The sequence below is a fragment of the Myotis nattereri genome (assembly GCF_964212035.1).
Source record: "Myotis nattereri genome assembly, chromosome: 19".
Lineage (NCBI taxonomy): Eukaryota > Metazoa > Chordata > Mammalia > Chiroptera > Vespertilionidae > Myotis > Myotis nattereri.
Window position 1 is genome coordinate 22,762,226 of NC_138095.1, and position 249,910 is coordinate 23,012,135.

At 51.5% G+C, this 249,910-nt stretch overlaps 1 protein-coding gene across 1 annotated transcript; it reads left to right on the forward strand.

The window, feature by feature from the left end:
- Positions 1-14,128: 14,128 nt before the first annotated feature.
- MYO18B (myosin XVIIIB) lies at positions 14,129-176,395 on the forward strand (the record flags this gene model as incomplete). The annotated part of the gene is made up of 44 exons (XM_081113701.1): positions 14,129-14,167; positions 15,831-15,989; positions 20,695-21,696; positions 21,808-22,053; positions 22,545-22,611; positions 23,402-23,514; positions 24,789-24,965; positions 27,788-27,986; positions 29,106-29,248; positions 30,040-30,140; positions 31,724-31,787; positions 35,787-35,931; positions 48,060-48,233; positions 50,268-50,358; positions 52,321-52,513; positions 53,695-53,775; positions 55,165-55,312; positions 58,487-58,646; positions 60,917-61,100; positions 61,884-62,106; positions 65,571-65,680; positions 72,563-72,628; positions 75,621-75,749; positions 77,234-77,377; positions 77,756-77,845; positions 82,380-82,499; positions 82,854-82,962; positions 85,251-85,375; positions 88,971-89,125; positions 93,122-93,245; positions 94,308-94,508; positions 98,212-98,322; positions 101,473-101,577; positions 106,517-106,669; positions 121,990-122,103; positions 123,090-123,206; positions 124,474-124,557; positions 125,591-125,728; positions 128,208-128,393; positions 154,916-155,046; positions 160,750-160,794; positions 161,918-162,055; positions 172,329-173,583; positions 176,193-176,395. The coding sequence occupies 43 exons, from the start codon at positions 14,129-14,131 to the stop codon at positions 173,569-173,571; spliced, it is 7,647 nt and encodes a 2,548-aa protein (XP_080969827.1). The 3' UTR covers positions 173,572-173,583; positions 176,193-176,395.
- Between the last annotated feature and the right edge of the window lie 73,515 nt (positions 176,396-249,910).

The window sequence follows — 249,910 nt, forward strand, 5'->3', positions numbered from 1 at the left end:
CTTTTTAAATGAAATTCTATTTGGGGGATTGGGGAGATAATTACTGGCGGAGTCTTTCATTTCCTAGGAGTTACTTCGGGAAAGGAATCAGGAGGGTCGCTGTCCATCTCAAGTCTTAACTGGAGTTTAAATTAACACGCATGTTCTGCCTGCTATTTCCAATATTTCCAATGCACGCTATACGCACACGCATTCTCGAGTTTAAAAGGGAAGGGCAATTAAGTCGCTTAAAAAAGCCACCAAGACAGACACGCAGTTGTTCACAAAGAGGGAGCGTCTCCCCGGGCCGGCTAAGTGCAGCTGTCATTGCTCTCGCCACGGCCAACACGCATGCTCAGCACGGAGAGCCAGAAACCCCGGGGCCTCGTATGCCGAAGGCAGGCGGACCCCCTCCGGGTCTGGGCTTAGCGGCTCACATCTCACACCTAGGGCTCACATCTTAGCCCTAGCGGCTCACATCTCACACCTCCTCTGATTCGCATCTCTTCGAGAAATACGATTTTTGCTCTGGGCTGGAAGGTAAAGTTAATCCCTCTCTTAGAAATTTAGGAATTGCCCCTAAGAGAGATGAATGGGAAGGCAGCCCCAGAGAGCCCTGTTGCCTCAGGCTTATCCCAAGTAAACTTTTATATTCCCCCAACTCACACTTGACTTACAATGGCATGGCTGAGGAGGGCCTCTCATGGATGGACTTTACTGATGGCCCTCTGTGGTCTCCGGTTGTGTTGGGGTCTGGGTGGGCAGTCCCTGGGGAGGCCAGTCTTCTGTCTGAACTTGTGCCCACAGCCCCTCTGATGGGGTGTCCACGGAAGGTCCCAGAAGGTCAAAGAGGTTCATCGGTATACATCACTATTCCAGACGGTTTTAAGAGTGTTATGTCATTCCTAGATGTTTGACCCTTCCTGTGTTTGGACCATTTAAAAAGACAAAATTCTGCACAAGTTTTCTCGTTATTTTAGATATACAGAGATGGTTGGGGTATTTTAACATTGTCAAAGAAGATCATCGAATTGGTATTTTTATATAGTTGTGGTATAATGAGCCTTGATTTCATAATTCAAAGGAATCAACAAAGCAAAGTCTAAAAATAATAGTTTAAGCTGCTATAGACAGAGTAAATTTAAAACTTTTATGAACCCAAGGTTATTATTTTTTTTTTTAACCTAAAACTCTCTCTTTGGTGCATTTACCCCTTCCTGTCATTGGGACTCACGATTTTTTTTTATTCTCTATCATGTTTAAGGGTGGTTTTTCAGCAAGACTTCTAGAAATTAGCTGTCATCTCACTGCGAAGGCAAACGTTTCATTACTCGTGCCTCTGATTGGTCAGTTCAAGGAAATGAAAGCCTCGCGTTCCAGGTGCACCGAGGAACAGAAGCATCCTGCTCAGAAAGACAGCAGCAAACCTGGGAAAAATAACCAAAAGAAGGAAGAAGGACAACAAGAAACAAGCAAGACTTACCTTGATTTGCAGTTTGAAATATACCATAAGATACTCGAAACCATCATTTTAAGGCCTTCCCCGGCCATTAAAAAATGTATCATTTACCAATTGACAAAAGGATTTAACAAGATTAAAAAGATCAAAGTGTAGTTTTTCTCTAATGATTTTTTTAAAAATTTGAGTCAGAATCCTAGTCGGGCCAATTCAATTCCATTTTTAAAATTTTGTCCTAATATAAAATGTAAGGGTAGGGTATGGAGAAATAATTATAATCGTGTATTCATATTACAAAGGACTTGACCCTAGGTTTGCTTCTCAGTTTGATTATGTTCCATGATGTAGTTTGTGAGCGAAACACTGGCCATTTTTAGTTTTATTGTTGAACTAGAGGCCCGACACACGAAATTCATGCAAGAATAGGCCTTCCTTCACCTGGCTGCTGGCACCGGCTTCCCTTGAAGCCCGGACTTCGTCCTGAAGGTCATCCGGAAGGATGTCCGGTCTAATTAGCATATTACGCTTTTATTATTATAGATTGAGTTTTTCTGTGTTTTAACGAATTACAACAAATAGATTTGGCTTTTTCTGGGTAACACAAAGATTGCTCAACCACCTATATATAAAACAAAGAGTTCTATTTTAGCACAAAAGCATTTTACATTACTTATTGACTCCTTTTATTTGTTTTCATCAACGACCTTCCTTATCATGTCTGTTCCTTTTTATTTGTATAGCTCGTTATTTAAAGAAATGGCAGTCCTTCCTATTTTTTCACAAGATAAAATCAAAATGAGGCGCCCAGCAATGCGGGACACACACCTCCTCACCGCCACGGCCTGTTTCTGCAATAGCCATCCTCGGGTCTGAGCGAGGAGGAGGGGGACGAACTTTTTAGTAACACCCGGCAGCGACCTCGCTGTGAGTTACTGCTTTCATTTACCTCTTCCGAAGGCCTCCAGATGCTTTATTGGCTACAGGATGAAAGAACTCCAGGGAAGCATTTCGCCTCACTCCCTGGGGATGTCGATGTGGCCGTAAAGCCCCAGCCTGGGTAAGGGCCGCAGTGAGCGGGACAGGCAGTTTCCCCGTCGTCACGGCCATCCCTCAGGAGCCGAGTTCGCCTGCAACGCCTCCTCCATTTCCTGCTCTTCTTGTGCCAAATCCCCACCGTCAGTCTTGCCATCGCCTTGAGATTCGATTATTGCCCTTGATTTATCGAGCACTTACTCTTGACAAATCCGCAGTGTTTGAAAACACCGTTTCCGGGAGTAGCCCTTCTGAAGTGACCCTTTCCCCCTTCGCTGTTCCCAGATGGTTCGAAAAATGGGGTCACAATAGCCAATGCCCTGGTGTACGATTGAAACTTGGCAAGAGGCCGGCTTTGCGAGCAGACCCTTGAGGATTTACATGAACGAGAATGAAGAGCCATCCATGAAGTGACATGTTTGCTGTATTCTTGGCAACGTGTAATACCCTTTCGGAAAGAAGTCCGTTTTGCACTGGGCATTGCTATACACAGGGAAGCCAGTGAGCTGGACCTTGTTTGTAAATCTAGGTGTCGTACCTGTGAAGCCACTTGTTTTCGCATTGATTGTGCCCATGGGAGTTTCTGGGCCTGTCTCAGGGTGCTCACTAGGGCACGTCAGACGTAGGGTCCCGCCAAGACGCTGTTTCTCATTCGTGGTCGGCCGCCCTTATGTGGTGTGTCATGTCAGTATCACCATCTCTTACCTTCACCCTGGAGCAGCGAGGCTGGCTCTTCTGTGCTGAGAAATTACTTCTGTGCATCTCAATCAACAGGACCTGTGCAAAGACACCTCCGTGGACGTGCTGCTTCTCTATCCCCCCGCCCTCCCCCCATTAAAAACTGCATTTATCCAGTTGTGGAGACATCAGGAGTGATTCGTTTTGCAGAATCCTGACTTGGGGGGCCTGAGGGGGAATTCGTGCAGAGGCCGATTTTATAAAGGGAACGGGAGCGGCTGCCAACGAGCAGTTCTGTTGATTCCGTGGGTTGGAGCACAGCCAGCTTCACGGTGTCAGGGGTGTGGAGACTGACTGCTTGCGCCTCCTGCAAGATCCATTACAACAGTGGTTCTCAGCCTTCTGGCCCTTTAAATACAGTTCCTCATGTTGTGACCCAACCATAAAATTATTTTCGTTGCTACTTCATAACTGTCATGTTGCTACTGTGATGAATCATCATGTAAATATCTGACATGCAGGATGGTCTTAGGTGACCCCTGTGAAAGGGTATTTGACCGCCAAAGGTGTCGCGACCCACAGGTTGAGAACCGCTGCATTACAAGGAAAGTCCGTGAGAGCCAGGGCCCCGGGGAAACCCAGGAGGTCCATCTCATCTCCCGTGTGTCCCGCAGCTATGCCAGGCTCCCCAGCTTACTCTGCGGGTAGGTGGTGGTAGGGGGTGGGGGGGGGGGGCAGTTACTGCTTTCTGTGAGTTACTGCTTTCATCTACTTCTTCCGAAGGCCTCACAGATGCTTTACTAGGGGGTTAAAATCCCTCACAGCAGCCTGGGCAGAACCGTCTGCTTGTGGGTCGATAGGCCGAAGGGGTATAGAGGGTACTTGCCACCCGTGAGCTGGGCGCTAGTTCAGGAAAGAAGGCAGCCACCGTGGGGCCACGTGTCCAGCAAGTTTTCCTGGAATGTGTGTGTTTTGTGCTTGCTGATCTGACCCATGCAGTCAAATGGGCGCGGGGAAGCCCTACCTCATGGGGTTGTCAGGAATAGTAAAGAGTGAGATGGTGTGGCTCAGCAGTTGAGTATCGATCTATGAACCAGGAGGTCAGGGTTCAATTCCCAGTCAGGGCACATCCCCGGGTTGAAGCCTCGATCCCAGTGTGGGGCGTGCAGGAGGCAGCCGCTCAATGATTTTCTCATCATCGATGTTTCTCTCTACCTCTCCCTTCCTCCCTGAAATCAATAAAATTAATGTGTTTATTTTTTTAAAAAAAGAATCCTCAGGTGGGTGTGGTAACTGCTGCCTGCCTATCAGGCACCTGTCCTGCACGGATTGTTGGCTAAGAGGCAGCAGCTGTAGTTGACGGTATTGCCTCCCAGAATCCAGCGGGAACGGAGACCCGGGCTCCCCTGGCCCAATTCCTATGGCGTCCAGGTACCTGCTTGGGGCCGAGGGAGGCAGGAGTGTGGGTGCGTGGCCTGGCCCGGACAGGGATGACGGGTGAGAATGTGCTTGCGTCGGGAGCTGTCCCCTCCCCTGCTCTGTGCCACCAAATATGTCCATGCTCTCCGGTGCCTGGTCAACGGCCACCCCGGGCTGCCGTCCCCTGGCCAGACCTGGAGCTCACCGGCTAATTTTAGAAATGACTCGGGCACTCAGCTGCTGCTATCACACTGGCGCAGAGGGAGGGTGGGGGAGGGCCGGAGGAGCAGTCCGAGGGGCTGTGTGGGGAGCGTGGGGAGGGGTGCCTGTGATATTGGTCCTTCGCCCCTGCGTTGCCGGCCTGCTGGGCTCTCTGCGCCGCCACCTGGGGAGACCTCTCGGGCGGGAGAGGTGCCTGTGACCCGAGGCCTCGTGTGGACAAGGTACTGTCAGCCTGGGTTTTACGATGGGCACCTTGGGAGCTGATGGGCCAGTTTTCATTCTCCAGAACGTGTTTTTGGGGGGCCGTGGCGGCAGGCCTCTGGTCTTTCGGCCGCTGGTAGGCCTTTCTGGGGTGGACGTCGCTTTCTCAGAACACAAGAGTGTTTTGTGGGTGGATTTTAGGACAAAACGCTGGGCGTGGGCTCTATTAAGAATCAGAAAAAAAAAAAAAAAAAAAAAGAATCATGCTTGTCAGGACCCAGCTGTTTGCGAATCATTTTTTAAAAAAATATGTTTCGGGTCACGCGTTAACTTCCGCTGCGGAATCTCGGCCCGCAGACAATGCGGTTCCTACTTCCAAGGGCTGGTGATTTCTGCTCGCTGTCCGCAGCCGCTTGTCTGTTTATGGTCAGGGGGCCAAACCCTTCCTCTTTCACCTTCCCAACCCTGTGGAGGATCAGCCTTACCACTAACGGTTTTTTGATTCCAAATGGAGCCCCTTGTGTGGTGGGGGAGGGGTGGTGGCGGTTCAGGGACAGGTTTGAATTTCATGCGGTGCTGACTCGATTCTCCGTCTTAGAGGAGTGGTTGTATCTGGCACCCCCGGTACCAGGCATTACTTTGAATGGAGACGATTCACAGGCCTCGGTGGTGGGGGTCAGGGTGGGGACAGCGAGGGGGCTGTGCTTTGGACATGGAGCTCCCTCTCTGAGCCCCGAAGGCCTCCCCAGCTGCAGGCCTCGGAGCCCTGCCGAGGGCAGCTTTCCCGTTCCGGTGCTCAGGTGGCTGGGTGGGAAAAGTCCCGTGGGTTCCAAGCTGCCCAGTCTGGCCTTGACCCGGCAGGGGCCTGGGTTTCTGTCCCACAGGATGGGGAAACCTGGGCTGCTACTCTCACTCTGTGGCCAGCCGAGACCATGCCTGCCCGGGTCAGGGCACCAGCGGGCTTCCCGTGCCAGGCAGGATGGTGGTTCCCGTGGGGACTGTCTTTGCTGCTGACCTGAGTCCAGACCTCCTGTATCTGAGCAACCTGCCCAGGGTGGGCTGGGGGAGGGCCTGTGTGGTTTAGGCTGTGGATGAGTTCTAGAAAACAATGACGGAGAGAAAGTGGGGGAGGGGAGGGGGGAAAGGAGGAATAGGAGATGGAGGAGGTTGAGTCTCCTGGTCTCCTGACTTTTGAGGGTCTGTATGTCACCAGTGAATAGATATCTGGTGCCACCTGCACATAGGCCTGGTCACCTTGAGTAGTCTCGTTTGGGCTCTGCTGTGACCTCTGTGACCTTGGACAAATCCTTCCTGGTCTGAGCTTTAGTCTCCCCTCCGACACCCGTGGGGGTGGGGCCAGGCCATCCCACAGGTGTCCTCCAGGATTTAGCCCCAGGGCAGTGTTTTTCCAGTGTGGGTCCTGGATGACCCACATCAGCCTCCACCTTCTGAAATGCAGGTTCTTGGGCCTGTCTCGGAACTACTAACCCGTCCTGGGGGCAGGAGCCCAGAAATCCACCAACTTCAAAGCTCACGGAGGCTGGAGGACAGCCTCAGAGGGCTGCCACTCAGCACCCACCTTGTCCAAACTCACCGGGGTGGGACAGGGACTGAGTATGGATGGCAAAGTTTCATAGGGAGAACCCGCAAGCCCTTCTGGTGGCATTGGGAGATGAGAACAGAAGGCCCAAGAGCTGAAGAGACCCTTCTCTCGATGCCAAAAGAATGGAAACTCTGGCTGGGTCTCTACTCTGAGGCAGATCTTGAGTGTCTTGCTTTCCCTCGTAGATAAAAACAACTGTCTGAATGGCCCAGTTTAAGCAGGTGGTTCGTTGATGTGGTATATGGCATATGCTGAATTTTTTTTAAATTAATAAACTTTACTTTTTACGTTCACAGCAAAATGGAGGGGAAGGTGCAGAGATGTCCCATATACCCACCCCCCTGACCTCACACAGGCCTAGCTTCCCCCATGGTCAACATCCCCCATCGGATGGTATGTTTGTTACACTGATGAACCGGCATGGACACATCATAACCACTCAAAGTCCAGCGTTTACATCAGGGGTCACTCCTGGTTGTGTTACATTCTGTGGGTTTGGACACATGTGTAAGGACAGGTATCCATCACTGTAGTCACATACGGAATAGTTTCATTGCCCTAAAAACCTCTGAGCTCTGCCTATTCATCCTTCCCCACCCTCCCTACACCCTGACCACCAATGATCTTTTTATTGTCTCCATAGTTTTGCCTTTTCCAGAATGTTATTCAGTTGGAATCATATAGAATGTAGCCTTGACAGATGGGGCTCTTTCACTTCACCACATGCATTTAAAGCTCCACCAGGACTTTTCATGGTCCCCTTAATGTTCAAACCACATGAAATGGAATTATTTGAAAAGATGTTGAAAGTGGGTTTGAGACAACGTGAAGGGCCCCTGGGTGCTGTCAAGTCTAACCCCGTTTGCAAACAGCTGCGGCACAACTTGCTCAAGGATACACCCCCTCGTCGTGAGGGCATTCGTCTTAGAACAGCTTCCGCCTTCCAGGCTGGCATTCAGAGAGCCCTGTGGGGCTCCCCATTTAAGGAATAGTATCCCAATTTCCCCACTTACCCCTGCCCCCCGACCCGTCCATCATCATTCTCCAAGCCTCCAAGGAAAGGACTGAATAGCTTCGGATGAACTCCTCCCCCAGGGATATGACTCACTCATATCCGTAATTTTCTTTTTCTGCTCCACTTCTCACGGAGCCTCTCCCTGATGACTTTTTAAAGGACTCTAGTTTCTGGCAACACAGGAAAGATCCCCGAGAAGCGACTACATGGGTTCACCAAATAGGCAGCCAGTGCTCACACCTGGAAAGGCAGGAATTTCAAGGCCAGAGGTCCTCAGGGAGTTTCTCTCCGCCCATGGAGGATGGAGCGCATTGTCAGTTGTGCTGAATACCGGCGGAGGGTTGCGTTTCCATTTCAGGGAAGGCGACTGGATTACCCCTTGAGTTGAGAGACAGATGGTTGCCCAATGGGATTAGATGTCTCATTCTCACTGATTATGCCTGGGAGCTTGGGTGGGAGTTATTAGCCCCACTGGACAGATCAGGAAGGGAGATTGAGAGGCTTACGTGGCCCGAGGTCATGGAGAGTGACATGAAATGGGCCAGGCGCCTTTTTGCTAAAGACCAGTCTAGTCTAATAAGCAACATGAACCAAGGTAGTCAATTGTGCGACACTGCTTCACAGGCACAGGTGACAAACCCACTCACACTCATCACCTTGTTTTTAATACACGGAGAAGCCAGGGGGTGCACGGTTCTGGTTTTATGGAGGCGGAAATTGAGAGTCAGAGAGGTTTATAACCTGCCCAAGGGCACAGCGCTACTAACTGGGCGATGGGTCCAGGAATTCCTTCTTTTTCTGTTCTATCAGAGTGGTGTCGGCTCATTTTCTATTCTTCTATTTATTATTCGAAGCACCTTTTCCTCCATACCCCGCCTTGTGCAGCTCTTCCATCCGGCTGTTCCCGAGTCCTATTCATTTATAATAAACCCACAACCTAGTAAGTAACATGTTTCTGAATTATGTGAGCTCTTCTAGCAAATTGATCGAATCCAAGGCAGGGGGTCACAGGAACCTCTGACTTGCAGCCAGTGGGTCCGAAGGTCAGTAAAGTCCCCTTTTAACTGTGGTTTCCCTTTCCAAGACTTCAGTTATCCGAGGTCAACCGCATTCGAAAATATTAAGTGGAAAATTCCAGAAATAAACAATTTTTAGGTTTAAATTGGGCGCCGTTCGGAGTCTCCTTACGAAATCTCGCGGGATAAAAATCTCTCGGGATACAATTGCGCCCGATAAAATCTTGCGTGTTCTGCCCTGCCCAGTCCCGGAAGTGAGTCATCCCTTTGCCTGATAGGTATGGGGATCCGCTGTCTCAGAGGTTATCTCAATGCTTGTGTTCAAGTCACCCTTATTTTACTTAGTAATGTCCCCAGGGCTCAAAAGTCGTGATGCTGGCAATTCGGATCTGCCAAAGAGAAGCCGTAAAGTGTTTCCTGAAAGCGGGAAAAATAGCATATATAGGGTTTGGTACTACCCACGGTTTCAGGTTTCCAATAGGTCAGTGGTCGGCAAACTCATTAGTCAACAGAGCCAAATATCAACAGTACAACTGAAATTTCTTTTGAGAGCCAAATTTTTTAAACTTAAACTACATAGGTAGGTACATTGTTACTAATTTAATCTGGGTACTCCTAAGCTGACCTTTGCTAAAAACGTCCTCAGTCTGATTGAAGTATGTTCGCTGAGGTCGACCCCTTCCAACTCTCCCATCCACACTCGTCTTGTATACTTGTTTCGTCTATCTCCTTTCGTTCGTCCTCTCTCTGTGTCCAAACCATCTCAACATATCTTTCTCAATCCTCGACACTACATCTTCTTTCACTCCACAACGTTCCCTAAAATTAACTTAATAAACTTTACTTAAAGTTTTAAGTCAACTTCGCACTGTACGTGTGTGCCCGTACGTGGTATTTTGTGGAAGAGCCACACTCAAGGGGCCAAAGAGCCGCATGTGGCTCACGAGCTGCCATTTGCCGACCACTGCACTAGGGTTCTGTGAATGTATCCCCCATAGATAAGGGGGGGGGGGGCTACTGTACCGGGAGCAACCTGGACTTGCTGTTGGCATTGTAGCTGGTTGGTTGGACAGAGGCACAGCTAACAACCTGGATTTGCAGGGTGTGTCTGAAGTAGAGGGTGGTTTTGTGGGACTGAGCCCTTTACCTGTGGAATCTGATGCTATCTCCGTGAGATAATGTCAGAATTGAGTTCCCGGACCCCTACAAGACTGGGCCTCAACCTGAGTCCATGGGGGACAGCATAACACAGGGCAGTGTGATCAAGCTGGGGGAATAAACACACTCACAGCCAAACGGTGGGAAAGAGAATCCTAAATGAAAATGGAAATGAGCAAGGACCCAGGAGTGACCTAAGACGTGTGGTCGCAGCGCAAAGTGGGTGATTGGATGGAGAAGGTAGGAGGCCATGAGAGAGTCCAGTGAGGGGGGCTGGGGCTGGAACCTGGGAGGGCAGTGTCACTGAAGTGGAGGAGCAAGAGGGAGAGATGCTAGGGCAGGTGGTCATGAGGGCCCTGGCGGCCACTAAAAGACTTGACAATGTTCTATGAGACTAGAGAAGTCACAGGCTGCTGTGTCAGTACCGCACGTTGTGGGGGGTTGGGAGGAGCCTTGAGAGCCCCCTGGGGCCACTCAGATCTAGCATGTGTGCACGGAAAACTCCAAACCATCCCTGGTTTTGGGGGCTGCCTTTCCTTTCACCAGCTTCCCTCACCCTGCAGGGGAGACTTGAGACTTTGTACCATAAATTCTGAGCATCTGGGGCCTCCTCATGGGCTTAAAACAGCTGCCGAGGAGGCAGGTGTGAGTTTCAGGCCTGGAAGGGAATGTGGTGGTAAGAACACTTGCTTAAATTAAGGCTTGACAGCGGGATTGGCTCCTGGCCCTGGGTCAGTGGGGCTGGCCCGGAGCCTCTGAGGGGCAGGACTGGGGGAGTGAAGGACCCACACTGAGCTCCCTCTCATTGTCATCCGTGTCTTCCGGGCATGGCCAGCAGCCCCTGAGGACAGCCCAGACTGACAGCCAGGATTCCCCCTGGAGCCTTGAAGCTGAGGGCGATTCTTGGGAAGCAGCCACTGAGCAGGCCTGGCTGGGCTGGATGGGAAGGGGGGCGGGCGGTGGCCAGGGCAGCCTCCTCGCACCAGGCCTATTCATAACCTGGGCTCTGCTCCCCAGGCGTGGAGCGGAGTGGCTTCTCGCTGTGTGTCACTCAGGGGCATCCCCAGGGTCTCCCCAGGGGATGGGTGGGGAGGGGCTGAGAGCCCTCCTGTAGCCCTCTCCCCGGAGATCTGGCCTTCTGCGGATCTGACTCCCCTGCCTTTGCTAGATGGGCAGCCCACACTGCGGAGGCTTTTCCTGAAGCCAGAGCCTTGGCTGTTTGCACTTGGAAATGTTTTCAGGGTCTCCGCATGGGCATCTGACTTCCTCAGAGCTGAAATGTGTCCCTTCTTGGAGCTTTGGATCTTGAGATTCCCTGCACGCCAGGCCCAGTAGGAGTGCTGGGGTCTCAGCCAGTGGCGGCATCCTGGTAAATACTGAACGGCCAGCTCCTTGAATAAAAACCCTGATTAGTAGTATTTGCCAAGTTCAGCGGCGTAAACACTCCGATTGTAAGCTACTAACGTGGCACCGCCCTACGCAGAGCTGGAGAGAGATGCTCGCTCCGAGGAGCTCTCGCGAGAAGTTCTCGCGAGACGAGAACTGGCTTTACGCTCGGGCGCCAGGTGGGCTCACCAGCTTCCGGGATGTGCCGCTGCCCCTACCAGGCGAGGAGAGCTCACCTGGAACGCTGGCCTAGGCGTCTTCTTAGGCCTAAGTCACTGAGAACGGTAACTCCCAGGCCAGCAAGCCTTCGAAAACCCCCTGGACGATGGTGGCTCTGACAGCAGGGGAGGCGGTGGCACCTTGCAGGAGGGGCCTGGGTGGGGGTAGGGGGTCCGTGAGGGACAGTGCCCTCCGAGCTAGAAGGGAGAAGAAAGGGCCTCATGTCAAGATCCTGGTGTGTTTCCTCCCAGCCTTCATTTTCTATGTGCCGTGTTGTTCATTGGCCCATTGGCATAGTTTCCGTGTGTGCAACATCGCGCTGTACTTTCCTTCACTTTAAAGGCCAACACGAGCCTCCTCCCGCGTTCCTGCTGGTGCTTCCTACGAGCCTCCTCGTGCCCTGCGGGCGGGACGGGAAATAGTGCAGCCGCTTTGGAAACCTGTTTCCAACAGGTCAAACACAAGGTCACCGTGCGACCCAGCAATGCCTCTCCCAGGAATCTATCTGCCCAAGAAAAAATGGCAACAGAGGGGCACACTAAGATTTCCGTGACTGTTCATAGCATTATTCATAACGGCCCCCAATTGGAAACAATCCAAGATGTCCATCAACTGGTGAATGGATAACCGGAGATGTGGTCCATTTTATACGATGGAATGCTATTTAGGGGACAGAAAGGCACGGGGGCACTGATACGTACAACAGTGTGGGTGAACCTCACAAATATGCAAACTGGAAGAAGCCAGATGCACTTCCTGATTCCATTTATATTAAATGTTCTGAAAAGGCAAAGGATAGCGGTGGAAAGTAGATGAGTGGTTGGTTGCCTGGGGCTGAGGGTGGGAACCGGCATGAAGAGGTTGGGGGGGGGGGGTGGTGTGGGTGGGTGAGGATAGGTGGGTGGGGTTGGTTGTAAAAATCTGTAGATTTATTTTTAAAACTAAATTTATAAAAAATCAACATCAAATTGTATACTTACAGTGGATGAATTATATGGCTGGCATAGAATTTATACCTCAATATAACTGTTTAACCATGTTTCCTAAATACCCTTTTCAACAAATTTATAATATTCCTTTAAGTTAGATGCACTTCAATGTATTTGACATTCTCTTGTTATTGGACACTGGGTTGTGTCTTTTTGTTGTTGTTGTTGTTTTTACATTACGATCAACATAGTGATGACATTTTCTGGTTTTGGATTACTTCCTCCAACTTGTTTTCAGAAGAGGGCTTTTTAGGTCCAAAGTTATGAACATTTGATAAGACTCTCAATATGATGCTAAATAAGCTAAATTGTCTCCCCAACCTGCTGGGTCAGTTAATTGCCTTGGTTTCCTGCCCTTTTCCTAGTTTGCATGGCCGCACTGAGGGGCCCACTGCTCCCTCACAAAAGGAAAAAGCACTGTTTGATGGTATTAGAAGTCAGTTTGGGGGTTGCCCTTGGGAGAATGGTAACTAGAAGGGGCCATGAGGGAGGATCAAGGGGGCTGGTCATGGTCTTTTTATTTCTTGAATTGATATATGACTTACATACAGTTAAATATTCAATCCTAATTGTACAGGTGGATGAATATTTACATATGATATACTTCTGTAGCCATCACCCAGATCAAGCTGTAGGACATTTCCATCACCCCATCATTCCCTTGTGCCCCCTCCCAGCCCAAAGTTAATAGCCCTTCTGATCTCCATCACCACAGGTTAGATTTGCCTGTTCTTAAACTTCTTAAATAAAATAGTCTTAAATTTTATTTGATTAAAATTTATTTTTTAACAATTAAAATAATTACTAATCCCTTTTTAAATGTTATTAAATTAAATTTTTTTTTTAATATTTTATTAATTTTTTACAGAGAGGAAGGGAGAAGGATAGAAAGTTAGAAACATCGATGAGAGAGAAACATCGATCAGCTGCCTCCTGCACACCCCCTAGTGGGGATGTGCTTGCAACCAAGGTACATGCCCTTGACCGGAATCGAACCCGGGACCCCTCAGTACGCAGGCCGACGCTCTATCCACTGAGCCAAGCCGGTCAGGGCTAAATTTTATTTTTAATATTTGAATTGAAATTATTTTAAATTTATAGTTTAAAATAAAATATTTTTACAGTGGGGCCTTCACTTTCGAGTTTAATTTGTTCTGAGACCGAGCTCGTTAAGGAGCTCGTTAACTCAAATTACTCTATCACCTCAATGCAAAAAATCTGCCGAGAGACAGCTGGTATCTCAAAAAACTCGTTAGTCGGGACACCCGTAAGTCAAGGCCCCACTGTATTTAAAAAAATCTAAAATAATATTCGATCAGGGTGTTGGTTATAGAGGTATGTTCTTTATGTGAGAGCTGCTGAGCTATACACTTACGATTATGTACCTTTCTGATTGTATGCTATATTTCAATAAAAGGTTACAGGGTGGGGTCTAGAGAAAAAGGATTTCGGGGCACTGCAGCCTCCATCTGACCACACTCCTCCCAGGTGTACATGACTGGGTTGTGCCTGGCTGTGTGGACTTGGTTCTTGGCGTCAGTGGGGGTTGGCGTGGGACAGTGTCTGTGAGCTAACCTGTCTCTCTCTTCTCTCCCCCACTGTGTCTCCTTGTCTCAGTCTTGTGTCTGTTCAGTGTCTGTAGCCTCATTCTCTGCTGGTGACAGAGTTGCATCTCGTCTCATCTCATCTCATCTCATCTCATCTCATCTCATCTCATCTCATCTCATCAGTTGGCCCTGGCACTGTCTCAGCATGGCCATCTCATCTCGCCTCGCCCTGTGGGAGCAGAAGGAAAGTAACGCTCGGAGCTCGGCCTGCAGCCGCAGGACCTGTCACACTCAGCATGGGTGGCCCAGGCTGCCCCCTCCCACCTCGGGCAGAGGGTCTGACATCCATTGCCTCCCTGTCGCATGTCCAGCCCCACCGTCCATCTTCTCCCCGGCAGCTTGGTTAGCCTGGGACTGTCCAACCCAGCTGGTCTGTAGTGACCATGCCCTTGGCTCCACCCATGACTGCCTCGTCTTTCCTGTTCCTCAGTTGGCAGTGAGGGAACGAGGGTAGAACAGCTGTCCCATTTCCATCCTCCTGGCAGTTTTGATGAGCACAGGGGTTGGTGTGGGAGGAAGAGTGTGGGCAGTGGGGAAGGGGCCCAGCTGTTGGCTGCCAGGCTCATGCCAGGGGGACGGGTGTCTGTGGTCCCTGCCTCTTGTCACCATGGGAAACTGGAAAGGAGCCCTTCTCCCCAGTTATTCCTCTTTTCTTTTTTTGATGCCTATTACGTCCTCCGCCCCTCATCCCACCCTCATGCTTAGGACTTGATGAATCGGAGGCCGAAGGGTGGGGTGGGTGAGAAGCTCCTTTCCTGGTGCCTCCTGGCTGCTGCCTCCACCACTGAGCACAGTCCCGAAAGAAGCAGAGTTTGCACCAGCTGCATTGCCTTAGGAGTCACTCACGTGGGTTTCAGGCAGGAGCGGGAGAGGCGTGGCGTAAACGTGAGCCCGGCCTCACATGGCCCCGCTGCTCTCTGGCTGGGCAGAGGTCAGCAGTGACCTGCCTTGCCCCGTGGCCCCTTATCTTCTTTGGAGTCCCCGTCTTATCAGCCTGGCTGCGAGTCCTGGCCAGCCACACACAGAGGGCCTTGATAAGCAGCTTATTTTAAACCAGCGTGGAGCTCTTCCATAGAAAGCACTGGAGATTTTTGTTTTTTCCTCATGAGCTGTCACAGTGTTACAGGTTAAAGACACAGCGCAGGGGGCCATGGCCAGTCCCATGCATGCCTCAGCTCCCAAAGGTCGCTGTGGCCAAGGAAACCGTCTTAGCTGCACCCCAACTCCAGTCAGCACTGGCCTGGGCCATGTTTCTGCGGTAAAATGCTGGTGTCCAGCCTGCCAGCTTTATGGCCCAGAGCTGGAGGCCCTGGCTGCCCAGGTCCTTGTTTAAGGACCATTAAGAAGCCACAGCACCGGGTGAGCGGAGTGGGCTGCAGTCATGGGGTTGGAGCCTTCTATAAATCATGGCTGCAGGCCCTTCTCTACTTTGACTTGTTCCTGGCACACAGTGAGTGGTTATGTGATTAGTTAATTGATTAATCTATTAAGTACAAGCTAGATGATTCCCTGTGATCCAGCCCCTTCTGGAAACAGGAAAAGCTCCTTATGGACATGGGTCTGTCCCACACCCAGGAAGGGGGCCGGTGGCCTTGATGATCCAGATCCATATTCTGAGGACACTGGATCCAGGCTGGAGTAACCTCTGCTGCACATGCGTTGCATTTTCACGGGGGCCCTCCCAGCGCCCCCCTGAGCCTCACCTGCTTTGCCGTGGCTTCTCATACATGGGCTTGGTCATGTATGTCCTCCTCGGCCCCCTCCCAGGCTTCTTCGCAAAGCATTGAAAGGGCAACTTGCCCCTGTCGGTTCACTCACTGAGCTCTTCCCTTTCTTCTGCAAAACAGATTCGGGAAGAGGAGAAGAGCCCTCCGCCGTCCTCGCCCCCTCCCCTCTTCTCTGCCATCCCAGGCGGCTTCATTAAGCAGCTGGTGCGGGAGACTGAGAAAGAGTCCAAGGAAGCAAGACGGAAGAAACGGGCGGTGCTCGCCTCTCCAGAGCAAGAGGTAAGTGGCCCTGCAGGAAGGGGCCAGGTGCCTGTCACCCACCTTCCTGTCCCGAGCACCTCCTGAGTCACTTGCCATCTTGCCTTGGCTCTTACTCTCCCCACTGGTTCCTGTTTTCAGCTTGGTCTGTGGAACTCCTTTGCATCCTTCAAAACCCAGCTTAGAGAGTTCCTCTCTGGAAAGCTCTCCCATTGGCTGCCTTCCTCTGATTCCCACTGCACCCTCTGTGCCTGTCTCAGTTGTGGTCGGCGTAGTAATTACTTGACCATATGACTTCTTTGACTAGGGATTCCTTAAGAGCAACCGCTCTCTCATTCAACCTTGTATCTTGAGCAGCTCCCATAGTATTTGACCCATCAGGAGTGCTCAACGCCTGTTTGTTTCATGAATGAATGGTATTAGTTGATGATGATTGTGGGCATCATTTTATCTCACTTTTGCAGAAAGAGAAGCCTGGATATTAGTGAAGGATGTATGGTTAGCTCAGTTTAATTTAGGCAGGAAAGATATTCATTTGCTACTCACGGTTTATAGCTGTATTGATTGTTCAAATTCTGAAACCCTTCCATATCATGTATGTCCTCCTCGGCCCCCTCCCAGGCTTCTTTGTAACCAGGGCCCCAAGTCCCCCAAGTACCTCCAGCTGCTATGCTTATCTAGGCCCCTTTCCTTAGTTCCTTGGAATGGCCACAATCCAGTAATTAAAGGGTTAATGTGTGGCACAGGCAGGGACTTCAGTACCCTGTTCCAGCTGGCTTCCCTTCTGATTGGTTGGTGTCTATTAAAAATCCTTAGTTATTCTGAATAGCACAGCTGGATTGAAGCAGTAGTTGGCCAAGATGCACTCCCTATGCTTTAGGGGCTTGCAGATGTATTCCTCAGGGTGGCCACTGCTGTCTCCCTCCTTTTCCCCAGCTCCTTGGCCAGGGAACCTGGATGGGATAATGGGGCTAGACACCAGGCTAGACACCTAGAGGAATGTTCTTTTTTTCAGCTTGGGCTATTGAACTCCTATGCATCCTTCAAAGCCCAGCTCACGTAGAGTAGCTCTGGAAATAGTCCATCTGTGTTAGGCAAAAAGGGCATCACCTCATGAACTCCAGTGGCCCCTTGAAGTGAGGTGGATGCTGCAATATTTAGGCTGAGAAACTAGTAGCCTCAGGACCTAGTGTTGGCTTGAGCCCAGGGGCCATCCTGGCTCTGCCCCCCACTCCCCTTCAGCTGCTGTTTGCTCAGCGGCCCCCACGTGCCTGCACCTGTCCAATGACAATGACTTGGCTGCATCAGAGAAGTCCTCCGGCAGCTGAACAGCAGCAGCTGCTGAGACGCTCCTGCCAAGTCTTCGTCGGGAGGATGACAGGGAGGACAGGCTCTGTCCCCACCCCCGCCTGACCCAGGCATGAGTGGGAGCTAAAGTCAACCCCCATAGGCTGTTGTTAGGTCATGATGAGATGTTACTGTGTGCCATTTATGACTAGACAATGTCACTGTGCTGCTCAGGGGCTTATTTGAAACCCTGTGTGGCATTGGGGTAGATGGGATTATACCCACTTATCAGAGGTGGAGACTGAGGCTCAGAGAGGTCAAGAGACTTGCTCAAGGTCATGAGGTTAGATAGAGGCAGAGTAAGGGTGTGAGTCTGTGTGTTCTCTGCTCTGGTGAGCTGCCTGGGGGAGGGCCAGCTTGTGGAGTGAGGTGGCTGGTGTGGGTCACAGGCCTGGGAGGAAAGGGCTCCATGAGGCTGCCGGCCTTGTTGGCGTCACCGTGCACAAGTAAAGGAGCAGAGCTGAGCAGAGGCTGGGGACACCCTGTCACTGCTGGGCCTGGATGGAGACTCAGAGCCAAGATGCAGGATGGACAGGCCTCAGACCACAACAGGTGGCTGGACCATGGGCCAAGATGCTCCAGAGCCTGGAGCAGGGCAGCCTCAGGACATGCTTCTGCGAGGCAGCAGGTTATGGCTATTCCTGCCAATTCTGTTTTCTTGTCCCAATCAGTAGATAACTATGGACACCCTCCTCTTCCCAGCCCAGTGTTTCATTTGGCCCTCATATAATCCTTGCAGGGAGCGATTAGAGTCCATCACCGTTTTGTAGGGATGGACAACAAGGCTCAGGGAGGTAACTTGGTTTTCCCAGGGCCAGTGAGGGATAGCAAGAGGCCAGGGCAACACTGGGGTAGAGAGAGACCCTTATCAAATGCCAGGAGAGCTGGGTTCCAGTTCTGGCCTCGCCACTCTGTGTGGTTCAGGCCAAAACCCTTTCTCTTCTTGGCCTCAGTTTGATCCTCTGTAAAATGGATGTGTGTGAATTAAGAAAGCTGCAGAGGGCTAGGCCTTTGGTGTTTATGAAAGAAAAATAACCAATCTGATCTTTGGTCCTCTGCCCCATAAGCTCTCATCCTTTAGGGTGGGGTGGTGGTGGGAGGATGGGATTGGTGATCTTACTCGGCCCCTCCCATGTTAGTGTCCCCTGTGGTGGTTTGGTTAAAAATAAGGCACTGACTCATTTTTCAAACTGGTGTAGACAGTGGTGAAACTTGCCAAGTGCAGCCCGTCCCTTTCCAAGGCGGTACCCTGCTGGTTTCAGAAGGTCAGGCTGAGCCACTTGGCCTGGGCACTAGAGTTGGGGTTCTTAGTCCCGGTTGTACATTGGAACCACCTGGGGGGACCACAACCCAGACCAAATCCTTCAGACTCTCTGGGAGGGAGGCCTAAGCATCAGTATCTTAAAAATGCCCCAGAAGATTCTAGTGAGCCCTAGAAAGACAAGTAAGACCATTAATATGCAGAGGTTACAGGCACTGGCTTTAGACTCAGAGAGGCCGGCATGGCTTTATATTTTCTTTGTCTTTTGGGCCACCTACCGTCTTTGTGTTTGCTTCCTTGTCTGTAGCATGTGGAGATGTTCAGAACCTCCTTCATGGTGTTCTCATGAGGGTAGAGTAAGATATTGCATAACGGCGGTATAGGGCTCATTTCGAGGGATCTATATAGGGCAGCTATTATTATCAATATTATTGTCATTTGTACAAAGATGAAGGTAGAGACTGTGTTCTGGAGGCATCCACCATCTAAAACAGGAAAGAGACACAGTTGGAGCTGGAATGAGATGCACAGTGTGGTCGGTGCTGCAGATGGTGAGCTAGCGCAGGGCTCTGGGACTCCATGGATGTATGAGACATTTTCTGATTGAGGTCTCCAGGGGAAGATTTGCAGAGGCAGTGGCATTTGAGCTGGGTATAGAAAGCTGAGAAGCACACGGGTGAGTGAGGAGGGGAAAGGGCATTCCAGGCAGCAAGCTCAACATGAGCAAAAGCGTGGAAGCAGGGAAGTGTCTGGTGTAGCTGAAGCATGGGGATAAACAGGGACAAAAGAACCAGAATGGGGGCGAGGGCTCCTGGTTGAAGACTTGAAATGGAAGGTGGTGGTGTTGAATGATTTTCCGGTAGTCTGTGGCAACTGGCAAAACCTTTTGATTGGGTTTGAAATGACTGGCAGCACGTTGAAGGGCTACCAGTTCAGGGGCTTGGGAAATAGACCTGGATTCGGAACAGGAGACACAGATGTGAAGCTTTGCAGGGCGGAATCGGCACGATCCTGGGGCTGGTTCAGTTGCAGGAGGAGGGTGAGAACCCTAGATCCCAGGCTCAGATGTGTGGCAGGCTGGCATTGGCACGGTCTGTGATGGAAAAACCCAGGCTAGGGCAGCCGGGGATGCCTGGCACCAGGCTGGAACTGCCCATGAGAGGCAAAGCTGGCCGTGCGAGAAGTTAGGTCACAGCCAGCCTGTTGGAGGTGGAGGGCTCGGGAGGGCTGACATCACTAGGCAGTAAAAGGGCCCAGCAGAAGAGCAGGCAGCGGAGACCCCATGGATGCGACGTGGCCCAAATGTCCACATCAGGCGAGAGCGGAGGACCTCAGGGCCAGAAACCAGGGCCCTTGCCTGGTATGGGGGTTGGGGCGTGGGACAAAGGCAGCAGAAGTAGCAGCAGCTCAGTTTGTTCAGTTCCCTGCGATTTCCAAAGTGCTTTTCCGCATCTCATCCTGCAAAACATCCGAATGGGCAGTGGTTTCTACCTGCCCTGAGGGAAGACGGAAGCTCAGAGAGGATGGACGATGGCGTTCATGGTCACCCAGCTGGAGAGTGTGTGAGCCAAGACTAGAACAGGTCATCTGATGACAGGCCCAGTCCTTTCCCCGTCCTGGCAGGAAGCGAGGCCAAAGCAAAAAAAAACAGACGGTGCCAACAGCAGTAACAATGGCCGCAGTGGCAGCTACTGTTACTGAGGACTCACTATGTGCTGGGCCCAGTTTCTGTATATTATCATGGATCCTCATGCCCATCCGCTAGGTAGGCCATTATGGTCCTCATGAGGAAACAGGCTCAGAGACGGGAAGTAATTTACCTAAGGCCACACAGCTAGTGAGTTAGGAGTTGAATTTAGAGTTGAGTCTGTTGAATTCCAAAGTCCACTCTCCTTTCACTCTGTCACTTGGCCTCCAGGCTCTGGGCCAACGTCCACGGTGCAGGGGTTTGGCTCATTGCCCAGCACAGTGCCCATCAGATGTCATAGGTGCTTGAGGGTCTTTGGATGATTGAGTGGCTGGGTGGACAAATCAATGAATGAATGAGTGAGGGAATGAGCAAAGGACAAAGCTGTCAGGTAAGCAAGCAGCTAAGGATGGTTGTGGTCTCTTTCCTAGACTCCAGAAATTTCCACTAGCCAACCCAACAGCAAGTCCAACAGTGGCACCAAGTCTGGAAGCCAAAAGATTTCCCAGGACAACCAGGCAAGCTCTCCCCAGAACGCAGACATTCCGGGCCAGCAGAGCCAGGGGGCCGGCCCCACGGAGCCCATGCAGAAGACCACCATCAACGGCGAGAAGGCCCAGGAATCGGGCCCCAGTGCGGCTCCAGCCAAAAAACCTCTGCCCTTGAAGAGGGGCGTGAGGAGGGGCGATGTGCTGCTGATGGTAGCCAAGCTGGACCCGGACTCAGCCAAGCCAGAGCAGAGGACCCAGCCCCGTGACGCCCCTGCCTGCAAGACCCCCTCCCCGGCCACAGACCCTGGAGGGGGAAAAGAGGGGAAGGCCCCACCAGCTCCTCGTGGTCCCCAGGCCAGCACTGAGGATGCAGCCCCGAAGGCTGAGAAGACCCAGACTGGGGGTCCTGGGGACCCAGGAACTGTGCCAGTGACAAAAGGCGAGAAAGATCGAGGCACAGCAGGGAAAGGGGGTGAGGCCCCCCAGACCAAAGGGCTGAAAGGGGATGAGCCCCAGGGCAAAGAGGGGCCAGGTGAGGGGAGACAACCAGGTACAGTGGAGAAGGGGGGAGCAGACTCCACAAACAAGATGGCAAAGGGGAATCTCTCCAAGGATGCAGGGGGCGAAGGGAAGTTGGCCGAAGGGAAGTTGGCCGAAGGGAAGTTGGCCGGGGCTCAAACCCAGGTGAAAAAGTGGGGAGGTTCCCTGGGCAGAAGGAGCAGGTGGGATGGTCCCCAGAAGAAGGACAAAGAAGGTGCCCTCCTGAGTAAGGCAGAGAAGACAGGCGAATCGCAGGTCAAGGTGGAGAAGGTGAACAAAGTGCAGGGGAAGGTGGGGGAGGCTCCCCGAGTGAAGGAGGAAGCACGTGGGCCTCACAGTGAGTCTGGGGAGGCAGGGGAGGCTGCGGCTAAGACACAGAAGGGCTGTGAAGCCCCCAAGGAGGTGGGTGCAGCCGGGAAGGAGAGCCACAAAGTGCAGGGGAAGGTGGAGGAGGCTCCCAGAGGGATGGAGGAAGCACGTGGGCCGCACAGTGAGTCTGGGGCTAAGACACAGGGCTGTGAAGCCTCCAAGGAGGTGAGTGCAGCTGGGAAGGAGAGCCGGCCAGACAGCAGAGGGCAGGAAGCAGAGGGGCCCTGCACCAGTGTGAATGCCAGGGCCGGGGCCCTGGAGACGGAGCTGCAAGCACCCAGACCACCTGCTCCGGAGAGCCGCACAGAGAGGCCTCAGAGGCAGGAGAACCAAGAGGGACCATCCCTGCAGGAGGGAAGTGAAGGAAGCCAGAGTGGAGACTTGGACCAGGTGAGGGGCTGCAGCCCGGAGTGGGGAGCAGTAGCCGGACCTTCCAGAGAGAGAGGGATGGAAAAGACTTGCCCCTGGAGGTGAAGAGGGTGGGGCAGGAGATGGAGTGGAGAGGGGTGGCCACGTGGCCAGCTCAGAGGAAGGGACAAGCACTTCCTCCTTGACAAGGAAGGGTCTTGAGGCGCCCCCTGCACCTGTCCCACAGCGTGATGGAGATGCCCCCGCATGGCTGAGCTTACAACGCCCCACGGCAGTTCTCACGGGCTGTGTAAATAGCTGGTTGCTGGAAATGCAGGGCCCAGGCCCCCCTGGAGCTTTCATTCCAAAGGCCAGGGGTGGAGCCAAGGACCTACATGGGAATCAGCACCCTCCCACCCCTTAGATTCTGATTGGGGTGCTCTCATGAACTCTCATGGAAGGGGTTCGCCCCTCACATCGGGGTGGGGAGAGTCAGTGTCATCTGGTTTAATTTTTGTGACCTTTGCTCTCAGGCTCCGGAGGACAGGTGGTACGAGGCAGAGAAAGTCTGGCTGGTTCAGAAGGATGGATTTACTCTTGGTAATTAGGGGTTTTAGCACATTCACTCTTGGTAATTAGGGGGTGAGGGCTGGTGGCAGTGGTCTAAGCCTGTTCCTCTTGCGCCCCCTGCTGCTGGTAGCCATGTTTGCAGGTCCTGAGCGTGGTCTGGGGAGCAAGGTGAGCAGTAAGGAGCCCCTGAGACCAGGAAGGGGATATGCGGCTCTTTGGGGTGGGAATAGTTCAGTGTCATTTCACTTCTGGCAGCTGGTCTATTGGGTTCTGTTTTCAAAGACATCGGAGCCTTGATAATTAGTTATTTGATCCATTAATGTCACCCACAAGCCTGGTTTGGTTCCTGCAGTTTTCCTCAAGGAACCTGGAGTCAAGTGCCGGTGGGCAAATAGCTTTCATCTCGCAAGCCCACTTTTATCCATTGCGATTCTGAGTCGCAGTCGGATGCTGCTGGGATGAGTGATTGATTAGTAATGTCTGTCTTGGGTACTGGAAGGGGAATGGCAGCTCGTATGCCATCTGCCATCCTGGGTCTAGGCATGAGATGGGTTGTGCACCCAGCTATCTCAGTTCCTACTGTTTGCCTGGCACAGTGCCAGCTGATAATAGCCCAAGGTGAGTTGGACCCAGCCTCTGTCCTTAAAGGGCTTAGGCTTATAATTCAGGACCCTCCATGTGAATTGGCCCCAAGGGGAGAGGAGGCTGTCCCTCTCTGACCTGTGCCAGGCCCCCTCTGCAGCTCCCTGGCCTGGCTCAGCAGCTCAGAGCCTGTCTCTTCTCCCCTCCCCTCTCTCCTCTCCCCTTGGCTGGCCACCAGCAACGGTGCTTAAGCCAGATGAGGGAACAGCCGACCTGCCGGCAGGAAGGGTGCGACTTTGCATTGACGCTGACAAAACCGTCACCGAGGTGGACGAGGAGCGTGTTCATCGGGTGAGTCCCCGCCCCCTCCCTGTCTGCTCCGCACTGTCCCGTTCATCTGGCTGGAGATTTCCGTGTACCGACTGCAGACACTACTTTGGCTTGATGCCCTGGAGGATAAAGCATTGAACTTGTTGCTCTGCTGGAGATATATTGCTAGGGGTTCATTACTCTGTCCCACGGTGTCCCCTTTTATGAAGACACGTTAAGAAACATGTTCGTTAGGTCTTAGGACTGAGAGTTCTGCTTGACCCAAGAACGCAATTGCTTTTCTTTTTATGGGCATCGCAAATCATGCTACAAAACGTTTCCTTTCTCACCTTGGCTGCCAGGGGACTCAGAGCCCAATGTGCTGCCTGCCACGGACCATAGCGTAGGGTATAATGGCATATATTTTGGGTATTAATCGTTCTTTTGGTTTTGGCTTTTTTAGTTGTTTTGCACAATTTTTTCAGTGTGCCATCAACCTTTTTGAGGGGAAATCAGCAAATAATGATAGAAAATAGGCCCTGAGCCTTTTCCACCTTTCAAAGCCTAGTAATGAAGCAAGAGTTTCCTCCGGGAGCCCCATGTGGGCCTTGGTCATCTTCATTCCTCTCTGCACTCCTCTGCCCACCCCTGACCCTCCAGTCCCAATAGCGTTGGGAGTTTGCAGAGGGCCAGTGTTCTCAGAAGAAAGGCTGACCCGTCGGCGAGCTCAGGGTTGGCCCTAACCGCAGAGCCTTAGGCCCAGAAAACTCCTCGGAGCTGGAAAGAATGGTAGGAAGCCCTTTAGGATGGATGTCCTGGGAGACGCTGCAGTCATCCTTGGCTTCTCGAAGGGCCGGGGAATGACTCCAAGGGCCAGTGCACGAGGGGCTGTCAGAGAAACGGGCGGTGTGGCCATTGGCCTGTGTCCTGAGTGTCACAGCACATGCAGCGCTCCCCGTGAGACTCGGGACCGGAGAGCTCAGGGGACACTGCCTGACTCGGGACACCGCCGCTTTTTACGGTGTTTGAGATGCAGAAGGCACTCGGAGTCTTGCCGCTTCTCTGTTCTGAGCATGTCCCCTCACGGTACAGGAAGGAGGGTCGGGTGTGAACAGAGGGGTGGCTCTCGGGCCTCACCAGGAGCAAAGGAGAAGGGAGGCCCGTTGTAGGGTTTGCGACTCTCCAGAGTCCTTGCGTTCTGTCCTGTCTTTGGCCCACAGCTCTCCCGGGACAGGGCCAGCAGGGCTGTGTGTGAAGGGGTGTGGTGGTGGTGTGTGGACCCCAGAAGCCACAGGACACTCTGTGATGGTTCACAGGCCAACCCCCCTGAGCTGGACCAGGCCGAGGACCTGGCCTCCCTGGTCAGTGTCAATGAATCAAGTGTCCTGAACACGCTCCTGCACCGCTACCGGGCTCAGCTGCCACACACCGCCACCGGGCCGGACCTGATCGTCCTCCAGCCCCGCGGGCCGTCGGCACCCTCTGCAGGCAAGGTGAGGGGGACCAGGGCAAGGGGGCAGGGGACAGGCACAGGAGGGGTGGGGTGGGGGTCCCTCTGCATCTCAGGGGAGAACAGAGCAGCCAAAGCCCCCTGCAAACCAGGCTGCAGATGAGAAACAGCAATAGGAGGATTAAATATAATAATTATAATAATGAGAGAAAATATTGAATGAGTGTCAACTCTGTACCAGGCACTGCTTCAAGCACCTTTACATGTTATCTCAGTTAATTTTCACACCCCCTGAAAGGACAGACACCATGACTACCCCATTTTACAGATGGAACTGGCTGGGCCAGCCGCCAGACTCTCACATTCAGCAAGCGGAGGAGCTGGGATAAGACCCAGGGCGCCGGCTCCTCTGTGCTCTGAACCCCGTGGTGGTCTGGGGAGTCCCGAACACCCACATAAATCAGGAAACAGACGCCTTGGTTCTGCTTTTATTTCTTTTCCCCGGGAAGTGCAGAAATGGCTGCTTTTTGTCAGGACAGTCAAAGCAAAGGCAAGCTCTCAGCGCCACCTTGTGGAAGGGCCTAGCCACCACCCGGTAATTGGAGCCAGATCCCTTTCATTCACTCATCCAGGGCTATTGATTTAGATAGGATTCTGTCCCCTGTGTGCCAGGCACAGGGGAGGGAGCAGGGAAGGAGCCGGCCATAAACCTGCCCGTGGAGCGCCCAGTCTAGTGGGGAAGATAGGCCGAGAATAATAAAGATAAGGTGGGCAGAGCAGGTGAGTGTGGAAAGGGAGCGTGAGGAGGTCAGGGGACACGGGAGAGGCCTTAGTTATACCTGGTCATACTGATGTTGCTTTACTCTGAGCCTGGGGGATGTTCAGCAGAGCAGTGACGGTTTGACTTACGTAGTAAGAGGATGCCCTTGGCTGCCGGGTGGAGGATGGATGGAAGGGGGCGAAGGTCCAGGCAGGGAGCCCTGTTAGAGGTCAGACGTCTTATCCGGCGCTTTTGTCCTGAAGATGTGTCGCTCTGGGAAGGCGCGGCCTCTGGACTCCTGCCGGCACACAGCAGGTGCCTTGGAAAGATCATGATCCTCTGGCCGCGGTTTTCTCATCTGTCAATTGGGATGAAAAGCCCTCTGGAGTCCCATGGGACATTCCTGCCGTCCCCCCCCCCCCAAACAATGCTAAGTCCGTTGAAGAGGGGACGGTGGCCCTGCACCCCTCTTCCTCTAGATGACTTCTCCAGGACTCCCCACCTCACCCCTTCAGTCACTTCTCCGGCCCCTCTCCAGCCTGGCCATCCATGGCCAGGGGTCTGGGAGGATGACAGTGCAGCTGTGCACTCTCCCTCCCTTGCTGTGAGGGCCATGCTTCTGATACCGCAGCCCAAGCCCACTGAGCCTCCTGAGAAGCCGAGTGGCTCCTCTGGCTCCTTAGGAGCCCTGGGAGGGACTTTTGTCCAGACCCGAAGGCAGCGATGGCGAACCTTTTGAGCTCGACGTGTCAGCATTTTGAAAAACCCTAACTTAACTCTGGTGCCGTGTCACATAGAGAAATTTTTTGATATTTGCAACCATAGTGAAACAAAGACTTATATTTTTGATATTTTTAAATGCCATTTAACAAAGAAAAATCAACCAAAAGAAAGAGTTCGCGTGTCACCTCTGACACGCGTGTCATAGGTTCGCCATCACTGCCCCAAGGCAAGCGGACTCGCGCAGGTTTTCCCGGATTGAAGCTTCCGTATAGAACCCGGACAAAGGGCCTAAAAGTATCGGGGTTGGGCAGTCCTGTAAGGAGGAATTTACGTCTTGAGATCTTCCTATGCTCCCGAGTCTCTTGATCCCCCAAACCCTTAATTCAGTGCCCCACCCTTCCCTCCAGCCCTCAGCTGCCCACACCCAAACCCACCGCCTCCTTCTGTTCTTTGTCTGAGTCACGTCTGGTTCCTCAAATGGCCACCAGGTGGGAGCACAGACTGCGGTGAGCCTGGGACTGGGCCACCTTGAAGATGGCCTGGGTGAGGTATGGGGCATTGTGGGCCCCCCCAGAGGCTGAGAGCAGGGTGTGACCATGCCAGGGGTAGATGGGCCTGCCTCTGTGTGCCAGGCCTCGGCACCTATTGAATGCATGTGCCTGTGAGCACACCTGTGTGCAAGCACGCAAGAGTGCACAAGCACAATGCAAGGACATATGTGCATGCACGCAGCTGTGTGTGCACACAGCAGCCTAGACCTGCAGAATTCTCCCTTCTGTGGTCTGGTCAGTGGGCGGGAGGGAGCTGATGGATGAGGGAGCTATCCCTTGAACTTCAGTGTTTCCTGAGGAGGGGGCTTCAGGACTCAGACCTTCGGTTGCCTCATGACCTAGGGCTGTGCCCAGGCAGCGTAGGCAACGTGTCTCACCTTTGCCAGCTGTGGGGTCCTGCTGAGCCCAGGATAGGGATTCATTACTACTCTTTGGGGTTTGGGGCACAAAGGCCAACGGGGGACTGGAGGCACCTGGCTGGAGGGCCATGCCAGGGGGAGGGCCACCACACTGCGATTGGTGTCCCTGGTCCCCAAGGCATGGGAGATGCAGATGAGGCCTTGCTGGGGCCACTGGCTGCCCACTTAGCATCCCCGGCTCCCAGTGTCCTCCGGCTGGGCCCATCCACTGTTCCCTTTGGTGCCCTTCCCTGATCTCCGTCTCCGATGCCTCTTGCCTTTTCCCTGAAGGCTACGCAAAGCTGACTTTTGTCAAGGCCACCACCGAGCCTCATTCTGCCAGTTCCATGGGTCTGGACTTGAGGCAGGGTGAGCACTGTTTTGGAGTGCTCCCAGCTGGGGTGGGAAGGCTGATGCCGGCATCTTCCTGCAGGTGCCCAAGGGCCGCCGGGATGGCCTGCCCGCCCACATTGTCTCCCTGGCCCAGCGGGCATACTGGGCACTGCTGAGCCAGCGGAGGGACCAGAGCATCGTGGCCCTGGGCCGGAGCGGCGCCGGGAAGACCACCTGCTGCGAGCAGGTCCTGGAGCACCTGGTGGGGATGGCAGGGAGTGTGGATGGCAGCGTCTCAGGTACAGTGGGCTCTGGGGGCCATGGAGCAGGATTGTGGGGAGGGAGGGAGGGCTGGAGGGGGTGCCGGGCTGCTCCTCCTTATATCACTCACCTCGCATTCACTCAGCGTAGGTGCAGACCCTGTGCTTGCTACATGGCAGGGCTGCCTCAGTCCATGGCACCCCTCTGTGTGAATTAGAAAAGGTACCCCTTCCTCCAGACGCTCGCAGCCACATGTGGAACAGTCACCCCGCACTGCCACTGTTAGAACTGAACACTTGACTGCCAGGCTCTAGAAAGTCATCCTGATGCGTATACAGACCCATGACGGGCTGCTGCAGGTGCAGCCCCTTTGATGTGGGTCCTTGTGCGTGCACCTGCTCAGCCGTACAGAGGACCCACCAGTGAAGGCAGAGGGCGGGGCTGTGTCCTGGAGGCGCTGGCACCAGAGGGCACCTGTGCCGCTTCTATGTGCTGAACTTGAATGCTCTGGGCAGAGCTGGTTAGGGGAGGTGTCGGGAGCACGAGGAGGGGGCAGGAGCTTCCAGGGGTAGATGGCGTCTGAGCAAGGCCAATTAGTAATAATAATAATTACAGTATTAGTAATGGTCACAGTCAACACTGCCTGAGGACTTATATGCCAGGCCTCATATAGTTTTCAAAGATGTAAGCTTATTTGTTATTTAGAACAGCTCTATAAGGTAGATATTATTTATTGAAGTTTTATAGATGAGGATGTTAAGACTCAGAGAAATTAACAAGCTTGCTTAAGGCCACACAACTAATCTGTTCTAGAGCGGGATTCAAACCAGGCAGCCTGGCTCAGAAGCTGTAATCCCTGGGCCAGTGTTCTCAGTGGGGTTTTGTTTTTCATTTTTGCTCCCTTAAGGAGTCTTTTTAAACATTTAATCCCCTAATCATCTCCCCACTATGAAATTTCAATGCCATAGATATGCCGTGATCTGTTTATATATGTATATCTGTGCTCTACGCATATGAAAGCAAAATACCCCATCCCCAAAATCAGTTTCTGCCCTCTCGGGGCAATATTCTTTCTGCTGAGAATACATGGCCTCGGCAGTATTGCTCTTCTAGTGGTAAGAAATATAATACTAACAGCACCCCCCTGACCCCCACAGTGGAGAAGATTCGAGCCACCTTCACTCTCCTCCGGGCCTTTGGCTCCGTGTCCACCGGCCACAGCCGCAGCGCCACCCGGTTCTCCATGGTGATGTCACTGGACTTCAATGCCACAGGCCGAGTCACAGCTGCCCAGCTCCAGGTGAGGCTCTGGGTGGAAGGAAGAGGGGAGTCCTTGGGGCTGCAGGATCCCCATTCCCACTTAGCAGAGCCCACGCCTCCTGGGACCCTGGAATGTGTCTAAATATTTGGTCACAGTTCCCCCAGCCTTTGCCAGCTCCTTCCCACCTCACTCAGTGGCCCAAAAAGTGCCTTCCTAGAGCAATCTGGCCCGTTTGCACCTCAGAATATCATGAGGATGAAATATTCATGAATAAATATATTATCCAGCCGCTCATTGTTTGGGTCTTAGTAGCATAAGCTGAAATGAAACAGACAAACACAGGCCTGCTTGCTCCTATCTCCCAAGGCACCGCATCCCTCCCCTGCCCCCTCAAACATTCTGTTTGAACAGAAAATAGGATTAAGTTATTAGAAGCGGTGTTTGTATGTGGAGCTGGGGTAATACACAGACTCGGGGAAACTCATCGATGCCCACCCCGAGCCTGAGATCCTGTCATGCATGACCGTCTGGGTCACATTACTAAAGGCTTCTGTGAAATAAGAATATGGCGGAGGGTGGATCCTTCTTCCTTTCAGATGCTTTCCTTGGAACGAGTCGATTACATTAGTCTCCAGGTGGATTCCGAGTTAGTGAGACAGGGACTTATCAGTTCTGAGACGCAGGTGTCCAGCAGAATTCAGATGTGAGATGTTGCCTCACAGGGTGGCCCAGGGCAGGGCTCCCTTCTGGGGCCTCAGGGTAGCTGGGCACCGGGCAGGGAGCCGATGCAGCCCAAGTGCTGACCAGGGGCCCGTCCTCTCCTCTTGCAGACAATGCTTTTGGAGAAGAGCCGTGTGGCACGGCAGCCGGAAGGGGAAGGCACCTTCGAGGTTTTCTCCCAGATGCTTGCGGGATTGGACCTGGATCTCAGGTGAGCGACTGGGCCAGGCAGGGACAGCTGAGGGCAGTAGTGCAAAGGGCATCCGCTCCCCGGGACCCAGCCTTAGCTCTGCCCAGAGCTGAGAGGAATGGACCCAGTGGCCAGGAACCTGGCCTCCGATCCCGGCTGCTGGTACTGCTCACGGGCTGCGTGACCTCGGCTGGGGTCATCCACTCTGAACCCCGGTTTCTTTTCCTCTGTAAGGTGGAAACAATACCATGGCTAACCTCACAGGGTTAAGTGAGATGATTCACACGTAGCTCTTCATAAATGCTGGGGGTGGCGGAGGCCGTCTGCTGTGATGGGGGCCTGTCAGTACAGGGCTGACAGTAGCGTGGGAGGAGGGCAAGACCAGCAGACCCCAAGTCTTCTAGAAGCTTCTGAATTTTGTGGGGGCCTTGAGTTTGCCTGAATGGGCACTTCAGAACAAGCGGGCACTGGGTGGAGTGACTCATCTTGGGGGGCCTCTTGGGGGCCACCCTCCTTCGATCCTGACAGTTGTGCTCTGTAAAGGACCAACTTTAGAGTCAGAGGGATGTGTGTTTAGATCCAGGCTTTGCCCCATGTGGTCCTCTCTGAACCTCGGTTTCCTTTTCTGTAGAATGGGTACCTCGTAGTGCCAGTCTGTGGGTATTTAAACCAGACCACCTGTCCGGGCAGCAGGTCCTGTGTGCAGTGCATAGTGGGGTGTAACATGGGAGAGTATAACATGTAAGCTCTGCACCTGGAGTTTGAATCCTCTTCTGCAGCCTCTGTTTCCTCCACTTCCTAATCTCAGAACACTGAAGGGCAGGCTCGTCTCCCTGGTGACCCCCCACGTTGGGCTTGTCAGTTCTGTACCCCTGCATGGAGCTGGGTTCTGGGCATGGAGCTATTGCCTGGAAGGGGCTCCCCATGGGATAGACTGGGAAGGACGGGGCTGGCTGCTGCAGGCAGAGGATTCCAGGCCTCCTCGCCAGGCCCAGCCCAGCCCAGTCCCGGGAGCTCTGTGTCGGTGGGCCTGACCCAGGCGAGTGTGGCATCCTTAGGAGCCAGGATAAAGCTGTGTGTGAGGAGATGAGGCTGCCCCAAATAAGTTTCAGAGGCCCCGGGAGAGTGGAGAAAAGTGCTTGGAACATCTCAGACTCCTCGGGAGGTCAGGGTCATGCTGGGGACTGGCTCTGCCTTTCTTTACCGCTATTGCTACCGGGCTGTTCCCTCATCCACCGGGAAGCTTCCAAGGGACAAAAACTGGTGTCCGCTTTCACAAATGCCCTTCCTTTCTCCCAGGTATGCGTATGGCAAACTCCTATTCATCCTTCAAAACCCTGCTCTGAATCCCTTCCTTAGAGGAGTGCTGCCTGGTGCCTGGCCCCTCGGTCTCTCCTTTGTTCTATTCTGGCTCATCACTGGGGTCTGCTGGCCTCTCTTCCTCACCAGAATGCCCATGAGATCTTTGAATCAGGGGCCCTGCCTTTTTCCTTTCTGCCTCCCCAGCATTAACATAGGGCTTGGCACTGGGTAGATGCTCAATTATTTGTCAAGTTGAACTTCCAAATAATGGAATACAGATCAGGTCCCTTCTTTGCTTCTAGGACGGAGCTGTACCTGCACCAGATGGCAGACAGCAGCTCCTTCGGCATGGGCACTTGGTCTAAGGTAAGGACGGGGTCCTTCTGGGGTGCGTGTTGGGGTCTGTGACTTGTGGCCAGGATGGGAGGGTGATGGAGAGATCTCCTATGTGACTCGTTTCCTTGGCCGCTGGGGTTTGTAGTTGGCAAAGGCTGGACATGTGGGGAGGGAGGGGTTCCTTTGTAGGGTCTGGGCATGCCAGAATGAGACATACAAAAAATAACCAGGAAGTGATTTAGGTAAAGGTAAGCGTGTGGGTTCTGGCGACAGGCTATCCGGGTTCAAACCCCAGCTCTGACACTCATTAGACATGTGACCTCAGGCATGGGACCGAGCCTCTCTGAACGTCTGTATCCTCTTTGGTAAAATAATGACAGTAGTTGTGTCTGCCTCATGCGTTTATTGTGAGGATTAAATGAAATGACAGGGCTTGGCCTAAATCAGTCACTCAGTCAGGTATTCTTAGTAAATATTATTGGTGAGTCATGTGGGTAGGTGCAGTCAGAGATGGCTTCCTGGAAGCTGTGGCCTCTGAGTAGGACATGGAGCGATGATATTCAGCTGTGTAAGAAAACCAATTTTGTTCACTTGTTTGTTTATTCTTTTGTTCATTTGTTTATATTTTAACACATTTTTCTGAGTGACCCCCCTTCCCGTCCCCACCCCTTGTACCTATAGCAGGCCAGTGCGAAGTGCTGGGACTAGGGTCCTCATCCGTGAATTTTTGCTCTAGCAGGAGAGACAGACATGGGAATTAATGCAATCACACGGGCAGAGAATATACCCAAGGTTGCAAGGATACTGTGGAGACGAGAGGATAGATGAAAGGAAGAACTACTTGGCTTCAATCAGGGGAGGCTTCTCAGACTGCACTGGGTACCACCCACAGATTTGCCAACTCAGTAGGTCTGAGGTGGACCTGAGACTACGCGTTTCTCACAAGGTCTCAGGTGTTGCTGATGCTGCTGGTCCAGGGACCCCACTTTGAGAACCGCTGCAGTGGAGTCTCTGCAGTGGGTGGGTGGGATGGAGTGAGCCGATGTGGCTCCCCTATCGTTAAATTTGGGTTTAATCCACCCTTCTCCTTCCTGCTGCCCCTTCATGGTGGGGGGTGTTGGAATGTGCAGTACATTCTTCTTTCAGACCCTCCTCCCCATGATCGCGTGGAGGGGGGGGGGGGAGTTAGGAGCCCAGACCTCGACCTCGATGGCAGAGGAGGCGAGCCTGTCCCAGCATCCGGTTTTCTTGTTCAGCTCATGAGCTTTGGCCAAGGTATCCATTTGCAGGGAGAGAGAGAGAGAAACATCAATGATGAGAGAGAATCAGTGGGTTGGTCAGTTTTGAGCACGGGGCAGAGTCACTTGGATGGGGAGCTCCTGGCTCTGAGTGACACCGTCCTGCCCTCCCTCTGCATGGTCTCCATGAGGTTCACCCAGTTCTTCAGGCACCAACGTTCCTTTTGCCATTTTGTCATTGAATCCAGTCAGTGTTCAGCATTTGACTCCCATAGCGCCAGTCCTGGCCCCTGAGTGCTCTAGACACAGTCCAGTTTAATGTGGACAGAACATTTGGGATTTCATTTTTTCCCCCCACTAAATTACCTGCAGCCTTTGGTTGACCTTGAGTCTTTGATTGCATCAGATAAACCCTGGGCATGTTGTGTGTTGAATATATATATATATTTTTAGTTGAGTAAAACATAGTAAAAGGTATCAAGTGCCCTAATTTTAAGTGTACAATTCGGTGATGATTATATTCTTAAACCTACAAGATCAAGATCTAGAATATTCCTCATCCTGAGGAAAGCTCCTTCCAGCCCCCTCCCCATCAGGGGTTTATTTCCCACCCCAGGATCACCATCCTGACTTCTCTAACCGTAGGTTAGTTTTGCCCAGAAAGATGGGATCACGCAGCGTGTTGGTCTTTTGTACCCAACAGTCGTAACTTACGTTGGGTCTGTGGGATTCATACATGTGGTTGCATGTATCAGTGGCTCGTTCTTTTTCATTGCTGCGTAGCACTCCATACCTGTACCACCCTTTGTCTACCATTCGCCCGTGGATAGGCATTTGGGCTCTGAGTTTATTCCACTGATTTGACCGATTTCTCTTTTCACGAGTTCAGTGCAAGGACTGGCTTTATCAGGGTGCAGTGCAGAGATGTTGGCTCTCTAGAAGTTTAAGGAATGGTCACCATCTTCCTGATCCTAGTCGTTTTTGTCCCTCCATGTCTTGGGTCGCATCCGAGATGTGGGGTGGGGCTGGAGAGAAAAAGCAGCAAATTAGCTTTATTGGAAGTTTTCTCATTCTTCTCTTCACATGAGCTAAGTGACAGAGGATGGAGTCTGGCTGTAATTTAAAGTCAAGTGCTCAGGGCTGACAGTGGGAGCCATAATAAATGTGTTCCTACTGTTCTTTGGTGCCCTTTCACGGCTACTTTGAAATCTCATAAATAACCATGTTGGTAAGATGCCTTCCTTCCCTCTGTTTGCTCCAGTGGAGCAGCTGCGGTTGCTAGGTTGAGCTCCTGGTTGCTAGGGATTTTGTGGTCCTGTGGTGGCCCGGAAATATGATGGATCAGTGGAACATGCTTTTGCTATTAATCGAAATGTTTCCACAGCGAATCTTTCAGTGTCCCTGCATGCTTTGACGTTGTCCCAATTGGTCAGTGATCCTTACAGGATTCTTTCCGAGTTAGAAGTGGCTTGAATGGATGGGACAGGTGGTCTGGATGGGGAATCAGGAAAGCTTGATTCTAGTCCTGTGTATCTGGTACTAATTTGCTGTGTGACTTGGGCAAGCGTCGCCCCCTCTCTGGGCACCAGACTCCACCAAATTCAAGGACCTGACAGGTTTAACAGCCCACAGTTTATCACCTGAGCTCTGTCCAAGTGCAAATCAGTTCCTCACTATGGGCTGGTGGGTTTCTGACAAAAGAATTCTCCTCCCCACCTTACTTCCTCTCAGCCTTGCAGGCTTCTGGGCTGAGTCTCCTTGGCCAGATGGTGTGTGAGCGGGAGTTTCAGACTAATTTTAATATTCAATCAAACATAATTGGGATCATAAATCTAAAAAAGAAAAATAACGCTCTATAACCCATTAGCATCGGATCATGTCATTTTCTCATTCCTCCAGCTTAAAAATCTCGGCGGTGTCCTGTCGCTGGCACTGGGGGTGGCGCACAGGTTCCCTTTCGGTTGCTGCAGTAGCTCAGTCGGTGGTGCCTGCAAGGGGTGATGTCCCGAAAAGAAGCTGGACTCACGGGCTTACTGTGGGATCTTGATCGATTAGTGATGTCTGCCACAGGTCCAGGCATGTAGAGAGGGGTGTGTATTTGCCAGTCAAGGCTGGAGTGTAGAGCTCATGCCCTTTAATATTGTGTTGGAGGCCTCCCCATGCTCAGCTCCTCCCCTCTCTGTTGGCCCCACCTCCAAAAGTGCCTGTTCCGTGTCCACGTTCAGGGACCATCTGTTGTCTCCAGAGATCTCCTTTGTTCGTCGTGTTGCTCCTTGTACGTGTCAGGGCCTTTATTACATGAAGTGGGTCAACCCTGCCTGTTTATCTTTTGAACTCCAATCACAGTTCGGTCTCATCTTCTGTGACATGCCCTTTGGCCCTCCTGGGTGGGATTCATTAGTGCGTTCCTGCTTCCGATGTCCCGTAGCTCCCCACGTATACCCGTATCCTACCACTTAGCCTGTTTCACACTGAGTTGCTTTTTTAAATCTCTTTTCACTTCTACCTTGAGAGGCCCTCAAAGTCAAGTTCTGGGTTTCGCTCATCTTTGCCTTCCCGGAGGCTGGCACAGAGCAGAGCCTCGCTAAATCTGCTGAATGGACACACGAATGAGTAAGAATCGTATCGCCTTCCAAAGTCAGACAGAAATGACTGCCAACCGTCCTCGGCTTAATTGTGGCCAAAAAGTGACCACACACTTCCTCTGAGACGGAGCGTGGCTTCGCATTGTGAGTTTGCATTTTCTCCACCACGATGACCTCTTTTTCTTCTTCTTTCCCTTTGCCCTCAGCCCGAAGACAAGCAGAGGGCAGCGGCCGCCTTCGCCCAGCTCCAGGGTGCCATGGCGACGCTGGGCATTTCGGAGAGTGAGCAGCGAGCCATTTGGCAGGTGTTGGCAGCTATCTACCACCTGGGCGCAGCAGGGGCCTGCAAAGGTACGTCCTTCCTGCCCCGCTCCCCTGGGCTGCTGGCTGTCTCTCCATGAAATGGGGCGGGGGGAGTCTACCATCATCTGCGTGTCAGGGGCTGCTCTGTGGGAGGCTGCTGGGCAAAGCCCAGGGAGAAGGCAGTGGCTGGGTTTCTCCAGCAAACCTTCCAGAGCAGCGCCGGCCAGCAGGACCTTCTACGGTGATGGGGATGCTCTCTGTCCGCGCCGTCCAGCGCAGGAGCCACTGCCCGCATGTGGCTGCCGAGCACTTGAAACGCAGCTAGTGCGACTGAGGAAGTGACCTTTAAGTGCATTAAGTTTTAATTAGCACAAATTTAAATGGTCACACCTAGCCAGTGACTGCTGTACCAAGCAGAGAGGCTCTAGAGCATGGGAGAGAAGGTTAGGCCCACAGAGTAAAGGTGATGTCTTCTATCTAGACATCTGGGAGATGCTCCCCACTGCCCGTACCCAGTTATCGCGTTGTTGAGCCTGAGTAGGCGACGGTCCCAAGGCGGCCCCGCTCACACGGGCTCGTTCCCTCCAGCACTCTGCAGGTTGAGGAAGAGAGCGAGTCTTGCAAGTAGATGGCACCTGCCTTTCTGTTTCTGTTGTCGCACTTGAACCCTCTCTGCCTCCAATGCCACTAGAGGCCAAGGGAACTCCGCCCCTCACTCCCACCTATTGACCTGTCAGCAGAGAAGTTTGATGCCTCAGTTCCTCCTCCTGGGCAAGTGGGACGGGACTCTGCTGTGGGCTCAGGGACCTGACTTATACCTGTCACCACCAGTGACAATAAAAGAGAAAGTCATATTTATAAATATTTTATTAATACATGATTATGGTGATAATTCCTCCAGCCTCCCCCCATCCCAGCATATAAATTACTTTAAGAGGAGCTGCCGTCAGTCTGCCTGGGAGGCCTGCTTGATGATTTACTTACTATATATTCTGCTTTGGAAGATTTCATAATAGGTTGCTCTAAAATCAGCTATTAAGAATTTCAAAGTCATATATAAATGTCTTCGCTTTGTGTCATAACAGATCATTTTGAAATATTCCATTAATCAGGGTGTGTGTGTTTTTTAATGATCTCCTTTCAGAGAGTCTGGCTTCCTTAACTTATTTCGAGAGCCCCGATCCTATTTTTATGCTTTTTGAGCCAATGAGATTCATGCAATAATCTGGTGAGGAAGAAGAACGCCATGGGCAGGCGTCGGGACTCGGCCTGCTGGGTGTGAATCCTGGGTTGGCCTTTCTCAGCCTCAGTTTCTTCCTCTATAAAATGGGGCTAATGATGGTACCAAGTTGTAGGCTTATTGTGGGGATCAAGTGAGTCAAGGCCAAAACATGTGGAGCACAGGACTTGGCTCATGGTGTGTGTGTGTAGGGTGTGTGTGTGTGTGTGTGTGTGTGTGTGTGTGTGTGTATTGTTAGAAAATGGAGGCTCAGAGAGGGTGTGTGATTTACAGAGATCACACAGCTGGAATGTTTCAGGGTGAGGTTTGAAACCTCGGCTCTCTTCCTGCAAAGATTGCTCCACTGACCTAGACTTTGCAATGGGCCACTCACCCATTCCCTGTGTTCTCTCTTCATTCCCACAGCAACCCTGATAGGAAGGTAGGGAAGGAATTCCCTAGTTTTGGTTCAGGATGCTGAGGCCCAGAGAGGTTGTGCAACTTTGCCAGGGTCACACAGCATTGTATAGTGGAGCTGAGGTTAGAATCAGTGCCTGTCTTCCTCCAAAGCCTCTGCTTTTCTCCTCTACGAGGCTGCCCAGCTGGCCCAGTCCTTGGGTGCATTCTGGGTGCCTGGATCTTCGCCTCACTCCTAACAGCTCCGTCTAATTTCCACCCAATCCTCCCATCTCCGTTCAACCTCTGGTCTCTGTTCCTCCATCTGGAAGGTCATCCTGATGAGCAGAATAGAGGCAGGAGAGCTCACAATCGGGGGTAAAGGCCAGGCCTCTGGGACCAGGGTGACCTGTGTTCAGTTCTGGTTCTCCTGCGTCATTAGTGAGTCTCCTGACTTCTGAGACTCAGTCTCCTCACCTGTAAAATGGGGGTGATGGTGACTGCTTCTTAGGGTTCTGGAGGCTTACAACATTTAATATAAATACATTATATAAAGCTCTGCTATTGTGATGATTATTGCTATCATTGCTATCGTTATTAATAGAACATCCGTCCACCATCCAGGGGGGTTTTCCTTGGTGAAGCTTGAGTCTGCAAGACTGACTGAGGCGGGTCTCGAATCCTCTCCTGCCCTGCGGTCCTGTCGCTGTCAGGGATGATGTGGACTTTCCCCGGAAGTCTGAGACTATTTGTCACTCTGCCCGCTGTCCATCATTACGTCACAAAAATGACAATAACGTTCAGAACCAAGAGTAACAAGGATGAGCAATGCCTGCCTTGATGGCCGTGTTGCTTTGCTTTCGTTTTTCTCGGAAGGCTGGTAGGAGGTTTAATTCATTTGTCTTTCACTCAATTTGCCATTTTGCTTGCTGCTGACCCCATTGCCTGATGTATGACGCAGTCAGGCCCATACATAACCCAGCGCGGGGCCGCGTAATGGACTGATGAAGGGAGGCTGCCAGTCGGCCCGGCATCTCCCTGTCTGCCGTAATAAAGATGTCAGCCCCCAAATGGATGGGACTGTAACCCGGGGAGCCCCGGGGGCCCTGCAGGAAGAAGAGACAGCGGCAATAATGACAAGAGCCCAGCCCCCTGCTTTCTGCTGGGGCACCCCAACATCCAGCAACCAGGGTACTCCAGCCAAGGATAGGAGGACGTGGCCAGTCGCTCCCTGAGCTGGAGGAAGACCCCGTGTGCCAAAGGCCAGTGGGAATAGCAACAGGGATGCCACCAACATCAGGCAATGACTGTATATTCAAGTGGCACTTTGCAAAGTGTTTTACTGTCTTTATTGTCTTAAAGCCACTGCATATGCAACACTGCGAAGTTGTCTTCCTGTGAAAAATGGAGACAATAGAGAAGAATATAGAATGAACAACGTCTCCCCTCAGCCCCCAGATCCCTGCGTCCTCAGAGGCGGCCATTGTTAATGTTTAGAGGTGACATTTATTACAACGCAAGAGCCAGTATGGATACACTGCTGTTAACTAAAGTCTGTAGTTTACACAAGGGTTCACTGTTGGACGTGTACATTCCATGGGTGTTGCCAGATGCGTATGACAGGTCCACCATGACATGGTCACGCAGGAGAGTGTCACTGCCTGGACAGGCTGGATTTTTCCCTGTTAAAATTTGTTTCTCAATTTTTATCAATTTAGAGAGAACGGGAGGGAGAGAGAGAGAAACATTGATTGGCCGCTTCCTGCACGTACCCCAACCCGGAATCAAAGCTGCAACCCGGGCATGCGCTCTGACTGAGAACCAAACTGGCGATCCTTCAGCGCACGGGACTGAGCTCCACCAACTGACTCGCACTATCCGGGGCTCTGATCCACGTTTTGATTTGAAGTAATTACAGACTCACAGGAAGCCGGAACAGCAGTCCATGGAGCCCCAGGAGCTTTCCGTGGTGGCACTGTACCCAGCTGTAGTTAGCACATTATTAACACCAGGAAATGAGATGGGTGTATTACTGCAACCTAAATGATAGGCTTATATTCAGGCCTTTAAAATGTCATTTGGCTACATTGCACACATAACAAATATTTGGTTGGTTGTTTGGTTGGTGTCTTTACACAGATGGGTCCACACCATCCCCATTTCTACGCCGTTTGCTCTTCTCATCTCACAGCGAGTCTTGGCCTCTTTGCACTTGGGGTCATCGTGATTCTCTTTGTGGACGGCAAGGGCTTGCCTGGAGTGGGTGGGCCTCTGCCTAGGTAACAGTCCTGCCAATCATTCAGGGCGCTTCCTGCTCTTTGGTGTCTAAGCCACCACACTGAGCATCTCTGTCTGTGGAGGTTGTGCCCATGAGGGAGGGTTTGAAGGCGTGGCTTCCTGGACATGGAACTGCTGGGTCAGAAGTCTAACATTTGCATTTTCCTGGGTGTTTACACGGGTTGACTCATTTAACCCTCCCAAGTCTCTAGGGTAGGCACTGCTGTTGTCATTCCTGTTTGTAGGTGGAGAAACCCAGGCTCAGAGAGGTGCAGTCACTAACTCAGGGTCACACAGCTCTAAGTGGCAGGAAACTGGACCTCTGCCTGCCGTGCACTGGGTCACTGAGGGTCAGAGGAAGGCGTGGCACTTCACAGTGGACCTGCGGCCTCCACTTTGGGGCCGCCATCTCCGTCTGCCGCTCCAAAACAGACGCTTGGCCTGTCCTCTCTTTTCTTCTCTGATGTCACGTTTGTTTTTATACGTGGAGCAGGCAGGGCTCGGGGGAGCAGAGGTCAGTCCTCCACCTGGCGCTCGGCAGCTGAGAGGGGCATCTCCCCCCCCCCAGCTGCTCCCTGGCTCTAATGAGACGACTGCACACCTGTCCCAGGTGCTCAGCGCTCAGCGCACACCTCCATTTTCCCCAGGAGCGTGGAGTAGGGTTGGTGTCTGGGCCCCAGCTGTGGGACCAGCCTTCTTTCTTTGGGCCCTGGGTTAAGAGACATTGAGAGCCGCTGAGTCAGAAGAAGCAGGACAGCTGCAGGCTGGGCGAGATGGCTCCTCTGTGTAGAGGGCCTCAGATGGCAAGCTCAGCTCCCCAGAGCCTCACCTGCCCCGGGGAGACCTCCCCGCTGATGGCGGAAGCCAGGGACCATCTCCCATCTGCCCGGCCCTGGGACCTCCCTGCGGAGCTGCAGAGTCGACGTGCTGAGCAGGGGCTGAGACTGGCAGGCCTGACTGAGCCCCTCTTTGTCCAGGGCAGGAGCCAAGGCCCCGAGAGGGGAAGGGACTTGCTCAGCGAGGCTGCAGGAGAGGTGCAGGGACTAGAATCTGAGTCTCTGGACTCCTGGGTCTTTGCTGTTTATTCGGCTCAGCCCCCTCCTGCCCACCCCCTTCATCTTCCTCCACCTCTCTCCCTCTTTCTTTCCTTCTTCTCTCCTTTTATCACTTCCTTTCTGTCTCAGCTAGTCTCTCTCCACTTTCTCCTCTCTTTCTTCCTTCTCTCTCTTCTATGCCTATTGGTTGGCAGGTCCTCAGCTGTCCTGGGATACCAACCTCAATTTTCAAGACAGGATTTCAGTCTGATCAAGGGAGAGGAACCCAGACAAGGGCATTGGTGATGCCAAGAGAAAATCCTAGCCAGGAGACACCCCACATTCAGAATGGTCAGCCCCACCCCAGGGCCTGGGACCCTTGAGCTCAATCTCGAAAACTGAGAAAAAATTGCTCCAGGCAGCGGAACCCCATTGGGCAAGGCCTGGGGGCTCCGAGTTCCCATCAGCAAGGCACCAACACAAAGACCCCTGCTCTGGCCCCTCAAGACTGACACAGATCTCTGAGGAAGAGAGGATTAGCACTCGGCCCTACAACCTGGAGGTTTCATTGCTCTGTCCTTGGACCCAGCAACCCCGAAGCCTGTCTCCTCCTGAGCCCAGCCCCACCCTCCTGCCTTCCTGTAACCACAGACCCCACAGCCTCCGCCCTCCCCCAGCTGGTGGCTTGGCTCCCTGCCCGACAGCTGGTGCAGCCAGGCCTATTCTGGGCCACAAGCAAGGATTTATTCGGTGTTTTCTAAGCATATTGAATTCATTCATTAAGCTGAAATGGCTGCTCTGGGATGTAAACAATTATATTTTTGAAAAAAAGCAAAACCCTGGAGTGGCTGATGCTAAAAGGCGGCACTCTCCGGCAGCCCCATGCCTCTGGAACAAGGGCAGCGACTGGGTTTCAGGTTGGCCAAGCCACTCACTCACAGGCTGGCCTTACGAAGTCCTCTCCCATCTTCTCGGCCTCTGTTTCCCACAGAGCAGCTAACATTTATCCAGTGCTGATTGCTAGGCACTAAGTTCTTGACCATCTCAACAACCCCTTGGGGAAGGTACAATTATCCCGTTTTACAGATCAGGAAACTGATGGTCAGAGAGGAGAAAGGACATTCCCAACGGGGGTGACCTAGATGTGCTCTAGGGTCTCTTTCAGCCTTGATCACCAGGGACTCCATTAACCTGTTGCTGGTGGAGAGAGAGCAGTGGCTCAGTGAAAACTCTAGTGTGAATTGTCTGGACTCATCATTCAGAGACAGAGCATAACAGCACTGCTAATGGTGATGGTGGTGATGGTGATGATGGTGATGGTAGTGGTGATGATGGTAGTGGTGGTGGTGATGGTGGTAATGATGGTGATGGTGATGATGATGGGGATGGTGGTGGATATGGTGATTGTGGTGATGATTATAATGATGGCGATGGGGTTTGATCCTGGCTTCTGCCCTGCTAGCTTTGTGGCCTCAGGCAAGTCATTCACAGACTTGTTACTGGTCCCACCCCCAAGTCTTTGCTCCTACAGTCTCCTCTTGAGTGACGAGTGATGGTGACCCCATTTGGCTGAGGTCTCCATGATGACTTTCCTCCTCTACGTGGATCCCCTCCTTGGGGACACTCCCAGGCAGCTTCACACCCAATGTCTCTTTTTTATCTTGAAAATGACCCTTTGGGAGAGGAGTCACCCCATTTTACAGAGACAAAAACTGAGGCACAGAGAGGTGAGATCAAATTAGTTCAGAAGACCCCCTACCCAGGCTCCCCTCTTGTAAATTTGCAATGCACATTGGCACACTCAAAGCTCTGAGAAGTCCTGCAGGAATGCAGCCCGTTTTGCTGCGTTTAATCGGATGCTGCCCTAACTGATTTGTTCAGCAAGCCGACTTCTTCCAGAACACCTGCTCATGGTCCCCAGAGCCCTGGGAGTGGTCTCTGTGTTGTCTCACCAGCTGCCAGGTTGTGGGCAGTGATTCCTGTTTGATTATGAGCAGATGAGCAGCAGTTGATAGATGCTTGTTGACCAGGCCTTACAGGGAGCACTGACTGTGCCAGGGGTCCTCAAACTTTTTAAACAGGGGGCCAGTTCACTGTTCCTCAGACCGTTGGAGGGCCAGACTATAGTTTTAAAAAAAAACTATGAACAAATTCCTATGCACACTGCACATATCTTATTTTGAAGTAAAAAAACAAAACGGGAACAAATACAATATTTGTATTTGCATGTGGCCCGCGGGCTGTAGTTTGAGGACCCCTGGTGCAGACGAACAAAGACCCTGGGGCAGATGGCAGCTTTCTCCCAGGTCGGGCAGGTGGAACAATAGGCCACGATTTGTGGGGCAGCATGGCATCTGGGGGCGGTGGGAACAGGAAGAAGTCCTAAGAAGCAGGAAGAGACTTGAAGTTCTGGCCTCTGAGAGGGTTACATTTTCCAATAGGAATTTGCTGGATGTCCCTGGGCAGAAATCTGAATGGGATCAGAATTTAACAGGCAGGTCCTTTGCTAAGTGATCTCATTGAGGCCTCTCAGGAACTCCATGGTGGGTAGATGCCCATTTTACAGAAGAGGAAACTGAGGTTCAAAGTGGAGACAGGTGGGATTTGAACCCTGGAAGTCTGTCTCTGGAGCGCTGCCTTTTCTTGTAGCATCTACAGCCTTTTAGGCTTATCTCTTCCCTGCAGGTGGCCCCTCCTCCCGGGGCTCTGAATTGTAAGCCTCAGTGTGAGGCAATGCGAACCGATGGACCAGCATTATGAATAAGTCACCTAATGTTCAGTAAGTCAGCACCAGCACGGCTATTGTTGGAAAGAGAAATAACTTGGTTATTAATACATACAGGAGGCCACAGTAATTGATAGCAATTGAACTCATGGCGCACAGGGGACAACAGTCATGTTATTTTTTCCCCTCTCTCTCTGTCTCTCTTTGTGTCGAGCATAAAGGGAAAGAGAAACACAGCCTGCCTTTGCAGGTGGATCTGAGCAGCTCAGAAAATGAAGTGCCATTCCTTTCCTGGCTCCTTTCTTTTCTCTTTCCCCCATTTCTCCTTTGTTCACTCTCTCTGGGGACCTAGAATCAAGTTGTAGCTCAGTTATTCAGATGCCGTGAGACTTAGCGCTGGGCTGTATCCGTTTCTGTGACTCAGTGGCCTCGACTGTAGAATCAGGCTTAACACTCAGCCCGCAGACCTTGCAAGGCCATTGGGAGATCAGCCAAGGTCACACCACCATCCTCCCCTGCAGCGTAGACGCGCTCAGGTGTGCCTCCCCCACCTCCTCCACCAGTGGCATGGCGGGATGCACGGACCATTAGCCACTAAGAATAATAGAACTGTTATTTGCTAATCATTTTATGAAACAGATTCATATGAAACACATTCAAGGGTGGGCAGTGCTATCACATATGCATCGTATTTACATAAACACAGCCAGACCTGCAAAGGGAAAGTGAGGCCAGGGGCTGCAGACACGTATTTCTGCGTCAGTCACGGCCCCTGAAGGCAAGCCGCCCGTTGCCTCCGGAGGGACAGCAGCTGGCTGTGTTGGGATTGTGGATGCACACTGTACATCCTGGGCAGCTTAGGAGATTTTCAAGGGCAACTTTAAGGGCACTTGGTTTTTCACCTCCGACTATGACTTTGGGTCAGTGCCCCCTTACGAGAGGATGCCCCTCCGCATGACGCCACGCTTAGGGTCTTGCGTGCTGGAGCCAGGAGGCCCGAGTTCAAGTCCTGCCTCTGCTGCTTACCAGCTGCATGACCCTGGATAGTCACCCTGACCTCACAGGGCTGCAGGGAGGATTCGGTGAGGCCGTGGGTGCTCAGGGCTCAGCTCAGTACCTGGCCTGGGGGAGCTGCTTGGCTGACGTTAGAATATTAAGGTCGTCTTTGTAATCCTGTTGGGCATTTCTAATTCTTTTTCTTCGGTGGGTGAGACAGAGGAGGGGTGACGCATGGGGCACCAGGGAGCCTTCATACCGGCCAGCATCGCATGCTCTATGTCAGTGAGGGCGAACCTTTTGAGTTCGGCGTGTCCGCATTTTGAAAAACCCTAACTTAACTCTGGTGCCGTGTCACATATAGAAATTTTTTGATATTTGCAACCATAGTAAAACAAAGACTTATATTTTTGATATTTATTTGATATATTTAAGTGCCATTTAACAAAGAAACAGCAACCAAAAAAATGAGTTCGCGTGTCACCTCTGACACGAGTGTCATAGGTTCGCCATCACTGTTTTATGTGATGCTCGCAGAAGAAGAGGGAGAGGACCCCGAGATCGCGTGGGTGGAAGCCCACCACAGAGCTGAACCACGTGTGGGCTGACATAGAGGAACCCGCGGCTGGATGTGGTGCAGGGCCCAGCCTTCGGGGAGGTGGGAGCAGACGATGCATTTTCTCGGTCAAGTTCCCTGTGCGCCTCCTGGATTTCAGCAGCGAGATTCTGTTCTTTGTATTTGGAAATATGCCCCTTAAATTAGGCAGGATTTAGAGTCCTGCTGCATCCATTCCCTGTTCCTCCTTTCAGATGGAAGGTCACTGCAGGTGGAGTGTGAGGGACTGTTTTAGAGAGTGACGGGGGAGGGGCGGCGCAGGAGAGGGACAGGACATCGCCTGCCTCGACAATTACCACCTCTTTAATTTGCTGTCAACCCCCCCCCCCCCCAGCCCAGGAAGAAGAAAGTCTCATTCAGGGCTAATAGCCTTTAATGCCTCTCTTTCTTCTCAACAGAGAGAGCAGCCCTCTGGCTCCAGGTAACAGTGTCTAATGAGATTCTAATGATATTTTTGTGCTCGTGTTGTATTCAGTTCTACTTTCTGTCTGTGACAACTGATAATGGTGTTGGTTTGCAGAGTGCTCCCCCCTGTCCCCCGCATGCGGAGGGCAAGGTGAGACGGAAGGAAGAGGCAGACCCCTCCTGATTGGTAGGCGGCCAGATTAATAGGGGACCTGCCTGTGAGGTGTGCCTTGGGCGGCCACACTTGCCAGAATCTTAAACGTTACTATAGAGGCCTAAGGAGTCCAGTGCATATTCAGTCCAGATGTTGTCATCAACACCGCACTCTCTCCAGGCTGGGGCCTTGGAGCAGCTCCCAGTGTGGGCACGGCGGGCAGATGGTACATTCCAAGGATGGGAGGGGGAGGAGCCTCCGATTGCCCAGGTCCTGGGTCAACTGGTGGTCGCATTCTGTCAACGACCTCCTCCAACAAATGGGTTCTCAAGTATGTGCTGTACCATTTCCTGTTGCAGCGTGTTTAAGTGAAAAGGATAAGTGCATCCATTGAAAAGAAAGTCCTCTCTAGAATCACAAGGATATAGAGCATTCGCTGCAGGTGGTATTGGAAGGCTGACTTGGGGGAAGTAGTTTTTCCACCTGGTATTGGTCTGATTTGCAGTGACTTTCCGGGGTCAGTTTTCTCATGTATAAAATGGGAATAATAATACTGCTTCCTGGGACCCTTGTGAAGATTTGATGACAATGACGATGATGATGATGAGTAACTACAACTAACACGTATTGAGCCTTTTCCACGAGTCATACCAGGAATTCTAACCCAGAACTTTTTGGCTCCAAAGCCATGAGCTGAACACAGATGACATGTCAAATAAAATGGGGTGAAGGAGGGGTAACCGTTACCCTCACCACCATTGTCCTCACCTTCTTTATAATTTTTGAAAGTGGTGGGACTTTTTGATTAGCCATGTTACCTCTCTGAATATCTGTTTCATCATCAATAAAATGGGAATAATCTGTAAAACGGAGGCAGCAGTAGCAGGCAATAGGAGGACCTCAGTGAAAAGCAGTGGTGATGTGTGGCCCCAAGTGATGGGCCAGGGCTCCTCCTCTTCGCGTGGCGTCAAAGTCCTGGATAAAGTCTTTTTCCAGATTTCCAATTTAGCTTTAAACCAGGCGGATTCTTCTAGGTGTCTGCTCGAAGAATTGGGCCCCATGATCTCTTTCTGATGGATCGTGAAATCTCTGTGGGCAGCTGTGTTTCTTATTTCAAAGATGGAAACACATTTTTGGGAAGATAAACTATGGGAGAAAATTATTTAAGGATGGTACTGTCACTTGTTTTAATAATTCATTTTTTTTTACGTGGATTACAAAATTAGTATACAGCCGGTATAGGAAACTTGGAAAACACAGAATCCCCCACTCAGCTGCAATTGTTAACATCCGGGTGTTTCTTCTTCTTCTTATTTTTTGCAGCAGCTTAGAGTAATTTACACAGTTCACATCATACCATGGGTTGGTTTTCCAGTTTGCTTTTCCCTTAACAGTTGACTTGCCCATGCCATACAACGTCTTTGTTGCTGATCTTAAATGTCCTTATGATCATCCATAGAGTGGCTCCCCATTGCTTCTTCAGCCTCATCTGGTTACTCCTCTCCTCTCTTGACATCGAAGCCACCTGGCCTTCTTGGCATTTTTCTTACACACCATGCTGGTTTCTGCCTCAGTGCCTTTGCACTGCCTCCTCCTCCTACCTCTAGAGCTCTTCCTGGTTCCTTGTGTGGCCAGCACCTCTCACCTTTCATAACCCAGTTCATATCACGGCCTCCGTAGAAGCCCTTTCTGACCACCATAGATCCTTAGCAGCTCCCTCAGTTTCTCTTCATCTCATCACCCTGTTTTATTTTAGAAAAGAGAAAAAAATACAACTATAATTTATCCCCTGAAATTATCTTATCTATTTACTTGTTTATTGTTTCATCCCCTCATAGACTGTAAGCTTTGTCTGTCTTGCTCATCATTGACTTCCCAGTGCCTAACACAGTGCCTGTCACACAGTAGGAACTGAGTAAATATGTGTTGAATAAATGAATGGTGAGATGGTTGGGTTGTGGCTGAGTGGGTAGTTGAATGGATAGGTACGTGGATGGCAGGAAGTGGCTGATGGGTAGATGGATAGGTAAGTGAATACGTGGGTAGAAAAATCATACTTTTACTCACCATTCCCCAATTCCACGTTTAGAGTGTCCCCTATGATATTTCTATTTGCCTACAAAGAGTGAAGGATGCAAGTGTCAAGGAAATAGGATAAACATGTCTCTTGGGAAATCTGATCCCTGCCCAGGGCTCATCTGCTAGGGGCCCAGGTCTGGGCCGGTGTTCAGGCTTCTGCTAAGGATAGGTGGCTGGAGGGTGGGAGGTACGAGAGTCCCTGGTTCTCTTGGACGCCCGCCCACCCACCCCATGCCCAGGACTCACCGCCATACTTCTGTTTGTCCCCCTTGCAGTGGGCCGGAAGCAGTTTATGAGGTTTGAGTGGGCAAACCACGCCGCTGAGGCCCTGGGCTGTGAGTATGAGGAGCTGAACACGGCCACCTTCAAGCACCACCTGCGACAGATAATCGAGCAAGTGACGTCTGGACCAAGCCGCCGGGGCCTCGAGGATGAGGAGACCAGCTCAGGTAGGAAGGGCTGCCTCTCTGGGTGGGTAGGGTCCCCGCTGAGCCAGCTCCTGGAGACATACTAGCATTCCTTCACCTATTCACCAAGGATGTAACGAGGGTCTACACATGCAGGCTTTCCAGGTGCACACAAATTTACAGCACACACTCATAGAAACATGCGTTTTTCTCACACAATCACAAACATGTTCAAGACACATACCACCTACTTGTACATAGACATACACACCACGAAAATGTGCACACCACACACACACATGCACACATGTGTGCGCGCACACACACACACGCTGAGACATGTGCACACACTGTTTTGTGAGGCTGAGTCAAGCTCTCAGGCTGAGGTCTCCAGGGTAGATGTTAAGCAGGCAGGGGACTGGCAGGTTTAGGAGAGATGCTGGGAGGCTGTGGGTTGCCTAGCAACGGCCCAGGTTGGGGGTGAAGTTAAAGGAGGGATGGGAAATGCTTTGGGTCTGCAGCGGGCTGCCTGGAATGTACAAGCAGGAGTGTTTCTCCAGGCACCGGTGCATACAGATTGGGAACTTGTGTTTCCAATTCTGTGGGTGGAACCAGAAATCTAAAGGGTCGGGATCTGTGATCTGACACCCTCAGCTCTCCACCCCAACTCCTCACCCCCTCACCCCACTTTGTTCAATGCACTCCAACCAAGACTGGCTATTTCTGTGGGACCAATGAGTGTGTGTGTGTATGTGTGTGTGTGTGCTTTTAAACAAAATTGAGACTACAAGTATCTTAATAGTTTTGTAAGCTTTTTTTTTCTTCCTAACATTGGAGGTAGGCATTTTTTCATCTCATTCAGTATTCTTCTCTACCCATTTTAAGCATTCTTTTGTATGGATGGACTACAAATTAATCCCTTTGCTATTGTTGGATATTTAAGTTGTTTTGAAAAAGTGATTTTTGCCAATTTGATCAACAATCAGGAGAACATCTATACCCAGAAATCCTCGTTTCTCTGAATATTTCATTAGAATAAGAGTCTCCAAGTGACACTATTAAGTCCAAGTATATGAACATTTTATGGCGTCTGATATAAAATTGCCAAATTTCCCTCCCGAAAGAGAGAACAAGCATCCTCAGAGTTCCTACTATGTGTCAGGCACTGGGGGTTTGGGAGCCAGCAAACCAGAGACCGTCCCATTCTCGGGTCACTCCCAGCCTGGGGGTCAGGGGCTGCACAGGTGGATAACATAAGCACACCTGAGGACATGCTGTGTCAGTGCTGGGGAAGCAGCGTAGATCTGTCTGGTTCCTTTCACTGAGCTTAACGCCCTCGAAGTTCCTCCATGCTGTAGCAAATGGCACGTTTGAATAATGTACGTCATGATCCCACTTACATCAGAAATCTGAAAACGCCAGAGCCGTAGAGTAGAATGGTGGTGACCAAAGGCTGGGGCGGGAGAGTGGGAGATAGTGACCAGAGGGTACGCAGTTTCCCTTATGCAGGATGAATGCATCCTGGAGAGTAGAGGACTGAGTAGAGGGGTGAGATGCTAGGAGGTGAGTATGTCAGCTGTACAGCATAGTACCTGTAGTTAGCAATGCTGTGTTATGTAATGAACATTTTTTTTTTGTAGGGTAAGTCTTAATGTTAACTGTTTTTATCACGTACACACACACACACACACACACACACACACAGGGGGAGGAAGCTTTTAGAGGTGATGGTTATGGTGATGTATACTTATTATCAAATTCACCAGGGTGTATATAATAAGAAGGCAGAGCCTTTTGTATGTCAATAATACCTCTCTACATTAATTTTAAAAAGAAGTAAGGTAGAGCTAGGAATTGGCCTAAAGGGGTGTTGATCAAGGAAGGCTTCCCTGAGGAGGTGACCTTGGGCTGAGCCCTGAGGGATGAGCAGGATCCTGGAGATCCTGATAAAACACTTGGTCCTAAGAACATGGGTATGCGACGTCCGTGGGGAGATGGAGGTGGGGGTGGTGTGTGAGGGAAGGGGAATCTCTAAGGCCAGTGGTGATCCTGACCCTTTCCTCTTTTCAATTCCAGGGCTCAAGATGACGGGTGTGGAGTGTGTGGAGGGGATGGCCTCGGGCCTGTACCAAGAGCTTTTTGCTGCCGTGGTCTCACTCATCAACAGGTAACTTCAGCCATTCCTTGGCACAAAGCCAGCCTCTTTACAGGTACACAGCGAGCCCAAGCCTGGACAGATAAGGAGAGTAGGGGATTTGGGGGCTGGTGAGTGGATTTTCTTAGTCACACAGTGTCAGGTTGAAATGCCACCTCGGCCACCCACTGGCTGTGTGATGTTGGCAAATCAGTGCGCCTCTCTGATTTCTCCTTCTGCACATGCAAAAGAGCTCTATCCCCAGGGTCACTGTGAGGATTCAGAGAAATAAGGAAATTAAGTAACTCTTCCTAATCAAGATCCTAAACACCAACAATAAAAGCTAATGATTCCGGGGCATCTACTAAGGGCCAGGGCCTGCATTAATTGTTTAACCCAACTTCCCTGTATCATTTGATATTCACATCAGCCCATTGTACAGATGAGATGACTGTATTCCCCCTCGTACCTTCAGCTTTCTTCGAATAACCCACCAGAGTGCCCCTATCCATTTATTTTTCTAAAATTTCCTGCTGGGAAGGGGGAAGCTCCAGGGGAGAATTCCCAGGTGGGCATGGGTGTGTGCCTGCAAGGCTGCAGGCGTCATTGTAGCCTCTGTTTCCTATTGCGATGAGCCAGCTCAGAGCCCGCCCTTGGAAATCTTTAAGCAGTTCCGGTGGTGCAGGTCCAGAACCCAGGCAAGTGCCTCCCTCTTCTGTGAAAGGAGGTGTAATTGGGCTTCTGACATCCTGTTAAGGGCGTGAGGCTGGTGCGTAGCAACAGCGCAGCTGCGGTCCTCCATTGTCACCAGGACACAGAATCCACTCCCTCTCCCGCTCCTGGAATAATTACCACTTGAGACCAGTATAGAAGCCAAGGGGGTTGTGCTCGCTTAGAGCAAGGAGTACTGGGGGCAGAAAATGAACTGCCGACCAAGGAAGCTGCCTCAGCTCATGGAGGGCAGTTGCTTCATGGTTTGTTCTGGGGCTATGTCCATTAAATAGGTGCATCGATGGGTGCGTTGGTGGTAACAGTACCCACAACCACCATTTATCAGCCTCTGGCAGGCATTTCACTTTCCAAGTGTTAACTGACAGTCCTCACGCATCACTATGCAGTGACGGATCTCACTGGCCCATCTTACAGATGGAACATCTCGGCAAGTAACGGGGAGGAGCTGAGGTTCAAAGTAAGGGCCCTTCGAAGTGGAGCTGGTCGTGCTGATGATAAGAGCAGATGCAATAGTGTTCACCAGGCACTTCCCTGCACTGGCCTTGTGTTCACAGCTCTCACCTCCAAGCCTCTGACAGCTCTCTGCGTTCAGCTCCACCTTCTCTCTTCCATGGCTGGCTCAGAGAGGTTGGGCAACTTTTCCAAGACACACAGCCCCTCATTTGCAGAGCGAGGGTTGGAGCCCACATGGGACCATCTCCCAAGTCTGTTAGCTCCTGCATTTTTATGCAAATAATCCCTCCTCTGTCCATTGTGATAGATTGGTCAAGAGAATCCACGGCGGTGATGGCTTGAAGGAACTTTATAAACAGAGGCACTGAACAAAATTCTTTTTCTACTGCGATGTGTTACTAAGAAAGAAAAGGAGGCTCTAGTCCTAACTTATAGCAGTTTGCCAGGCGACCTGAAGCAAGTCCTCCCTCCACTCTGGGCCTGGTGGGGAAGACATTCCCTGAAGGCCTGAGGTATCTGCGGGAGGCACTTGCCAAACATGAACTCCTTTGATTCTTACCACAGTCCTTGGGATCATCCTACCATCATTTCAACAGTTGGGGAAATCCATGCTCAGAGAGGTTAAGTAACTTACTCCAGGTCACACAGCTTGTAAGTGGTGAGCCTGGCTTTGAAAGTAGAGCCGTTGGATCTGCAAAACTACCCAGCATACTGCCTCAGTTTCTCCATCTCTGTGACGGCATTGGCGGCTTGGATCACCGGGGCACTCAGATGCCATGTCGTCTTGGGACCTTTCCCCTCTCTCCCCAGATCTTTCTCCTCCCGTCACCTCTCCATGGCCTCCATCATGGTGGTGGACTCTCCGGGCTTTCAAAACCCCCGGCACCAGGGCAAGGACCGGGCCGCCACCTTCGAGGAGCTGTGCCACAACTACACCCACGAGCGCTTGCAGCTGCTTTTCTACCAGCGGACCTTCGCCTCCACGCTGGAGCGCTACCGGGAGGTATGGCAGGCGGAGGGGGCCTTCACCAGGGTGCAGCGGACAGTGTGAGGCCTGGTCCTCCGTAGCCTTTGACTGCATCCTGTTTGGCTCATCGCTGAACAAAAAACCCTAACTCCAGGCCTGGCTCCCAGGCCTCTGCCGCGCCCCCTTCTCCCTTGCTCCCAGCCTCCGTCCATGGCCCCCTGTCCCTTCAGTCCAGAGACACCAAGGAACGTGGGGTTCCCCAGGCCTTGCTCCCACAGCTGCCCCTTCTTTGAGATGAACGTTCCTCTTTGCCACCTCACCGAAGCTAAATCCTCCCCTGACGTTGAGCTTGCATCTTCCCCGATGTGGAAAGCCCTTTGCCGTGTTGCTGGGTGAAAGTGGGTGTGCTCTTCAGATCCTAGTGTGGCAACATCCTAGAGTGGCAGATGCCAGCCCCTTCTAGGAGGCACCTAGAGAGACTCTGGGTGTGAACCGGGAAATGCGTGCAGGCTTGTTCCTGCCAGCCCTTTTCTCACTAGAAAACAAAGATTAAATTGAAATACAACAGCTACACGAGAAAAGCACATAAGTCAGAAGTGAGCTGCTCAGTGGATTGCTCCGAACGAGCATACTCACGCACCTACCGCCCGGGTGGGCAGTGGAGCATTGCCAGCACTTGGAGGTCTGCTTCCTCCTTCCTCCCCGAAGGAGACCCCTTTACTCCAGCAAGTGCTAAGGGCAAAATATTAGAAATGCCCATATATATTTTTTTCAATAGGTAATGGGTTTTTCAAATTACCACCATTTCTTTGGTTGGAGCCCACAGAGCAAGAAACAAAAGCATCAACGTGGATAAGTCTCAAAGAAAAGACACTGATGAGACCTGGGGTCTGAACTCTGTCCTTCATGGGCTGTGTGGCCTTAGGAAAGTCACTCACCCTCTCTGATCCTCGATTTTTTTCACATGTAAAGTAGAAATAATACTTTTGTATCAGTTACCATTTGCCATGGTGACTCGACCTAATAAACTCCCTGAAAACACATTGGCTTTAAAAATAACCTTTCTTTATTGCTTACAAGTCTCTGGGTTGCCTGAGCAGCTCTTCTGGTCTTGGGGGTGAGGAAAGTCCTTACTTCTCTTGCCTCTTTCAGCAGTTTTCTATCCCATTCGTTCGACTCCTGGATGGAACTGACCTTGAATTTCTGTGACTTTCCAGGAAGGCCTGCCCGTGCAGTTTGACCTCCCGGAGCCATCCCCGGGGACCACGGTGGCCATTGTGGATCAGCATCCCTCCCAGGTATCATGGGGTCCAGCAAACCAGGGCTCTCGGACACCGCGAGGCCTTTCAGTGGAAATACTTACAGATTTGAGCTACGAGTTGTGAATGCTCTCTGCACCTGGCAGGGTGCTTAGCACCTAGTAGGTGTCCTGCAGGTGGAATTTCTCCTGCCCTTTGATAGCACAGACTACCCTTTCCCTCCTTCCTGTATCCATTCAGGCAGAGTGGGCGCCCAGGTTTCTCCTGGCTCACAGTGGGCTGCACCGTCCCCTCAAAGCCCCCTTGTTCGTGAGCCCATTCACCTGCTTATGCAGCTTGTTGGCACCTCTCTGGCTGGTTCCACCTCCCTGTCATGTTCCCACCCTGGAAGGGGCAGTCCTGGAGGAATGACCACGTCAGTGAGGAGAGAAGGGCCTGGTGTCCCCAGATGCTGGGGCAGTGCCTGGGAACAGCTGCCTTCCGAGGATGTGCTGGCTGTTGCTTTTGACCCCAACAGAGAAGGGCAAGGTGAAGGGACAGGAGGCCTGGGGCCCAGTTCTGGTTCTGCCCATGTCTCTCCATGTGGCCTGGACATGTCCCTTCTCTAGGGAACTCTGACGAGTGTGGGTCAGTGTTTCCGAGTTAGGGAAGCCTGCTGTCCTGATGTGCCGGGGACCCTGCTGGCTTTAGCACTGAAATCCTCACGTCCTGGGAGGCCCCGCAGTCCCTGTGCCTGTCATCAGGGCCACCATATGTATCACATTTCCTCCTTAATCACTCAGCGTGATTATTGGTTATGTCAGCTCATCACGGGCCCTCAGATAAGCCCCTCAATGCCCCCGCCCTCTGTTTCCCACGTGCAGAATTATAAGCATTGCCCGGGTGGTCTCAAGCTCGGGGCTAGATTTAAAATTCCGTGTCTGTGCTATTGAACCAGGTTCACCATCTCCTTGGAAACATTATTTGGGCACTTCTCCTCCCGCCTCAGGATTTTAGTTTTAAAAAATCTAAAGACTTCTAGGAGGAAGCGATGAGGATGGATTAAATCCTTTCATGTTGGACTGTGCACACATACACATAGCTGCATGTGTATCTAGGAATGTGTCATTTACACGGCGCTTTCCTGTGTGAAATCCTCACACAGCCCTCTGCGGAAGGTACCGCCAGCCTCCACTTTACATTAGAGGAAAAGTGGCTCAGAGAGGTGCAGCGAGTTGCCCAAAATCACAGGAAATGAGATTAGAGGTGGGTTGTTAGTGTTGTTGTTTTGGGGTGAGTGGTAATGAATGGAAGCATGGGTCCGGGCCATATGTTTGAGTAACGATGCCTGGGGTTCAGCTCCCCTGACTCCTGAAGGGGGAAGAGAAGCCCAGGACTGGCATCTGTTGGGGATCAGGGCTCCTCAGTGTATCATGGATCTCGCGCCAGGTCCGCCTACCACCTGGAGGAGGTGCTGCGGATGCCAAGGGCCTTTTCTGGGTCCTGGACGAGGAGGTCCGGGTGGAGGGCTCCAGTGACAGCGCGGTGCTCGAGCGTCTCTGTGCAGCCTTCGAGAAGAAAGGAGCTGGCGCTGAAGGTAAGGGAGTGAGGGAGCTTGGGAGCTGGAATCTGTCCTTGTCAGCAGCAGGAAAAGCCCTGATAAGGCCTGCACAGGGCAGGGTCTGAGGTGCCTGTGTATGCCTTCATTCATTCATGTGCTCATTCATTTGTGTATCCAGCGAATGTATTGAGCAGCTACTGTGTGCGGGATACTGTGCTATATTGTGGTGAACCGGCCTCGTGCGGCTCATAATTCCTTTTGAGATCACCAAGGGAATGAGGGTTGGCTGAGAAGGTGGTCAAGGACTCAGCCCTAGGACATTCCAGTGTCAAGGGGCCGGGGATAAGGTGAGCGATCGGCAAAGGAGACTGAGGAAGAGTGGCTAGGAAGGCAGGAGGGAAGCCAGGAGAATGTGAACGAACCAAATCAAAGCTGCTAAGAGGTCAAGTGACGAGTGGCTGAGGGCTGGCCACTGGCTAGGCCACATGGAGGCCATTGGCTACTGAGACAAAAGTAATTCCAATGACATGTTTGGGGTACATGTCTGATGGGAGTGGTTTGTGAGAAATTGGGAAAAGGGTTGGAGAAAGAAATAAGGCAGCGCTCAGAGCTGCCATCCACTGCGTTCAGGCTGCGGGAGCCTCTACACCAAGGGGACCAGCCGAGGCCCCTGTCCAGACATTCATGCAGCATTCTCGCTCTCACATCAGGGCATGATTTTTTTGTTTTGCTAATCCTCACCGGAGGATATTTTTCCATTGCTTCTTCAGAGAGAGTGGAAGGGAGGTGAGTGGAAGAGAAGAGAAGAGAAGAGAGAGAGAGAGAGAGAGAGAGAAACATTAGGGTGAGAGACACATTGACTGGTCACCTCCTGCACACGCCCCAACCTGGGATGGGGTGCAAACCACAACTCGGGTACATGCCCTTGATCAGGAATTGAACCCACAACCCATATATGTGCGAGGGCCGATGTTCTAACCATTTAGCACACCAGCCAGGGCCAGGACAAGATTTGTAAGCAGCATCTGATGGCTCCAGCACTCTGAGAAACGTATTTCTGTTGTTTAGGCCACCCAGCATTGGTACTTCGTTATGGCAGCCACAGGAAAGTAAGACAGTTCATGCATGTGTTATTAAGAGTAATCTATTTGTCTTTAAAGCAACACAGCCATGAAATACAATTACATATAATTATACAATTTACAAAATATCTAAATATATATGGTGTGTATATATATATATTTATTTACATATATGCCTTGACCGGGAATCGAACTGTCACCTCCTGGTTCATAGGTGGATGTTCCACAACTCAACCACACGGGCAGGCAGGCATGGGGCTTTTGGGGTGTGGCGGTGGAGGAGGAGCCATATCCAGATGCAGAACAGCCAGGAGGCAGAGCTGTTCAGAGCTCCCCAGGCTTCTGTCCACAGAGACCTGGGTTGGATCCCGCTCCATGACTTCACTGTAATGTGTGTGGCTTCTGGGAAGTCGCCTCCCAGGGGACTGGAGTGAGGGCAGATGAGCTCATGTGGGCCAAGAAGCGTTTGTACATCCTTCCCCTGCAGCTCGCTGCCCAGAAAGCCCCGCTGCAGAGCCCTCCCCGACGCTGCCTGAGCTGTCCCCTCCCAGCCACGCTGTCCCATCACAGCTCCCTGGTCACTTCCCTCAGGGCCCTTTCCAGGACTGTGGACGCTGTTATCTGTGTACTTGCTCCTCATGGCCCTCAGACATCCCGGGAGCCCCCAGGGTGCAGAACACAGGCCTGTGTGTTCTCTGCTGACTCCCTGGTGCCTGCACCAAGGCAGGGCCTCCGAAGGATCTGCCATTTGCCCTTCCCCTCTCCTCTCTCGCTCTGTTCCAGTCACACTGCTCTCTCAGCTGCCCCTTAAACATCCCCACCTCAGGGTCCTCTGCCGGCTGTCTCTTCTGCCGGGAACGCTCTTCCATCACACATCAGTATGCATCTCTCCCTCACCTGCGGGTCGTAGGGACCTACCTGACCACCTTGTGTAAAATAATAACCCCCACCTGCCTGTGCCCGTCTCCCTTCCCCTCTGCTCCATGGCAGCCATCACCAGGGGCATCAGGCAGCACTGGGCTGGTCGCCTCTGTAGTCACAGCACCCAGAGCGCTGGCACGGTGAGGAGGACAGTGACTCCTGGTACCGGATAGATGAAGGTGCGGAAACCCAACGGTCCTGAAGCAGATGAAACGATTCCTCAGGTGGAATGCTTTCTGCATCTTGACTTTTGGACAAAAGAAACAGAAAGTAGGGCCAGAAGCAGAAAGTGTCCTGTAGGGCATGGCTGGGACAGGAGGGGGTTTGCCTAATCTGTGGGCCCCTCTTCTTTTCCCGTGAGGCCCCAGATGCCCATCCCAGATGCCCCGGCAGGATGCCCTCGTTCCCAGGGGAGAGACAGTGACTCAGACATTTTGCTTTAAAAACCAACAGTCTTTGCCTCTAGGGCTTTCCGATTGGCTGAGTGAGCGAGAGCAGTCAATCAAGCAGGACCCCGGGGTCTGGCTAACCTGCCTCGCTGTCTGCTATTTCTCACCGCAGGTGTGTTTACAGGGGGCTGGGCAACCCTCATGGCTCAGAGATTTACGTGGCACAGCCGCTGTCATGCAGTCATGAGTAGTGGAGTCGGGATTTGAACTCAGGTCTTCTCCAACTCCAAGCCCATTTGTTTCTCCCACTCAGACCCGCCCAATGAAGTGTCTGCCAGCATCTCCCAAGAGTAGGCTGTGCCTTTATTTGGATGATGGTATTCAAGATACAAATATTTTCAACATTTTAAATAATTATGTATTTATTTTCATGACTATTAAAAAATAAATATCGTTTGCCCTCCAAACCTGCAACATAATGTTCCTTTATAAATGGATTTATCTGTAAAAATGCGAGTCGAGTTAAGGAAAACATTAATAACAGCCCAGGTGATTCATGGGCCTGGTAAAAAATCATGCAGGTTGTATGCACTAATGATGCTTGGGATATTCTAGATTCAGGACTATAAGGAGGAATAAAATCCATGTGGGAAATAATGCGGACAGATGCACAGAGCAGGGGAAATGTGGTCCCCAGAACGGTCAGCTCTAGCTGCCTAGAGACAAATTAAAATGCAACGAGTGTGTTCTTGGTGACGCCAAGTGACCGCAGTGCCCCCCCCCCTGGGCCCCCACACTCACGCGCTGTCTGCTTTCAGGGACCTCTGCCCTTCGACCCTGTGAGCAGCCCCTCCAGTGTGAGATCGCCCACCAGCGGGGACAGGACCCCGTGCGCTATGACCTCACGGGCTGGCTCCAGAGGGCCAAGCCCAACCTCTCAGCCCTGGATGCTCCCCAGGTCCTGCAGCACTCGAAAAGGTGAGTCCGGCCAGGGCCAGGGCCAGGTCAGGGCCACTGGAGGCGCTGCAGCTCATCCCCACGCCCCCCCCCCCCACCCCCGGCCATCCCTCCCCCCACCACCCCCCTGCAGTCACAGCAACCCAGCAGGTGAAGGCTGCTCCCTGACTTCTCTAACGACAGGGCCGTAATTCAAATCGGAGCAGTGCAATGTCTCCCCAGGGCCAGGGAGCCCAGCCGAGGAGAAGAGCTGGCCTCCGGGCAGGTGGAACAAATGTCCAAGGCTGTGACTTCTTATTTCGCCTCTTTGCCTTTCATTAAGTATCTGAGAGATGATGTGACTGGAACAGCTTTTATAGACATCCTAGAACGAGGGGGTTGTAAAACCGAAGTGATAATGTTTTGTAGCATTAAAAAAAAACTCACTGCATTCCCTGGCTGCTATTTTCCAAGTGCTGGCCGAGGGCTGGCAGCAATCGCCGCCTTTGGTTCAGAGAGTTACTGGAAGTGCGTGCATGCGTGTGTGTGTGTGTGTGTGTGTGTGTGTGCGTGTGTGTGTGCTTTCTCCACCATAAAATCAGGGTTTGGTGGACAAGACCACAAGATTTGGTAGATGTTGCACAGCTTTGAAGTCAGGCAGATACTCAAATTCTGCTTTTGCCTTTTTCAAGCTGCATGACCTGGGCCTCAGTTTCATAATCTGAGAAGTGGGTGTAGCTGCCATGTCTGATGGAAGGTTTTAATGACATGACTGATGGCTTATTAGGTAGCCTGGCTCCTAGCAGGCCCTCAACCCACGTCTCACCGTGGCCATGGAAATTCCCTTCCTGCTCCAGGATCCTGTGGCTCAGGCTGGATGAAGGGTGTGGGGTTTGGAAAGGGTGAGGCAGACCTCTGTGGGCCAGATGGCCTGATGAGCAAGGAACCTTCTGGAGGAAGGAACAGCGTATGCAAAGTCGTGCTCACGGGAGTGAAAGAGCGGGCAGGTTGGGAGCAAATCCCATTGGGAGGTCTTGTGGGCTCGAGAGCCAAGCATTGGTGATTTCTGAGGGCAAACAGTGCTTTTCCTCCGCGTGATCTGCAGCCAAGAGCGCCAGACGTGCCAGGACGGCTTGCTTGGCATTCTGATTCCCGGGCGCCACCCAGTCTCTCTGGGGAGGATCCCAGGACTTGCTTTGCTGACAAGCTTCTCAGGAGGTTCTTGGACACTCACGTTTTGGTCAGGCACTTCTGCCTTATATATCAGAAGCTGAGGCCCAAAGAGGACACGTGACTCACAGAGTAACCTGAAGGCCAAAGGTGAAGTCTCCCAACCCAACAAATGGGACAGTCCCTGTATAGGGACCGGGACTAAGGGTATGGCTTCCTCTCCCTATACCAGGGGGTAGTGCTTACATGCCCCAGGGCCCTGCCCTCTCCTCTTGGGGCTCCTGCTTCCAGGGGGCTCCCTGGCCCCTCCCTAGCTTTTTATTTCAATGCGTCTTCCAGCCATTGTTGGTCTTTGTGCTCCGTCAGGCATTTAACCACTTTAAGCATCTTTGGGCATTTGAGACTTATTTACTCAACAGTTTGCACAGTGGAGTCAGGCATGAAGGGCGATGGATAACGGGGCTGGGCGTGTCCTGGGCGTGCAGGGAGCGGTAGGAGGTGCCTCGCTTCTATTGGAGGGCGGGGCAGGTGGGACCTGAGAGGCAGGGGGCTTCTCTGAGGCCCAGCCTCATCCCAGGGCGCAGCAGGGTCTGCCCAGCCTTCTTGATCCTCTTCTGCCCACTGAAGCAGGCGGGCCAGCTCAGGCTTTCCGGAGCGGAGCCTCCAGGGGCCCTGGCCCTGGCCCACCAATCTCAGAACCTGGACCTCGCAGGAGCGCCCAGGGAAGGCACTACCCGCCCCTCGGATCAGGCTGGACTTTTCATTGACTGGTCCACATACTGACCGCTTGGCCTGCGAGTCCTTCATTGTTGTGTGAAACAGAGAGTAACTACTTACTCTGTGCTGGACCTGTTCTGGGGTCCCAGAGATGCTTCTGCTCTCCGAGAAGGTGCAGGCTTAGGATCCCCGCAGGCATGGAAGCAGCAGGGATACCCAGCAAAGGAGAGAGGCTCTAATGGAGGAGAGGGGCACGAGGAAGGAGCTGGCGTTGGCCATGAGACAAAGGCTCACCTGGCTGAGAAGGACAGTGACCAGCAGGTGTGATTCACGGGGAGGGTTCAGGAAGCAGGTCAGCAGGAAGCAAAGTGGACCCATCTCCCCTGAGAGCCCTAAAAGCCCTCTCTCCCCCTTGGACCTGCCAGGGAGGAGCTGAGGAGCCTGTTCCAGGCCCGGGCCAAGCTGCCGCCCGTGTGCCGCGCGGTGGCCGGCCTGGAGGGCACCTCCCAGCAGGCCCTGCAGAGGAGCTGCGCCGTGAGGAGGACCTTCGCCAGCAGCTTTGCCGCGGTGAAGAGGCGAGCCCCCTGCTCCCAGATCAAGCTGCAGATGGTGAGTGGGTGCCCTGTCCCCACGGCCACGCGTCCCTCCCCTCCTCCAGGACGGGTCACCTACCTGTAGCACCTCTAACCTCCCAGTGAGGCTGGAGGGCAGGCATCGCCCTGAGTGCCACAGAGGAGGACACTGGCACTCAGGGCGGCAAGGAAACTCGGCCACAGTCACACTCCTGGGGGGTGATGGTCCCAGTCTGAGGTCAAAGCCTCGGCTACTTGGTGTTGACTTGAGTGGCTTCAGGCAGTTTGCAGGAGCCACTCTGTCCTTCTGCCCAGGCCAGGCCCGCCTGCCTTCCTCCCTCCCCAGGGCCCACATGTTCACCACCAGGCTCTCCCTGGGAGAAGCAGCAGGCTGCAGCACTGGCTGTAACTGTTACCTAGAAACGTTCATCCAGTAGCAAATGAGGAAATTTGATTGGTCAGTCGTTATGCTGAGCCCAGAGGGTGGGGGCACAGGAAGGGTAAGTTTTGAAAAAAACCTCATAGCATCTTGTACTGAAAAAGCCCACAGATCAGGCCCTGGGTTCTAGTCTACCTCTTCGGGTGGGCCACTCCCTTGGCCTCTCCATGCCTCAGTTTCTCCTTCTGTTACAACAAGGGCTATTCTGAAGGCCCCCTGGTCTTCATGAGTATGAAGCAGGCCATAGGTAGGACGTCCTTGGTGTAGGACAGAGGGCCCCAGGAGATGCTCAGGCGAGGATGAGTGCTTGCTGGGGGATGTCCTGACCCCTGTCTGTCTCACCCTGGACATCTGGCCCTGACCCCTCTCCTCCGGTTCTAGGATGCGTTGTCCAGTATGATCCGAAGGTCTCAGTTACACTTCATCCACTGCCTGGTGCCGAGCCTCACCGTGGAGAGCAGGGGTGGGCAGGGCGCTCCGACCCCGCCGCAGCCTAATGGGGACAAGCCCGGAGCAGGCGGGCCCCTGCCCTTGGACATCCCCGCACTGAGGGTCCAGCTTTCGGGCTCCTACATCCTGGAGGCGCTGCGTCTGCACAGGGCAGGTAAGAGCCAATGGGGAGTGAGTACCTTGTCTCTGACACCTGGGACATGCCCTCCAACCAAGGACACCCCAGGACAAGAGCATCAACGATGTGCCAGGAGCTCTCTGTTGATTCTTCCCAGGAGTCCTGTGGGGGGGAGGCTATCAGTACTCCCATTTTACAGATGAGGAAACGGAAGCTCAGGGAGGTCAAAAGACGTGCTCAAGGTCACACAGCTGGGACATGGCAGAGCCTGGATTTGGATCTAGGTCTCTTTAAATCCAAAGCCCTTTTTATTTCTTGAAATAGTTGTGTGCTCCTGGAAGGCTAGGGCTGTGTCTTACTCATCTTCCTTCCAACAACAAACGTGTTAGGAGCTTCTACTTTGGGATCGAGAGTTGAGTTCCCCCAATGAGGGATGCTTTGGTTAAGATGCTCAGCCTGGTTTGGGAGATCAGTGTGGAAACCGGTGATGAGAATGCAACGTGGGAAGGGCACGTGTCACTCGGGGATGCAGGCGGTACCTGGATGCCTGGAGGAGGAAGCTCTGGGCTCTCATTGGCGAGATTGGGGAGACCTCCTAGAGGAGGGAGCATCTTAGTTGGGTCTAGAAACAAAATGAGCAGCTCACCCTGGGGCCCGGGGTGTGGGGGAGGGGAGAGGGAACCTTGGGCAGAGGGATCCGCATATGCAAAGGCAGGGAGGCACTGCCCAGCCTGGGATTTCAGGAAAGGGATTTCAAAACGAACGAACGAGGGACTTGTGAGGGGGGCAGGTCCAGCGGGGAAGGCTGTGAACTGGTCTCTGGAAGTTGGGTTCTCCCAGGTCCAGCTGAGGCAGTGATGGGTGGTGGGGGGTAAGAGGGTGTAGTCAGAGGAGTGAAGTCTTCCAGGCCTGTGTTTTAGAAAGTGGGCACGCACCCGAAATTCCCACCACCAGCTCATCTCAGGAGCTGAGTCTGATCTGAATCCTTCCCTTTCTTTTCTGCCTCTCAGACCCCAGAGGCCAGCACATGAGGCCCCTCTCTGCCCTTTAGGAATGCCTTAGGCGCAGGAAGTCTCTCTGCAGAAGGTGGGGTAGCTGGGGCTGGTGGGGAGCCCAGGTGGACCCCCGTTTGTTTAATGTCTCCGTGGTCGCTGACACCCCAGCTTGTGGCCGCTGCCCCCACCTGTTCCCAGTGTGTTAATAATGGAACCCTGGGCCTGAGGCATTTGATGGAGAAGCTGGGAGCAGCAGGAAGCAGAGATGAGGCCCTCACTCCCCTGAGCGTCTCATTGATTCTCCCTCCAGCCTGCACAATCGGGCGGAGGGAGACAGATAATGTCTCGGGAGGAGCGAGAGCGAGATGGTCACAGCCACAGCGGCGACTGATCGATTCTGCCTGGCTGGCTGGCAGAGAGCGCTGGGCCCCTGCAGGCGCCCTGGACTGCCCGTTAGAGCCCCTGTGTGCACGCTCAGGTCAGCGGTCCCCTTCCCCAGGCCGCATGTCCTCACTGCAGTGTCTGTCCTCTGCGTTCTTGGCATCGCCCAACTCCGTCAGGATGAGTTTTCCAACCAAGTGGAGGGCGGATGCCTTGTGGTAGACATTTCCAATGTCTGCCTCCCAGACCCGGTTTGTTTCCCATTTTTTCTTTCTCCTCTAAATTGCTTCTGTCTTTCTCACACCATACAGGAAATATTTAATGCATCCCTAGCTACATACGTATATAAAATATTTATGGTTTTGAATTCATGCAAGTATAACATGTACATACAGCTACAGATGCACACATAGGCCTGCTGTTTGTTGAGTGCCTATGATGCGCCAGACACTGTCGTCACACGTAGTAACTGGCATCAGTCTCACAGAGTACAGCGGCTGGCGTATAGAAAATGCTCATTAAACATTACGTGCCTTACGTCCTGGTGGGCACAGCTCAGACTCTGGAGGGCGTGGGCCTGGGCTTGACTGTGACTGACACCGGCAGGTCCCGAGATGTGCCTCCTGTGTCTTGCACCTGTAATAGTTCGGGTCTCAGCTGTGGAGGGTCTGAGGAGTGAATAAGGTAATAACACTTAGACCGATGTGGGAAGGCACTCGATGCATGTTAGCCTCTGTTACTGTAATCATCACCAGATTTAATCTTAGGGGCCTGTGAAAATAGATGTGATTCTCATCTGACAGGTGAGGAAATCGACGCTCCGAGAGATGGGGCCATTTGTCTCCAGTCAGAGGGCTAATGAGGGCAGAAATGGGATGTGAACCCAGATCATCTGACCCAAAAGGGCAGGCTTGAAACCTCCCAGTTTCCCCCCCACCCCATCTCTGTTCAGCAGCATCCTTTGAACCTGACTGGAGACTCTCCTCCTCCTCCTCTTCCTCCTCCTCCTCCAGGAAGTCTCCTGGGATTTGTCACCTGCAGGCACTGTCACTCTTCCTCATGGTTTATGCATTTGACTTACTGTGGAGCAAAGTCTCAAAAGTAGTGAGATTTCATCAGACTTCCTCCCATCAGGCTACTTGAGAGTGGTTTTGTTTGTTTGTTTTTAGTTTTTATGCCACTAAGGTTCTACCATGTCCCTGATATCCAAACCTTAAGGTTTGGGGTTAGAGTTCAAGTTCCTTTGGGACCCAGTCCCTGCTCACCTTTGACCCATCATTGTCTACTCTCCACTGGATTAGTTATTGTCATTGTTTGGATTTGAACCCCAGCTGGGAGAGTTACCATCCGTGTGGCTTTGGGCGAGTGACTTAACTCTCTGGGCCTCAGTTTCCACATGTGTGAAACAGATACAGTAATGCAGGCCCAGAGTGTCTGTCACACAGGGCAGTTGCTATCCTCGTGTCTTGCACACGGAGGTGCTCAGTAAATGCTGGCTGCTGCTGACTATGGAACAACGTTCGGTTTCCCCGCTCCACCTCTCTCTGCCTAGACGTCCCTTCCACACCAAATCCTCTGACAAACTCTTATGGCTCCTCCAAAGTCCAGCTCTCATGCCACCTTCCTGGGAGCCTCCAGAGCCCCTCCCGTGTCCACGCAGAAGGGTGCGTGCAGCTGTGTGCATCCTACACGTTAGATTCACAGGAACTCTTGGGTGCTATCCCATTCGGCATTTCTTCGTGGCTGATAATAGGTATTAGACAAAAAAAGAAAAAGATTTTCCATGGTTGAGCAGGTTTGGAAAAACCTCTGGGTGAAGCAAAGCTCACCCGGCATCTTCCATGCAGAGGTTCTCCGAGCCTCTGACAGCGATGCTGACTCACATCGGGACGTCCCAAGAGGCGGATGCGAGCCCAGCCTTTTCAAACTTGCAGTGGAGCGTTTTATAGGGCTTGTGTTCTGCAGAGACATTCAGAAAATGCGGACTGAACCCGATCTCTGAAGTTAGCAAATGGGGAAACTGAGGCCCCCTAACGAGTCCACATAGCACATTAGGAGCAGGGCCCTGGGCTGGGTTTCTCACCTAGATACCGGTTCTTCTCCTGCCCGCTCCCCCTCCCCCAGGCTATGCTGACCACATGGGGCTCACGCAGTTCCGCCGGCGATTCCAGGTGCTGGACCCCCTGCTCATGAAGAAGCTCATGTTGGCCACTGAGGGAGTCGACGAGAGGAAGGTATGTGGAGATGGGTGCCGGGGTGGCGGAGGCCCTGGGTGCTTCTGTTCCGTAGGGGAAGAGAAGGGGCCAACTCGACCAACTGGGATCTGAGAGCCGAGCCTTGGAGGCAAAGATGAGGGTGGTGTGAGGTGTGGCCCAGACCCCTAGACTGCACCCCCCACCATGCCCCTTAGGACACTACCCGTCCCAGTGATTGAGAATCACTTCCGAAACCCTGTATGAGGAAATGCAGGAAAAGAATTAGCCAGGAGGAAAGCATGTCCCAGCTGAAAGGGTCTCCAGTAAGATGAAAAGCCATCTTTCCCGAGGGAGTTCTCTCACACCAGCACCCTGAGATGGTCTATGAAAAGGGGGCCTCGCTGTGATAAAAGTGTGGGAAGCATTTCACGCTAGAGCCCCATCTTATAGAATTATAGCGAACCATGCGCCTCAGGGCCTTTGCACCAGCTGCTTCCTCTGCCTGGAGCTCTCTTTCCGCTGTGTTTGCATGGCCAGTGTCAGCTTGCTGTTCCGATCCTGGCTCAGCTGTTACTCTCCATCACATCACCTTGTTTTAATGTTTGTATAGCACTTCTCCTTATTCAAAGTTAATAGTTCCCCCTGTGTGTTTTCTGGCTCATAGCAAGCATTCCATCAATCCTCTGTTGAACGAAGGAATGAGTGAATGAATACACATACCTGACCCCCTATTTCTGCCCCTGTGTCTCCTTTCTCCAATGCTACTGTGAACTCCTAGGGCTGGAACCTCAGCTTCACCCCTAGTGCCACACCCCCAATAATTTTCTATTGAGAGTGGCCACCAGCTGACTGATGACCACAGAGCTCTTTAGAATTTGCAAAATCCCATCGCATCCTTGCAACAGCCCTGCAGTATAGGAGCGAGAGGGCCCTTTTACAAATGAAGAGACAAATTGACTCCCCTGGGGCTACACAGCCAGGCATTCGTGAGTTTTGTCCTTGAACCCAAGTTTCTTGGTTCCAGTGAGGCCAGTGGAGACAGCATGGGCTCCAGAATCACACAGACCTGCAGTTGAGTCTCAGCTGGGGCTGTGTGAGCATAAGCAAGTTTCTTCCTGTTTCTGCCTCAGCTTTCTTCACCTGTAAATGGGGTACAACAACAATGCCTACCTCAGTGGGAGTTTGAGGACCATATGGACTAGAATAGTTGAAGTGCTTGACACAGCCTGCTGCGTGCTAAGGCCTCGATTTGTATGAGCTCCTATTATCAGCATCATCAGCATCTTTCAAGGCCAGAGAGATGGCAACCAAGCCACACAGACTGTATTTTTACAGCCATAGTGAACCTTCACCTCCAGGTGGATGTGCCCACGTGCACTTGGGGTCATCAGTTAGTGAGTCACTGGGCTGGAAGAGTAAACACTCACAATCGTTAGGTCCTCTCCTGGCTCTTCTCAGCAGGTGGGCCCAGGGCACAGCTACCTCCTGGAGACAGGGCAGTGCCTTCCGTGTGGCCTTCCCAACTCACCGTGGGGAGGGGACATCAGTCCCAGCTCGTGCAGTGCAGGGCTGTTCCCTCTCTGGGCAGCTGCCCATTTTGGAAGCCACTAATCACTGTGTATCCGTCTTCATTTGGGGTTCTCTGTCCTAGGTCCCCCCAACTTGATCTCTCTGTTCAGGGCATTTGGAATGGAGCCATTGAAAGGTCTTGGGCTCCTCTGCCGTTGGAAACAGCACGGAAGTGCGGTGTGGGGAGTCTTGTGCACTGGCTGTGGGTGTAGCATATGGAAGAGTTTCTATTCCGAACGACTCAGCAGTTCCCTGTCGTAGCCAAACTGAAACCACCTCCACGCACACGCTGGAGGCCTGGGAAAATGGAAAATTACAAGTGGAATGGACTTGGTGGGAAGTTTTTGCCTCTTCTTATTCTTTTTTCATTTGCTCACAAATCTCATTTGCGGCAGCATCGAATTTTTGGTAGCAACGAAAGGAAACAGCATCCTGCCTCTTATGAGGAAGCTGATAAATATTCATTTCCCAGGCAACGTGATAGGCCATGAATTATGCATGAACATGTGCTCGGGTGGGCAAACTGTCAGCCTGTGTGTGTAAAGCAGTGAAGACCTCAGGATTGGAGAAGACAAGTTTGACAGCTAGAAAAGGTCAATATTGTCATCGGGCACTAGAGGGAAGCAGAGGGAATGCGCTGTCGGGTATACAGTGGGCCTCGGTGAGGTCCCCTGTGTGCCTGACGTGGGCGCCTAACCATTGGTGTTTCACACCAAGACAGTTTCCCAGTGAAGTGCTCTCATGTGGTGGTTACCCACTGCTTGCCTGTGTTCCTGAAACAAAGCACGTGCCTTTTACCACACGCGCACGGTCTCACCACAGTGTTTCTGGCACCAAGTGAAAAGGTTACAGATCCTTGACCTGAAACCATCCTCAAAAGATAAATGGGGATTATCCCCATTTCACAGCAGAGGCAGCTGAGGCCATCGCCACCCAGCCAGGCGGTGGCATCTCATTGTGGTTTCAATTTGCATTTCCCTGGCGATCAGTGGTGTTGAACATTTTTCACGCTTGAATGGGAGCTCTCTGAGGACCAGCAGCGTCTGGTGAAGTTCTCTACAGGATGTGCCGTTCCTGATGTTAATTTAAAAGTTATCATAAACTTCGTTCAACTTTAGCCAAGTACCTACTTTGCAGCAGGCCCTGGGCTAGGTGCCACAGATACAGGGATAAACAGAACACAGCCTCACTGGGGGAGAAATACGTAAGCCATTTCCACAGAGGGGTGGCTTTAGGATGCCCCAGGGAGCACCCCTAAAATTTTAGATGTTTTCAGTAGGGGCGAGAGTGGGGCACCAGGGAGGACACCTCTGAGCAGGCGATGATTGAGTGGAGCCTGGCGGGGTAATTTGGAGGCGTCAGCAGTACACACATTGTGCAAAGACCCGAAGCCGTGATGTCGCATGGCTAGCTTAGTGTAGCTTCAGCATAAATGAGGCCAAGTGTCAAGAAAAGGGGCTGACGATGTTGGCAGGGCCCAGGCCATGGGCCATTGTTAGCAGGGCTAGAGAGCATGGGCTTTCTCAGGGGGCAGCTCCTTGTTCCATTCCGGCTGGTCATTGTTCATTGCTTGCCCCAGTCAGGGTGACAGTCTTAGGCTGGCTGTGCCATTGACCTTCTCCACTTGTTTGCAGCCAAGATCACTAGTGTTTCTGTCAGTGATCCTGGGCGAGCGGTTTTCTTCTGCTTTACTCCATATAAAGTGCTCCTTTCTGCCAACGACGCTGCTAGATTCCACAGCCTGCCTCACCCTCGCAGGATGACTGCACAGAGTGTGGTGGGGAGTGGAAGAGCCCCATCTTAGATTGTCCCAAACCCCCAGGGTTCCTACCTGAGGGTTAACAGGTTTTCCTTGAATGAATGCTTCTCCATGTGTTGTATCCCCTGGCTCAATGTCCAGAGTGTTGAACTGGTTGTTTTCAAAGACAGTATCCACTTTTTACCATTGCTTTTTGAGGGGAGAAGATTTATCTCCTTGCTCCATCATTCTGGAAGTCTCACTCCTGCATGCTACTTTTGTGATCTTGTGAAGCCACCACTGCATCCTTGTGGGGCAGGCATAATCACCCCCTATTTTGGAATATGAGGATCAGAGAGGAGGGGTGGCTTGCTCAGGGCCGCACAGCCCAGTACACGGTGGCCTGGCCTAGACCCCACGATCAGAGGGCAGAGGAAAAGCTCAAGAGTCGGATTCCCTGGGGTGGCCTCTCCCCCATCACTTCTTGGCATGTGACCTTTGACCAGTCATTTCATTGCCCTGGGTCTCACTTTCTTTCTCTCTAAAACGGGCGTACAGTAGTACCTGTGGCAGAAGTTTGAAAATAAATGTGTTATGTGTCAGATGCTAGGAGCAGGGGTCACGCTAAAAAACACCGGAGAAAACTGGCCAGAACGGCCACATTTAACTCGGCATCCACGCTAAGAGGAATCAGCTGCAGTGATCTGGGCGATTCGGATGGCTTGGCCGATATTCCAGAAAGATGCCGGACAACAAAGACATCTCTTATGTAAACCTGGATCGTTGCCCCGGATTCCAGCAGCCGGCTGGTGGCTAATGATTCCGTTAATGTACAACCAAATGAAGTCACTGATATTTCACCCAACCAGTGACAGTTTCTAAGAGTGATATTAATGATGATGATAATAATAGTAATTAAGTACAAAGTCACTTACAAAGTCATGTTACACATTCTCAATTACTCATCCCAACCCTGGAACAGCCCGGGCAGGGGACAATATCACCCTTTTGCAGGGGAGGAAAATGAGGGTCAGAAGTATAGGTCCATACCCGTCGCCACTCACTCACTCCACCATCGGCACCTGCACTTTCTTCTCGGGAAAGTGAGGTCAACAGGACAGAATGTGTTTGTTAGCCCTAAGACTCTTGGCTACACAGCCATCTCAAGGGCTATAAGGAAGCAAGAAGATGGAGAAGAATCCTTGAATATTAGGGGGAGGGTGTGTGTGTTTTGGCAGCATTTCGGGTGCATCTGAGAAATGGAAGCTAAGTGCATGGCCTTCAGTGCCTCTACCAGGTTTTGACCACGACAGAGCTGGTAGGTCAGGCTCTGAGACACGTATGGACTAGCTCATGGTATTTATTAGTGCTTCCCGTGCGCCTGGCACTACGTCAAGTCCTCCGCAAGCACAACCACAGAATCTTCGGAGATGGTGCCATTATTTCACCTCCCACCCCCATTTTTTTCTGAAGAGGTGCCTACAGCTTAGAGTAAAATGCTTGTCCAAGGTCACCTAGGTTACCTAGGTCATGAGTGCTAGAACCAGGATCTCAACCCCGGTGGATCTCACTCCAGCCCCCAGCACCTACTCTGAGAACTGACTGTAAGGCAGACCTAGGAAAATTTCACAGGCTGTAGGTTTCATATATGTTTCATCCTTTCTACTTTGAGCCCATTTATATTTTGTTTTCCTCTTGTGCAGAGAGAAAAGATGTTGTACTTTGGAGATATTGGTTTTAGGCATTCTGCTGCCCATAGCTCCCTTGGAACGTCTTTTGGCTAAAATGTAATAAGTGAAACCACTCAATTTGTGGCAGGGCGGTATGGAATGTTCTCGCAGGAGGTCAGAGGAGGGAACTTCCTCCCGGATTACAGTCTCGGACTAGACTTTTAATAAGCTTTTTTTTTTTTTTTTTTGGTATCGTAGGAAGTTTTCTGTGATGCCGATGACCCGTGGGATTGAAACTCATGTACTAAATTACTCCAGGCTCATACTACCTTTGGTTTCCCGAGTGTCACAATTGCTTTTCTGGCCATTTATTCTGGAAATTGACTTTGTGGTTTTCGGTGGGTGGAAGGTCCGTGAGGGGTGGCGTGGGGGTGGAGTGGGAGGGGAATTGGCAGTCACAGAGAAACCAGGCACGGCCTGTACCTGTCCGAGGGTACAGATCTCTGGCAAGGCTGTTCAACTTGATGCAAAGTGGAAAATTCCATTAAATGGCTGGGGATTTGGCTACTGCTGCATCCAGGAACCTCTGAGTGAATTTGTTTCTTTTGCATGGGCCTGCTTTTCCCCATCCCCTCACCCTTAACCCCACCAATCTCTCCTGTTTGGGTACTCATTCATTCAGTCATCATGTTGAATGAGCTCCTACTGTATGCATGAACAGTACCAGGTGCAATGATAAGAGATAAATTAAACTCAGGCTTCTCCCTCTATAATCTAGGTCAGGCACAGAAGGTTAATGGCTGGGTCATTTATTTAGCAAAAGTTTTGGGGAGTGAGGCAGTCTCTAGTGTGTACAATGAAGGAAGGACAGAGTGTTGGGGTGACTGTCATGGGGGACTTTAGTGACACAGGCGCAGGGGGGGGGATTTCCTAGAGGCTTAGAGTCCTCTGGAGCTGAGGTCCGGTTATGCGAAGCAGTAAGATATAGATGCTACAGCATGGCAAGACAGACTTCAGTTCAGATCTGGCTTTGCTCTTGTGTAACCTTGTAGCATTGAAGAGATGCCTTCATTTAGTTTTATTTTTGTGGTAAAATATGCAAAACAAAATTTACCATTTTAACCGTTTTAAGTATGCAGTTCAGTGGCAACCATCACCATCATGGGTCTCCAGAACTCTTTCATCTTGCAAAACTGAAACTGTCCCCACTAAGCACCAACTCCCCAACCCCCTTGGCCCCAGCCCCTGGTAACCACCATTCTACTTTTGTCTCAGTGAATTTGACTATTCTAGGTACTCCATATAAGGTGACTCATGCAGTATTTGTCCTTTGTGACCAGCCTGTTTCACTTAGAATCATGATCTCAGGGCTCACCCAGGTGGTAGCAGGTGTCAGAATGTCCTTCCCCTTTAACCCTGATTACTATCCATGGTACGTATATACCCCATTTTGTTAATCCGTCCATCTGCCAGTGGACACTTGGTTGCTTCTCCCTTTTGGGGTGCAAATATCTATCCAGGTCCCTCTTCCACTTCTTTTGGGTATATATCCAGAAGTGGAATTGCGGGATCATAGGGTAATTCTATGTTGAATTTTTTAGGAGCCACAGTATTGTTTTTCATAGCGGACACATCCATCCCTTAGTTTTGTATCTTTGGTTTCCTCCTCTGTAGAACTGGGTGTGGTAGTGATGACCCACCTAGGGTTGCTTTGAGGATGAAAGCAGATGGTGTCTGTGAAGGCCCCAGAAGAGTGGCTGGCACACAGTAGGTGCTCAGTCCATGCTCACCACCGGTGTGAGGTGGGGCTCTGTGTGCCCAAACTCACAGATAGGTGGGGTCGTCCTCTCTCTCCCTCCCAGCCGTCCAGGCGGCCTGACCGTCCACTTTGGGAGTTTCCCGTCATCTGTCTGTCTTCTCCTCTGACCGTTCTCTCCTCCCCAGGCCGTGGAGGAGCTCCTGCTGACCCTGGATCTGGAGAAGAAGGCCGTGGCCGTGGGGCACAGCCAGGTGAGGAGAGCTTATTTCTCACGCCCTCCTGCCCATCACGCAGGGACCGGATGAGACCCCATGCATGCCTACCTCAGAGCCTCCATGTCTCCTTTCCACCAGGGCTAGTCATTTTCTGCCTTGCAGTGCAGTGGCATTATTCACACTTCTTAAGAGGCCATGAAGGTAAATGCTATAATGTGGGAGGGAATAACCTTGAGGAGTATCACTTCCGGTGGTTAAACTCCCAGCGGCCTCGGTGGTTGGGAGGAGTTCACATCCTGGACCCCAGTTTGCCTGCCGCAGCCTCGGGAAGAGCTGCCACCAAACCCGGGAAGAAACACCCATCGTCACGCAGAGCCTCGTAACTTTGCTTCGCCACCAACTGTGACACGACTCTGGGCCTCGCCGATGGGCAGCGATAAGTGAGAAGAAGGGGCTTGAGAAAGCACACGATTGTCAGAGTTGAGAGAAATAGCTTTTTCCAAACTGGCGTTGAGCCAAAAGCTCTTCCAAAAATGTTTAAGTGTTTGGAGAATTTCACAGAGCGCTGGTAGGCTCCTATGTGAAGTTTTCAAGAGGGAAAATACAGTATTTGGGGTTTCCCAAACTGTTTGGCCATGGGACCCTCACACTTTTGTTTTTGTGGAAGACTCATTGCCCTGTGTCACTCCACTGAACATGTATCTGTTTCCCCTCTGCAGCCCCCGCTTCACGCCCCCCGCCCCCCGTGACCTGCAGGGAATGGGCCAATGTTTCCCTGGGGAGCGTGACATTGCAGCTTCCTGGTGAAGCTACCCAGGTGGCCATGCTTATTATGTCTGGCCTCCCTTTTGCTCCTTTCCTATGATTAATAACTAGCTAATTACAAAGTGTCATTAGGATGTCACACTCTGCTTGGTCCGATAAGCAGCTGGACCCATGAAAAGCAACTAATTTAGATTTTTCTTTGTGATCTTCAGCCGCTGGTGCCTTATCGAGGCCTGTGCTGAGGGCCGTGACATTTATGAAAAAGGTGGATTCCACATGCAGTGGCCTTCTGGTCGCCGATATGCTCTTAAAAGGAAAAGAAATCAAAATAAGATTGTGCCGAGGCGATGACTTATTCCTGTTCTCTGTACGGTCGTTTCCAATTATCTTTTTTAATGAAAGCTTCCTACTTAATCAATAGCGGTTTTGGCAGAACCCACCGCCTTTTCTAATATATGAACTAGTGCTGTCATCACTTTGATCATTGATTTTTTTTTATAGCAGCTTGTGGGACTCACTAGCTTGTGAAATTAATACAGTCATTATTGAGGCAATCTGATAGGTAATGAGTCAATCGTGTCTTTATTTCAATGAGGCTAATTGTCTTGGTGTCCCTGGCTGATATGAAGTGTTCTGTAAAGCGACAGAGGGTGGCAAAACAGAGTTAGCACCGATTGGGTGTGTTAATTTTCATTTTCTCATCGAGAACGGGTTTCCTGCGGGATTGGTGGAATGATCTCCATCACAGAAAATATGTTCAGGGGAATGGAGACTATATCGAGACCCTCTGTTCCACCTGGAATTAAACAGCAGTTCAACCCCAAACCTCGGGCACCTATCATAATGAATGAGGAAATGAAGGCTCATGGTGACATTGAGAATGGGTGCAGGAGATGAGCTTAAGGCTTGGGGCTCAAGTTAATCACTGGTTATGTGAACTTGAATCAATTACATGATCTTTCTGAGCCAATAGATTCCTCAGAGGGTGTGTGTGTGTGTGTGTGTAAAATGGGACATAGGAGAAAGAGCGTTGAAAAATGTAGATGCCATGCAAATGTTAATTACATTCAATGATAATCGCAGTCTTGTCTGGAGTCAGATAGAGAGAAAGGAGCCCTGGTGTTGCCACCTGCTGGAGGAGCATCCTGGAGAACCGCCTGTCTTGGCCTCAGTTCCTCCCTCCCTAAAATGGGGAGATTGTGTTAACCACCGCATAGAGCCGTGCCTGTGCAGTGCTCTATGTGCGTATCACGTGGTCCGTTCAGACCCAGGACACGGGAAAGGCTCCATGAAATGTTAACCAGTAATCGACAATGTCACCAGTGACCTGATGATATCACCAACTAAGGTGGAGCTGCCCAGTGCTTAAAAGTGAGCATAAGGGTGTCTGCAACGTGACTCCTCCCCATCTCTGCCTCAGCTCCCATTAGAGCATCTTTCCTTTGCCTCTGGGAGGTGAGACCAGCCTCAGCTACCCAACCTCCTGGGCTGGAGCCAGCCTGGCCCCAGAGCTTCAGGTCCTCGCTTTGTGTGCCCTGTAGTCTATTCGAAGGCGGCCCTGTGGGGTGCCAGGGAGGAAGGCATTGATCCCACTGCTGCAGAGGCCTTCGTCCATTATTGATGAGCCAAGGCCTGGAAATCTGGCTGCTTTCCACCGGATACCTGAGTACCTCCTGTGGGTGGCACCCGCTGGGCCGGCCTCATCCTCTCCTGACCAAGGCAGTCCTCCTGCACCTCCCTCCCATTCTCTGTCCCTTCTTCTAAGGCCAGGCTGAGTATTTCCAGGCCACCACTTCTCTCAGATGGCTAGCGGCATTTATTTAAAAAGTGCACATTCCCAGGCCTGACACCTTTCCTGGGCGAGGCCTGGGATCTGCATTCGCCTCACTCCTCGGGTGATTCTGGTGCATGGTCCGTCTTAGCAGTGGGTCTTCAAAGAACATGTGCTTGCATCCCGTGGGGATGGCGCCAAGAGGCTGGTTCTGATGCAGCAGGCCTGGGGTGGGGCCCAGGTTTCTGCATTTTTAAAAGGTCTCAGCAGTAATGATGCTGCTGGTGCATGGACCACACTCCGAGTACCAGGGGCTAGAGGAAGAGAGAGAGGAGGCATGAGGCGTGAAGCTTTGGTAATCCAGACCCTCAGTCAAGGGCAGCTGCTGATACTTCAGGTGGAAGCAGGAGACTGGGGTCTGCATGGCAACCGCCTCCTGCTTTAGACAGCCTGATTCAGGGAGAAGTCACCCCCTGCTCTCTCTCCTTGCAGGTCTTCCTTAAGGCGGGCGTGGTCTCCAGGCTCGAGAAGCAGCGGGAGAAGCTGGTGTCCCGCACCTTCGTTTTATTCCAGGCGGCTTGCAAGGGCTTTCTGTCGCGCCAGGAGTTCAGGAAGCTGAAGGTATGAGGCCTCGTGCACCCAGCAGAGGCGTGAGATGCCGGAGGAGCACCATCCGTGCTGGTCCGGGGCTGTAACCCCACGCTTCCCACACTTGCCTCGGGCACCAACCCCCATGGGACGATGTTAACATGCAGATTCTGATCCAGTGGATCTGGGTGTGCATAGGGCTCCCCATGTCTCCCACCATGCTGCCTACGCTACTGTCCACAGACACACCTGTGTGGTGAGGCTCAGAGCGGCCTTTTGCAAGATGGCATGGTTGTTTCTAGGACACTGATGTCAAACTACCAATGATGCCTCCTTGACCTACATCCGCGAGGTTTCCAAGCCTTTGTGGTCGGTTCATGGTTTCAACGTGTCCCACCTTTCACAGGTCAGCAGATAGGGCATGAGCTGGACACAGCCACTCAGGCCTTTGGGACAGAGAGGCCAGTTTAGAGTCCACAGTCCTGGACCACCTGCGTCACAGATCCCCAGAGACTGCGTTTTCTCTCTGTAGCCTGCACAATGGAGAGAAGGCGGCTTGACTCTGGGGACAAGCAAGACCTATGTTCGAATCCTACCTCCACCACTTAGTAGCTAGGTAAAGGGGAAATGAGATTATGTGTACTTAGTACAGTATGTGGCACATAGTAACTGCTCAATAAATTCTAGCTGCTATGAATTTAATAGTTACTATTATACCCCTACTAGCATGAAGCCTCATTATGTGTGCCTCCAGCTTATGTGAATTTGCATATTCAAGTATATGCACTTGGCCAAAGCAGAAAAAGGCAAGAACATTAGTAATTAAAATACTGTGGGCAATCCCACTGGCCCACTGTACATAAGTAGCTCAGGCCTTGGGGTGGTTTGGAATAGAGGCTAACTAAGAGCCCAGGCTCTATCAATAGTCAGACGGCAGGGGTTCAAATCCTGACTCTGCCACTGAGAAGCTGACACTGGGCACGGGACTTTACCTCTCCGTGCCTCAGTTTCCCTGTGTGCAAAATGGCCCTACCCCAGATCTACTGAGTCCGTCTGTGCTTTGAGAAACCCTCCAGGAGATTCTGGCGCGTGCTCAGGTTTGAGAAGCACGGCATTCGTGTTCAATGCACTTGAAATGATATCTATCCCCTAAATGTCAACTGACAACACAGCCACGGCCATAGCTTCTAGCGGGCAATTTCAGGGATTTTCAAGGATCATTCCTGCCTTGTGTGGTGACTTTTGTACCTAATCCGATTATAAGATGTGACCCATTGTATACTGTTCTCTGTTCCTCATCCTGTTATAATTATTAGGTCACGCGAGATTAAACTGCGGTCTAATGCCTGATGCCGAGAGCCTGATTCTGTGGTAGCTTTTTCTATTTTTAAGTATCTAATTCCTTTCACGAGGATATAAACCCATTTCCTCCATCCATGCCCCCTCTGCCTCCTCACATTCCTTCACCTTCGCCAGGCTGGGAAGGACCCTCCGTTTCCCATCTCCTTTCCCTGCAGATCCGTCGCCTGGCCTCACGGTGCATCCAGAAGAACGTGGCTGTGTTCCTGGCGGTCAAGGACTGGCCATGGTGGCAGCTCCTCGGCTCCCTCCGGCCACTGCTGAGTGCCACCATCGGGGACGAGCAGCTTCGCGCCAAGGAGGTTGGTCCGCCTGCAGAGAGGGCACCGGGTAGCTACTCCCACCCACACCCCATCTTGGTGCTTGCATCTCACCCAGTACCCCCATTTCTGAACGTTCTTAAGCCAGGGATGCTCCACCCACAGCCCTGGCTGCCTCCTCCCGAATAGCCCTCTGCTCCCGTCAGCACTGACCGCCATCCATCCACGCCCAGCTCCTCTCTAGGCTCCTGGGTGCTGGGTAAATGCACCCTTACTACCCAGGGGTGCATGGAAGGGTCCCTTGTAGAAGCGTCATGCAGATGGGCTGCTGAATCACCCACTCTGTCCCCAGCCTTGACACTCCTGGAACCGATGCCTCTGGTCCCCAGCGGCTTCTCTTATGGTGTTTGTTTTTTGTAGGCGGAGCTTACAACTCTGCGACAGAAGCTAGAAAAATCAGAGAAGTCTCGGAATGAACTCCGGCAGAACACAGACCTGCTAGAGAGCAAGGTACCCCATCCCTGTGCAGGGTGAGGTCTGCTGAGGGGGAGATGGTGATGCGCCTGGCACTGCACTAAGTGCTTTGCAAACCTTTTCAGAATAAGTGTGGGAGGTGCATGCTGTTACTGTCCCCGTTTTAGAGAGGAGGGAACTGAGGCCCAGGGGGATTAAGTATCTTCCCGAGGCTACACAGCCAGCAAGTGGAGACCTAGGATTCAAACCCGTGTCATCTGGGTCCCAAGGGAATTCTTTAATCGTAAACAATTCAAAAAAGCACAAATCTCAGGGGTAAGTGATACATTTGACTATTTGGAAGTAATATGTAAACGAAATGAACATTTGGTTGTTTCCAGTTTTGAACTATGATGAATAAGCCTGCTGAGAACATTCTTGCACCTGCCTTTTGACGCCCCTGTTGTACCTTTCTGCTGGGAATAGACCTAGGAGTGGAATTGCTGGGTTTTAATTTATTTCTATGTTCAGTTTTAATAGATACTGCCAGGCAGTTTGCTAAAGTGTTTGTATCAATTTACACACCCACAGCAACAGGTGAGAGTTCCAGTTGCTCCATATCATTACCGGCACTTGGTTGTGTCTGTCTTTTCATTTAGCAATTTGTGTGTGTGTGTGTGTGTGTGTGTGTGTGCAACTTTCTGGCTGTCTTCTTTGGCAAAGTGATCTTTCAAGTCTTTTCTGCTGTTTTTTCTTATTGATTTGTAGCAGTTCTTCATATCTTATGGATACAAGTTCAGTTGTTGGATAGATGCAGTCCAGATCTTTTTTTCCATTCCGTGGCTAGATGTTTTTGATGCAGTAATTTGAAGGTGTATTTTCTGAAGCCCCCATCTCTTCAAAACTGCTGACAGGCAAGGAAGAGATCAAAGGGCTCCAGAACCCCCAAACCTGCATCAATGACAGTAGATGCACTTTTTTGGTTTTAGTCTATATTTTATTGATTCTCAGATGCACATTATTTCCACCTCTATACATCTCTGGAATTGGGATGCATCTTAAAAATCAGTGGAATATTACATCAAAAATTGGCAGCACTTTCTTTTCTGAGGTTCTATAATTGTGCATCTTATAATCAATGGCAGCTCAGATTTGGCGAAATGTAGTGTGTGGGGGCCTGAGTAGCATTTTATTTGAAGAAAGGGATGTGGTTCCCTTCCTCCCCTCCCAAAAGCTACTGTTGATTGATGCTGGTTGCTTTGGCACTTTCAGGAGCTTCAGAATCACTGTTAACCCTGTAGCTTCCCCACCTCCCAAGGTCCAGGAGGGAATTGTGGTGGAGGGGTCCTTCCCTGCTTCTTTAACAAGCCCTGAGCTGTTCCCGAAGCGCTGCAGTGGTGGGAGGGTGGGCGAGGGGGGTAGTGGGGAGGGGTGTCTGGCTGCATTAGAGCCGTGGTTCCCATACTTGAAAGTGTACCAGAACCCCCTGAAGGACGTGTTAAAATATAGATTGCTGGACCCCCGCCTTCGAGATCCTGAGTGAGTGGGTGTGGGAGGCCCTGGGCCTTCTCCATTCCTCCCTGGGCCTTCTCCATTCCTAAGCCCTTATGTGCTGCTGAGCCTGCTGGTCCGCGGACCACACTTTGAGAAACACTAGACTAGAGAACAGATGAAAGGTATCTCCTCCGTGCATGGGGTTCTGTTTTCTTTTGGCAACTTTCTGTTAGCAGCTGGGGAGCAGACACCCCCGAAGGGCCATGTGTCATGAGGGCACCCCGACCCCGTTCACAGGCTCTGCGCCCCATCCCCTGGTCTCAGTAGGAGGGCAAACAGTCAATAGAAACTTCCCCGAAGCATGTTGTGCCTCATCATTGGAAACTCCGTTAGACTAGGCTTATTAAAAAACAACATTATTGCAAAATGATTTAAGTGCTTCATTTGCAAAGGAGCAGAGAGGAGATGAGGAGAGGCTGGCGATAAATATTCCTCAGGCGCGCACAGCCGGCCTCGGTGCAGAGCGGGGCTTGTGATTTTCTCAGGAAAGCGGCCCGCCTTCACCTCCAAGGCTGCGGGAGCTCCTGAGGATGTATGAGGGAGGCGTGTCTTCTTCTCTCCCTGGAAGATATTTTAGGTGTTTCCCAGGAGCGTATTTATGGCAGAAGAGGAGGCCCGTGCAGTCCAGCGCCTGCCCTCATTAGTCTGAGCCGTGGCCCTTTTCGGTGAGGAGTTGCTGGGCGAATCCAGCAGGTCCAGCAGGGGCTGCAGATGTCGGTGGGAAAGTTCACTTGCACAGCGCTGCGGAGGTGTGGTCCTGGCGGTCGGGAGTGTAGCTAGAGCTTATCTCCAGGGTGGGGAGGGTCGTGCTAGGGTCACGGGGCCCAGTGGTTCCTGAGCCTAGATCGTCTCCCAGGTCTTCTGACTCGCAGCCCTGGGCTCGGCCACAGCCCTGCGCCTCTGTGGGGACAGATGTGGTGCTCCCTAGTCCCTGGGGGAGTGAGACACCTGGTTTCCTGTCTGACTCAAGATGCCAGGGCCTCTTGGGCCTTCACTGCTGGGAGGGTGTGTTTCCAGCAGACAGGCCATGGAGGTTCTATGGCCATAACCTGTGGGTGTATTCACAGATGACCACAATGGATTGTTCCTTCTGTGTGCCTCAGTTTCCCCATATAAACATTAGAGCCATGATCTCTTTCCTACCTGCCTCGCAACGTGAACCAAGGAGTGGGGAACTGTGCCAGGTCAGGTATGGGCACGATGGGCGACCTGAGCTGGCGTATCTGGTGAAGCAGTGGACAGTCAATCAGGACAGCTGGCTTTGCACCTATTGCTGTGGGATTGTGGGAAAATTCTCCCGGTCCCCGAGCCTCTGGGTCATTAGTAAAATGGTGACAGTACCAGTTATGAATTCTTCTCCCTAAGATTGTGGTGAGGGGGTGCATATAAAGTAGTTACTACAAATTTCAAGCCTTCACGCATCACCACTATTTCTAATATGTATTTGAATTCTTACCAAGCTCCCCGCAGCAGACTTGAGTTTCTTGAAGATAATGATACATCTTAGCTATTACTTTGCCTCTCAAAGCATTCAGTGCCAATTGAATGAATGAATGGGATAATGCCGAATTTAATAAAGTAACATTTAATGAGCACTGTGTCTGTGCCAGGTGCTATGATCCATCCTTTACCCACATTATCTAGATTTACCTTCAAATCAGACTGTGAGGAAAGTGTTAGTACCCCCACATTTAGATGAGGAAAGAGAAGCTCAGAGAGATAAAACGATTTGTCCAAAATCACACAGCTTTTGAGTGGCAGAGCTGGGATTTGAACCCAGGTCTGGCTGACTCCAGACAGGCTGTGAGAGGGGAGGAGCATCTACCCAGACTGGGAGCAGGGTTAGGGAGGGCTTCTTGGAGGAGGGTTTTCGAGTTTCTCAGGTTGACGGGGATGGGGCTTCCCTTCCACTGGGGGTCTGCACAGGTTCCCTTTGGCCAAGGATGCAGGGAGATTTGAGAATAATTTCCAGTTAATTGGTCCTTGAGTGATCTGCAAGGACCCCTCGGGGCTTGCCAGCCAGGCTCTCCCATTGTTACACGGGTGCTCTTTTTGCATTTGCACAATAGCTCTGGGCCCACCCCTCCCCTCATGGACAAAGCCCGTGGGCCCTTAAATGTGGGAAGAGGGGCGATTTGTGGGGACCGGGGACGGTCAGGGGCTACTTGCCTCTGTGAAGAGCACCTGTCATTTCCTCCAATTTGAAAAGACTAATTGTCCTCTGGACTCCAGACTGGGGTTTGTGGAACACAAAATTAATGCATTAAATTAATTTTGTGCTCCCTTTGCTCAGGCCGATTAGTACAAATTAGATTTCACACTAATTGACTGAGGAGGAGAGAACACAGTCCTGGTGTTTGAGATCAATGCTGATCGCAGGGACGAGGGGTGGGGTTAGGAGCATGATCTGGGGCGTTCCTCGATTGCACTGGCCCATTGCAAGTGACCCCTTGTCCAGCTCCAACACGTCAGGGTGCCCATACGCAAAGCTAACCTGCCTGAAGCCCAGGGGGAGGCAGGATTAGGAGGAGATCCTAGCAGTTTATATGGTGATAATTCTCGAACTTTGTTGTGCTTAAGAATCACCCTGGATGTGTTGAAGTTCAGATCCCTGGGTCCCACTGCAGATAAATTTGTTTGGGGGATACAAGAATCCTGGAATTTGCATTTTAGCAACCATCCCAGATCATTGCAATGCAAGGGTTTCCCCAGAACACTTTAAAGACAGCAGGGTAATAATAATAATAATGATAATAATAATAATAATAAACAAAGACAGCTGGGTAAGGAATAGCAAAAGGAAGTCCTGATCCACAGCCAGCCAAAAGCATCCTGGGAGCGCTTCTCTTTCACTAACTGGTGTGGATTACTTGGATCTGGGTTCAAGTCCCAGCTCTGCCACTTATTTGTTGTGTGATTTTAAAACGCTCCCCTTAAGCCTCCTTTTTGCTTTGTTTCTAAGTTCTGTGGAGTGGGTGTTGGGGGAGAAGTGTGGGCGCCCCACCGAGTGATACCGCTCTAACCTTCTTCACTCCAGATCGCTGACTTGACCACAGAGCTTGCCGACGAGCGCTTCAAAGGGGACGTGGCCTGCCAGGTGCTGGAGAGTGAGCGGGCCGAGCGGCTGCGGGCCTTCCGGGAGGTTCAGGAGCTGAAGGTGAGTGGTCATGGGTGGCAGGTGTGTGTGTGTGTGTGTGTGTGTGTGTGTGTGTGTGTGTGTGTACAGGCTGGCTGGGAGTGTGTGGGCCTGTCCCCCTGTGCTCACACCTGGGAACAGGAAGCCTAAGTAAGACATGCTCTCATGCTCGAGGTCCTGGAGGACATTTGGGTCTTACTGCGGTTTGGCCGTGGAGGTGCCCTGGGTGAGCATGGGGTGGTCCCTGGCTGTGGAGGTTCCATGGTGAGGACTGTGCAGGGAATGGCCCGTCTGGTGAGGGAGGTGCCATGGGTGCGTCGGCCAGCCCAGGTCTCTATCCAGCTGCAGTGGGAACCCTTAAGGCTTTTCTTCCAGAGCAAGTGCGAGCAAGTCCAGCAGAATCTGGGAAAAGTAGAGAAGCAGCTGCAAGAAGCCCAGCAGAAAATCCAGTTGAATGACTTGGAGAGGAGTCACACTGGAGGAGGTGAGCAGGTTGGAGCCCTTGCAAGTAGATGCTAGTGGCTATCCTTTTATTTTATCCATCCATCCATTCATTCATACACACACGTGAAGGACTTACTTTGCACTACCAGTGGTTCTCAACCTTCTGGCCCTTTAAATGCAGTTCCTCATATTGTGACCCAACCATAAAATTATTTTCGTTGCTCCTTCATAACTGTAATGTTGCTACTGTTATGAATCTTAATGTAAATATCTGATATGCAGGATGGTCTTAGGTGACCCCTGTGAAGGGGTCGTTCCACCACCAAAGGGGTTGCGACCCACAGGTTGAGAACAGCTTCACTAGACACTGTGTTAGGGGTGGAGACTCTGACAGAGCAAACTCACTTGGCCCTCTTGGCGCTTACAGCTTAGTGGGCCAGGCAGACATTAAGCAGGTAACCCAACAATATCCCAAATAATGACCCTCCATGTGGCAGGTGCCCTTTAGTAATAATGCAAGTAGCGATTTAAATAAATAGTGGCTCTACGGTAAGGCCCCTTTCTATATATGTGAATACTTTTCATATAAATTTTGAGGAAGGCATTTCAGTGGTTAAAAGTGGCATCTATGAAACGGCACTTCTGGATTTAAATCTAGATTCTATCTCTTATTAGATGAGTGGCTCTGGGCATAGAGTTGTGTCTTTCCATTTTCAAATGCACGTAGTCTTCGATGACTAATAGTGTTTAGCTGTGTGCTGGATAGCTGCTAGTTACTTGATCATTACTATTTGTACTGATAGTGGGATCGTTATCTGTGGTCCCAACCTGTGGGCAGAAGGTACTCCTCCCCCCATTTAAAAGCAGTGTCAGGCGCTCAGCAGTTGCTGGGCGATGGCAGAGCAGGTGAGAGGACCCCGAATCGCCCCAGGACAGATGTGCTCAGCAGAGCCAGGAACTCCTGGGGGTGCCGCCTGACTCAGCTGCCTGGAGACTCGCGTGCCATGGTTGGACGGGCTTGGTGACGTCTCTGTCAGCTCCTCTCCCCGTCTGAGTGAGTTAGATGAGACGATGCCCAGTGTGTCTGTCAGCTTTATGAAACGCTGGCATCATCCCTTCCGTGCCCCTGGAGAGTTTATGCCCTAGAAACGTCAGGGACACTCGGGAACGGAGGGCTGGAGGCGGTGAGAAGAGGCAAGGCTTTCTCCTCCACTCTTGTTCTCCTCTCATCCCGGCTACCCTCAGGGCAGGCACTTACCAGAGAGGTTAATACTCAGGAGTTTGAGATTCTCTGATACGGAGACCCAGCTAGGTAGGGAACACGCTGGGCGTGGCGGAGGCGTTTGCACAGAACCAGCAGTGGGGACAGCACGCTTTCCCCAGAGGAGCGTTGGCTGCATTTCCCCCCCGGCTGTGATTTATGTCTAAATGGTACCCCCTCCCCCCCAGTTTGTTTTCCTGTGGAGAGAGATGGGCGTCGATGAGAGGGGAGATGTGCTTAGCCCATGAGCCCATTAGTCACGATGTTATATGGGCTCTCAGCTCTGTGTGCTCATTTCCAGGAAGCCAGCCCACAAATATTTTGTTTTTCGTTATGAAAGTCATACATACTCATTACAGAACATTTCTGAAACGTAGGGAAGTTGGAGGAAGCCATAAAACACTTGCCTGGCATCACCGCAGTGCCACCACAGCCTCCGCCACGGATCGAGCCTGAGCAGAGATGATTGAAAGCATCTTTGTTTTCCTCCGTGTGCGATGGGGTATTTAAAGGGAACTTTTAGGGCATGCGCCCAGCATTGAGCTGGACACTTTAGAATTGTAGTTGGGTCCTGCTTTCAAGAAACTTGCAGAGTCCACGGGGAGGTCAGGTAAACCACTGGCCAGTTGTCCAGTTGGACAGTTCTAGTTGGTGAACTTGTATCAACATGGGACCCTCGTGTGTGTAGGGAGCTCTTCCAGAGGGTCCTGGGGATCCGCAAATGATTGAAACATCTCCCCTGCCCTGGGATTTTTTTTTAAAGAAAGGTATGTGTGCATGTGTGGAGAAATTGTACCGTATGAAACAACTGAGCTTAGAATAGTGAGGGTTCAATGACATTAGGCAACTGGAAGTGGTCAGTACAGGCTGCCTAGAGGAAGCATGTATTTTTGTTTGTGTGTTTTTAAGTTTGGACTTAGAGCAAGATTTCCTAACCGGAGGTCCCAGGTCAGGCCTCAGGAACTCTGTTCACACTGTGAAATTGCATACAACGAGCTAAGCAAGTGGACACGAACCACCCCCACTCACCTAGCCTTCCACCCGGCCTCCCTGACTCTGTTCAACAGCGGACGAGTGGCAAATGCGCTTCGACTGTGCCCAGATGGAGAACGGGTTCCTCAGAAAGCGCCTGCAGCAGTTCGAGGAGAGGCTGGACGCAGAGCTGACGTCCAGGAAGGAGCTGGAGCAGCAGGTACGAGGGAGCAGATAGTCTGCATCCCAAAGGCCTCAGAGAGTGGGCGGGCTCTCACCTCCACGCCTCCAGGTGGGCGGGAGAATGAGGCCGCCGACCCCTCGTGTCTTCCCACTTTCACTGTCAATACAGATGCTGGTCACTGTGGGGTATGGAAAGCATTTTCTCTGCCTGCGGGGTTCTGCTCTGGGAAAGAATCCTCTGTGTGATAAAGAGCATGAACGTTCACTCACGATGTCAAGTCTCATTTCTGCCTTGCCCTTGCGGAAATGACATCTTGAGCCTCAGATTTCTCATCAGTAAAATGATTGTAATATTCTGTTATCATCGTCAAATTCTATCCATTCCCATCGCCTCTAATCTTGCCACCTCCATCTCTCATCTGGACCAGCCCAGCCGCCTCCTAACTGGTCCCCTTACCTCCAGCCTCTCCCCGCAGCCGCCTGCCACACTGCAGCCAAAGGACCTTTCAGAGCCTCTTTCAGAGTGTTCTGTTATCACGGTGATGCTGACTCTCATGGTGGGTTGCTCCCTTGAGCATCACAATTTTTGATTGTGAGCTCATCTTTCCACGTGTTCCTGTGCACCCACCACAGTAGCCCCAGGCGGTCTGCACTGTGGAATGTTCTGTTTTTTTCCTTCTGACTCATGCTAACTGTGTGTGTGTGTGTGTGTGTTTCGCTGTTTTTTGTTGTTGTTGTGAGTTGATCTTATTTTTCATTTTTAAAGCTTTGTATTGATTCAGGGGAGTCTTGCTTACAGGGCTGTGCACGTGTTCCTTTAGAAGAAGCCCACCTGCACTGCCTTCTGACCAGCTCCTGAGATCACACTAAATTCTGTTTCAGAATTTTGCAACCTGTGCAGAGTGTCAGTTTGAGCGCTAAACCCACATGAGGTCCAGACCTCGGGTTTTGATTTCTTACCAGAATACTTTCTCCTCCACCCACAGCCAGAGTGGCAGGAAGCTTTCTGACCACCTTACGGTTTGGGGGGTGGAATGTTCATCACCCTTCTCACTGAGGTGCAGCTCTTTGAGCGTCCTGAGTTAATACCAGGGTCTTTACTCCCAACTTCCCACTTTGCCCTCAAGGCCTTGCCTTGTGTGTCTGTCCAGGCATTCCAATACAGCCTGTTACCTTAGGGATATTTCTGGATCTATCCACCACCCCTGTCCTCCACCTGGCTGCCGTAATATCAGCATGTACCATGGTTGCTCTGGTCTTGTGTCCTCTGCATTTCTGATATTCGGGAAGTGCAGTTTGCCCTTAGGAATGTAATGATAGTTGAGCCTCTTTGCCTGTCTTGCATTGTCTCCACCCTGAATCTGTATTCTAACCAGTCTACACTTTACCCAGTGGTATGCTGGTAAATCAGTTCTCTGAAAATAAGCAAACAAGCTTCTAATGTATAGCATTTGCCAATGGCCAATGTCTGTGGTGTAAATTCTCCCACCATGGCTGATTTCACGTTAACATTGTGTTGTCACTGAATGTAGAATTGGGAAGAGACGTGCAGAATCAGCTCTCATAGGTTGGTATAAGCCAGCTTCAGCACCACACTCGGTGTTTGATTCACAGCAAAACTGAGAGGAAGGTAGGAATTTCACATGTTGCTCCCCCTACTATCAACATCCCCCACCAGAGGTGCAGTTGTTACAGTTAATGGACCTGCATGGCATGTCATCATCATCATCCAAGCTCCATAGTTTACATTAGGGTTCCCTCTTGGTGGTGTATATTGTTTGGGTTGGGGCCAGTATGTAATAACATGTATTCACCATTGTAGTTTCATACAAAATAGTTTCACTGCCCTGAAATTCCCCTATGTTCCACCATTCATTCCTCTCTCTTAACCCCTGGCTACGACTGATCTTTTTACTGTCTCCGTAGTTTTGCCTTTTCCAGAATGTCATCCAGTCTGTGTCTTGTCTTCTCATTCTCTTGAGAGTTAGTGTCTATCACAGAGCAGGAATTTTTAATTTTAGTGAATTCCAGCTTGTCAATTCTTTCATGGATCCTACCTTTGGTGTCACACCTAAACAGCCATTGCGCAACCCAGTGTCATCTAGGTTTTCTTCTATGTTATCTTCTAGAAGTTTTACAGCTTTGCATTTGACATTGAGACCTGTAATCCACTCTAGTTAGTATTTGTGCAGGCTGTAAGGCCTGTATCTAGATTCATTTCTTTGCATGTGGATGTCCAGTTGTTCCGACACCAGATGTTGAAAGACTGCCTTTTCTCCATTGTATCGCCATTGCTCCTTTGACTATATTTAGTGGCTCTGCTTCTGGGCTCTCTATGCTGTTCCACTGCACTGTTTTATTCTCCCTCCAAAAAATACGTTATTCTTTCTCATCTTTGAGCCTCTGCATCTACTGTTTCCTCTTCCTAGAGCACCTTTTCTATTCCTTACCTCAATATCTCCAATATCTTTAAGATCTCAGCTTAAAGGTCACTCCCTCAAGAAAGCCTTCCCTGGTGCAGATGGGCTTGGATGCCCCTGAATTGTTTCTCCAAATAGCAGCCTCATCACATTGTATTGTAATTATCTGCTTTGTTTCTTGGTCTCCCCAGTAGAGGTAGCCACCATGAGAGCTGAGGCCTTTGCCTGCCCTTTAATTACATGCATGTCCTTGCTGTGGGAGAAAGGTGTCATGAGATCACCTTATAGAGGTGGGCCAGGGTGAGGCCACATACAGTTTATAAGCAACGGCGGAGAGCCTCATTATCCTCCATGGTGGTGATGGTTTTGCTCTTCGCATGCAACACGGACATTGCCTTGCGGTCCTCCAGGAGGCATCCTGAGCTGTAGAAACACAGAAGGACACCCGGGCAGGGCAGCAGCCCCGTTCTCTAATAAGGAATTACAAAGCCGGGTCAGTATCCCCAAGGAAAGGGGGTAGTCATGCTACATTAAAAAGTAATAATACTGCAACCTTTCCCGGGCAGCTGAATATAAGAAAACATCCCATTTGCCGTCAAATTCTGAATTTAGAATTACAGGCTTCATTAACTCAGCGTTTTGCTTATTTAAAGCAATACTTTAATGAGGCCATTTCTTCAAAGCGAGCGTCCCGAGCTGTCTTCTCTCCCAGATCTAAACTAGGACATTCGGGAGGGTGTTTCCTGCAGGAAGACGCAAGAGCTGTTGGCTTCTGTGTCGGCACCGGCGTGTGCGTTGCCGTGTGAGCCGGCCATCTGAAGTGCTCTTTGCTGGTCTAACCTTTGAGCCCGTCTCTGGGGTTTTCCGGTTAGATTTTCTCCGTGCGCCGTTTTGACTGCTTCCTGGCTCGCATAGCTCCCCAGCTTATGCCAGCGGATGGGGTCTGAGTTATACAGCCTTCAGGGGCTGCGCAGTCGAGGCAAGGCATGCAAAGGGTCCGTGGGAGCGTTGGCAGGAGGATTACTGAGAAACAGAAAAAGCCACCCCAAGGGATGACAGGAATTGCCCCATTCTACCTCTGGGCAAACTGAGGCTCCGGAGACAAGTAGAGAGAGAGTGGTCGAGACAGGGTCTCTGCCTCCAGCCCCTGTTCTCTCCCCATTATAGCAGCTGCTCAGAGTGAGCGGGGTGATCATTCTGCTACTCCCACAGCTCGGGGAGCTGCAGAGCGCGTACGAGGGGGCCAAGAAGACCGCGCACCAACTGAAGAGGAAGTGCCACCGGCTGACCTGTGACCTGGAGGACACCCGCTTCCTGCTGGAGAACCAGCAAAGCCGAAACCACGAGCTTGAGAAGAAGCAAAATAAGTGAGTCATGTTCCTCATCATTGTCACCTGGACACCAGGGGGCGGCGCGGGTGCTGGAATCTTTGGGGTCTCAGGCTTCTCCTCCTAAGCCCCCTCGCTTCTTTTTTTTTTCCTCAAAAATATATTTTTATTGATTTCAGAGAGGGAGAGAGAGAGAGAGAGAGAGAGAGAGAGAGAGAGAGAGAGAGAGAGAGAGAGAAACATCAATCGTGAAAGAGATTCATTGCTTGGCTGCCTCCTACAGGTCCCACACTGGGGATCAAGCCAGCAACCCAAACATATGCCATAACTGGGAATCGAACTGTGACCTCCTGGATCATAGGTTTACGCTCAATCACTGAGCCACACCAGCTGGGTGTGGCTCTCTCACTTCTGTCAGGGCTCCTCATCCATGGGACTCCCTTGTTCTGGCCTAAATTTTTCTCCTCCTGCCCTCACACCTTATTCCTGTAAGGTTCTCCCAAGAATCCAGCAAAAAATGATTCTTTTCTGTTACCCGGCCTCAGCTCTGTTACCAATTGACCATAACCTTGGGGAACTTTCTTGGCCTCTCTGGGTCTCAACATCCCCATTTATCAAGGGAAGAGTTTGCTATGGAGGATGAAGACAGCTCAGCCTGGGGTCCCACCACCCGGTTCAAGTCCCAGCTGGGCCTCTCCCAGTTGTGTGACCTTGGACAAGTCATTCAGCCTTTCTCAGTCTCAGATAAAGTCCTCAGGTGGGGGATGAGAATGCTCCTGTGGCGAGGACTAAATGATAGCTTGTTCATCCAATTGGGCTAAATTCTGGTTCCCATCTATCCCTGTTGTTGACCACGGGGGATGAGAATGAGGAAGAGGCCAAAACATTGAGTCCCTGCTGTTTTCATTTAGGGTTTAGATGATCAGATCATGATAATGATTCTGGCAGGAACTGGACCTTGCACACCAACAAGTTGCCAGTCTGGAAGCTGCACACTGGTTCCCATGGGGACGCTGTCACAGCTGGCCAGTGGTGGAGGCTGGACTGGCCCAGGTCCACACTCAGTCTCCCAAGCGCAGACCCTCCGTACCTGCGATGCTTCGGGCCCTGGACCTCTGGCTGTGTTTGAGTTCTGCTCACTCAGTGAGAGGAGAGGTGTGCAGGGGTCCTGTTTTGAGCCAGACAGACCCTCCTGGAGATGGCACAGGAGGCCAATAGAGGAAACACAGCCTCTGTTAGAGGGCCCAGGATAAAAATACACAGGAGTGTTCCTGTGGATGAGATGCCAGGACGTGGTTTTGATGTTTTCCCAGAGATGCCGAGCTGAATTATTTTTGCATGGGGTGGCATAGCGTTTGAACTTGATCTGCATTAAACATTGTTTCTTTAACCTTGAGATTTTCTGAGCTGGCTTCTTCATCTAAAAACTAAAGATCTTTTGGGGGTTGTTAGCCTGCCCACCCCCCCACCCCCCAAATGAGGGAGGTTTATTCTCTTCCTATTGATATGTTTATTTTCCCATCTTCTCATGGGTGCTCTGGTTCAACTTTGCCCTTGCAGTGCGGAAATGGCTTACTTGGTGATTTCCTGGGGGGCCGTGTCAAGTGGCACCTCCTCTCTGGGCTAGAGTGTCGCTGATTGTTCTGAGGTCTCCTTGGACAGTTAAGCAGGCCACCTGGTGCTGAAGAATGGCTTCATCAGAGCCCCCCTGTAAACCGAGAGGCGTGAACCCGATCGTCCCCCAGGTTCCTGCCAGCTCTGATGATCTCGGTCCTCACCTGTGGGTTCCACTCCAGTTCTGAGAGGCCTTGGGGAGGGCCTCCGCTCTGATGGGGAGAGGGTTTGCCCCTGGAGTTAACGCAGCCAGAAAACTCCATCTTTCTGCTCTTTCCCTCACCCTCTTGGGCAGAATCCCTCATTCCAGGTACTCAAGAATCTCCCCATGATGCCTCCGCCCCGGAAGGTCCCCATTTCTTCATACTACGCTTTCTCCTCTCAAGACTTACACCTCTCCTCTGATGCCCTCTACTCTGCTACAATCTCTTGGCAGAAGTTCATTTACATTTCGATGCTAATTGCAAATAGCAGCCTTTCTCTTTCGAGGCGGATTCCTGTTTTAGCAGGAAGCCAGTGAGGGCCATGGGAGTCTCCATCTAATGGTGAGGGAGAGATCTAGAAGTTAGTAATACTTCCTCATCTCCCTCGAAGGGTCAACAAATTGTAGATGCAGCTGCTTCCTTAGTTTGCCGGGCCCAGGATGGAGGGATGTCTCCACGCTGCTAGCGTTTCCTGTCCTGACATTGGCTTCTGAGTTCAGAGCGATCCAGAATGGTTCCATCTGAGGGAGTGACTTTTTGTTGCCATGGTTACCCCACGGGTCACAAAGCTCAGTTTCGAGGGCTGATGGAACTCCCAGGCTGCTTCCTTGGGGTAAGGCCTATGCTGGGCTCACTGTCTCCCACGCTCACCAGAGGCTGGAGCCCGCCTCTTCCTGGTGGGGTGAAGGGTGTGTGCAAATCCATCGGGCCTCAATTGGTGGGCCGGTGTGTTCCAGGAGTTAGGCTCTGTAGGAGCCACTCTTTGGCCTGAGGTGGCCTGTTAAGTCAAGAACTCTTTTGAAACAGCAGTCATTGCCTGGCCTCTCTGTCTTTCTGCACCTATCCCAGGGCACAGGGATAGGAAGGTGCCCAGTAGAGAACCTGGGCTCAAGCTTGCTTCCACCACTGTGGAAATTTGGGCTAATAAATTACTTCGCCTTTCTTCTGTAGAATGGATGTAATATGTTTCTTGCTAAATTGTTATAAGGACAATGTGGACCTCACCCCACACCCTGGCACTTGGGATTGTTGGGTCATCATCCTCATCACAATGCTTCCATTCAGAGGCAGCCAATAGCACCTCCTGCATGATGTCATCAACAGCCAATCAGAAAGCTCCTGGCAGTTCCACTGGTAGGGCTCCCTCCTGTGAGCCAGGATTGGCTTTCTCAGGAGTCTGATCTCAGAATGACCATCTCGTATTAAGGGACATTGGATAATCTTGTCACAGGGCGACCTTTTTATCAAGACCCAAACCCCATGTCCAGCTTGGCCGTTTCGGTCGCACCAAGTTCCCTGGAAAAGCGGGCCTTTCTGTGTGGTCCAGGGGCTGATGACCAAAGTCATTGCTTACCCAGCAGAGCCCCTCTGTGGTTTCCTCCTCTGTGATAGGGACTGAAGGCCGAGACAACCACACGGAATGATGTCAAGTCCAGGAAGTACTTCTCCAGGGGTCACCATGCTGGAGGGGCAGGTGGGCCCCAAAGCAGCCATTTCCTCAGTCCTGGACGGTCCTAAGTAGGGCTGTTCGAGTCTCCGTATTATCTGCCAGGGAAACAAGTGAACACGCTGAATGCATAACTGTCCAGCATTTTCCCAGTAACTACCCTGCTCTAATGGGGTTGTAAGTGCATAAGCCCAGCAGCATCATGTAAAATAGGGAATGCAGGGTATCCCTTGTTTGTGTGGATATCTCCAGTCGTCCACTCACCGGCCAGTGGTCATTAGGCAGCAAACCTGGGCTTGCTAGCAGTAAAGGTTCCTGGAATACATTGGCAAATCAGATGCATCAGATTGTCCCATATATGTTTTTATTTTTATTCTCTGTATACAGTTTCATTCTAATTTTTATCTATATATTTTTAAGTCCCATTTTAAATAAGCATTCAATATTTTGTGAAAACTTTATACAAACTCTAAAAGCTGCTCTCTTGTATTCCAGATTCTTCCTACCCCACATCCACAACCTTACAGGAAGGCAAACCCCACCATTTTCTCCTCTCTCTCTCTCTCCCCCCCCCCCTCCCCTCTTTGCTCTCTCCCCCCCCCCTCCCCTCTTTGCTCTCTCCCCCTCTCCCCCGCTTCTCTCTCTCTCTCTACTAGTTCTCGGCAAGCTGGCTGCTCTCCCCATCCCCTCCCCTGCCCCAGGAGCCCCACCTGGGTACTCACCTGTGGGTTCCGCTCCAGTGGAGCCATGACACACGTTCTGCTTGGACAGGTTTGACATGCAGCTCGCCCAGGCCCTGGGTGAGTCTGTGTTTGAGAAGGGACTCCGCGAGAAAGTGACCCAGGAGAACACCAGCGTCCGGTGGGAGCTGGGTCAGCTCCAGCAGCAGTTGAAGGTAAGGGATGGGAGGCGTGGAGCCTCTTGGCTCTCGGTCTCTGGGTCTCAGGAAACCCCACCGCATACCTGCTCTAAATGGTGACGGGAAGGGAACTCTGTGTGGGCGTCCCGGCCTGGCAGCTGGAGTCATGCTCTCAGGGGGCCTTAATAAAACCAACAGTAGCCCTAACCTGTTTGGCTCAGTGGATAGAGCGTCAGCCCGGGGACTAAAGGGTCCCAGGTTTGATTCCGGTCAAGGACATGTACCTTGGTTGCGGGCACATTCCCAGTAGGGGGTGTGCAGGAGGCAGCTGATCCATGTTTCTCTCTCATCAATGTTTCCAACTCTCTATCCCTCTCCCTTCCTCTCTGTAAAAAATCAATAAAATATATTAAAAAAAACAAACCCCAAAACCAACAGTAGACAGCAGACAGGTAGTCGGACCTGCCTAGCTTGAATCATTGAATGTGCTCTGGTCTCCTGCCTGGGTTCTCAGGTGGGCACCTGGGCGGTGTGAGAGGCTCGGCGTGGAATGTGTTAGCGGTAACCCCGTCCAGAGGCAGTGCCCTGTCCCATGCAGGCTCCATTGCAAAGGGGCTTTATTAAATATGACACAGGCACTTTACTCAGCTGCTCCTCGCCCTGCTGTGGCTCCCTGGTACCCCGGGAAGAACCTCTGAACCTCTCAGCCTGGCATGCAGCTCCTTCATGATCCAGCCCACAGTTCTTTGACCCTTAGGTGACTTTCTAACCTGGAAGTCATTTCTGGACACCCTGCCTCCCTGCTCCAAGTCAGTCTTGGCCTCAGCAGGTGCACAGCCTACAAATGGGGCAAGCACTCGCTTTAGGTGCCTGGAGGTCTAACTCTAGGGGCAGTGGCTTGCTCTCCTGCCCCCGCCTGCCTGTGCTGTTCCAGAAAGCAGCCTGGGTGTCCTGCAGGGGGTGCTGTGAGGGGCTGCATGGTGAGTGGAGAAGGCATGCACTGAAAAGTGGGAAGCACCATTCCAGCAAGTGTTAGGGGTGACCCTGGAGGGGGCCATGGCTATGGGACTCCAACCTCCGTCCCCTTTGTCTCCGTAGCAAAAGGAGCAGGAAACCTCGAAGCTGAAGCAGGAGGTGGAGACGCTGCAGGCCCAAAAGCGGGAGCTGCTGACGCTGCCCTCTCCGGGGGAGAACAGCGTCGCTGGCTTGAAGGACAGGCTCTGGAAACTGGAATCCAATGCCCTCGAGCAACAGCAGATCCGGAACCAGCAGGAAAACACCATCCAGCAGCTGGAGCAGGTAGGGAAGCTGTCTGACTCCAAGGCCCAGGGAGGTTATTAAAATACAGCATGGGAACCTCCCTCAGCTGCTCCCATCCTCTGTGGCTCCCTGTTACCCCAGAGAACCTCTAAAGCTGTAGGTCTGACATTCAGACCCTTCATGACCAGGTGCACTGCTACCTTACAGCCCCACCTCCACAGCACATTCACTTCCATCTCTTTAGCGGGTTTGTCCTTCATGGCACCTGCTGTCACCACATTCGATAGTATTGTTCAAAACGTGCCCAATGCTGTTCTCCCCAATAGGACATAAGTTTCAGGAAGGCATGGTTTTTTGTTGATCTTACTTCTCAGGCCCTCTACAGAGCCGAGAATGAGGCCAGGTGCATAGTTGGTGTTGATTAATGTCTGACATTAATTGAGCACTGTCTGTGTACCTGACTCTGCCCAAGGCTCTCCCCGCGTATCATCTCCTGAATCTTCACAAGCGCTTTCTATGGTGATATATTGATTGCCCCCACTTTACAGATGTGGAGGCTGAGGCTTGGCGGTGTGGACAAAGTGGCAGGGATAGGGTTTGTAGCCTGCTCCATGTGATTGCAGCGCCTTGCATACTTACTCTGTGCACAGCCCTGTGAACACTATCAAGGAAGATTGGAGCGCTAGTCTTCAAGAAATGCAAAATAGCTAAGGGGAATAAGGCAGGAATATCAAATGCTCTAGTACCCACACGCTCAGTGAAGTATCAAATGAATATTTTATTTGTCTGCTTGTTTGTTTATATGCCTACCTTGTTCCATAAGGAATTTGTAGCAGCTTCTAAGATGCATGCATAACAAAATAGAAAAAAATATAAATATAATTTGAACCAGAAAAATACAAATTAAAATGGACACTAAGGAGGGGGTGGGGACAGTGTATTAATATGCAGATATGCAAAACATGCGATCTTACACACTTACTTGTTTTAGCTCTAAAATTCCTGGTGGCCAGAGAGAAGAAGGAAACCTGAGTTGTGTGCCTTTTGTTGTCCCCGTGATGAAAACACAGCAGTTTTTCAGGCGGAGAAGGCTTTTCCTGATGCTTAGCTCTACAGAAATTTTTCATGTGGGATTTCATAAGGGGTGATTATTTTGAAGAGATTTTAAGGCTGGGAACTCTTTTTCAAGAAAATCTGAGCAGGCAGCATAAATATGTAAAGCAGGGGACTCTGAGCAGCTCTGATGAAGTCGGGGCGGAGGAGTAGAGCGGGGGTGGGGCGAGGGAGGGGGAGGGGTTGAAGGGTGGAGGTGGCACATGTAGGGGAAAAGCTAGGGTCCCTGCCCTTGCTTCTCACTTACCTCCACTCCATCAGGATGGGTCCTGCTGAGTACTGAGACCAAGGTGTGGGAGATGTGGAGAGAGAGAGTCTGGAGCAGTTCAGAAAACAGCTCCTTTACTCATTTATTAAGCAGCTACTTTGTGCCATGCACCGTGTGGTTGCTGAGGATGCAGCTGCAAACAACCCAGACGTGGTCTCTGTCCTCCCGAAGATTACAGTCATGCTGTGTGTTGTGGGAAAGTATAACTTGCAGATCTGGTCTCGGGAGCCCAATTGGGGAAACAGGGAAGACTTCCTGCAGGAAGTGACATTCACCGAAGCTGAAAGCTAAAGGGTGAATCTGAGTTGACTGACCAAGAGATGCATGAAAGTGTTGAGTCAGCCTCGCCTCCCCTGTAAGGTAAGGATGGACAATTAGGCAGGAGAAACAGACTGTGTGAAGGCCCAGAGGCAGGGCAGTCAGGTGGCATTTAAGGTGCTGTGATGTCATCCCATCCAGATGGAGTCCTCAAGGCAGCTCATTGTCTGGATGACCTTAGGCAAGCTCCCCGTGCTCTCGCTTCAGTCTCCTCATCTGTACAGTGAAATCGGAGCCTTGTCCATCCCCTGGATTCCCCCCAACCCCATGAGTCCATGAAGGTGTGTGCAGTAGGGGGAATATCTGTGGAGGGCATTAAGGGGCATGGAGAATGTCACAGGATCACATAGCGACCCACAGTCAAGCATAAATCAAGCCCTTCGGACAAGTGTGTTCCTCAAAGATACCACCAGGGGACCACTCGGTGCTCAGAAGCAGAAACATAGTACGTACGTCAGGCGACCTCAGGGACCCGTAAGGTAATGCAGCGTCCTAATTGTCCATCCTTACCGCCTCACAGGGGAGGCAAGGCTGACTCAACACTTCATGCATCTTTAGCTTCACCCATTACTTCCTACTGCGTTGTGCCCTGGGAGACACCCAGGAGGTATTTATTGATGACAATATAGCACTTTTTCTAGGGGATTTTATGTGAGCTCATATAAGCTTGACATAAATGGTATTGCAGATGTCAGGAGGGTCCAGGAGGCTAGAAAGAAAAATGAAAAAGAAATATTTTATTTACTTGCTTCAGCTCCTCATTTTGGATTATCTTCCCATAACCTCTGTCATTTTAAAGAAGGCGAGGAAGGAAGTTGACATTTAAAGTGAGCATCCTTTATGCCAAGAGCTGTAACAGGGACTCCGACAGGCACTATCCTTTTTCCTCTGCACCCAGCCCTACCCAGCAGAGAATACCATCAGAGCTTTTCCAAAGACCAGCATTGTTTTTCCTCAGCGTGATTTCCACGTTAGGGACGGTGATTGTGGCCTTCTGAACGCTTGGTTTGATGCCAGGTGCCGGGACAGTGTGCTACATGGTCAGGAAGAGTTTCTACAATGTAACCCATGTACTGAGTTCCAAGTGCTTCTCCACGGACCATCGCATCAAAGAGCCCGGATAAGGGACAGCTGAAAAGTATAGGTTCTTGGGCCCTCTACCCTGGACATTCCGATTCGACAGATCTAGGGGAAAGCTCTGAAGTTTATGTTTAAAAAACGTGTTCATTCCAGTGTGCCACAGCATCTGAGAGGCAGGAGCGTGGGTCGGGCCTCACTTATCCAGATCGAGAAGGTGAAACGTGGAACTGGAACTGGAACCCATGGCTTCTGCCTTCCATTTCAGAACCTTTCATACAACGTGGTTTCAGTGTCACGTGCAGCTCTTTGCCCGGCTGAGCAAGGCTTGGAGGGTCTCGTTTATGAGATGACTCTTCATGGGAACACAGAGCCGCTATGTCAGGCTGCCAGGAAGTCCTTTCTGCTTTCAAAACACTAGGGAAAGAGAGAGCGATATGTATGTGCCAGGCACTGTGCTAAGTGCTTTACATGGGCCATCTCATGGAATCCTCATAATAGCATTCGAAGATGGCTGTTTTCCACAGAGAAGGGGAACTGATTATAGACAAAATCACCTGAGGTAACATCTGGGGCCAGTGATCTCTCCAGGTGTTCAGCTCCTCCTGAATAACATTTCATCGTACTGGCCACTCACTCACCTGTCCTCCCATCCATGGCCGCCCCAGGGATGATGGCAATGTTTCACCTTAGCAGTGTTGAGAAGGATTCTGAGGCTCCATCTAAACTCAGCAGAAGAGCGTATGATTGATTGGTGATGTCTGTTACGATCACAGGAAGGGATAGAGGCAGCATTTGGGCTACTTATAGACTATTGATTTACCTTCCTGGGTGTCTGGGGGGATAATTTGACTCTTGTCCATGCACGCCAAGAACAAAAAATGCAACTGGAATGCTAAGGATGGCATGGAGGGCCAGGGGAGTGGGTGAGGGTTACCCTCATGTGCTGTCCTTGCTGCCCCCCAGCTCCGCCAGCGGCTGGAGCTAGAGATAGAGCGGATGAAGCAGATGCACCAGAAGGACCGGGAGGACCAGGAGGAGGAGCTGGAGGATGTCCGCCAGTCCTGCCAGAAGCGGGTATGTAAGCAGCTAAGCAGCGGCTACAGCTGTGCCCTTGGGGCAGGGCAGGCCCAGGCCTGGCACCCTCTTCCTTAGAGCGAGGCGGGTGCAGGGCCTGGGGACGGACTCCTTGGGCAGTCACCTGAGACCTTAGCTCCCTGGATGCTTTCAAGGGTGCTGGGACGGAAGTATCTATCTTAAATATGACCCAGAAACACACTCTGACTTATCAGCTGGTCCCCTGTGGTTGGACACTTAGGGTGCTTCTGATTTTGTTGTTATCCCCGATGCTGAGATAAATATCCTTATAGATGTGCTGACGGATAGGAGTATACGGTGAACCCTGAAGGTGGAATTGCCTCGAACTTTGGGGTGCACCTTCCTGAGCAGGTGTCACCACTCCCTCGTGGGTCTGTCGGAGCCTAGTGTGCCTTGTGCATCTCCAAGGAGGCGCTGATTAGCATTCCCCAGAGTGGATTCCCCTTAGGAGCCCCCTAAACAGTCTCTGCAGAGCCCTCTGGACTCCAGGGGCTGAGTCAAATCCCAGCTCCATCGAAAACCAATGTAGGGCTTTAGAGAAACCACAAAGCCTTCCTAAGAGCCTCATGTCTCTCGTCTGACAAATGGGATGCTAATGGCTGCTGTGCAGGGTGAGAGTGAAGACTCCAGGAGCTCGCTCATGTGGAAACATTGCAGAGTTTGGAACGTAACCCCGTTCATTAGAGCTGGAAGAGCAACACTGGGTTTCTAGGTGGCTGGGCCTGCAGGAGGGGCCAGGGAACAGCTTGGTGGCTGGCTTGCTCGTGGGTGTGATTAATCCTCAGGAGAAGACGGGCGCAGGAACTTGGCGCCCTGCAGAGCCCACTGCTAAGCATCCTCCTGGGCAGGGCGTGCGGGGGCCGTGGTGACTGGCAGGACTTCCACGGGAGACAGATCGGGCTGCCTGACCCCCTGCCATCCCTCCAGGGAGTAAGAACTGGGCCCGTTCTCCACCCCCAGGGGTGGGCGCTGCTGCATCCGCTCTTCATCCTGCTCTGCAGGTCCCCATGGCTCATCCCGAGGGGCCCAGCATGCCCCGCCCCCCTAAAACTCTCTAGGACTGGAAAGAAAAAGTCAGTGACTTGGGCCCAGCTAGATCTGTGTGCCCTTGAGTATGTCTCGTCACTCCTCGAGACTCTGTTTTCTCCTCTGTTAAATGGGCGGAATGATAGAACATGGTCTACCTTCACCATCTATATGGGGATGAGATAAAAGAAGGGGAAGTGTCTTCTAAACTGTAAAGTGCTGGAAGTTATCATCAAAGGGTCAGTTTCTGCTTATTTTCCTTTATTACATATTTGGGAGAAATGAATGGCATTCTTTGAACACCCATTGGGCGCCAGGCTGGGTTCTTAATGTCTATGGACTTATTGAATCCTCACACGAATGCTGTTTCTACAGGTGAGGTGACATGCCCAAGGTTCCCCAGCTGGAAAGTAGCTGAGCTAAGATTTGAACTTAGTTCTATCTGACTCCAAAGCCCAGACTCTTAACCAAGAAACAAGATATTTTTTGTTGTTGTTTACTTTGTAACTGTTTGAATATGAAGGGCCATTTTGGAAGCACTTGATAGATGTCAACCTTGGGCAATGCTTCATCCATTAGCACTTCCTGCACAATGACTTACCAAAGGCTCTGATAAGTTCTGCACTGCAGACCCTGTCAACTCAATGATTTCCATACTTATTCTAGCATGGACTCCCCTCCTCTCTGCCACATCATATCTGTGAATAGCATGTGGAAATATTCTACAGAACACGCTCCAGAAAACGTTGCCTTGCTCAATATATAGTTTTTATTATTTTGTATCTTTTTCAGAATTTGTTTTAGCCATTCCCGCCTTCATTCTGAAAGCAGATGTGAACAGAATGCCTTATGTCTCTCTTAAAAGAAAATTTTGAAATGAACTTGCTTTCTACCTAAGTGACCATCAATCACTATTTTTTCCCCTTCATGGGTCAGGAGGCAGAAGCCCTCAGTCCCTGTCCATGTGCCCTCCAGTGAAGGTTGCACCGTATCTGGTGCATTTCAAAAACACCTCAAATCATGAGGGGGGCCCTGAGCCAGGGCCTCAGAGAGCTGGAGGTGTGACCCAGACCTTCCTGAGGTCTCGCCATGGACAGATTTATAAAGGGGAAGGTGTTTTTCTCCTGTGACAGACACTGCCACTGCCTTCACATCTAGTGACTTCTCTGCTCAGCCTCTCTCTCGCCCTGGCAGGAAATCAATTGCTAGCAACCTGGGTGGGAATGCTAATGGCCATCTGGAGTGGCAGTGGAGCTGGGGCCAGGAGACCAATAACTAACTGCTCTTAGCAAAACTGACTGAAGAGTATGCACGTTGGAGCCTCTTTCTGACTCAGTTTGTACATCTGTGAAATAGGGTCACTGAAGGCACAGTTCCGAGGTTGGGAAGTCCAAGACCAAGGTGTCTGGTGCGGGCTCTCTTACCTGCTTGTAGACAGCCACCTCCTCATTTTAAGTGGGGGGGGGGGGGGGAGAGAGAGAGAGAGAGAGAGAGAGAGAGAGAGAGAGAGAAGGGAACTTATCCCATCATGGGGGCTCTACCCTGATGATGTCATTCCAACCTAATTACCACTCAAAAGCCCCACCTCCAAGTACCATTGCATTGGGGGGAGGGTTTCAACAAGTGAATTTTGGAGGAACACTAGATAATCTCAAATCCAACTACTTTTTTTACTGCGTCATATATATTTATGTTTAATAAGGGAGGCTGATGCATGTTAATATGTTGGATGTAGTGTCATGCAGATCCTGAAAAAATCAGAGGGCCAAGACTTAGAGATATTCAAGCTAGGGCATGGCACAGGTAGGAGACATCTGGTAGGGAATGGGTAGGGACCCAGGGGATGGGACTTCACAATGAGTGGTAGGGGCTCCCCGTAATTGCCCAGCCCTCCCCATAGTTGTTGGGCTCCCAAGCTTTTAGGCTCCTGAGTTCTCCGACAGAGACACCTGCTCCTAACCACCGGGGCAGCCTTTGTGGAACTGGGTGAAGGGCCTTGGACTCCACATCATCCCCTTCCCCTGGGGAGGGTCCCTGCCCTGTGGGATTTGTCCAGAGGGAGCTCATTTCTCCTGTGCATGGATCTACCCTTTGTGCCCACAGCTCCGCCAGCTGGAAATGCAGCTGGAGCAAGAATACGAGGAGAAGCAGATGGTCCTCCATGAGAAGCAGGATCTGGAAGGCTTGATCGGGACCCTCTGTGACCAGGTGAGGGGGAGCCACCAGCAGGCATTTGGGAGAGCACGCTCCCTGCCTTGGGCCCTATAATAGAAGTAGATTTATGGGGAGGCCAGCTAGAGGGGTCTTTGGGCCGAGTGCCCTCTTCTCCACCAAGTCTGTCCCTGTCCACATTCACTGGCTCTTCATAAAGGGCCCACACTCAGCAGGGTTTTTAGAACCGAGGAGACCAAAGAGGGTGCAGCCAGAGTGACAGACGGGCCACTGCCTTCAGCTGTTGGAGTGAGCGTGTGGACAACTCTTGCTTTAATGGGGCCCCTGTGCTCACAGCTGGTTTCTCGTGAGAGCAAGACTCTTGCAGAGGCAGCCAGGCTCAGAGAAAAAAAACATTCCCCAAACAGTTGGTGGCCCCTGGGTTTCCATTCCTGATCTCCCTGCCTTCTCTCCCTCCTCCTTCCCTCTCTCCCAGAGGAAACTGTTGTCCTGAGGTCGGGGCGTGAATTCCTCTGCATGTGTGTTTACACTTTGACCGTGTGCAGCACATGCGATTCTCTATCTGGCCCCCTCCGAAAACTCTGTTTCCAGATTAGGCTATGATAACTCATGTAGCTCTAATGCCGTCATTTTAACCGCTGCACAGTATCCATATTTTTAAATCCCCTTCTTCTGTTGGTGAATATTTACTCGTTTCCACTCCAAGACACACACTTGCAGTGCGTATTCTTATATATGTCTCATCGCACACAGGGACGGGTGTCGCCAGGGTGTGTAGCTGGAAGAAGATTGCTGGCTCCTAGGACGGTCTCATTTTGGAATTATTAGATGTCGCCCAAATCGTTCCCCAACGTGACTGTGACAGTTTATACTGTCACTAGCAGGATTTTTTAAATGTTTGCTTCCCCCTGTCTCCACTGACACGTGTCACTGCCAGATAGTTTTAAAATGTTTGCCAGTCACTGAGTGTTAATTGCACTGCTGGTCCCCTCGCCATCATCACCAGCGAGGCTGTGCGTTCCTAACGTTTGCTATGGTCGTCTCCGATGTGACTTGCCTATTCAGTCTTTTGGCTTCTTTTTTTCTATTGGTCATTCATGATCCTTATACAAGATGTTAGTCCATTTATCTCCCACTCTGTGGGAAACATTGTACTTTATGATGCCCTTCACTTAAAGTGTTATTTATTTTAAATGTTTTCATTGATTTTTTTTTTAGAGAGAGTAAGGGAGAAAGAGAGAGAGCGAAACATTGGTTGGTTGCCTCCCACATGCACCTGGGCATGTGCCCTGACTGGGATTAATCCAATTTTAGTCTCTAACTTCTCATAGGACAATGTAATTTACTTACGTTTCTTACAATGACTGATACATTTGAATTTATTTCTGTTCTCTTCTTTGGGTTTAGTATTTGTTGGTTCATTGTCCCTTTTCTTTGCTTTTTGCTTGACTGTTTTCCTGCTGTTGGATAGACTGATCATGTATTCATTCTGTGATCACTTTTGCTCACTGCGGGTGCTGAAGCTACAAATCATATTTCTATTCTTGTGGTGGTCGCCATACATTTTAAGATAAGCACTTAATTAAAATTTTCCCTAATATACTTTATTTAGTTTTCACAACAGTGCTGTGGGGTAGGTATTATTAGTTTCTACATATAAATGAAAGAAGTGAAGCTCAAAAGTAATGCAAATTGCCCAGGATCACATAGCTTGTTAGTGGCCTGTGTGGATTTGGAAGGACGTGTCTATTATTTGAAAACCCACATTTTTTAAAATAGAACATCACGTTGCTTAAAAATGATTAAGATCCAGTTAACTAGAATCATCCTTTTGTGGCCCGTCATTTTTCATATTATTATAAGTCAGCCCAGTTCTGCCATTAATTTGCTGTGCAACCTTCAGCAACTCACCTTTTCTGGCCAAACCTCAATTTTCCCAGCTGTAAAGGGGCTTGGTTACCCTAACAGCCGTTCCAGGTCCTACTGTTCCCGTGCTCAGAGAGTTCTTTGACCACAGACATTTAACAACTGCCCCCAACAGGCTGCCTTCATTATTAATGGCGAAACAATCGAGGCTTGACCACAGCTTCCCACAACAACACTAAACATTATTTAGATTTATTGGTTAATTATTCACCAGTTTTATCTAAATTTGAATCTTTGTGCTGTAAAACGTGAACTTGCAGAGTGACATTCATTTCCCATTAACCTAATGAGTCCTTCCCTCCGCCCTCCCCTCCTGTAGCCATTCATTATGGAGGGGAGGAGGCCTTGGTCTGAGGTTTTGCTGTGAATTTCGTTTTCAATGATCCCTCTGGGAAGGAGATGGCGGTGGCGTTTTCAGGGTCATTTTGGCAGAGAAGAGGGTAGAACCTGAGCCATCCCTACTGCACGGTCAGTGCCAGCATCGGGGTGTACTGATGCCAACCTGCCCCATGGGAGAATTAAAGGCACTTTAGGATGTGTGCCGAACAAGAACAGACCCAAAAATAAGCAAGGTGCCAAGCACTCTGCTTAGATGCAGTCATGGTACAAGGCCTGGGCTCAAGTGAATAAATTGGGATTTGGGTTCCAGTAGGCACTGTGGTACAGTGGTTAGAGCCCTGCACAGCCAGGGCCTGGCCTTGGACAGATCACCTGCCCACTCCATGCCAGTCTTGTCAGCTGTAACTCTGTTTCCTGCCCCACCCCCATGTTTCATACCTTCATGCTAATCACCCAGAACAGAATGTACAAGGCTGTTTCTCAGGCCACCCCCGCGTGTGCTCTCGCAGTGCCTTCCACCTGCAGGCCCGCCCTGCTCCTCGCTGAGCCGTCCCATTCATCTAAGGCTCTTCCTGATCCCAATGCAGCCTGGGCGGGACCATGCTTCTCTGGGCCTCCATGACCTTTTCTTCAGTGGAAAGAGCGAATCATACGTCTCTCATCGTATAGTTTACAAAACGAACCTCTGTGCAGTCAGCCAAGTTGGGTTCGTATCCTAACTCTGCCACTTACTGCTAGCTGAGTAATCTTGGCAAACTGCTTCCCCTCCATAAGCTTTAGTTTCTTCATCTGTGAAATGGGGATCATGGTACTGCACAGCTCAGAGATTCCTATGACGATGAAATGTGCTGACATCCATACGGTGTTTAGAAGTGTCTGACACTCAGCCCTCTATACCTGTAAGCTGTTACCACTTTTATAAAGCCAATCATCATAATAATGTCTATTGTTAAGAGATTGTCACAGGAGTTCAATGTAATGACTTGTGACAAAGGCCTGGCTCAATGCCCAGGCCTCAGCTCGGCTCAGCAGGTGAGAATATGAATATATATGTATAATATATAATAAATAATATTTATATATATATAGTATATAAATAGCATATTGTACAGGGTGTCCCAAAACATGTATACACACTTCAACAACTGATAGCTCAATTTTGAAAACGAAATGTATTTTAATAACCACTGCCTTTATAACTATTCAAAGTGTGTGTGTGTATATTTTGGGGGGACACCCTATATCGATATATAGTCTCCAGCATTTATAACGTAAAGCAATACATCTGAGAACAAAGAGGCTGTATCCTAAGAACTGACTCATTTTTCAAAGAGTTTGAAGCCGGTGGTAGAGAAGGGGTGACGCAGAGTCTGAAGGAGTGCATTCCGGCCACCAGGCAACACCCGTAGCCCCTTCTCCTTGTAAAGCCCTCGGCAGCTGCACAGTGCTTTCCGATCCGTCATCACGTCTGACTTCTGTCTCACCTCAACAGCGAGGACAGGGAGTTTCTTAACCCCCTCTTTTACAGACGAGGACACTCTGGTTCAGAGCGGTGACCTAACTCAGCCACAGTTCCCGCTGCTTAAAGCCTGGGCCTCCTCATTCTCCATCCCACCTTCGTTCTGGAGCACGCCAGGCCATGTGAGCATTGCAGGGAGTGGCTGTGCTTGGCACAGAGACCCAGGTCCCCGGATGTGGAGAGACTGAGTCCCAGGGTTGAGGCATCCGGGCCCCATTTTCTGTGACACCCTCGTCTGATGGATGGTGCCGTGTCCTTCCCGCTGGTCCCCTGAAGAGAAGGGTGCTGCTGTTTCTTGCAGATGCGAGCTCAGTGTCCAGTCGGCGCTGTGTTTGCAGGGGAGGCCGTGGTCTGCGGCGGTTTCATGTCGAGCCCCACATCATTCTGTCGCCCTTGGTTTGTCTGTCTGTAGTGTTGTCTGTGGGCAGTTGTCACCCTCCTGGTGCGGAGGTCAGGGTGTGGCTTCAGGGTTCTGGGGAAGGAGTGCACTTGCTTCTCAGTAAGGTCCCTCTGTGGAAAGTAACCTTGTCAGCCTGTCCTTAACTGACAAAGGGGACCAGCTCAGGGGACAGAAAGGCTGGTTTAGAGCTTTGAAAGCTGCGCAGCTATGTTAATACTATTTACTGACGTGTAACATGCATGCAGAGAATTACACCATGTCCCATCCATGCAGCTCAACAAATTTCCATAAATTCATGAAGCCAGCACCAAGATCAATAACATTGATTACCCCCCCCCCCCCCGAAACTCCCCTCCTGCCCTCTCCAGTGACTGCCTCTCTGGGGTGACTGCTGTCCTGACTTCGGCCAGCAGAGGCCTCCCCTGACCTGTAGGCTCTTTTGCAAGGTGAAAAGAGGCCATGTTGATGACTGGGGCCAAAGAGGAGACAGAATGACTTTGGATCTTTACAGGCGTTGGTTACAGTAGTAATAGCTCATATATGTGCTGTTACTATGAGCCAGGCATCAGGCGAAGCACATATTTAATTTTCACGGCAGCCCCATGTGCGTGATGCCATTCCCATTCTGCAGATGAGGAAACTGAGGCTCAGAGAGGAAAAGTGTCTTGTTCAGGGTCTTGCAGTGAGTGGCAAGAGCAGGATTCGAACCCAGGAAGCCTGGTTCCAGAGAGCTTGGACCCTGGCCACCGCTGTGCCGTCTCAGCTCATGAGTGCCTTCCCTTGGCTTCCAGATCGGCCATCGGGACTTTGACGTGGAGAAGCGCCTGCGGAGGGACCTCAGGAGGACTCATGCGCTGCTGTCCGATGTGCAGGTCCTCCTGGGGACCATGGAGGACGGCAAGGCGTCGGTCAGCAAGGAGGAGCTGGAGAAAGTGCACAGCCAGGTGAGTCCCCTCACAATTGGGCTGGGAAAGTGTCGCAGCCATGGGGGGAGTGGCGCGCCCTCCAGGTGTGTGCGTGGCCATGGTGCTGACCTAAGGTGGGGGACATGCCGGGACATTCCCAGGGCTGATGGGTCCCATGGAGGTGGCACGTGAGGAAGAGGGGTTTGTCAATGACTGAGGAGTCTCGTTCCCTTCCTCGGGGCTGACATAGGGTGCATCCTGAGTGCTTGGGCGGATCAGGGCGCTGGGACAGGATGCCAGAGTGTGGTACAGGCATGCCTTCGTGCGGGCCTGTGTTTGTGTATACGTCGGCACATCCCCAGGGCAGGGTATGAAACTAATAGTAATAGGCTAATAACGCAAAGCCTATTTCTACCAACAATAACAAATAATAGCTATTGGAATGCCACAGACAGTGATCACAAGATGATGCTGATCGCCGCTGCCACCTATACAGGATGTCGCACTGAGTCCTTGGGAGAGCTGAGGGAGATCATCTCATTTCACAAGTGAGGTGACCCACCCACAGTCACATAGTCATGAAGTGGCAAAGCCAGGATTTGAACCCAGATCTTCAGGCCACACCATCCCTGGCTGCCTTAGAGGAGGTCTAGAGCAGCGGGGCTGATGTTTTTCTCATCATCACACCAGGTTTATGGGGTTTGGAAAGAACACCCCAGATGTGCAGTACTGTTAAACCGGAAGACATAGGATAAAGGCCCTTCTCTCTTGACGATTCTATGATTCTTAGCAGTTTCCTTCTTCAGCGCACCCTCTCCCAGGGCTTGTCCAGACGTTCCTGGTTTTAGTTCTTGACCTGGGCAAGCCCTCAGGCCCAGGCAAACCAGGACAGGTGGCCAACCGGGTGGGTGGTAGACCCTGATCCTCTTGGTGGGCAGAGATGTCCATGCTCTCAGACAGGGGCCAGGCAACCAGGGTTCATGCCAGCCCCCTTGGCGGGGCCATGTACTCTGCCTGTCTCCCTCCAGATACTCCCTACGCCACACCGTGCGAGCCTTCCCCTCCCCACAGGTGAGTGTTCTTGAAAGAAACAAGGGTGGTTTTGTTCCCTTTTTTTTCAGTATTCATGAGAAATCTCCCTCTGCTGGGTAAAAATGTGTGTTTTGCAAACTAGTGGTATTTAATGAAGGCGCCTTAAGCTGAATCAAAGAGCTCCATTCTTCTGAAAGTCCTTCCTCCTCGTCTCTGCATCCGGCTCCTATCAAAGGGAATCCACAGCCTTGGCTTCCTGTTGCTGTTGTCATGGAAATAGTTATAAGGATGGCATCGCGTGGACCAGAGGTCAGGGTACAGTTGCTTTGTCTCCCGGCGCACGTGTCCCGGATGCCAGAGTCGGAGCTAATCAAATAAAGCCATGATGACATTGGGCATTGCTGCGTCTCCTCGCCGATGAATGGTATTTGTCCTTTACCTGAAGGCTCCAGGGACGGAGGCAGGGAGGGCAGACAGAAGGAGGAAGGGAGAGGATGCTACATTTGCCGCTGGCTGCATCTTAAGTGCTGGGTGTGGTGCTGAACAGTTTCATTCGTCCGTTCTCCAGTCCCTACTGTGTGTCAAATGAGGTGGTAGATCTAGGTACATAATGGTGAATAAGGCAGGTATGGAACCCTCCCTTGTAAAACTTAGATCTGATGGGAAAGAAGACAAGCAAGCAATGATACAAATAAATAGAAAGACCCACCCCTTAATTCGGGTAATGAAGGAAGGAAGTGGGGTTCTGGAATAGGGCATGGCAAGGGGTCTGGTTTAACTTGGGCAGTCAGCTAAACCACGCGGGGAGAGGGAAAAGGCAGCAGGGGCCACAGCCCACAATGTGCAGGGCCTGAAGGCTTGGGTTTATTCCAAGGGTGGTGAGAAGCCTTTGGGAGATTTTGAGCAGAGAGTGACAGACCATCCGATACACGTTTCAGAGGATAGCTCTCCTGTGTGGAGGGAGGATCGAGGAGGGGGTGAGGTGGCGCTGTTAGGAGGCTCGCACACCCGTCTAGGCCGGAGGAAACGGTCCCTGGGTTAAGTGCTGATGGAGGTGGCCAGGAGGGACAGACTTGGGTTGGTTTGAAGTTGAAGGGACTTACAGATGGTCTGGGTGGCAGCAGTCAGTGGGTTATAAATAATCCTCACCATAGCCCCAGGAGGTGGATAGTTCTAATTGGACCCATTTTACTAACAATTAACCAGGCTCTGAGAGGTTGAGTAATTTCCCCGAGAGCACACAGCAGTACGTGTCCAAAAGCTGCGCGTGCCCACGGTTTTGGATCCGTGCAGCTCGGTTTGCGTAATAACGTTTGTGAAGCACCTACTGTGTTCCAGGCTTTTCCAGGTGTCTCGGGGCCCCCAGACTTGGCTGCACATCAGATAGCTTACATGTTAGTTACAAATCACAAATTTCTGGATCCCATCCATATTTATATTTTAATCTGGGTTGGGACCCAGGATTTACATTTTTAAACATCACATCAGGAGACTCTGATGCTGGTTTTAGGCCCAGCATTTGGAAGCCATGGGGCTTGTTTATTCCTCAAAAAAACCCTTCCTGTTCGGCAGCAACACATCTGTTTTGTCGATGAGAAAACGGACGGCGAGTTTACACTAGCGCTCAACCGCTTGTAAAATGAAATTTTGAGTTCAGAGAAATGAACTCGGCATTTGTTAATTTTGTGACCTTCAACAAGTGACGGGACCGCCTCGAGCCCTTTTCCTAAAGAGGAGTGACATAGCTCGGCGTCCCAGGGACCTGCCGAGGCCAGTGGGCCACGCCAGTGAGGGCTTCGGGAACTGGCGCGCACGCTGCAGCCTTTACAGCTCGCTAACCGCGGCTGTGGTTAACCTCAGAACGGTTTGCCCCATCAGCGCGAGGATGGGGGCGTGTTTGATCGCACCTACTAGATAACTGCAGGCATTCAGCAAATATTGATTCGGCCTCCACTCTGGGATAGATTCGAGGCCAGAAGGCAGGGAGAGCAGACCACAAGGTCCTGCCCTCGACCCAGGAAGCAGACTGTTGTCGAGTGGGGTGATGAGCAGTATATCGGTGGCGTGTCGGGTTTAGCTAAAGAGGGTGCCCTTACTTTAGCTGTGGGAGAGGAGCTGGTGGCTTCAGCTGTCTCTTTAAAGAGAGAAATGAATTGCTGGTTAGTAAGATGCTCACGGCCGTGCTAGGAAGCAACAGAGCACGAAGGGGTGGGGCATGTAGACACAGGAAGTATTGTGCACGAGGTTCCCAGGGGTGAGGGCAGAGAGGGCACTGTGAGTAACTGAGGCTGGAGCCTGCTCACGAGTGGGTTAGAGCCTGGCTAAGGAGTTTGGGCTCGATCCCAAGGGTGACAGGGAGCCATAGCGAGCTGGTGAGCAGAGAAGGGCATGGTCAGAGTGCTTGGAAAACGGCAGGGTTCCCGGTCTAGCTGCAGCACCAGTGGCGAGCCCGGCTCAGCTAGAGGCACGGAAGGCCCCGGAGACAGCATCTTCATTCTGCCCATAGGGCCAGGGTACCCAGGCCCCATCTGCAATCCTGAGGAAATTATGTGGCTCTTTCTGCCCAGTTTCCCTCCACTGGGAGCCTGGCTCTGTCTCAGTTAATAACTGAGGTTTAAGATTCTGGTGATAAAACATGGAGGCTTCCTGGAGGGAGGCAGAAAAATACACCTCTTCGGGTTTGAATCCTGCCGCCTCTACCTAACTAGCTGTATTATTTGGGGCAAGTCACTCTGCCTTTCAGAGCCTCCTTTTTGCCACCTAAAAAGGGGGTGCCCTAGTCAGTTTGACTTAGTGGATAGAGCATTGAGCTGGGGACTGAAGGATCGTGGGTTCGATTCTGGTCAAGGGCAACATGCCCAGGTTGCAGGCTCGATCCCCAGTAGAGGGTGTGCGGGAGGCAGCCAATCAATGATTCTCTCTCATCATTGATGTTTCTGTCTCTCCTCCCTTCCTCTCTGAAGTCAATAAGAACATATTTTTTTTAAAAAAGGGGGTGATGTTTCTAACTTCTTAGACTGATAGAAAGGACCCCAGACCACAGATTTGAAACAGTTCTCTCAACTGAAAACTAGCTTAATGCACGCAGTTCCCCACTGGCTCCCTGTCCCACACTGGTGTCTGGGCACACGCTTTTACAAGACCTCGTGGAACAGGTAGAAGGGGCCATGTGTCAGGTTATCTGATGACACCTGTTCTTCAGGAGCCAATTACTAATTAATTCCCATGACATGTTTCCACTGGAAACAAACTAATCTGGAGACAGGAGCAGTTCCAACAACCAAGACATGTAATTGAGATAATCGCTGTGCATAAATAGCATCTGCGAGGAGCAGATGCGGCACCTGGCTGAGCAGGGAACGCGGAGGATGCTGTCTGCTCCAGGGCAGTGGTTGCTTTAAAAAAATACATCGATTCCTGCCTTTGACCTTTGCCTCCTCCCCAAGGGAAATGTGTTATTTGATTTTCACGAAATAGAGAAGAGTTTGCACTGAACTCTCCCATTGTTTAATTAATTCAGGCCGGGGGCTGTGTTCACCCCTTCCTGCTGAGAACAGAGCTGTCGCCAAGTCTGAGTCACTGTACCCCCAAATAGCTCTTGAGTCCATCCCTCCTTCTCCCCACTTACCGTGCACCACCTGTGTCTCTCGGACTCTGCTGAGCTCTGGTCCTGTCCGCGCCATCTTTCCGGCACCTGGTCTTTAGAGACAGAATTTTAAAGTGTAAATACAGTCTTGGCTCTTTGTGCTGAAGATCCACCAGTGGCCCCAGCACACAGCCCTGCGGATACAGGCCTTTAAGGATGCACAGCTAGTGCCCACCCTCCGGGGATCCCTGACCAGCACTGAGAGCAGCTTGGGGGTCCCCCACACCTGTTCCCACCTCCCCACCTTTGCCCAAGCTTTGCCCTCGCCTGGGCTCTTGCTTCTTCTCTCTGAAACCTCTTTGCCTCATGGACTTTTAGCCTCTGTACTTGGGTCTGGGCATCGTCCCTGGGGGCCACCTCTGACCCCCAGAGGCTGCGTGAGTGCCCCACCTCTCCTCTCGTCACCTCCTGGGTTTACCCCCAGGATAGTACATGCCATCCTATCAATATGACCCCCTTGACTTGTCTGTTTCCCTCCTTTACCTTCCAAAGCCTTCACAGCAGGGCCTGGATTGAGTAAACATATGAGAAGATTTGCCCCAAATCACAAGGGGGATTCGAACCCACAGAGTCGGACTTCAGTAGCCTGGATAGAATCACCGGCACCCAGAACCACCAATGCACTGCCTGTGGGCCCACCGCTGCCTCTGGGCTCTCATGGCCCCTCTAGAAGCCCCACACCCCACGCCCCACGGGGTCCCACAGGCCCTTCCAGAGGGGGTTCTGGCTCAGCTCCAGTGTTCCAGCAGGTGGGTCCAGTCAGGCCCTCCCCCCATTCACGCACGGAAGACTGGTAACCCTGACTCATCCTAGTGCCTTTAATGGAGACATCTGTCAGCAGGCGTCACCCCTGCTTCCGTGGGACATTGGAAGTAATGACTGAGCTCTGCAGAGACGGCCCTGATGGTGGCCTCGGTGTGAGCGAGCGCCTGCAGAGCCCTCCTCCCAGCCGGGACCGCGGGACAGGTAGTCGCTGTTTTATTTGACGACCTTTTTTTTTTTTTTTTTTTAAAGATTAGGTGGAGTGAATTGATTCAATATTAACATAACCTCCTGTAAGAGGAGATAAAGACCAAATTGTAATTGGTTAAAACACGATTATCGTGGGCTGCTCACCCCACAAATATTGACACTCCCAGGGCTGTGGTGCATGGAGGAGGAAACGGCTGGTCTCATCATAGGCCCCGTGGGACCTGCGACTGTCGAGCTGCGGAGAGCCCGGCCCCCCCTGCACAGGACAGCCATTTGCCTGGGTCATGCTAACGTTCTAACAACAGTGATCCTGGCGGCAGGCAGCCAGCACAGGCGAGCTCTTGGATGTCATGGCCTCATTTTATCCCCCCAAACCCACTGGAAGGCTGTGGGTGCTGTGCGTAGGGACCTGTCCATTTGGGGCCTGTGTGCAGGAGTGTGTGTGCATTCAGCAAGTGCTCAATGGATGGATGAGTCGGCTCCAATAGGATGGGCTGTGACTCCCCGTAGGAAGCAGCGGGGACCGGGCCCATTTTATGCAGGAGGAAGCTCAGCGTTTGGGAAACGTACCCGAAGTCACAGAATATGGGGGGCACTAGGATTTTTAAAAAATAATTTATTTTGAATTGCAAACTGACAAGAAGTTGCAGTAGTCAAAGGATTCTTATGTATCCTTTACCTAGATGCATCAGTTTTTAGCATTTTGCCTCCTTTGCGCTATCCTCTCTCTGAAGTACATTTTCTGAATTATTTGAAAACAAGTTACAGTCACAGTGCCCCTTTATTTTAATCAAAATCAGAAATTTGACATTGATAAAATAGATAAAATACCGATTTCTAAACCAGAGGTCTTCTAATTGTGTCGCCTCACAGGCCAAATCCAGCTCCCTGTCTGTTCTTTGTTGATGCTTTTTTTGTTTATTTTTTTATTACTGCTTGTGAACTAAGAATGTGTTTCACACGTTTGTTTATTTATTTTTTTATTGATGAGAGAGAGAGAAACATTGATTTGTTGTGCCACATATTTATTCATTCATTGGTTGATTCTCGTATGTGCCCGACCAGGGATCGAACCCGCAACCGTGGCATTGGGGGACGACGCTCTGACTCACTGAGCTACCCGGCCAGGGCTACATTTCACATTTGAAGTAGTTGTAAAAGTGCCTACATATATTCTTCACTTCTACCTCTTGGTCTGCAAAACCTCAAAGTTTTACTATCTGGCCCTGGATCAGAAAGTTTGCCAACTCCTGATGTTAACTGCTGACTCTTCACATTCTGCCCACTGCCCCATCCATGCTCTCTGTAGCATTTTCCTCCCTTTCAGGATCTCACCTGGGGAGGCAGTTTTCATGGTGCCGTAGATCCTGAGTCTGTCTTTGTATTTTATGACGCAGCCGCATGTGGAGAGCTCAGGCCAGCTATGTTGGAAACCGTGCCCCCTATTTGGGTGAACTGGAGCTCGAGCCCCCACCTTTTTCACTTCAGAGCCTTATGGATTTGTGCGGGCGGGTCTGAGGGTGTTCCAGGACCCTGGAGTTCCAGTTTCATGACCAGAAACGTCCCAGGCAAACAGGGATGGGCCGGTCATCCCAGAGCCAGTGTCTGCAGCCCTCAGTAACCAGGAAGATAAGCGGGCCCCTCACTGACCCTCAGGGTGCCCGGGAGGGTCAGGGCGAGGGCGGTGGGCCAGATGCCCGTCTAAGAGCCGCCTCCTGAGCATCTGCTCATGCCACCTCTGAGCTGAATCAGCGCCCCCTGTACGTCCTGGCCCCGGGTCTTGCTTATTTTGTGCCACTTATGCGTAGGAGAGTCCTTGATGTTACTAGATGCCGTCGCAGCTTACTCTCCTTGCTGTTTCAGGAGACGTGGGCCACTGTTTATCCCTTTTGCTACTGATGGACGTGCAAGTTGCCTCTAGATTTTGGTTATGAACAGGACTGCTGAGGACCTGCATACAGACCGAGAAGTGCAGTATCTCCGCATCAGTCCCTGGGTCTCCTGAGCTGTAGTGGATACTGACAGAGGGCTTCCCCAGGGGCCTGCAGCCAGGCACACCCTGCCAGCAGAGTGGGAGAGTTGGGTGCGGGTGGGATAGGCGTGGCCACGTGTTCTGGTTGAGTGAGTGTGAGGCGAGGCGGTGGGGCCGCTTTCCTCGGGGGTCAGTCCAGGCTTCTCAGTCCATCCCTTCAGGGTGCAGCCGTTCTCAGGAGGGGGCTCCAGGTTTTCTTCTGGAGAGAGAGAGAGAGAGAGAGAGAGAGAGAGAGAGAGAGAGAGAGAGAGAGAGTAAAGGACTTTATTATTAAAGGGGAATCTCATTAGAATGCCCTCTGCCCTGATCAGCACCTGGCCGGGACTTGATGGGGCTTCCCTCACTTATCCCGACGTGAGCTCCTTCCAGCTTTGGAGAAGGGGGTTCACTTGGGGACCCAGGGTTTGCTGAGCAGCTGTGGTCACTCTCCCTGTGCGGGTCATCACCTCCTATGGGGTGGATCCTGCAGACACAGCCCCTTGTCCTTCCTATGGAGCCGCTGTCTAACACTGCCGTGTCTGGGGCAGAGACCTACACTGGAGAGGAGCCAGGGAGCAGCCAGGCAGGGAGCGGATAGCTTGCTTACGGCGTGTTCAGGGTTCCAGTGGGTAGCTCGGGGCAGTGGGAGCTCAGGCTGCAGACACAGGCAGCCTGCTGAGTGGACGGGTTAGTAATGCATCAAGGTGACTTCTTGGCCTCGCCACCCCCGGTGCACGCCTGTGGAGTCCTTACCCTGTTGGGGGAAAGGTGACCAAGATCCAGGGGGCCCCGAGGAGCCTGCCATCTAGTAGACAAACAGACACAGAGGCACTCAGATCCTGTGCTATTAGGGGAACAGTGGGGTGCTGGAATATAATTAAAGGGGGGTATAAATGGGATGGGGCAGGGACGGCCTTCTTTATTTTATCCTGCTTTTCTAAGTGTGGGGGTTTCCTTTCTCTGGAGAGCATCAGTGAACCCCAAATCCATCGTCACCAGAGCAGAAATCTGGAAGGAAATTCTTGAAGTCTGTTCAGTCACGTAGGACCTGAGCAGTCCTTAGATCCTGAAATATAAAATCAGGAAGGACCCTGCGACCCTCAGAGGAAGACTTAAAACAAGGGAAGGGACCTGCTTTGCCCGGAAGCTGGGAAGCGCATGCCGCAGGGCCTGTAAGAGACAGTGTGGATTTAAGAGGGGCATCAGTTCAGGTCCTGGCCCCACTCACCATTGTCAGCTGTGTGACCATGACACGTCAACTAACCTCTCTGGTCTTCAGTTTCCTCGTCTATAAAGTAGGGATGAAAATATGTATTTCACAGTCGTATGCTGCTCATTAACGTATACGTGGTAAGCATTAATAGAGGAGTTAGTGATTATTCCACTACTGATGAGGGTTATGATTATGCTGAAGAAGGTAGAAACAGTAAATACTCAGAAAGCATTTTGATGCATCAGTAAGCGCTGTCCCTCTAGCACGATGTATGGAAAATTACGGAGTGTCCAGCATGTGCCCAAAGAGCTGGAGACCAAGGACACACAGAGAAGCCGCCATATGGTCTTAGGAAATTTCCCTTTGGAGCCACTGTCATCCAACCTCTGAGCCAGACAGACCCTTGGCGGCCCCGGCCTGACATTTGTAATATGTTTGCATTGAATAAATGTGTTGGCTTTCGGGGCTGTCTTTAGTCTGAGACGCTGGCAGGGCCTTTTGGGGAAAGCCTTGCTGTTGAAGGTTAATTCTTACCCGCGCCCTGATGGGAAGTCAAGGCCTGGAGTATGTTGAGATGAGCCCGCCAGACACCGTTTCTGAGAACACCTCCCTGTGGCATTTGCGCTGCAGTCATTTTAAATCCCCCGAGTTGCTCAACCAGACCCAGAAATCCCGGTTCTAACCACTCTGCTGAAATACCAAGCTTCTGCTCTCCCCACCTCCTTCCATATGTCTAGCCGACTCATCTCTAGCTTAATAAGTTCAGAGCAAACATTGGACCCAGGTAGTTAGAGCCGGCAGATGGCCTCACATAGGGAAGCGGTGCTATTCATCGGCGTGCAGTTGATGTATATGTGATAGGAATCTCAATTGCCCGCCCACTGAATGGAAGGTCGTGGGTGTTGGGGAGAGCGAGCTCGAGATGAACTCGGCAATAGAGGAAGACTTGTGTGCAGAGGGGGCTGCGTGGTGGCCCAGAAATGATTTGGAGTCTCATCCACTTGGGTCTGACCTTGAGCAAGTCACTTCCCCTGCTCTGGCTGTGGTTCCCTCCTTTGTAACATGATGACTCCCTTGCAGGGCAGTTGTGGGCGATAGTGATAATGAACATCAAGCGGCCCACACGGCGCCTGATGCAGTCAGTGCTGAAGAAATCTGGTTCCCTCCCCTTCCCCCCATTCAACAGTTGGCAAGGAAGGATAGGTACCCCCCACGGGGGGCGAGGGGGAGGGGGGCAGGAATCCACACACAGAACAGGTAAACAATAAGTGAGTGTTATTCTCTCATGGGGTTGTGGGTAGAGATACTTGGACCCAACTTTTAGCAGGACAGCATCAACAAACGCTATCGCCAGTTTGAGTGTTTATTGTGTGGCTGTCACCGTGTATGTATGTCTCCTCTGACTTGCTCAGTCATCCTGTATCTGGGTTCCAGGTGACAGCAGCCCAGCTCAAGCAGAAAAAGGGAAGTTAGTGGCCAAAATATTTGAAAAGTTCTGAGGCCAAGACTGCCTTCAGGCTTGGCTTGATCTAGGTGCTCCAATCATGTCATCAACAACGTGTCTCCTGCCTCAGCAATCTTGATGTCGCCTGGTATTCTTAGGCAGTCTTTTCCTCCATGGTGCGAAGAGGGCCCCAGAGTCTCAGCTGACTTGTTGCATCAGAAAGGGCTGACCTTGTTCCCACAGTCCCAGCCATAGTGCTATCCTGCAACCAGCCAGTGTGGCCAACGGGAGGTGGCGCTCTGATTGGCCGAGGCTGAGTCAGATGCATCTACTCGGGGCTTGAGAAGAGAGGGTCGGCCCCAACAGATCCACTTCTTGCAGGGAAGAGGCTGCTGCTATCAAAACAAGGGGGAGTAGCCGCCGTGTGGTCACGTCCCCGGCTTTCCCCTGCGGAGCACATATGGTGGGCGTACATGTAATGCTAGAGGGGAGCGTGGTGGCCGGACCGCCTGGGTTCATGTGCCAGCTCTGCCGCTTCGCTCTTGTGTGACCTTCATTAAGTCACTTGACCTCTCTGTGCCTCGGTTTCCTCAGCTGTCCCCGCAGGGATGGTTCCTGACCCCACCTCAGCATGCTCCTGTGGCGGTGAAGTGAGCTGTTGCATGAAAAGTGTTCAGAGCGGGCCTGGCACAGAGGAACCTGCGTGCGTGGTGTTCCCTAGGTGTGCCCTAGGCTGTGCACAGCGAACACTACTGCCCTCAGCTTCCTGTTCAGTGAGGGGGAGCTGTTTTTCCCCCCACGTTGTGAGTGGGGAAAACCAGAGCTCAGAGACTAAGTAGCCGAGTCGACTTCACAGACTCAGCATCGATGAGCCCCTGGGAAAGCGTTGGTGGTGGCAGCTGCCACCTGGGATGCCCATTACTACCCTGGCTGCCAGGGCCAAGGATAGACCCAGTCTCCCTTCCCGAGGAGCCGCCTGTGAGCCAGCTGTCCTCTTGCCCTTTGCCCTCTGTTGCACCCGGACCTCCTCCCGGGGAGGGCTTTCTGGGCGGTGGTAGGCAGGCTCACAGCGCCGCCGCCTCTGATGTCAGCCCCACATAACTCGCCACCCGACTTCATAAAAACGTCCATCAGACAGCCTCAATATGGACATAATGTGCAGTGAGTTATTCTTACGCCAGGTCATCCATAACGGAAAATCAGCCCCAGACGACCCTGTATTTCTTCCCGCTCCCTAAAGTGTAATAAATTGAACATTTTTAAAGCTCGGCATTAAGATGACTGGTGGTCAGCGGCCTGGAGCCCGCCCGGTGGAGGCCTGGGGCTGGGCAGTTTCTGGTCGTGCCCATCCGGAACCTGTGACAGTCTGGGCCTGCTTGACTTGTGTGCCTCTGGGGTGCCCCTCCCTCGATTCCCCGACAGCTTGGCTTCTCTTCCAGGCTCCTCACCTCCAAAACGGTGTTAAACATCCCACTGTTCAGGCTGTTAAGAGGGTGAAAGGGATGAATAATAGCAACCACCACCGATGCTTTTTCTGTGTTTTCTCGGTGCCAGGCACTATGCTAAGCACATCCTTGCATTTACTCATTTATCCTGCAGAGATCCTATGATCCACCCTTCCCACTTTACAGAAGGGGAAACTGAGGCACGGCCAGGGTTAAATGACTGGCTGGGAAAGGCCAGTCTGGCTCCAGTGCCTGAGCTCTGACCGCCACACACGGTAGAATCTGGCATGTGGCAAGTGGCCACACGTGCAGGTCCTTCCTCTCCCCTTCGGTTTGAACTTGTTCATCTCCGTGACAGTGTGTGTTTCCTTGAGGCCCCCACTTTGATCCAAACTCTGAGTTCTTTCCGTTCTCTGATTTCTCCACGTCTCACTGTACACGCCTCCGCCTGATTCCGGCATGACTATCCTGGTGGCTTCCGCGATCACACTGAGCCATGGAGAGTTCGCTCTGCGATTGAGTTCTGTATTGTAATCCATCCTACCTGCATGGTCGGACTTAGCAGAGAAGGGTGGTGGGGCCCAGCAGTGAAGAGGTTGGGCTCTGGAGTTGGACCAGCCAAGCTTATCTACCGACCAGCTGTGTGACTGTGGGCAAGTCACTCCCCTGCTGTGAGCCCTCCTAGATCAGTTTCCTCCTAGATCGACTGGTCCTCATGGTGGCCCCTTCCTCCTAGAGGTGTTGAGGGGCTGTTATGAAGCGCAGTGCACTGCAAATGGTCCCCAAGCAACAGTAGCAGGTGTGGCCATCGATGCCAAAACCATCCTGGCCAACATAATCCCATCCTAACCCAGGAGGAGCTAAAAATCCGCCAACAGCCACCTCCACTGACTGTGTGCTCGCTCCGTTCATCTCTGCCTGGGGATAATTTTTCTCTCTCCCTGCTTGCTCCAGGGAGACGGGGAGAGGAAGGAGCATTCCTGGATCATACACATCCACCATCTATAAAGTGGGGTTAAAAATAGAGCCATCTTTCTCCGGTGGCTCTGAGGACCAGTGGCGCCGCGCTGATGAAACCCTCAGCCAGAGGAGGAATGAGCAGATGGGAACGGCCGTCATCCTGTTCGGCTCCACCCCACTGAGTTTCTTACAATGGTCCTCACTCGCCGCCTGGCACTGGGCCGGGCAACTTGGCCCGGCAGCGGGGCCCTGCGTGATGCCTCTGTCTTCCACTGTTAGCTCTCTGACATCATCTCCCCGGATGGCCCGTCTGCTGCTGCCTGCCCAGACCTTTTGTTCTTCACGCTCCTCCACAGTGAAGTCCTCCCATTCCTTCTGCACTTCCGCTCTGATCGGAGCACCTGCACCACTCCTACCGGGAGGACCACGGCAGTGTCCTCACCGGCCGCCGATTTCCAGGCTTGTCCACCAAAGCTTATCCTCCCTGCAGCAGCCAGAGGGAGGCCATGCCACTCTCTTCCTTAGAAACCGCCAGTGGTTTCCCTGCAGACTGAAAATACACCTACCTGTGCATCCTGGCTCACAGCATCATCTCCTCCTGCCCCTGTCTGCCCAGCCGTCCAGCCACACGGGCTCTCTTTTTCTGCCTCAGCATCAAGTTTATTCCTGCTCCTGCCTCCGGGCCTTTGCACTTGCTATTGCCTCTACCCAGGGCTCTTTTGCCTCTAAGTCTGCTCATGGCTGTCTCCTTGGCATCTTTTAGGTCTTAGCTGCAATTGCCTCTCCTTAGTGAGGCCTCTCACTTCTGCATGAATCAAGGGCTGGTGTAGCCCTGCCTGCCTGCAGAGTGGAGGGGGAGCCCTTCATCCCGGCTCCCTGCCTTCCTGGAGACTGCCTGCGGGAAGATAAGACTGTGCCTGCCTTTTCATGTCCTCTGTCAATTACGCTCTAACAATGCCAATTACCTCCCCTTGCTCCACATCATTTTTCTCAGTGTGTCTCAGTCCCTCCTAATCACTAAAGGAAATGGACCACCAAGTCCTCCTCCGACAGGCTCTGCTCCGAGCCCAACCACAGCAACACACTGTTCTCTAGGTCTTGAAAACGGGTTTGGTGGATTATGGTGGCTGGCGGCAGGATGGAACTAGAGGTGCCAGTATGAGGATGCTGTGGGAGTGGGCTACGGTCTCCGTTTCCTCACCTGTCACCCCAATAAATTCAAGGAAATTTTTAATGGGAATATTAGCTGTATATACTAATCTCACAGATCCAAGATAGGGATTAAAAGAGAAAATGCAAGGAGAACCTTTAACAGGGTGCTTGATAGTTGATAATCAAACTAATGGCTGCCTCCCTTCCCCCGACATTCTGTTGTCATTATTATTATTCTAACATCTGCCAGCTGAGGTCCTGGACATTCTGAGGAAGACATTCTCTGCCCAGTTTGGAAGGAGCTTGAGATGGTCCCAGGTGGCTGTACCCATAGAGCCCCCCATCTTGACCAGTTGTCCTGGGGTGACCTCTCAGCACCATTGTTTTCATTTTGTAGATCAGTGGGGCCGGCCCCCTCACTCAGTGGGCTCAGGGCTCAGAGCTTGTAGACATATCAGTTCAGGACTCTAGCTTGCTTTTAAAAAAAAAAAAATTCTGTCCCTGAGTACCAATGTGAACATCATTAACTGTTCCCAGGGGACAGTGTGCTGGCAGTTGAGAACGTGCACTGGTCTGGACAGTGCAAGCGTTGTCTTTGCTCCTTGCAGCTCTGTGACTTCGGGCAAGGCACCGCCCCTCTCTGAGACCTAAGTGCTTTCCTTAGGTGATTTCTAAGGGCGTTTTCTGCTCAGAGATTTTAGGGTTCAGAAATCAAGGGGAAACTGCCCATTTCAGAATAGACTTAGGGTTTGTTCACAGACGTGGCTTTTTCCAGTGGGAACGTGTCTGTCGCCTAGAGCCACGTGGGTAATAGTACTTTCCTGATGGCCCCACTTTGCTAGGGTAGCAGGCCTACTGTGTGCAAGTGGGTGGAAGGATGAAAAGGGGGTGAGGAAGGGAAACTTTAAGTAGGTGGCCCTTAACCTTTGAGAATCTAGTGAAAGTCATGGGCCCAGGAAAATGCTCACCTGCGGAATAGTTTGCATACCATTTGAAAGGGGGTTCTCAGCTATGGTTGAGAACTGTCTACAAGCACCTCCTCCAGGAGGCCTTCCCTGACCTCCATCCCATATTCCCCAGCATCCCATGCCCTCATCCTTTTAACGGTATTCATTACCTGTTCATGCCTGTTTCCCCGGAGGACACAGGATCAGGTGACAGTTTCCTGTATGCTCTGTGCCTGGCACTCCAAATATTTGTTGAAGGGAATTGACTAGCTCCTGGCACTGAAGCTGGGGTGGCCTGGCCTTATTTCCTGGGGCAGTGCCTATTCAGTTTTGAGTGGGCTCAGAACTGGGCTGCCTCAAATGCAAACACAGGTGCTTTGCCAGTTGTAGGTTGATGAACAGTTGTGAAGACACGAAGGTGGCTTGTAAATGGTTCTGCTGCCTGAGAGGGGTGGGCTGGGCTGGAGGGGAAGGTTAGTCAAAGGGCAGCGTCACGAGGTCTCTTCTCTTTTCTTCTCACCCTCCCGCCTGGTCCAGCTGGAACAGAGTGAAGCCAAGTGTGAGGATGCCCTGAAGACCCAGAAGGCGCTGACTGCGGACCTGGAGAGCATGCACAGCGAGTTGGAGAACATGACCCGGAGCAAGAGCCTGGTACCTGGTCCTTTCTGAAGCTCTGGGGACCCGGGCCAGCACAGGCCTCTGAGCTAGCTTGGACCTACTGTGTGCTCAGCACTATAAGAAGGAAAGGGCACTTATTATGGGCTTACTGGGTACCACCTATAGGCATCCATTGTAGACCTACTGGATGTTTAACTCTGAAAGTGCAGGCATCTGACTAGGAGCTGAACATTATAAAGGCACAAGGTTATATATGAGGGTCAATTGTGTGTTCACTCTGCAAAGGCAGGCAAATTGTAGACCTGATGTGTGCTCAGTACTGTGGGGATGCATCCGATATGAGCCTATTGTTTGCTCAGTACCCTAAGTGAGAACACAGCTTTCTGTTGTGCACCCAGAGCATGCTCACCACTAGGCAGTGCCCTGGCTACTGTTGTAGTCCTACTGTACACTCACCAACATAGGAGGGGCCTTGGTCATTATCATTGGGCTGTTGCATGCCCATTCTTATAAGTGGAGACAAAGACAGTCCTCATGGGCCCACTGTAGCTCACCACTATAAGGGACCCTGCCACCTACTATGGACCCTCTGAATGGGGACAAATGAGCATATGTTATGGATCTACTAATGTTGGTGAAAATTTGGCATGGTTTTCTAAGTCCCCTCTCTGGGTGTACAGGGTTGGTTTAAATTTATACTTTCTGTGTGAAATCCTAAAGTTTAGGTGTAACTAGAGATTTATAAGCAAAAGCTTGTCTCAAGATCCCTGCTGGTCTCTTGGTCCCAGATTTTATTTGCACTAGATTAAGAGGAACCTGTCCCCCTCCCCCCTCCCCCCTTACACACACACACACACACACACACACACACACACGGAGCTGTCATGCCCACAGCATGCATTAACACACCCATGGCCACTCACCTGACACACCCATAGGCAATCCCCTCTTTACTGTGCATCAGTCCCCTCCCACCCGCCATTCTGCCTCACCCTGACCACTGTCCCGCCTCCTGCCAGGTGGATGAGCAGCTGTACCGGCTGCAGTTTGAGAGAGCCAACCTCCTGAAGCGCATTGACGAGGACCAGGATGACCTGAATGACCTCATGCAGAAGCACAAGGACCTCATTGCTCAGGTAACAGCCTTAAGTGGGAGAATTTGCCTTCAGTGTGCATTACATATTTTTTAAAATATATTTTTATTGATTCCAGAGAGGTAGGGAGAGGGAGAAAGAGATAGAAACATCAATGATGAGAGAGAATCATTGATCAGCTGCCTCCTGCACGCCCCCTACTGGGGATCAAGCCCGCAACCTGGGCATGTGCCCTAACTGGGATTCGAACCAGTGACTTCCTGGTTCATGGGTGAGTGCTCAATCACTGAGCCACACAGGCCAGGCCAGAAGCTTTGGGTGGAGTGGAGGGATGTGATGAGGACCCTTGGCAGATTTCTGATCTGCATAGCTGATCTGATTTGCATAACTTCACAACAGCTCCCTCCAAGAGCAGTGAGCATCTCCCCCACATGGTACCCTCAGAGGAGATCCAGGGTAGAATGCCTGCCAGGCTTCAAATGCACCCTACAGAGATTGGATCTGAAGGAATTTCTGCTAAACAAGGAATAATTATAACAAAAAAAAATCAATTATATCATCAACATGATAACAACTGCCACAAAAATAGCCTAGGCCATCTTCTGCATTGTTAATTACACTTTTGTTCAAAATAGAAGTTTCTTTATTCGTTCAATTACAAAAGCAGCATATTCATATGCCCATTGTAAATTACTACAATGATAAATACATGTGGAAAATAGAAATTGAGGGGTCCTTCTCTTCTCTGGAATCCTTCTAAATGGAGATAATCACACTTCACAGTTTGGTTCTACTTTTTTTTTTTTTTAAAGAAATTTTATTCTTCATTGCCTCATTTAATCTCTGAACAAATGCATTGCATTGTAGAAGGGCTAAGCAGAGACAATCAGCCCATTTTACAGATGGGGATACTGAGGTGCAGAGAGGTTCTGGGTCTTGCCAAGGCCAGTATCCGGGTCTGGAATCCTAGTTACCTGACATTCAGAATAGTTCTCTCCCCTCAGAATCTGGTCCTAGTAATGTGACCAGCCCATTTCTGTCTTGGCTCTCAAGGGGTGCATAATAGGGTTGTAGACAGTTGACCAAGGCTCTGGGCTTATCTAATGGGAGTGACTTGGTGAACGCTGAGATGAAGGATGCTGGGGAGGATGTGAGAGGCACCCCTTTGGAACCGGCTACTGCTATAGGGACTCTGAGAAATTTAGACATCTGCAGTCTCAATGTCCCCCACCCGGGAGAAGAAGGGATTGCCAGGGGCAGTGTCCCCGCAAAGCCTGTGCTCTCAAGTGGCATTTCTTTGTCTCCCCAGTCTGCTGCTGACATTGGGCAGATCCAGGAGCTGCAGCTGCAGCTGGAGGAAGCCAAGAAGGAGAAGCACAAGCTGCAGGAACAAGTATGTGCTGGCGCCGCCCTGTTGTGGGGGAGGAAGAGAAGGGTTCCCTCTGGGACCTCACACTCTGGGCCCTGGGAACTGTCGTTCATTCAGCTTCAGTCTTGAACCAAATGAATTGAGAGCCATCTTAGACGGACACACACACACACACACACACACACACACACACTCACTCACTCACTCACTCTGCCCTGTACCCGTTCAGCATCCAGAGATGCCTGTGCAGTGAGACGCATCAACATTTCAGTGAAGGGTTTTCTCCTGCTGAGAAATGGCTCCAAGGAGATGGGATGCTCTAGTCTAGGCAGGATCATCATCCTTCATGAAATCTTCCTCTGAGTCATGGTTCCTCCAAACTCCCCTGGATTTCCTTCAGTAGTTGGTGGATCGCTCTTATCCATGAAATTCTCAAAGCTCTCCCAGAACTGTCGCACGTGCCTGCTTAGAGTGACTGTCAGAGGGACTGAGTGTCAAGCCAGTGTCCATGGGCACCGAGTAACAACAAGTACAACAAGAGGAGAGCAGCAGGGGCCAGTTGCTGGGGCTAATGACATACCAGGTGCTCACCTCCTCAGTCCTCGCACACAGACGAAGCAGTGAGGTTCGGGGAAGGGAGCTGACGTGCCTGGGCCCATCCAGCTGGAAAGGTGGAGGCAGGTTTTGAACTCGGATACAGGCCTTGGCTCCCAAACCCACTTTGGTTGTATCCTTTGATGCTGAAGCTTGCTGCTCACAGCCTGGCTTTGCTCTCCTAGCAGAGCAGGGCAAGGAGGTAAGAGAAGCACTGACCAGAAGACCTGTTTTGGAGGCAGAATGCCCAGGAAATCTCACCTCCTAGGCCCTAAGACTCAGGGGCCGGGTCGGGTCTGAGGGTCCTTGGATTGGAACCGGCAGTGCTTCCTGTGCACGCACCAGACAGCCCCTGAGCTGAGAAGGAAGCTGTTAAGGGGCCTGGGGCTGAAGCCTGCGTGTGTTTCCATCGTGTGGCTCAGGGCCAACAGGTGGCCAACGGACCCCTTGTATCTGTCCCCAGCTGCAGGCAGCCCAGCTGCGCATCGAGTACCTGGAGCAGTCCACCGTGGACCGGGCCATTGTCAGCAGGCAAGAGGCAGTCATCTGTGACCTGGAGAACAAGACGGAGTTCCAGAAAGTGCAGATTAAGAGATTTGAGGTACTTGCTGATGTGTAAATATTGCTCAGACCCAGAGAAGTGAGGCCTCTTTGTAAGCTCTGTCCATCTATCCATGCGTATGCCTTTATCTGGCCATATATTACTCATCCACCTCCCGTATGAGTTCCTTCTTCCCCTCCTTCCTCTTTTCTTCCTTTCTTCAACCACACTGTTCCACAAACTACCTATCCATTCAATCTACCTACCTCCATCTATCTGTAGCCAACTCCATATGCCATCACCGGTCCGTCCATCACCCCCCTTCCCTGGGTTCTTTTTCTCTTCTCTTCACTCTTTCTTCTCTTCCTCTGTTTTTTTCTTCAGACCTTGACCCCTTGTCTGTCCATCTCTTTATCCATTGCTCTAATTCTGCCATCTCCATCTACTCACTCGTCCATTCATGCACCCCACACTCATTTTGAGCGGAAATTTGCTTTGCACCTGGTGTGTGCATAGATGTATGAAACAGATTCTGCTTATCAGAGCATAAAACTTTGTAGGAGGTGAGGATAAAACATGTACATAAATACCCATAGTATATAGAGAGAGGGCTGTGAGGTTTGGAGGACAGAGGTGCTTTCAGGATGGGAATCAGAGAGGCTTCCAGGAGAAGGTGGCATTGATGCTGGGCCTTGAAGGACAGGAAAGCTTGGAGGAACTGGAGTTCAATGATTTTATTCACATTTAGCCCTCTAGGCAATGACACAAGACATTTTACAGATGATATTTTCATTGTCTAAGCCCTTCTCCATCAGCTGTTCCACTTGACATTCACTGCAGCCCCATGGGGCCAGTGGGATGGAATGAGAAGATGACCCCAGAGGGGTCACGTGATTTAGTCATGATGCAGCCAGGTCATGTCAGTGACAGGAGCAGATTGACAGTTGACCATCCTGGTCCCAGGCTTCCATTTCTCTGCAGCCAGCTGGCTCCCCCACCGGACCAGTAGTATGCTAGTGCCTCTGGACAGTGAGAAGTTGCTCCTCACTGGGAAACATTCCCTCCAATCTCCTCCTGGGCATTTGGTTTCTAAGAATTCTGCTGTGGATGAAGAACAAAGACAGATTCTTCTTTGTCTTGACCCTCAGTGGTTCTCAGAACTTCTCAAGGAATTCCTTAAGGCATATGTCTTTGCAGATCACCTCGAAACTTTGATCTGCTACATTTTAAATAATTAAATACATCATGGTGGGCTGGATCATGTATCTCTTTTTACTTGATTCTAGCATAGTCATGTGATAGCAGAGAAGAAAAGAAATCTATGGGAAATTAACTTTAAATGGCAGATTCAATCTCATTCAAATAAGTGTATTTGAATTTGGTCCTTGAGATGGGGTACCTCAGGGACACAGTTTGAGAACTCTACTTCTTTATAACCCGCCTACTGCCCTTGGAAAATGTTGCTTAAACTCCATTTGCAGGACGAAGGAGAAGTGAATAATAAAGCTTATCTTCAGCCTCTGATCTGGAAAGGGCCTCTGAGTCCTCAGCAAGGGCCTGAAATATTCATGTGGGCTTCGTTTTTATGTCAACACTTTAGTATTTACCCATCAGAATCATTTGGTTCCAGGCTTGTTGGCCAACTAATGAATTCTGCACAACAGCCCTGGGTTGTTTTCTGTAGCACTGGTGATGCCCACAGCTCTTTTCCCTCTATTGTTTCATCGTGACCTTGTGGGATTTCTCCCCCCAGGAAAGGGAACGTGCCATAAAATAATAGAGCTGAGGCTCATGGGAGGTTACTCCTCAAACCTCCCTGTTTTGTATATTGGGAAACCAAAACCCATGTTGGGGAAGGGCTTGTTCCCCGGTTTAGTGTTTTCTCCACTGATCACCCCACCTCCCACACCTTGAGATGAATGAAGGCTGCTATAAATAGGAACAATTCCCAGCCCATATCCAGATATCCGATGTGCCAGGCACTGAGCTCAGCCTTCTGCATGACAATGCGAGCAGTCCTGACAGGGTCCCATGCCCATCTCTCAGAGGGGTTAAATAACCTGCCTAAGGCCACACAGCCAGGAAGGGTAGAGCTGGGATTTGAATCCAGATCATGCTGAGAGGCAGGGTTCGCATCAGTATACTACACTGCCTCTCAGAATAGCAGTTATGGTGTCCTGGATACATGTGTGTGCGCGCGCGCGCGCGTGTGTGTGTGTTTATTTCAGAGAGAAAGAGAGAGAGATGGAAAATCATTGATCAGCTGCCTCCTGCATACCCCGGCATGTGCCCTGACCAGGGAATTGAACCCTGACCTCCTGGTTCATAGATTGATGCTCCACCCCTGAGCCGCATGGGCCGGACGGTTTCTTAGGTTTTCAAAGTCAAGTCTTCATTTTTGTATCAGGAATCAGAATAATTATTCTGATTATAAAAGTACACAGCGGCTCCGGAAAGGATTTCCCTTCCTGGAGCCCCCAGTTTCCTGCCCATGGGCCTCTAACCCCAAGGTGGGCGTGTGCTCTCCGCCCCCCTCCAGGTCCTGGTGATCCGGCTTCGGGACAGTCTGATCAAGATGGGTGAGGAGCTCTCGCAGGCAGCCACGGCGGAGGCCCAGCAGCGGGAGAGCAGCCAGTATTACCAGCGGCGCCTGGAGGAGCTGAAGGCGGACATGCAGGAGCTGGTAGAGCGGGAGGCGGAGGCCAGCCGCCGGTGCATGGAGCTGGTGAGTGTGGTCCTGCACTGGTTCTCCTGTGCTGGAGGGTTTGAGATTGGAGAGAGGCTAGAATCTGGTGCCAGTGGGCCAGGCTGGAAACCAGGAGAAACCAGGAGATGGGCAGAGAGATGCTGCTGCCATTGGCTGCTAACTCTGGGGGGTGGGCCCAAAGTGGACCAATGGTGTTCACTCCTGGATGGTCTCCAAGCTCTTTTGTGTCTCAGACTCCAGGTCCAGCCTCACACATTCCACCCCAAAGGCCTGGTGGCCTCGTGAAAAGCAAGGAATCAATGTTTATTAAATGTCTGCCTTGCATGGAGTCTTCACATCCATAATAATGTCTTGTAATCGTCATAACCCTGCAAAGTCAGAATTATTGTCCCATTTACAGATGAGGAAACTGAGGCTTCACAGAGGTGAGGTAACTTGTGTGAGAGTACACCTAGCCAATGTCAGTGCTAATTCCGGACTGTTAATAACAACAACAAACATAAAAATAAAGAGGATAATGTTAAAGCCACCATTTTTTAAGCACTTGCTACCTGCCAGGTTCTAGGTTAAACATTTGTCGCTTAAAATCCTCTGATCAGTATTGTGCGGTAGGCACTATGCTTATCTCCATTTTGCAGACAGGGAAACTGAGGCAGAGAGAGTCTCAGAATGGCGCTACCTGCGAGGAAGGATTTGAATCTAGGTCTGTCCAGCTCTGCAGTCTCTGCCTTCATTCGCTAGCCATGCTTGCCCCCTGGTGTGGGCCAAGGGACATTTCGAAATTTGTTTCCTGCCCAATGGGAAGGTTTTATTCATCATTCAGTGTATTTTTCTGAGAACAGTTTCCTGCAGAGATCACAGGTCTGAGAGAGCCTGCTCCGCCTTTTCCCCATGAGGCTGAAGAACCCTAGGATGCCAGGTTTTCGTTTCTGTGGCCCAGGAGGCATCTGGCACCTTCATTGCCCCCCCACCACGTAGCCTCCCCTGAGACCCACACCATGCCAAGGCCCAGAGGCCTCTCAGCCCCTGTCATTAGCTCCTTTCTGCCCTGTCCACTCTGGCTTTGTGACAACTCTCATCAAATTGCCCTGCAGCAGGTATATTTCCCTGGCCACTGTCCCCCATGGTCAATGTCATTCCCATCAGCTTTGCCCTTGACAAGCCAGCAGGCTGGCTGTTGTGTGGGAGGTGGTGAGGCTCCGCGCAAAGAGGAAGTCCCCAGACAAAGCCCGAGCCCCATGACTGGCAGCTCCTCCACCCACCAGGGCTCTGGGGGAGAGAGGCCCTTCCTCCATTTGACGGGATAACTTCCTCATTAACCAGCCTGCTTCTCAGGCAGCCCGGCTCCCTCCTGGCTGGAGCGAGAGAGCATCCCCGGTCTTTTCTCCTCTGATGTCTTCTTTAACTGGCCAGACACCCACAGGTTCTGGCCAGATCAAAATGGGTTTTCCCTCTCCCCTTGGCGCTCTCTCTCTCTCTCTCTCTCTCTCTCTCTCTCTCTCTCTCTCTCTCTCTCTCTTCTCCCTTTCTCCTCTGTTTCTTTCTCTGCTCACTTTCTTCCTCCTCTCCCTTTTCCCAGAGACACATTAAGATCTTTCAAGGCCCCAAAATACTAACAAGATACACAGCCCCTATCTATGAATCAAAATAGAAAGAACACAAAACTCTAAAACCGAAAGCTGGCAGGTAAGCTGAAAGGAGAGCTGCACCGTTCTCTGGTTTCTACTTGCAAGGCTTTGGGTAAATTCACCCCGGCTGAACTCTCTTGTGGTGGGGTGTGTGGCTGGGAGGTGTGTATATTTCCTGGGGCGGCCTTAACAAATGCCCAAAAGCTGGGTGGCTTTAAACAGTGGAGATCGATTCTCTCATAGCTCCAAAAGCCAGAAATCTGAAATCAAGGTATTGGCGGGGCTGTGCTCCCTCTGAAGGCCTAGGGGAGAATCCTTCCTTGCCTTGTCCATATTCGGGGGGTCCCATGTGTTTTTCGGCTTATGGCTGCATCACTCCAGTCTCTGCCTCTGTCTCCACAGGCTGTGCTGCTCTGTGCGCAGGTCTCAAGCATCCCTCTGTCTTTTTCTTATAAGGACACCTGTAGTTGGATTTAGGGCCTCTCTGAAATCAATAAAAATATATATTTTTGGAAGGTAGACAAAACCCAGCTCAGTGGGAGAGTTCAGTGAGCACTGTCATTTTAAGATGAACCCTGTGGCCGAGGCCCCTTCCTTTCCCAGGCTTCTCAGAAGATGCCATTTGTCTTTCTGGGTCCATGTCTGTGTCACCAGGGTGCCCCCCTCCATCCCCTCTCTCTAAGACCAGGGGCAACTGCTCCATGGCACCTGCTCTCTGAAAACCTCCCCCAAAGCCTGCAGAGCCCTCGGTGTCCTGATTCCTTCCTTCGTGTACATTTTACTGTGGGCCAAGCCTCCTGCTAGATGTTGGGGATCCAATGGGGAACAAGATACACTCTTGCCCTCAAGTTGCTCACATTGAATGGAGAGAGATGGCTGAGGCCATTGCCTGTGTATTTTACACATTCCTCTGTAAGGGGTGCGCAGAGCTTTCATTGACAATACAAGGTGTCTGCGTGCTGGCATTTGGGGGATCCTGCCCCGTCTCCACCACAAATCATTTCTTTGGGTGAAGCATTGCCCTCTTCATTTTCCATTTATGAAATTCCAATCTCCATGAGAGGAAGAGAATTCCCTAACTCCCCAGCCCAAGCATTCATTCACCCACTTATTCATTCACTCATTTGGACAAATGTTTGTTGAGTCTCTATGCTCTGGCCCTTTGCAGATGTTGTCTTCTTTCACACTTAGGACAACCCCAGCAGGTGGAGAAAGTGGGGGTTCAGACTTGTGAGGTGCCTTACCCAGGGCTGCAGAGTGGCGAGTGGCAGAGCTAAGATTGGCAACCCTGTGTGTCCAACTCTGAAGTTATCCCTGAGTATCCAGTTCTGCCCTTTCAACCCAACGCTGCTGAATAATGGCTCTGCTGTGGGAGACCAAAAAACAGGGTCCCGCACTTGGGCCCTGGTGAGAAGTGAGAAGGATGTTGATGGATCTTCCCTCTGGGTTCCTTTCCGCCTGTCTCCAGCCTGTACCATTTGTCACTGTTGCTGTTGGTTTAAAGGCTGCGAGTTGTTTCGTGTGAATGATTTACACCCCTCGCTGGTGCACCGGCACGTCCAGATCAGGATCAATTATCCCGCCGATGGAACTTCTCCTCCTGGAAAAAAGAAAAATGAGGTTTTGCCATTAATTTTAGTAAATGTACTATTCCTGGCGACTCCAGGAGCCATTATGGAGAAAAAAATATTCTGGCCTCTAAATCATTCAAGTCCCTTTGTCATTGGAGCGAGGAGACAGCGCATCCGTGGATTTGTGGCCTGTTGTTTTCCAATAGTAACAAAGCCCAGGCGGTCCAGAGGTGGTCAGGGGGAGGTCAAGGGCAGCAGGAAGAGCCCGAGGTGACAGGGAAGCCTGCCCTCTGCCTGCTTTTGGCCAGTGCACCTGCTTTTAGTTCGGAGGCTGCACCTGTTGGGTTGACCCTTCATTGCCTTGGCCCGAATCTGTCATCTCAACTCTTTCCTGAGCCAGGTGTCCTTTTCATAAGCCTCCCAGGTCTTGAAGAGCTTTGATGGTGCTTTTCTGCTCACTCTTAGAGGGGCCCGAGCTGGAAACTGCAGTGGCCTGGCTCCGTGGGGCTCACGCAGTTAGTGGGCAGGCCTGTTGCTTTTACCCTCCTTAGGTACTTCTCAAGTCCATGCCCTCCTGCTCCATCCCTGCCTCCTGTGTCTATTTAAACTCATCCCCTCCGGTCTCGGCCTCTACAGTTACCCTCTACCTTGGATCGCCCCTTGTCCTCCATTCTTGCTCCTCCCTATTGAAGATCTTTCCAGAAGGAACACAGCTTACTGTGTTACTGTTCTGCTAAGAAGTCTCCCAATGCTCTTTATTGTTTTTGCAACAAAGCCCCAGTTCTTTCCCAGAGCCCGTGAAATCCAGCCTCGGTAGATTTTCCTGCCTTTGATTGTCTGCCTCTCGTCACCTCGCATGTTCTACTCACGCATGGAAGCAACTGTTCAGGACCCAATGCATTGTTATTTCTTGACTCACCACCTTTGTTTTCCAGCATCCTCTGCCTGCCTACTCAGTCTTCAAAATTCAGATCAAACCTCACCTCCTGGAAGCCCTCCCTGTTTTATCTCCACTCCTTACTAAGTTATCTACTTCCCTTGTGTTCACCCCGCCCATGCACATATCACCATACTTGCCTTGTTCTTATCTTCCTAGACAGAGGGATGGGTGTTACTTCACTCTGGGTCTCTAGCATAGGGTAGGTTCTCAGTTAATTGTTTGCCAAATTGTTTCTTTAACATTTTGAACTCCTGCCTCTTAAGAGAACAGCTCAAAAAGTTTGTCTTAAAACTTGGAATTTTCAGATCAACACACTTTAGTTTGCATCCTGGCCCTGGGGCTGATGTTATGGGAGATGCAGACAGGAATGGTCCAGGTACTGTGCCCTTGGAGAGCTCAAGGTTGAGAGGAGGAGACGCACGTGTCCCTAAGTAATTCTGTTACAAGAAAGAAGTGGTTGGGGACAACCGGCAGCCCTGGAGAAGATTGCATGGAGGATGCAGCGTTTGCTTTCCTCATATGATCATTTCATTGTGACTTCCCTGCACGTGCATTCAGCACATGTCTAGTGAATGTCCAGATATCCAGAAAGTCAGATAAACCACACGTGGGAATAGAAACACAGCCTCTTCCCCTCCTCCTCCTCCTCCTCCTCTTCCTTTCTCATTGCAGCTTCCCCACCAAGGCCAATTGCAGAATCCCGTCCCCACCCCCACCCCCAGCCTGCTCTCTTCTTTACCTCCCACTTGTCTAGGTTTGAATTGTTTTGACTCATGTTGAGAGAAGGATCTACATTAGCTTCTTAGGGCTGCTGTAAAAATTACCTAAAACGGGTTGTCTTAAAACCACGTGCACGTATTCTTTTCGCAGTTCCAGGGCCTTCGTCTGAAATCAAGGTGTCGGCACAGCCACCCGCCTTGTGAAGGTTCTAGGGGAGAATCCTTCCTTTCTCTTCTGACGGCTTCGGGTGTTCCCAGCTGGCACCATGACTTTCATTTCTGCCCCTGCGTCCTCAGGGCCTTCTCTCCTCTGTCTCTGTATCCTCTCCTCTTCTTATAAGAACCATAGTCATCGAATTTAGGGCCCACCCTAATTCAGTGCGACCTCATCTTAACTAATTACACTCACAGAGACCCTGTTTCCAAAAAGGCCACCTTCTGGGTTTCCAAGTGGTAGGAGTTTTAACGGGAGGGTATTCAGTGCCCTACAGGGTGGTAGAAAGAGCACTGGACCTGGAGCCTGAGCCTTTAGGCAGCTGAGTTAGCATTACAGAGCCTCAGTTTCCCCCTCTGTCCAACAGGGGTGGTATAGTGCAGCCCATCTCATCGGGTGGCTGTGAGGATTAAAGGAGATGATATATGTAAAGGTGCCAAGTGATGGCATACAGCAGGTGCTTAATAGAGGCTGCTTTGCTTTTCTTTCTCCTTTCTTCGTACTCGGGTACTCTGCTAACTTTCTACTTAAACGTTATCATAAGTCCACCAGCTTCACATCCACATCCCATTCCACGCCCGTAATGGTGGATGATGGTGATGTTGATTTGTTTATCTATCCCTACGTGCTGGGCACTGGGTGAGGAGTCTCTCATTCAAGCCTTGCCCCTTGCAGTAATTGTCACCATCTTACTAATAAAGAACTCGAAAGCTGGAGAGCTGCAGCGCCTTCTCCAAAGCTTTATTCCCAGCAAGGGGCAGAAGCAGAATTTGAATCCAGGCCCGACCAGCACAACCCCAGTGTCTTACTCATCAGTTTTAGACACCTAGCCTTAGCCATTCAAGTACACTTTTTAAAAAGGGAGTCATAAAAATGAATATTGCTTTCGATTCTGTAATCTCAGGTTTCTCCATCTTGGCATTGTTAACAGTTGGGATTGGATAACTGACTGTTGTGGGGGCAGTCCTGTGCCTTGAAGGATATTTAGCAGCTTCCCTGGCCTCTCCTAGATGCAGTTAACACCCCTCCCCCAAGTTATCACAATCAAAGGTATCGCCAGACACTGCCAGATGTTCTCTGGGAGCAAAACCACCCCCACCCCCACCCCGTTAAGAATCACTGCTCTCGTGACATCTTAACAATAATCCTTAAGGTAACACCTATGGTACTCCCCATTTTACAGATGATCAAACTGAGGCTCAGAGGGGTGACTTGATGCGCCCCAGGTCACAGAAAAACTGGATAAGGGGCCTCAGGAGTGAGGGAGGAATTCCAAGATAAGAGGAGGAAGGAGCTCAAATTCCTAGAGCAAAGGGAAAGGACAGAGGTTCCAGCAAAACTCAATCCCAGCCTTGCGGAGACCCACAGGCGATTCCGCGGCAGAATCTAATTCTGAATGGAATTGAAAGCCTAGCTGCAGACTGTGTACTTTTAATAATGTTTAAATAAAACATGGCAGCACGGGTGTGATCCCCTCCCTGAGCCTGGCTTGTCAGCTGCCCGGGCAAAGTCATAAATAGTTAATAGACAACCACTTACGGCTCTACTTCTGTTAAATCCAGCATCCATTATACATGATTCGTGAATTATTTATTTGCTGTTACTTGGGGGTATATTTTTTCCACCTTCCAGGGGAAAACAATGGGGGAAAAAGTGTGAGCCCTGAAACATACGAGGGGCATCTGTGTTAGGGAATGTCCCGGTAAGGCAGAGCCTCCCCTTGACGCAGACGGGAGGTGACAGTGAACTGGGACCTGAGCGCGCTCCACCAGGCCCCACTGTCCCACGAGAAAACCGTGGGAGAGGGGGTTGTTAGCAAGTGGTTAGCAGCCGTTCTCCAGGATAGGCAGGGTCCCGGGTGCCGTGTGTGTCCATCTCTGTGGTGTAAACCCTCCCGTTCGGCTGACTCCACGCTAACACTGGACTGTCGGTGAATGTGGAACTAGGAAGCTAGGCGCAGAGGCACGCCTTTACACGGTCATGCGCCACTGAACGACGGGGATGCGTTTGGATTCTGAGATGTGCGTCGCGAGACAATTTTGTTGTGTGAACATCACAGAGCGGGTGCACGTACACAAGCCTGGATGGTCTGTCCCAGTGGTCAGCAAACTGCGGCTCTCGAGCCACATGCGGCTCTTTGGCCCCTTGAGTGTGGCTCTTCCACAAAATACCGACTTCTGCGCACAGGCCACAAAGTTTCAATTGCACTGTACATGCGCGCCTGCACGTGGTATTTTGTGGAAGAGCCACACTCAAGGGGCCAAAGAGCCGCATGTGGCTCGCGAGCCGCAGTTTGCTGACCGCTGGTCTAGCCTACTACACACCCAGGCTACATGGGATAGCCCCTTGCTCTGAGGCTACAAGCCTGTGCAGTGTGTTACTGTACACACAACACGAGATTTAATCAGGCACAAGAGAAAATGATGCAATCAGGAGACTTAGTGCACACAAAATGTCTGAGGCCACCGAGGTATGACACAGCATACACTTTTACAGCAAACTTTCTTTTTATAAGTAGAAAGAGTACACTCTAATATAATGATGAAAAATAGAGTATAGTAAGTAGTTGTTATTCTGTGTCAGGTATTATGTGCTGTACCTAATTGATTGTGCCATACTTGTTTACACCAGCATCACCACAAACGTAAACAATGTGTTGGCCTCCGATGTTTAAGACGCCTGTGACATCAGCAGGTGGGAGGGATTTTTCTGCTCCATTGCCATCTGTGGGACCCCTGTCTCATATGCGGCCCGTCATGGACGGAACCGTCATCATGCGGCCTCTGACTGTATAGCACGTTGACCAGGCAGAAAAGAAAGACCCAACTCCACAAGCATAGATAACAGTCAAACGTTAGTAAAATGATTAGGAAGCAATGCCTTTGTTTTTCATAAGATTTTATTTAATTGTAAGTTTACATCACTTAATTTTTGATAATGACTGTGTTTTAACAACTGGCTCACAGAATTCCTTAAAATACAGCAGTCGGCTCTTGTAAGCCAGCATGCACCAGTTCTACCACACCACTGGCTTGGTGTCTCCTTGGGTGGGGACACCCTGCCCTGGTTAGGAGGCTGTGGGGGAGTGGAAGGAGGGGAAGTGTGGAGTCAAAGGGCTCTGAAGTCAAATCCTCTGGCTCACTGTGTTTTACAAAAAAATTCATCATTGGAACTCGACCCTTGCAAGGATATTCGTTCAACTTGTGTGTAAAGTGGGTATGATCACATCTACTCAGAAAAACTAAACAAGTAACTCATGCGACAGTCTTGCCGTGACTCTCACCTATCTACCCCTGAAGGCAAGCTGGCTCCTCCATCCTCCCCTCTTGTCCACTTTCTCCCGTTGTCTGAGCATCTGGCCACTTCTGGCGAGGGCCTCAGGAAGCCCGAAGCCAGATTCTGTTTAGCTTTCATGTTTGTTTTTGTTGATTTTGGTTGTTAACCACCCAAAGACCCATATTTCCAAACCCCAGGCCAGACAGCAGCTCGCTCCCACCACTCACCTGGGGCCTCCACCAAACCCAGGTGAAGGGTTTCAATTAGAGAAGCTCTCAGTGTTTCGCTCCTGCTGACGCCTCTGAACTTCAGAGCATAAAGATGAATTACTTTGGCCGGGAACGGAAGTATTTAAAAAGGCATTCCAGATGAAGGGCAGGTAGGGCCATGAGCTGGGCGTAAATAACACCTTTATGGCTCTCCTGACAGCGAGATAATTCTCCTAATTACTGCTCCGTTATCTCGGCGCGATCCAAATGGCCCAGCACGTTTATAAACTCCCTGTTCCCAGACCACATGTTCTCAGAGAGCTGACAGAGGAAAGCGTGGGTATTCATATCGCTCCCCCCCTTCCCTGCTTCAGGGCATCTTGGTGGCCTGTTTGCCCCCACAAAAAGGTTTCTGTACAAACCAACACTAGATCCTAGAAGAGACTTACGACCCGGTGCTGCCTGCCCCAGTCACATTTCCTGAAAGAGAATTCTTCCACGCTGTCTCGATCCCAAGCGGTGAATGTGCCCGTCTCGATTCAAGAGGTGTTATCATCTAATGAAATGAGTTTCTTTGCGTCTGCCTCTGAGATGAGATATCTCGATAATAAAATCTATTACCGAAGGCCTACCTAGGAATAATTGGGTCTATTACTCCCCGGCTTGTGGCTTGGTTTCTGCACTGAAAACAGGCTCTCCAGTAATTAATCAGAATTTCAAGTGGCTAATACCAGTTTCCAATAATGCGTGGAGTCCCGAGATGGCAAACAGAAGAGCAGGTACTAATCTTGTCCTCTGAGACTCCATCAATTGAACTTTTGTCACATTCGGCTTCCGGGAAGTGAGTGTGACTCAACTCCACTAAGTTAATTACTTAACAAAAACGTAAGGGGCGGGGGGAGATATTGATTGAATGCTGCAGGTGTATATTAAATTAATCAGATAAATCCAATCCAGACTGTTTAGATGAGATTGTGCTTCACCTAATTGCATGTCAGAGCGGCTTAGGAAGGTTAATCTCCACAATTGCAAGCACCATCATGTCACAGTTGGATGTCTGCAGAGGACAGTGGTCTGGAGGGTATCTGGGGGTCTCAGATCAGAGTCTTAATGTTCTGAATTGACTTCCCAACTCTAGTTTGGTTTGAAGAGTAATTCATCTCTTTTTGGTGCTCTTTTGTGTGTGTTTTTGGCTGAGAAACAATAAGGGAGAAGGACCCTTAGACCTTAAGGCTAGACAAGCTGTGGGGGAATTGGCTGGTTTGGAATCACAAGTGCACGTGGTGGGAAAGGATGAGTGAGCTGGTTTAAGTTACGACTCTTGGTTGTAAGTGATAGAAACAAAATTCATATTGGCTTAAGCAAAAGGGAATTCATGGGTTAATAAAAAAAAAAAAGTCTAGTGACCTCTGGTTTCAGTTCCCAGTGGAATTCAGGGACTCAGATGATGTCAACAGGCTAAACCCAGTGTGCCAGGGCTAACATCTCTTCCCAACTGTGTTCAAGGACGTCACGTTGCTAGATTGACATTAGCCATTGAGGGAGAATCGATGCCATGGGAATTGGCAAATGCTACAAACCAGGGCTTTTTCTCCCACTTTCAGAGCCGGTTTTAAATAGTCACCTGCACACCACTGGGTGAACCCCTCCCTCTCCATCTCCATCCTCAGGTCGGCTTTCCCTTCCCTGGTGACAGTGAGGCTGAAAAATGACCAACTTGTCAGCCTCAATAAGAAGGACCCTGGTACCCAAAATAGATCAGACAGAAGTCTAGGAATGGAACCTAGAGGTTCCAATGGCACGATTTGGGTGATGTGCCCTTCCCTAAACTGAGCACTAGTCCCAGAACAAGGCAGCCTCAGGCCCATGTAGCTGCTATGAAGAGAGGACCCGCAAAGAAATGCTGTGAGTACGTGTGAGACAGAGAGAGAAAGAGAAAGAGAGAGAGATCCTCTGTTAGGCTGAATATATCAGATTGGGCTTGAGAAGGACCAGGCACTTTTTCAAAATAACCAATCCATTTCCGGATCCTTCACAAGCTGGTGTTGGACCCTCCCTCTAACCAATCCATTTCCTAGATCTTTGGGGGTCTGTGTGCCTCATCCAATCCAGTCCTCTTCCAGCTGGATAGACCTGTGTGGTCACCATCGCGGCTCCTGCCGTGCATGCACCCAGCAGAGGAATGTCCCTTGTTGTTTATTCCTCCCCCTCCTGCCCCATAGTCTGGGCGAATGGACCCACTGTGCCCTGGGGAGACTGGAAAGCTGGTCCTTCCTTCCTGCACAGGGGGGAAGGGTGTTAATCCTCTGGGCAGGGCAATGCGGTGAATTCCTGGAGAGCCCAGGAATGCTGCAACTTCCCCGTGAAGCAGGGCCAGTGTCTGATTCAGCTCCCCAGTTTGTTACGCTCAATGTCCGATTCCCTTTGCTCCCTTCCCCTACCAATAGCTAGCCACTTACGCTTACATCACCACCACCACCACCATCATCACCATCACCATCACCACCACCACCACCATCACCACCACCGCCATCACCATCATCATCACCACCACCATCACCACCATCACCATCATCATCACCACCACCACCATAATTATCATCATCATCACCATCACCACCATGATCATCATCATCACCACCTTCACCACGACCATCACCACCATCACCACCACCACCACCACCATCACCATCATCATCATCATCATCATCATCACATTCACCACCATCATCACCACAAGAGTGGTGAGCAGAGAGCATCACAGAGCCTCTTCAAGAGCAGGCACGCCCTGAACTTCAGAGCAGAGGTCTAAGCCCAGGCCAGTGGGTGGATCATTTCCAGTTTGACCATTCTGTCCCTTATGTGCTGCATCCCCCCTTAGGACCTGTGGGCTCACAGATGCCTCCCTGTTTGTGCTCAGCGTCCTGGGCGCCAGCCTCATTGGAAAGCTGCCCTCTCCCAGCCTGGCCGTGGCTGCGTGCCAGGTACATGACGCGGAGCCCATCCTGCTGCAAGCCACCTCTGCCGCCCACACAGATCATTAGAATCAACACATTCATTTCTCTACCAGCATTCTCATCTCATCCCGCCCCAAGTTTTCAAATGGAGAAAGCAAGGCAAAAAGCAAGCCATGTCTGTCCTTGTTCAGGGAATTTGCAGCTCCCTGCAGATGACAGCCCCCCGCGGGGCAGAGAGCTAGGCTTCCTGTTTGCTTTCGGTGGGAGATGACATGCTTGTGCTGTTACTAATGTTTGGCAGAGGTTTAGCCACAAAGCGGCTGCTGGAGAGAGGCTCATACACCAATGCTCAGGGATCCTTCAGGCTCCTGCCTTTGTGCGCTAATTGCTTGGTGGTGGGGAGAGAAAAGGAAGACTGATGTCACTGCTCAGCACACAAAAGGAAAGGAGGCAGGAAATGAGATGTTTTCATGTCCTCCTGAGAGCCCGAGGTTGCGCCTCACTGGGGCCTCAGGGCCTCTAAGTTAAACCCCATTTGTGCCCTGGGCCACCCTGGTCGGGGGATGGCAAGGATACAAACATTGTCATCTACTCTCTGTATTATATTATTTTTTCCACAAGGTACCACTGGCCTGCATTTTTTTGGAAAAAAAGGATCTACCAGCACAGCTCTTTGATGTGCTAATCGCCTTCCATGCCTTTCCTTCCTCCCACACAGTAGCACTTCCGAATTATCAATAGGTCTCCTCAACACATAGACCCACAGGCTCTTAGGATTCCGTGTGGTTGCATCTTAGAACTGGGATGTACAAGACCTTAGAATCGTCAAGCCAGAAAACCTTAGGACTTAGAGCATCTTGAATCATAAGACATACATGGTATTAAAATCTTACCAGGTCGAACAGTAGAAATTGGCCATCCACATAGTTCAAAAATGATGGGATATAGTTGATTTCATGTGGTTCAACCCATTAGAAGATGGATATTGACATCCATACATTCTTAGAATTGTTAGCTCTTAGTGCTACAGAAGTTTAGAACCTTAGGATTTTAGGATCCAGGAAATACCCCTCCCCCTCCTCCTCCTCCTCCTCCTTCTCCTCCTCCTCCTCCTCCTCCTCCTCCTCCTCTAATAACTATAGGTGTATTTTGAGCTTTGTGGACTCTAGAATCTCTCTGTCTCAACCTCTGAACCTGAAAGCCTCCATAGACAATAATACATGGATGAATGCGTGTGGTTGTGCTACAATAAAACTTGATTCACAAAAGCAGACACAGGCCAGAGGTGACCTGTGGGCCACAGCCTGCCACCCGCCCTGTTTTGTGACGTGCACACTGCAAGGGTTTCCTCAAGTGCTTGGACTTGCACAGGAAACACAGACCTATCTGCAGGGATGCCAAAGGGCATTCAAACCCGGAGCCATTTTAAGGACAGTTTAGCCTGTTTCAGACCACTGTCTCTCCCAGGACAGCATCTGCCCTCCAGAGAGGCAATTAGGGGAAGAAAGAGCCTCCAGGGGCTGTTGCTAGCATGCTCCTGGCCCTGGGAGAGGGCCGGAGGGCTTGTCCTTGAACTGAGGAAAAATGGAGCGAGAACCTGGTTTCCAGAGTGCTGGTCAACCCCCGTGAACCCCGCCCCTCGATCAGAAGCAGATTACCCTGAGTGCCTGGGAGGGCAGGATTGATCGCCCTGGCAAGTGCCGGTGGCCCCCAGCTGCAAGCACGATTTGATGAGGCTTTTCATCGGAGAGGCACGCGCCACCCGGCCGTAACCTTGAGAGGTGGAGGGAAGAGAGAGTGCACACCGCTTAGCAGTTGTTTTTCTTTCCTGCTGAGTCAATAAATGAACAAATGGACCATGAGTGGCCAAGTGGCTGATATAATTTTAGACTCCATCAAAGGGAAGATCACAAAAGTGTAGGGAGGGAGCGCCCACCTCTTTATGTTCCGCCGCCGGGAGCCCAGGCTAACAATGGCCGCAGAAGGAGGCTGGCAGCCTGGGGACTGATGTGCCTGGCCCGTCGGCGGCCGGCAAACACTGTGCACCGTGCTGCCCCTGCAGCGCCGGGTGACGTCTGCGCTGTGACCCTCAGGAGCCAGGGCGTTTCTCCCGTTCTCACCCACACGTTATAAATGAGGTGGTGTGACCTGCCCACAGCTGGTTCTCCAGGGCTGGTTGACAGCAGGATGCGTCTTCGTCTCCTGGACAGCACACCCCGCGCTCTCCAGCAGAGGTGGCATTTCTCCAGCGTGGCGTGCCCACGGACCACCTGGGGAGGGGGTCACAATTCAGACCCTGAGCCAGCAGGTTCAGGTGGGCCTGGGAGTCTGCATTCCTGACCAGAAGTCAGAGAGGCTGCTGGTGCTGGGCCGGGGACCCCACCTGGAGTACCACTCACTGTACCTACTGTCTCCTCTCTCCAGACCCCCCTGAAGTCCGGGGAGGAGAGGGGTATGTTTCTAAGATGAAGTCACAGAGCAGGAAGTGGTTCGTCCAGGATTCAGATTCACATCTGTGCAGAGTTTGGGTCTTTTTAAAAAATAATGTCGACCACCAACCCTTCTGCTTTAGCCTGGTTCTCCCCTGGGGTTGATTTTGCCCCTTAGGGAGTGTTTTGCAATATCTGGAGACATTTTGATCAGCGTCACTTGGGGGTGGGGTGCTGCTGATATCGTTGGTGGAGGCCAGGGATGCTGCTGACCATCCTACCAGGCGCAGGACTGCCACTTCCCTCCCCGCAACAGAGAACTATCTGGCCCCGAATGTCAGGAATGCTGAGGTTGAGAAGCCCTTCTTTGTAGCTCAGGATCCTTCAGTCCAGAAAATACAGACCCACCCGAGCCCCGCTCTGGAGGCCGCGCAGTGCGCTTGGATTACAGGAGTCCATTTGAAACCCTCCCACTAAAAAGAGGCATGAAGAGCCCTGGCCGGTTTGGCTCAGGGGTTAGAGCAAAGGATCGGGGTTTGATTCCCAGTCAAGGGCACATACCTCGGTAGCAGTTTTCAACCCCCTCTCTCTCTTTCCCCCTCTCTCTCCTCTCTCTCTCCCTCCCTCCATCCATCCATCCTCTTTCCCTTCCACTCTCTCTAAAGATCAATGGAAAAATATCCTCAGATGAGGATTTATTTAAAAAAAAAAGTGGCACGAATAAACGAGTCCTAACTACCCAAAAAGCCCATTTCCCAGGCAGTGGATGGAACTCCCCACTGCACTGAGAGAGGCCAGGGGTCCGTGTCCCTGTGACCACCTCTCGCTTCAGCAGCAGGAGGCCGGTCAAATCCAGAAACCACCGTTGTCCTCATCCCCAGTCGTCATCACGCCTGGCCGCACTCTGATTGTGTCGCAGGCACCGCTTTCTCTGACAGCCACTCCCGCCTCCACCCTGTCCCCAGCCAGACAGACGGCATTGACTCTGGTCCGAGTGTGGGGAGGGCCGGGGTCTGGCATTGATTGCCGATACCAATAGCTCCGGCCCGTGTCCTCCCTGATGCATTCTCGGGGGGACATAGCTAATAACACCAGACTGTTGCTGAGGGTTGATTCCCTGGGGAGAGATTGTTTCTCCCTCTTCGCTTGCGTTCATTCGTGATGGTTCTTTGGCCCGTTGAGAACACCCACCGGCTGGGGCCGCAGTCATTATGGGGTGACGGGATTTTCCTGGAGAGGGAGGGGATCTCTGGAGCGGGGAGAAACAGCGTGATAAATAACGATCTCGTGTGCATCTAGCTCTTCGCAGTTTACACAGCACCCGAATGTGATTTGAGCCGCACGATGTTCTGCGTGGAGACAGGAAGGGAGCTGATGGCACCGGGGAGCTGGGGAGACCGGCTCTGCCGTGTGGCCATTGGTGCTGGGGGAGTCGGGACCTGTTTCCGGGGCTTGTGTCGGATGCAGGTCTCAGCCTCACCCCCGTGCTCTCTCTGCTGGGCTGTGCCTACCTGGCATAGCTGCTGGGATGCGGTTGTTTGGCCACTGCTGGCCTGGATGCCTTCATTAAGGAGCAGTCTTCCGCCTCCGGTATTTATGGGCGGTGTTTGCGATCCCCAGCCAGGCCTGTCCCGGGATGCACTGGACACATAGGGTGTTAACAGGGGCGAGGCCTAACCTGACCCAGGAGGGTCAGGTGCATTGGCAGTAATGGTTTTATCTGATTCGTGGGCGTGTTGGCATGAATGGTGACGTGGCATTGAGACAGTGGGGCAGAGAATGAGCATGTGTTGGTGGAGAGGGGACAGGAAGGACTTGGGAGACCATATTTGGGACATAAAATGTTGTGGCCAGTGGGGTGCAGAGTTGAGTGCACCAGAGGCCTAAATGAGTACGTGAGAGGACCAGCGGGATGGGGCGAGGGTAACAAAGCACCAAAATAGAGGAGACCCCATGCACTTGCCACATTTCCCAAACTGCCCCCCCCCCCAGTAGTTCTGAGAACAGGAAAGAAGGCTGATGGTTATTGAGCACCTCCTTCATGTTATGCAGTGCACTCATGAACTCGATTTGTCCCACAGCAATGCTGTCATCATTCCCACTTTACAGACGAGGAAACTGAGGCTCAGGTAGGCGGGCAATGGCCTGCCCAGGGTCTTGCTCTCAGTGGTGGAGCTGGGTTGCAAGCCTGTGTTTACGTGGATAGACCGAAGCCCCACAGTGGTGAGACCTGCTGCACGCTGCCCCCATCACGAATTCAGAGCTGCGAGAACCGAAAGCTGAAATGTGGCTCCTGTGGTGACTTCTGAGTTCCAGGCAGTGCATTTGGGATGTAGGGCTGAGCACAACCCTACTCCTAAGGACCTCAATATAGTAGGAAATCCGATTAGAGAATAATTACACTCTCATGGGGTCTATGCTCACCCCAGTGGCTTGTACAATTGCTCGAGGCACAGAGATGAAAGCAGCAAATTCTACCCAGGGGAGCCAGAAAAGGCACCCGAGAGGAAGTGACTGTGGAATGGGTCTTGAAGGATGAATAGGAGTTCACTTGTCAGAGCAAGGAAGAGCATTCCAGGTGGTGGAATGGTAGTGCAAAGGCACCGAGGCAGGAAAGAAGAGAGCATGTTTGGGAGCTGCTGAAGTCTATGAAAATTGCTGATGTGTCGGGTGCAGAGTGTGTAGAGCGGAAGAAGAACCTTGGAGTGGGTTGGGAAGGGGGTGATAGGTAAACCACTCAGATTGGACTGTGGGAAATGAGGAGACCCTGGAGCCTCCTACGCAGGAGAGGACTCGGTCCGATGGAGGCGTCTCCCGTGCCTGCTTTATGGAATACAGCACAGCGAGGGGCTGGACCCGAGAGAGGAAGGACTACAGAACCCACAGGGGGTGGTGATAGAGACTACGTTTATGATCATGAATAGAGAGCAGGGGAAAGATGTGAGATGTTAGCCCATTATATTGATGAGCTACTCGAGGCCCAGAGAAGGAACCAGAGGTACATAATACCTTGTTCTCACACTAACGTCCATGGATATAAAACCCAGTGGCCACTTGAGAAATTTCAGAGTCCGTTTTCCCCATTTCTGCCATCATACGGGCTAGTGGGCTGAGATTTATGAGCTTCATTTCCATGTAAATTGAAATAAGACATGTCAGAGGGTGGCTTGATAATTGCTGCCTGGAACAGTGGGCCTCTGATGCGGGAAGTGTAGTGCCGGTCTACACGGTACAGATCATTTTTGCATTTGAGACTTAATTATGTTGCTATAATTATTCTTCTGTCAGGAAAATCCGGTGGCACAGATATGTCATATTTGAGCTTGAGCAGAAAAATGAAATGCCTTTTGTCATTTTTTTTTTTTTCAGGAAGCAGTTTGGGTGGGCGACTGTGGACGGTGGGGAGCAGGCTCCTTGGAGGTCACGCCAGGCGGGATGGTGGCTTTGTGAGGGCTCTGCGGGGGTCAGCCTTGAGAGGGTTGGACTCCAGCGGCAGTCCTTCTGTGTCCCTTTCTGAAGATGCCACATCACAGGCCACAGGCTGGGGTGGTTTTAGAGCCTGGGAGAGCCAGAGCTATAAGGAGCTTTAGAGAGGTTATCGTTGTGTTTTATCTGTGAACCTCCTGACTTAAAGACTCACAGTGGAGTTGCACACTGTTCAAAGCCTGACCCCCCTCCCTCTCCGTCCCCATCCCACTGGCCCAAGAGACCCCCAGCCTTGTCCCTTCTGTGCCTGCTGAGGAGTCTGCCCCACCCAACAGGGGGAACTTGGGACCCCAAAATCAAGTACAGAGCCCCCTCGTCACCATTGGAGCCCCAGACCGGGCACGATGGTTACTGAAGTAGCTGCACCCAGTGTTTAAGCAGGAACCGGAGACGGAGAGCGGAGAGCACTGTCTGACGGAGAGAGGACCTGGGGAGGGGGCGCCAAGTTGTGGTTCAGCCCCTGCCGCGGCCGGATATCGGGTGTATTGGCCACAGCTATTGATGTAAGGCCTGCATGTGCATAGCAACCACACACATGTTAGATGTTCTGCAGGCCACATCTTATCACCTAGGTTTCAAACAGCCCAAATTGCCTAAAAGGTTAGCCTTGCAGAAAGCTTTAAAGGCCCTCAGGCAATAGCTGGGGGCATTGAAAACCATCAGAAAAATGAGATGGGAAAGGAAAGATGGGAGGAGCATCCTGCAGGGCAGGCTGGGGGCGGGGGGGGGGGGGTGTCTCCAAGGTCCCTGCGTGTTTGCATGGCCAGCTCCATTCTGCCTGTAACACAGAGCCGTTTTAGCTGAGTGTGTGTATGTGTCTTATCACATGTGCAGCCATGAACGAGGGCGGAGATACCGTAACACAGTCATCAGGGCTGGTGTCCCCATGTAATGGACTGAGGGGTCATTTTTTTTGCCCCTTTCTTTATTTCTAACTTCTCTGTCGTGCACCCTATTAGAACCAGAAAATAAAGCACAACCATGTGTCGCATAACGACATTTCGGTCAACAATGGGCCGCATATATGACGGCGGTGGTCCCATACGGTTGTAATGGAGCTGAAAAGTTCCCATCACCTACTGTTGTCATAGCCTAGTGAGGTCCTAGCTGTCCTCGTACGGTGCCTCATACTTGATAATGATCAGACACGATTATTTACTGTACTGTACCTTTTATCATCATTTAGTGTACCCTCTCTACTTTTAAAAAAGTTGGCTGTGAAACAGTAGGCCGTGCTACGCCGGCAGCGGCCTCACCCATCTTGTGTTTACTGCATCTCTTGATTGCATCCTTTTCTCTCGTGTTCGATTTAATCTCGTGTTGTTTTGTGCAGTAACACGCTGCCCAGGCTGGTAGCGTCGGAGCAGCAGGCCGTACCATGCAGGTCTGTGTACGTGCACTGTGTGGTGCTCACGCACAGACAGTCTCACCTCCGTGCACATTCCTCAGAGGTATGTGTTCAGAGGCACATGACTAGAATGGCGTTTAAAAGAAAAAAGATCGCATGGTGTCCCAGGAGTTGTTAGGGCTGCGGTTGGTGACAGGGTACCTCGAACTGGGTGGCTTGGGAACTAGGAATTTATTGCCTCACCGTCTGGAGGCCAGAAGTCTGAAATCACAGTGTAGGCGGCACCATACTCCTCCGAAGGCCCCGAGAAGGGCTGCTCGGTGCATCTCCCCCGGCTTCTGGTGCTTGGCTGGCAATCCTCGATGTGCCTCAGTTTGTAGCCGCATCGCTCCAATTCCCCGTCTGCATGTGGTGCTCTCCCTGGGCGTCCTCACTCCCTCTTCCCTCCTGGGGTCTGTCTCTGTCTCCAAACCCCCCTCTTCTTATGACCACACCAGTCCGATTGGATTAGGGCTCCCTTGAAGGACCTCGTCTTCACCTGAGTACCTGTGTAAAGACCCGATCTCCAAACACAGTTACATTCTGAGGGACTGGGGTTAGGATTTAAAACATTTTTTTGGGGGGGGGGAGGGGAGGAGAAACACAACTCAATCCATAAACAGATGCATTCTTAGAAGTGGGAAGAAGTTCAGGGTGGCTACAGGCTTTATCTTTGAGGGAGGGCAGGCGATTGGCATGGGGTCTATATAGGAGAACTTTTCAGTGTTACAGGGGTAGCCGGCTTCCAGATGGTACCCAGCGATTCCTCCCCTGGCGTTCACATGCCTGTGGAGCCCCCTCCCATATTGTGTCAGAGTAGGTCTGTGTGACCAATAGATGATGTCAGTTTTAATGACCCCTCACTTCTGGGGCTAGGTTCTAAGAGGCATCTGGCATTTGCCTTGCCCTGTCATGGATCACATGTTCTGGGACAGCCAGCCCTTATGTCAGGAGGGCACACTCGGCAGCTCCGTGAGTGTAGGGGAACCAAGGCCCCCACTCCACAGCCCTGTCAGTGGGTCTCCTTGGAGCCTCAGTCGAACCTTCGGATGACCATAGCCCTGGCTGGGGTCTTGGTTGTAACCTCCTGAGAGAGCCTATATCGTAGTTTCCTATTACAGCTGCGACAATCGACCACACACGTAGTTGCTTAAAAGAACACAATCCATTCTCTTTATGTTGTGGAGGTCAGAAGTCCAAAATGAGGCTTAAGGGGTAAAAGTCAAGGTGCAAGCAGGGCTGGTTCCTCCCGGAGGCTCCGGGGGACAGTCCTTTCCTTGCTTCTTCCCGCTTCCAGAGGCACCCACATCTCCTGGCTCCTGCATCACTCCAGTCTGAGACCCCATCACCACTTGCTGCTCTGTCCCCCACCGGCCCTCTCACCTCCCTCTTACAAGGCCCCTCTGATTACATTTAGGGTCCAGGTGGATAATCCAAGATAATCTCACCACCTCAAGGTCTTTGATGTCATCACAACTGCAAAATCCCTCTTGTTACCACATTCACGTCTTGGGGATGAGAACGTGGACATCTTTGGTGGCCGTTAATCAGCCTACCACAGCCCTGGAGCCAGTTCCACCCAGATAAGCAAGCCACTCGCACATTCCTGACCCCCAGAAAACCACAAGATGCAGAAAAATACTTGATATTTCCAAACCCGAGGTGTTGGGATCTGTCATGTGGCCATAAATACCTGATACAGACTAAGAGTGTGCAATCCAGCACTGAATTCTATAACACTTGAAAATAATAATTCTGGATTTCTTGTAACTTTTTCCTTGAAACATAGTACATACAGAAGAGCGTGTGTTTCTCATCCGTGTATGCAGTGCCATGAATTTTCACAAACTGGAAGCAGCCTTGTCTGTCCTCAGTAGTGGGGCCTGGACTGAGCCCGATGCTGCTGTGCTCTGTGCCTGTAGCCCTCCTGATGCTTGGAGGTCTACCCCCGCCCCTTCTCTGCTCTGCTCAGAATTGCAGGGAGCTGTTTCCTGGCTGCCTGCTGGTAGGTGCGCCAGGGACAGGCAGCGATGGACAGCTGTAAGGCAGGAGGGAAGCCATGTTTCTTCCTGCCGCTCATGGTCTGGAGCGGGGTCCCTGGCAGCAGCGGAGCCTCTGTAATCCCAGGTCCCGTTAGGGACCCCCCTCCTCCACGGCACCAGCTTCCAGCAGGCAGCCCTGTTGAGGTTCACCTCCCATTGGGCGGCCCGACTTCTTGGCTTTTCCTTCCAGCCCTCGGTTGGCAGTGCCTTCCCGCTGTTGATAATCGCTTTTCCCTTCTCATCTTTCTCATCACCAGGATAGCTGAGTCCCTGCATGAAATTCCTTCGGTTCAACCATCTAGAGTGATTCTGATTTTCCTGACGGATACAGAATCCTTTGGGGCATTGTAGTAAATCCTTCCACACCCCCCACACCCCCATAAAAAAAGAAAGCATCAGGTTCTTAGACTTCATTTCCTGAAAAAATGAGGCTGTCTACAATACCTGCAGGCTTCATATTTTCAGAGTCTTTACTTAGGAAAGAAGGAAAGTTTGTTATGTGTCAAGTACGAGCCCCTGTGTTAGGTAAACCAGATGTGCGCAGTTTCACACAGTTTCATGTGTTTCTGGCAATGACCTTCTGACAGAATAATACTGTCGTTGTAGCAGATGAGGAACTGGGAGTAAGAAGGGATGAGTAACCCCTCAGAATTCACACAGGTGCTTGTTCTGCAGCCAGTGCCTCTCGGGCTGCTTCCCAGGTGTTAGTTTGCATCTTCCCTTCCCCTCCCACCAGGGCGTCTCCCTAAATGTTGTGGGTGTATTTTCCTTTAATTCCATAGAGCACTCAGCAGTCAACGTATGTGTGTCTTCTTTGAGGATTCAGGAGGCATCTCCAGGAGGATTGAGAAAGGGTGGCAGAGTTGGGAGTCCCTGTTGACACAGGGTAGTACTGGACTCTGGCTCCTGAAGGCCTGGATCTGCTGTGCAGGGATCAATTAGACATGCCTGCCACGGGCGAAGAAAAGGGTGGGATGAGACAACCTTTGGAAATAGGCCTCGGCTTCCATCGGTCTGTCACTTTCTAGCTGTGCGACTTGGGGGTCTTTGATGAGTCTCTGTGTCTATTACCACGTCATAAAAATAGACCAAAAAACAATGAACTTGCAGGGTGAACGTGAAGAAAGAAGAAGGGACCGTGGATAGGGATGACCACTTTTCCCCCAGATCCTCTTCTTGCTGGAGGTTGGGCTTTTTCCGTCTTAAATAAGGAAATCTGATGCATTTTTAGATTTTCTAGTGGGCATCTCAACTCCTTCCTTTCCCAAGATGAGGCTGCACACTCCCCACCAAGGCTCACTTCGTTGTTAATATGGAGCTTTAACCAGGACGTCATTCCCAGGGCCTTTATTTTTCCCGCAGCCTCATTTCTCCCGGGCAAATGACCCTTGGACAGTTGGAACGAAACAATGGCAGTTCCTCATAATCTTTCTTTCTGGGAAGACTCCCCACCCTTTCGGAGGCACAGGCATCCTTGGATGAAGCAGGAACTAGAGGCAACGGGGGAGCGAGCTGTGGGCCGGGTTCCGGAGACCTGGGTCCAGCTCTGGATCATCATGTCTTGGTCGCATGTCCCTGGACAAGGGACTTAACCTCTCTGAGACTCAGCCTGCACATCTGTAAAATGGGGGTAATAAGGGCTTGAGAGGCAGTGAGCAGGTAGATGGACCAGGGGACTGTGCCTTGTAGTGTCAGAGAGAAATGAAGTCTTCTGTTTTTTAGCTTTCTGACAATAAAAGTAATTCATATTCCCTGCAGAAAACTGGAGAAGTATCAAAAGGAAAATAAAAATCACCTGATTCCTCACCACACCGACATAATAACTCCACTATTACTTTGGGGTAATATTCTCCAGCTGCCTTTTACGTGTTGCTATAGTACTTGATTCTGAGGCTTCTTAAAAGGATTATGTGAGAGTAGGTATTTTGAATTTAGGAGAGTGCTTGAACATGCGAGAAATAGAAATGAATATATTCATTTATTAATTAGTTCAATACTTACATTAGGGAGATGTCAGAGTAGGAATATTTGTGTGTGTATCTATATACACAGGTGCATACACATTCAGACACACATACTTATAATAGCATATGTGTGTGTAAATTTTTTTTTTTATACCAGGCTCTGTAACATGAAGTTTCTATTAATCTTTACTGCACCAGAAAAAAAATAAGATTTTTCATCATGTTTTGGGGGTGTTGTGAGATTGTCTAATCTATAATAAAAACTTGTGAAACTAATTTTGGGAGGTCTTGGGTGGGGGATGCCTTGAGGTTCGCGAGGCTCGGAACTGCCATCTGACGTCCTGGGCACTTGCAGACAGGAGAGGGTTCTCTGAAGACAGCTGTCCTGGGCAGAGAAAACACACAACGGTTTTAGATATTAGCCGCTAATTGAACATCACAAGAGGAGACAATGTTAATTGCAGCCACTAATGATCAGATGAACGCCCCCCCCCCCCCCCCCGGCAGCTCTGTGCAGCAGGGGGAGCAGCCTGAGAGTGCCACATGGTGCATGATTCTCCTGAGCGGTGCTGGGAGGCCAGCAGGTACACATGCTACATGCTATTGCATAGATCTCTGTGCACATGGTGTATACTGTGCATGCATTAGTGAGGGTGTGTTCTGGACACCTGCAATACAGATAGGCCCCTGTAAGACTATAGCTCCATGGAAGTTAGGATTTTTTCTGTCTATATTCCCTGTGCCTCCATCAGTGCTGGCACATAGTAAGTGCTCAGTAAATGTTTATTAAATGAATACATGAATGGTGACCTATGATGATTTGACTTACAATTTTTCAACTTTATGGGGGCATAAAAGCCATACGCATTCAGCAGAACTTGTAATTTAAATTTCAGATTTTGATCTTTTTCTGGACTAGCGATAGGGCTCTACAGTGTATGTGTCGCCAGTGCTTTGTGGTTTTGCATCCCATCATGACTACGGAATGCCCATCCGTGCCTCCTGGTGCTGGTGAGAAGAAGAAATCTGTTCTACCCGCGCCTCAATTTACAGTGGGGTTGCTGATAGTGCAGCTGTTCTGAGCGCCATGAACGGAGGCGGGGCTAGGCCATGCCGTTCAGCAGGTCAGGCGCGTTAAATGCAGTTTCCACTTACAATATTTTAAACTTACGATGTGTTTATCAGGACATCACCCCACCCAAAGTCGAGGAGCATCTGTATATGAATATATATGAATATATATATATATATATATATATATATATATACACACACACACACACACACACACACAGTGAATATATAGTGAATATATAGTATATATTAGTATATTGTGTTTCTGTAATAATATCTACATCACTATATTGTAACTATAGATTAATATGGGCAATTGGTATGTTTATTAGTAGGTTTCTGCTGTATACATCTATCTTAATAGTCATATCCTAATACCCCCCCACCCTCCAAATCATGTCTCTGTTCTCCAAGTCTCCAAGGAGAGAGAATGACTGGCTTTGAGTCGCGACCCCGTTTGCATGTGGCCATCCTGACCCTGTCCTGAGCTTCGCTAGTCATGCGTCATGACGGCTGGAAGGAGCCCGGCTCCCAGGCCGGACGGCGCCTCCCTGTGCGCCCTCCTCCCTCGTGTCCCCGTGTCTCTCAGCGCTCTCGCTCTCGGGTGGGGCCCTGTTTTGTCTGCCCCAGGGAAAGACCACCGCGTCCCTGTCACCTGGTCCCTGCAATCAGCAGGCTCTGTGTGGTTTTCCAGTTGAAGCAGGAAGGGTTTGCTGATTGCTGATTACACCGACTCCAAATTTCCCCGATCGGTCTCCGTGGAGTGTTCCCACTGAGCCTGTGCGAGTCCCTGCCTCTCTCCACGCCACCCCTTCTCTCAGCCACTCGGCGTGGCTCCTGGGCTGTCTCAGTTCTCTCTCTCTCTCTCTCTCTCTCTCTCTCTCTCAAGCTGGAAAAGCACAGACATACCACACGATGAACAGACAAGCCCATCTCCAAGGAGAACTGAGTGCCTTGGTAGTGGGGAGCAGCCGGTCCTCGCTGGCTTGCATCGGGGTGTGCACATGTAGCCCCAGAAAGATCAGAGACTGGGAGCTGGCAGAGCGGGGCTCCCGTCTCTCCTCTGCTCCCAGCTGTCCTCGGGGACGGTGTGGCCTCAGTTTCGTCACCCACAAATGAGAGGAGAGTGACCCCAGGTCAGAGAGGGCTGTGGCCTGTCCAAGGCCACACAGCTAGTCAGTTAACTGAGCAGCTGAGAGTCACCCATAGGTCGGACCCCGTATCCTTATATGTTCACCTCGCCACACTCCGGTCAGTTGATACATGTCTTTTCCTTAACACAACAGTGAAAAAATAAACATCATTAGAACAGCTTATTGGAAAAACCTTGTCTGCAAACCCTCTTCACCCCCCACCCACCCCCCCGAATATTCTCAGCTCCCATGTGTCCCTCCAAGTGTGTGTGTGTAGTTTGCATAGACGCGGGCATGTAGTTCCCTGTCTGTTCCGTTTGCTTAACATTATTCCACAGAGGCCGTCCCTGCTGCCAGATAATGGTAATGTCTGCCTAACGGCCTCAGAGTCACACATTGGCATTCCCCTACCCAGTCCCAGTGCTGGGGGGCAGGCGGCTCTCAGCTTCTCCGAGTTGTCTGTCGATAGCTCTGCTCCAGGCATCCCCAGCGCAGAGCCAGATGAGTTTCCAGTTTAACTCAGGCTTCCTCAGACTGAGTACTGGTGACATCTGGGCAGGGTTGTTCTCTGTGGTGGGGGACGATCCTCTGTATTGTAGGATGTGAGCAGCACTCCTGGCCTTTCCACTAGATGCCAGGAACAAGCCCCAAAGTTGTGACAACCAAAACTGTCCGTGCACATTGCCCAGTGTCCCCTGGGGGGCAAGCTCGCCCTCAGTTGACAGTCACTGTGTTAAAGGGCAGGGGATGTGGAATATGTTGCAAGTAGAAGTCATGGATTTCCCCGGACCTGACTGGGGGTGTCAGCGAGTGAAGGGATGAGCAAGAAGTCAGATGCACCCAGCTCAGTTCCAGCGCTGCCATTAAACTTTCTCTACTCATGGCCTCGGTTTCTCATCTGTGAAATGGGAGCAGTAAGGGTGACACATTTGCCAGACTTGTGAGGAGCCAGTGAGGTCAGAAGCGGGAAACACTGAATATAGTGCTGGGCACAGAGACCTCCAAATAAAGGCCGATGGCTTGCCAGCTCTGCCTTTGCTGCCTTGGGGGATGGAAAGTTGGGGGAGTCGAGGTGAAAGAACCGAGAGGGAACCATTATCGTCCTGCCCTCCCCCCAACCTCACGCACCAGATCCAACCCTGGGGCACAGACTCAGCTTCCGGAGCATGCTCTGGGGCACTTCCGGGAAACATGCATTTTCATGCATTTCCTCATCTGCCTGGGCAGCAGGTGGTGCAGGTTCAAAGCACGGCCCCGGGTCGCACCCCCAGCAGAGGGGAGGGTGTCTGTCCTCGGACCATGCCCTGGAGGCCCTTGCGCATCCACTTCCCTATAAAATCCCGAGCGTTGATCTGAGGGTTTGATAAGTCCATCCCCAGAGAGGGGTACTCACCATGCTAATAGGTGCTCGGTGCCCTCTAGGCTGAGCCCGGGGTCTGCCTGTTCCCCGGGCCCTCATGGGGGGCTGGGGTTCATGCTCAAGGCTAGTGTGGCTGTGGTCTCGTCTCCAGGAGAAGTACGTGGAGGAACTGGCAACAGTGAGACAGACCCTCCAGACAGACCTGGAGACGTCCATCCGGAGGATTGCTGACCTGCAGGCAGCCTTGGAAGAGGTGGCATCCAGCGACAGTGACACAGAGAGGTAACCTACGGGGGTGCTGGGGGGCTGGGCGCAGCAGGTGGGCTGCACCCCGGGGAGCGCCGTGGTCTTCAGTGGCCAGAGCTCCCACTCAGGGGTCTGGGGGCCACATCTGCTGGGAGGCCCAAATGTGTTTGGGGTGGGAGGTATCTGGCCAGCTCAGGTGAGGAAAGACAGGATGCCACCTTGCCCAGCTTCCAAGCCTCTGGGGAGTGGGGCAGTGTGGGGAGTGGCTGCAGAGGGACTGCACTGTGATTTCAGGCAAAGTACATGTCCAATCCGGACCTGACTCCCTCATCTGTAAAGTGGACATGATGCTATTGGACAAACCACATCAAATTGCCAAGATTCAGCCACTTTCTTTTTAATATGTTTTTATTGATTTCCGAGAGAGGAAGGGGGGGGGGAGATCATTGATGAGAGGGAATCATCAATCAGCTGCTTCCTACACACCCCACACTGGGGATTGAGCCCAAAACTTGGGCATGTGTCCTGACCAGCAATCGACCCGGTGATTTCCTGGTTCATCAGTTGACACCCAACCACTGAGCCATGCCAACCGGGCTGATTCGGCAACTTTTGATCTACAGACTGGACATTTTGTATATTCAACCCATTACCTACCACATAGGGTTCTTAGAATTAAATGAGTTAATAGATGAATATTACTTAGATGAACATCTGCACGTGCGGGGCGTGTAACTGCTGTAAGAGCATGAGCCGTGTTCATGCAGAATAAGAACACATTTTACAAAGGCAACAACTAGTTCAAGGACGCAAGATTAGCTGGTTGGTGATCGGCGAGACCACCCCAGTTCAGTGCCAGGGCTTCTCTCCTCCTCGGAAGACAGGCTGCTTCTCGGCACCCACTCGAGCCTCCAGCTGCCAGGGGCCATGGGTGGGCTCCTCGGCTGGTAGGAGTCGGAAGTGTCCTGGCGGGGCACACAGCTCCTGCTTCCTCTGTGGCCTCAGCGTGTTGTTTCTGTGAAATGACAACTGCCTGTCTCAAGGCCTGGGCCGCGGGAGAGACATGTTTTGTGCATGGCTTTGATAAGGAGCAGGGTGCCTTCACCTGACCTTCAGAGGCGGTCCCCTCCCAACACCAGCCAGCCACCCCTGCACCCACCTGTGTGGGCTGCACCAGCCCCTGTCCCTCATGGTCTTCTCAGGGGTGGGTGGGGGATGGTCCAGGCTGCAGCCAGAAGAGTCAAAGGTTAGACCACAGAGTGCAGCCTTCTCCATTTGCACATGAGGATCCTGACCTCAGAGAAGTTCAAAGTCACACAGCAAATGAGCACTATACTCAGACTTAGAACCCAGGGCTGCCCAGGTTCCTACCCAGACCTTTGCCTGTCACACTCCTTTCAATAGTGTGGATACAGGGGCCTGAACTGACCAGTGGGCAATGTGGCCATGAGATGGGCTGTGAGGGAGATACAGGGAGTTGCAAGTCAGCTGTGGTTTAGCCGGTGGAAAGAACTGGACATCTGTGTCAGAGCTGACTCTATCTCGTCAAGAAAAAAGACTGAAAGGAAGTACTCTCATCCCAAGAGAAAAGGCACTACAGGTGACCTAAATTTTTGTTTTCTTCAAGCTTATTTCTATCTTCTAATATCTCTACAGTGAGCATGCACACACCCGGCTACACCAGCACCCTCCCTGGGAGATTTTGCTCACGTGCTAGTAAATGAGGTGCTTGCTACGGCTGATCTTAGCACGGGAACTCGCTCTTCCCTCGGTGCAGGCCTGAGCAGGTCCTACGCTGCTCAGAGACATGTAACCTCCAACTTTCCCACGAAGTTGCTCATACCCAGCATCTTCACAGCAGAGACCCAGTGGCTCTAAAACCTCATGCTCTTGCCTCCAAAGAGAGGGCTTTATCTCAGAAATCTCCAATTTCTGCAAAAATGGCTTCCATGCACATGGAGTGTTTCCACTACTCCCTACGAATTTGTACAGCTGCCAAATTGCTGGTGAAATGGCAGATACCGATGTCGCAGCTGCTCCCCGCCCGTGATTACACGGAGGGGCGCCCCGTCCGCCGCCCCTCCTCCAGTTCTACTAGTGTTGTGACAGCATAGTGTTTGTAATTACAAACTCCTATTGCTGATGTTACCGCTTGATGCTCAGCTAGCTCTTCTGCAAATAGAAACGCCAGAGCTGTTGCATTTGTTACAAAGGGACCTGGTGGCTGCGAATACTAGTACTTGTGTTTTGTTTGTTTTTGCCAACGAGCAAAGCTTCTGAACCATCTTGACTTGCATAGTAAGAGATTCCTTTTCAGATAAACAATAAAAATTACAAAGATGACAAAATCGGAGAGGGGAAAAGAGGGGCCATGGTCAGGGGTGTGGGGACAGGCCGGGAAGGAGGTGTGACAAGAAGCAAGGAGCAGATTCTCACCTAGGGACTAAGGTCACAAAGACGAATGCTCTGGAAATGAGGCCTCTGTGCTGGATGTATATTGTACCTTTTCCAGCATGGATCCTTTTAAATTGGCTAAAATCAGGCCACAGTGGGACAAACTGAGGTACCTGGGCCTCACCAAGGATCGAAGCTGCCATTAAGGGCCTCATTCCAAGTTAGTGTAACAGTGGCCCCAGGCCCTGGCCACATTATAAAGCTTTGGAGCTGCCCACTTCTCTTTACCTGAGTAGGGAAATGAGAGAAAAGCACTTCTCTCTGCTCCTCCTTCTCCACCCTACCTTCCACCGCTTTCTCATCCTTCTCCCCACCTTCCTCTCTGGAAATGGAGCCCCCTGAGTTCTCGGGTTCCTTGATGTGCTCTGGAACCCCAGGCAGGATCAACTCCATCATTAGCGGGCCCACTGGGAGATAAAAATATGGGTGGTCTTGTTCAAAATGCATTCAGAATTTCAGGACAGCGACACAGCATAACTCCAAGCACAGGCCCTCTGGGCAAGAGTGAAGCCAGCCCTGACCCCACGTGGCTCTAGGGAGCATTTTTTAACTCTCAGCAGGCCATGGTCTGAACTCGCTGCCCTGGAGCACAGATTTCAGGAATAGCATAGAGATGGGGGAAGAATGGGGAAAATTGCCCACGAAGAGATCTCAACACATTTTGGAGCACTAATACTGTACAGACTACGTCCTCTGGTCGCAGGGCGATTGAAATGGCTGTCAACAATAGACAAGGGCTGTATGCTTGGCTAGGTTGCGGAGCTGCTGTCCGGAGCAGAGGGCCCAGCCCCGGCCCCAGGGCTGCCCGTGCTCCTCCCCGTCCTGGCAGCTCCACGCTGCACTTCCCTCTTAATTGTCTTGTCACCGGGGATAAGAGGTTTGGACGGGAGCCTGCGGGATTGGTCTGAGGTTCTTCTCCAAACTGAGCTCTCAATTAGGATTCCGACCCGCCGGGAGGGAGAGTGATGCTTCCGCTCGCTGGAGGTGAGGTTCTTTGAGAGACTTGTTCAAATTATAAAAAGTCACATTTCCCCATGTTGGGAATTAGAGCCGAGCGTAACAGGCCTTCCAGGCTGGAAACGTGGCTACGTGCTCAGAAAGCCAGGTGGGCTGTGCGGCAGCCTTTAAACGCGTGCTCTCCCGCTCTGGAGCACTGCCTGGTAACTCGGGCTGGGGCGCCAGCCTTCTTAGATTAATGGGGAAATGCTTTAGGCGGCTACCCCAGGCTCGGAGCACGCTCATTAGTCATGGAGGGAGGGATGCGTCCGCTGACAGACAGCCCCATCCATCCTGGCCCAGGGTCTGCGGCTGCTCTGCCTGTCTCCTTGGCTGATGGTTTGGGGTGGGGGTGGGGGTGGGGGTGGGGGGGGTGTGGAGAGGCCAAAGGATGACCTCTGACTCTAGGTCAGCTGAGAGTGTATCCATTCCAGCTGGCCCAATCTGAGATGAATGTTCTAGAAAGAGTCCTCTGTTACTGCGTTGAGTTCAGTTGTATATTATCCTCTTCACTTGGCTAAAATTGGACTGCAGTGGGACAAGTAGAAATATCTGGGTCTAGCCAGAGATCACAGTTGCCATTAAGGGCATCATCCTGAGTGAGTTTATTTATGAGTGGGCCCCGGCTCTGGCCAGATGGGCCAGACAGGCCTTGGAGCTACCCGCATCTCTTTTCCTACAATTCTCTTACCTTCTAGTTTGCTCTCCCCTTTTGGAATAATTAGCATGCCCTGGGACTGGAGAAAAGCTTAAAAGAATTTATCCCATATTCTAATGACCCATTCCAAATTAAACACGGGACCCTGGCATAGGATGGCGTATGTTTTGGCGATGCCACAGAGGTCACGTGCTTTCTCGGCATCTTTGTAGCTTGTGAGGCCTGGATACCCAGCTAGTGGGGGTCACAGGGCGTGAGCGCTCCACACTGCTTGCCTACTCGGGCGTTACAGGAAACAAATGATCATTCTGCTAATGGCTGCTCTTTCCTGGGGACCTTGTGGCCGGGCCGTGCAACCCACCTGTTTTGCATATATTGTTCTCACACAAGTCTCTGAGGTTGGTACCATTACCACCCCAAGTCTGCAATGACGAGCTGCTTCTTAGAGAAGTCAGGAGACGGGCCCCAGCTCACCCAGTGAGTAACAGGTTGTGATTTGACTCCAGGCTGACTCCATCACCCAGACTTCTAATGATCGCGCTCTGCTGTCCTGCCGAGCATGCCCCTTCTCCCCCCTTCCTCCTGTCAAGGTCTCTTTCTCTGCCACGTAACTAGCCTGTCATTCTGGCGAACTTGTGTCTGTCACTGTGATGCAGGCCCAGTGCACTCATGTATTACTTCCCCGGCCGTGTTTGTATTCAGCCTGGAGTTGTCTGGCAAAGACTTGCCCTAAAGGAATACAACAGAAGACAATTAATTATCTTGCTAATCATCAATCTCCTGCCTACAAATGCCTGGCACATTTATTTAAAAACCTCATGCGCCAAGGTGAGAGAAAGAAGCACTGACTACAGGTATCGGGAGATGAGGGTTCCGGCCTTGGCTGCACTGCCATGTGGATCAGCACCACGGACAGGTCCCGCAGCCTTCCTGGGCCTCAGCTTGCCCACTCAACAGGTTAAAATCATCAGCATCTTCACCACCACCACCATCATCATCAGTGGAGTACCTTTTGTGTTAGGACATACAGAGATACAGTAGGGAACAGATAGACATGGACCTGCTCATAGAGCTTGCAGTCCAGCAACACTTTCTTCATATGGTGAAAGGGTCAGTGGGTCTCAAACTCCCTCCTTTGAGTAGAACCCTCGTTTTTTACACCAGAGCAAACCCCTACAGAGAATTCTAGCTTAGGATGGACTACAGCCATATTTTGATTGGCATGAGAAAGGGAGGTTTGGGACCCTCCTAGGTCCCTCTCCCTGACCTCTTGGTAGCTCCTGTGAGACCTCCCAGAACTAAAGGGCTCATTGGACCATGGTGCAGAAACTCAAGGACCTGCCATGGTCAATAATCAATGACTTGTAAAAAGTCCACCTGGTGATGAATTTAAACACTGAGACACCCCCCCCCCAATGGGGCTCATACTCATGGGGTCACCTGGGTGAATAGTGGTCACGAATTAACAGCAGCCTGTGCCTTCATTAGCTCTAAAGACCTTCCTGTGCTGGGTTCAGTTGAAGATGGTTCAACTGACACCTGTGAGGAGGTACGCCCGGCTGTCCAGCAGGGAGAGGCCTCGCTTCCTGGCAGCAGGAGGATAAACCGACTCTTTCTTGTGCCTCCTCTAGTGTCCAGACGGCAGTGGACTGTGGTGGCCGCGACAGAAAGGAGATGTAAGTTCACCCTGAGTAGAACAAGCAGCCGACACCACAGCCAGGAGCAAGCCCCTGGTCTCTGTCCAGTCTGCAGAGGGAACGTCCATGCCTCCTTGGAGAATGATCAGCAATGCCCCTCAGAGCTCTGGCTCCATAGTCGTAATATACAGCACTGGGCACATATTATCGAACTGTCCAGCCTCTTTTAGACAGAGAGATGCCCAGGACTTAGGATGCCACTGTCCTCCGCAAACACCTGCGGTGGCTCCCTATTACCTCAGAATAGACTTTTCAAATCGACATCTGAGCCCTGCACATTCTCACCCTTACTTCCTTGTCTACCCTGGACTCCTGCTGTCCATATTATCCATGCTCCACCTTTTTATGACCTCCATATCTGTGTGTAAAATTCCTTTCTCCGGGCCCTGCAGGGATAGGCCCTAACCTTCCAACAAGGTTTAGCTCAACTGCCACTGTTGGATGCCTTCCCTATGCTTCCAAGAAACAGTAAAGATTCCTCTTTATTGTCCCGCTCGATGGCATTGAGAATTTCCTCCTTATTTTCATGATTATTTATACAGAAGTCTACTGTGGTATAATGGGTTCCTGAGGGCAGGGTCAGTGTTGGGTTCATGTTAATAGCTCCTTCTAGTGGTGCCTGGCATAGATTATTCTGCAAATAAATACATTTATATTTATCAGAGACAGAAAGATGCTGGGGAAGGCGGGCAAGGAGTTAAGACCTTCACACTTACCATGTTCAGTAAACATATCACTTGGTATAAAATCCAATGCCAAATGTACTCTAAAATTGGAGGTGCTTCAACATCCCTAATGGAGTATTTATCTTCCCGAGGAAGAGGAGGGTTAGTAGCATGGGTATTGGATCCCAACTTCATCACTAATTAGCTGAGTGACCTTGGCCAAGACCCAAGTGAGCCTACCCAAATCCCATTCTCTCATCTATATAATGTGGAAATCACCAGCCATGACCCCTCAGGGATGGTGTTGTGAGAATCGATTGAGGTTATGTATGTACCTCCCTAACCACAAGGCCTGGCTTCCATTAGGGGTGACTGTCTAATTATTGCTGTTACTGTGGTTGTCATCATGGTGACAGTGTCCTGCATTCTGCTTCTAGAGATAACGTCTCCATCCTCAGCTCCCAGCCAGAGGGCAGCGTGCGGTCCTGGTTGAGCTGTACTCTGTCCGTGGCCACCGACACCATGAGGAGCCCCTCTCGACAGTCAGCCATCAGCAGCCGCATCCTCAGCCCCAGGTAAGAGTGTCTCCTTGTTGCCTCTGGATGACCAGTATCTCAAAGAACCTCAGACTTTGAAGTCTTTCCTTTCCTCTCTCCTACGCAAGGACAATCATGGTCCAGATGGTTTGAGATATGCCCCGGCCACTTCCTAGCTGTGTGACTTTGGGCAGGTTGATTATCTTCTCTGGGCCTTCACCTCCTCATCTGAGGAACAGGAAATATAATTGTATTGACCACCCAGATAGTTGAAATGATGAGGATCTAATGCAGCTCTCCATAAGGCGTGATTTTCCAAATGATTTTAAATAGCACAGGGTGAACATTTTAAAAAATAGCTGTGTATTTGTTATAGCTGCCTCCCATCTAAGGCAAGTTCTTGTTTCCCATTTATAGACAGTTCTAGATTTATAATTTTTTTTAAATCAACACAGTCACTTGAGTATTTTCGTATTTTTTTTAATGATGAGTCAGTTTAAAGACAGACCAGATGATTTCTCCTTCAGAGGTTTTTGCTTCGTTTGAACATCAAGATTTTGTCTTTTTCCTAGAGTTCAGATGCCTTGACTTTCAGTTCTTTCTATTCATAGATTCACAAGTAATCTGTGAATGCATCCCCCTTTCAAGAACTTAAAATATAACTGAGAAGGTGAAAATCCTCTTGGCCACCACCCCAATCTCAGCTCCCTTTCCAATGGTATTAACCATCTTCAGTCTGGCGTGTATCCTTCTATATCTCTCTATATATATTTATAAACATATGTTCTTGTAGTAAGTACATAGCATATTTGTGGACTTTTAAAAAACCTAAGTGATATGATGCTCTATTGTGTATATTACGCTATATAAATTTTTACATTGCGCTTCCTTCCCTCAACCGTAGACCTAGGCACTCTTTCCCCGCCTACGCCTGTCACCTTCTGAAGGCCTGTAAAAGATCTGACAGTCATGCCATGGTGTATTAACTGTAGTCTTCTGGTTTCACTTTTGGTTACCTCCTGGGTATTTGCGATTAACCTGTAAGGCTTCAAAAAAAAATCACACATCCTCACGCACATGGGCAAAGGGTTCTCTGGGTCAGAAAGTGTTTGCATTTTAAACTTGACTAGATTCTAGCAGGTCATCCCAGTGTCCCTTCAGTGTGACATGAGACTCCTGTCTGCCCATCCCCATGTCCCCTGGCACATCTCGGAGCTCGAGAAGCGAGTCCCTGGGACGTTTCCAATTTGACTGAGAGAGGTCACTCTGAAAACAAGAGAGGGAGAAAGCCGACTTCTGCCAAAAACATGCGAGCATTCTCTGTATTATTTATAAGGGGATGTCAGCTCCGGGGAAATACAGCTAAAGCTTTATGATTTACGGCCCGGGAATCGTGCAGCCGCTGCGACAAAGGCAGGAGCTTCTGAAACGGGGGCACTGTGTCACCCTCGTGGCCTCCAGAGCGGAGTTTATGGGCTTGGGGGTGGTGGCCACACTTGGCTCAGGAGTGTCTCTCCACATCTGGCCACAGGTGTGCCAGGGGCTGTTCAGGTCCTGGCAGCTCACCTGGGCCCTGCTGGGTACCCGGCCTCTCCTTCCTGCTCCCTCAGGGCCATTGCCCTGCTAGAGGGTGTTAAAAGGGCTTTCTCCACCTCCCCCATCCTCACAGCGCTCCCAGCCCCAGCTCCCTCTGGACACCCATCCCCACGCCCAATGGAACTCCAGACTGAATGATGGGAGTGAACAAGATCACGCAGACAGAAAATGAAGGGGGAGGGGAGGAGAAAGAGGAGAGGGGAGGGGAGGAAGGAGGAAGAAGAAGAAAGGAAGAGGAGAGGGAGAAAGAGAAAACACACTTACTAGAGTGTGTGTGCTCCCCGTTTGGTAGCCTTGGGAAGTCCCAGTAAAATTGTGTGTATCCTGGTCAGAGACGACATTTATCCGTAAATTTCAGTGACCAATCCATCAGCACATAATTAGTGATGCTGTGGCTTGAATTTATTACCAAACATGGCTCTCCACTGTTGCTGTTGGCCGTGTACCATCTTGCAACGCGAGCGTGGAGATTATTGTATAAATTATTCTCACTCACATAATCATCGTGATTTTAATTACTGTGTAATCTTCGCTAATTACTGTTGTATGTATCATTTGCTTTGGTGCCGACGTAACATAACTGCTTTCCTTTGGCTAAAAAAAAATGGCATGACAACGTTTCCCGTTTTCCGGGGGGAAATTGCTTTCTGTAAACATTCCCAGCCCCATCCTCTTGGCTTGTGGTTCTTTCGTTTAAAAGAAAAAGATTTAGACACCGCAGCCACCTCCTTCTCGCCCCCCTGCTGATTTTTTTTATTTGCAATAAGGCTGGCTTGAATTAATAAAGAGCTCTAAATTATAGGGCATTGTTTTAAAAATAAAGTTGCATTACTTTCAAGGAAAGGCAATTACTTCTACGGGAGTGAAAGCCAAGGACGGGTCACGTGAAGCCCGCTCCAATGATTAGATCAGACTTCTTTGTAATTAGTTCATTAATTATGTAAATATGAATGGATGGCACTTAGCATTAAAAACAGCTTGTTCTCAAAGTAGGTTAAGCATCCATGCTAATCTCATTCCAATAGTACATTTATTCACTGGTCTCCGCGCTCACAGAACCAGAGCTCCAGATCATTTTAATTCATCCCGAATGTCCTTGATGAAGGGGCCTCTCGTGAACATGACTTCATGTCTTCCTAGGACAAGGGGGCTCTTTTCAGATTTCTCAGGATTAGGAAGACGAGTGGGAAAGATGTTAAAACAGAGGGTGTGGAAGTGTTTGAGGCAAACACCTTGGACCCCAGGCCTGAGCAAGGGAGACCAGGTGTGCGCTCTGTCCAGGAGTCCTCCTTGGAGCCAGCGGCCCTCGCAGATGGCGTTCCATGGAGAGAGGGCCTTTCCTTGCCCAGAGCTCCAGGTCTCAGAGGGTAGATCTGTGGAACGCCGAGGCTCACCTAAGGCAGCAGCAAGTTTGTGTAAAACCATTTGGATTCGTCATTGATGGTCCAAAACATTGTTCTAGAATCGGTGGTTCTCTCATTGAGCTAAATTTTTGTTAAGTGAACTTATTATTGAAACATACATACTTCATATCCATGTGATTTTCCATATCCATACCTCTTTATGAAATTTAAAAAAATTAGTCAGACCTTTGTATTTACTACCCAAATCAAAACCAAACCATTACTACTCCTGGAGTTCACTCGATTGTGAACCGGAAGTTGGTTTTGAGTCTATTTTAGGTCCAGAGAAGAGGCATTGACTGGCTGATAAGTAGGGGTGTTGTGTTAACCAGCCAGATGAGGCAGATGGAGCCCTTAGTTCATTCTGTCCGCACTTCCACAATCCCTCATCTTCCCATCCCTCCATTCCTTCCCCCCCCCCCGGGGTGGGGAACCTTTTCTCTGCCCAGAGCCATTTGGATATTTATAACATCATTAGCAGCGGGCCATACAAAATTATCAACTTAAAAAGCAGCCTGCTGTATTTGGTCAAACATTTAATGAACTCACCCCCAGTGCTTTGGTAGGGCCAGACCACATGATTCCACAGGCCTTACATGGCCTGAGGGCCAGACGTTCCCCACCCCTGCTCTACCCTTTCCATCCCATGAACTTTCCGGGAAGCGCTCTGCAAATACTGGGTGTTCATAGAAGAACTAACAGTCTTGTTGGGAGACGCAAAGGGGTAAACAAGCAATTCCAGTGCAGAGTGACGGGGAAGCACAGGGGCTGTGGGCGGAGAACACCCCTAGCCCATCCTGGGAGGTGGGGGGAGGCCGTCTGGAGGAGGCTGCACTTGGCCTGAACATGGAGGGGTGAGTAAAAGTGTTTGCTTTTTAAACAATCTATAGAGCAGTGGTTTCTCAGAAGCACCTGTCAGTTGTCACTTCCTTTCTCTTTACCTCTCTCCCTCCTTCTTTCTTTCTTCTTGTTTTTTAACAACTCTGTTAGCCTCCACCTTAGTTGGACAATGACTGATGATTTTTCGTATTCACCTTGTTTCTATCTTTACCTCCTTATCTACATCTCTGTATATCTTAGACACATTTTTATGCTAAACAATGTGAAAGTAACTGGAAAATGTCATGACAGTACTCTCTAAATCATTCCATATCTTTCTCCTGAGAAGAAGGACTCTTAACTAACTATTGCACCGTTACCACACCTAAGAAAACGAACAAATCCATAGTATTGTCCAAGGTCCCAACATTCATATTAACTCATTTGTCCTAAAATTGTCTTATATCGTTGTATTTTTTAGAAGAAGGATCCTATTAAGGTTACACATTGCATTTGGTTATTTTGTTTCTTTGAAACTTCTTTCTTTGAAAAAAAATAGACTTTATGTTTAGAAGTCTCAGACCTACAGAAAAAGTAAACAGCATGTACAGAGAGCACCATATGCCCCCTCTGTCCCTACACACAGTTTCGCCTATGAGTAACACCCTGCATTTGCCATCAGTCTCCTTTAAGCTAGAATCTTCCGTCCCCTTCCCTTCCCCGCATGGAAGTAGACTTTTTTGTAGAGTTCCGGGTGTGATCCTGATGGGCAACTGTGCTCTAAGTCCCCTAGTCCTCATAGCTGGGAACCAGTAAGGCTATATGGACAAGGCTGGGCAGATTCTGCTGACCCACAGAGGGGACACAGACCCACAGAAGGGACACAAGCCCGTGCCCACTGAGGGCTATTCACTGCATGGGTTTCTAGAAAGTGTCAGAGAGAACTCACGTAGGATCAGAGAAAACAACAAGGAAGGCTTGAAGGTTATCTGGTCTCATCAAAACATCATATTATTGGGAACAGAGGATATTTATTTAGAGACACTTCTTTTGGTTGCTTCCCACGCATGTCCTGAGCAGGGCCGGGGATCAAACCTGCAACCCAGGTATGTGCCCTTGACCAGGAATCAAACCTATGACCCTTTGGTGCGCAGGCCAATGCTCTAACTACTGAGCAACCATCCAGGGCAGGAAGAGAGGATATTTAAAGAGTATTTTCTGGCTCAAGTCTCTGCCCCTTCAGGCCAGGAGTGACCAGGCTGAGGACCTGGGTGCCACTCATTCCACCACTTCCTCTCTTCCTTGGTTACTCCCTCCCATGGCTTTTCCCTTTCAGCAGGTGGCCTTTCCAAGTCCTGGGTCCCTGCCCATGAAACTGAGATAGCTGCCCTCACTTGTCAAGGGTTTTGCAGACTGAATAGCTAATAGCTGGTAGGAGGGATCTTCTCTCCGCCTGTGTAGCATGTCTTCCCTGACCCCACATCCTTCCCTCTTCCGAAAGCCTGGCTCACCCCACACCTCCAGGAAGGCTGTGCACCAGGCTCCAGCACCTGCTCTCTCCCCCAGCAACTTCCTGCCGCACTTGCAGCCCATGGTTCACAGTTCGCCTGGAACTTCCCTCGCTGCTGATTCTTCTTCGTGGGTCAGCCAGTCTCCCTGCCTCCAGCGTGCCCTCCCGGAGGCGAAGCGCCCATCTTCCTCTGCGCTCAGCCTACATTGCGTGTAGTTAGACCGCGATGGGAGCCTTGGCTCTGCCACTTGCTCTGCAAGCCCACTCGCCTCTCCGTGCCTCGGTTTTCTCATCTGTACAATGGGCTAAGGGCCCGTGGAGCAGAGCGGTGAGGGGGCATGGATCCCGGAGGTGGACTCCTTGGTTTAAATCCACGTTTTCCCATTTATCACACGACAGATTACTGACCTTCCTGAGCCTCGTTTGTGGAATGGGAAGATTACCGTAGTATCTGCTGCAGAGGATTGTTGAGAGGATAAAATTGAGTAGATCTGCAAAGCCTAAAGGCACCATGTAAGGCAGCTGTTATCCAGAATCATGCAGAATTTACCTGTGTGCTCTAGGGACTCAATAAATGTCTCCTTTCTCTAGGGCGCTGAGCACGGTTTTGGGCACCTTGTCAAGTGTAATTACAGACCATCAATCGCTGTGTTGGGCTCGGTTACAAGGCCTCAGGCCATCTTGAAAGGACATCTGGTTTCCCTTCCCAGGCCTCGCCAGTCTTACAGAACATCAATACATTTTTAATTTCCTCTTTAATTTCAGGGTGTGGATGAAGAATGGGGGTGACAGCGCACCTCTGGGAATGATTCATGGTGTCATTAAAACCTTCTTCAAGTTCCCTGTAGCTCCGCTGGCCCCGGCTCCGCCCGAACTCTCAGGCCTGGAAATTGTGTTTTTTCGCTGTGTGATTGTGTCTGATGCCCGTGAATCCGGCATCTGGCCACTTGACTCGGATCTCGCTCTTTCGGTTCGTCCTGTCTCAGTGGATTGGGGGAGATGTTCACGTGTAGATGTGAGTTAGGCCGGTGGAGGTTTCTATTCAGCTGTCTACCCGGAGGGCGTGTGATGTCAGGGCAGGGAAAAGCATGAGCCTCAGGGTTCAAATCCAGGCCCTGCCCCTTAGCAGTGTGACCCTGGGCTAATGGTTTCTCACCAGTGAGCCTCAGTTTGCTCATCTGCAAGATGGGGTGCTGAGTCTGATCCTGATGGGACCGATATATACAAAACATGCACACACGGCGCTTTTCACTTGTCACTGGGTATTCAAGGAGCGTGTCCTGGTGCGAGAGCCGCTGGGACCTGGGGGCTCCGTCACAGGACAGCCTGGCAGGGGCAGGGGCGTGGGCCAAGCAGGGACACCTGTCTCAGCAGCTGGCTAGCTCTGGGCTGACTGACTACTTCATTCTCCACATCCTTTTCCCGTACTGCTCAGAGCAGGAGCACGGGTGAGAATCACTGATTCCCGAACCTCTGCCCTCATTGCAGGCCTTCTCTAGCCCTGACAGAAGGGGTCGTTCAAGAAAAACAAACAAAAGCACTAAGAGTTTTAAACAACAGCAGAGGGGGCAAAAGTAGGCTTTCAGTGGCGCGTATGGAAAGCAGTCACAGCAGGTCTGCGAGGAGGCGGTTCCGTGTGGCTAGACTGACGGGCAGGCGGCGGAAGTCCCCAAGGTTCTCCTGGCCTCTCTCCTTAGAGAATCGCGGTGCCCGCCTGGCGTTTGTCTCACCTGTCTCCCTGCGGCTCGGAGGGCCTGCTATTCATCGTCTCTCCCCAGGGCCAAGGCTCTGGGAGGCAGGCGCGGTGACATCTTGGTTATCCACCAGCCATCCATCACGCGAGGCCGATGGAGGGACGTCCCCTCTGAGCCAAGCCGTGCAGTGAGGGCAGCTTGGGGAGGGGGGGTGGCGAGGCAGGAGATGAGTCTGCCCAGGCTCCTAGCTGGGGACAGCAGAATGTGTCTTAGATGCCCACAGCTGGGCCAGAAAGAGAGAGAGGCCCACCCTGTGTCAGACCCTCTCCGGGACCCTCTCCTGGAGCCTGCACGAGGACACCTGGACTCAGATGAAACTCTGCTGCCCCTCCCAGAAAGGAGCGGGCACAGGAGCTTCTGACTCGGAGTCATGGCGCCAGAACACGATGGCACAGAGATGGGACCAATTTCTGAATGGCAAGCCCAGGAGGTGGCACTCAGCCAGACTGCTTTCCTTCCTTCACCCGCCTCCCTTCCACACCTGTCCTCCCTCCCTCACTTCCCCACACCCTCTCCTCTCCAGCGCCCCAGTGTCCACCCTGCTTGGCTTGTGTCTCTGCTCCAAGCGCACCAGCTGAGGCTATGAAGACACCAGACAATTCTTGAACCTGGGACCCAGCCCGCCCTGCCCCCAGGACATCAGGCCCTGGGCAGAGAGATCGGTGATCACAGCCCTGTGGCCGCCAGGCAGGGTCCCGAGTGGCTGTGCAGGGACATTGGGGGGGGGGGGGTGCCTTGTAGAGGTGTCGCTTCTGTGCTCTCTGTCTCGGAAACCAGCACTCCTTCTTCTCCTCTTCCTGCAATTCCTATTCCCTCCTTCCCGTCCCTCCCTGTCCTGGCGTCTGCAGCCAGCACCAGGGTGGGAGCTGGGGTGAGCAGACGGCAGAGTCCCAGGCAGCGCTGTGACAGGAGCCCTCGAAGCCGGCTGCCCCACGTGGCAGGCGATGGATGAGACCGAGCACCCAAGACACATCCATCACCCCGCTCCCTTCAGGGGCCGAGGCAGGACGGAAATGACTTCTGTCAGCTCCGCAGCAGCCCACTGCCCCGGCAGCTCCGAGCTGTTTATTAAAAAAAGAAAGAGTGAGAAAGCCATCTTGCCGTGTAGTAGGGGAGCGATTCCAAGGCAGTGATGTTGACAGACACACTTTGGGGTGATCATAAAGGAGCCCTTCCCTCCCTCCCTCGCCGCGTCCAGCTGTGACGGAGATGGAAGCTGACAGCCAGGATGAGGGAGGAGGCAGCTGCTCCGGGCGCACGGGGCCACCCCTTCTCGGGCTCCAGGAGGCAGAAGGCCACCTGCCCACCGTTCTCTCTCCGTCCCTCTGGGCACCTCCGTGGAGGCTTTCCTTGAGCCCAGTGGTGGGCTAGGCTCAGGGGATTCAGAGATTAGTAGCAGTAATAACGATTGCTATTAACTGTTAATCATAAAGAGCCATTAATTACCGGTTGTTAATTATTCATTGTAACGGGTAACCATTATTTGAGGGGTTAGGTGCCAGACCCAGCACCCAGGGCCTTTCTCTTGTCCCACGACTTCCCCTCAAGGTCACATGGTGATCTGTGCAGGAGGAGGTGGAAGGACTGCTCAGACCGCAAATGCGGAGGGGCTCGGCCGTCCTCGGTACTGGCGTGGCTGCAGCAGGTGACCCAGAGGGCAGCTCGAGGCTGGGAGGAGGGAGCTTGATCCCGCAGGAGGCCGGAGGACGGTGAGGGGAGTGAGTGATGGAGGTGGCTCACAGACACGGTAACCTTGACCCTGTGTCTCCTCCCCCCCCACACACACACCGTCACCTTGACCCATGGACCTCCACCCAGCCGACCTCAGGAATCAGAAGAGGCAGATGAGAAGACCCAGCCCGGTGCCCGTCACGCATGGAACCTTTAACAGAACATCAGCGCCACGGCTGCCTCCCACGGGTCCTGGGTCTGGGGAGGCGCCTGCCAGCCCCAGAAGAAAGAGGCTTATGAGACAGTTGGAGCTCTGGCCTCGGGAGCTCAAGAGGCAGTGTCTAGGTCTCTACCCATGTCCCTGGAAAGAACCCTGACCCCTGCCCTACCTGTACCTCCTTTCCTCTCCAGGCGGCACCTGCAGGGCCATTGGCTGGCTTCCTTCCCTGACTCCAAAGCCCTTATAGTTACTGCCCTGTCCTCTGGGATCCTGGGGTGGCAATGGTGACATCAGACTGTGGTGGGCGAGGAGCCTTCCTCAAGGTCTCGGCCAGAATCCCAACCACCTTTCTGTGTGGAGGGCCGGCTCCGTGTACAGCTAGAGCAGCAATGCAGAGGGTGGACAGGGGCCAGTAGCCTGCCTGTGCCTCTCTCCCAGCACCTCGCTCCCAGCCTCCTCCAGTCCCCAGCTCCCAGCCCCCAGCCCCCAGCTCCGTCTGCCCTGCCCAAACCCTGGCCCTTTTGCTTTTTATAAATGACAACTCTGCAGGCGGGCAGGAGTGGCGCTGTTCATCTTAGAGGAAGGACAAGTGGGTTTTTATTTATTAAAGGGATGGTTGGCGGACTGCGGTCTCTCTCCTTTCAGCAACATCCTTCATCTTATAGTCCAGGCTCCTCCTTTTCGGAAGGAAAGTGATGTGGGCTTGGCTGCTGCAAACAGACTCTGCAGGGAAGCCAGGCCTGGTGTCGCCCCAGAATAGAAGCCATCTGTCCCCTTGTGCTGGCCTTGGTTTATGTGGGTTTCATGCAAATCTCTCCTGTTAGGAGGGACCAGTCTTCCCCCCACCAGGACCAATCAGGGCGTCACAGGGCATCCCACTGAGGTGCACATTTGGGCCACTGACTTTCTGAAGCCCTTCTGTTGGGCCTGTCCTCTGGGCTTGTCCCTGAATAAGCAGCTAGCCTCCTGCAGGTCTCCCTGTGGCTTCCAGAAGCGAATGACTTACTCCGCCGCCGGCTCTGGGACCACAGGGCCCATCCTGTCAGATAGGATGCCTCATAAATCTAAGTCACTCGTCCTGCCTGCGTGTTAATCTACTCGAACGTACTTAGCTGGGTTTAATTATAGACAGAAATTGCATTTCAGAGAGCAAGGAGAAATCATTTACCTGGCTTGAATTTGCGCATTAAATCACGCGGTTCATTTGAGAATGCGGTGGGGATGGCATTTCCAAAGAAAAACAATATTAGCGCCTGTGCTTAGTGGCTCCCGCGCCGCTTGCACAAATTGTATGAATTGCACGGTCCCCACCAACTGTGTGTCTGTCTTGTTGGCACAGGACGCACGAGGAGGCCGGTGATGCGGAAAGCGTCCGGCGGGTGTCAGCCCTGAACGGAGCCCAGGATGCCCCCAGCAAGACCACGGGGGACAAGTCCCTCCCTTCCCTCTCTTCCCTCTCGCCCCTCTCCCTCCGCCGGCAAAAGTACTGCCATTTTGGGGATGGCGACGAGAGTGACGTCCAGAGGAAGCCCCCGGAGAGATCAGGAGTCCTGTCTTCCTCCCCTTCTTCCCAGAGGGGAAACACATCCCCGGTGTCCAGGGAGAAGCTGCCCAGTCCTTCGGCCGCCCTGTCGGAGTTTGTGGGAGGGCTCCGGAGGCAGAGGGCACAGAAGGGCCAGGGCTCGGTGCTGGGCCTGGAGGACTGGCCCACCCTCCCCATCTATCAGACCACCGGGGCGTCCACGCTGAGGAGGGCCAGGGCCGGCAGTGCCGAGGGACACCTCTCGCTGAGTTCCCCGCTGGAGACGGAGGACTGCGCCGGGCCATCCGCCGGTCTCCTGCGCTCCACCAGCCTCAAATGCATCCCTTCCCAGGGTGGGGAGGGCACCCCGCTGCTCCCCCAGAGGCCGAAGACCCGGTTCAGTTCCTGTGAGTCCCTCTTAGAGTCAGGGCCCGGCTCGGGGAGAAAACTGAGCCCCCCCTCCGCACCCAGGGACACACTCGTGTCGCCCACGCTGCGTCCTCGGAGGCGCTGTCTGGAGTCTTCCCTGGACGACGCGGGCTGCCCAGACCTCGGGAAGGAGCCGCTTGTCTTCCAGAATCGCCAGTTCGCCCACCTCATGGGGGACCCTCCGGACAGCGACCCATTCAGCTGGAAACTCCCGAGTCTCAACTACGAACGCAGGGCCAAAGTGGATTTCGATGACTTCCTCCCGGCCATCCGGAAGCCCGAGACTTCGAGGTCGTTGGCCGGAGCCGCCAAAGACGGGCAAGACAGTTCCCGGCACTCCAGCGTCCACTTTGAGACAGAAGAGGCCGACCGGACCTTTCTCTCAGGGATCAAGACCATTTTGAAAAAGAGCCCAGAGTCTAAGGAGGACCCCGGTCACCTCTCCGACTCGTCCTCCTCCTCCAGCTCCATTGTATCCTTCAAAAGCGCCGACAGCATCAAGAGTCGACCAAGGATCCCACGGCCGAAGGGAGATGAGGGAGAGCGAACGTCGCCTGGCAACAGAGAGCCAGGGACGGGAAGGAAAGACGAGGACGTGGCAAGCATCATGAAGAAGTACCTGCAGAAGTAGGAACCGGCTCAGGTAAGAGAACGGCTGGGTCGTCTTGGGTGTAAGACAAGATCGTCACCAGGGTCTGGCAGTCTGGAGCAGTGGTGGGGAACGTCCGGTCCACGGGCCATATAAGGCCCGAGAAATCATTTGGTCTGGCCTTGCCAAGGCATGAAGGGTGAGTCATTAAATGTTTGACCAAGTATATAGCAGGCTAATTTTTAAGTTGGTAATTTTGTGATAAATATCCAAATGGCAGACAAAAGGTTCCCCACCCCTGGCCTAGAGGAAATTTGTTGCTGCTGCTGCTTTTAATGCCGTGACTGATTTCTCTGGAGGAAGAGGGTTTGTAGAGGTGTTAGCTCATCAGAAACCCGCTGCCAGGTGCCACCTGTTTCTTTGCTCTTTAAAATGCAGTCACATCGGAAAGCAAGAGGGTCCTAGGGGACAAGGCTAGAGAAGGTGCTGGCTTTTAAAGCCGCTCGGTCTGGCCTTTTAAAGCTCCTCCCCCGTCTTGCTTATTTCCAGTGCTCCATTCTTCCCGAAGCCGGAGGCACTGTGATGTCTCTCTGCCCCATCATGATGGGATCATGGTGGTAGGGTCAGGCCAGGGTGGAGGAGGCCTTGAGTATAGTGGGGTTCAACTCCTGCATTAAGTGTCCGGAGATAAACTGAGGCCCAAGGGGGAGGGAGGAGGGGACGCGTGCAACCATCACAGAGCAGCAGTGCGGGAGGAGCGGTGCCCCTGTCCACCACCTGTTCTCCTACTCCCAGCCCTGACCCTGGCACTCCTCTGCAGAAAGGCAGGAAGAGGCACTGACTGTGAATGATGGCTTCCCTGTATTGAGCGTGTATATATACATCAGGTGGTTACTTAGTACCCACAATACCCTAGGGAGGTCGTTGCTAGTATTTATTCCCATTCTACAGGCTGACACACTGACAATCAAAGAGGTTAAGACATTTATACCAAATCACGCAGGCGGAGCTGGGATTGGCAACTCCAGAATCGCCACTTTTATCTGTAATGCTAGTCCGTATCCCAGTCATCTTCTTGGGTAAACTCAGCCGTACAGGTGGAGCTGGATCTTTAAGGAGGCTGCCTCCATTGCCCTCAAAAAGGAGGTGGATGTTCTAATCACATATCAAAAGGGGTGTTGGGCCCGGCTGGTGTGGCTCAGTGGTTGAGTGTCGACCTATGAAGCAGGAGGTCAAGGTTCGATTTCCAGTCAGGGCACATGCCTGGGTTGTGGGCTTGATCCCCAGTAGGGGGTTTGCAGGAGGCAGCTGATCAATGATTCTCTCTTATCACTGATGTTTCTATCTCTCCCTCTCCCTTCCTCTCTAAAATCCATTTTAAAATATTTTTAAAATAAAAAAAAATTTTTAAAAAGGAGTGTTAGAACTCATGGACTCCAACCTCAATGTTGAACAAATGAGGGAGACCTCAAATCAAGGTCCCCCAGTGGGTCTGCCATCAACCCAGCCACCCTGACTCCCAGTTCAGTGCTCTCCGCCCAGAGGCAGGGCCAGCCCTCGACAGCCCCTACAAGGGCGCATTCACACCTGAGCATCCCACTTCCTGGCCCCCAGCTGAAATGCAGAGCCCCTTGCGGCAGGATGGGCATCAGCGGAGGAGGAGTAAGAAACTCCCTCCAGGTTCAGATGGAATACAAACCCACAGACCAGGGATCGCCCATGGCCACATTAATCTCCCCTTATCAAACCTCAGCGCTCACCACCGCTCCAGGCTCAGGCTGCAGGTGCGCGCTCCGCCCCAGCCCTCCTCCCACAGGCGTCCTGGACCAAAAGGAGCCACGCACCCCGCCCTCCACTGCTGGAGACCTGCTGCTTTGCGAGGCATCGTCAGCCCATCAAAAAGCCATTGCCCCTTCCGTGGAGATGGTCTCGGGTGTTTCAGAGCAAATTAATTTGACTTTACATGGCCTTCTCTCTGCTCTCAATTACCGAGGAGAGATCTGATACTCATTTACATTATTGTGCTCTCGGGGACACAGAACGCAGTTTCAAAGGCCACGTAAAGGGCACGCGTCCATAAGGGGAGCAGCCCCTGGCAGAAGTCGACGCAGAACATCTTGTCTCTGCCATTTCTCCTTAAGCTCAAGCTCCCTTCCCCCTCCCAGCCCTGCTCACTGTGATGACAGAGCGCCCGCCTAAATTTCCCTCTGCCCGGACCTCCCGGCTGGGGGACTAAACAGTGCAGCCCGTTCCCCAGGATGTGAGCATGTTACGGGATTTGGGACCAAACGAGCTCGATTCTTCCCGTCACTGGCCACGGGACCTTGAGCAAGCCATGTGACCCTGCTGAGCATCTGCATCTCAGCTGGAAAACGGAGAGAATAATACCGGCCACGAAAAGTAACACTGTGAGTCGCAGGAGAATGTGAGGGATCCCGAGGACAGAGCCCAGCCCCCTGTGGCTGCACTAACTGTCAGGTCACCCTGCTGTCCCTGTCTTCCGCCACTTGTTTCCCGTCCACATGTCTTCATTCCTTTGGTCACATCTCTGCAGGAATGCCACCTGGGAGCATGGGCCTCCAGGGCCTCCCCACTCTCGTTCTCCTCCCCAAGACTCAGTTCCCAGGTCCCATTGATCAGCTCTGACCTACGTTTGTTTCCAGCCTCCTGAGATGCACTGTCCTCGAAGACTTCCGACTCCGCAGAGAGAGACCGGCCCGGCCTCCCCGGGGGCCCTCAGTCCCACTACAGAGAGCGTGGCTGCCCTCAAGAGGAGAGAGGGGTCCAGCAGAGGCCTATCCCGCGGGGCGTGGGGCTCCCAGCGTGCTTGGTCTGCACAAAATAAAGTGTTGGCTCCTTGGCATCTGTGTCTTCTCTCTGTTCTCTGAATCTGTTCCCCGGACTCTAGAGGGTTGATGGGCTGCGGCTGGGGGTAGAAGGGCTCTGAGGAATGGAACCAACCCAGACTTCGTAGTTTTCAGTGACATACTGCTACTTCTCTCCCTGTATGTCCACATGCAATGGTCTTGCTCCTTCTCTTCATTTGTCCAGGTTCTGCGCAAGTGTCACCTTCTCCAGGAAGTCTTCCCTGATTGGTCAAACTGAAATAACCTTTCCATTCTCCCTTAATTCCCATACTTACCTTGTCTGTTTACTTTCCATATTGTGTGCATACGTGTGGGCAAGCATCTAAGAAATTTTGATGGATGAATGAATGAAGGAACCAATGAACAAAATAATGCGCCTGCCAGGTACACACACTGAATGCATGTGACACACTGACATATATGCATGCCTCTGAATGTCTGCCCATGTCAACATCCAAGAATGTGTGAACATCTCCCAGTCTCCCATACACCTGACATACTCGGCCCTACCACACACACACCACTACGCCCACTATACTTCCATAGGCACATGAAGAAACAAACGAATTCCTGTTTCTTCAAACATCCTTGAAGAATTAGTAACAAGAACAAGTTGGCTGTTTATTGATCACATACTATGTGCTTGCCATTATGCTAAGCGTTCTACACATCTCACCACAACTTTATAAAAGGTCCTGAGAGATCAATGTACTAATTCCCTATTTACAAAGGCGGGACTAGCTTACGCCCACATATGGGTAGCCAGTGCCACCTCTCTTTACATTCCCACTGGCACAGTCTCCATGCCCTGCCCCACCCCAAGTGGGCCTCTGTTGCTAGGAGGCCTCAGGTGTAGCCAATCACAGCTCCCACCAGGGAGAGAGAAGCTCTGTTTGGATCACTGGTGAATTAGTTTGCTAGGGCTGCTGTAACAAAGCACCACAAATTGGGTGACAGCCCTCCATGACGACAGTCTTTTTTTCCCTGGATCCTTCTCCCAGCCTCTACCTGCAAAGCATGGGTTTAAAGAGTGTTCAGGGCCTCCCTGGTCCACTCTCTCCCCTCCTCCCCAAGCAACCACTGTCCTGATTGGTATCCTGGTCAGTTAGGTTTGCCTGTCTTAGAATTTCATATGGAGGAGATCACACAAAATATACTTCTCTGTGTGTGTGCAGACTTCTTCCACTCAGCAAAGCGCTTTTGAGATTCACCTGTTATCGGTGACTCAGTAGTTCCTTGGCCTTTTTTTCTGAGTAATAGTTCATTGTTCAGATGTACCACAGTCTCTTGTATCTGTTCTGTTAGGTGACTGTTTAGGCTGTTTCCAGCTGTTAGAAAAAGACCTGCTGTGAACATTTGCATTCAAAGCTTTTTATGGACGTTACTTTCCCTTCTCTGGGATAAATACCTAGCAATGGGTTGCTGGGTCAGAGGGCAAATGTATGTTTAACTTCCTGAAAAGTTGCCAAACTGTTTTCCAAAGCGAGCGTGCCGTTTTGCCTTCCCACCAGCAGCGTAGGAGGGTCCGGTGCTATTGCTCTTTTAATTATAACCATCCCGGTGGGTGTGTAGCAGTATCTCATGATTTTAACTGGCATTCTCTAATGACTAATGATGTTGAGAACTTTTTCCTGTGCTTAGTGGCCATTTGCATCTATTCTTGTGTGAAGTGTCTGTCAAAGTTATTTTTATTGAATTGCTTGTCTTTCTGTTATCAAGTACGGATTCTTTACTGGTATGTGTTCTGGATGCAAGCCCTTTGTCAGATATGTGTTTTGCCAAAATTTTTTTCCAGCCTGTGGCTTGCCTATATTCTCTTACAGATATATTTTGATGAGCAGGCATTTCTGTTTTTGTTGAAACTCAGTTTATTGTGGGGGGTTTTTTTCCCCCCTTGGGGCATTCATGTTTTTTAACTCCTTTTAAAGAAACCATTGCCCGCCCCAAAGGTCATCAAGATATTCTCCTACCTTTTTCTTCTAGTAGCTTTTTGTTTTAACTCTTACATTTACAACTGTATTCACTCATAATATACCAGAAATGGGCCAAGGGCTCAACAGGGAGTCTCATATTTAATTCTCCTTAACTTTTTTTTAAAGATCTTTTTATTGATTTCAGAGAGGAAGGGAGAGGGAAAGAGAGATAGAAACATCAATAATGAGAGAGAATCATTGATTGGCTGCCTCCTGCACGCCCCACACTGAGGATCGAGCCCACAACCCGGGCATGTGCCCTGACCGGGAATCAAACTGTGACCTTTTGGTTCATAGGTCGACACTCAACCACTCAGCCAGGCCAGCGAGGCTCCTTAATTTTGTTTTGAAGTAGGTACAGACACTATCTCCATTTTCATTTAGGTCTTTTATGGCGTTTTTCTCATTTATTCACTTGTTTGTTTCGCAAATACTTGTCTAAGATGCTCTTTGGAGCCGGGTGGACCTGCCCTCCCCACCCCCCACTCCCCGTGTTTGCATTTGACCTGCATGTTGAAAACTCAGCCCCCACCCAGAGAGAATCCAGGGGACAAGGGAGACACGACTAAGGCCAGGAAGGACGTCGCAGAGGAAGTGCTTGGGGGAGCCTTTGGAAGCCGAGTGAGATGCAAATATTCAAGCACGAGGAAGAAGGCAAGGAGGAAGCGGGAACACCTGGGCAAAGGCCCAAGGCTGGCGTTCCTCTCGCTGGGATGGTTGAGCAGGAAAAAGCTTTAGACCACGATGTAGACCAGACAACTGTTAAAGGATGGAGGGAGGCAGATTGGGCAGGGAGCCTCAGATCATGAGCCACATCTGATAAAGCCCAACCGATGCAAAAGGGGGCTCCGGAGCACAGCGGTCCCTCTGCAGGCGCCGGCCTAGGGCAGAGGCGCCTGCCTCTGGTACCCCGCTGGGTTAGGGCATCACCCGAGGGCTGCCCTCTGAGCAGGTGGCCTTGGTTTGAAAGCTGAGGGAGATCCTGAAGGTGCCTCAGATCTCGCTTAGACGTCCTCTCCTCTCAGACTCTAAAGAGGCCCCCTCTGGTCACGCTATACCTCGCTCCCTGTTGACTTTCCTCCTGGCCCAGGTCACAGTTGTTACTGTCTGCCTGGGTGCTGTCTGTTTCACACCCGAGGCAGGACAATCCACGAAGACAGGAGGTCTTTCTTGGCATGAGACAGAAACTCAAAATATAATAGTTAGGTGAACGCCCTGGAAAGACTTGGGGCACCGTCTGAAAAGCCTCCTAAATTCTAGGCCCATGAGGTGAATATAGAGTGGATCCCAAGTTATAACGAGGGCGCACTTTCCTGAACAGCCCCCTCCAAAGTCGCAGGTCTCGTGTGCCATTTATCTAAGCATCAGAGGCGCAGTAAATTCATTCATAAGGAGATAATGGGTGTGAATGCATTTCGTAAACTTTAAAATGCCTGGCAAATCAGAAGCGATGGCTATTTCGCAAGCGTAATATGCTCCCGGCCAAACATAATCAAGGTTCCATGAAGGCAGAGCCGTGACCATCTCGTCCATCTCCGAATCCCTGCAGCCTCGCCAGGCAGCTACGGAGGCAGACATGTGGGGTAAACAGATCCCCGGATGCAGAAATGGACAACCACAGGGCTGGGGTGCCAGGGGCCTGGGTGTGTGTCTGACCACACCTCCAGGGGCCCTGGGCAAGTCCATCACCTGTCTTAGCCTCTGTTTCCTCATCCATCACCCATCACGTAGCATCCGCCTCTTTAAGCTGCCCTGAGCATTCAGTGGGAAATGCCTGGTAAGTGCTAGGCATACAACAAGTGCAAAATAACGGCAAACCCCCTTGGGGATTGCAAAGCCAAAATCCAGATTAAATACAGATGCTCCTCAGCTTGTGACGGGTTTATGTCCCGAGGACCCCATCATATGTTGAAAATACCGTAAGTCGGAAATGCATTTAATACACTTGCCCTACTGAGCACCCCAGCTTAGCCTAGCCAATCTTCAGCATACGGAGCACACTGACGTGAGCCCACAGTTGGGCAAAATCATCTAACGCAAAGCCTATTTTAAAATAAGCAGTTAAATATCTCATGCAGTTTATTCTGCGTATCCCTTTCGCACCATCGTACAGTCAAAAACCCATAAGCCGAACAATCGTAAGTCGGGGATGGGAGTTTCTAAATTTAAAGTGCAACTGGGCTTGCAATGCGATTCTGAGTCGGTGCTTAAATTGATTTCAATTCTTACAAGAAACGGCCTCAGAAAAACCACTCTGTTTATCTCTGGCGGGAAATCAGATGATAAAACAAATGAATGAGAGTGAACAGCGCCCATCGGGCCGCGGCAGAGGGAATCCGTGGGCTGTCATCAAATGCACACGCCTCCTAGGAGCGCAACCACCATATAAGTACGGGCTTGCAGTGTGGGCACGGGGGCCTTTATCTGTGGCTGGATTTGGGCTCACAGATGCACCTGAGGTGGCCTAACTATACACCACGAGGAGGCGGGCAGGCTCCTGAGCCCAGTCAGAACCCCGGCGTCACTGGGAGCAGAACGGCTTCCTCAGAGGTTTTGGTGAATGGAGCGTGGACTGGCCTGTTCTCAGGGCTGACAGGGCTGGGCCAGCCTGGAGAAGCCATTCAAGGATTTCTTCTGTTGCCACTTTCTCTGCGGTGCTGGGTAGACGGGTGATGAGGAAGAGAGCAACGAGTCGTTAAGAATGGATGAGGGTGCCCAGCCAACGTGGCTCAGTGGTTGAGTGTTGACCTATGAACCAGGAGGTCATGGTTCGATTCCAATCGGGGCACATGCCCAGGTTTTGGGCTCAATCCCCAGTAGGGGGCGTGCAAGAGGCAGCCGATCAATGATTCTCTCTCCCTTCCTCTTTTTATATTTAAAATATAAATACATATTTTAAAGAAAAGAATGGATGAGGATTATTAAATGGTTATGATGTCTTATTAGTTCTGAGTTTTCTAGACAGGAACAATGGTAGGAATATTAGAGGCAGAAGAACAATACGGTGCTGCCATTTTCCTGTTCTTAGCAAGTTTCTCAGCCTTGTATGCATTTCTTTGTACAGTGAGGATCATAATAATTCTTGCTTCCTTGGGTATTTGCATGACTTAACTGTTAGAACAGTGTTAGGTGCATAGAGAGTGCCCAGTGGATATTAGATATTATTGGTTTTGCTCATGGGTGGTGATAGGGGGCCTCAGAGGGTCCAGCTGCCCGTGGGCTCCACTGTAGGGCCTGAGGTTGGATGAGGTTGAGTAGAAAAGTTGCTGGGAAGAGATATAAACTGTGGCGAGGGGAGAGTAATTGAACGTGAACCTGGATCATTACTAAGTCCAAGGGGAGGAATGGTTCCAAGAGAGGGCGGCGAGGAGGAGAGGTCAGGGAACAGAGAGCTCTGGGCAGGTGGGATTAACAAGGCTTGGACACAGACCAAAACAGAAAGACGGCCACTTATGGAGCATCTACTCTATTCCGGATGCAAGCCGGGTACTTTGTGCATAAGATCTCACTTAATTCTCACCATCAAGCAAGACCTAGATAATTGTTTCTACTTTGCAGTGAGGAAGCAGAGGTCTGAGAGGCAAAATGCTGTGCAGAGTCCCAGAGCTAATGGGCTTTGATGCTGGGTCTGTCTCCAATGAGTTCAATTTTCTTTTATTTTTTAAATATATTTTTATTGATTTCAGAGAGGAAGGGATAGGGAGAGAGAAGAACATCAATGATGAGAATCATTGATTGGCTGCCTCTTGCACGCCCCCTGCTGGGGTTGGAGCCCGCTGCCCAGGCATGTGCCCTTTCCAGGAATTGAGCCGTGACCTCCAGGTTCATAGGTCGATGTTCAGCCACTGAGCCACACCGGCCGGGCTCCAATTTTCTTCCTAAAAAGAAAAAGACCCATTATAAAGTAAGGCCTGCCTGTGGAAAACATAAGTACAAACAAAACAAAACCCACAATGAAACATGTTTCCTTTCTACCTCTTCCCTGGCCTCATTCCCTAGGGCAGTGGTCAGCAAACTGTGGCTCATAGCCACATGTGGCTCTTTGGCCCCTTGAGTGTGGCTCTTCCACAAAATACCGACTTCTGCGCATGGGCCATGAAGTTTCAATCACACTGTACATGTGCGCCCACACATGGTATTTTGTGGAAGAGCCACACTCAAGGGGCCAAAGAGCCGCATGTGGCTCGCGAGCCGCAGTTTGCCGATCACTGCGGTAAATCACCCCCAATGATTTATTCCTAACCTTCCCTGAGCTATTGTTTGGGCATGGACAAGCATTAAGTGTAAAACACACACATTTTAATGTATAAAACCATTTTTAATAACACATATGCTCTTTACTCTTGTACCTAAAGATACATCTTGGCAATATTCCTGTGTCGGTACAAAGAGCACACAGCAAATGCCCCTCATGCCGGAGTCTATTCCACTGTAATTTTTCAGCCATCCTCCTCAGTGAGCATTTAGCTTCTTTCCATTGGTTTTTTTCTTCTACACTGTTGTGATAAATAGCCTTGCTTATATCTCTGGATATATGTTTGAGGTCGTTCGTAGGATAAATTCCTAAAGGTTAAATCAAAAGATTGAGAGCATTTTTGTGTGTATTTTAGTAGATATTACTAAACTCAAGAACTGGTGTGGTTTTCCACCATTTCAGAGCCCCCCTCCGCACCCTCCCCCCTGCTCTGTTGTTGGCTTGTTGGGGGTTAAGGGCATGGATTTTGGAGCTAGAAATCCTTCCTCCTTGCTTGCAAGCTGCTTTGAGATGCTTTGATAGTCCCACACCTTATCTTCTTGTAGAATAAGAAAGGTCATCTCAATTTATCGAGTCGGTTATCAAGGAGAGGGGTGGCGGTTCACCAATTCATTGTTTATGTCGTGTTCTCCGTTGCAGTGCTGCTGTTTTAACAGGGAAAACAGGATGAATGGATGTGTATTATCATCCCTCCCCTCCCCGGCCCAGGAAAAGTTTGCCATTTTTGCTCAGCATCCCTGCCCTCCCTCCTCTGACCCCCAAAACATGTATTATGCAGAAGGAAGAATTCAGTTGGGGGGGTGGGAAACCAAGAGATGGGGTTGGAGATTTATTTAGGAAGAAACAGTGAACAGAAGAGGAAGGAAAAGAGAGGAGGACATGCCGGCAGCGCGGGGGCCAAGTTTTTTACTAAGAATTGAGAATCGTGGTGCGGTTAGGAGAGGAATCGCTTTGGGGCAAGTACCGAATGGGAGAGTGCGAGGAAGTGAGGAAGGGAGCTTTAAATCTGGTGCTGCCATTTACAAATTGGGCGTCTCTCTGAGAGAGGGGTAAATACTGGGGTTGCTTTTTTTGCACCTCTGATTGCTAGATGGGGGGAGGTGGGACCTTGGAAACTCAGGGTTTCAATTCTACACCAGTAACGCTTTCCACCATATCTCATTCTTATTCCGGTGGAGGCCTCAGGACATTCTTATCCCTTCGGCACCCCAAGAATCCCACCTCCACCAACAACAGATGGGGACACAGAGCGCTCCCCATCGATGATAGTGTCATTGGGTTAGCATCTTATTAGTGTTAATGCAAGGGGTGGCTTCATTTGCACAATATGCCTTTCAGCCTCTCAGGAGTGGGCCCCAAATTCATGGTCACCCCACATCTTCCTGGAGAGCAGGAGTGTGTCCTGGGAGGTGCGGGCGGGGGGCGGGGGGCGACACATCAGCTCTTAAGAACCGATATAGGAGACAGGAGCTGGCCTGCGCCTGTGGCTGCAGCGGCCTGGGGGTGAGGAAGCTGCTGCTGCCCAGAAAGGGTGCGAAGCCGCAGAGAGATGAGATCACAGAATGCGATAGGGTCTCGTTCTTGAGGGATTTGAATGTCCGGTGGAGGAACCTGGTTTGATGATAAAGACACCAGGAGCCTGGGAGGGGTTTGGAGTAGATTCGCCTTCCAAGAAAATCACTCCGCTGCCGGGGGCGTGATGCAGTAGAGAAGGGGGTGAGGACAGCGGGGAGAGGTGGGCTGCACAGGTGAGAGGTGACCATGGGTGAACTCAGAGAGGAGCTGATACAAACACCTAGAAGCTAATTGGACTTGGAGGTTGAGAAAAAGGGAGGATCCCAGGATGCCTCTGAGGTTTCCAGTGTGAGGGACCATTTTCCACGGTCGGTGACTAGTATCCACCCAGAGCAGAGAGTCCCGAGACCATGTACAAATTCTGCAGCCCCGGGAGACAGTTCTGGGGCCCCTCCTCTTGGGGGCTCCCACCGAAGAACCTGTGTCCTGAACTTCATTGCCTCAGCCAGATACTCACAACTGCATTCTTGCCTCCCCTTATTCCCTCCTCCTCTTCCTCCAGGGAAGCAAGCTGCCAGCCCATCCCAGGGCTCCCTGAAATGAGCTCTGTGCCCACCCCATTCCCAAGCCCTGGAAGGGAAACCTGCCCAGGCAGCAGAGCCCCACGCCAGGGACACGCAAGTCCCTGTGACCATGATTGATTCAGATAAACGCTGGTTGGAGAAACGTCAGAGAGTGAGCACTCCTCAGTGAATTAGAATCGGCCCTGTGGAGTCTGGGTCACTTGAGCTTCAGATTTGAAGACAACTTCTCAGGGTCATAGAGAAGGGGAGAGAGTGGGCGGGCAGAGGCGTGGACTCTCAGAGCACCAGGGATGCTGACGCTCGCCAAGGGCAATCTCTGCATCCTGCTGCTGCTTCTACCTTGGCGGGTGAACAGGGCTGAGAACTCCAGGGAGCAACGGAGCCTTGTTTTGTTTGTTGTTCACGGGACCCAGAGAAAAAGCAGCTGTTCCCTGGGACAGTTTGGCAGAGGCCCCAGCTTTGGCACCCATTCAACTGGACATGGGGACAGGTCCTGGCTCAACCATATACCACAGGGCCTGAGTCCAGACACTCATCTTTCTCATCTATGAAATGCAAGGTGACGGTGTTATCTGCCTCTTCCTGTATCTTGAGGCTCCAGTGGTGAAATCCTCCTATATAATAAAAGGCTAATATGCAAATCAACCAGACAGCAGAACGACCGGTTGCTATGATGCACACTGATCACCAGGGGGCAGGCACTCAACGCAGGAGCTCCTCCCAGGTGGTCAGTGCGCTCCCAGTGCACTCAGCCAGAAGCCGGGCTCACGGCTGGCGAGCGCAGTGGCGGGGGTGGGAGCCTCTCCCACTCCGCAGAAGGGTGTCCAACTGCGGGGATATCTGGTGGTGGGGAGTGGGCCTACGCCATCAGTCGGACATCCCCCGAGGGCTCCCAGACTGCGAGAGGGTGCAGGCTGGGCTGAGGGACCCCCGAGTACACGAATTTCATGCACCAGGCCTCTAGTAATATATGAAATGCATTTAAGCAACATTGGCTTTTGAGCATCAGCTGGGTACCAGGACCAGGCTCCCTGTTGATTGCTGACGAGGGCAGGTGATCCCCTGTCTCCTTAGAATGTGCAGCCCAGTAGATCACAAGCTCCCTGTGCCCAGCAGGCAGCCTTGACCCCGTGTGTGCAGATTCCCCACCAGGAGCTCTCACTTATGATCTGTAACCTCAGTGGAAGGCGGAGAGGTGAGCCCACCATCTTTTCTCTTTAGAACAGAAGTTCATTCAGGGATGGGACAGACGGGTGCTCCGCCCACTCGTGCCAGCCCTTAGTTACCGAGCACCACCGCGCAGCCTAACAACCCTCCCTTGCTCCTTGGAGAGAAACTATCTTACATCACTGGGTTGTGTTTTTGTTGTTGTTGGCAGGTGGTTTTTTGTAACCTCATTATCTCATTCTGTTCTGTTTACCAGTGTTGGGGAGAGCCATGTTCTGGTCTAGGTTGGGGTCCCTGTGACCTAGATCTTTAAAGAGAAACGTGTCACCTCTGATCCTATGAGAGTCCGGTTGCTAAGGAGACCACTGTCATATTAGCTCCGTAAACACTGAGGAGCTGGATGCGTGGGAGGAGAGGCTTTCTCCTTTGAGGAAGGAAACCCTCTCCCTTCAGACTGAAGGAGGAACGCCATCCTGGGGACTGGGGTTGGCGAAGCAGATCAAACCGCTCTGCAGCTCTTCATCTTCCTGTCGGTCTCAGGCTGGGAAGGAGGCGGGGCAGATGGGGAAGCTCTGTGGGCATTTTTTCAGCTAATCAACAGCTCTAGACTCCCGGTGGTTACCTCTGGGAACCTGGTGCCTTATACATTAGAGCAAGGGATTAAAAAAACACACAGGAGAAAATAAAGAAAAACAAAATCAGGAGAGTCCATTTAGGAGCCTCCGTGTAGCTCGGTTAGGGAAGCAGGCTCCTGGTGAGGCGAGGGCTTGGCTGTCAGGCCGGCTTGGAAATGCAGACAGCAGCCCACACCCCGGGAGGACCCGATTCTGGGCCCGAGATGAGCTCCCTGTCTGCTTGGGAAAAGCAAAGCGAGGGCGTTCATCTCTTTTCCGATGGATAGCAGCACTGGATGAATGAAAGTGCCTCTGTATGTGTTTCCTGCATGAAATATTTATCAAAGGAGGATCAAGATGGACTGACCAGGTGCGGAAACAGGACTCCTGTTTTTAGTTCTCTGCGCAGACAAGTTATGCAAGGTGCAGCCAAGTCTGGACACACCCACCTGCGGTCGGTCGAGGTGCTGAGTTCTGAAGTCAGTCTCTGCGGAGCTAACATGGAACAAAGGGACTCGGTTTCTCCACCAGCTGTGGTTCATGGGATCATAAATCCCTGGGCTGGGGATGCTGGACGGAGGTACCATGAAGAGACCACCCAACAACTTCCATTTTCAGAAGAAAGGCCTGGGAGCCAGAACGGGTCCATCACCTGCTCAAGGTCAGAGGCCACAACTAGAAGCCACGCGTTCTCACCCCCAGCCTCATCTGCCTCTCACGCCTGGAGGGCTGTTGGTTTATGTGACGGTTTTAAGCGTCTTCATTGAATTTACCCAAGGTCACGGCGTCACGCGCTCTCCCCTCCAATTACGCCACAACAATGCTGAGCTGATGAATCAATTCCTGCCTCATTTTTCCTCCATTTCCCTCGCCCTCACAGCACTCAGCATCTCTTCTACTAATAACCGCGGCTCCTCCTCAGCCCTCCCCTCCCTGCAATTCCTGTTCCAGCCGATCCCTGCTGAGTGAGACAGGGTGATGGACAGGCGGGGGAGGAGGGTGGGCGGGAAGGTGGACAGCTCCCCAGGAAGACTGCGATCGGGTGGCCTTTCGGTGTCACGCACACACAAAGAGATCTGAACAGAATGGCTTTTTCAAACAGCATCAGTAGAAAACCACGGTGCCCGCGTGCTCCCGGGTCCATAATGAGAGCACTTGCCCTTCCTAACAACACTTTACGTCGGTAATTGGCCCAACAGGGGACACGAGCTGTACATTGAGTCACAGAATCGGACAGAAAAATCCCAGGATGTTTCACCTCCCGCAGAGAGGGCTGCTGTGTGTTCCCGGCATTCGGAGGAGCGCAGCCCTTCGGAATAACAAAGGGCTTTAGAGGACAGCCATCCCCGGGAGCCCGGCCGGCCTTCCCCACATCACAGAGCTCTTTGATGTGTGCCCCCACCCCAGTCGCATTTTTGAAGGATGCAGCCAGCAAGCTGAACTGCTCCCATCACCTCTGAGAAAGGAGGTTTGCCACCGAGCAGCCATGGATCTCTATGGCTAATGATCACTCTGTTCATGGGAGGCCTCTAAAAGATCCTGGCTCATCCCACCTACAGCAATAATAATGTCAATAATAGCGTGACTCATTGGAAGGGATTAAGCAAAAGAAAACACAAGACAAAACAAAAAACAGTAACCTCGTAGACACAACAAGGGGATGACCAAAGGGGAAGAGGGTGGGGCGGGTAGGAGAGGGTGAAGGGGACAAATGGTGACGGGAGGAGACTTGACTTGGGGTGGTGAACACACAATATATCATACAGAGGAAGTATTATAGACGCGAACACCTGAAACCTATGTAATTTTATTAACCAATGTCACCCCAATAAATTCAATAAAAACTAAAAAATATACCTGTGGGACTTATTGGATGTCTCCTGGGTCCCAGCCAAGGGATTTACAAACCTCCTCTTCTTTAATCCTCCCTGGACTATCATTTCACAGTTTAGGAAACTGAGGTACAGAGTTCTGTAACTTGCCCAAATCGGCTCCCAACTTGGGTTGGTCTGACCACTGAGCCACTGTTCACCACTGCATGCTGCAGTCTTTTTGTGAAATGTCAGCCGTCGTTTGAGAGATGTCCACCAGTTTCTTCACAAGCTGCTATTGTAAGGTTGGAGGCTCCAAGTTCAGCATTTTTGTTTTGGTCTCAACTTTTCCCTTAATTCTTAAAGCACTGGAGGTCCAGAGGGGATTCGAAACTTGCTGAGTATCAACCCCACTAATTAGCAGCAATACTAATTTTCAATCCTTGCTTTTCTCACTCTGGACTGTGAGCTCAGCTTCAGCCAGTAATAATGGAACACCTATAACAGGGACAGCAGATAAGTATCACGCATATCATCACTCTCCCAGCCTCTGTCTGCTGCAGACATTACTAATCGATCGTGGAGCTCTTCCCTGCTGAGCCTGGGCAAGTTGTGACTCCAGGCAAGTCCTCCCAACCAAGTGGATTTGGCAAATGAGATAAACCCCATTGACTGTTGTCACCAGGCACTGCACTATTCCAGGCCCTCCGAGGAATGAGTATCTGCTATCAAAAATGTGATCCGTCCAAAGTCGTTTCTTTCAAAATTCTAAGGAAGACCGACTTCTAATGCTGGTGGGTTCTGGAGGCAGATAAACAACGTCATGAGTTGACATCCATACCCTGATCACAAGAGCAAGAGAAACCAGAATGGGAGTGGGGCTGGCACCATCCTGAGGGGGTGGAGTGAGGGGGGTGGGGGGGTGGGGGACTGGGTAGCTGGAGGGCCAGTCAATATGAGATGATAACCTGAGGGTAACCTGTGAGTGCACGAAGCCAAGGAGAGGAAAATGCAGTCTGACCAAGAGGGAAGCTGAGATGGACAGCTGAGCGAGAAGGTAGCATGCACTGGGTTTCAGAGACACAGCTGAGATTCGAAGGTTGATGAAACAGGTGAAAAGATGTGAATTATCTATAAATTGAAACTCTCCAGACACGGTAGCTCTTCTGTTTGCCCCCCCCACCCCCACCCCTCCCCGATTTTCATGGAGGCCATAGAAAAGGGAGGGTAATAATCAGGAAAGAAGGGTAATGTCAGCCCCCGCCCCCTCGTGGCTGGCGGTACAAAATGGGGAGACAGCGGTGGATGCCATGTGGTCAACAAATTCTACCAAGACCCATCCAACCCAGCAAGTCTATGTCATGTTGCTGCTGTACCTCCCTCAGGGCCATGGCCACTGGGCTGATGGATGGGTCTCCATGGCATTATCAAAGGGGGTGAAAAGAACAAAGGGAGGAGGAGCAAAATGCAGAGCAAAAGAGATGAAGTGAGTTCTCAATCTGAAACAGGGCAACCCTGGGGCATATGCAAATGCCACCATGACTATTTCTATTTCCCTTTGAAATTCCAAGAAAGGAGGAATTTTCTAGGACATTCTAGATGGGTTACTTTCTAGAAAAGTTTGTCTTCCAGGGAGGGATTCTACTTCATGGAAGTGTCAATGTTTAGTGCCGAATCCGTCCCCCAATGTGTGTGTGCACCACATAGGGCCAATTGCAACTCAACTCCGTCGCCACTGCCTGACTATATCCATCCTCTAGCCCAGCGGTTCTCAACCTGTGGGTCGCGACCCCTTTGGCGGTCGAACGACCCTTTCACAGGGGTCGCCTAAGACCATCCTGCATATCAGATATTTACATGACGATTCATCACAGTAGCAACATTACAGTTATGCAGTAGCAACGAAAATAATTTTATGATTGGGTCACAACATGAGGAACTGTATTTAAAGGGCCTGAAGGTTGAGAACCACTGCAAGTCTAGCCATTCTATTACTGTCCCAGAGACAGAATTAGCATCTTGGGCTAATGAGGGAGCAGCGCTTCCCTGGTGGTTCCTAATGCAAAATTCCAAATCAACCCCCAGCTGTTCAGGCTTCCCTGCGCCTGGGGCTCTTGGGGAAAGAAATTGCATGTTGTCCTAGAGAAAGCTGGAGGTGGGGTGTGGGTCCAGGCAGTTGTGGTGGTCTAGGAAAGAATTCGCAGGCCAGACATCCTGGGGGAAGCCCTTTTAAGCCTAAGAATACAGTGGGGCCTTGACTTACGAGTGTCCAGACTAACGAGTTTTTTGAGATACCAGCTGTCTCTCGGCTGATTTTTTGCATTGAGTTGATAGAGTAATTTGAGTTAACGAGCTCCTTAAAGAATTAAACTCGTAAGTCAAGGCCCCACTGTATGTGTTAATGATTCTTTGATTAGCCTGATGATCTGAGCAGCTCAGGATTCTGACTCTGTTGGGAGAAGCACCTCCTGGGTGTCAGGTGCAAAGGTGCTACCTGTCTCTGAGGTCATGCTGGCTGGCCAAATCTGGTCCAGAGTTGTTGTTCCGACAAATAAAGTTTTATTGGAACGCAGCACGTTTGGTTTCTATCTGGTCCGTGGCTGCTTCAGTAGCTGAGTTGAATCGTTGCAACAGGGACCGAAATGGCCCAAGAAATTGACAATATTCTTCCCTCGCCCCCCCCCCCCACACACACACACACACACACACCCGGCTTTTTACAGGACAAGTTTATTGATCCCTATCCAGGGGGATGTCTGGGAACCACACAATCTTGTATTTTGAAGCTGGATTCTGTACTGGTCCGACCTCTCCTGCCTTTTTTTCTCCCCGCTCATCCCACCCCCTGCTCTGTGCAGCAAAGCAGGAAATTGAAAAGAGGCTGATTCCTGTGAATGCATTTGAGGCTCCTGGGTCAGTTGGCTTCTGTCTGTGTCCAGCATGACAATGATAGGAGACTGAGGAGGGAAGGAAAGGTTACACACACACACACACACACACACACACACACACACACACACACACACATCATCTCCAGTAACTATGTCCCCTTCGGTGGCCTCAGGTTCTGCTGGGGACCCCAGACCCTGGCCTCTGGTAACACTGTCTCCCCCTTTTGTACCGCCAGCCATGAGGTGGCAGGGGCTTCCCGCTGTACTATTTCTCTCTGGGACATCTCACTGTTTCCAAGCCATAGAGCTCTTTGTTTTCCTGTCTGAGTCCCAGGTTCGAACAGGAAAGTCCCATTAAGGTCCGTGTTAGGCTTTCCACCATGACTGAGCTGTGCACACTCGGAATGCTCAGTGGCTCTGTTCTGCCGTATGTTGGGAGCCCACGGTTCTACCAGCTGAGGAATCCTTGCTAGGAGCCCAGTTCCTCCGCCCTCACCAGGTGAATGCCAATCGCAATGCTTCAGCGCCACTCTCCTGTCCACGGTGAGATGGACTGCCTAAGGCGGCACCACTACAGTTTCCGACTTCTGGCTTTGTATTTTGTTTCTTGGGGTGTTTTGTTTTTGGCCGCTCCAGCACCTCCATGCACTCTGCCCCGACCCTCCGCAGCCAGACAGCCATCTGACACTCCTAGCTTGTTCCTGAGCTGCTCACACCCTCAGCATACCTCGTCCCCACTCCAGCCTCGTGGCCCAGTAACACCAACTTCACGCCTGCCTCCGATTGTTCGGGTCTGGTGTTCTTGGCATTTGAAATTTGGCCTGCGCTAGCTCATGTGTATTTTTATTTTTATTATTTTTAAATGATACTGAAAAATAAAACAAAAAGTATCTGTGATCAAAACATTTTAGGAAATGCTGAGTTAAGCAAATGAAAAGAGGTCTCTTTCCTGCAGGACTTCTCAGAGCCTTTACAATTACAGGACAGTTGAGACTGCAGTATTTTAAAATCTAAATTGAGCATGGAACTTTTCTTCTCTGTAGACAATCTCATGGGACTTTGGATCCGTGACACATTGTTTGACATGATGAAAGTTTGTCACTCTATCTGTGTAGCTCCCATCCTTCCGCCACCCCACTTCTGCTGCTGACAAGATACCGCTCTGCAGTCACACCCCTTTTCCATCCCGTGTAGGTGGGACTGACCCCCTTGCCACTGTCTCCAGCAACAGGATGGAGGGTGCGACCCAGACCTGTCCATGGGGATAAAGTGAGGATGAGAGTGTGGTCCAGACTGGACCAATCAGAGTCCTTGCTAGGACTTCTCCGGTAAAAGTCTCCGGAAAGACTTGTTCTTTCTGCCACCGGCGATGTTGAGTTGCAAGGATGTTAGTGGTCCAGGGGGTCAAATGACTAGCAGTGGGGAGAGAACCTTTCAGAGTAGAAACCCAAGCCAATGCCAGAGGGAGACATGAGCGATGGAGAGAGAGCAGACCCCTGAAGCTTGTTCATGCCTCTGACTTCTTAATGGCATGAGCTAATGCATCCTACCACTTTGTTTACAATTTCCTCTTAGTTTGAGTTCAGTTCACTTTTTCCTCTCTCACCAATGACACATACCTGACTCATTGGTGGAGAACACATAGCTTCGTCTGGATCAACATGTCTTATGCCACCTGGAGTCGGAATCCCCCTAAAGTTCCTAAGCCCTTGGAATTCAGTCCCCAAGGTCCAGCCCCATGGCTGGTGTTCTGGTCTGCCCACTTCAGGTGCCCTGAAGAGAGAAGGCTGTACAGAAGCAAGGGGTTAATCAAAGACCAGGCAGATGGAGCAGGGCAAGAGCATGGTGTAGTCTCCATCCATAATTCTTTCAAATGCCATCTTTCTCTTCACAGCCTCAGCATCCTGGGAATTAGCCATATGCAAACCCACTGGGTAAGGTCTTAGGGACACGGTCACCCAGCCCTGTACTTCCCCTTGGATCATGTCCTGGTTCTGTGCTTGTTCTAAAATGTCTCCATTCCCTGCTGTTACGCTGTTCCAACAGCAAAGATCATTGGTTCTAGCCCTGGAATAATTTACTGGGTGCAACTAGAAAACGACATATGTTGACTTGAATGATATTCAGATTTATAAACGAGAGACTCCAAGGCCTTCCAGCTGAGCGGCAGCGTTAATTCAGAAATTACTCATGTGGAATAGCAGAAGTGCCGAGAATACAGGTGTAAACAAGTGGCAGAAACAAGAAGAGCCCGATGCGTGGCGAGAACAATGAAAATATCACCATTCAGGCTCAGCGCCATTCAGCGTCGGGAAAGAGCCTCCACAGATAATCCTGCTGTAACAAACCGCCCTCTGAGCGGGCAAAGGTGACTAGTCCCATTTTGCAGAGGAGATCATGGAGGCGGCCAAACATATGAAGTGACTTGCCCAAGGTCACTTGGTGGGAGGGGAACACCAGGGCTTGAATGAGGGATGTCTGGCTCTGGCCCAGTTCTCTTTGTACACTACCTCACAAGGCTACATTGGCTGGTTCCCATCTGTGGTCTGCCTGGGACTCTATTTCCCCTTTTCCCAGCCAGTGGATACATTGAGTCTGCCCTTCATCCACACCCCCAACTCTGAAGTTGACCCCCCAACAAGTGTTCTACCATTAGCCTCTCCAGTTGCCACCTGTGAAAACTGATTGTAGATTCAAACTCAGACCATCGAGGGTCAGAAAATAGTGTGATGGTGACTTAGGCTCCCCCCATCCCCTAGTCATTCATTTCTTGATTTGGTAGCTTTGGACCTGTTATGGCACCTTATCAAATCTAAAAGTACTTTTTCGGAGGAGAGTAAAGTATCTCAAAGATAATCCTTGAAAACATGGTGTACATAAGTAAAATGTGTCACTCTTAATAGACCCAACCAACTTCATTAAGATGAGCTAACAGCCCCTAATAAGGACAGCAGCCATCAGTTAAAATATTAATTATTCTTAACTGATAGAGTGGGCATGTGTGGCACATGTCTGTCCGGTCTGATGTTCCCTTGGGGGACCATCTTCTTCCCCACTCTCAGGTCATGGAATCCAATGGGACTGGGGCACCTCCCTCTTTTTCCCTTCTACCCAGGTTCTAAGTGTGTCACATGACCCAGACACAGTCAGAGCATTTTATCCTCTTGGCCACAGGGATTGGTTTAGGGAAGAGCAATGGCTTAAGTTGGTCCAAAGAGAGTCAGCCCTGGGACTTTGGCTGAACTCTCGGGACTCCTAAAGTGTGTCTGTGGTCCCAGTTGTACCCTGTGGCACCTATCTAGGAATGGAGTCAACACTTTGCCTTCAGGAAAGTGTAACAGAAAAAAAGAATGTGGGTAGCAAAACAAACCAAGAATTGCTGTCGAATTGCAGCGAACGCCCAGCCACAGCTACACCTAAAGCTCGTGCACCTTGCTATATGGCCGCCAATGCATCTTGGTTCGTTTAAAGTATTTTGAATTGAGTTCCTGTCATTGGCAACCAAAAGAGTCCTGATGAATAAATCTAAGACCAGTAACATGTAGCCCGGTGCTAAATCATGACAGGTGGTCAATAGTCAGTAAATATTGTTACTAATGGTCTAGCTGACAGCTCCTGGGACCTTTTATGAGCCAAGCACATTGAGTTACATGAAGTGCTGGAACAGCCATGACGTACTTGAAGGCTTGGATTCCAGTCCTGGCTTCATCCCTTGAATGTGATCTTGGCTAAGTCACTGCTACTCCCCGAGCCTCCATCTCCCTCCTCTGTAAGAAGATGGACATTGCAAATTGGTTGTGGGCTAGGCGCAGCCCTTCTTTGGGCGTCTCTTGGCCCGCACAGTATTTTACAATTTAGGAAAGTTCATATGGAAAGTTGAGTGTCCAGCTCCTTTAGGAAAATTTGGAGTCCACCTCCATGGGGCCCTCTGTGGCCACATTGCATTGACAGGCAGTTTGGGGAGGGGCATATGCACTCTGAGTCACCCTCCTCCTCCCCTTCCCCCCTCATTTTGTGAAACCAACTCAACAAGAGTCTGAGGCCTTTGCTAGAAATGGATGATAGAGGCTAGTTCAAGGGTCTTAGAGTTTGCAAACTGGGAATACAGCCAGCCCCAAACCCAGAAGTGTTTCCAAGAAGACAGGAAAGTAGAGAGTTCTTATAGTAAGAAAGTACATTCTTGCCTGGCCTGCATGGCTCAGTGGTTGAGCATTGACCTATGAGCCAGGAGTTCACGGTTCAGTTCCCGGTCAGGGCACATGCCTGGGTTGCGGGCTTGATCCCCAGTGTGGGGCGTGCAGGAGGTCGCCGATCCATGATTCTCTCTCATCATTGATGCATCTCTCTCTCCCTCTCCCTTCCTCTCTGAAAATCAAACATTTTTTTTTTAAAGTACATTCTTGGGAACGCTCAGTCCTGCATCCTTAGCCTCGGATTGGTTTGGGACAGTTCTCAGTCAGCTGCCAGGTGGCCTGGATGGTGGATGTCAGGTGGTCTGGTCACGTGAGTCCTTCAGGAAAGTAATCACGGGGTAACCTGAGGTCTGATGTATATCCAGGCATTAAGACAGAACAGCCAAGTTCAAGAACTCTAAGCTCCCAGGCTAGTCAGAACAAGAGCAGTCTCTCCTCATAGTGTAATGGTTTCCCCATCTTCTCTCCCTGCTCCATCTGATGCTGCTGCCACCAAAAGTTTGGGTTCCCCTGACCAAAGGTTCTCCTTGACTTTCCGAGAAGGCAGGACACACCCTTCACGGCCCAGACGTGGAAACCAGATAGGAAAACACCACCCCACCAGGGACGCAATCCGTGTACTAACCTCTCCAGGGTCATGGGGGAAGGCGGGGGGATCTAGGGCCCAGAGAGACAGCGGTCAGGAGGCAGAGACAAGCCAGATGGTCTTTCTTTGCTTTTCAGGAAGACCAAAATAGCCCCCTTCTCCAGGCAGTCTCCCCCGCGGGCGCTGACGTCCCCCTTCCCAGAGGCGCCACTTCAGACAGGAGAGGGTGCTGGCCAGGAAGCCGAGAAGCATGCAGCACTTTCTGGTGCTGATTATTCTCTTCTGTGTAAATAATCACCTGGAGGGGTTGGGGGTACAGTTCAGGGCTGAAGAGCTGAAAACGCAGAGGGAGGTGAAAGGGGTGCAGATTCGCTGTGTCCTGGGGGAAGCAGGCCCAGCTTCCTACTTCCTGTGTGGTGACACCTAGTGTGGGTCTTTCAAAGCCCCCGGCGTTGGTGCTGTGATGAAATCCCGGTGCTGGGAGCTGGCACGGGGGTAATGCCACAGAGGGGCTGTGCCAGGAGAAGCTGGGAGTCTGAGTGTGGAAGGCACAGGGGCCACCGGGCCTGGCTTGGAACCTGACCCCACCGCTTAGCCTAACCGGGATGAGGGGCCGGTTTCTGGACAGAGGCGGCCTCGCCTCTTCTGCTTTCGGCCCAAAGGCCAAGGAGACCAGGGTCCGGAGGCCCCAGAGGGGCAGCGGGAAGCGTTTGGGGAGAAAGAACAGCAGACTCGTGGAGCCAGGGACACAGGAAGCGGGGAGAGGCGGCCAACAGATGTCCCAGGTCGCAAGCAGCTCAGGGAGACCCCATCATTGTGTCCTGGGTGCAAAGGGCGTTGCAGTCCCTCCCCAGAGGCGTGGGAAGGACAGGTGGGCGGGTGTCCGGCCTCGGGGCCTGGCAAAGCCAGCGAGTGGCGTCGGGGGACTCTCTGCCCGCTGTCCGCTCTTCTCCGCCTGACAATGGGCCCTTTGTTGGCCCGGCATTCGGAGGCACCCGCAGAGGACATTTAGGAGAAAAAATGAGAAACAGGACACCCGGCCGGACACAAAAGACTCTTTGCAGCCAGGGGTGTGTGCACCTGGTGGGCAGAGGAAGAAAACCGTGCATTCAGCGGGGGACACTCCCAAGCGATGCATCCAAGTAAGATGAGACTGTATTGTCTTGTCGGCGACCTGAGGAAGTGGGATCCCAAAGATCCTTCCGGAACCTCTCGTCGGCACCAGAGCCCTGGAGCCCTGGCTTGGGCGGGTGGAGGGGCGGGGGGTGCTTCCTCCCCTCACACACACCAAAAGACAGGTGAGCCTTGATGTGTAGGCGGCGTTGAATTGTGGGGGCCGGGAGCCCCGGCTGCCAGGCAGGGCTGTTGTGGTGGCATCTGATGAGTCTCTGGTCCCATCCATCAAGGGCAGTAAGACAGGGTGGCAGGATGGGTCTCCGGGGGATCGTGGGCTGAGCACCGAGGGTTATTGATGAAGGTGCAGATTCAGCACAGGCCCCGTGGGTACAGAGCCGGGGCATTTCCTGCGCTGGGTGAGCCTATGGAATTTGCTGGGAGGGGATAAGATTGCTCAGCGTAACCCAAACCCTGACCCCTAACACTAACCCTAACCCTAGCCCCTAAGCCCACAATCAGAACCATTCCAGTACTGTGGCTGTGTGGCCTCTGACATCGCCCCATTGCGCCAAGCTTTCATCACTTCATTTGCAAAAGGGAGTTAGCAACCACCTAGGTGACTGTGAGAACACAGCATCCCCTGTGTAGCGCCTGGGAGAGTCACCAGAGCTGGTTCTGTCTCCTCCCCGCCCCGCCCCTTACTCCCTGCAGGAGTCCTACTGCTCTCCATCTGCTTGCCCATCTACAAAACGAGGGGCTGATTTTGAGACTCCCAGAATCCTCTTGGGCTGGCATCATCCATCAACGAATGACCTGTTCTCTGGAGCAGTCTTTTAAAATCCCGCCACCCTCTGCTCACTTAAAAACAAGGCTGTGCGTGTTGCACAAGGAGAGGGAGGTGAGAAGGTGCTCCAGCCCCTCCCAGGCACTGATCCTGGAGAAAGGCCGGTCGGAGTGTCGACAAGTTCTCTGTTTCACTGAGGCTCCAAAGCTTAGGTGTCACCAGCCCGCCCAGCAGGGAGCACAGTCTGCATAAGAAAACAGATGTCAAACTCGCGTCCACTGTTGTTGTCTGGTCCCCCTCCACAGGAACATCAGTTCTTGCTCAGGGGGTGTCTCCCCCAAACCACGACCGGGAATGTCTGTGGCGGAGCAGGTGGTCCTTCCCGCTAACCGCGCACGAGCCTCTGGCCTTGGCTGCCACGGATCATCAGCCTCCTAACTGACGAGTCTGACCCGATGCGAGATGTGGTCACAGTGATGAAACGGAAACACGTTGGGTCATGCGTGGAGAGACAGAGAGACGATGACAATGAGGGAGGGAGGGAGGGAGAAGGTGACTGGGCTCAGCGCTCCTCTGGGGTGGCATCTCGCTGTCTCTCCTGGCAGAGTCCCCAGGCCATCAATGCCAGGCAGGGAGCTCCATTCTCCACAGGGGCAGCCAGAATCGCCTGACAATAGCCCTTGTATGCTGGGAACTCTTAAGTGGCTTCTCTTTGCCTCCAGCCAAAGCCTCCATATCTTATTGTAGATTTCACCTCTCTCTTTGGCCTCATCTTGTTGCCACCAGCTGCCTCTTTGACCTTGACCCAGGTCCTCTCTCGCTCACCTGCAGACCTTTGCATGTACTGTCTTTCTCCCCCTAGAGCTCCCTCTCGCCATCCAAATACATGCTTGGCCAGCTTCCATCACAATAGGGGGGTGGTGGCTGGTTCACGCTTGGGCTCAGCAGCCTAAGGGCCTGCGTTCAAACAGAGCTTTGTCACTTTCTAGCTGTGTGGCTTTGGGCAATTGACGTACCCTCTCTGCTCCTCAGCTCCGGCCTAAAGAAAAGGGGGAGGGTGGGTTAAAGGTTAAATGAGATAGTCCTTTATCTGCCACATAGTAAGGGCTCCAAAAATGAGGGTTATGATTCTTCATCCTTCATTTTTCAGTTTAGATGCTCATCCCCTGGGAAAGCTTTTCTGACTCTCCCCAACACACGCACACTCACACGCACACATGCAAGCATGCCTGCACACACATGCACTTACAGTCCTTCCCATGTCTCCCCAAGGAACCTGTACGTTCTCACCTCTGCCCCCAGCATTTATCTCCAGGGGAAGCAATTACCCTTGCTGATGCCTCCTTGGGTCATGGGAATGCTGAGTGAGGCCAAGACTGTAAAGCTCTTGGGAAAGTTTCTGGTATTTAGGCAACGCTCAACAAGCCTCAGCTAACATATTTATCTCATGTCCTCCAATTCTCTTACCACGGCTGCCAAGGGAGGCCCTGCTTTTCTTACTCATCAGCTCTAGGCAGATAGAAACTCTAGTTTGTTCATCTCTAGCCCCTAAGATGGTACTGAGCTCGGAATAGGTGCATTGGACCCATCCGGACAATTATCTATTCCTTCCTTTGGCGTTCGGGTAGAAAGACCAAGGTCAGAGCAGGCCCTGAGACCCAGACTCAGGGAGGGAAAAGCATTTACCCAAAGTCACACAGCTTGTCGATGGCAAAGGCACGATCAACCCAGTTCTCCTGAGTCTTGTCAGGGATGTTCTCGGCTCCTACGGAGGCCGGACAATGAAAGCCCAGCCCCCACTGTTGTTGAAGTCTCAGCATTGCCATCCTCTCTCAAATTTCCAAAGGGAGTGAGAAAAGCTCACTCCCCCCCCCCTCAATTCCCACAGCAAGCATTTCATTTCCTGAAAGACAATGGGTTGTGTGTCCTTTTCAGAAAAGCACCAATGGTCTCCCCAAATCTCAGTCACTGGCGACTTCTTTTAAAGAGAGTGATCGGCTGGGGAAATGTGTTACGGAGCAAAAGTGACTCCTGGGAGGATGGGGGTGGGATCCGGGAAAACCCTCAGGCTCAGGTTTCCCCAAACAAAATGTCAGGTCTCCACTGTGGTTCCTGCTGTGAATCGTGTCTTTCAGGCAGCCCAGCCCTGGGCTGATTCGTCCACGCTGATGCCCCTGGGAGCATCCTGGCCCTGTCCAGAGCGAGCATGCTCATTCTATTCGGTCCCATGGCTCCCTGGGAGCCGCTGCAGGGGTTCTGAAAGGGTGACCCTTTTAGCGAGATGATGGTGGTGCTTAGACCAGCGGGGTGGACGTGGAGATCAATGCCGACCACCTCTTCACCTGGAGGGAACCGAGGCCCAGAGCAATTGGCATGAGATCGCCCAGCAGGTGAGTGGCAGAGCCCGTGGAGATCTGTCCACTCTTCTACTGCTGGCTATTTCTGGATCCCCTCTGGCTGATGAAACCGTCATAACTGCAATAGACTTGGACTAGCCGCACACACAAATGGCAGAGTGCCCACTTAGCAATTTAGGCAGAGTGCCCATTTAGGCATCCTCGCGAGGCCTCCCTTGGCAGCCGTGGTAAGAGAATTGGAGGACATGAGATAAATATGTTAGCTGAGGCTTGTTAAGCGTTGCCTAAATACCAGAAGCTTTCCCAAGAGCTTTCTAGTCTTGGCCTCACTCAGCATTCCCATGACCCAAGGAGGTGTCAGCGTCCTTTTACAGGTGGACAAACTAAAAATGACAGAGGCTTGCCCAAGGTCACAGGGTCAAGGGCGAGTGAGTTGCAAATAGATAATTACTAAATTACTTGTGATCAGAGCTAAACATGGGAGCTATACTCTCATGGGCTGATGTACCTTGTTGACGTGCTTCCCTCGTTCTCTCTATGATTGCACTTGGATCCCACAGCCCATGGAAAGCCAGCGTAGGAATTCTCTGCCTTTGACAAGTATGGATGCGGAAGCCCAGAGGAGAGAAAGGTCTGGTTCAGGTAACAGACCAAGTTGGTGTCATGTCCAGGTGTCCAGCCTCCAGCTCAGGTATCTTCTCCACTAGACAACCAGCAAGATCCCAAAGGATCCTAGTGACCAAAATTAGTCCAGAAGCTGAGGATTAGGAAGAGCTGCAGGGGAGAGAAATCACGCCATTGATGCCTCTCATTTGTGAGTCCTCCTTCGTGGCACAGAGAAGGGACAGCTAGGGAGGCATCTTGGATTCAGTAGAGGGGCGGTGAAGGCTGTGGTCCTCACGCCGTGTCACCATTGGGGCTTCTTCTTGGTTCTCATTCTGTGGCCCAGACATCCCAACGAGTGGAATCTTCGGAGTTGAAATCCCAAAGGTTGAACCGGTGAGCTTGCCAACGCGTTCTGTAATTCTCACCCCCTTCTCCTCGCATCTCCTCCCCAACACCCCTCACACGCAGACCTGTTTTCTGAATAATGAGAGAGACAGTACACTCTGCAGCCTGCATCTCACAGCTATTTCTTGTGGAAATGAGTTTTGACCTTAATTAACTGTTCAGGAACTGGGCGCCGTTACCCACTGTGATTAGAGCAAAGAATTAGCCCCGAAGATAAACAATGCGTGCAGGGTTGGGAGGGGTGACTGATGGAATTAGAAATTGAGTAAGGTAGCTCGTCTCCCCACGAAGATGCTATTTAATTCATTGCAAGACTGATGGCCGTCATGCGCAATGAACACTGGGGGGGGGTGGGGGGGGGGGACTGGCTCCTCCCCTAAGGAGCGCAATTCTTTCAGAATCCCGGTCCCTGTCCAAGGTGCTGACTGAGCTCTTGTAGTGTCCAAATAGTTGACAGTTTCTACGAACTTCAAGTTCGTTCTAGGTAGGGCCTGGGACAGTGTCTCGGTCTGAGAGTGAGTGTCAGAGGTCATGGTCAGAAACCCGTTTAAAACATGGGTTCGGTTTACGCGTCTGTTATTGGTTCTGGTGACGCTGGTCTCCACCCCTCAGACTTCTAATCTGTCTGTGGCAGGAAATGCGGGTGCTGCCCACTCCACAGAGTCATTTAAAAGGTTCAGTATTATTAAGTGTTTTTCAGAGTCTGGTTTCGTGCCCTGAAAATGTGGTGGTGACGATGATGATCATGATGATGCTCATATTAAGCTTTCAATAAGATTGAAGATTATATACCTGGCATTGTTCTAACTACTTTACATGTATGAGTTTATTTAATTGTCACAAAATTACCTCATATTATTAGATTTTATTATGCTCATTTTGTAGATGAGGAATACACAACACAGAGTTTAAACTATTTTCCCCAGCTCATAAAACGAATGCAGTAGGAACCAAACACATGGAAGATGAGGATGACTGTGAGGAAAAGAATGGCTGTAAATATGGATTGTGAACTCCCCTGTGGGCCCCCAGCACTTCCCAGACTGGGTTCCCTGACTTTCCTTCCCTCAGAAAAGAAGCTTCCTGCCTAACCCCCAGGACCAACCTCCCTATTGCCCTCGGGAGATTGCTCCAAATCAGTGGTTCCATCATATTACCCTCGTGCCTTGAAGCCCCAATGATGACCACCTCAGTTGCCCACCGGACCACATCCAAACACCTTAGCCTGGCATCCCAGACCACTCACCAAAAGGGAGCATATGCTAGTGCCCCCTTTTCTCCCAGTCAGCATCCAAGCCACCGCACACTTCTTCCTGCTCTCTGAATATGCCAGGACTCTCCTACCTCGAGGTCTTGGCCTGTGCTGCTCCTCCATTAGAAATGCACTCCCCCGCCTAACAAGGAAACTCCTACCCAGTCTTCAAGGCCCACCTTACATGTTTCCTCCTCCTCGGGAAGCCTTCCCTGATGTCACTTTCTTTGTTGTGTTTCTAGACCCCCTTGTACTTCCCTCTCCTACAAGACCCAAGGCCCATCTTATTGTCCGATTAGTGGGAATATCTGACTCCTCTCCCACAATCAGAGCAGTTCTAAGGCCAGGCATGCCTGAGTCATCTCCCTACCCACAAAACTCGACTCAGGGTTTGCTATCTGCATTGTGCGTCTGAAAGAATAAATGTGGCCTCTACCAGAAGGAAGAGAAGGGAGACGTTAGAGCTATTTCCCCAGAGTGGGGAAAAGGCTAAAAATGGCACCACAGATCCCAGTGGGAACATCTGTGCTCAGCAGTTGAGATCTAACCACAAAAAAGAGAAAGAGCTGGGCAGTCAGATGGTTCCAGATTCGAACCTGTCTCTGTACTTGCCACTCTGACCTTCTCTTCTTGGAGCCTCGGTTCCCTCATCTGTCAAACTAAGAGGATCCTGTTCTCCATGGTGGGGAGATCTCTGCAGAGATTAAATGAAAAACTACAGACAGCCCACGTCTCCGTCAGCAGAAGAATGGCCACGATGGAATACTCTGCAGCTGTAAAAATGAATAAGCAACAGCGGCACGCAGGAATGTTGATGACTCTCAGAAGGTTCATCTTGAGCCAGAGAAATAAATCCCATGAGAATTCATAGCGTCTGAGACCAGGTATGTAAAGTTCAAAGACAAGCAAAACTAAATGCTCTCTGGAGAGACCGAATAGCAGGGCCATTAAGAACTCGGGCGCCAACAGAGGTTAGGGAGCGGGCATCCCCCCTTCTCCTCGCCGAGTGGCCCTGATGAGCTGCCCAACCTCTCTGTGCCTCAGTTTCTCCATCTGCAGAATGTCAAAGACAGCAGGTCCCTACCTCCAAGGGTTGTCGTGCAGATTAAAAGAATTATTATGTGTGTCAAGTGCTTAGAGGAGCACCTGGCACCGAGCAAACACTCTGTAAATATTAGCTCCTATTATTCCTTTTGCCTCTGCTGCTGCTACTACCGCAGTCATTATTACCATTATTTATGAACCTTTACCTGATGGCGGAGCCGGAAAGAAAGGCAAGGAGATGATTAAAACAAAATTCAGAGTCGTGGTTTCTTTTAGGAGCGACTGAATTATTAATAATGTTCTGTTTTATGAGCCACGTGGTGAGTACGTACACAGATCTTCACTCTGTTACTCATCCTTAAAGTCTCTCCATCAATTTCCACCATTTCCTACGTGGGATGTGTTTAACAATAAAATTTTCAAAAGACGCAATGGCAGTAATTATGGGAAGGGATCTGCACCTTTCCCGCTCCTTTTCTGGGAGATGCTGGATGATGTATGTGCCTTCACAGAGGGCCCTCAACCTTCAGGGGAGGAACTGATCTGCTCAGCAGCTGTCCCCATTCATCATCCCGCAGGCAGCGCGTTGCCCATCCGTCCGTAGATGAAGATGCAAGGGCAGCGTGCTGCCCTCGTGAAGGCGCTGGCAGGATGAGCGTGAAGAGGAAGGCTCTCATGTTTTCCCTGGGGGCTTCCTCGCAGTTGCCTTCCTCGGCACCAGAGAAGCTTGGCTTGCTGCTCAAGTGCCTTCTGAGGACCAAGACGCCCACGGACGAGCCGACGAGGCTAAACCCTGGAAGGGCAACGGCCCCGGGTGGAGGTTTTTATCGCCAGTGCCATCACGTTTCCTTGGAGCTGGCGGATGTTCCAGGGATTTGCCCAGCATGCTTGGTGGCAAGCACAGGTCACGAGAGGCCGCATACCAGGACTCCTGTAACACCGATGGTGCCTTAGCATCCACAGAGACAGGAACGCGCTGGAGAAGATCGAGTGGAGGAGCGGCATGATTTGATTTCCTTCGAAAAGCATCCTCCGGCTGCTGTGTGGAGAACGGATTGTGGGGACAGGGGTGGAGGGAAGGGGGGACCCTGGGGAGGCGACTCCAGGAATTCAGACGAGAGGTCCTGGTGGCTTGGGCCAGAATAATAACTGTGTGTGTTTTAAGAAGTCATCAAATTCTAGGTCAGTGATGGCGAACCTATGGTTGATTTTTCTTTGTTAAATGGCATTTAAATATAAAAAATAAATATCAAAAGTATAAGTCTTTGTTTTACTATGGTGGCAAATATCAAAAAATTTCTATAGGTGACACGGCACCAGAGTTAAGTTAGGGTTTTTCAAAATGCGGACACGCCGAGCTCAAAAGGTTCGCCATCACTGTTCTAGGTTATTGATAAGGTCAGAATTTTTGACAGATGATACTCAGAAAGCCGGGGAAAAGGAAGCAATGAATGGACTCCAAGCAGCTGGAAGGATGGAGTTGCCACGTTTGCGCTGAGGGAGGCACCGCTGTGGGGTGTGGACACCTTAGGCTGGTTGCCTGTTGACATCCAAGTGAAGATGCTGAGCGGACTGTCTGGGTTTGGAGAGACTGGGGCTGGAGATAAGAGCCTGATGCAGGAGTCGCCAGAGCACAGCTTGTATGTAAAGCTCAGAGATTGGCCCGGCCGGTGTGGCTCAGTGGTTGAGCATTGACCTATGAACCAGGAGGTCATGGTTCAGTTCCCGGTCAGGGCACATGCCGAGTTTGCGGGCTCCATCCCCAATGTTGGGCATGCAGGAGGCAGCTGATCAATGATTGATTCTCTCTCATCATTGATGCTTCTAGCTCTCTATCCTGCTCACTTCCTCTCTGAAAACAATAACAGTTTGTTTTAAAAAATAAAGCTCAGGGATTTGACGAGATGCTGTGCGAATGGGTGTGGAGACGGGGGAGTATGGAGCCTGGAGATGCCCCCTGTGGAGAGGGCAGGCGATGGGGAAGGACCAGGGAGGGGTGAGGGAGGCGAAGCTGGGGAGGGAGAGGAAGAGCAGGAGCCTGTTTGTCCTGGAAACCAAGTAAAGAAAGTGTTTTGGGAGGCAAGCATCTCAGTAATCAGTTGTGACAACCGCCACTGCCGGTTCTGGGAGGATGAGTGCTCAGGGTGGCCCATTGGATGCAGCAAAACAGTGCTCCTCGGTGAGCCTGCTAGGAGGGATCTCAGCACAGCCCGGCGGAGGTGGCCTCGGGAGAGAACAGGCAAAGAAAGGGTAGGGGCATCTGGACAACTCCTTCCTTTTTTCTCTGAAGGGAACAGATGGTGGCTGGAGTAAAGGTTTTGTTGGTGTTATTTTGTTTATTTTAAGGAGGGAGCCGTTTGCTTGCTGATGGGAATGATCCAGTAAAAAGAGAAAAACTGATGAAGCAAAAGAAAGGGATCTGCCCTGGCCGGTGTGGCTCAGTCGGGTATCACCCTGGGCGCCGTAAGGTTGCCTGTCAGAGTCCCGGGCACATGCCCATTGCGGGCTTGATCCCCGTGGGGGCCGTGCAGGAGGCAACGATGCTTCCCTCTCACATTGATGATTCTCTCTCTCTCCCTCTCCCTTCCTTGCTTGCTTAAAAAATATTTGTAAGAAAAGAAAGGAAACAACTTCTGGTGTGATGTCCAACTAGGTGTGAGCCGAGGAACCCAGGGACCAGGGGAGGGGCTGGCAGCGGGGGGGTGGGGGGGGAGCGGGGTGCGGCGGAGGGCTCAGGGAGAAAGGGGGCGCGTGCACTGTCTCCTGGGGAGATTGGCAGGTGTGGTGGTGGCAGCACCACAGCGTGGGGAGACCTCTTCCTGTTTTCTCGGGAAAGGAAGCGAGGCTGTTCGCTGAGACTGGCGAGGAGCAGGTGGAGGGTTGAAGAGAGAAGGGTGAGCGATGTCCAGCAGCTGGAATCGTGGGAATACCTTAGGATTGTGAGGTTAGGAAGCGTGAATTTCAAGTGAAAAGTGGCTCCAGCCACGTGGATCTATGTAGCCACGGGTGTGGGAAAGGCCGGCACTTGGATTTAACCTGGGTAGAGGTTTTGCCAGGTGAGTGTGAAGGAGGCAGAAGCACTGATTCTAACAATGGCCTCTCTCTCTCTCTCTCTCTCTCTCTCTCTCTCACACACACACACACACACACACACACTAACACACCTACACACTCAGAAATGTGCCGCACTGTCAGCTCTGTGGCACGTCCATCGCTGTGAAGCGAGCTGCGTACATTCGGATTCTAAAGCGCCTGTTACATTCGCCCTGCATTGGTGTGTCACATTTTCCCCATCAAACCAGAGACTACAAACAAAGGAACACCGTGAGCATCGGGAAAGGGGGAAGTGGGCACCACCACCACCACGGAGCCAGCGCGTGCGTGAGCTCCACCCCATCTCCTCCACCCCACGCGTCTGAAACTAAGTGCCCGGTGTCAGGGCCCTGAGTGATTCTCCCTCTTCCCCTCACTCCCCGACCCCCGGCCTAGGAAGGCAGGGCTCTCAGAGGGGGCCCATGAGGGACAAGCAGACTCTCATCGGCATCTAATTCATGTACAAGAAAGACGCTGGGCGGGGCAGTGGGCAGGAGCTCCTTGAGCTGGGAGGTGGGGACAGTGGGGGCAGGGCCACCAGCACCGGTGAGCATGCTCAGTCCTGTTGGGAAGGGCTCCTAGGTTTGTGAGTCAGCGCTCAGATGAAGGATGCTTAGCGCACAAATAGCTTTTTCTCTAATAGCCGCTCAGGGGTCCCTGGGCAGAGAGCCAGAGGACAAAGGACATGTCCCTGTGACCCAGCCAGCGGGAGCCCTGGTGCTCAGGAGGGCACAGCAGCCCGGGTACCTGGGCTCAGGGGCAGGGCCGGGGACTGGGGGTGAGGTGAGGGTGGGCCATGGGCGACGAGTTGCTGCTCCTGGGCCCACCCCCAGTCTGTTGTTGATGGCTGCCCACTTGCAGCATCCCTGTGCAAGGAAGGATTTTAAGGCTCCGTGGGAGAGAGTGCGGGGATTGATTAGTGATGTCTGCCATGACCATGGATGTGGAGAACGGTGGTATGTCTGCCACATATTAGCCATTTGCGATCCAGGGTGTGTGTGTTTTTTTGCGGGAAGTTCATCAATCCAGCGAGATGAGGCTTTGACTCTAAGGCAACAAGGGCAGAGTGTCAGGGTATAGACCTTTCTAGAAGGTAAATCCACACCCCACCTCCACCATTCTACCACCCATGTGACCTGAGGCAAATGACTACCTTTCCTGGAGCTTCTATATTTTTTTTTCCTGTCTAATGGGAGGAGTCATCACTACCTCACTGGAGGCTTTGGGGATAGAATGACTGCTAAGTCCTGTGCGCGCTGTGACTTTCTGTACAGACACACGACATTGTTAGCATGGTTGCAAAGACTCCTGTGCATTTTTGGTATATTGTGCTTTTCTGTACATTCTATTATTTACGTATCATTAGGGCTCTGCGAGTTAGGTTCTCCCATTGTCTCCATTTTACAGACGGGAAAACTGAGTGTCCAGAGGGAAGGCAACTCCCTGATTATCACACAGGCCGTGGGGATGGACCTAGGACATGAACCAGCCGACTGAAGGGCTCCCAAAGCCACTGACTCAGTCTCCCCTCGGTCCATCTCGGAGCACCAACCAGCCTAGGAACCCAGTCTCCTGGGTCCAAGACTTCAGGTTCCTCCGAAGACCCACTATGTGTCCCAGGAAGTCACACCCCACCTGGAGCTCAGCCTTCACATTTTGGAAAGAGGCGGGCAGAATAGACGCCTGGCTTTCAGACCGTGTTCCTTCGAGTCCCAGAGGCCCGCAGAGTTCCCGCAGGGGTGAGGGATGACGAGGTGGGGGGCACTCGGTCCCTGCAGCTGCCTGGGCATCTCTCATTCGCTCTATTTTTCATGTCAGGGTTCCAAGTTCATTCCATTAGAAGAGGATTCCTGCTGCTTGGAGGAAGTTTGGAGACTGTCTCTTTAAGTGCTGGTGGCTGTCATTTATCCAGCATCTAGGATACACCAAGCCGTTCATGTATGCTATTCCCAACCCTCAGGCACAGAACTATCGGGTAGACATTATTATCCACATGTTTTAGAAGAGGGAACAGAGGTCCAGAGAGGTTCGGTCTTTGACTCAAGGTCACCTTGGCCATTGTGCCGAAGCAGGGGCTCCCATTCAGAGGGGCCTGGTGATGAAGCCAGTGATGAAACCTCTGGCTGGAAGCAGTTCATAATTAGTGTCATTTCACTGGGAGGAAAGGCACTCCCGGGGAGTCGCTGTCCACATGATGGCAGCGAGGTCGGCCGAGGGCTATGTGGATTCTGTGTCCGTGAGCCTCTACCGCCGAAAGGGGAGGAGTCTGTTTTAATAAGCAGCTCCTTGTTCTTTGAGAGCTGTCCAAACACAGCGAGCGGCAGTCGCGGGCAGAGCTGAGCACAGGACCCAGCCGCACGCCCAGAGAACTTTTCTAGTCTTTCGGGAGCATCCCTGGCAAACATCATTTGAAACTCTTTCTCCTTAACACACTGCCTCCTGTCCAAAAAAAATACGGTTCTCATGCATATTTCATCCTGTTTCTTTTTCATTAAAAGCTGTCATATATTTAACTTTGCAGCCGCTATGGAGGGTGGGAATGTAAGCAGTCTCTCAATAAACATTGGTTATGCCCCTTTCTCATGCCAGCCCTGTGATGGGCACTGGGACATGAAAAGATGATTAAATCACAGCCCCTCCCTCTCCTCAAGGGGGTTACAACCCAATTCAGGGTCGGGGGGGATAAATATGTAAGTAAGTATAGTGAGGGGACCCAGTGCTGTGATGGAAGCATATTTATTGGGCAGAGGGATTTCCAACAGGTGGATTCCCAGTCAAATCCAGCCCATCAGTATATTTTGGGGCTGCCATGAATAGGAAACTTGTGGCCAATTATTATCAGGAGGCTTCACATAAAAATCTAGAGTTAGAGCCCCCCCAGGCCTGGATTTCCATACAATCACCGTCAGCTGGAGCCGGGTAGGGGCCACCCTTCCCAAAAGTGCTCGATTTTCTACTTTGCCTCACTCCCCACCACTCCCTATTGCCCTACCTAGACTGCAAGGGTCATTTCTGCTGCCTCCCTGGCCTCTGCCTGGTTTCAGTTTGTGCCTCTTTATTTTATGGGAAGGTAAGATAGCCAGCTCTGGCCCGGACTGGCTGCTTTTCCGGCTTCCCCCTGGTTTCTCGCTCCAGCTCTTGATGACCTTGGGCGGATAGCTTCTCTCTACACCTCAGTTTCCTTGTGTTTTGTAAGTTTTGAATTCTGGTACAGGTAGGCCTTGGAAAAATTGTTGAAGAGGGGGAAGGAAAGAAAAGGGGAAGGGAGGAAGGAAAGACACGAGAAAGGAAAGAAGGAGCTGTTGAATCACTTTCTCAGACTTTTTGTGAGGATCAAGTAGGACATTCTGAACACGCTTGTAAAATTTAAAGTAATACGCACACATAAGGTGTTTTTAAACACATTGTTGTGTTTCTGCGTTTGCAAAAAGCAGCCCATGGGATCCTAGAATAGTGAGATTCTACTTAAACACATGTGTTATCAAAGAAGTTTTGGAAATGGAGTTAGGTTCAATGTTGTTTTTACTGCAGGACTTGTCAGAGCCTTTATTATGCCTCAACATTCAGTGTGTATTCCCAATAGAAGAAGATCCCACGTGGGTGTCTCACCCCTGGTTGACAGAATGTCATGAAGAACAAGTGTTCTATGATAAACGCTTTGAGAAATGCTGAGTTGGTTTTATGTATGCGGATACTCAGATCCCTAGGGAAAGGGACACGCTCACTCTCACATAAAGAGGAAGTATCGATGTTGACCCTCACTTTTAATCCAATGCTCTTCGTTCGATACTGTCTTTCTCCAGTGGCCCTTCCCTAATCACCACTTCTCCCCACCCTTTAGGCTGAGTGGGGGCCTCCCCTTGGCTCCCAAGCATCTCCCCTCCTCCATGCTCCCTCCAACCCAGCACAGAGCAGCTGTGCTGTCATCGCCTAGGTGCTGGGTTCCATGAGGCCAGATCACCTTTGTCTGATCATGTCTGTCTCCTACATCAATAAATCCCCAGAGCCTAGCGCAGTGCCTGGTACATAAATTCTCTCTCTATGATCCATACAAAATTCTCTTATATACATATTAGATTCTACAAATAGATAGCTGGTCAACAGAAATAAAAATATAGGATCATATATATACATACATGTATTACATATTTAAATAGATAGCTAGGAAGAAAAGAATAGATAGGATCTAATATATATCTAATATACATTCAGATATAGATGATGATGATAGATAGATAGATAGATAGATAGAATCTAATATATGTCCAATATATATTCAGATAGCTGCATAGATGGCTGGATGGATGAATAGATAGATAGATAGATAGATAGATAAAATCTAATACATATATAATATATATTCGGATGGATGGATGGGTGGATAGAGAGATAGAATCTAATACATATATAATATATATTCAGATGGATGAATGGATAGATAGATAGAATCTAATACATATATAATATATATTCAGATAGATGGGTGGATGGATAGATAGACAGATAGAAGGGGAAAATAAAGCATAAAGAGCCTCTCTTTACGATTGTGTTTCTACATAAAATTTAAGGATAGGAGATTTTTCTTGAAGCACTCAAATAATTCAAGAGGTGAGGGAAAGCAACATTTTTATGCCAATTATCAGACAAACTGAGTGCCTGGGCATTTGTTCGACTTCCCTTCTGGGCCTGCCTGCTCAGCACGGAGACGTGAACAGAGGCAGCCTCGCCTGCTCCGGTAAATTACCTTCCATCGAGTCGGTGGCGCCGTTGCAAGCGCGGTGGATTTTTTTCCTTTTGCTTCACAAAGTGTTTCCTCCATGTCTGCCTTTGATTCGCCTTCCCAAGGCTTCACAACCTCCCAGCTCCTCCGGAGCTGCTGCTTTGATAACAGCATTCGGCCTCTGGTTTCCGTTGTGCTGGGCACGTGGGCAGCCTGTGGGAAGGCAGGCCCTGCTGGGAAATGAGCAGCGCGTTCCAGCCCATGTGACCTGAATGCAGGGCGGCTCCCGGCTCCCGGCTCCGGGCTCCCGGCTCCCGGCTCGGCAGCGGACAGCGGAGGGTCGGCCCAGAAAGCCGGGACCCCTCCCTGACGGGACGGCGCACTGGAGGACTGCAGACACAGGGAAGAAGTGGCACTAGCAGTGAACTTCCTTTTATGTACCAGGCCCTGTACTGTCTACTCCTCATGACATCCTTCTAAGCAAGCGCCATTATTGTTCCCATTTTACAGATGGGAAAAACGGAGGTTCAGAGAGACACAGCAACCTGGTCCATACCCGGGAGCCCAACTCTGTCTGATTCCACCAGGTCAGAGGTCAGCAAGCCTTTCCTGCAAAGGGCCAGATAGCAGCGTTTTTCAGCAACTAGTCAACGCCATGGCCGCCACTTACAACGCCCAGGTGAATGGGCATGGCTGTTTTCCCAGGGAATTTTATTCACTTTATGTGGCCCTCGGGCCACAGTTTGCCACCCGGCGCTACACGCTACTGCCCCTGAGGCTGATCGTGTCACCCTTCCTTGTACGTGCTTATGGTGTGTGAGGCATGTGCCGGGCACTTGAGCTGCGTTTTCTGGTTTCACGTTTACCTCAGTTCTTGGAGGTCCTGTTACTCTCCCATTTTTGAGATGGGAAAACGAAGGCTCCTGAGCACCGCTGTGCTGCTCAGACCACCGCTCTGTCTGAAGACACAGACACCACCGAGTCAGAGCCAGGGGAGCTGGGAGGGGTCACATGTCCCTCCGGCATCGCACGGGTTTTTACGTTTTCCCCGGCAGCTGAACAACAGGAGCAGGTGTGTGTTCGCAAAGGTCGCGGAATTCAAATACAGTGCACGGGGCGTCCTTTTCTCCTACAGAAAGCCAGAGAAAATATAGCGAGGCGGCATTGCTTTGCATGGATTATCGGGTTAAGTCCTGGGCCGGAGAAGGCCTTCGACCTGGGGATGGATGGGTGGCAGGGACCTGAGGCGCTGTTCCCCTAGGATGGAGCCCGAGAAAACCAGCAGGAAGTGACACTGTGGCCAGAGAGGGGGCCCTTCCTCCTTAGACAGAAACGTGTGCTGTGGAGACGAGCATTTGACATGACACGGGTCACGTAGACCCTGTCCTCTCAAACGGCTCCCAGCAAACTGTTACAGTGAACAGATTGCTACCATGACTGTTACCTTCCTAAGAATGACATAAGGGCTCCATCAGTCACTAACACAATAGTGTGAATTAGGGAGACCTCAGCGCAGAAAAAAGAGTGGATTGGGAGTAGCTAAGTGTGGCTTTGAAACCACTGTGGCTTCATCCACTTTATCACCTCTGTGGCCATAGACTTCAAACCCAACTCCAATCATTTCTCTGGGCAAGTCCCTGAACTCTCGGAGGCCCTTAATAGATGAACCAATGGTAGTCCATCTCCTTTAGGTGTTGTTTTTTTTAACTGCCTGTAGAAGCAAGACATTTCTATGTACATCTTCTCTCTACTCCACAAAACAAAGCAGAAATTGTTTCCGCCACTTTGTAGATGGGAAAGGCGAGGGTCGCCAGACCCAGAGGTTGTCAGAAGTCACATGGCAAGAGCCCGCACACGTTCCAGGTCACCAGGACCCTTCCGAGCCCCACCTGTCCAGCTGGGATGTTGACGAAACTCACCTGCCAGGCGGGTGTGAGGACCACCCGGATGGCAGCACTGTTGCTGGGCGCACCCGCAGGGTCCGACGGGCTCCCGGATCCCGGCTGACAGCCATGTAGCTATTTCATCTGATTCTTGCCCGTGAAGCAATTCCATTTCCTGTTTCTGAGGGAAGGAGATGTCCCGAGGAATCCACTATTGCCAACCCCTTGATTTAGGATGCAGTTACCGACTTGCTGCCCTCGGGCCCGGGAGGGAGGTGACAGGCTCCTGGCTGGGAGGTTTTTTTCCGAGTGGTCTGTTCCCTGGGCACGTTCCTGCCCAGCCTGGGGGGATGCTTGTACTGAGACAAGCTGAGGAGGGTCCCAATGAGCCAGTTCCTTTCAGAATCCATCGCAGGACAGAGAGGGAGGAGGGCCGCACAGGACGGACCTGGTAGCTTTGGTTCTCAAACCCTTTCCAAAAGGAACTGCCCAGCGGCCATGGGCCCATTCGAAGGAGGTGATGGCGATGGGCCAGCAGGTGTGCGGGGAGAAAATCACTCAGTGCCTCCCTCCGGGGCAGGCGCATTATTCTCGTTGATCCGAGTGGCTTTGTCTCTCCTTTTTTTTATTACCATTAGTATCCCATTATCATTACCACTCTTCTCCCCATGGAGTTTCGTGGGTTTTCCTCTGGTAGAACAAGACATAAATTCTCTGAGCGTTTTCCTCCCACAGCCGAAAACAGCCATTTTATTTTCTGCCGGGATTGGCTGCTCACAGGGAAGAGGAGAATTGAATTGCTGCCCAGAAAATGCAACAGGTGGGCCTTGAGCGCCCCCTCTCCCGCTCCATCCACCCCCATGGAACCCAGGGTTTCTCACTTTTGTGTATATTTTTTAAAAACTTCGAAGCCTGTTCAGAACCAGGGTCTCATTTAAGTCTCACACCAGCTCTGGGAGGGAGCAAGGGCAGGAATGATTCTTCCCATTTTACAGGTGGGAAACCTGAGGCCCAGAGTGGTTAAGTTTGCCCAAGATCACACAGCACGTCCCAGCAGAGCCAGGGCTGGACTCGGACGTTCCGACCCCTCACCCAGGCCTGTCCACTACCTCCCTCCCTTCCCCCACGTGGGGGGAAGAGTCTGTCCACTTCCCGGGCAGGAGCAGCCCATAGATACAGACCAGACACCTAGACCGGGTGTCCCAGCCAGGAGTCAGCGTTACGGCCTCCACACTGATGGTGGTCACTGGGCTTTCTTGCTTGGACGGCTTGGAGGGGCAGGGTAAGAGGGAGAGCTTGGAGACCCGCTGACGCTTCTGTCGGGTCTGAACCGGGGTCATTCATTCACCTCTGCCACCCGCGTCTCTTTCCCTTTCTCTGTCTCTGTCGTTCTCCATCTCTCTGTCTTGCTCACTCTTGCTCTTGCTCGCTCCCTCTCTCTTTCTCTCTCTCTCTTTCACACACACACACACACACACACACACACACACACACACACAACCTTATCTGACAGTTTTTCTCTTTCTCCCCAAGTGATCCTGAGGCGATAAAGGCCGCTCTTTCTCTCTAACAGGCGGAAGGAAGCCCTTGATCCGGAAGGTGTAAATTTTCCACTGCCTGGCTCGTTTTCAAGGCACGTTCGGTGCCTCCGTTCCCTCCATCTGAGGCCATAATTGGGGCAGCTTCAGTTTCCTGATTCCGTAATTCAGCAGCTCGAGCTTAGAAATACTAATTCCATGCTCCCGCCCAGGCCTCACGTCCCACCCTTCTCCCCACCCTTCACTCATCCCACCCCTGGGTCCCCTAGCATCCCTCATTCAGTGCCCATCAAAATGGTTCTTTAAACCCTCGTTCTTATAATTGATATCCTTTAGGGGGGAATTTAATGATTCAGTACACCTTTGGATCGTTTTGAAGCTGTTGGCAACAGAACTGCTGCTCCAACCACAGGAGCCGTCTGCAAACCCCGCCTCCCCATCCAGGAACAGAAAGGAGCAGAGACACAGTGATTACACAGATCCTGTGCTTCGCGTCTGTGTTCCTCCGGCTTCCTATCAGATATTAGCAGCTCGCCTCCAGGCGAGGACGAGGGAACCGGGGTCTCAGGTGGAAACAGCAGGCATCACCAGGCAGGCTGTTCTGTCAGATGCTGCATTCAACTCGCCCCATCCCAGCCGGGGCCAAGGGTGGGACTGGGTACCCAGGACTCGGGCAGAAGTGTGTTCAAATCCTGGCTCTGCCATTTCATGGCTGTGTGGCCTGGGACACTAATTTCGTCTCTGAGCCTTGGGTTCCTCTTCCTTTACCTGGGGGGTGTTGGGAAGGTCAGTATCTATTACTAGTGACAGTCTCGGGCACTGATTAGTGAGGCTTTAGTATGCGCCCTTGGATGGGATTCTCACTTCATCCTTAAGACAGTTCTGCAAGGGTCAGTGTGATAATTATATCCATTATAATTATTGGCTGCAGACACTGCGGACCAGAGAGGTAGAGCAACTCACCCAAGGTCACACAGCTAAGATACAGCATGCCGGAATTAATTCCGACACCTGCGTTCTTAACCACACACGAACATGTCAGGACACCCTGCCTTGCCCCTGGTATGTACTAGTACTTTAAAAAATTAAAAAATATATTTTTAAAAAATACTTTTTTATTGATTTCAGAGAGAGGAAAGGAGAGGGAGAGAAATAGAAACATCAATGATGAGAGAGAATCATTGATTGGCTGCCTCCTGCACACCCCCTGCTGGGGATCAAGCCCCAAACCTGGGCATGTGCCCTGACCTGGAATCGAACCATGACCTCCTGGTTTGTGGGTTGACGCTCAACCACTGAGCCACACCGGCCGGGCCATACTTGGAAAATTTTGTTCCTGCTCTTCTCCCCCGAAGGACGCCATGAGGACCAGGGATCGGCTCAGCCTGTGGCGTAATAACTGTGTGCGCGCCCTGCCCTCTCCAGCGGGCGCTGGGTAAAGGCCGCTGTAATTGGTAGATGGTGCTCTTTGCGGCTCAAGTAAAGAGACAATGAAGCAGCTCCCGGCACAGACAAGCGTGTGGACCTGAGCCAAGCGCTCACCCTGATCGGGAAGATGAATGGCCTGTAAGTGGTGCCGCAGCCATTAGGTTCAGTCTGAGGCTCCTGGAGGGCAGTCATCCCACAGTGGTTTTGGAGTGGCTGATTGGGGGTGTCAGACCTGCTCCCCTCTAATGGCTGGACCACTCAGCTGCGATCACAGGAGCCTCGTCTGGCTGGGATTGGGCCAGAAACCCGCCTGCAACCTGCTCCCAGGTACCCGAGTGGAATCCCTGGGGCTTCCGTGTCTGCCACATTGTAACTGCGTGGCCTCTATTCTGTTTCTCAGTCTTAGCGGTTTCAGGGCTGTGTGACACTCTTAACATTAATTGAAGACTTCAGGAGAACTTTTATGTATATAGCAGTAAAAATTATCCTATGAGAAATTAAAACGGAAACATTTTGTAAACATGTATTAGTGTACAATAACAATAATAAACACATTACAGTTAATACAAATACAGCCTGGTTAAAAAAAAAAATGAGTACATTCTGTCACAACCAAAGGAAATACTGAGAAAAGTGTCATTAATGATGGTGGTAGAGATGAGGATGGTGATGATGATGATTATGTTGAAGAGAGTGGTGATGGTGATGATGATGATGTTGAAGAGAGTGGTGATGGTGGAGAGGATGATGGTGGTGGTGAAGATAGTGATGTGGAGATGATGATGGTGATGTTGAAGGTGGTGGTGATGGTGGTGATCATGGTGATGTTGAAGATGGTGGTGATAGTGATGATGATAATGGTGGTGGAGATGAGGATGGTGGTGATGAGGATGGTGGTGGTGATGATGGTGATGATGATGGAGGTGATGGTGCTGCTGATGATGGTGGTGGATGTGTCCACAGTCTAGACCTTGTCCCACCAGCACATTAAATCTTTACAACAGCTCCATGAGGAAATTCTATGGCTCTTTTCATTTTACTGTTGGGGACAGAGAGATTGAGCAGCTTGCCCAAAGGCAGAGCCTAGATTCAAACCCAGGCAGTGGGGCTCCAGGCCCCGTGTACTTGGCCATGACACTGTATATACAGTCCCCATTAGAGATAAACAAACTCAGGCAGAGAATCGTGGCGGCCAAGATGGTAAATCCCTGGAGTTGCACTTGGCAGCTAAAAATCCTGAGTGGGAACCAGGCAAGGCTGGGTTTACTCCGTGTTGTGTTTGTTAAATATTTGATCTGGGAGAATTAAATGGCATCTTCTCTCCGGAGAACCAAAGCTGACGGGCCCAGAAATAAAATTGATGAAAATAGCCCTAATGGTAATTATACTCAATTGTGTGCGCTTTGCAAAACCCTCCATATACGTTCACTTATTTAATCCTCTGTTTAAACGATGCTCACCAGCCTGCCCTCCACGTGTTGTTCCTGCAGTGGCAGCGCTGAACCAGGCTTGATCACTGCTGGTCTGAACTGCGGCTGCGGCCCCCAAAACCCTGACCCCTGTCTACACGTGTTCGCGCCCCTTGAATGCTGCCTCAGGAGGTGTCCTTCCCTGACAGCGATAATGGCTGTGACAATTACTAATCACTTGCTATGTGCCAGACACCCTGCTGTATGCTAGGCATTTGTTCCTCCCTATAACTCTGAGGTACATATTTTTATTACCATCTTCCCAGGTTAAGGATGAGGAAAGCAAAGCCTAGAGCAGTTTTTGCATCAGTTACCTAAGGATATGGAACTAGGAGGCACAGATGTGTGTTTGCATGCAGCAGCCTGACTCCCTGTCTTGTCTGTAACCATTGAGCCACCGCCCCTCCCATCAGCAAGCCAGCCTGACCCATCGCTGCCCTCGGTGGACCTTTCTTGGTCCCTGATGTCCACACATCACAAACACTTCGCTATGGCATCCACAGGCTCTAAAACCAGGCTCCTGGCTCATGTCCTGGAGTCTCCTCCTGCCTCGCATGATCACCACGCACCCCACTTTCCAGCCACATGGAACTCCCCAACTCCCCTCGCCTCAGAGCCACACCTTTGCACGGGCTGTTTCCTCACCCGACCACCAGGCCTTCCTCATAAGTCAAATGTCTACCCAGCCTGGAGGGCCCAGCCCCACAGCCCTGTCCGTTCTGAAGTCCTGGCTCATGTTTTGCTTCCTGCTTAGGGCACCGTCGGAGTGCTGCATTCCTACGTGGATCTAACTCACCACCTGGTGTTGTTTAGGACGCCGGAGAAGAGCACGGGCCACAGATTCAGCACCGTGGGGCTCTTATCCAGCCTGTACCACTGACTGACTGTGCCACCATGTCAGCTGGTGTCACCTGTCTGAGCCTTGGTGGCCACATCTGTAAAATGGGTCCCCCTCTGTAAACAGGGCTACCTGCTCTCCCGGCCTCTTCGGATGAGGCAGGGGAATAGACTTGCTGGGTTGCTGGAGAGGAGTGGGGAGGGGTTGCCCAGGCTCACCTGGCCATGCCTCGGGCTTCCCCTCCCGGGGGCGGCATGGGGCTTAGGATGCTGTCTCCGTTGCTGGAGAGCTGGAAGTGGCCAGGTGTCTGCAGGAACTTCCTAGCGAGGGCATAGACTGTGTAGACTCTATTTATTTATTTAAAAATATTTTTTTATTGATTTCAGAGGGGAAGGGAGAGGGAGAGAGAGACAGACATATCAATGATGAAAAAGAATCGTTGACCGGCTGCCCCCCGCAAGCCCCACACTGGAGATCGAGCCTGCAACCCAGGCATGTGCCCTGACCCGGCATCATTCGGAGACCTCCTAGTTCATAGAGGTCATAGGTCAATGCTCAGTCACTGAGCCACCCCGCCCAGGCTGTGTCGATTCTATTTAAAGGGCATGTAAGCCCCAAGTCAACATGGGGCCATAAGAAATGAGCTTCTGTGGGAGCTGGCAGGCCCCTTGGTCTCAGGATGTGGAGCTCATCTCACAGAGCGTGTGTGGAGGTTCAAGTGAAGCGAGGCCGGGTCTTCTCCGGCCAGCCCGTGGCCCGCCTGGGAGCCGGCCGAGGGGTCAACAAGATGGCCCTGAGCATCGCCTCCGCAGCGCCTGGGACGGGAAGGGCTTTGTAAGCGGGACATGGTTTTAATCACAGGAGCTGCACAGACCTGTGCATTTCCTGCCTGGGGCCTCGTTGAGCTGAGAGCCGGGGCCATCTCTCCAGCTGCATGAAGGGTCAGCTGGCTGAGTCCAAGGGTCCTCCTGGGCATTGGAAATGACCGGTGAGAAACGTGCACATGTGTGTGTGTGTGCCGCGCGAGCATCTGCACAGGCACCTGAACCTCATCTAGTGAACACCCGCCTGCTGTGCTCGCACGCCCGCACACGTACGCACGTGCTCGTGCCCACGGCCTCCCGTGACCCCTCACGCCGCGCGCTCCCCACGCACGGAGCTCGCCCCGCTCTGGCCTGGGCCCAGCTAGTGCTTCCTGCCTCTTCCTCGCAGCGGCCGATGGAGTAACAAGGAGGACTCCTGGAGTCGCCATCAGGAGCTTCCTCTGCGTTGCTAAACGCGGTCTCCGCCTCACCCCCTCAAGGAGGCCAGTGTTGTCTCCATTTCACAGATGGTAAGATCGAGGCTCCAGGGAAAGGGAAGTGACTTGGCCAGGGTCAGATAGCCAGGAGGCCATGGCCCTGAATCCAAAACCGATCTGCCCCCAGCCCCAGGGGCTTCTCACAGTCTGTGCTGCCTGGTCCCTTAGTGTCACTTCCTGTTTCCCCACCCCGAGAGCACTGAGGAAGCCTTCCGTGTTGATGCCCAGGCTGGCGGTAAGCCCGCGGAGTGGGCGGCTGGGGCCTTCCAAGTCAGAAGCCTCTGGTTCAACTCTCACCCGCTGCCTACCACCTGGGAGACCGTGGGAAAGATGTCACCTCGCCTCTCTGAGCCTCAACGTTCCCACCAGTAAAATGGGATCCAGGCGCCTTCACGCTGTAAGTATGGAATGGAACGAGGTATGTGAGGGGCCCAGAACGGCTGTCACTCAACATTAGGCGCCCGCCCCCAGTCGGTTCTCCTCTCCGAAAGGGTTCCAGTGATGAAACAAAACCGCCGACAGTGGTTAAGAGCTTGTCCTACAGGTGGCCTGGCTTGAAGGGCTTCACATAAATCGCATTTCATCCTCACGGCACAGGCAGCAGGAATACCACCGTCACCTTCACAGATGGGGAAACTGAGGCCGGGAGAAGGAAGGCGTGGGGTTAATGCCCAGGGCTGCCGTAACAGGGACCACACATGGGGGACTAGAGCAGCAGGAGCATTGCCTCTCATTTCTGGAGAACGGAGGTCCGAGGTCCGGGTGTCGGTAGGATTGATTGCTTCTGAGGGCTGGGAGGGAGGCTTTGCAGGATGCCTCTCCCCCGACTGCTGGTAGGGTTGCTGGCGACCTTTAATGTTGATAAAAACACCAGTCATGCCCTAGCTGGTTTGGCTCAGTGGATAGAGCCTAGGCCTGGGGACTGAAGGATCCCGGTTTCGATTCCAGTCAAGGGCACATGCCCAGGTTGCGTGCTCGATCCCCAGTAGGCGGCGTGCAGGAGGCAGCCGGTCAATCATTCTCTGTCATCGTTGATGTTTCTATCTCTCTCTCCGTCTCCCTTCCTCTCTGAAATCAATAAAAATATATTAAAAACAAACAACAAAAAACACCAGTCACATCGAATTAGGAGCCCACCCAACTCCAGCTGGACCTGATCTTAACTAATTACATCTGCAATAGCCCTGTTTCCAAATGAGGTACCATTCGGACGCACTGAGGGTGAGGACTTCAATGTATGGATCTGGGGGGACGCAATTCAGCCCCTAACACTCGTCTTAGTCGTATCCAGGACGACTCAGCGGTGAACAGTGGAGCCAGGCTCTAAGGCCAGTTAGGTGGCCTCCAGCCTCTGTGATCTTGACATTGAGCAATAATGGCCTGAATGCCCCATGCGGGGGGCGTTAAGGATTCCTGGGAAGGAGACACGACTTCACCACTTGTAGGCCCAGTTATGCCGCCTGGAAGCTCTCCAGCCCCCCAAGCCCAGCCCCCACCCTGGTGGTGACTCAGCGGCAGCCTGGGACTCGGGGAGGCTTCTGCAGCACCCCACACAGGCCCCGTTCTGCGTCTGCTGAGCACTCACACATACTCTGTGCTATTAAAGGCCTCCTCCATGTCCCGGCTGCACGCGCTCCCCGGCGGGCCGCGTCGCATGCCTCCCCTAATCATAGCTGGCACCCCGACTCCCCAACCCCCACTCCCTCCTGAACCGCCATCCTCGGAGATGACGGGGGTTTGAGACAGTTTGTTTGAACGTCAGGATCCACACCTCTGATAATTATATACACACACCCCGTTCGCTGGGAAGTCACTGCTCAGGGAAGAGGCTGGGTTGACGGCTCTGACACCCCAGCCCGCCTGTCAGCTGCAGACAGGGATGCATGCCCAGGGCACGGGTGCCGGTCTCGTCACCGCCGTGGGCGTTCACTCGGGTGACAGTCCCCGCAGGGCGTGAACCGGAGGTGTCAGTCCTTGTCAGCCCAGGCCTTGCAGGGAAGGATCGCCCCCGTCACCCTCGCCGCCTCTCCCACCGCGCACACTGTCGGCCCTTGAACGACGCGGGGGTTCGGGCACTGACCCCCTCACGGTTGAAAATCCACCGGTAACTTTGAACTTGCCGAAAACTTAACTACTGGTAGCCCACGGATGGCCGGAAGCCTTACCGACAACATAAGCAGTCAATGAACACATATTGTGTGTGTGATAGGTATTGTGTACTGTGTTCTTACAGCAAAGTAAGCTAGAGAAGAGAAAATGCTATTAATGAAATCACCGGGTAGAGAAAATCCATTTAGAGTACTGTCTGTGTTTACTGAACACACACGCTTATAAGGGGACCCGAGTACTGTCTGTGTTTACTGAAAACACACACGCTTATAAGGGGACCCATGCAGTTCAAACCCGTGATGTTCAAAGGTCGAGTGTATAGGAATGGGTTTGTTTCATCATTAAAATAGAGGGAACAGCCCTAACTGGTTTGGCTCAGTGGATAGAGCGTCAGCCTACAGACTGAAGGGTCCCAGGTTCGATTCCGGTCAAGGGCATGTACCTTGGTTGCGGGCATATCCCCAGTGCGGGGTGTGCAGGAGGCAGCTGATCGATGTTTCTCTCTCAGTGGTGTTTCTGACTCTATCTCTCTCCCTTCCTCTTTGTGAAAAATCAATAAAATATATTTTTTAAAAAATAAAATAAAATAAAGGGAACAGTAGCCGAAAGACCAGGCCGAGGGATCCTTCCTGAGCCGCTGAGGACACACAGAGGACTCAGCTGTAGGAAAGCAGGGTCATGGTCGCCCACAGCCTCGGGTTCCCTACAAGAGCCCTCTCATGTGGCAGCACTGAGTCTGAATCCTGGCCCCGCCTCTTCCTGGCTGTGTGACCCTGTTCCTCCATTTTCTCTGTCACATGGGCATGATGCCAACAGCATCCCCCTCCCAGGCCACATGAGATACATGCAAACAGCACCCAACGCCGAGTCAGCGCTCGAGAACGGAGCTCCGTGATTAGTCCCCAGCCTCCTGGTGCACAGAGCAGAGCACGCGACTTCCGGGCCTCAGACTCCAAGACTCCGCCGGGAGGCCCGAGCTCCGTCTGCGGATCTGTGTTCGGTCCTTTGGCTCTGCCTGTGCATCCTCCTCGGGGCGCCTGCTTCTGGGGGTGAAGACTTGAGTTGCTACCTCCCAGAGCCAGTAATACCTCTCACCGCTCCGCAGACAAAGGTAAATATAATTAAAAAGTGATTCTGACCAGGGACTACATAAGTGTCGCTAGACCTAATTAGACGGCGAGTGCGAGTCTCTGCCACCGGTGCCTCCCTCGGTGGAATTTACGGACGCCGTCAGTTGCATCTGGTGAGAGGTACCCCGTTGGCGGCTGGCCCTGGACTGCACGAAGACTGACCCAGGACCAGCCACGGCCAGGCTTGGACGTTGCTCTAATCCTAGGTTTGCTCACTGAGGAGGGTTGATGGAGCGTTGTCTTTGGGTCAGATCTTGCTCTCAGGTCTGATTAGGGGAGGGGGCTTGCGGAAGAGCAGTGGGCGGACTCGGGGCAACTGGGCCCATGAAAAGATGCTCTCCGTCACCAGCCCTCAGGGGAACGCAAATTAAAACCCCAAGGAGATATCACGACACCTATCAGAGCGGCCAAAGTAAAAAAATAGTGACAACACCAAATGCCTGCAAAGATGCGGAGAAATCGGGGCACTCGTACATTGCCGGGGAGGACTAGACACGGGGCAGCAGTTACACTCTGGGGATTTGTCCCAGAGAAGTGAAAATGTATGTCCTCACGAAAATCTGTACATGAATGTGTGTAGCAATTTTATGCATAATAGCCCCCAACTGGAAACAGTCCAGATGCCCTTCACGGGGTGAATGGTTGAAGAACCTGTGATACATCCAAGCGTGGAATACGACTCAGCCAGGAAAAGGGATGAGCTACGATGCCTGCAACGACCAGGATGAATCTACAGGGACGTGTGCTCCCTGTTGGGTGGCAAGCGTCCGTTCTCATGTTCTGTAGAAAGACAGAGAGAGTCTGTGACATGGAAGGTTGGTTAAGCAGAAGTTGGCAACGAATTCAATGAAGTGTTTAGTTACATATTCATGGAATAAATGAATCAAAGCTGGGATCTAGTCTCAATATCTCTCTGGCCTCAACGTCCTTGCCTGGAAAATGGGCCTGAGGTTAGGTAAGCAAAGTTGCCGGGGCCTGAAAACTATAGTATAAACCTGTCACCTGGTTTATCAAATAGAAGTCTGTTACATGGTGTCCCCAACACTAAAGGACAAAGGATGATCCGGTCCTCCCTCTGGAAAAACCTAGGCAGCCCACGAAGCAGAAATGACTCGGACGTGTGGGCAGGCAGGCTGGGCTTGAATCCTGACTCATCTTCCTACTGGCTGTGTCTTCCTGGGCAAGTGACTTAAAGTTTCAGAGCCTGCGTTTCCTCACCTGTAAAATTGGAGTTAGAATGAATGTACGTGAAGTAGCACATAGTAGATGCCTCACAAGTAGTAGTTGCTGTTGTTATTATTACTATTATTACTGAAAGCCGGGAGAGACAGGCAGCCCACTAGACAGCCTCCAGTCATGTAACACGTGAATTTGCTTGTATGTCCCAGAGAGGAAAAAGCAATTTGCCATCTCCTCTCCCACTTGAGCTGATTGCCTTTTCCTTCTGACTAATATTTATGAGGCTGGCGTTGTGCCTTTGCAGGGCCAGGGCCCTGTTGGGTGAGCAGAGGTCCATAAATCTATATGATAATTATTCTCCCCGCCAGCCCAGCCCCCCTAAACGCAGATATCATTGAAACGAGGTGCCCATGAATATAACGGGCAGGAGAGACTGGCTGTGGAGAGACCAACGATACAAAACCTCTGCAAGGAAGGGGCTGGGGACACCAGAGTTTGCCAGATTCCTGCAGCGTCGGGGTTCGAAGGTCTTCAGAAGGTGTCCAGGCTGATTTACCTGCCCAGCATGGATTCCACCTGCTGTGGTCACTCTACCCATTGTTACTGGGAAGCCATCGCTTCCCACCTGCAGGGGGCGTCCGAGATCGAGGTCTGGGCAATTAGCATAGCCCAGCCCCTTTCCCCACACTGATTGGTTTATAATGGGTAGGTACTTCAAGCTGGTCCAATCGGAATAGACCTTGGGACTCTTTTCACAAAAGAGGCGATGCTAAACTGGGAGAATATCAGCTTGGAAGTACCAGAGGTGACTACCTGGACAGTGGCTGCCGGAGAGGCAAACCAAAATGCAACCCCTGGAAAGCAGATGGAACCAATGATGGATGGTATCATTTGAGTACTGGATGCAGCTGTGCCTGAAGTCCTACTCCCTGAACTTTACAGGTAAATGAACCATAAATTGTTATTATTCCCTGAAGCTGGTTGAGCTTGGCTTCTGTCCCGTGTAACCAAGAGAATCCTATGGAAGTTTACCCCTCCGTGTGATAGATAAGGAGAGACATGACTTGCCCAAGGTCACACAGCCAGCTTCTGGCAGAATCCACTATGGGTTGATTTTTTTGGATTTTAAAACTACAGATGAGACAAAACTTTCTAAAAAAAAAAAAAATACTGGTAGCCAACATTGGCATGACACGAGGAAACAGACACTCACAGGCTAACTACAAAGAGTGTACATTGGTAAACTCTGGAGGTGGGGGGCCATTTTGGCAACGGAATAGTTAGAAATCATATTGACGTGTAACATGCAAGTAGATCATATGACACATGAACCCTGGACGCACGAATCTGCCTGAAAATGTGTGCAGCTTCTCACTCGGGAATCCCCCCGGGAGAAGTTGTCCTCAGGAAATGATCTCGAAAAGGCCTTCAAAGATGTAGGCACGGAGATGTTCATCACTGTATTGTTCACAACTGTGAACGGCGGGAGGAGAAGAAACCCAGGGAAAATGGTTAAATCAATAGGATTCATTCATAAAACAGAATACTGTGCAATGATTAAAAACCATGTTTCTGAAGCATAGTTTATTGCACAGGGAAATGTCCAACCTGTATTAAGTGAAAAGGGCAGCTTACAATCGGATTCTTACCGTATGATACCACAGGGACCCTGAAGGAGGAAGGCACGATATTTGTGTACAGACCCATATGTGAACACCACGTAGAACGCAGATAGCAAGAAAAGAAGCCCAAGTATTAGCCATGTTGATCCCTGGGCGATATTTGTTTGCTTCTCGGCGCTTTTTCTGTGGGTTCTAAATATACCACAATGAACGTGTTACTTATGTAATCAGGAAAAAAATTGAAGCGTCGTAGGAAAAAAATTAAATTATGCAGGTTGGTAGGAAAAAACTGGGCCAGCCAGTGATGGGGACGTGGGGCCGCCTCTGTCAGCCACTTTGCGGACTCCGCAGAGGCTCCGAAATAATTGCTTTGGCAATAGAACTGTACCCCGAGCCGGAATTATTACAGCAGCAAACGCGTATTAAACCCGCGCCGAGAGTCAGGCAGTGCCCTCAGAGTGCTGCACGCAGTACCTTCGTTCTCGCAAAGGCCTCTGTGAAAAGGCATCGTTGGCCCCATTGGACAGGTGACATGGCTGAGGCTCAGAGAGGGTGAGTGTCTTGTTCAAGGCCACACAGCAGGGTAAGGGGCAAGGTTGGAATGCAGACCCCCGTCCGCTTGCTTCAAAATTTGGCTCGTGATGGTTACTATTTCTATGGCATCGAGGACCCTGGAGTGGTTCCATTTTATAGGGAAGGTGGCTGAGGCGCTGTGGGGTGAAGTCACTTCCCGAGATCACACAGCTGGACCCGAAGCCCAGGTGCTATCTCTTGCCCTGGTTGCCCCTGGACTAGCCCGTCTCGGGCTGCAGTGGAGGGAGGGGCGGCCTGTTGCAGGTCTGGGCTTTGGAGAACGGCCATGTTAATGGCCAGAATCAATGTGTGCTCATCCCCCTATGACTCCGAGCCGGCCAAGATCTGTTTCTCTGGCCTGCAAGCCTCAAATTGACCGCAGGTAATGGAAGTCATTTCTAAAGAGGCCTTTATTGTTCCCCATAAACGGCTGTGCTCCGCGCCAGCATCTACTTCTCAAACAAGTGGTACAGAAAGGGCCTTTGAGAAGGAAGCGGAGAAGAAAACCCATTCCATCTGACCGCTCCAGAAACGGTGCTCCTGGCCCCACGCCGGCAAGGCAGCTGCCGAGAGAAGTTCAGGGTTAAGGTCTGACGAGAGGGGAGACGGGTTTATGGCCCTCTCCATATCCTCTTGCCCAAACCTGTCCTCTGGGGCTCATGCATCCCTCCTACATGTATGGAGCACCTGCCGTCTGCCCAGCCCGATGCCAGGTGCTGAGGTTACGGAGATGAGGGACATGGTTGCTCCCGAGGGGAGCTCCAGGCTGCAGGGCGGGGGAGAGGGGGACAGAGCCGCCAGTATTCGGAGGGGCTTTCACTCACCCATGTCCTCACTCAGGAAATGTTTGGTAAGTGGATACTCTGTGTCCTCCAGCTGTGCTCGGACGGAAGATGTAGGTCAGATTCTTGGGGAAGCAGACCCGAGACCAAGTTCACCAGCACGCACTCCTACAAGTGTACAGATGTCTCTTTAAGCTAGTCCCGTGGCAAACATGATACTGGTAATAGCTAACGTTGATGGAGGGCAGTGTACACGCCAGGCATATCGTCATTCACGGAGATCAGAAAACACATCTGCCTACACGGCTCTCCTCCTTCTCCCAGGAACCTGCATCGAGGCCTGAAGGCCTGGCTTCTTGAAGGGCTCAGCTCACTTCTCCAGGAGTCAGGCAACTGGAAACGGTTTTACTTGTTCCAAATAACGTGCCCCATCATCCAATGCGCACGCTGCAGAAACGTCGTTGTATAAATTAAAGCAGAACGGAGGCATTAGTAACCGTTTCCACTCCCGCAACAAGGGCGTCGTGTTTTGATACGGTCCCTCCCCATCCTGTTGTTTTTGCTGTTGTGGGGTTTGTCCTTCTGTCGGCGAGACCAATCACACACACGCATACACACTCCACGGTGTTGCGAGCGTTGCCCAGATCGCCACGCACGCATCATTGTTAGTGGCCACGTAATATCCCATCGAGTGGACGGATGCAGAACGGGTGGGCCCTCGTTGTGTTTAGACAGTTAGGCTGTTTTCAGTTGTTTGCACGTACAAGGACCACAGTAGCTTCTGACTCTAAAGCTTTCATCTCACATTTCGGGTTATTTGATGAAAAAAGAATCTCCAAAGTACAGTTACTGTAGCCAAAGTCATAAACAATTTAAAGACATTCCCCCCCCCCCTCCCGCCCGCGTCTGACCGCCCGCACGCTTCCTGCAGGAGTCGGCGTCGATACACGTGGCCTCCGGCAACGAGCGAGTCCAACAGGGTGTTTTTCCCTGTATTTTATGTTTTCACACAAGTAAAACACGTTCATCCCAGAACAGCGGTGCAAGTTTTTAATAAACCCAAATCGAGATTTCTCCCCTCAGGTCATGCGATCCGTCTTCCTTTCAGATATTCTGCCAATTTAATCGGCTTCGTGCTATGGGGCCCCGCGTCCATCACCCGGAAGGGTTACTATGGCAGCACAGATGAGCAGGCGATGGTTGGCTCTCGCGAGCCCAGCATGGCGAGACTTAGGGCGCCCACCTCAACAGAGCCAGGCTCTAGGATTTTCCCACCAGAGCCTCCTGCTGGCTGGTCCCCTAGAACGTTCCACTACCCTGCGGAAGTGGCTGTTGCAATGGCCTGGACACGCAGAGGTGCCCGGTCCTCCTGCGTGTCAGGCCTGCCTCGGCGCCTGAAGTCCAGGCAAGCGGACGCCAGCTTGGTGGGCTGTAGAGTCTTCATGCTTGCGCCCTGGCCTCGGCCCCTCTTCGCTTCCTTGCTTCCTATTCTGACCTCATAGCTCGTTCCCAGTTAACAGTCTTACCCATCTCAGCGCCCAACCTGGCACAGAGGCACCATCGGAGTCCTGGCTCATGCCTGGACGCCTGGGAGACACCCATGCCGGTGCTTGGCCCATCTGCCCTCACACGTACCTCTCAAAGCTGCCCCCTTGCCCCGGCCGGTTTGGCTCAGTGGGTAGAGTGTTGGCCCCGGACTGAAGGGTCCCAGGTTCAATGACCATCAAGGGCAGGCACCTGGGTTGCAGGTCCCCGGCCCTGGTCAGGGTGCCTGCAGGAGGCAACCAATCAGTGTGTCTCTCTCACATCAATGTTTCTCTCTGTCTCTCCCTCTCCCTTCCACCCGCTCTAAAAATCAATGGAAATATGTCCTCAGGTGAGGATTAACAAAAAATGGCTGCCCCCTCACCTTCACCTGCGCCTCCGCCCTGGCACGCCCCCTCCCACCCCCCCTCTCCCCTGCGCTGGAGCAATAACTTCCTAATTGGCCTCCCAGCCTCCGCCCTTCTCCCCGGAGCCCATTCCGCTGGAGAGTTATCTGCTTAATGAAGTTGGAGTCAGCTCTTTAAAATAAGAATCTAGTCACGATGAATCTGGTTTATAGCCTTCCAATAATTTCCCATTGGACTTTGAATACAGATAAATGCTCCGGGCTTCTCCGCCTCTCCCACCTCCCCTCCTGCGGTGAGCGCCCCGCCTCTTTCCAGTCTGCGCAGCCCACAGGCCTCCCGCCTCCCACATGGGCCTTCCCCAGGCTGTTCCCTCCGCCCCAGTGCCCTGCCTCCTTCTTGTCTTCCTCCTCCTCCTCCTCCCCCTCCGCGACTCAGCGGAGACGCCACCTCTTCAGGGAAGCCTTCCCAGACCACTCATCACACAGGATCCCAGACCCCTGTTGGACCGGGTCCCGGCTCCCGGCTCCTGCCGCTTTTCCCATGCAGCGTGTGTGTTCAAATGTAAAACCAGGGCTTTGGGTAACTTTTTAAATGTGTGGCGTGGTACACATCATAAGAAAGAGTCAAGTCCTTTGCCTCCTTTTTAATCAGGTTTGCTTTCTGTTGTTGTTGCGTTGTAGAAGCTGTTTATATATTCTGGATGTGGGCCCCTTATTGGGTATACAATTGGCAAATACTTTCTCCCATCGCACAGCTGCAAGATTCATCTGGTCAGAGAGCATGGAGCCCAGCTTGTTTTGCAAACACCTAGCACAGTGCCTGCAACATAAAAGATGATGGATAAATAATTAGTGAATGAGTGGGTGAATGGATGAGTGAATGAGTGAATGGATGAATGAATGAGTGAAGGAAGGAATGAAGGAATAAATGACCGACCTACTGTTTGGAGACTGGAATCCGGGGCTGCCTCTGTCCCTGACTAGCCTCCTGGTGGCTGGCCCCACGTAGACTCTTAGAGGTGAGTGGGAAGCACGTTACCACAGAATTAAACGTTTTTGCTTCCACTCCTCACCGCAGCTTTTTGCTGACGCCTAAAACCCGGCTTTATGGAAAGCTGCAGTCTTTACTTTGCTGGGTTTTCCTCCCCCTGCGATGAATACATTTCGGTTCACTGCAGAGCCAGAGCGTCTCTAGCAACCGCGCCAGGAACAAAACCTTGAGAGTCTAAGAGAGGGAGAAATCAGCTTGGTCAGGCAAAAATAAAGCCGGAGTCCCTGGTAGCTGCCTGGGGCCCAGGCCTGCAGGGGAGGCGGGTGGGGGGCTGCTGGCCTGGCTGGGAGACAGCGTGATGTTTGAACCGTGTGCTCAGGACAGGGTCTGGAGTCCTTCACTGCGGTGGCAAGCTACGTAGATGTTCGGTCCCCTAGACCAGCTTGCAGGGTGCCAAGAGGAGAGGCATGGGCTGGGTATGTGTGGTGACAGTGCCTTAGAAGCGGAAATGCCCACGTGATAGGCTGAAGGCAAAACCTCCTGGTGGGAGGGGCGGGTGGATGTGCTGCGCCTGAGGCTGCTTAGAAAGGGCCCCAGGGAGGGGGCAGCGTGGCCCTGACTTTGGGGAGCAGAGGTCCTGAGATGCTAAGAGAGGGTGCATAGAAGGGAGACCATTGGAGAGGGGCTCCATCCCCAGTGCGGGGCATGCAGGAGGCAGCCGGTCAATGATTCTCTCTCATCATTGATATTTCTCTCTCTCCCTCTCTCTCTGACATCAATCAATCAATATATATTAAAAGATAAATAAGAGAATAAAGCATTCCTTCCGTCCCATGTGAGTGCATGCTCAGTGAGCGTTGGTTGAAGGCCATGTGGAGACGAGGGCAGCGATGACTGACGCTTTACAAGCCAAGGGGCAAACCAGCGGAAGCGGGGGAGGCAGGGGCAGATTGCTCTCCCAGCTCAGAAGGAGCTGGCCCTGCTGACACCCTGACCTTGAACTTCCAGCCTCCAGAACTGCGGGCAATGCGTTTCTGTAGTGCCCTCCACTCCCTATGTGCTCCTCTGTCGCGGCAGCCCCAGCAAACTAACACACCAGGCGCGGCTGTGCAGTGGGCATCTGCTAGTTCCTGCCGTCACCCAGCACCTCCCAGGACTCTGCAGCGGGTCTGTGAGCTCATGAGGGCAGAGGCCACCTCTGGCTCACGTGTCCCCGGGTCCCTACGGGGGTGCAGGTGCAGGGCCCTGCAGGTGAGCGGAGGAGGCGGTGACTGGGAGAGTGAATGAAACATTGGCCCCGGGACTCCGGAGGTCAAGTCTGGGGGAGTCTTTGCACCGTGTGCTGGCGATGGTGACGGGTGGGTGGAGGTGCCCTTGGAACATGGGGTCACAGTCCCCCATGAGTGAACATCCCTGGGAACAAGTCAGACCAGATGCACAGCTCGTGTTTACATGATTTTTTTGTTGTGTTTTTTTTTTTTTTGCATGGGAGATAGAATCTCCTTTGTGTGAGGATTTCCTACCTGATTCCAAATGTATCCGCGGCAGCGTAACATATTGATGCTACAAACGATATTTAGATTCGAGCCTTTGTGCCCGCTCCCCTTTGCCTCCCTCTCCAGCGGTGGCGGGGCACCTGACGGCTCCTCCCCGGGGAAGGGGGGCAGAGGAAGGAGCAGGAATCACCGTATTGGCTTCTGAGCTCTTAGGCACACGTTTGTGAGTCGATAACAAAAACCATGGTATTGAAAGCGATGGATTTCGATGGAAAATGTCAAATGTTTGAGCAGGGGAAAAAATGCCCTTTTTTTAATAAAAAGTCCAGCATCTGGATACAAATATCAAGAACCTGGAGCCCTAGCCAGTTTGGCTCAGTGGATAGAGCATTGGCCTGTGGACCAAAGGGTCCCGGGTTTGATTCTGATCAAGGGCACATGCCTGGGTTATGGGCTCCATCCCAGTAGAGGGCGTGCAGGAGGAAGCCGATCAATGATTCTTTCTCATCATTGATGTTTCTCTCTCTCTCTCCCTCTCCCTTCCTCTCTGAACTCAATAAAAATATATTTTTTAAAAAGAACCTGGAGAATGAGGCAGGGTGCAGAGGATGTGTGAAGGCCAGCGGTCCCGGGTTCCCTGGCAGTGGGCTGGGGGGAGAATCAGCAGGAGTCCCTGAGCAGGACCAGGGCCCTGATCTTCGGGGAGAAGAGACAGGGCACACTGACACCTCCAGAGGTGGAGATGTACCCCGGCTTCTGGGCCCCCAGAGAAGCTCAGCGTGGCCCCTGGACCACAGAGCATCAATGGCTGAGGGACGTCTGGACCCAGGGCAGCCACGCAGAGTTCCCCAGGGGGCGGTAAAACTGCTATCTGATGAAATCCCCCCAAGAAGAGGGAACAAGGATCTAAAGAACAATATAAACCAGTGTTTCTCAACCTTCCTAATGCCACGACCCTTTAATACAGTTCCTCATGTTGTGGTGACCCCCAACCATAAAATTATTTTCGTTGCTACTTCATAACTGTAATTTTGCTACTGTTATGAATCGTCATGTAAATATCTGATATGCAGGACGTATTTTCATTGTTACAAATTGAACATAATTAAAGCATAGTGATTAATCACAAAAACAATATGTAATTATGTATGTGTTTTCCGATGGTCTTAGGCGACCCCTGTAAAAGGGTTGTTTGACCCCCAAAGGGTCGCGACCCACAGGTTGAGAACCGCTGATATAAACCAACAAACCAAACAGAAACAGACTCATAGGCACGGAGAGGAGAGCGGACTGCTGGTTGCCGGGGTTGGGGGGGCGGCGGGACTGGGTGAGAGAGGTGAAGGGATTGAGAAGCGCAGATGGGCAGTCACAGAGCAGGCACGGGATGTGCAGTCCAGCGCAGGGCAGGCAGCCAGTGGTGTTGTAATAACTCTGCGTGGCACTCGGTGGGCACTGGGAATATCAGGGGCAGCTCTGTGTGGAGCAGATGAGTATCTGACCACGAAGCTATGCACCTGAAACTAATACAGAATAAATAATATTGAATGTCAACTGTAATTGGAAAAAAAAATCTTTAAAAGAGTGGCATTGGGCCTGACACCTGCAGGCCTGTGTGCTTTGGGCGTTTGCGAGACCTGGGCCAGCAGAGGGCGGCCAGGACAGAGGCCATCCGTGGGCTCAGAGGGCACTGGGGGGTAAGGAAGGGGCGAGGGCGGAGCATCCAGAGCAGACCAGGTTATTATCCAAAAAGACCGAGTGAGCAGCCCCCTCCCCCAGAAATGGCTGCGTTGCCTTGACTCAGCCAAGTTAATGCCTGTGATGAGCAAAGAGGCTCCAGAGTTTGCTCTGAAGAGGAACGCGCCCGCGACCTGGGGTTCGTTGGGACTCTCTCAACGGCGCTGACTTGGAGATGAATCCAGCTGCTGATCAGAGACTCTTGGAGTCTCTTATATTTGCAGCTCTTGTAAAGTAAACAGGTCGAGCACAGAAAAATGCAGGACACCCCTCCGTTACCTGGCAGCGCTAAGCTCTTGACAACCTTACGTGGGGAAGGAGGCAAAAGGGCTAAGAATGGGTATGCGGCATGGGCAGTTCACAGGTGATGCGGGCCCGGGGTAGGCAAAGGCCTAGGGGTTTTCAAAGGGCTGTCAGCTCTGGTTTCTGCGACAAGGTTGTTCATCTTCCCACGATAATCGGCAGCTCCCGGATGGGGAGGATGGGCCGCATTTCCAGGTGAGCTCCCAGGTCCCGCGTGCAACTCCCAGCCAGGTTGGAATGTGCCTTCTTTAGTCAGAACAAAACAATCACGGTTAACAGAGCATGGTGAATATTTCTTACAATTCTAGCTGGTCCCCGGCGTTCTACTTCTGCTCCTCACACCCTGACACATACTAGATGCTCACAAATGGTCGTTGGTATCATTCAGGAGCCTGCAGGACACAGTGTGGTGCCATGCTCCTCTCCCCTCCCCCCTCCCCTCTCCCCTCCCCCCAGCTTGCTGCTGTTTAGTTTTTCCCTTGCACCGGCTTGCCAAGGAGAGAGCGGTATTTTGAGCTTTGTTAAGGGGTCATTTGCACCTACGAGCAAACAGGAGGAAAATGGTATAAAAGGAAGGTCAGTCGGCCTTGGAAGGGACCTGGAATGAAACCCCAGTTTGTGGTTTTCACTCTGAGATGTTCTGGCGGCGCCTTTGCCCACCCAAGCCTCTGTGCATAAGGACAGGTGCCCCTCGGGGCTCAGTGATGGCGGGGGAGGGGGGGCGAGCGCCTGCTCCGCTGGGCACAGCGAGCTGTGATTTCACTCAGCATCTGCTCCTGTGCCAACAGCGCTCTGGCCTGGCACCCGGCCCGCGGCAGGCGAGGCTCCCTGGACAAGAGGAAATGAAGTTGGAGTCAGGCTTTCGTTAACGCTCCACTGCAGCTGGCCAGGCGCCCTCCGCTGGGGTTTGAGCCGGGGCTGCGCTGAGCTGGGCGCTGGGGGCTGTGCCAGGCAGTGGGCAGGGAGCTGTAAGTCACACGTCACTGCAGTCAGCAGGGGAGCCCAGCCCGTCCAGGAGGAGAGAAACGGGGCCGCGGGGTGCAGAGGCCGCTTCCCCACCTCTCCTTTCTGCTCTTCTCCCCGATCCGGGACGAGTGTAATACAAAGCGGAAGCTCCCCTCCGCTGCCTTAACCCTCAGCCACCAGGGCACAGAGCAGGTGAGCAGCCTGCCCGGGGCACCCAGCCAAGAGAGGGCGGAGCCGGGACTCACATCCAGGTCTGTTCGATTTCCACACCCAAGAGGTTAACCAGCTCCCTTCCCCTCCATGAGAAGCTGGGAGGTGTTCCCAGGACGGCAGAGCGGGGGGCGGGGGGCTGGGGGGAGTAGAGATCCTACTGTTCAAGTCACTTCTGACACGAACTCCCCCGGAGGGTTTAAGGGCTCAGCCTTGTAAGACCGCCCTCACTTCCTATGCCCATTGAAAGTATGGGGTCCCCAGGTTACCCACAGTTCTGTCCCCCTGGCTACAAATTTGGGGTGGAGCAGTCCTACAACCCCCATCCCCGAAGCTTGGTAATGCGTTCCAATGACTCACAGAACTCAGGAACATGGCTCACTTCCTACAACCGACACGCTTATCTAAAGGCTATGGCTCAGGAACGGCCCCATGGGGGGGATGCCCAGGGCCAGGTGTGCGGGAAGGGGCGGAGCTTCCGTGTCAGGCACCAGGTGCACCTGCCTCCCAGCACCTGCAGGCGTTCCCTGCTGGGAAGCCCACGGGCATGGGCGTGATTGATTGTATCATCAGCCCCTGGTGGTTCTCTGGCTCCTCTCGCCCTGGGAGGCCGAGCAGTGGGGTGGAAAGTTCCAAGCTTCTACTTGTGAGGGTCGAGAAGGAGGAACGCCCGAGGCCAGAAGGGGTAAGGAATTCTAAATCTTCAGGTCGTCTAGATACCGGATGGGCTGAGCCCCACCATGGTGCCAGCCCCCAGGGATCTTAAAGGACCCCAGGCGGGCTTTTTCTGGGCGGGTCCGGATCCTAGGAGGGTCCGGAGGGGTAGGAGAATGATGTTAGGGTTAATGTAAGGTTTAATCTGAGATGTGAGATTTAATCTGACCAAAGCCAATAAATTGACCAAGACAAGCAGGGTAAGAGCGAAATGTCGCGTTTATTGGAAGCTCTCGGGTGAGGTCCCAGGGTCTGGAGGTGCAGGCCGGGGGAGTCACCCCCGCCTGTGCCTGGCAGAGATTTTATATGCTGCTGTCGGACCAATCCGGTGTATCTGAGGCAGCTTGTGGCGGGTGATTGATGAGCGGGAAGTTGGTGCAGCTGCACCCTGGCCATCTTGAGAAGCCTCCGGTGGTTATTTATTGGCCATCAGCACAACAGGATGCTCGGGCGGGTCCCAGGGTGGCAGCTATTGTCCAGCAGGATGTGGCTCAGCAGTTCTGGGTTGTTTTATCCAACTCAGCTGGTGGGACCAGGAAAGACCCTATTTTCCCAGCCCCAGACCTTACAAATGGTCTTAGCAAGTGGGATGTGGTCTCAGCGAAACGGTGGTGAAGTGGCCTGAGGGTCCGTCCCCAGGGGAGGGGTGCGGGTTCAGTGATTTGACCAGACCTAACACGAAGCAAAGCTTGGTCTCTCTGTCCACCAGCCCCTCCGCCCCCCTCAGAAGCTCTCTGGGCCCACGAAGCGTGGCCTCATTAGAACAAAAGATGCTCCCATGGCACTTACCACGCGGGAAATCTAAGGGCTTTCGGAGCTCTGGGCGGGGAACCAGGCGCAGGGACCACGTAGCTTTCCAGGATCCCACAGCCGCTCGGCAGGTTAATTCGGGCCCCAGTCCCCCGGGGCGGCCTGAAGGCCTCATGACTTTATGGACCTGAAGGACGGAGAGCCGTGCGTGGCACAGAGAAAGGCCCCGGCGACTGTTTAGTTCTACCATGTTTATTACCATTGTTTCTGTTGTGATGACAAGGATGATTAATCAAGATCGAATCGCTACCAAGTGGCAGAGTTAGATTGAAAGCCAGGTCTGTATCACTTCTCCCCCATCCCCGTGTGCTTGCTACCAGGCCAGCAGTTCCCAGACATTTGGGCAGCACTTGTCAATCAAAAAAGTAAAAGCATGGTAATAATAATAATAGTAGTAGTAGTAGTAGTAGTAGTAGTAGCAGATGGATCGACATAGTGTAGCCATTTTCCGTTTTGCCAAATAAGACATTTTATAAAAACAGCTTCCATCTCTCTCCACCATCATTTCCTCAAGCAAGGGCATTTGGGCGCCTCTAAGAGGGAACAACAGAATCCCAGCAGAGCGGAGAGCCCTTTAAATTAAAGAAACGGGCCTTTCCCGGGGCCTTCTCCGCAGTAGCCTCCTTTCCGCCCCCCGCAAAGCAGTGGAACCCTCATCAGAAGGCAGCCCGGGCTTCCAGGCCGGCACCCTGAGGTGCTGCCTGCGCTGCCCCCCACGAAGGCGCTGAGGGGGTGTTAGAGCTCATGTCTAACTTACTGCATTTCCAGAAAAGCGTCAGCTGGAGAAAAAAGAATTTTCTCTTCCCCAGGTAATAGCACAAATGCAGCAAACCTATAAGAGGATTTCTTACAATAATAATAGATTAATAGACGCAAAAGAGCTTATCTCACAATTTACAGGGGATGCATTCAGCAGAAGCTGGGATGCTCACAGTATGAAGACGGGGCCGAGAGGACGCCCTGGGACTCAGATTCCCCTGAGCAGCCACTGATTTCCTTCTGCGCCAGCCTTGCCGAGGCTGCAGGCCGAGCAGGGCTGTCTCCGCAGCAAACCCCCGGCCAAGCCGCTCCCCAGAGGGACGGAGAGAACAGATGGAAGGGCCTGGGTTGGAGCGGGGCTCACTGGTGACTGGAAAGGTAAGCCAGGGCCGAGTTCCAACGAGAAAAATAGAGGCAGCCACACGCAGCTCACGCAGCTTGGGTTCCCGTGACGAACCAATGCGAAGGGAAATTACATGATCTTCTCTGTAGATGCAGGAAAACGCATTTGACAAAATTTCACGTCCATTCCTGATAAAATTCCTCATCAAGTTGGGAAGAGAAAGAAATTTTTTTGATACGAGGAAGGGCATCTATAACGATGTTCCTGAGATGAGAAATGAAGCGAGGGTATCCATTCTCATCATGTCCATTCCGTCTTGTACTTGACGTTCTAGTCGGGGAAATGAAGCAAAAAAAAGAAAGACGCTAAAAGCGTAGCGATTGGGAAGGAAGGAGAGAAACTCATATGATTTGCAGGAGGCATGATCATCTTTGTAGAAAATCCTAAGGATTTTACAAAGAAAGAACCCTAAGGAATCTACGTGGAAGCTACTGGTAGTAAAAAGTGAGTTTGCCTGGCCGGTGTAGTTCAGTGGGTGAGCATCCACCTATGAACCAGGAGGTCCGGGTTCGATTCCCAGTCAGGCCACATGCCCAAGTGGTAGACTCGTCCCCAGTGGGGGGCATGCAGGAGGCAGCCGATCAATGATTCTCATCATTGATGTTTCTATCTCTCTCTCCCTCTCCCTTCCTCTCTGAAATCAATACAGATACATATTTTTTCAAAGTGAGTGTAGCAAGGTCAATATGCAAAAACTGAATTGTATTTCTATAAACTAAGTAGCAACCTGTTGGAAGTAGAAGGTAACAGCCACTATAGCATGAAGAATAGGAGTTACTCAGTGGCAAATCTGACAAAAGATAGTCAAGACCTAGATCCTAAGAACTATAAAATATTGTTGAGAGAAGTTAAAGAAGGCATAAATAAATGGAAAGATTTATGGGTCAGAACAGGTTTTTAAAATATATTTTTCTTGATTTCAGAGAGGAAGGGAGAGGGAGAAAGAGATAGAAACATCAATGATGAGAGAGAATCATTGACCAGCTGCCTCTTGCACACCCCCCACTGGGGATCAAGCCTGCAACCTGGGCATGTGCCCTGGCTGGGAATCGAACTGTGACCTCCTGGTTTATAGGTCAACGCTCAACTACTGAGCCATGCTGGCCAGGCTAGAACATTTAATATTGTTAAGATGTCAGTGCTGCCCACCTTGATCCACAGATTCAATGCAAACCCACTCCAAACCTCAGCAGGCCTTTTTGCAAAAATGGACAAGAAGATTATATACTTCATAGGGAAAGACAAAAAAAAAAAAAAAACTAGAAGAGCAAAAAGAATTTTGAAAAAGAGCAAAGTTGGAGGACCTTCGCTGCTTGATTTTAAGGTGTATTATAAGTCCATAGTAATCAAGACGGTATCAGTGTGGTATTGGCATAAAGATAGACATCTAGGCCAATGGAGTAGAATCGAGTTGAGAAATAGACCCATGTATCTATGGCCAATTGATTTTCAATAAAGCAGCCAAGGCCATTCAATGGGGACCGAACCATCTTTTCATTTAATGATGCTGAGACAGTTGGCTAAAAAGAACCTTGACTCTTACCTCCAACCACACACAAAAATTACTCAAAATAAATCACAGACCTAAATGTAAGAGCTGAAACCATAAAACTTCCAAGAGAAAAGATTTTTGGCCTTGGATTTGTCGTATTTTTTTAAAATGGGGTTTTGCTCCTATGAGTTATTGTCCAGCCACACGCAGGAATTGGGGCGTGGGAAACACGGTCCTCACGCCGACTCTGGATTCCTACCCCCCCACCCCCACCCCCACCCCCGGGGTGTCCTTTCCCTCATTTTAGGTTCCCCGAGTCAGGCTGCTGTCTCCTCCTTTTGTGTCTGTTGGGAAGAGGTAGCGTATTATTATTTTATACAATAACGTGGATTCAAAACCTTGCTCTTTTTTAAAAAATTTTTTTTATTGATTTCAGAGAAGAAGGGAGAGGGAGAGAGAGAGAGAAACATCAATGATGAGAGCGAATCATTGATCGGCTGCCTCCTGCACGCCCCCTAGTGAGGATCCAGCGCACAACCCGGGCATGTGCCCTGACCAAGAATCAAACCGTGACCTCCTGGTTCGTAGGTCGATGCTCAACCACTGAGCCACCCCAGCTGAGCCAAAACCTGGCTCTTGTACTTACTGTCTGTGCCACTTGGGCAGATTCCTTAACCTCTCTGTACCTCTGCTTTCTCTCTTGGAAAATGGTAATAACTGGAGTGCTACCTCCTGGCGTTGTTGAGAGCACGTTCAGTTCTTCACATTGGACCCATAATAAGTGGTCAATAGATATTTGCTATTCTCAGCGCATGAAACCCATTTCAGGTCAGGCTCCAAAGGGCTGAGTCACCCGGTCACACTGTCTTATAATAACCAGTCTCACTCCATCCTCTCCCAGATGGCGATTGCATTGTAACATGGTCTTGTTACAGCAAATGGATTCTAACTGGGATTTCAGGCCTGATCAAATCGGGCTGGGTGAGGAGGGGCTGGGGGTGGGCCTTCCTGTCTGGGACCGCCTGTGTCCTCATCACAGTGAGACCAGAAGTACATGAGGAACTCATCACACTCAGCATTGACGAGGGAGGCGCCTGGGGATCTGCATTTTAACAAAACCCTCCAGACGCTTCTCATTTCCAGGAAGGTTTCAGCATCCCTGCCTCTGGCAGGCAGATCAGAACATAAACTAGTTTCTCACTGTCTCTTGCTATTACATTTTTATTTTTATTTTTTCCTGTTCCATTTTGGGGAAGGGGAGAATGGTGTTTGAAGAAAAACAAAACTTAATTACCTGGAAATCCTTTTTTCTTCTTATTGTGTTCTCCTCGGGACTTGCATGGATGCCTTTTTTATTTTTATACCCTGCGGTAATATATATGAAAATGTTTGTATCCTGCATTCAATTAACATTATACCGTCTGGATTCTTCCACCGTGCTGCATTTTTTCTCGCTTACACTTTCTTGTGTGCACACCTTGCTTCTCTGTCCAGGTAATCAGACTAGATAGCTAGTCGCCTGTGTCCACACGCATGTCATCTTGTTTAAGTATGTAATTATGTACTTGCATCGAGTTTGGGGAGCTTGATATATCTTTGGTTACTCTTGCCGTATGGATTTTACAAGCATTCTGAAATGGTTTTGTTTTTCTATAAGCTAAATGCATAAACAAACCCAACTTTAAAGGACGTGATTAGGCGGTACCAAGTCTTAGAGCTTCATTGGAGATCTGTAGAGCAGAGAAGGTGGATTCACGGGAATGGGGATCTTATCTACTCTTTCAGTCTCACCTGCAATGACTGGGTGAACTCGGGGCCCCTTAGTTCCTCACCACAATTAGTGCCTGTCAGTACCAGGAGCTGTGCCTGACATGCACAGGTGCCCGGGGGCTCCGGGAGTCACAGCTTTTCCAGCGGAGGGAGGGCGGCTCTGGCCTGGCCTTCGAGGTGGAGGGCTTGGGGTTTGATCTGATGAGTTATTGCAACGTGGGCCTCTCCCTGGGCCTCGGTTACCTCCTGCGATTCTTAATGTCTCCACCAAGCATTTGCTTCCCCACAGAAGCCTCCGGGACTCCACATCCCACATAGAGAGAGCTAGAGCAGCTCTGATGTCACCTGGCATGTCTCCCTTATGTAATTAGTTACTTAATGATGAACTCACCCCCGTGGAATGGAAACTCATCCATACTCCCAGTGCTGCTCAGAGGACCTGGCACATAATATGTGCTCAATAAACATTTAATGAATGACAAAGGCGTAGCACCTAGCCCAGCCTTAACCTTAGAACCGAGGCTTCCTCGGGCAGAGTCAGGGTTCCAGAAATGATCACCCACCCCACCCACACTGTTCCCACCCCCATAAGCACCCCAAATCAGCCAAATGGCAAGATGCACCCCAAAATCTGGAAAAAGCCTCCGACAAGTCATCTTAGGATAGCAACAGCTTCTGTCCCAGCCAGCGCTGTCGCCAGCAGCTTAATTATGGTAATTAGGCCCAACATTAAAACATGATTATAACATAAAATTGGAATTAGCCGTATAACACATCCAAATTTTTCGGGATGCTATTGATTTTCCTCCCTCCTGTTAATCAGAGGGCTACCGTAAATTCAGAGAGATCCGGTGTAATTAAAACGGAGCCTGTAAATGCTGGTGAAAATTCTCATTAGCATCTGTCTTGTGTTGGGGCAGCGACGGGGAGGTGGGGGGTGTTTTTCGCGGGGAACGTAAACACCCGTTTCTTTTCTGGCCCTCAGGTGGGTCAGGACGCGCTGTCCTTGTGCCTTTTCAAGAACCGCGCAGAAAAGCAAGGCCAGTCATGGACACGTGGAAGAGATGCTTAAAGAAGAAGCGGTGAGTGTACAGAAAAACGGTAAGTCGAACTTGCTCAGATGGCTCAGATGGCTGGAATGCAGGGACCTGGAAACCCCCACACATCAGGGTCCTGCCTGGAGCCTTCACAGCCCCCCAGCCCTTGGCTCACATGAGGGCGCCCAGTGGAAATGATGTGTCAAATGCCATGCGCGTCTGTTGTTTTCCATGGACCGGAATTTATCTTCACATCGTCTTTATTTTCATATCAGCACCATAGTTCTGTTTTGAGAACCACTCACTGGGCTTGTCAACCGAAAGGTTCCACCCTCCTCTGCCCAAGAGCTTTGATTGAACACTGCCCACACCACCACCACCACCACCACCATTTATTCCCAAAGAATGAGATACACGCAGATGCTCCACCCTTCGGCAGCCGCTCAGACTGTCTGATTTTTCCTGCTAAGTTGGTTCGAGGAGCATTTATTGAGCATCTACTATGTTCCTGACCCACCGTTATACACTGAAAAAAAAAAAAGTATGGGGGACCAGAGCAATGCTATGCTTAAGGGGGTCGTGGGAGCAGGGAGGAAAGGAATCTGACCCAGATTGGGGGATGGGTGGGAAAGGTGGGAGGGTGGCCGAGTCACACTTGAACTTGAAATAATGAGTCACAGGAGGCCTGGCAGAGAGGCGGCAGGAAGAAGGGTAGCCCAGGAGGCAGGAACAGCACGAGCAAATGTGTGGACCTGAGAGACACCCAGGGTGCAAGGGAACGAGGAACAGGAGAGGGATCCAGATAGCGGAGTCTTTACAGAAATGCTGAGACCCTCGGCCCTCAAATTACAGGCACTGGGGAGCCATGGGAGGCTGTAGATTTGGAAGCAGCCTTTATGCTGGGCATCAGAATTCAGGGTGAGCTGCAGCTGCTTTTGAGCGCTGGGAGGTGGGGCATCCAGGGGAGGAAAAGCCTTTGTTTGGCAATTTTCCCCCCAAGCAATTTTGCTCCGTTCCCTCCCATCACAGAGAAACCTGAAGTTAACGGCAGCACATCACTGCCATGGTAACAGCGAGAGAAACAAACAATGCACGCGCCCCATAAAACCATCCGTAAAGGCTGTTTATTTTTCATACCATTATTTTAATAGGCGGGGATGGCAGGGACGGGATGGAGAGCAGCAGGCTTTAATGGTGCCGTGCACGTCGTCGCCTTTTCTCGAAACGACTTGCAATGCTCCCAGACACTCAGACACTGGCGCTTAGATCATGCCTCTGGCTGGGAACTCCCGCTGCTTCGGAATCTCACTGCTGGGAAGCATCACCTGCTCCCCCGCCGGAAGGGCGCTGTGGCCCAGTGGTTATACCCTTCGGCTGGAGGTCAGACAGGCCCGGGTTTGAGTCCCAGTTCTGTCACGCTCACTGATGGGTGACTGTAGACAAATTCCATCACCCCCTCTGAGCCTCTGTTTAATGCATCGTTCATTCATTCACTCATTCATTCATTCAGTATTAAACAAGACTGCACTGAAAACCTCCTATGGACTTTGTGCTGATAAAGGTCCTTGAATGCATGACGCTTAGAATCTCATGGATGAACACAGAGATTACAGTGCGCCTGCCAACACCTCAGTAAATAAGGATAATTTTAGGTGGCGGCCCTGGCGAGGAAGGATTGACACCTGAGGACACTCCCTCTCCGGCTGACCACAGAAGGATGACCAGGAGCCACCGGTGTGTCTTTGAGGAGGACAGAGAGAGCGAGAGCGAGGGCCTGCGAGGCAGCCCTGTTTGCAGCCGGAGCTTCACCCAGGGAAGCACAGAGAAGTTCAGACAGGAAGGAGGGGCCAGATCCGCAGGGCCCTAGAGGCTAGGGTAGGAGTTCGGGTTATAATAATACCACCTCCTCGGGCGGTTGTGAGGATGAAGGGAGACATCAAATGGCAAACTCCAAGCAGCTGCTTAAAAATATCAGCTTTTATTCTCACCGCGGCCGCTGTGGAGCCCTATCATCTCCCGGGTGTGGAAGCCGATGCCGTCAAATGATCACATTTCAGAATGAGGGGCCATCTTTCTAAGTATGTCCCTTTTTCATATGAATGAACAATCAGAGAGAGCCAGGGGGCATACAGACGTCACACCGGAGTTAGGGGGGGAAGCTACCCACTGTCCCTCGGGCTACTGAAATCACGCCCATCCGTGAGGTCTGATGGGAAATTCCTTGGCCACTGTTCCTGCTGACGCTGGGTGAGGCTCCCTCCGAGGGAGGGAAATGGATAAACACAGACTCTCCCTGGAGCCTCAGGATGGGGGCAGGGGGACCTCAGACATCAGTCCCCCTCTTCCTGCCCTATTCTGTCCCTCCCGGGACCACAGCTGCCTTTCGGCTGGGGAGCCGGGAGAAAGGGCAGGGTGTCTATCGGTCAGCAGTGCCCGCCGCAGCCTGGCCTGTCAGGGTTGCATACTGAAGAGATCGATGAGGTCCCAGAGGAAGGCGAGGGTAGAGGGTGTTTCTGCAGTTGAACAGGGCAGCGCTGCCTCGGTTCATGTCCAGTGAGTGTCACGTGATAAGTGGATTAGATGGGCCAGGTCCCCGAGGGGCTTGGGAGTTTTCCTTATTCTGTATCTGAAACCTCAGCTGGACTTTCTTCTGGGCCCAGACACACATACACTAAATTAACCCGGCTAGAGAAGGGCTCTTGATGGCCTTTGGACTGTGTTTCTCACCAACCATCTGTATAATGCGCCATAATCTCTCCTACCATCCCAAGAACCCTCGGAAGTAATTACTAACACCCCTCGCTTCGTACAGACAAGGAAACGGAGGGTTAAAGGTGATGCATCCAGGAGAGAGCGCTAACTCGCACTCAAGCATGTCTGACTCCAAAGGCCGTGGGCGTCTCACAGGAGCCCATGGGCTTGTTCTTCGAGATCTGAAAATTGTGGGTGCCCCCGTTCATAATGCCAACCGAGGACAGAAAGATACAGGGCACCTTTAACTGGTTTTTCTTTTGTCACCTTTGAGACCCGAAAACATAAACCCAGGAAAAATCTCCCAGCCGGGTCTGCAGGAAGGTAACTGGGGGGTCCCCTCAGAGCCTGTGGGGGTGTCCCTGGCTTTCAGCCTCCTCCGCGTTCCTGACATGGCATTGCTTCTCCTTCTCCTCGGCCAGTCGAGCCTCTGCAGGCTCAGGTTGTCTTCTGTACACTTTCCGTTTGAAAATAAAAGCATTGTTGCCCTGTGCGGTTTCCCGTGTGCCTCCGGTACTTCTCAAGAGCCAGGGCAGGTGGTATAGCCAGACTGAGAATTTCCACGGAAACCAGAGGCAGAATCGCTTCTTTCCAGGTGATGCGAACACGCTGGATGGGTGGTGGCTGCGTCAAAGTGGATCATTCCCTTGTTAGCATCGGGCCAGAGTGAGATGGGACGGCCTCGGGCTTCCTGCACGGACTGCACGGGCCAGACCGGGTTGAAATCACAGGATGGGATGCCGGTTACACGCTCTGCCTGCCTTTCAAAGGCCCAGTGTGGCTTTCTCCTGGGCTATCCTATTGCTGGGGCATTTCTTTAAAACTCTCTCTGTCTCTTTTAAGATGTCTCCTTTTGTATTTTATTTTTACTCCAAGACAAAAGATTTTCTTCCTCCTCCCTTTTTGATGTAAACCTTCCCCCTCAATGATGTAAACCTTCCCGGCACCAGATGTTCCTGGGAGAGAAATGTGATGCCTGCTTTGGGTGGGGCAGGAGGATAAATAGAATGGAAACTTCCCACATTGTATGCTGATGAATGGAGAGCGCAATTACCGAGGACAGACTTCCTGGTTAATTATGATCAGTGCAGACAGGATGGCATCGCAGACACACGATGACAATGGCTACCATTTTCTGCAACAACCCTGCTTCAGCCCGAGACGGGCACCTGCTGGGTGCTCTACTCGAATGTGCTCTCCTCCCCCCTACCCCCTTGTTCTTCACAGGTTACCTCCATCTCACCTTTCACTCCTCTGCTTACATGCCTCCTACTCTAAGGGGCTATTTCCTGACCATTCAAAAGGAACCTGCCTCATTTACTCTCAAATCCCCCTGTTTTATCTTCCTCATAGAACTCAAAGCTCTCTGACATTCTTATTTGTTGAAGGGTTTACTGTGTAACTCCTGTACATGATAAGTTCCGGAGAGCAAGGACTTTGTCTAGTTCATTTGTGTATTTCCGGTGCCCAGAATAGTGCCTGGCACATTACAGGTGCTCAAAAGATTTTTTGTTACAAGGATGGATGAATGGATGGATTGATGGATAGATGTTTAGATGGATGGAGAGTTTACTATATGCTACGTACACAATCCTAAAAGCTTATAGTAATTATCTCGTTTCATCTAAATGACAGCCTTTCTTTAAAATAGTTTCAGAGAGGTTAAATCGGTTGTGCAAGGTCACACAGCTGTTAGAAGAGAAACAATTCAAATTCAAGTCTGTCGGGTTTCAAAGTCCACTTGTAATCACTCTGCTATACTGCTTCCCCTGACATAGAACATTGATCTTGGAAAGGATTTGGGCACTGGTGTTGCCAGACTTCACTGGACTGTCAGATCTAGAGAGCAAGTGATAGCGTCTGCTGCAGCACCTAGCACAGAGTTTGGCACCAAGTAGACACTTGATAAATAGTAGGTGCTCAAACAATATTTGTAGATAGATGGGATGGAAGGATGAATGGGGAGATGGGTGGGTGGGTGGATGGATGGATGGATGGATGGATGGATGGATGGATGGATGGATGGATGAGTGGATGGATGGATGGATGGATGGATGGATGGATGGATGGATGGATGAGTGGATGGATGGATGGATGAGTGGATGAATGAGTGGATGTATGGATGGATGAGTGGATGGATGGATGGATGGATGGATGGATGGATGGATAGGTGGGTAGATGGATAGGTGGGTGGGTAGGTGAATGGATGGGTGGATGGATGGGTGGATGGATGGATGGATGGATGGATGGATGGATGGATGGATGGTTAGGTGGGTGGGTGGGTGGGTGGATGGATGGATGGATGAATGGATGGAGAGGTGGGTAGATGGGTGGATGGATGGATGGGTGGATGGATGGATGGATGGATGGATGGATGGATGGATGGATGAATGGGTGGATGGATGGTTAGGTGGGTGGGTGGGTGGTTAGGTGGGTGGGTGGGTGGGTGGGTGGATGGATGGATGGATGAATGGATGGATAGGTGGGTAGATGGATAGGTGGATGGATGGGTGGATGGATGGATGGGTGGATGGATGGATGGATGGGTGGATGGGTGGGTGGGTGGGTGGGTAGATGGATGGATGGACGGATGGATGAGGAAACAGTCCTAGAGAGCCTGGTCACCAGAGAAGGAATCAGAACTCAGCACTCCTATCCCAGTGTTCTCTCTCTCACAAGACCAAACTTCTAAGAATGAAATTCACTGTTTTTCCTATAATCTGGACTGGGCTATGGGATCCTCTCTACAACCCTATGAAATAAAGGCTGTTGTATCCCCTGGCGTCACAGGAATATTATCTATTTGTGTCAGTCACCCCACATGAGAGGTGTTATTTTTGTCCCTTTTTATCAGAAGAGGAAAAAAAGGCCCAGGAAGGGTAAATCGCTTGCCCTTCTTACACAGCAGGGAGAAGCGAGGCCACGCTTTGTCTCCCCTGGACCGATTTTACCTGCACAAGAGCCGACATATACAATAGACAGAGTTGTGGGCACATCACCTTCTCTGCAGAGACGCTGGGAGTTCCTCCTGGGGAGCTGTGGGTAGCAGAAGGCCACCAGGGCACCGGAATCCAGGCCAGAGGTGCCCTGTGGTCATAGAGAGAGTACCAGCCCAAAAGGGAGACCAAGTCCCTTTGCCTCCCTGAACCTCAGTTCCTTCATCTGTAATGAGTATCAAAATTGTGGTGGGGGAAGACTTTCTGCAGAATTCCATTCCTATCATGGGCCTTCTTCTTTAAACAAGCAAACAGACCAAAAAAAAGAAATGCTCTTAATATTGGACAAATGGAATGAATAAATCCCTGCCCATGTATTCAATGGGTTAACGGTTTATGGTGTCACTTCTTCCATTTAAGATACCGACCGGCATGCAGGCAATGATCTCATGGCTCACGGCCTTTACCTAAAGGAGGGACTCGGCTCTGCTGCAGCCTCCTGGTAAGGAGGGGGCGTTGAAGGACCAGAGAACAGCCACCGATGATAGCACGGGGACAGCCATCACATCCTGGGAAGCCGTGTGTTGACTCAGACTGGGACCTGCTGGGTCCCGCCACTTCCTGGCCAAGTGACCGCAGCTGGGGGTGACTCTCCTTGTGACTCACGTGGAGACACCACACCTCCCGGTCATGGCATGGAAATGAGCGGCCGGGCGCCGTGTGGACACACACGCTAGAGGCCCCTGGCTAACGGCAGGTTTTTTGGCCTCATACTGTGGAGCTGGCCTGTCTGTGTTTCTCTCCCTCCCGCGCTCTCTTTCCCTTGCCCTCCACCTCCCTTGCTACCCACCTTTCCACTCTACAGGCATCACTGCGCACCTACTGCACCTCAGCCCTGCGCCCCCCCCCCCCCCCGTGGTGATGAGGAAGGCAATGGAGGTCAGGCCGCACACAGCTCCCAGCCCAGGGGTGGGCAAACTTTTTGACTCGAGGGCCACAATGGGTTCTTAAACTGGACTGGAGGGCCGGAACAAAAGCATGGATGGAGTGTTTGTGTGAACTAATATAAATTCAAAGTAAACATCATTACATAAAAGGGTATGGTCTTTTTTTTCAATAGTTTTATTCATGTCTAACGGGCCGGATCCGGCCCACGGGCTGTAGTTTGCCCACGGCTGTCCCAGCCCAATCCAGCAAAGCCAGGGAGGGCTCTGGCCCCCCCAGAGGAGGAATGAGCTCGTATGCACCCCTTGCCTCAGCACCCTCTTTCTAAAGACCCATTGGCTTTGCTGCCAGGAACGGGAACTTCGCAGAGCCAAAGAGTGGGTTTTATTGGGGGCTCTCTGTCCCCCAGAACCTAATGCAAGTCTGGACCTGTGGTGAGTCCCCTGTAAAAGAGCATCGGATGACTGAATGAAGGCAGGAATGGGGCAGCTTTGGGTGAAGATGGGGAGGTTGTTTGATTCCCTGGGCCTCAGTGCTTCCTCTCCTCCCCTGTCCTCCTCCACCGACTCCCAGCTCACCACTCTGCGGCTGCTGCAACCTTCTCTCCATCTGCTCCCTCTGCCAGCTCAGGCTGCCTGTGTAGATAGGGTGGCAAGGTGGAGTTGGGGGAGGGAGGCCAGGGCTTCTGTTTGCGGGGAGGGGCGGGGGGGACCTAGGAAGCTGGCTGTGTTTACAAAGCTAGGCCACACCGTCTCCAAGCCTGTCCCATCTAGCCCTTGGCTAATGCCTGTCCCCAAACATCTGCCCGTCTTCCTCATCTGTTGTACTCACCCACCTGCCCCCCCACCCCCATCACCTCCATTTGTGGAGAAAAGTCAAGTTGCTGAAAATCAGGGCCAGACACCAGCGAGGCAGATGAGGGTGGGCCTTGAGCTCCAGCTCAGACGGGGAAGGGGCTGCAGCAGGGGCAAGGGGCTGGGCTCTGGTGTCCTGGTGACCCTGGGGAGGTGAAAGATGCCGCTCAGATGAGAGCACAGGTGCAGTTAGCTTACAGCCGCTGGTGGTGGGGCTTCAGAGGGGCACGCAGTCCCCGGTACCGGTACCGGTACCGGAGACACAATGGTGTAGCCATAGGTAGCGGTCCAGGGAGACAGACAGCCCTTGGGATCCAGAGTTTGAGACTTTCTGGGTTATGGGGAGGACTCATTTCTGAAACCGGGGAGGGAAGAGGGCTGGTTGGGGCCCCAAGGGGCCTGGGAGGGCTGGATACAGCGGGGAGACCTGGGCTTGGGACCCCTCTGGGAGGCTGGGCGAGGGTGCGCTCCAGGCTGCTCACGGGCCGTGGGTGCGCGGGCGCTGAGGCCTGCACCTCCCCGCCTGGAGATCGGTCGGTCGGGACACGCTCCAGCCTCGCGTGCGGGCGCCGGGCTCTGGGGGCCTCCGCCGGGAGGCAGCGCTCGGCCGCCAGGACGCGGGGAGAATCGGCGTT